The sequence below is a fragment of the Nymphalis io genome, chromosome 10 (assembly GCF_905147045.1).
Source record: "Nymphalis io chromosome 10, ilAglIoxx1.1, whole genome shotgun sequence".
Classification (NCBI taxonomy): domain Eukaryota; kingdom Metazoa; phylum Arthropoda; class Insecta; order Lepidoptera; family Nymphalidae; genus Nymphalis; species Nymphalis io.
The window spans coordinates 10718766-11007123 of NC_065897.1; the positions used below are offsets into that span (position 1 = coordinate 10718766).

Below are 288358 nucleotides of genomic sequence, written 5' to 3' on the forward strand. Positions count from 1 at the left end.
GTCGGTTTCCAACATTTCACTGGTGAGTAATGAAGTCCTTACAGAATAGCACAGCTGAAGACAATTTTTTTTATTAATGTAATTGATTTAGAAGTAAACTTACCCATACCGAGAGAAAAATATATTAATTATACCAATATAACATTTAGAAATCATCAGTTTTTAAGATCAGCTTTCAATTATATATATATACAATATTCACATTGTATTACACTAACGTTATGAGTTTTAATATAAAACTGTAAAAGGAATTAGGAAATAAAAGATTTAAATTATTTCAGATAGTTTATTTTTTTATTAATAGATATTCTCCTAATCATGTAGTATTTATTTTCGCTTACAATTCTTAATTTGGAATGGTATTATTCATATTGTTTAGCTTAAAAAATAATTAAAATATAAGTTGCCTGAATCTTATGCATGCAAAGTTAACAGGCTTAATTAAAATCATAAGGAACATAACAAAGAGTTAAGATGAATGAGACTCTTTGGTTTGAACATCGCATCTATAAGTTAAATTATTACGCGTAATCTATTATAGATTAAATGTATTGTATTATATAAATCTGAATGAAGACAACATTTCTTCAAAAGCATCTATCAATATAAAAAGTAGCGTCAAACTTTAACCGCTGCTTGTAATGTCTACGATCAGACATCGATCTTAAAACTACGTTAATTTTTCATTGTTATTTGTACATAAAAATAAAAACAATGCCAACAACCATGATAAACTATCATAATAATTAAGTTATAAATGTAATAATAAACACAAAACAGTACAAAATGTAACTTACATAACTTACGACGTCATCAGACGAATCTATACAACTGACAAATGATCGAATCGTCAAGCGTTGCTGATAATGCAAGCGACTCGGTTGTTTTGACTGAAGCTATTCGAAATTAATTTGCACCAATAAATATAATAGAGTAAGAGAAAAAATAAAAATGAGAAAAACTTTAAAGAAGATCTATAAATAAATGAAGATGTAGAAGAAAATGAAAGATTAAAACGATAAACAGCAGCGATGAAATAAGTTCTAAGTTAAGATCTAAGAAATCGTAAGTATAATATATTCATTGGCGCAACACACAGGTACTTATAGGTTTTACTTCAAAATACAGCCGATACGATAAAATATAGTTTGAGGCCAGATTTTGAAAGAAAGCAGACTTAATATGTTAAAATGAGTCTAAAATTTATCCCCTTATTTCATTTAACGTTTCCAATCACTTACATGCAACAATGGTTATGTACAAAGTGATTGAAAGCGCAAATAGGATAAGGACCAAATCCAACATTTAATATCTATTACATATCTACGTTATCCGTTGTAATATCAATGGCGAACAAAAACATATTCATATCACCACAAGCTAATTCCTTCGAGAAAGAGCAAACACGTGTATGTATACTAAAACTATATAAAATAATAATAAGCTCATAAATAATCCGTTTCATAAATAGATAACATTCCGATACAGTGAGAATTCAAATACGTACGTGATCATCATTACACACTAGGGCTCGACAGCGAACACTCATCCATTAGTAATCGAACAATCATATTTGCGTTCCTCGTACTCTACTCCTATCTTCGGTCGGGTCCCGTAGTTCCATTAAATCTATTTGACACTGTCCATTCGTAGAAAGTCCGGCAAGAATATCGAATCCGTTCCCTCCGTATCCGCGTCGTCGCGAGCACAAGACTAGTATTCTTTCATATAAATAAGCACTTCAATACTGACGGTCGTCGTAAATGTAGATGGCCTCCCCCGCGGATTCCTTGAGGGGGGGCGGGGCCGGTGGGAAGTCGAGGTCTCCCGGTCGGAAGAGCTTGGAGGCGTTGGGCGCGGGGGAGGCGGGCGCGGGGGAGCTGCCCGGGGAGCCCCCGCCGCGCCGCTTCACGCCGCCCGGCGACGGCGCCGCGCGGAACGACGAGCGCCGCGCCAGTCTGCACGCAACAGGACATCGTTACTATCGATTACTTTCAAATATGCCCATGTCGTTGGCCAGTGTTACAAAATTTTAAATAAATGCATGATGAGAAAATATTTTTTTATTACCTAGAGGCCATTTCTTCTGGCGTTTCTTCGATTTCGAGCACCCAGCTGACCGAGTCGTGTTTCTCCACGACTCCCTTGACAGCCGGTAGCGGGGGCGTGTCCGGCGCGGGGGAAGATGCAGGGGATGGGGGAGAGTCCGGTGGGGGTGACGATGACCGCGCAGATTCACCCGAAGATGTGCGTGTGCGCATCGGTGTTCGTTCAATGTATCCACCTCCCGCTAAGAGGGATACCACCTGAAGACAATATAATTTATTGTATTAATTTTGCTGACTTTAATTTTTCTTATCGTATGGATAAGGAATAACATATTGTAACAGTTTTTTTAAATAATGGAATACAACATTTACTAAATTATAAAAGCATGCTATCAACAGCACCACAACATACTTGAGACTTTTGCCGAAGTTTATATCTCAGCTCCTCGTTGAGCGCCGCGATCCTGGTGGCGTGGTCGCGGTCGCGCGCCGCCACCTCCCGCAGGCGGCGGTTGTCGTCGCGCAGGCGGTCGGCCTCCCGCTGGCGCGCGGCGGCTCGCTCGCGCAGCTCCTCGGCCGCGTGCCGCGCCGCGCACGCGTCGCGCTCGGCGCCCGCGCGCCGCTCGCGCTCGGCCGCCAGCTCGGAGCGCGCGTCTCGGAGCGAGGCCATCTCGGCCTGCTTCAGCTCGATTACTGCTCTTAGGGATCGTACCTAAAACGAAATGCAAATAAAAAAATAATTAGAGTCGGTCGTAAAGAGTGACTGACTTTGGGAATGCTTTTGCCGGTGAGTCGGTTTACCGCCATTGTAAGAATCGTCAGGGCGCTGATGTAATTGTTTAATGAGTTCACATGCAGTTTTTCTTTGGTTGGCTCTTAAGACCACTTTTTACATACCTCCGCTGCTAATTCCGTGGCATCAGAACTCAATTCTTCTTTCGTATTTAATTGTAACTCGTACGCTTCCGCTTCACAGTAAACGGGATCGCAAGCCGCGTCACACATGTTGCACAACGCGTCGCGCGACGACTCCGTCGACGAGTTGCGCGACTTGGCGCCTCGCTCGATTTCAGCCCGTGCGGCTTCGAGCTGCGCGCGCAAGGTCCGTTCAATTTCACTGTGTGCGTGCAAGCGTGCTCTGCTTTCGGCAACTTCCTGCTTCAGGGTCTCTATGGTACCCTAAAAAAATTAAATTTATTTGTATTACATATATATTTTTATAAACAATATAATGCTTTTCAAATACAAAGTAAATTTTTATCATTTTACCTTTAACCCCTTCACGTCGCTCGCCAAAGCTGATACCTCTTCAATGTGTGCGGCTTGTAAGCGCGCATTAGCTTCATCTTTGGACGATACCTCCATCTCTAGCTCTGAGATCTTGCTCAGGCATTCTGCGACTGTAAATTTCATTTGTCACCAATTATTACACTAAAATCTTTTGGACTCTTAATTCTTTTTTATATCTAACTGGAGTAGCTTTTAAAGAAATATGAAATAGACCATATTGTTTAACTAGTGGCAGTGAACCTATTCGTTTAAATATAATTTCAAAAACTTACAATAATTTGTAATAATAAAACTCTAAAGTGAACACTATTATGTCATGACTTATCTAAACGTTTTAATATATTTTATATTAAGTAAAATGCTGTTTTGCCTACTTTTTATTCGCACAATATGCATAAAATAAAATATTCAAATTGTGATGTCGACATTTATTATTTCTAAAATGTAAATTTGATTGCATGCATTTCGACGGCACTTAAGAATACTAGCTACAAAAATAAACCTTTTGAATATAATGATATTATAAATCGTAACGAAATATAACCGTGATATTTAACAGTAACTTAATTCTAGTAAATATTGTATATTCAACTCCTTCTACTAACTAAGCAGAAAATAAGTAAATAGGACAAATATTTCGTAACTCCGACAGCGGTTTACTTAGCTTATGCGAATAAGCTAAGTACATCATTTCTACTTCACTATATTTTCAAAGATGATGTTAGATGTCTTTACTCTTGACATACGATACAAAATATCGTCTATTTTTATTTTCTTTGCTTAAATTAGATTTTGATAGGTGAAGTTTCGTGAAAACTTTAGTCGTTTGTTTAGTTTTTCGGCGTTTTTTGCTACCTTTGATTAACTTGATAAAATTAATTAATTCTTTTGTAATTTTTAAGTTCAACTAACACATAATTATATGAATCGTAATTTAACATACTGGTATCGAGATCCTTTTGCGCGCGCTGCTGGCGATCGCGGTCGGCGCGCGCGGCGCTGTTGCGCTCCGACGCCGCCACGCCCCGCCACCTCTCCGCTTCTTGCCGCCATGACCCGCTATTCAGGGCGTCCAACTAGAATAATTAAATTAAATTTATTAGGTGATTAATTTCAATTTTATATACATCATCACATGCAACTTTCTCAATGCAACAATGTATTGGTATTTAGTCTTTACTATGATAAAAAAAATTAACAGACGTACACAATTTTTGTTCAAATTTATTATTTATTTATAAATCCATATCAGAAATGTAACAGTAATAAGAATAATAACTGACAATAAAAATAATAACAACAATCATGAAAACAAAAATGAAAACTTACTCGAAACACTAGGTATTGCACGAGAACACCTAATGCTTCAACGCCTTTAGTAGCATGCGCGAGAGCAACAGAGTGCTCGCGCGGCTGAGCGGGCGGCGGAGCGGTAAGCGTTGCAGGCGGTGACCGCACGGGCTGCGGCGTCTGCACTCGCTTGCTTCGCGGCCCCACAGCAGCGGACACGCGCGGAGGCTCTATAAAAAGGAATAATGCTTTTAAATTGACGACCATTAAACACCATATAAAAATAAAAAGTAATTTATTATATAAATATCTGTACATTCCATTACATTCATTTAAAATTGTTTATTTTAAAAACAGCGTTTTCTCAATAAAATTTATAAATCTTTAATTATAAACAAAATAAATTGGATATTGTATCAATATAGCCATGTATTTTCAATATAATATGTTATATATATAGATATATTTTCATGTCCGAATGTTAAATAATATATGTTTTTTAATATAACTAGTAATAATAATTTTTACTAGTTATATTAAAAAACATAACACACAATGGTATATTATTTGCTATTAACTAAATTATACTGATAACATATTAAACAAAATACAAATATACTTTATTCACGTAGACTCTTAGTCTTACAAATACTTCTGAATCGTAATTCTTTTTTTTATTTCACGTACGTAAGGGGTCACCAACGCCCTTAGACATTGTCAATGTAAGAAATGTCAACCACCAATGCGCCACCAACCTTGGGAACCAAGATGTTATGTCCCTTGTGCCTGTAATTACACTGGTTCACTCACCCTTCAAATCGGAACACAACAATACCAAGTACTGCTGTTTTGCGGTAGAATATCTGATGAGTGAGTGGTACCTACCCAAACGAGCTTGCACAAAGCTCTACCACCAGTAGACAACCATTCGACAATATTAATGTAAGCTGAGTTTTTTATTATTTAACCCAATCAAATTACATTGCTATACAAAATATATGCAATAAAAGTTATATTTTATTCATAAAAATTAACGAATACTCATCGCTTTTTTTATATACTATTGTCTTTTATATACTAATATGTTTATTTTATGAAGGTTTGTTTAAATAGCTTTACATTTTATTAATTGATAAATAGTGACAATGCATTGACTGCGTAGTCACGTAGAAACGATCTGTCTTGTACTTGTCACGATTTCTATCAAACTACATCTTAGTAGTAGTTCGGACATGATAGTTATATTTGTATGATTACACTATGATTGCCTCGTTGGTTTAGTGGCTAGATGTAAGGCCGCAAACCCGGAGATCCTGGGTTCAATTCCCAGTTAGGGCCAATAAAAAGTTATTGCGTTTTTGTGCCAGAAAATTCTCAGTAGCAGCCCGGAGTCCGGGAGTTGGAAATATGTACAATCCCGTGCCTCGGAAAGCACGTAAAGCTATTGGTCGTGCGCCTGAACTCTTTCCGTTCGTGTCGGATTGCCGTCCCATCGGATTATGAGAGTTAGGGAATAGAGAGTGCACTTGGGTTTGCACACACACTTGTGCACTATAATATATCCTGCGTAGATGGCTAATCTGTCTTAAGATTGGCCGCCGTGGCCGAAATTAAACCAAAGAGGAAGAAACACAAATAAACAACTTCAACATTGAATGGACGCGATATAATGGTCTTTTAAAGAGATCTTGAATAAACTACGATATTCACTATGGATTCGCGAAAAATTAGCGCAATATTTGTCGCCGAAGGTGTTATCCGAACGTTGGACTTTACAATTAAAATGAATGTAATCAGTTATGTGGAATAAATAAAGATATATTAATCAATAACTGTTTGTATTGCATAACACGTTATTATAAGAAGAGTTATTATAAGAAATCCCATTGAATATGTCAATCTAAATTTTGTTTATATCTATTCCTTTTTGATTTAAATTATAGGTATATGAGACAGAATTATATTTCAAAATATTTAAATTATTCCAAATAAAATCATTATTCAAAAATAATCGTCCATCAGTCTTGGTTTTTTGGTTACAATCTCTTTTCTCACGGCGCTGAAGAAACAATAAGACGAACTGTAGGTACATACACAATAGGATACAATACGGTAAACAGATACCGAGTTTCTCAGTGTCGATGCTATCGAACCACATAAAGAGCTTTGTGTGGCTGAATCTTTATACAAAAGGTTATTATCGCTAGGAAAATCTACCCTCGTAATGGACTAAACACGAGGTTAAAACAAACAGTTTACACTTTCACGTTTTGTATCATAACTTTGTACAATACTCTCTAATAGCATGGATAACGCTTGAAATAGAATCACTTAAGACAAAATGTAATTGTATCAGTGTTTATTCTATTAAATTTGTTTATACCACTAATGATATACGAAAAAAATAAAGTATGTATATGCCTTTAAATTGTTAAATTAGATTTAGTTCAATCGATACTTCTGTGTACAGATGTTTTTATTTAGTTTGTATAGTTTAATTGATTTGTTCTTAAAATACTTTTTTCGAAAGATCGTATCTGCAATCTACCTTACATACACCCTTGTTTATAGTAGCAATTATTTATTATTGGAAATAGCCCCAAGGCGATCGTTCATTCCCAAGGTTTACTATCATTAATGTTGTTAGTTTTGTAATAACCTTTAACATGCATACGTTTCTTAAGAAAGAAAAAAAATATTGAAATATTTTGGAAGGTTTTTAATTTTCCACAAAATTACTAATGCACGTTCGAGGAACAGACGTAAAAAGTTTATAGTTTTGCTGTTGAGAATATTAATATCACAATTTCTAGATTTTTTTTTGACGAATATACCATCATATTATCAAATATCTGTCAATATTTTAGCGCTAGGCAAAAATTGTATTGATATCAAGCCACATTATATCCAAAAGTAAAATGCCGTAAACATTATGCTGTAATTCTGTATAATAGTATACTTGGCGAGCCGTATCAACATCAATTAATAGTCTTATTTCGAATACTGCAGAACTGAGTCATATTGCAGTTTAAAAATGTAAGTTTACCAAGAAATTTTGTTGTGTCAAAATGATCTAGTGCTTTCCCATTTAAAGTCACAATCATTTTTTCATATACATAGTTGAGAACAATGATAAAATAAAAAATTGGTTGAATTTCTACCTTTCACTGCAATAAAATTGTTTAGTAATTTCTATTTCATACATTTCGTTAATATTTATGGTTTCTATGTAAGTGTTTTTGCCTAGCTTCAACTTTCGTATAAACATACTATCGAATGCAAAAAGAAAATTATTCAAATTGGACTCATAGTGCCTTACAAAGCGCGTAATACAAACTCTCCAGCTTTATAACATAAATATAGATTAGTAGCGTCGAAATCAACCGCTTGATTTTATGAATACTCAAGGACAAAATTAGATAATGAGGCCCTTCGTATTACCACGTTACGTCACGAGGAGAAATCGTCTAGAGCCATTTTATTACATTCACGAATATTAATCACTTTACGTCTCTTACGTACTTTCAAACGAGCGATGCTAACATGAAACTATACTGGACCTGATACGACTTTAATGAGAACTTAGTTTATACTTAAAAAGGGCATTCTAATGTATCGCGCGTGCCATTCCCTGATAACCTGACAAACACATTTCTTTTTCATTTGCATACGCTTATGGTATATTGAAAGTGAAGTGAAAAATTTCGACATATTATTTAGATAAGGAGTTTTTTTTATGATAATGAAATTCTGAAAATAAATATTTACGGTAAATAAAGTATTAGTAATTAATACTTATAATGCCCTTTCGGCGATAAGCATAAAAAGAAAATGAAAATTTTATATGCAAACAAGAAGAACATTTGCAATGTCGTATTTACCTTACCTTTTAGCTTTTAATTGTAAAATAATTATTTTGTTGTGTTTTTTAACGTCAAATGAATTCCAAATTTCAATTGCTTAATGTTATATTTCCCGCTGCTTTCACTCTCTCCCGTCAAATTCAATTAAAAACTAAATATAAAAAGGTTATTTAAACGTTTCCCACGCGCTTCATTGACGGTTCCTGTTCAAGTTCACGCGTCACTAACCGTAAGATCCAATGGCGCCCATTTCCGCTTTCATATAATAGATTTAAAAAAAAAACATTCAAACATTTGTCCTACAGCGTAATTGTTCATAATTTATATTTGGTTATTTATGTAATACCAATAATGAAGAATGAACATTACGCCTTAAGAAGGTTTCGCTTAAGATTAATTTAAGGTATATACTAATTAAAGGGGAACTTATCATGTAATTATCGTTAGTTATCGATGACTGCGATTTTATAATTATCAATAAATACATATGAAAATACACATAAATAACAAATAAAAAGATAAATACGTAATATTAAATTAAAAAAAGTTTTAAATAAGACGAAAAAATAATGTATACTAATATTATACATGCGAAAATAACTCTGTGTGGTGTGCTTTAACGGCTAAACCACTGAACCGATTTTGATGAAATTTGATATGAAGCAACTATGAATATGAAGCAACCTTAAGCCCAAAGGAAGGATATTCTTCTCGGTCGTTTACTTTATTGCTGAAGGTCGTGTCCACTCTGATCTAGGGTCTGGGTCACGATCTCTGTGAATTTTCTCCAGTCCTTCCTGTCCTCAACTTTCCTCAGGGCTGTGGTCACTTGAAGACCAGTGAGGTTGGTAACTTGGTCCGACCATCGTGTGGGGCAGCGGCCACTTGGTCGTTTCCCCTCTACTTTGTCAAGCACCAATAGCTTGTCGAGGCTGTCAGGCTGCCTTCGCGCTATATGACCAAAATAACGAAGGACACGCTGGTAGCAAATAAATCAAGGAGGGATATAGGCATTTTAAATACCTGACATCTACCTCCCCCTTCCCTAACATGCGGACAAAGCTGCAGGCGTATAATCGTAGTTAAATATAAATTAGTAAATACAATTTAAGAGTCAATTTAAGAGTCAAGTTTGCGTTGTATAATGAACTTATACAGTTATATAATATTGGTAGAATTTATATAATATTATTTGAGTTTGCATTTATATGACTTATAATTAAGAAAAAAACATCACTTTTTGTTTTACGTTTGTATGTTAATAATAAATAATATTTTTTTTACCGAATATTGAAATTGGTATACGAAATGAAAATATAGAAGTTGCTGGATATTATTATATATATATTAATCTGTTTAACAGAACCAAAAGAAAATAATTAATAAGGAGATGCGTTATGCGAACGGCCGCCGAGGGTCAGGCGCTGAGCAACGCGCCGCGTGGGCTCCAATTGAGTACGGTGAAACGTCAAATTAACAAACAGGCAGGGATACCAATCCTATAACGGGGACAATACCCATTCATATGACATATTCGTATAACTTAAGACATTTCTTGGGATCAAAATATCCAACATGGTAAAGGACAGTTAAAATATAAAATACTTTAGATATTGGATTTTTTTTTTTGTTAAATTTATATAATAGAGTTTTCTGGCAACCCTGCACGATTAGGGAATCAACAAAATGCGCCTACGCCGGAATTTACTTCATACGATATTTGTCACATAATGATGTTGAAGAATGGTTATATGATTATTCAAATTCATCTTGCTTAAAAGTACAAAACATAAATTTGTAAAATGAGCTATTTATATAGCTCATTGCTGTTAGCTAAAGCAATTCTACAGAGCGAGAAAGGCTTAGTGTACATTTATTAAACAAAATCAAGTATTTTTACTTTTTTTTCCTTAATTATAATATAAATGCATTGTTACTAGACCGACGAAGGTTGTCCATTCAAGTTCAGCGAACTGCCTCACTATCCTACATAAAGACTGGGGTAACGGGTTCCCGTAAGCGCGAATCGAATACTAAATTAATGTAAAATTTAAAAGTACGACGTCTGTCCAATATTCGGACTTATCTTGAAAACACTTAGGATTGGCTCCAGCTTTCACTATAAGTTATATTAAAGAAACATTTACGAGCATATATTATCTCTTTACCCAAGCGAAGCCAGTGCTTCAGCCGCTAGTTTAAAATATAACATATATTAACTAATGACAATTAGCATTTGTAAATAATTAATAATTTCTAACATACTTGATGTTCAGTAACAGCCTGTAAATGTCCCACTGCTGGGCTAAGGCCTCCTCTCCCTTTTGAGGAGAAGGTTTGGAGCTTATTCCACCACGCTGCTCCAATGCGGATTGGTAGATTACACATGTGGCATAATTTCAATGAAATTACACACATGCAGGTTTCCTCACGATGTTTTCCTTCACCGTCAAGCACGAGATGAATTATAATCACAAATTAAGCACATGAAAATTCAGTGGGGGTTGCCCGGGTTTGAACCCACGACCATCGGTTAAGATTCACGCGTTCTAACCACTAGGCCATCTCGGCTATATTATACTTGACGGTAATATGCATTAAACTATGTATGTGTATAACTATAAGCACCCGTCGAGCTATTCTGTTAAGTCTTAAAATTCAGCGCAGAACGATCGTAAAATGTCAGTGATATGTGACGTTGACTAAAATTAATTGAAGCATTTAAAGGATACGCGCATCAAAATAGCGTTATCATTGTTAGTCGGGTTTCCAAATTTAATTAAACCAGTGAGATACAAAGTGAATTTGGTATCCCTAACAGCCTGTAAATGTCCCACTGCTGGGCTAAAGGCCTCCTCTCACTTTTTTGAGAAGGTTTGGAGCTTATTCCACCACGATGCTCCAGTACGGGTTGGTGGATTACACGTGTGGCGGAATTTCAGTTAAATTAGACACATGCAGGTTTCCTCACGATGTTTTCCTTCACCGTAAAGCACGAGATGAATTATAATCACAAATTAAGCACATGAAAATTCAGTGGTACTTGCCCGGGTTTGAACCCACGACCATCGGTTTCACGCGTTCATACCACTGGGCCATCTCGGCTTTTTGTATAGATATATTAAATAATGTCTTAAAATAAATTTTTAAATGTCCTGTTTGTTTACAAATTGACACAAAAAGATGATCACTTCCTTAACGGTTTTGCAAAACGAAATATGAATGGCCTATCACCGATTTTGCAATCGCATTCGCATTTTATTACACAATACTCTATCCGGGTTTAAGAGAAATTCAATGATTGCATTATTTTTAATAAATTAAAGGCTATACATATTAAATTATTATATTAAAGAAACCAAAACAAAAGTTTCTCTTTATGCAAATAAATATTATCATTTAATTACATAATCTTTAATAATTGCCATAACAAAAAAAAATGTATTTCGTAATCCAAAATAAAAACGTTTTAAAGGTTGATTTCCGTTGATATTTTTAACACGTACCTGAGCTATTAATATAATAATCTAATAGTTGCGTCTAGCATGTAGTGAGAATCACATATCTAAAATTAGTTTGTTTGTATGTATGTCAGGGGGCCGAGCGTGAACAGCCGCCCGCCCTAAAAGGGTCATCCTGACTGGACAACTGTCACTGATAGACGAACACACGAAACGTCAAATGACAAACAATAAATTTCTACTTGATCCCTTTAATATTAATTGAAATCGCTGTAATTTTGTAATAAAATACTAAGTTTATTGAATTATTTTGTATTCATTTTTAATTATGACAATATATATTTTAAAATATTAGATTAATTCTTTATCTTTAAAATTATATCTTTAAAGTTTCAGCTCGGCCAGTAAATTATTTAAGTAGTAGATAATAGTGTTTATTTTATTTATTTTTGTAATTTTACTTGAATAAATAAATTATTATTATTAAAATAATATAATTAATAACCTTAAGTACAGATACTATTATTTAATTACGTGCTTCTTTACATTGATATGTTTATCCAACACTAAATGTGACATATAAGTGATATTAAGCGTATATACACGTCACACAATTATCAAGGATTATATGATTCACGTAGCAAACTTTAACGTCTGTAATAAACCTGTCATCATATACTCACGACAAAAGCACGACATTATTCCGTCCCCGTTTCTTGGAATTAAATAAAGGATTGGATGTATTACAAAGGTAAATAATTTAAGAAATCCTTACAACCTTGCACTTCCTCATATACGCTTAAACATCACGACTGATATTTACAAAATAAATATTTTGTAAATAAACGTACTGAAATATTGTTAAAACAGACACATAATTATTGTCTTCGTTTCAATTCATAATATTTTTATATATACTGATTATCGCTTGCGGCTTGACCCGTGTGTTGAGGAGTGGGTAGGTGTCGTCAGGTATAGAAAAAAATAGCTTGTCTTTTCTTTTCCTTTGTCGGGTTACATACAAAAAATTATCAAAATCGGTTCAGTAGTTTAGCTGCAAAAGCGCAATACATAGACAGACTTACTTTCGCATTTATGATATTAGTATAACATATATAGTATATATAGTATATAGATAAGTATTTATATACTAAATAATCCGTATTTAGAGCGTGATTATAGAACCGTCCTGATTTATTACATTAATAGTAAAGTAAGATGTAAAAAGAATAAAAAAAACTAAAATAATGAAAAAATATTTTTAAACACTGTTAATATGCTTTCCTTTATATATTATTGCAAATGAATGAGATGCTTATCTCGCGTTATATGATACGTTTCTTAATAAAAAATGGCGAGATGGCCTAGTGGTAAGAACGCGTGAATCTTAACCGATGATCGTGGGTTCAAACCCGGGCAAGCACCACTGAATTTTCATGTGCTTAATTTGTGTTTATAATTCATCTCGTGCTTAACGGTGAAGGAAAACATCGTGAGGAAACCTGCATGTGTCTAATTTCATTGAAATTCTGTCACATGTGTATTCTACCAACCCGCATTGGAGCAGCGTGGTGGAATAAGCTCTAAACCTTCTCCTCAAAAGGGAGAGGAGGCCTTAGCCCAGCAGTGGGACATTAACAGGCTGTTACTGTTACTGTTAATAAAAAATGTCTAAAGGTAATTATTTTGTGACAAACTCGTTAGTCTAATAGCTAGCTATTAGACGTAATATATAGAACAGATACCAATGGTCCAGGTTTCAATCAAACACATTAAAACACATTGGATACTTCTGGTATAAAGTAAGCCGTGTTAAACTCCAGTACTTCGGAAAGACCGTAAAATCGTTGGTCTTGTCTTACCGTGTCTTCGATCGTCTCATATTGCAGTTTGAGAATAATAGAATTGAAAGTACAACTATGTTCGCGAACATACGTACGCCTGTGCTATATTTCCTGCGCAGTTGGCTGGTCTCCGTTAAAAATGGCCGGCGGCCCGTATTCCGTACATCAATGTTTCCAATATCCATATAACGAATGGTTCATTTCAGACTTTGTAAAAGAGTTTGTAATGCTACTATTTTTAATTTTATTGAAAATAAATAACATAATAAAAGCTTATAAATGAAATGAGCTCTTAAAAGTATTTTACGATTCTGCGGTCAACGTTTCCGGCTAACGATTCTAAATGAATATAAAAGAAAATAAAACTAAAATCCCAGCAAATAAAATTGATCTGGAATGCACTTAAGATAAACCTAATTAACGATTAGAGTTAGGGAAAAGTTTTTTTAAAATTCAAGTGGAAAGTTATTTCTGAACTAATATATCAGTATCAAACGAACGTTTTTATCGAAGAAATTTTATGTATTATTTAATTTATACATTACATTTTATTTTATCATATTTACAAAAGCTCTTTCCTGTACTTCCTGGAAATCTATGTAATCCTTTAAACATCAAGACCTCTGTAGATATATTGTTAGTATTGCGATACAATGCATTTAAAAAGGATGGAATTTCTACAGGGTTAAAATACAATTTTAAGTGAATTGTTAATCGCTTCTAGAGTTTTACTTTTTCGACGTATGTTTTGTCCCTTGACCTTGACAAAGTCGCTGGGCGTCCTCTAGACGCCGAAGTCTAGAGATTATTGACTATAAATCGGCCGTTGGCATCTGACTCGTTCCATCATAGACTTTAGCACAACTTTTAGCAAACAATATCGTGCCCTGGAATACTTGTATATATAATTCCAGTTATCCTTGTAACAAAGCTTGGGTACAACTCGAACGGTTTCAGACGATTTGTATTGTTAAATTGATTAAGATCAAATCTAAAGATCAAGTCTAGTTCAACCACGGGTTCTAATTATATAATATTCAATTTCGGAATTCTATGATATCGTATTAAAAGTATCGTATAAAGTCAAAATTGTAAACAGATTATTTTTTCTGAAGATATAATAATAAATATTTATTTTAAAAACAAAGGCCATTAAAACAATACCTTTATATCTGTGTGTGAAAATGTTTTTTTTTTTGTTATACACGAAATTAAATCATTCTTTGTTCTTCTACACAGTCACAAAATTAAGATAATATTAACTTAATGAAATTTGCTATTTTGGCTGAACTAACGGCTGTCTTAGTTCCGCTTGAATTTTTTATTTAAAAAAATAAGAAGAATTGCGACCTTTGTTTTTTACAAAAACGTGTAAAGAAATGTGAATTGTATATTCACGCTTCGTACATTCTATTATCTAAATATTTAATTTTGTGTAATTATAATATCATGTATAACTAACGAGTCATTTAAATAGAGATGCAACATAAGTGCGCTGACTCTTTCACGCGTGAGAAAAGAGTGAACGTGGAAATACACTTAAAAGGACAAGTTGTAACAATGCGGAAACTTGACGGCAAGTTTGTCGAACCTAATATTAGAAAAGCGAGAGAAAAGTTGTATAACTACATTATCCATAAATATTTATCTACGGATATTTTATCTAACACAAGCTCAATTAGCTTTGCAGTGACTTGCAATGACATCAATTTATACTTAAAATAAGAGTGAAATATTTTCAAGGTTCACGGTTTATATGTGAGTTTCCTTATTCCACTGTAACTTTAAAATGCCTGAATAGAATGGGACGTATGTCTACGATCAGATAATATTGCAGCAGTATGTCAGAAATCTTTACGCAAGTGCTAATAATAACTATACAATATCAAATTATACGAATAAACGAAAGTTAACGCATAGCAAACAAAGAAAACAGTAATATCTGCATTAGTAACTTTTTCATTGTAATAATTTTCAAGTAGTCTAAATATTTAAAATGAAGTTTAATCATTTTTTTTAATGACCTTACTTTCAAAACAGTCTATAAATATTGTCGTTATTATTAACAGTCTATAGTGCTATTCTTTGAACACACTTCGTATCTCACTCGTGAAACGTTGAAAGCCAATTTCGGTGATACGCTATTTTAATGCGTCTCCTTTAAATGTTATAATTATTAAAGTCAACGTCGAATATCAATATGTGAAATTCGGCGATGTTCAGCGTTGAGTTTCGAGTTTCTCCGTACACAATATCCGCGTTATCCGGCTTTGCTTACTTTTTTATTTATTGATGCTCGAATCAATTGGCAATTTCGACGCATCCGCTTCCTGATGACTGAAACCGTAAGCAGAAAAATGTCGAACATTCTTCGATAAAAACATCAGTCCGGATAAGAAACTAATCTTATTAAATTAAATAATAATCTCTCTTTACAGTTTAAATATAATATAAAATATATTTTTTCAAAGCTTAAAATTGATCGATGATCAAATGTCGAAATAACAATAATATTGTCAAAGTGGCCTCGATAACGAATGGGCAGGTATTGTGTGCCCTCGTGCCCTGGCAGACTTCCAAAGTTAATAAAATTCAGCGACGACAAACCAGCCAAAATTAATTTAAAAATACATCCAGTTTTCGGCAATTCAATTCCTTATTCATACTTCTAAAACTACTGATAATTTTTGAAAATACCTATTAGCTATAACAATGTTGTTTGTAAAATCGCTGATGTATACGAAAACATAGTACATACGTTGTTATAATTTTAAATTGACTGATTCCTCATTAAGCTTTCTGTGATGACGTCTTCCATACGGATCGACGGCGGCGGCATTTTCAAGGGAGAATAGGCAATTTCGCATGACATGTAGTGTATGTCACATGTGCATAGACACAAATACATTCTTTCCCTCACTCTCATAATCCCACACGACCAGATAGAGTTCAGGTACACCAGCGACTTTGGGTGCTTTCTGAGACACCAGACACCTGAGTGACATTGCCAACCTACCAATGCCATAGCTTTTCATTGGCCCTACCCAGGCTTTGAATCGAAGACCACGGGAACAGCGGCCTAAAAAGTCAGCCAATCTACACTCGAGAAACAAGTCGGTGCATTAACTTTACGTACATATATTTTAATCAAACGAAAGTTTTAATACCAAGGTGAACTCATACAGACACTAACAATGGATTTATGCGACTATAATTAATCCAAGACAAGGCCAAAACATTTCATGATATATAATATACATAAATATTACGCTATATAAAATAAATTAATGTGACTTATTAGTTCGTGTAACGAAGCTACCAGAATAAATGTATATAATAACATTATTCCTGTAGTTATTCTTATTCCAATTTCTAAAACGATATAATAAATATGCGGAGATTGTTTATTTATTTTTGTTAAAGCGCGCTAATCTGAACTATCAGATTTGAAAAAACATTTCGCATTTGATAGCACCGTTCTTGAGAAAGTTTATGTTATGAAAAATTACGTTTCGATCCAAGGTAGCGGAGCTGGAACTTTATAAATGGTGAAACCACGCAGAGCAGCTACTATATATTTATTAGAAGATTATGTTTATGTTTACTGAACGTGAAAAACTTTGATGATTTTTTCGAAAGGTTTATCGAAAGGTAGTGATTACAATAACAGTGCCTCGAAGGTCGAGGTTGACTGAAAGTTTATAAAACAATAACACTACCATGGTAATCAGCTATTGTACAACTTATAAGGTCAAATAACAAAGGAAATTACAATGTATACAATATATGTATATAAGGCAATGTCCTAACTGAATTTTGTAAGATTTACAAGTACCAAGTATGTCTGCCTCGTCCAGTGGCTAGATATAAGACTACAAACCCCGAGGTTTTGGATTCAAATCCCAGGTCGGGCGATAAAAAGCGCGGTAGGAATCGGTCGAAGGACATTATTAATATTATTATTTCTAAGTATTAAGCGCTGTATCTTTTAATCAAATATATCTTGTTACGTCAACGTAGTCGAAAAGAAAATTATCGGACCGGGTGCTTTCAAGCGAACGCGATCCCAACTATAAAAGATACACGAAAACTTTGTATGAGAGTTGTGTAAGTCTTCAAAATTACTTAAGAAAAGTTAGCGACAGCGCATCTTTTACGAATAAGTCACGAGATACATTTTTGTAATTATAATAATGAGTAATAAACGGTAACCTTAGTTACCGTAAAATAAATGACATATTAATTTAAAAAAAGTTCCGATAGGTCTGATAATAAAAAATATAGTTTAAACATTGTAGTTTTAAATAGTCGGTAATTTAAAGATTTCAGAATAAACGTATTAGAAGAAAACTAACACAGTATGGACAGAGAGAGTGCTCTATATTTAATGTTTATTATTGTTATTTTTTTTATAAATACTCATATCATGCCAGTTTGTGGTAGTGAAGATAATATGTTATATATAAGAAAATCATTCTATATAAACGCTTTTCTTAAGTTTTTGTCGCGTTATCGGCTGACAGTTGTCAAATTGAAAAAATAAAAGTTTTATAATTTAAAGATGAATGACGGCAAAGACAAATTGTTAACAGATTATGTAATTTGTTACATATAATAAATACATATTGTAAATAAATTGTACTTAATCAGAAAAAAAAATTAAGCTTTATTTATTTATTCTCAAAAATAATTAAATACTCAAAAGATATATAAACAAACATTATAATTAATATACATATAATAAACTTGCTTTCAGGCTCAAATATATTGTAAGCACATAAATGTTTTTAATATAAGGTATTTACTCTATGGTACTTGTGCAGTGTATTAAAAATAAGTCTTTAAACATCGAGTTACGTTGAATTTCAGTCAACAGCTTAAGTTACATTGAACAGAGATCGATTGTCATATGTTTTATAGACCGAAAACGAAAGGATACAATAATGACATAAGGCTTGTATCAATTTAATATAATAAGACATTCAGAACTATTACTACACCTGATGCTGTTGACGTATTCTTACATAATAGTCAATTATGAAATAAAAAAAAAACATATGTAAATATACAAACGATATTATGAGTCTCTCTATGCACATATCAAAAAGAACACTGCGCATTTAAATTAAATTCGGAATGGTGACATCAACAATATTAAAAATTTTATTTTATTTGACAGGTCGGTTGGCGTGGTTGGTATGGCGGCCTTTCACGCCGAAGGTTGTGGGTTCGATTCCCACCCGGGACAGACATTTGTGTGCATGAACATGCCTGTTTGTCCTGAGTCTGGGTGTAATTATCTATATAAGTATGTATTTACTAAAGAAAAGTAGTACATGTAGTATATAAGTTGTCTGGTTTCCATAATATAAGCTCTGCTTAGTTTGGGATCAGATGGTCGTGTGTGAATCATGTCCCAGGATATTTATTTATTAATTTTTATATCGAAAAATAAATTTAAGAACAAGTAATAAAACTATGTTTATAAGGACCGAAGCTATAAAATCCAAATTAATTTTCAAAATTTATATGAGCTATAAAAAAGCGGGTCTTCAAAAAGTTAACATAGAATGGCGTGTTTTAAATTAAAAATATAAGAAAATATTGAGAATTACACCGTTAACGTTATCGTTAAACGCTTGTGTAGTCTGTATTTTAAAATCAAAATTAATTAATTCACATTATAACGGTACAGAATTGTAATAATCACATATTGCAATTCATTTGTTTTCTTACGAAAGTTAATTGAATACGCATGAAATGTAAAATAATGAATGCAATTAAATTAACATACCGGCTAGTGCGATGTTCGTATTTGTAAATCAGATTACATACTCGTCAGAAAACTTCTCTTGTGGTTTTTGTGACTACGTAAGAAAGTAACAGCATGTGAATGTCCTGTGGCTGGACTAAGACTTCTTTCTCCCTTCCAGAAGAAGCTCATTTATTGGGTTTGTGGAAACAAACGTGGCAGAATTTGAGTGAAATTAGAGACATGCAAATTTCCTCACGATGTTAACCTTCACCGCCGAACACGATATCAATTATAAGCACAAATTGATAGTTCAGTGGTTCCTGACAGGGTTTGAACCCACGATCATCGGTTCAGATTCATGCCTTCTAACAATTGGGCCGTCAGGGAAATGATTACACTAACAATAATTTCAAGTATTTTGATTATTACGATTATTATTCGAGACTTATCGATTGATTTAAATAAATAAAAATCAATATCAATTAGTTACTTACATGACTTCTATAATAATATAAACTTTTAACTTTGGCGATACAGAAAGATATGTTTAATTCAGATGTTAATCGCGTTCATATTCATGTTTATTTTGTACGTTTAATCGTCGTGTTTTTTAGTGAGTACGATACAAATATATTTTACCAATGTCAAAACATCATATGTACACAATTGTATATGATTTTAATAGTCCATAATAAAAAAAATATGCAAATTGTGAATCAGTGTGAAGGATCCCATGAGGGACTGTCAGTATTAATATTATCAAGTAAAAACTACTTATTGAAAACGCTTTCTGTGTTCTGGGGATTTCTTTAAAAATCTTTTATCCTATAAAGATGAATGTTACAATTTTATGTGCCATTTAAAAACAATACAATTTACGTTTAAAAGTTTACATTCCGTCAACAGAATACGATGACAAGACCACCGGTATAATTAACAACACGATAACATATCTTTAAGAGACTAGTTTAAACACACTGTTACGATTTTGTATAATATTTTAAACGTAACCAACTAGCATTACTTAAAAAATCTATGAATTTGTTTTAAAAAAAACTGACCTCGTCCGTCCACAAACATTTGCGAAAAGTTGCGCTAACTCATATCACTCAGCGGGGTCAATCCAATCACAAACATCACTTCACGATATCTGAACCACATATCGCCAACATTGGCTCACACTTGTGTCCAACAAGTACAACGCAAATAAACGTATCAGGGGCGTACCGTGCGTGTGTCCAGAAGCGCGCTATATGTTAGACTGGCGTACTCTGCATATTCCGAACGTCGTTTCGTTGATTACCAAGCAACAAAAACCAGACCGCTATAGGATTTATTTAAAAAAAATACCCATTTTATATGAAGAAATATTAATAATATTTATAGATATAAATTCATAATTATTTAAATTAAAAAAAGAAACTAACAAACTGTACGTGTAAAGAAATTTTGAAAAGATTTGATGAGCCAAAATATTCGAAGATGTATTACGAAATCGATAAGTCCAATGATTATTTAATTTTGATAATTATTTACGTCCAAGAAAGACATTACAATATTACGATCTCACATCAATTATATATATTATGGACTGTAACATAAAATGAAGAGGAAATTAATTTTATTTCTAATTAATTGTTATTATTATATAAAAAATACATAAATGCTTAAACAAGTATGTGGTATTGACCATACTTGACATTTAATTGCTTACGTCATAAGATTAAAATGAGGTATTAAATAATTAATAAAAATTTAAGTCTAAATGTATGATAAATATTTTAATACTGAATGCTAATATTAATGCCGCATTTTCCCATTTGAAGTTCAACGAACTATCGTGGAAAGTCGTCTGAAGATAAGAAAACTGACAACTAATGCGTTTTTTTTATTAATGTGACATTCTTTGTTATTTAGTTCCTGTTTCTTATGATTGTTTATTACACACATGATTTGTATCTTACCGTTAAATAATATTGAAAGATGAAATTCTTCTTAGGTACGAGTATTAAAAATTATTAGTTTACAAGTTTTGGATGTAAGATTAAAACCGACATAATCTCGAAAGTACTGCCACGGTCTTTAAATGTGAAATGCGCATATTCATTTAGCTTTAATATGGCTCCCCTATGATTAACATGACTATCGTTCATAATGAAATGACCTAAAAAATAAAATGAGGTTTTATTTAAACTTAAAATACATTTTAACTACGTTACTATCTTAAAAAACACATACGCATCTCAATGGTAATAAACAAGGAATTTCATTATATCACTCACGAAAACTTAAATTTTATACTTTAAGATTATAGCATCTAGAGCTAGGTCTTCCAGTGGAACGATTCTCTAAGAACAATATACGTCATTGATAATAATTATAACATTAAACGGATACACGCTTCAAAATAACATATCACCGTAACCGACTGTTACACGAAGTTCTTAAAAAATAAATTGCACGGCCGAACGCGATCGTGAAATCTTAGAAGGTAGATATTCTGAAAGTGACATGCGACATTGACTGTAATAATTATAGCACTTGAACGCGTACACGCATCAAAATAGCGTAAGTCGGTTTTCAATATTTCACGAGTAATATACTAAGTGAGTTATTGAGTATAATATCATGACTAATTCTTAGATTGTCAATGCAGGAACCGGTGGGCTAAGGTCTTTTTTCTGTTTAAGGAGAAAATTATGAGCTAGTTTAGTCACCAGCGATTGGTGGATACACATGTGTTAGATTTTCATACAACACATGCAGGTATACTCGTGATGGCATATGAATACAAATTAAACAAGAAAATTCAATAGTGGGCCAACGCTTAATGGGATTCAAACCTTGTATCTTCGCTTAAGAAATAGGTGTTTTATCCTCTGGGCGGCTCTCGTTTTTATCTTGCCTATATTAACACCGGTGAACTGCGCTGTGCTTTAAACCGGAACACAACAAAAATCTTAATGTTGTTTAGCGGTAACTAGCTATTTGATTGCACTGTTATTTTGATCATGTATATCATAAAGTGCATGCGCACGTGTCCCTAATTGTGATGCACGTCCAAACCGAGACCGGATACAATCCGAACAACAACCCATAAAGGTCGAACGTGTACAATCAACGACACCAGTGATAAAAAAATTGCACGTATTTTATCAAAATCAATATAATGTACAAGTCGGCTTTTAAAAGAACTTTTAAAGCGTCATGTTATCGTATATATGCAAGAGTTATTGTAATAAGTCATCATCAATCAGTTGGACCAACGCATTGTACTTACATTAAATACATTAGGCCAGCTTCTATGGCCAGCCTGCGTGGTTTTAACATTCAATGGAATGCCTTAACTGAGTTTTAGATTATCAACATACGAATCATTATAATAATAATAATATTCTGGGACATTTTTCACACACGGCCATCTGATCCCAAATTAAGCTTGTACAAAGCTTGTGCTATGGAAACCAGACGCCTGATATACTACATATACTACTTTTCTTTTGTAAATACATACTTATATAGATAATTACACCCAGACTCAGGACAAACAGACATGTTCATGCACACAAATGTCTGTCCTGGGTGGGAATCGAACCCACAACCTTCGGCGTGAAAGGCAAGTATCTACCAACCACGCCAACCGGCAATCATTGAAATCTAAATGTTGATATTATTTTTAAGTCACTTACGAATTAAACGGGGTGGACAATATGACTCAGTTGAAAGCCTCACGTTATACAAACGAACAAACAACGCGAATTACGAAACAAACTAAAATTGCTACCGAAGTATATCAACATAGAAATACGTAGGTATAACTGTCACGCTTAATCTGCAATATAGAACGAGTTTTTACATTTTCTTACAAAACTGTAAAAATAATTCTTGAACATATATTTATAACCATTAAATGTATACTGTCGCCTTAATTTATAGCGAACAATAAATATATTGTACTATTCAAACAAAAACAAACTAACCGGAAGATATTAATGACGTTTAAAGAATGTATGCAAGTACTTTGACTAGTGTATCCGTTAGTTCCGTACGGATACGCATATTTAACATGAGGTCACTTTATTTTAATCTTTATTCCCTTGCTAATAAAGTTTAAATCAGGAAATCTATTTCTAATTCTGTTTAAGTGACTAATTCATACTGCAACGGAGACACTGAGTTTTTAACGTCAAACTTATGCAAAACCTTAATTACTCCATATAAAAGAAATATTTAAAAAAACTATTGCATATCTACATACTAAAATTCTCAACATACACGCAACTAAGAGAACTATTCCTTTATTCATATTTTGAAAGTATGTGTTAAACGTATTTCGCTTTCTCAATCGAAATGCCAAGTCACAAACCACAAAAGTTGATTTTTTTAACGCAAAACCAATTTCTAGTCATAGAGATTGCATAAATTTATTTAAGAGTTGAGCAAAAGAAACCTATATCGAGAGAGAGTTACCTAAATTTTAAGACAATTATTCAAGTGATTTAAATAAAGAAGTCACGTATTATTAGTTGTATGTAATTAATTAACAAATAATTCTTCGAATTGAGATGGAGTTAAAACCACATTGTTGCGAATGAACAAAGTTACGGTCCGCTGCTCTCGTCTAGCGAACACAGCATACATATGCATGGCATGGAAACCTGACTTTCTTTGCACTTAGAATTTCGCAGATCGAATCATTTTGTCCGCACGCACCGATGCGTTAACGTTCAATTGTTCTTCATTATTTTAGTCACGTGTTTCAAATACGCATCTAATCACGGACGTCATAGTTTCTGTTACGTAGGTGAATAAACTTATAATTATCGGACCTTAAAAGAAATACGTGACAAGCGGCAAGTCAATCGCTCGCCTTATCCGGACACACGTTAGTAAATAATATGTCTAGTATTCGATGGAAAACGCGAACAATTATTATTAAATACGTTTTGTTTAAGTTTATTTATTTATTTTATATCAAACTATTACCAATTTTAATTTAGTAACGTACTAAGAATTGGTTGATATGTTTAAACGTATAATAGTTTCAGGGTATTTAATTGAAAAGTAGGTAATGTCACGAATACAACCAGCGGTAACTTTATACTACAAACATATTCATTTATTTTGTAGGTCATGTACAATTACTCCTTTATTTTTTTATCTAAACACATTTCGAGATAAACTTTCTATTCACAAGCCAAAAAAATCACGCATCCAGTACGCATAAAAAAATCACGCCTATTGGATATATTACGTAGGCTAGAACAATTAGAAAATGATAAACATGTAAAAAAAACACCTTTTCAACAATAGAACAAGCCGTTACATTAAGAAATTAGATTTTTATAAATTTATTTTAGGAACGCAGACGAGCAAATGGACTTGCAAAATTTGCTGTACTGTCTTGATAATGATATGATAAGCTTCGTTATGGTAAGTGGTCACCTGCGACCATAGACATTGGCACTGTAAGAAATATAAACAAATCATGCTAACACCATCAAACATTGGATCTGAAGTGAGTCCTTCGAGTCTGTAATTACATTGACTCATTAACTATTTACACATCACATATCAATGGCCGACATTAAAAAACATTTTTACTTTTACTCTATAAAAAATAAATATATATTATTATAGTAAAATTGTCGCAAACTTGCTTGCAGTGCCGTCTCTTTCATATATACGCATACGTATACGTGTTATTTGTTCTAATCGTGATCATCATCATCATCATCATACAAATCTCATACAAACTTGACTCTCAACGTAGAACACGATCGTTTAATACCAGAAAGTGGTATGCGACATCCTATTTAATATTATAAATGTGAGTTTCTTTGTTACACTTTCACGTCTTCTCTCAATCAATTATCATGAAGTTTTCCATACATGTTGCCACAGAAAAGTACATAGGTTCAACACTTAACGGTCAGACGCGGGTGAAGTCGCATCGGAAAATCGCTAAATATAATAATCATAAAATTTAAATATACAGGCGTCAAAGTTGTGTTTCATCGTAAGCTTTACATTAGTTAGTTTTTACAGAATAGCACTGCTTTTTTATATAGCACTCAACTATCCTAACGACCTTTTAGATCAATGACTGCGACTGACCAGCGAATACATAACAGAAGTAACTATTAATATCTATGATTCGAGTAGAAGTAACATTTTATTATGTAGGCGGTATTGGTAAAAATAACTCATCTCTATGCGTACAAATAAAAGTCCTACTTACCTCAATCTATCTGCACTTTTTAAATTATCATTATAATTAAATTACTTTGTTCTCAGTTCTTCTCATTTATATCTTATAAATTCTACTATGCCCAAGGTAGAAACGAATTCTTTTGCCTGCCCAACCAAATATATACTCGTATAGAAGATTTCCATCCGACATGTGCAGGTTTCCTCACGTTTTCCTTAACCGTTGAGCATGAGATTAATTATAAACACAAATTAAACACTTGAAAGCTCAGTACATATTGCCTGGGTGTGAGCCCGCAATCTCAGTTTAAAATACCCTTACCCTAACCACTGAGCCACCTCGGCTCTTCATTCTGTAATCACATTTTAAGTTAATATTTCTAGAATGGTGTAATTAGTATAGGTATAAAATGTAATCAAAGATATATTATAGACAATAGTAAACAATGGATCCTTATAGAATTGCAACGTACCGTGTCGGTATGACGCTGGACAGTAGAACAATCGCTCAATTTAAAACTATAATATCATTCGCATTATAATCATTACGGTTAATACTACTTCTTGTTGTTCGTTATGAACCGTTTTAGAATAATATACATCATAAGGTCTCAGATCTCTTTATAAAATAACACGTGTGCAACGTGTAAAATTCATATAGTTACCTTAAAGTTGAGATTTCTTAAAATCCTATCTTAGTAGATGTTTACAATTAAAATTAACTTATGTTCTAAATTTCAGATTTATAGACTTAGTAATTTTTCTATACCCAAACCAAGATGGTCCAGTGGTTCGAACACGTGAATCTAAAACTATGATCGTGTGTTCAATCCCCGGGCAAGCACTACTGAATTTTCATGTGCTTAATTTTTATTTATAATTCATCTCGTGCTTGTCGGTGAAGGAATACATCGTGAAGAATTTTGCATGTTTGCTGATGATGATGTTTGTTCTGTGTCTAATTTTCACTTAAATTCTGCCACATGTGTAATCCAGCGACCCACATTGAAGCAGCGTGGTGGAATAAGCTCCAAAAAGAAGAAGGTCCTTTAAAAAAGGAGACGAGGCCTTAGCCCAGCAGTGGGACATTCATAGGATGTTAATTATATACATTTTTACTTTGCGTTGATGATCCAGTCAGGAGAAAATATTAAATAAGTATAATATTATGTTTATACGGCTTAGCTATATATCAGTTACTTTTAAAGTTTTAAACTTTCGGCCTATTCCGTAATTGATAATGTAAAAGCTAAATGGTTATTAATTTAAGAATTCATAAATTATTTGAACATTTTTGTGTTAAAAATTAGTAAATTATACAATTTAATTTAAAAAAAGACTAGATAAGTTTATTTTTACCGGTTATTTTTTTCTTTTTCCAGCCAATTGTATTTACTTTGATTAATTATCAATGACTTTAATACTTCTATATTAAATAAATTTTGAACTCTCGGTCTTATTATATAAGGTGCGTGTCATGACATATAATACATACAAATTTTAAAAAGAAAAGCGATACTATTTTATAATTGTATTTCGCTCTCGTCTATCAATATCCAGCATATTAACTATGCGTCATGATGAATGCGTAAGATCACGTCAACAAATTCTCTGTAGTTGCGTGAAAGAAAGACAAATCAACAAATACACCGTCGCAATAATAAAGGTAACCAATTGTATTTATTGCCAACAAAATCCGTGCATTATGCGTGAGTTCTAGCAATAATGCAGTCACATGAAAGTTACAACCATGATTAAAACGTTTTAATTATACAATAAATAAACGTGTATTGTCATTTCTTTGCTACTTAAAAATTTCATAAATATTGAATTAGTTAATATTGTGTTTACTAGTGTATTTCACCAACCCGCATTGGAGCAGAGTGTTGGAATAAGCTCCAAACCTTCTCCTCAAAAAGGGAGAGGAGGCCTTAGCCCAGCAGTGGGACATTCATATGCTGTTACTATACTGTACTGTATTTATTAGCGAAACCCAGTGGATGTGTCCTGCTTTATATTTACCAATTGTCATGGCGATCTGTTGAATGTCGAATGGTAAAGTTGATCTGCTGCAGCACCATGGATAATATAAAACCTACTTCATTAAACAGTACATAATAACTGTGACAATTTTTTGGTCATTAGTTAAATAGTCTCGAAATCTATTAATATCAAACAAATATAATAATGATATCTATACATAAGACTAGTTTTCGCGCCTTCATTCGCCTGTTGGAGGATGGGGTTTAGTAGAGAAAGAAAAATCACACAAATTTCAAATTTCATGAAAATCAATTCTATGGTTTAACTTTGAAAGCATAACAAATAGACAGACAGACAGTGTTTCATTCGCATTTGTAATATTTGTATATATAAATATATTCTTATTATTCCAACAGCTTAAGTAAGCAGTAACAATAAGTAACTAGATAAAATAGCCTCAGTGTGATAAAGTACTAAATCGTGTGAGAAATCATCATTACTCAATCGTTTTGATTCTATGCCATACTTACCTAATAACAAAACAATGCACTTTTCTTATTTGCACTACATATTAAAAACAATTTCACTTCTTAACGCTTAGTGAAACATTAGATTTTATCTTTTTGTAACGCATTTTAATGCTCTACATTAATCTTATTCTATATAAAATAACGAATAATAATAATGCTCCAAATATACATTAGGAGAATAATGAATATATAATGTTTTTCAATGAAAACTATTTTTTTACATTTGAGTCTAAAATCATGACCGCGTATTGGCAAAAATGCTGGGAATATTTTCCCTTTTAATCGTAATTCTAATTATCTACGTGGAAAATGAACCACCTAGAATTAATTGATGTAATTTTCATATAATTATGAAACTGTTAATTATGAAAAGATGTGTCGCACTACAAAAGGAAAAGGTTTATTCCTGTCAAAGAGGTTTGAGCGTACTCCAATACGTAGCTCCTATGCGGGATGATGGATCCTCATGTGACAGAGATTCATCAGACACATAAATACAAACTAGGCTAAGAAAACTTAACAGTGATTGTTTGCGTTTGATCGCGCCATTTTGTTTTTAAATCAATACGTTATAATATATTCATTTCTGATTTAAACAGTTTATAAAATTTATAACCTTTATTTACTTGAAATGATTATATAAGATTTGCGGTGTCTGCTTTGATTTTTTTATTACGGAATCCATTATGTATGTATATGTATCGGGTGCTTTTTATTGGCCGTTTTATAGTTACATCTCCGGCTACGGTGACGACATCATAGCAAAATAAAATAGATATTAGTTCATACATATTTTAAACACTGTGATCAAATTTGATCCCGTAGTTTCCCGTCCAAGAGTCCACATTATCAAATAATCTTATTCGTTGAGTTAAATTACTATATACAAATCAAAATTAAAAATAGCTACTGTACAAATCATGAACACGTGGAATGTTGGCAGAAATGCTAAGATATTGTTGTGTTCCGGTTTGAAGGGTGAGTGAGCCAGTGTAATTACAGGCACAAGGAACATAAAATCTTAGTTCCCAAGGTTGGTGGCGCATTGGCTATAAGCGATGGTTGACATTTCTTACAATGCCAATGTTTAAGGGCGTTTGGTGACCACTTACCATCAGCTGGCCCATATGCTCGTCCACCTTCCTATTCTATAAAAAATAATAATAATAAGCAGCATTTCCCCGTTGAATCGCAATTCCGATACTCATGAGTGAAAAATTAATACACACAATTTTTTTTTCTTCTAATTGTTTTTCTATATACTATATTTCGTGTTTATTCAAAAGCAGTATAAGCATTAGCATTATTTTCGAACCGACGCACGATCTCGGACGGATGTGTACGAATACCTATCAGAAATGCACTTACTTACTCCATAACTCAATGTAATTTCAATTAAAGTTCCGATAACTCAAAACAGTGAAGTGCATGGATATACTTATGTATGCGCAGACTTTTATTTGCGCACTAGTACCAGTCGCTACGGCTTCGGCCGCGAAAAGTTAACGAAGATATGCGTTTCGTACGCGACATATTTTTATTTAATACCAAAATTTACATCGATTATTCGTTCATACAGATTTAATTATTATAAATGTGCTGAAATAAACGCTTTGAAAAAGACAATCAGATGAAAGTACAGCGTATACTTTTCTTAAAATATTTTTTTTTTTTTATAGAATAGGAAGGCGGACGAGCATATGGGCCACCTGATGGTAAGTGGTCACCAACGCTCTTAGACATTGGCATTGTAAGAAATGTCAACCATCGCTTACATATCCAATGCGCCACCAACCTTGGGAACTAAGATTTTATGTCCCTTGTGCCTGTAATTACACTGGCTCACTCACCCTTCAAACCGGAACACAACAATATCAAGTATTGCTGTTTTGCGGTAGAATATCTGATGAGTGGGTGGTACCTACCCAGACGAGCTTGCACAAAGCCCTACCACCAGTAAATTATAATAATAATTATATAATAATAATAATTGAAATGTTGAAAATATATTTTTTAGTGATGAGTACGTTAGAAACCGTTCCTCCTCTCTCAAGTCTCTACAATTTAAGGCTTAGTCAGGACATTGCGTTTCAAATTATAAATATATTTATATATATATGTATAATGTTGAGAGAGTTTGAGCGCTTATTAAACATATACATAAGTAAGATACAACATTACCTCAGTAGCTACGTATTTATTAACGTCACCATGTAAACAAATTATGAAGATAATTAGAGATTAATAATAGCCGTATACAAATTAAAAAAAAAAAGTTATTTAAATATCGAGCTGATCTGACAATGGAACCAGGAGGTAGATGATTCAGTGGCTTCTAGTAAACCCTCGATTTTTAGACAAACTTAGTTTGTTTTAACGATTCAATATATTAATTACACGACGAAAGTGTATTTTTTTTGTTTTTATAAAGAAAGAATACTTAAAATATTATTGATTTTGCTATAATCACGTCGAATGGTACAATTCGAAATTTAAAAGTTTTTGTAATGCAAAAATAAACCAACAACAAGACCGTTTACTGAGAAGACAAGGGACAAAAAGGGAACAAATAAGAGTTTCCGATACAAAAACTTAAGCACTTCCTCGCAGGTTTGCTTCTTAGAACTAATGAAAGGTACGTAAATAGTTACCGGGGTGGACGGAACCACGCGTCGGCGCCAAAACATCGTGACGAACCAATGATTGATTGAAGTGACATTGAACCAACCAACTGCCAACTTATGTACATCCGAATGAACTTGCATTTAATAATAATAATTACATTATTGCAACAAAAGATATATATCTCTCTTAAAAGTAATTTATCTTAATTATGAAAGGTTGGATACCTATATAGTTATAAATGTATGGAAATGTAGAGAATTTTATTATAAAAAAAATTCAGTGTTACGATGACATGTCTGGCAAGGACAGATAGTGAATGGATTGCTTAAGAAAAAAATAAAGAACTTAACAGACTCATCATTTTATTAAATATGTAAGTATAATGAGGAGAACGATATATTCTATAAATTTATCTTTTATTTATTATATATGTTATTTGATATTTTACGTTAGATAAATGCATGCATCCAATCATATGATTAAAAGACTAGAGAAAGAGATGTTTAAGCGCCAACAAAACCATTCTGCAGCTTGGCGAGATAATGTACATACTTAATATAGAAGATCACATTTAAGTATATTAACAAAATAAGTTGCCATAACCACCTATTAGCAATGGAAGTAATTTTAAGTATTCCTTAAGCCATTAACGCGACACCATGATATTGAACGTTGTATTGTAGTGCATATTACTAGCGCACCAGCACACTTACTCTTTAAGCCGAAACACAACTTTACAAAGTTATATCTAGTGTTTGACACTAGAATAACATACGTGTATCAGACTAGACTAAGTCCTGCCACCAATCAAAACACCAGAATCATCACCAGAATCTATATACGTAAATAAAAATGAAACCAAATAAAACAGTTTATTGCACCCATTACTCATTTAATAAAACACCTAATGGTAGCACTTTATATCCCAAAACGGTAGCTGAAGAAATAAACGATTGTACAGTGGCCCGTAACTCTATTCTTGATCGATTTGTCATATAGCGGGGTGCGCCGTGAAACCGTTGCATTCCTTGAACTTGTTTGGGTAATTACTTTAATTTATTTGTCCTTTACACTCATGGCGTTGAGTTTGAATCGGAACCAAATGCAATTTGATAGACAATAAAATGTTATATATACAGAATCAGGTTTTACACGCGACTCTGTCTGCGTTATATTTTTCTCATAAAGCGAGTTTATTATTATGTTCAATGTCAGATTTCATTACGATCAGTGCTTATTAGCAGTCATGATTTAACAGGCAGACATAATTTACTTTCAGGTTAATAACATTGGTACGATAATTTCGTAAGTGTAAGTTTAATAATGGACAAGTAAAAATTATTAAATAACAATATTTCAAAAGCTAACTGACTAACATTTCAAACGTATTAATATAAATAACTAGTTTTCGCTCGGGGCTTCGCCCTCGTGTTAGGCAGTCAGGTGGTAGGTATGTCTTGCCTATGTCATTCTCTGTATCCCTGTCAAAGTATATAGAGAATTTGACGATGATCGACGTAAACGAAAATTCACTTTTGCGTTTATAATATTAGTTAGCACAAAATGATTTTCCTCCAACACTTATAAACCTAAAAATATCTTCAATACAGGGCGTGCTCGTTGTGACCTAATTTTCTAAACTTTTACATTACGAAACAAAAGAGTTTCATGTAATGTAACTCGTATCATTTATGCATTCAGCGTTACGTCATTCTTTGTATGCACTCACTCCACTGGCCAGGTGGTAGCGTGCGTGAATTCAAATATGATTTTCATTACACAAAAAACCGATGTCTATTTCACATTTATATGCGTCTGTATGTGTATGTATATATACAGTAATAACAGAATACTATGTTTAAAAATGTTATGCCGATATGCATACATAATTTGTCTACTAATTTATCTATTTTTTAATTTTTCCGAAAAATTTATCCGCTAGATTTATTTACAAATATAAAAAGCAAGGACACTACGCACAAGTAATTATACCAGAAATGTAAATATTTGTGTGTTTGCATGCTTGTTATTGTTGTTACTTAATCACACTCGAAAGTCTGGACAGGTTCTAATAATACTTGGTCTAGATGTAGTTTTTATCGTGGAATAACATTAAGGATATCGAATAATATTAATGAGTTGATTACCAGATAGTTACCTAATAAAACTCTAAAACTGAAGTCTTCACGTAAGGCGAAAAGAGCCGCTTTAAGCGTCACATAGCAAGATACAAAAATGTTAATGAAAATTAAAAAAATAATTGTAAGAGGAGTTCTGTCAATGATAAAAAAAAGTTATAGCTAAGTCTATGGGAAAAATCATCAGGCACTAGTACATCATTTTCAACCTCATAAATACCGTTTACGGAGTATTTATTTTACAATACTGGGTCTTTTTTGGAATGGCAAATAAATGGCAAATAATAAATACATCATCTGTTAAATATTTAAATATTAAAAACTACAGTATACGTGTTTAGTAGTAATACGGTTATTATGTAATACGCTCAATTACTCGAATCCGCTCGGATCGAATCCGTTTATTGTACCGGTATTAATGTGTTTATTTGAATAAAATAATAATTATGAAATTAGAACGCTATTTTTTACTTAAGATCAAGTCTCATTAATCTATATAAACGACTTGCATGTAATTAATGTTTTAACATACCTAATATATCGTTATATAACTTGCATGAGTAGATCATTAGTATTTTTTTATGATTTTATATAACAATATGTAGTTCTAAGCTTGTCTATCGCTACTCGTAATTACGAATGCAACTTAATTTGCATTGTACTGCAATATAGGTTATATGCAATAACATTTTAATTCAGAATATTTTTCTTATCGAACATTAAATTTTACTTTATGAAGACGAACAACACGAACGTACTCGTAAGGTATAATACAAATAAATAGATATATCGTTTATAAATATCCATTCCGATTAAAATCGAACCCGTGGTTGATATTGGAGGCAAATGTCGTATTACTTCACGATATGTCTAAGACTATAAAATTAATTGTCAAACGGTTTAAAAAGCTGATAATATTAGTGAATATAAAAGTAAACTAAAACATATGTATTAGACAATATTTTAACTTGTCCAAGCAAGAAAATTGTAACGAAATTATATACCTGTCTCATTTCAATGTTATGTTTTTATGAGTAACTAAGTATCGTGTACCGATAATATATAATGAAAAAGAAAATTATAAATATGTATACAACACTGTCTGTGTAGGTACCACACACTCATTAGATATTCCACCGCAAAACAACAGTACTTGGTATTGTTGTGTTCCGGTTGGAAGGGTGAGTGAGCCAGTGTAATTACAGGCACTAGGGGCATAACATCTTAGTTCCCAAGGTTGGTGGCGCATTGGTGAATTAAGCGATGGTTAACATTTCTTACAATGCCAATGTCTATGGGCGTTGGTGTCACTTACCATCAGGTGACCCATATGCTCGTCTGCCAACCTATAATATAAAAAAAAACATTAATGCAATAAATACTAATATTATAAATGCGAAAGTAACTACCTGTCTTCTAGACTTTCATGGCTAAACCACAGCATCAATTAAGATGAAATTTAACATGGAGCAAGTTTGAACCCCAAGGAAAAACAGTATGTTTTTTTTTCAAATTCCTTCCCCTATCACGCGAGCAAAGCCGCGGACGAAAACTAGTATAACATAATAACGCGGTTCGGATTGCTTGTGCAAAAATATCCTTATCTGGGAGTTATACACATCGTATAATACTCCTCTAATGGGTTTTCGGCACTTGAAAACTAGCCAGGAAAGATAAAACGCGCGTCTGGTTACTCACGAGCGTCCAAATTGATGTATCACTACACTTTAGTGCTTTTAGTGCTAAAAATTGACTCCACAATTAAATACTCTTGTCTTGACTTAACCTGCGCATGTGTGTGTAATATTTGATCCATCGATAGAAATTGACTGAAATTCGTATCTTACATTAAACGAAGAACGAATGAATGGGTAAGAACTGCCATTGCCTGGCGTCACTTCTACTTAAAATTTAACGTAATCATAAACGGCCTTTCTTTTAAACATTGATAAGAAAAGAAAATGTTTAATAAAACACTGATTTCTCTCTTTCTGTCGTTATTGATTTGACATTCGAGAGAAGAACACACAGCACTGTTTAACTAATCACCCGCAATGTTTATACGGCCGTATATCACATTGTGAGAAGGAAGGTTTGTATAATATGTATTATAATACATTTTTATATATGGCGGACGAGCATACGGGCCACATGATGGTAAGTGGTCTCCAACGCCCATAGACATTGATATTGTAATAAATGTTCACCATCGCTTACATCGACAATGCGTCACCAACCTTGGGAACTAAGATGTTATGTCCCTTGTGCCTGTAATTACATTGGCTCTCTCACCCTTCAAACCGGAACAAAACAATCAGATTTTCTGTCAAGAAATTCTTAATAGTTGTCCGGAATTAGAAAGGTAGTGTTACTCATCTGTGCCTCGGAAAGTACGTTAAACCGTTGATCCTACGCCTGTTCTCTCTGGTGGTATTAGTATTCCGTTTAATCGGGCTATGTGTGTGAGACGCCTATGTTCGCATACACACGCACCTAAGTCAGACTTTCTTTGATATTAGCAGCCGTAGTCGAAATTCGATCATTATTATTACTTTTTTTATTTACTGAAAATATGCCGACGAACGATCGAACGTCGATTCAAGTAGAACATTTTGAGTAATAATACATTAAATATCTGAAAACAATACTTAATATGCGTATGAAGAAATTGCGTAAGCGACAGCCAACTATTAGTATCGTCAGGCTTTAAATCTAGGTGTTGTTGACCTCTCTTACCTAACCAAGCCACACCTCGTGGGTCTAATGTTGCAATACTTGACATTTACGTATTCATACAGAATCAACAGTTCCCGTACTGTGTGATTAAGGAACACTTATAAAGTAATACGTAATGTGCGAAGATCTTATCCAACATGAAATTTTTAGCTAAATTATTTCCGTTAAGGCCTTTCAAATGCTTGAGCATCTTACTCGAAAACAATCTACACGTTATTTGTTTACATACACATCAATATCTACTTAAACTTTATAATATAAATACGAAAGTAACTGTGTCTATTGCGCTTTCAAGGCTAAACAACTTACCCGTTTTAATAAAATTTTACATAACGCATGCTTGAACCCTAAGGACGGATATAGGCTACGTTTTTTAACTAGTACCGGCGGCTCTTCTCTTAAAACTCGGGCGAAGTCACGGGCGAATACTATTTATTTATATGTTTATTATTAACACCATAAATACATATCTAAGTTTTGTCTTTATAATTGATGTTAAACAAATAAGAAAACATTAATCTTACAATGAGGTCATTGCCTTTATAAATAAGTCAGGCGCATATAAAAATACCTAAACCTGCTTTAAGCTGCTTATTCATAAATTGTTTGAATTTTGTAAAGGAGTTTTAATAAATATATTTTTAGCTTGTAAAAAAAAATATGCTTAATGTCATTTTTTATTTTCCTTATCAGTGATTTTATAATTTAAAGAATACATGAGAGATGATCAAAGTCAGATTACTTATCTGACTAAATACTGAACGCTCATTGGTCAAATATTGACTATAATCGTCATTGACTGCTATCAACCAATGACAATAAAGATTGAAGTAAAACTTGTTCATTTGTCTTTAATCCGCGTCTCAAAGACTTACCTACAGTTTTGAGACGTACGCGTATGTACATACTTTCTTATATGTTTATGTATTGTGCAAAAATGATGTATAATTGCTTACATAGAACAGAAAGTAACTAGAGTATACAAAAAAGAAAGGAGAGAAATCTTCGATGATGATACAAATTACGACTTTAGTCTACATTATAACTGTAATATTTATATTCTAATAAAATACGAATGCGCTGCAAATATTCATAATTTCTTTTTTTTTTTTTTTTAAATAGCTTATTTGGCTCGCGCGTCATCTGTTGCATGATCATGTAATTAGTTCAAAAGTTGTAAAGTTCTTATTTAAAGAAATTGTGTTATATATATTCATTTATGAAATCCCTTTTTATATTCACCATTCAATTTAGTTGCTTTTTACAAATGATTCATGAACATCTTTATAGATTACATTTTTCTTTGCATAAAAAAATTTACCTCCCCCATTATAGAATCTTAGATTCCGAGATATATTAAAAAACAAATGCAAAGATTACGATTGATATTTATTAACACAACATAAAATATAATGTTACTGTATCGAGTAATGACGTACGTCCCAAATATTATTATATATAAAATTATTTTAAACCTTATTATATTTTTCTTATATTAAAATGTAAAGAATATTTTGATTGCCGCAATAATCAATGTTGACAGTTTGATTATAAGTCAACCACCTACACTACTCCACTATGTCACAAATCTTCACGTAAGTGCTACAGCAATCATAGCACAGCAAAGTACAACTTCAAAAGGATTGAATGCAATGAATACATAAAATCTTTAAACTATATGTATATTAAAACAATTTGGAATGAGTTTTAACTGCTATGTATGTATGTAACAACATAAAATAAAAAACCCGTTTTTATTTAATAGCTAATCTTAAAATCTATACGAATTGTATTTATATTATTTCAGGAAGCTTTGAAGACGAAAACAGACGTAAGACGAGACACGAAAAAATGCATTAATTGATGTGACGAGAATGAGAGAGACCGAATATAACTATATATAGTCTAATGAAGTACACACGTTGTTTAAAAACAAACCTTATTTATGTTTATTTAAGAACTATATTAATAGGACTCATTTTGCAGTAATTAATTATGTCCGTACTATAAAATGTAAAAAAGCAACTCAAATAGCGAATATTTAATCACGTTCATGATTATTTATTTGTCTAAATACACATATTTTAAGAGCATATAGTCCAAAAGCTATATTATTCAATATTTGTAATTATATTTTTTTTAGTAATCATATTTCAAGATATAAAATATGTATATATATGGATAACTGACATGAAATAAAATTGTGGCTTATTAATAAAATACAGTAAAAACCATTCAGAGACAAAAATAAAGCTAACTTATGCTTTGTTTACACAAGTTATAATTATAGATATTTTTTTTACATTCTTGGAACAATTATAAGGTGAGGAAGCAATAAATAAGGCGTGGGAGTGCCTGACGATTGGGTTCCTGGAGGTGGGCTTTGAACGTTAATGGAGGAAGAGATCTGACGACGCGATGACATCGGATGGAACTAAGCAATTATAATTGAGTTACTATCGTTAACTGTCTGTGGAATATAAAAACTATTTAAATAAAAATAATAATCCCAACTAATATTATAAATGCGAAAATTACTTTTTTATTTAATAATAATATCCTGGGACATTTTTCACACACGGCCATCTGATCCCAAATTAAGCTTGTACAAAGCTTGTGCTATGTAACCAGACAACTGATATACTACATATACTACTTTTACATATACTTTTACATATACAAACAGACATATTCATGCACACAAATGTCTGTCCTGGGTAGGAATCGAACCCACAACAATCGGCGTGAAAGGCAAGTGTTCTACCAACCACGCCAACCGGCTCGTCATTTGTTTGTTACGCTTTCACTGTCTAACTACTTAATCGATCATCTTGAATTTTTGCTTAAGCATTGTCAGGCGTACAGAAAAGGACGTAGCGTACCTAACACCTCCACAATAACACGCGAGCGAAGCCGCGGTCGGGAAATATGTACTAAGCTCTATTTATCTCACTCTTTTCTGAATCTACTAATATCGTTGTACGAATTAAGTTTTCGAGACTTTCACAACGACAACGAGCGGTCGATACGAGTATTTTAATTAATTAATTGTATAAATTAAAAACAGATCTAGAAACATTTAGAAATGACCTGTATCCAATTATAATTTTCTAATATACGGACGCGCATATTGATGTGTGAGTGTCTGTATGTGTAAAACATGACATAGGCAGCACTAAATGCTCACAATATTAAGTTCTATTTATCTATTCTCATAAAAACCACTTTTTATATAACAGCTTCCTGTTACGTTGAAAGTTATGTTCTTATTTTTATCCTCAATGACGAAACACTTGTAAGACTTCGTCACATGACTCTTACAACCAATATCGAGTATTTAAGATAAAATAAAATATATGTAATGTATAAAGAAAAAATAGCCTTTAAGCTATCAAACTGCAATCAATGTTTATTTCATCATGTTTAATTAATTATCGAACACCACTTTATACTTGATAAAAAAGAGCAAACTACGAGATAATTTTTCTCTACATTAAACGTGTAGCGCTTAAATATAAATGTAAGTGAATGTAAATATTAATGATAATCAACCCGTTTGATGTCGTTAGTACATTACGTATGTCGAAAAACAATTATTTCGATAATTCAATTTTATCAAACGCTATTTGAATAATCAAAGGGGATTAATTAAATAAATTTATATTTACACAAAACAAATATGACTGAGATGGCGCAGCGGTTGAAACTTAAGCGAAGATTGTTATTTCAAACCCGGGTAAGTACCGGTGTATTTTCTTTTATTTATAATTCATTAAGGAAAACATCGTAAAAAATGTGAAACGCTGAAACGTGAAATGTTGAATTAAAATTATTCACATGTGTATCCACTAATCCGAATTGGAGCAGTGTGGTGTTATAAGCTCCTAACCTTCCCTCATACTTGGCCCAGAAAAAACCCAGATACAAATTTTAAATGAGTCGCATCATTTATTAAGAAATCTCGTTGCACAGTCCGCAAAATGTTATTACTACCCACACGTAGCACACTTTCTTCTATTGAAAGAAACATCCACCCACGAGAGTATTGACACGGTTCGTACCGGTTTCAAAATCTTATGATTTCCGAGTTTTGATATGTTATGTAACTGTTTCAGATAGATTGTCCGTTATGCTACGCTCGGCGCATCACACGTCTAGTTATTATATGTTAACATGATACTAACTGTCAACGGATGTCCATCGAACTAAATCTTATGTTCTTTTAAGATAGATTTTTATTTTATCCTGGGACATTACATTATCCACACACTGCCATCTGATCCCAAACTAAGCAGAGACTATGGAAACCAGACAACTGATATACTACATATACTACTTTTCTTTTGTAAATACATACTTATATAGATAATTATAGACAGACTCAGGACAAACAGACATGTTCATGCACACAAATGTCTGTCCTGGGTGGAAATCGACCCAACAACCTTCGGCGTGTAAGGCAAGTATCTACCAACCACGCCAATCGGCCCATCAAAGATTTACTCATCGACGAAACATGTATTAAGAGAATAAATACGATAAGGGCAAATCCGGTTTTATGCCTAGGCCTACACACACGATACACTACACGACAAGCCTACAGGCCTAGTCAGCCGAGGGAGTTAGAAAAAAAAAATCTACATATTATAATTTTACTTTAATCGCTTTGGAAAGATACGGTTTCTAATGACAGTTCCTATGATAAGGGAAGTAACTACATCACAATTGTATTATATTTAGTCAGTAAATATTTTTTATTTTGATATTATCAACGATTTTTTATGATAATGCATAAGTTCATTTAACTACTGAAAGGAGTTATTATTAGGTGCTATTTAATAAAATAAACTTCCTTCAGTGACAAATTATATAAAAAATTAATAAAATGTAAATTAAGCAGTGCTTGCCCGAGTTGAACGCGAAACCTTATTTTTAATATTCAATGTTCTAACCTAGTGGCTATCTCGACTTATGTATTTTATTATTATACAAATATGCTATATAAAGGTTAAAATATATCGCGAAAGGACTTGTATTAATTACATAATAAAAAACCTAACTAGCTGTGCGGTTTTATCTGAACAAATTACAAACTCGCATCTTTATAATATAGAATATACATAATGTGATAAATTACAGTATAATTTTTTTCAACAACATGTATTTTTAAACTTTCACGACGTTATCAAATTTTATTGTTAAACTGAACGTCATAAATGATTGGGCTATTAAAAAGAAATCGAATCGTGAAACGAAGAATCATGAATACGTTGTGTTGGAAATACGGAAACGTTTAAGATGCTCGCATGTCGGAAATATTGTTAGATATGTGTTATATGATTGAAATTTTATAACAATAGTTTCGTTATCTTCGTGTAAAATATATTCCGTAACAGCCTGTGAATGTCCCACTGCTGGGCTGAAGGTCTCCTCTCCCTTTTTGAGGAGGAGGTTTGGAGCTTATTCCACCACGCTGCTCCAGTGCCGGGATTTTGGAATACACATGTGGCAGAACTTCAGTGAAATTAAACACATGTAGGTTTCCTCACGATGTTTTCCTTCACCGTAAAGCACGAGATGAATTATAATCAAAAAATATATTACGAATGTCAATTGTTATTCTGTTACGACTCCTTTACGGTGAACAAAACCGACTTTTGGTGACTATTTTGATGCGTATAGCCTTCAAATGTTATTACCTGGGTGGCTACTATACTTGAATAATTAATTCAATCAAGTCAATTGTAATTCTACTAAAAGCATTAATTATTTAAAATTATATTATAGCTAAAGCTGTCACCTAATATAAGCAAATTTTAATAAAATACAGCAACAATAACAGAATTAATAGCATCGAATGATCGATTAAAGATGCCACACACATTGTTTAGTGGCGTTTATAAAACAGCAATGCGTTTCCGCTGTATGACGGACACTTTGATGCATTAACGTCCAATGTAAGCTATATTAGCAAATGTGAGTACGTTTAAAGTTACTTACGTATTTCTAAACTTATCCCGGTCTTATGCGCATTTATATCTACCATTAAAATTATCCACATATATATCAAGCCTCTTCTTTGTTATGCATTTATAATTACTTGTTATTAATAGTTATATATAAAATGAAATTTTTGCCACGACTGTGTTGAAAATGCATTACTGTTTTAGTTTGAGCACATTTTATTTTTACCGTTAAACTTTTACTAGAAGTATTAAAATAGCTAATAAAGTTTATTTAAAATTAGTTTTAAAGATTGAGAATTGTTTATTTCTTACAACGTTCTGTGACAAAAAAGATTTTTTTTTATACTAGCCGCGTGAGTTTTGGGAATTCTCATTTCTTCATTACCATTAAGCTTCCTAAGCCCATTTTTCCTTAGGGGATTTCATTATATATAAGTACTTCGTATGTAAAATTTAATGGTTTTAATGTCTAGAACTGTTTAGCCAGCATTGTATGACAGTGTTTTATATTTATGAAATTAAATTCAATTGTATTTTATCTATGAGAGATGATCTTTTTTTTTATCCCACACACTAGCCTGTTAAACGTCGAAACAATAGCAAGTTGCGAATGTATTTAATGGCACAAATTACAACATTGTTTTACCGCTCAAGTACTGCGAAAGAAGTTGCTATTTGAGCAACAATAAGAAGGTATACCTATGTAGGTGTATGTAAGAATGGTTTTGTACTCTTATATGTCGCTCCCATTGTATCCAAAATATTATAATATAGGTACATGTATTTTAAAGTCGGTATGTTAATAATTATTGACTTTATAAGTTAAATTATAGTTAAGTATATTAAATTAAATATATAATTTCGATGATAAATATTTTTACATTTTATAAATAACAAACTAATATTTTCAAAGCAAGCCATCTTATAATCTAAGCGTGATATATCAATTCATTTTTAAAAACTGTTTGTTAAACAATTACTTTAAAATAATATTATTTTCTAGTGTATAATATTACTATTAGTTTAGAGTTGTATATATTAGATATATTATTGTAACTTTTATATCTTTTCAATTAATAACTTGATATGTGTCCTACCTTTTACTCGATATCCAATTAAAGTTCCCCAATGATTCTTCAAATCTTCAATTTCGGTTCGAATATTAAGTTCACTAGAAAATATTTTCTGCTGACCGAGCAAATTCTTGCGGTTACTTTTGTCAGGTTGAAAAAACGAAACGAATTTATGGAGCGGGCTCATTTTGCTAAATCTTCGTGACCGTTCTTAAAACTTTTTTGCACAGTTCTACCGGCGAATCGAGCGTCTAACGGTGGTCAGAAACGAGCATGTCACACTTGGATTAATTTGAAGCCTTAAAGTTGAATAACCAGACGATTTGATTAATCGTTACTTCAAAGCTCGATACGTCTTTACATTTTTTATGACACTTAAAAACAAATCACTGTACAATTGTCAGAGGAGATATTTTTTTGTGTTAGCTGTCCGAACGCTCGCGCAACAGTGTCGCCTGCCCTCGTCTATCGCACACTTTCTTCAGGCTGTCAAGAGACTTTCAATGAGTAACGCTCACCTCTATATAAAATCAGAACCGTGGGATTCGTATCATCATTTTATAAAATAAATTAACTTAATTAATTTTATCTACATTAAATAACAAAAAAACGAACTAAATAATACAAAACGACCGTTTTTCCAATTTAACCTGGACGAACTACGTGTTATTATTAGTATTAAAAATTCTGACAGTATTATTATTCTTATCGAGTTCTTGGGAATGCGTTTTAAGCAATTAATTTGGCCTGATTATGAAACATTAGCCCGAACTGTAGGTATAATCAAAAAAATGCACACGAACGGAATGTCACCGAAATGTACTTATTATGTAAACTTCGTATTACGTATACGAGTATACTTAAGAGACAATTAAAATTTATAAGCGAACATTATTTCAGTAATTATATGTAATAAAACGAGTGCCAGTGTATTAGTGATGAAGGTACAATTTCGACTTAACTACACTTTCTTTTTTAATTTAATTATGTTGAAAATAACATTATATATATAATATAATATATACTAAATAAGTAAATATTTAATTTTATATTTCTAAAATCCGCGATAAACCAAAGCTAAAACCATTCGTATGTGCCAGTTTAAATTTCATTAATGTAAAAATATTACAAAAATTACATAAATATAATAATCAGGAAAATAAAAAAAATAATTGGATCATTCTTTGAGAAATAATTTCAACAGTGAAATAAGGTTATTTTTATAACAAGTTTTACCGAATTAAAGTTGGACGTTGCTCCAGATTTCAAAATACTGAAAAATAGCCGGTCAAGTTGATTTAACCTTAAAAGGAAGTAAGCAATTATGTAATTAATTTAAATACAGGTAGGATATAGTTCTACATTTGCCAAGGTTAATGATTTATGTTTAATAAATTCTGTATTATATATATTTAATTACTCAAATTAAATAAAAAATCTTACACTTATTAAATCTACTGAAATATTTAGACTTAAACTTTGATTAAAAATACACAACTGTTCATTTTTGTTATATAATATTTTTTAACATGTGTTAGATGTCGTGATCAAATGATGTCATCGTGAAAGTTTAAAAAAACATAAGATATACACAAGGCAGCGATTTTGCTAATATTTCACTTGTTTTTCGTTTTACACGTTTTTTATTTATCTATTTTTTGCGTTTAATAGTCCATTTATTGAGAAAGGTTATAGACTATATAACATCTCGCTGTGAGTCACGGGGGCGAAGCAGTTATGGTTAACGCTCGAGAAACCTCATATTATATTTATAATTTTTAAATACAAAACAAAACGATATAAGAATAAAAGGTTTTAATACTCTTTTAAAAACACGAATGTCGTTATTGTTTTGAAAAGTTTTTTCGAAAATTAATGTTTTTATTAAATACATTGAATATATATGTTTATAATAGTGCACAAGTGCATATTATGTATGCGTCTCGATTCTCGATGTCACCGCCTAACTGTGACATCAATTCCATCGCGAACAAAGAAATTTGGCAACTCCTTTCTTTGTCGCACTTCCAAAAAATGGAATTCCTTACCAGCTCACGTGTTCCCCTCCTCTTACAACCCGGGTTCCTTCAAACGAGGCGTGAAGAGGCATCTTGCGGGCCGGCAAGGCGAAGGCGGCTAGTGCAGAACGTTTTTCCCGTCTGTACTGGCCGTCGTCGCGTTTACTTTGACTCTACTACCACTTACCATCAGGTGGAGTAGAGTCATTTGCCCTCCCGGCGAATATAAAAAATGCGTCTAATGAGATGGCAGTTCCACAAGACAGAGATTAGACGCGAGATCGACTTTTTTAAATGCCTTCCGAAGCAGCACAATGTATTAACCTATGCCTGACCGAGCTGATATTGAAAATTACAAAAGAAATATTTTTTCATATTTTAATCTTTTATTGCACCAACAACATAATAAAATAATTTGAACCTCACATTTTAATTTGAAAAAAAAAACCATATCTGAATAAGGATTTTAAAACTTACAACGTTTGATAGACAACAAATTTTGATGAAATAAAGACTAAACGGTACCTTGAGGTATTCCTTATAATAGTTTAATTATTTACAGTTTCGATGACTACCCCCGACAAACAGCCATATTAACTTAAAAAGAGATTTCACAGACAGACAGTTTAATTTTATTTATTTGTATAGATTGAATAGACTTTAAAAAATTTAACATTATAAATGTAATTTAAAAGTTTTAAGAAAATAAGTCAATCGGGTTTATGCGAATTGATTGTTTTCATAATTATTATCTATACTTAAATGATATACGCATACAGATAAATCTAAGTCACATCTTTGAAATCATCCTAAAATTCGATATAAAAATCTTTACTAGACAAAATCTAAACACAAATCAATTGTCTTAAAAAAAATCTCATAACAAACTCAGTACGGATTACTACGGAACTCGATTTCAAGTGACCTCTACGCGTAATTAATATTTTTTGTTGATATAATTAAGACCGACAATTATTCCCCCTAGAGACTGGAGCCCTGCGCAAGCGATCTCGTGGCGCTCCTCGTTAAGACGGAAAGGGTACCGCTAGTTTTTAGTGGGTATTCCGATGATCGGGGCGCGCTCAGCGCCTCGGGGAAAACGCAAAATGCGTTTTTCAAACGTAAAAAAAAAAGCCAATTATATTAGCCACTTGAGAGTAAGCGAACACAACGACACGTAAGGCATTATACATTCCATAGCTAAATTGTCTATAAAAAATATTAATCATGGTCTTTCTTCCTTATATTATAAATATTTATATATAATATAAATAAATGTCATCCGTCACGTCTGTCTATATTATCTTGTTTAGGTATGTTTATCAGTTGTGAATATCTGGCAGTAATTAGCTAAGGTAGCGCATAACATGTGCTGGTTACATAAATAAAAATCCATGCTACCCACGACCTTCAATGACAAGTGCTGCTTGAATAATACTGTAATATCTAGCGATACAAATTTTGTTGAATTGATTAATATGTTTATTTATTTATTATTAATTTTATAAGTAACTATCGGTGGTTAATATATGATATGCTACAACAACTAATAAACTTAATTTAACAAATGCGCACAAAATAAAAAAGGATTATTTAGCATCAATAATAATTAAACCCCCAAATAAACCTTCGATAAACAAGAAGAAATTATAAATAATATTTTTTCATTTCTTTATGAATACCCTTGTTATACTTGTTTTATAATTGTTTAATTTCTTTTTATATTATTAATATAATAATGATAAAAAAAAATGTTTCATTTAAATTGTTAAAAGACTTTCCTTTGACAAATTAAAATTGTTATTAAATTCAAAATTGATATTATAGTTTTAAAAAGCGACATCTATGGTTATATACGCGAATTTCTTCACTTCGTGCACAAATATAACCACAGAAAGTAGCAACGTTTTTTTAACATCGCCGAGAGATGGCATTACTAGTGTCATTCTTTAACTTTTCACGTAGACAAGGTACCTAGTTAACAAATTATGAAAGTCAATATATAGAAATGCAATATGTTATTTGTTGGTAATAATAAAAATAATAAATGTTGTTGTTTACGTGTAATAAATATATCCTTATTATGTAAATAATGATACCTAACAGTTTGTGGTTGAAACATAATGATGGATTACAGAGCAAGGTTAGATTATCGTATCAGCTTACCTTTGCTAGTCGAGAGTGTGTTAGGTCTTTGCGCAGGTGCTCTGTGTGGAACGGGTTTCCGTGGTGAGGGGGGTGGAGCGAGGGAGGTGCGCGCGCGCATCGCCACGGGCGACGAAGACAACTTTTGAACCACTCCATTTTTCTTCGCTGAAAATTTTACGTAATATTTAATTAACTTGCAAATGGAACAATTGTCACAGAAAACCGGAAATTTCTTTATTGAAATGTCGTTGATCGATCTAGATTGATGTTGGAATTCGTTTTTTACTTGCAGTCTCTTACATTTTAATGAAAGTTATTTAAAATTGGAAGTCATACAATATATAATACGACTAATAGATTTTTCGGATAAGTATTTTAATTGAAATTAACTATACAATACGAAAAAGCGGCTGATTTTTTAATGCACCTTTACGTTTGTACAAACAAAGGATTTGTTTTCATATCCATAACTCCCGGGAAACAGTTAAATGCAAACATTTGTAACTGAAAAAGAAAAATGCTGCTGAACTATTAACATTACTACTCGGGAATCCAATTGTTTTTTTCCAAAAGAAAAAGTTTGATGTGTGTATGTTTATTTTATAGCGAATATTGTAAATGTTGGGTAAAATTGTTCTCACTATAGAACTCCAGGTACAATCCAAACGAAATGCCATGTCTAACTAGTTTATACAAATCAGAAAGATTTGTTATCTGTTATAAGAGATTGCAAAATCGGATCGGTCTTAAATCTTTTATTTATATTCGTTTTCATTTGAAATAGGAGCACATAAATAATAAATATTACTATTACTAGTTAAAAATGGAACACGTTCGTATTCCTTTTCATTTTGTTTTGTTAAAAAAAAAACTTTTATAAATAATATTCTTACATAAAACCTTTTTTGTTATAACTTTACGTATTTCATTACTGTTATATTATTTGTTTCGGTGATGATTTGTCTCGTGACTTACGAACTTACGTAGTATTTATAAACAATATAACTTTGTATAATCTGTAATGCAGATCGTTCAATCGACAATACATCCAACTTTATATGGTCCTATAAAGTTAACATTTATTTTCAATGTTTGGTAATTATATATATTTAAATAATAATAAATTAATTAAAAATAAAATACCGATGATGTAAATTTTTAGAAGGAAACGCATAACCAATTTTCGCAGATAACACGCCTTTCATTGAATTCATTTCAACACTTTGTAGGAAATAAAGTCAAGCAACTGTCGATAATTGTCATAAGGATTTACGAGTTTTTAATAATGTACTCCATAGTTGAGCTATAATTAAAAAGTAAAGATATTTTTCGTTACAGTGTTTATTTTTTTATTAATACCTACGAGTTTTTACGAGTCGAGATGGCCCAGTGGTAAGAACGCGTGAATCTTAACCGATGAACGTGGGTTCAAACCCGGGCAAGCACCTCTGAATTTACATGTGCTTAATTTCTGTTTATAATTCATCTCGTGCTTTTCGGTGAAGGAAAACATCGTGAGGAAACCTGCATGTGTCTAATTTCATCGAAATTCTGCCACATGTGTATTCTACCAACCCGCACTGAAGCAGCGTGGCGGAATAAGCTCCAAATCTTCTCCTCAAAAAAGGGAGAGGAGGCCTTAGCCCAGCAGTGGGACATTTACAGGCTGTTACTGTTACTACTGTACTGTTACCTACGAGTTACATATTATATGCTATTTGCAAATTGCTCTGCTTTGTAGGCACCACAAAAGGTCCTTAAGTAATATAACTTCATTGATAATAAAACACTATTTTATCTTACCATTTATAACCACTTTAATTTGACTTCCTAAGTTCCGATAAAAACTTTGCCAAGAATCATGATGCAAGACGCCATTTTTTTAGTAATCAACAATAAATTTCAAAGTCAAAGTTGTTTATTTATCTTTATTCCTCCTGCTATTGGCTATACTTCATTGTAAATATAATTAAAAACTTAAAACATTATACCTACTTATTTTTTTACAATGAATATTGTTATAATTGAATATCAACAAATGTAAACTAATCGAACTAGTTGCTATTTGACATACATTTTTAAAGGACAACTTCAGAGCTGGCTATTGTTTAAAGTGAACAGAATAATGGCGCAATGTATTATGAAACATGTATCGCGAGGGTTACCAGGTAAGAAATATTCTTGCGGACACTTCCGTTTTTTAATGTGAATAAAATACTAAAGAAACCGTGTCGTGTAGCGTTAGCAATTTTCTGGTCTTAACAAAATAGATACAATTGGACTGTAGAAACTTAAACGCGACTAATATTTTTATTATTTTTTATAAATAAACTTATGAAATAATTAAGCTTAATTTGTCGCTAATTGTTTCTAACAACCTTTTATGTCCGTTTTTTTAATTACATGTGGTAGCTCCGATCATGAGCATTTGTCTATCTATACTTTTAAAATGAAGGATTACATTACGATAAAGTTTAAAACAATCAAAACACACGCTCATTACACTACGGTGCTAAAACGTATAAAATTATTGTTTCTACATCATACACGGTAATGGTTTCTTTGTTTCTTGTATTACATTTATTTTAATTCGTTCTAATTAATGTTTGTGTTATGTTCACAACAATTTAACGACTTTTTGATGTAAATTTCAATTATATTATAATAGAGGAGACGCATGTAAATATATTGTAATGTGATTTTTTTGTTCTGTAAAATAGTTCTCAGACTTGAATAAAATCGTATCTAATCTGTGTAGTAGTAATGTAAAGAATATGTTGTTAGTAAAATATAGGGTGACAAACTTTGGTAGGAAAATATTAATTTATAACTTACTGTTATTTTAAAGTTAAGCTACGAAAACATTTTAGTTAAACTTGAGTTCACAAAGATTCAAAATCACAATATAATGATGGATTAAAAGAAATACATGACTCATGTGTCTGGTAAATTAGGATTTTAAGCCTCATAACATAAATTTATATATAATATAACATATGTATAAAAAATAAAATAAATTTTATAAAAAAATTAATGTAGTCTGAAACTGGTACTATAAATGACGTAACTTATCATTAAATTTTAATATAATGCTACAAATTTAACGCTCAATAAATATTAAATTAAAATCTTTATAACAAACTTTAAACGATAAAAAGTTTAACGTAAAAAATACTTTCTGTTTTGAATTACAAATATAATACTCATATATATTATATAACAAATCAAAACGGTTCTGTCGTTGAAAATGAAATTCTATTCATTTATCACAAAGCGGACAATCGATTGCAATTTATAAATTATTCAGCACAAATTGTTTACGGATTGTTGTACAGCATTAAGTACAATGATTTGTGACAAACACGCTCTTCGTGAAGATAAAAATATATTCTAGATATAGAAAGAAACTAAAATGGATACACTATCCAAGGCTTGAAACGCATGACGGTACGTTAACGTGTTAATTACTTTAATTATTTAGAATGTAAGCTCATTTGGAGCCCCAGCGTTATATATTAATCATGTATATTGGGAAACCTGACGTTATCCTGCTTATATATATACATATACCAATAAACATGGCGATCGGTTGAAAGCTATAAAATTTGATGTACTGCATGTGGCGTACTGATGTACGCCATCTAGCGACGAGTTATACACAGAGGATGGTATAAAAACCTTCTCCATTGAAATATGTGCCTACTTTCACGAAAATTAATGAAGCTATTAAAATGAAACATATATAACAACATTTATTTTATTTATAATTTGATCTATAGGTATATCAAAGATTCGTAACAGTCTGTGAATGTTCCACTGCTGGGCTAAGGCCTCCTCTCCCTTTTTTGAGGAGAAGGTTTGCAGCTTATTCCACGCTGCTTCAATGCGGGTTGGTGGAATCAAGGATTACTTAAAATAAAATTCTACTATTCCTTTATTTCCTATTTTTTTTATACAATTAATCTTTAAAATAATTCCTGAAGGCCTGGCCGTGAGCCTATCAATGTATAGATTTAAGGGTGGTAGTATGATGACTCACCCGTCGCAGCTGTTGGTTGGGGGACAGGCGGGGGGCGGCTTGGCGTCGACGGCGTCGGAGCGCTCTCCCTCTTTTTCCCATTTCCTGGAATAGATGGATTTGAACGTTAGACATGGTTAAAAAAAAATAGCAAGTTTTTCCATTATATTTTATAAACAGAATTGATTTTATGTTAAAATTTATCGGCCTTAAGTTAAACTCGTTCTCTCTTTCTGTCGTTATAAATTTGACATTCAAAGAGGACAGCATTGCTTAACTAATCTCTCGCTAAGTAACGTTTATAAGCAATGCCATATATTTTTAATACTAATAAAAATTGATTAACAAATGTTAACAAAATTTTAATGTTAAAGAGACAAATCTAAAAGACGTTTTACATTTACCTTTAAATATAAGCAATATTAATGATGTAATGAAAACTATTTTTTGCTTACAACCTTCATTTTATATTTTTAATCGACAATTACTATAGTCTTTATTAAAGATTCGGTATTTAATCATAACGAAATTGCAATCAAAAACAGTGTACGCTTAATGCTTAACGGTTATCACGAGTTTGTACATTTTTTTGCGGAACATTTCCATTTGTTCAAATATACAGACGTTCTTGTTCTTCGCTTTTAATTTAAATTAGTATCGAGAATAAATGTGTATTAAAATAGTATTTTAGAAACACAATATTTATATATATGAATTTAAAATGATATGACGTATCTAAAAACTTGTAATATGTCTTATATTTTTCATTTAATTTTATTTTTTATTTTTAGTAATATTATAATTTTAAAACTATCAAATACTAATATATAATATTATAATATAAATACTAATACTAATATATAATATAAGAAGTCAATTACTTTATATAATTTAACTAAAATTAAAAAAAAAAATATCTGTCCGCCTTTTACGCTTTTACTGCTAAACCAAATTCATTATAAACACCATTATTTTAAAATATATTTCTTGCGATAAGAATTATAAACGGACAAAAAATTCTAACCGTTGCTTCAATTCACAAAAAAAAAAACGCTTAAACGCATAGATATTTAAACATATTTATAATCTCTTACATTTGGTTCGGTTAGTGATGATTTAATTGTAATTGGCCCGTGATATTGTAAATTGAACGTTTCGTTATCGGCACGACACTAAGTCCTAACTAATATTATAAATGGAAAAGTGAATATGTGTGTTTGTTACTCTTTTGCTGCTTATCTACTTAATTACAGGTATAGAAAAGGAAAAATCTAAACTAACTTAACGCCTGTTAATTCAAAATTAGTTCCTAAGAAAACGGCCGTTAATTTTATAAATTGTTGGTTTACAAACGAGTTACACAATTAAAAAACCTATGTAATAAATGACAATCTAATTGAAAGTTATATCCGTGGACTAGATTTATGTAACTACCTATGATAAATACTTTCAAAAATAATTTGAATTTCGAATGCTTATTTTTGTTTATTCAAATTTTAAAAATAGAATTTTTGCGAACTTTATGAAAAGTTTTATTGCCCAAAAAAAAAACAGGAACGCGTCCTTAAGTGTAATTCTATATGTAAGATTTTGCACGCAATGTTATGTTCGTGGGAAGGCGATTGCACAATGTCTTTAGAATTAACGACAAAAAACATGAAAATAAACGGTTTTTTTTTCATTAGCATCGTGCAATGATTACTATCATACCGCCGCGTTCAGCATAAATACTCCATTGGAAAGTTAGAAAAGTCTATGACATATCATTAAATAGATACATAACTTCGTACTTATTCATAATATCCATATTATTAAAACGTAGCGAACATGTCAACTGGGTATTAATATTTTCTTATAAAGCACGCTCATTTAAATTATGTGAATTATTTTAATAACTATTTACAGTTATTACATACTAGTTTCCGGCGGTTTTGCCCGCATTTAAGGGAGTGTGTTAGGTACCTTATCACTTATGTCCATTTCTGTATCCTGACAATGTGTATACGATACACGTTTTACACGCAATTTCATAATGATCGGTTAAACAGATTAAACATGAAAGCGTATCAAAAAAACTAATAGACAAACACACTTTCGCATTTATAATATTAGTGAGGTTTATATCATGATAAATCACTGCGATACAAAAGTGGATACAAGACAAACAGCACAGAATAATGGTATAAGTATAATTTGTATAAACATTTACATAGTATTTTTGTAAAAGCAAAAGCGTAACAAACAAACTAACTATCACATTTATAATATTAGTTGGGACTAATAAGCGTCGTGACGAATCCGAAATATTCAATTTACAATCCGTAGCAGCCTGTGAATGTCCCACTGCTGGGCTAAAGGCCTCCTCTCCCTTTTTGAAAACAAGGTTCGGAGCTTATTCCACCACGCTGCTCCAGTGCGGGTTGGTGGAATACACACGTGGCAAAATTTCAGTGAAATTAAACAATCCAATCTACAATATCACGGGCCAATTACAATTAAATCATAATATAACAGATCATAGAATAACAGAACTTAATGTAAGAGATTATGAATATGTATTGTATGCGTTATAACGTTTTTTTTAATGTATATATAATATATATCGAATGCCCCGTTCACAATTTTCTGTCCATTTATATTCTCGCGTGAAATATATTCTTAGTAAAATAACGGTCCTTGCAATAAAATTATCCGTTGACATATTTTTACATTAATATTAGACATCAAAGGAAAGAGGTTATTAAATCGGTCTTTCCAATTTATTTTTATCATGTTTCACGATGTGAGACTTTAATTTTTATTTATATTAATTATTCTTTAATTTTATTTGAAATGTCATATCACGATAGTGGTCCCAAATTTTATTTTAAAAAAAAATACCCATATATGGCTACCCAACCCAATAGAGTAGAAAACAATTGGATTCGTCGCTTCTACTGCGTTTACTAATCCGAATTTAATAAATATAGATTAAAGATGGTTCAAAATAAATTTCGAGAATAATGGTAGAATTTTAGAGGATTCACCACTTATATGCTTCTTAGACGATATTTAATTGTGATGTTTTAAGCCAACTCATCAATGAACGAGTTAAGTTAATTAAAATCAACTGATATAAACATGAATTACGTAAAACCGATTGCATTATATTGAGATAAGAAAATATCTCGTCAGGGTGAAAAAAATATTGAATCGAAACAACGTAACCCGTTTACACGCTTTACTCATTCCATAAAAGGAACATTGCACATATTTACAATATTAATTATTGCTTAATAATGCAATCCTTAAGGTAAAATAAATCAATAGGATTCAAAATTTGTTGTCAACCCCACGCTTGTTGTACCTATGTGTTAATTGGTACCCATTAATATCATTATGACAAAAAATGTATGTTTGTGTGTGTGAGATTGTGCTCGTGTGCGAGTATGTGTGATTGGGATTTTTTTCAAATCAATCATTAAACGTGTACTCACCTCTTGCACCAAAAGATCCAAACCTCTCTCGGTTCACGGCTAATTTATATTTTTTCTCAGCTTTATCATTAGGAACAGGCAGTTTGGACGGATATTTTTCGGAAGTGCTCCTATAAAGCTTTTCCTTAGACCCGTGTGCCCCCATTTTCAATATTTTCAAGAACTTCATTAAATCGAAGACATATTTATATTATTAATAAATAATTATCATTATCTACAATTTCCAGGAACTGGTATCAATTTTATCACATCACTAACTTAGCTCGCAAGTTGCTTTTGTTCGTTTATGATTTTTATCATCATCTACACACACATGCTCATCACAAATTATATTCAGTTTGTACATAAACTCTGTATTTTGAAAATCAAAATATATTGGTTGGTGTCATAAATTTAATAAGAATGTTTTAACGAAATAATCACTTAATGTTTACGTCTACGGTTCAACAAAGTTATATACGCTGAAATAATTATTACAGTGCTTTTGTCTATTTCGGTAGTCGACTCACGGTGACGACCACTATAGAAAGACACATCCACGTACAAAGTTACTAATCATGAACAACAAATATTATCGTAATAGGTAGGGACTGAGGGATCAACATTAAATGGCAAATTGGTGCATACAGAGCTGGGCTAAAGATGATCACTTTCTTGGAACTGATCCCTGCTGTTGTTTGTGCAAGATTTATTATTTAATTAGACTATAGTCGCAATTCTTAGTTATCAATGTATTTTATAGACATATATCGTAGAATATAAGATTAATAATCTGTACTAACGTTTTATAACATGAATTAAGTTACTGTGACAAGTTAAATAGCCGTAACTGTAATAATATACGTAATAGAGAAACTGACATAAAACGGGACACCAAACAGTTATATTACATAGTAAATCAGAGAAACTCAGAAACCGTCAACTCAATTTCCGATTTCGAATGGCTCGCTCGTTATCTAGTCATTGGCAAAGCTTATCAACGTTAGTGTGAAACGGCTTTATAATAATCCGTTATGAAATATTTAAATATCGCATTTTTACATCCAAGTATTCATACTTAATAAGTCACCCCTAAAGTACCTCACATAACAAAGTAGTTTTTAGCGTTTGCCCGTTTGTTTGCTAAGTTATCCAAGCTTGATTTTGATGATTTTCACTTATATGTATATACATAATTGCTCCCGGGAGGTTAATATTAAATATTTTTTACGTTTTGTTTTACTGTCGTTAAACGGTGGTTCTAGTTGCTAGCATGACAAACTATATATCTATAAGAGATGCTAATTAATGTTCTCTTGAATCGTAGGTGTTCAAAATGCCTACAGAAAAGTACATACATTTGATGGATAAGAAATAGTAACCGTAATTATTTAAAAATAGGAAAAAAATACATAGTAATCTAAAATGACCGATATGACTTCTATAATTAAACATAAAGAAAACCATTAAATTATATTCAATTTGCAATGTTCTTATAATTCAGCGTTCATTATATTTCATTACAAACAGTTTGACGTCGAAATAAAAACAAATAATATGTATGCTATTGAAACAAATATTGCCCGAACACAAAAAGAGATTAAACAAAACATTCGGTACTATGTTCTCTCCCGTAATAATCCGCATTAGTCACTGAAGTATAAGCAAGTGTTACCAGTTCCCCGAGATTTGTGTCTATTTCGGATCCATCGGTTTCAGGGTTAAATAACTTAAAGACGCTCCGTGTCCTTTCAAACGATATTTTAAAGTGTTCTAGTGTCGCGATATATTTAGTGCTTGGAGATAAATGATCCCAATATAAACGAGGAGGTTTCTATAATGTGTTGTCGCGTGATATTTTAAAACTTTAATGGTACTTTTATTACCTTAAACGTATCTACGACTGAATTATGTAAATAAACTTACGTTTTGTATAAGTATATTTGATATTTTTTTTTATGTTGACGAGAGTAAGTTACTTTAAAGTTCAGTCCATTAAGTCGATCGTCACTGATACTAAATTACTAACGTAACAAGCACTTAGTATAATCATTTATATTAAGACTATATGTGATTATTTATAAATAATAAATTTATATATTTAATTACTACTAGTATGTATGTAATATGTATTTATTTTCGTTAAACACAAGAAAAAATAATGTTATATATCTATGACAAAAAAAAAACCTAATGAATTTAATTTAATTAGTTTTACCTATCACAAAAAGATAGGTAGATATTAAAAAAAAACACCACAATATTCGATATTATTGTCTACGTATAAATATGACAAACAAATACATTATCATATCAGAAGTTATTTACGATGAAAACATAAGTGACAGTGGGTTATATCGGAGTAAACGTATGTGTCACGGGCGGCGGGCGGCGTGATGCGAGCGCAGTTGCGCTTCGCAATAAGTCGTAATAACCAATTATTCATACGCTTTGAGAAGCATGCGGGCGTGAAATATGGAATACGATTTTGTAATACATTTTAGCTTTTAAGCAATATCTGACTTTTAAGTAACTATCTACTTAAGTTTTATAATTTGTTAGCAAACATAACGTGGTTATAACATTACACAATGTTAGCAAAAGAAATATTAGCAACGGTATAACAACAGTTCCACATTTATCAGCATAAAACTTAACATTATTGTCATGTAGTACAAATCAATTTGTATGATGTAATTATTCAATGTACGTGAATATTAATAGCATAAATACATAACTGACTGTCAAAGTAAAACTACCGCCGGTGCGGAAAAGAAAATACACTGACTTGTAAATAACTGAGAAAAGGCCGCGGATTTTTTTTTTGTCAACATATGTTGTTTACAATTTTTATAATATGATAAAGAAATAGCAAAAGCGATTCATTACGAAGGTGTGCTAATCGTTATGAATTCAATAATTGTATAGTAACCTTTTGCAAACACATGTTCCCTATTTTTTTTTAATTTAGCAGACGAAATTTAAACACTTCGTAGGATGTTGTAAAACCGTCCCAATTTCCCCATAAAATAGTAACTGACTCTATGCAGTTAAACTTACATATTGGTACCCTTATCATTAATAAAAAAAAACCTAATATTTAAGACTTAAATGATTACTTTAAAAAAACTATGTACGTAAAACATTAAAACAATAAATATCAACACAACCACAAACACTATCACAATCACTATTTTGTAAAAAAAAACACTGCAATTTTTTCCACAGATAAATATTTAGCACTTAATTAACATAACAGAGTATAAATGACACCGACTGTCAGTACTATGGTCTACGATATAAAAGAAATCGTACTCGAATGTATTATCCCCACCAGACAATATTGTGTAACAGAACTGAAATATTTGAGAACGGACTTATATGAGTTAATAAAACAACGCAAATGTTGCCATTACAAAGAAGACGAATATAAATAATAGAATGAGAAACGATAATGTTGGTTAAAAATATTTACGACTACATATAATTCTGCATAGAATTATTAACCTAACATTAATTATTATTTTAAGGGCATGAGTTATGTGTGTCGTAATCAATAAATGTTTAGTTTTTTTGCAGATTCACAAAATTTATATGCCAATAGTTATATACAATACAGTGATGGATTAACATCATAATTCTGTATTGCTTTATTACACTTTGAAAAGTGAGTCCGTGTAATTACAGGCACAAGGGATAAATATCTTATATTCCATGGTTGGAGGCGCATTGAGTTGACGGGAGTACTACATATCATAAAATAATTTTAAAATAATGACTGACATTAAATTTTTACATATATGACAATATATACCGAACAATGATAATGTCCTCCAGACCGATTTCGCCCACGGCGGCTAATCACAAGAGAGATTAGCCAACTACACAGGAGACATTATAGTGCACAAGTGTATGCGCAAACACAGGTGCACTCTCTATTCCATAACTCTCCATAATCCGATGAGACGACAATCCGACACGACCGGAAAGAGTTCAGGCGCAGGACCACCGGCTTTACGTGCTTTCCGAGGCACGGGAGTGTACACACTTCCAACTTCCAAACACCGGGCTGCTACTGAGAGACGGAAAAACTCAATAACATTTTATTGGCCTGACCAGAGAATTGAACCCAGGACCTCCGAGTCTACGGCCTTATATCAAGCCACTAAACACCGAACAATAATATTATATACATATTAACATAACTATTTAAAGTAACGTTATATTTACCGCTATTTTTATACTTAACACTACGGTTTATTAATCGTTATCGAAATAAATAACATATTAATTTAGAATTTGAACTGAATTCGTAAAAAAACTTCGTTATTATAAAAAAGTGTGATACTTTAAAATATTTTAAACAATGGGAGGATGTCTGCGTTTAAGTATGGATGATTATAGGTATTTAAGAAATATAACTCGAGATAAAATCGTAGTTTTAAATGTGCAAAGTTAAATATTTAATAATAGTTTCTGCCATATATAATTCGCGTATTATTTCCAATGGCGTTTCAAGAATAGCTTATTAATTACATTTTAAAATTAATACATATCATTCTCATATAATTTAATGGATATAATAAAAGTTTACGACGGAATGCGCCCATCTCTGCTCTACTTAAAATGTGCAGGTAGTTAAAATTGTCATCATCTCCTAATGTTTATATATAATACAGAATGCAAAACATGGCATGGCATGGCGACTGAAAACATAATCTCATTCGAACATAGGTATAATTTATTTAACACCTCACTGATAACTTTAAATTGCTTTAAAAAAATAGTTTTATTTAAATTGATATGAGATAATTATATAAGGAATAAATTAAGTAATTATTTATGTGAAATAAATATGAAGTTACTGTGTACTGTGAATATTATGCAGTTAACTAATACCGACTTTATATTTTTTGTTTGATAAATCTTGACTTATAAATTTAAGCTACTTAGCGTCCTTGATGTTATAAATAGATTTATTTCATTAATTATCAATATAATTATAAATTGTACGTAAATGTTTACTAACGAAGCAATTAACTGTTAGTTGCGAATAACTATACAAAAATTAAATAACCATCAGACATTTTGTACAAACCAGTTTTAATCAGTATAACAAAAAAAAATTTTTGATTGCACGTTTGTTTTTTTTATTAACTCACCCATAAAACACAACAAACAAAACGCGTATATTCAGCGGACTGACTTCCACGATATTGTTTGATAGACTATCGGTCTATTTGAAGAATATCTTTTCATGAATAGTAGTCATGATTCCTGATAAGTTCGCTGGTTAATAGGACAGAAAATGCGCTCAAGCGAATCTTATGATCCAATTCACTAAGACAAGATCCATTCCTCTCTTTAGATATTATAGATAGATAAAGAAGCTTCAAAACGATTCAACCATGACTACATGAATATAAAAATAAATTTAATTTTTAATTAAGGAAAACTTAGTGTTACTGCACAAACGTTTATCATACATATTTTAAGTTATAATCTATATACATTTGTTGAAATGATTATATCATTAGAGAAGAACCAATAATGCGCATATACTTAATTTATAATACATAAACATCATATCAATAATAATAAATTGTAAACAGAAATAAATGACGTACACGAGTTGCTGATAACTTTCTGTAATTACATTAAGTTGTCAATTTAAAATGTTACAATTTTGTATACTCGTTGATGACTTTCAGAATTGAAAACAGTTGCAAACACAGAAATTGACTTGACCGGGTTGGGTTTAGGTTTAATTTTTTTGTAGCATTGGTAGTTCCACCACCCTTAGATATTGGCGCCGTACGAAATATTAACCACTCAACTCCTTACGACGCCAATGCGCCACCAACCTTGGGAACTATGTAGTTATGTGTCTGTATTTAAATTGGCTCTCACCCATCAAACCACAACACAACAATAGTAAGTATTGCTGTGCAGCGATAGAATATGTGATAGTAGATAGTAGGTAGTACCCAGAAGGGCTTACCCACTACTGCAGTGCAAACGCGCCTTAAGTATTAAATATGATATGAGATGATGATATTAATATGATGAATAAATGGTTGTAATTTATATTGATACATTGCTTCTATTTCAATCATAATGCGACTGGCTCATATAAACATGGTGGCTTAAATTGAGGTCGTTCTATTGCAACAGTTTTGGCGGAATTTCGTAATAACAAAACATAACCGAGACCGTCTTGGCCAGATTCCAAAATGCAGTCTCGAGAAGGAAATCGCCTCCTGCGCCGACTGTGAAATAATTACCAAAATCTCATCAACGGTTTATTTACGTCGTTTGTCATAAATTATAATAATTCATTTGTACGACATTAATTTCTACACCACTTAAAGAATACATCTACGAAGTTAAGTCGAAGGTAGAATATAATTAAATATTATAATGTATCTGTGTATCCACAGACTAAAAATAACGCTTGAGATGTCACTGAAATGTTTATCTGTAGCCCACACACGATTTGACAGTCAATGTTTATAATTAACGGCGGTTTAAAATTAAATAACATTATAAACTTATAAAATACTCTTTAATTGGGAATATATGAGGATAACTTATTTTTAACACGAAATTCAGGATGACAAAATTGGATTTTGATATATTCAGCATATTGATTGATTTTATTGTCTGTGAGTGGTAAATAATCAAAGTTATAGTTCATTTCATTTAACTACAACTATATTCTTTAATGTTATTTAATTAAAAAATAATTGAATGTATTGTCCGAATTTTTTAAAAATATAATGGTTTGTTTCAACCTAAAACGTATTTAGTTTGAAGTATTTTTTTAATTAGACGCTTTTAACTATGGCTTAAAAAAATATTAACCTCCTTTTTTACAGTTGATTAAAATCTTTTATTACAATATATTTTATTTTACCATACAATCTTTTATTCAAATTTTTCATTTGTAGTTTTACTAAATCCCTTCCGAGTAGGGATATATACTCTTCTTAAATATACCCTATTCCAATCGGAGTAGGAGTGAAGGTAAACGATTTGCTAATTGTTCTGCTGTATTACGCACTATAAACAGTTCTTGATTAATTTAACTTTATTTATAATACAACACTGGTCCACTTAAATAGTTATAACCACATTAATTTAACTTTCGAAGTTCCGATTTCAACTTCGTGGACATTGAAAACGCCATTTTTTGCGAATCCATAGTAAATATCATAGATTATTTAAGATCTCGCGTCCAATGATATCGCGTCAATTCAGTGTAAAAGTTGTTTATTTGGGTTAACTGCTCTTGTTGTTGGAATAGGCTATAGCTTGCATGATCCCTATATGCGTGTAAAAATGAGTTTAGCTTTCCTAAAGTATTGCGATATCCTTTCTTTAGAAAGACTGGTTTACTCTGCGGGTCATTTTATAGCCCAAAAGTATGAACGCAAACACAAGTGCACTTTCTATTCCCTCACTCACACATTCACACTAATTCGATGGGAAAGCAAATTTGACACGACCGAATGCTCAAGCGCAAGACTAACAGCTTGACGTGCTTTCCGAGGCACGGTAGTAAGAACACACTGCCAATGTTACTGAAAATTTCTCGACAGAAAAACCCGAATGATTCGAACCCAGGACCTTGCGATCTAGTTTGACACTATACCCACAGGCAGTCAAGTAATCAGCGTAATAATGTATACATTCATCAAATTTTTGTAATAAAAACTTGTAACATAAACAACTCACTGGAATGATCTATATTTTCATACCTATAGATTGGTTCAATAAACACCATCGCTTTACAAACAACAATATAAGAGGATGCGCAGCGCAAATTGACATCCGGCGTGATGTTCAACATTACTGTGGGTTAAGTCACGATTTTATCTCTGTTAGTTTTAAGTATGAAAAAATTGTAAGATGATTTATTTTTTTTTCATAATTAATAGGCCAGCGTTTGACCGTTGACTTGCCTAATGTTAAGCATCGACACGATCTAGGATGTAGCACGCTTACCTATAAGAAACCTGTTTACTCTGGATTTGAACAATTGTACCTATCAGGAAATACGGACTCAGGCAAAGCATTCCATAGTTTCGCAGTGCGAATGTGATTTATAAGAAATTATAGTTTTTCAATATTTAAAACATAATTTTAGAGTTAGTTAGAGACCTTACCTAATATCCGGTGATTTATATCATTCTTTGGGTAATATTGTACTTCACTTAATTATTATGTATACTATGCGTACCTATAGTTTAGTGTGTTATTATAAATAAATTTACTATCAAATATTTTAAGGCCGCCCGCAATCCAGGCATTTTGGACATATCGAGAGAAAAAAGTTATATCATCCCTGCCAGTTATCTTATGTCAAAAATTTTGGAAAAATCAAAAGCTTTTGTTATAAAGCATTGGTATCTTAAATAAATTATGAAGATTAATAAATTAAGTATCCATATGAATAGGAGGTTCAACATTCGGAACCTTTCTGGACAATCGCGAGACCAGGTCTATTATCTATGTTTGAGAAAAACGGTATTTGAGTAATTTTGGTATATTTTGTATGAACCTAATAAATTAAGACATAATGACTTATATAGAAACGAAATACAATAATTCCATACGCGCTACATACAAATATGAATACATAAATAGGATCTACAGAAAAACATCGCATTGTTTTATAATACAGAATTGTTTTCTGTTTCATATTACACGGTATCAAACGCGAACGCATACATTGCCGAACTTCACAACTCACATGGTTATCGAATAAGACGATCGAAAGTGGTATAATTATTGAAGTCACGTAACATTAAATTACAAAGTCGAAACGCGTTACCATTAGTTACGCGAACGTTCTGTCTCCAAGCATAAACAGTCTAGCCCATTAAATCACAACCATGAAACCTAACAATTGAGTTTTCATAGTAACAGCCAGTGAATGTCCGAATGGAAAATGTTTGGAGCTTATTCCACCACGCTGCTCTAATCCGGGTTGGTGAAATACACATTTGACAGAATTTTAGTGAAGTTAGACACATGCAATGCATGTAATTTCCTCACGATGTTTTTCTTCACCGTCAAGCACGAGATGAATTATAAACACAAACTAAGCACATGAAAATTCAGGTTTGCGCGGGTTTGAACCCACGATCATGGGTTAAGATTCACGCTTTCTAACTACTGGGCCATCCCGGACTTGGGTTTTAATAACAACATATGATATTAATAATAATAATAAAATATTAAGTGTTTTTTCGAAATAAAACACAGGGAGAGAATTTGCATGTGTTGGATGAACACCAAGGTACACTGAAACAGCGTGGTGGATTAAACTCTAAACCTTCAACTTGACGGGCGAGGTCTTTGCTCGCGAGTGGCACACTTCAGTTCCTTTTATCTATTTATTAAAAACTTACATCAAAGATAACATAAATGTAAAGTTGGTTGGTAAGCACCAAGCTAAGACTAAAGTAGTTTTTTTTTTTAAATTAATTAAAGATTATAATTAAATTACCTTTACCTTTAAAAATATTATCGAAATATTTAAAGGGAAAGTAGTTTGTCTGCCTTGACATTACCACTTTGTTCTTGAAACTGTTTATTTGGAAAGTAATAATCTTACTTCAAAACCTAAAAATAAAAAAGAACTATAAAAACATACAACCCCCATTTTATTCCATGAGTACAAAATACCTGGTTTATACTTCCATTTAACGAGAAAATGTTGCTAGCAATATTGCCACCGATCAACGCAGTCATGATTTGTCAAAAGCTATTTTTAATTTTAATTACAACATACATATCTCAATCATTCATGTAAATAAAATTCTTATGTAAAGAAATAAATAAATCTAATAAATATATATTCAACAAACAGTGCAAAACTCTTGCATCTATGAATTTTAATTAATAATAATAAGCAAAAAGTTATATGCCTACGTCACACGTCAGAACATTAATTATAGCGCAGTTAATCGATCATCTACTTTCTAGTTCAACAAACACTAACGTTAAAATTATTCAATGAGATATCTTGAAGTGAGAATCAGAATTACAAGAAGAAAACAAGTATGTGCAGCGATATCATTTAACTTTCGAACTTCATTACAATTATACTGTTATTAATATTAATTTCAAATTGTTATTTTACATTGAGCCTAATTTGTTTTTTAACTAGCTTGGATTCAAGGCATTGTTTTTGATTATTATTGCCATTAAAAATAATTGGTTACTTAAGTAATTAATTAATTGCAAAATGATGATATTTAAAATTTATATTTTGATTTGATATGTATATAATTAACCTATGAATGCAAATAACACTTATAAATAAATGATAATAGGTTATTGATAAGCAGATAGACATAATATACTCAACTTTTTCGTTCCTTGCAATAATATTTTCAATATATATATTAATAAACATAACTTATGTATCTTCGGAATGTAATATTTATAATTACAGTAAAAAATTAAACAGAAAACGACTCAATTATTTCCATTGACAATTCCCTTCAAGTAAAAGTAGACTTGATATTAAACAACATCGGTTCGTTCACCGCTTATCTACATAGTATTTTTTAACAATTTGGAACCAGTTTCAAAGCAACCACCTGTATACTACGTGTAACCGGTTTCTTGCGGTCATAAAACCAGGTACAGGTCATCATACAATTGTCTGGATGTAATAATATCCTGTATTGTATTGTTGTTCCTTGTGGTAAGGAACTTAATTAGTACTAGGTTAGCTATTCGTTTGCTTGAAACTTTCAACTGATCCTTTATTGCTTATCGTAATAAGTATATTCTATATATAAGATAGATAATGATATAAGGGACGTTGCGTTTTTCTATAATTGGGATTTAAGTTAGCATGTTTTGATCATGCTCTTAAGGTATTGATTTGCAACTGTATGAGTTGGTTTTTCAAGCAGCATTCCTCTCTTATACTAGTTGTGCCATAAAACAAACTGTTTAGTTTATTTTTAATGTGTCTAGTGTGTCAAATGCAAATCATTTTTTAATATAAAAACAACACAAAGCAAACCAACTAAAATAATTTTATTTTGGTATTAAATTGTGTATATAATCATTTTATTATAAAGATAATCGAATTATCGGTATAAAATTTTTATTTCATTATATTTCGGAAAGCATTTAGATAGTGACTTTCAATAGTTTTGAAGGTTTTTAATGGCTGTGACAAATTATGACCTCGCTAAATCAGTACTAAAAACTTGACAAAATTTGTCGTTGACTTTTACGGATTTCTAAACTGATAGTTTTAACATTTCATCATCCTCAACAGTCTATATACTGCTGGACATATGACTCTTTTAAGGCAAGGCACTGGTCCAAAAATACCCATGCACAGTGTGGCCATTATAGGTATAATCCATAGTAGGGCAACATATAACATACACATTCAACATATTACATTACATACATTCATAAAACTTTACCTCCAATAAAATGAACCCTTCTATCAGTTTTAAACAATAGTTCGATTCACTTATTATGCAATGACATATTTAACTTTGATTTCAAAATATATTGTTTCATTCATTATTAAGTTACATATTCTAAGAGATCCGGTATTAAATCCTATACCGACGAAGCTGTTTCTTGGAAACTATTGAATATCTTTTGTAGGTACATTAATAGTTACGTCATTAAATACATTTACAATGTTCGATTAATGACATCTTTGAATCTTTAGTGATAAATACTTAAACCAATAATATATATAAAATAAAGATGACAATTTAATACTTAACTACATTTAATTTCTACTGGTGGTAGGGCTTTGTACAAGCTTGTCTGGGTAGGTACCACCCACTCATAAGATGTTCTACCGCAAAACAGTACCTACTTGGTATTGTTGTGTTTCGGTTTGAAGAATGAGTGAGCCAATAAAATTACAGGCACAAGGGACATAACATCTTAGATTCCAAAATTGGTGGCGCATTGGCGATGTAAGCGATGGTTAATATTTCTTATAATGCCAATATCTATGGGCGTTGGTAACCATCACTATATATATATTTATATATATATTTAGATTTCATGTAGCAGCTTAGTTTTATATATATATATATATAACTAACTATCTATATAACATATATAAATTACTAAACTAAGCTGCTACATGAAATCTAAATACACAAATATTTGTTGTGGATGATATTTTTATAGATTGAATATTGAAGTCGAGGATAATACTGTGGTAAAAACACATACATACATATCTGTTGAGACGATCGAAACGAATTATATTACATCATTTAGTTGAATTTAAACAAATTTCTAGTTTATGAAATTACATATTAATTAAACGAAAATATTAAATTAAAATTATCTAAGAACCGAACTAAATATTAATTAACATATTTTTTACTGATAAATAAATATTTTAAACGAATCTAGCGTACGAAATAATAAGTTTTCCATAGGATATTATTCTAAATCAATAGTTAAGTGTTAAATAACTAAGCAAATAAAAATGACCGTGACACATACAAGCGCAGTGACCTATGTCTTTAAAGCATTATATTCGCAAACTATGATAGAACTACTTGAAAGTTTATAATCGAAGGAATTTTAAAATGTCAAACGACTACGGCATAAAGGGTGCTTAAATAGATGCGAAAAACTCTAAAAAAAAAACAGGTCCCATATTTTACATTGTCTGATGATGATGAACTGTCAATTTACTATTACTTGCATGTTGTTCTGTCATAATAGAATAAAGCTAACCTTTTTTCAGCCTGTTTTAAGAACGTGGTTTCTTAAGGCATTGTCAACCTAGTGTCACAACCCATATGGTTGCCGGAGACCAACTCACAAAAATCCCCAAATCCTTTAACTTAGTTTTTTTTATAGTAAAGGTAGGCGAACGAGCATATGGACCACTTGATGGTAAGTGGTCAACATAGACATTGGCATTATAATAAATTTTAACCATTGCTTACATCGCCAATGCACCAATAATCTTGGGAACTAAAAACCAAGTACTGCTGTTTTGCGGTAGAATATCTGATAAGTGGGTGGTACCTACCCAGACGAGCTTGCACAAAGCCCTACCTACTACCGCCAGTAAAAACTTCTCGTGCCAAAACCAAATAAATGGGCTATTGGCAAGCGAATGACGATGTCAATTTACTAATTGAAATAGCCTTTGTATAAAACGCGAGGTTTAATATTCAGTCATCTACAAGTAAACAAAACAAATATGTTTAAAGTAAACAAACTTGTTAGTATTTGTCAATGTCGCTAGTGTTGGTAAGCTGCAGTGGGCGAAATGACGAGTGTCGAGTCATTTAGGTACAATAACTCTCGTTAAACTATTGTGCTATTTGGTTATAAGGTCATATGGAATTTGGCCCACAATCGAGAAGTAGTAATATTATATTGCTTTGGCAAGAGCCTTTGATCAGAGGACATTTACGGGATATGTTACTTTTGTTTTGTTTACTTTGGTGTTCGTGCAATAGGTCATATGTACAATTGTACAAGTTCTGGTTCTGCTGTTTCTGTTCTTAAGGCTGCAGACCACAAGGTCGTGGGTCCGTTATTAGATTTTCGATCAAGAATTTCGCGGTAACGGCACGGAATTATGAAGTTGGTAATGTTTACTCCAGCGCATCGGAAACTTAAATTGTCTTTTATTGTGTCAGATTGCTGTCCAGTCTGATTATAGTAAGAAACCAGTGCTTGTTCACACACACGTCAGAAGGACATTATATATAACTTGTGCAATTTACAAGAAAACACAAAACTGATTATTATTTACGTATGTTTTATTGGTATAATAGATATTTATATTTTCAGTTATTTCCACTGAGTGCTGTAACGAATGTATAACGTTACTTTTAAAGCATGTAAAACATAAATGAAAAGCCATTGACAGGAACTTTTGCAGTAATAATTGACAATAAATTTTTACATGCGACCTTTTTACGTATTGACGCTCAGTAAAACACTAAGAGCACTGTAAAAGTGGTTACAATCGATAAGACAGACTTATTTTACTTTTCATCTTCGATAGATTAACTATATCTGACAATTCATCAAAAAATTCTACACGTTATTTTCGAAAATCAAAATTGGTTAGAGTGCTATAAGGGAATTAATGATTTGGAATATATTTAATCGGTCGATTTGTTAAATTTCGAAAACGGGTTATCTATTTAATAGATTGCCCAACTATACATCGTGGGCAACAAATACAAATAATGTCACCTTAATGTAATACAGGTCAAACTAGTAATCCACTATACAACAATAGAGAGCTATGTCACGTAGGCTTTTACCCCCATTAAATTATTATGCAATTGTATCAACTTGTAATTGTATATCAACAAATCGAATTTATTCATTGAATGAGTGATTATATTGTTCAAATATTTATATATTTATTCCGTAACCGTGACTTATTCTGTTAACAGAGGTAATTATTATTTAATGGAATAAAATTGCAAATAGTTGGAATAAATTTTGGTTGTGTTTTGATATTTCAAAATTTTATATAAAAAAATATAGAGAAGTATTTTTCATATTACAGTTTTATACATGCATAGTACTTAAAACAATCAGTAGCTATGTTTGAAAATAAGGTGACAACTATGTATCATATTAAAGTTTTATCGGTTACTTATTAATTTAGAGTCCTGTCAATGAAATTATGATGTATAAATGTAGGTAGACGTCTATTCTATACTTTAATAATATATATTAACGAAGGGCAAACTGCTGTAAATTCTGATCCAAAGATTAGCTAGTAAAACATCCTCTAACTCCACCGATAACACCAAAGATAGTAAATCGTTATCAAAAAGTTTGACACCTGATAAAGGAACTAAACCTTACTGAGCAGTTTGATAGTTCAGTGTATTTGATTTCGCCTTTCCGACGGGGTCAACGTTTCTCGGCTCGTCAACAAATCCATCGACGAGAATAACCCGTTACACTGCATCGCCTTCCAGCGGATTTCACTCGCGAACATTGCTTGCTAGACCATTAGACCATTTTATACCAACGCCGCGGGCTTTATGGCTAATCAACGCTGCAGTTCCAGTTCCTACACCAGTACCAGCATTAGTCGATCACCAAGCCTTAAAATACTTGCCAATACTTATTAATATTACAAGGAACTATTGTATTTACATATAAAGTACTCTCGAGAATTAAATTAAACACGAGTGTATTCTTATACATTACATTGTTATACCTACTATATAAAGTGTTGCTTTGAAAGGTCGACAGAAGATAGATGTACAACATCTATCACATTAACATTATAACTAAGGATGATTGTACTTCAGCCGTTGATCTTTTATATCTAATGATCGATAACTTTTCGTGATAAGACGCCGAGTATCAATGTGTTGAATATCTTGTAGCATTTATATGCTGTAATAGTACTCTTATTTTGATTTGAACATTTTATGAAAAGTTTCCAAGTTTTTTCTATTTTCAAATTAAATTGATCATTATAGCGTAACATAAGCTTAGTATGGTGAAAAAATTGCCATAATTTCTCCTCCCAGTTACTTTTGCGTGTTGATTGATCTACACGGTCAGTCTTGTAGTGAAAGGTAGGCATAGAAGTTTTGATTAACCTGTAGTATGATTGGGACACAAGCGAGAAATATTAAGCGATTAATTAATATTTCGTTCTTTATTTCTGTTCAACCATTCTTCATTCTATACATTAATTTATCAAAAACTTACTGATGTTGTCTTTGTCGAATAAAAAACAAAATAATTAATATTTACTCTGGGTATCTATTACGATGCAATGCAACACGAACTTTCACATTATTCACTTTTTTAATTGTTTATTTTTTTTATTTGAAACAAAGCGTAAATACGTAGAGTGCATTCACTTTTATGAATTTTGTTTTTTTTTTTTTTTTTAATCAACAAACGATGTAACTATATAAATATACTAATAATTACGGTGAAGCTACTCAACAAACAACAAACGGAACTAACTGTAGACTTGGAATTCTACTACATAATATAATTCTAAGGTCGACTTGAAATGATTTCTGTTTAGCGCAAAGCTATTGTTTATTCAGTCGTTTCTTGAGTTGAAAAAATTAAATGAATGACGGTTTTAAAACTGAGTTGATACTTTACTGTCAGAACGATTACGTGGTCTAGATGCATATTTCTTGAAACACACTAATTTAATTTAAATACTACGTTGTCGAACTTTACGTAACAATATTAAATGTCTATTTTTATGAAAGCAGAAATATATGTAAGTATATTTATCATATTATTTTGTCCGTTAAAAAACATCACCTTTCGGAAAAGTTATTGTCGTTTGTGTTTTTGTAAATATTTAGATAATTATTTAATTAAAATATTTTCTATGACTTAAAATTATGACACCACACAAAACCAGGTACATTAAAAAAAACCGTTCACATGTGGAACTGCTATACGTTATCTGCTCATTTGACATTGAACTGTAGTTTTTAACACTTCACTGGCATAGGTCACATTTTCCTTTGATAAAAATGCGGTATGCGGTTAACCTTAGGGACGGAGGGGAACCATTGATTTTTCGTGTAGTACGATGACGTCACGACCGCGACAGTGTGGCGCAGACGGCGCGCGCCGGCTCGCGTCTCACCGGCGACTGCCGAGCCAACTCAACTACAGTAACATCGCTAGACGGGCAAGAGGAAATGCCAGTTGCCATGCGGTCCTCCTCGTGTCGCTTCTCTAGCGACCTTTTGCATTGATTTGTGCAGGCCCAGCTGATTGAAGGAAACAAACAGCAGTGCCTCTAATTCACTTTTATTATGAGTATCAGGAAAGTCGACTAAATATTTAATTATATATAAAAGTTGTTTACACTAACAATATTTTGTAAATAATCATGTTTTTTTCCTATTATAAAATAAAAACGTCTATAGTTAGGCACACATTAGTAAAATTCACTTTCAATTGTTGACGCCTCGAAATATAAATAGGAAGGTACTTTAGTGGTACTAAATATGAACTTATGAATTTTTAGACAATGAGCATCGGTAACATAATTTGCATGAAGAAAAGTTCCAGTTAAGGAAACGGTTCCCATAACTAGATATTGTGACATTGCAAAACCGCTTGTATCACCATCAAGACCTTAGTGTTAAATTAATTTCCTTTTTTTGCACTTACTATAAAAGCTCATAGTAGCTTAATAAATACAAGCAATTCGTGAGCATAGAATTAGCAGGCTGTGTGTTTGAGTGTGGTAGTGTTATTTTTTTTTTTTTTTATAGAATAGGAAGGTGGACGAGCATATGGGCCACCTGATGGTAAGTGGTCACCAAACGCCCTTAGACATTGGCATTCTAAGAAATGTCAACCATCGCTTATAGCCAATGCGCCACCAACCTTGGGAACTAAGATTTTATGTCCCTTGTGCCTGTAATCACACTGGCTCACTCACCCTTCAAACCGGAACACAACAATATCAAGTATTGCTGTTTTGCGGTAGAATATCTGATGAGTGGGTGGTACCTACCCAGACGAGCTTGCACAAAGCCCTACCACCAGTAAATTTATTTTTTTAAGTTATTACTGTGTGTATAAATATCTATAAACTCGAAATTTAATGTGGGTTCAACGATGCAATGTTTTTAATTTAATTTTCTTTGCATAACTACCTAATATGTTAATTGTCTCAAATTTTCTAATTTACATTTAGTAGTATTTTTGAAGTAAAAATTTTATAATATATTACTGTAATGCTATTTAAATTACGCTTTTGTTAACACAAAACACTTGTTTTCATGTAGCGCAAAGATGAAAACTTTCATTCCTTCCAATATAGGTGCTATATATAAATCCAAGTTTTTGTTTTAGGTAATAAATTATTCTATTGTCATTTAATCACAGCTTTTAATATTGAATTTTATATTCCAAAATTTTATTTAGTAGCGATGGCCTAGTGGTTAGAACGAAAAATGAATCTTAACCGATGATCATAGGTTCAAACCCGGGCAAGCATAACTGAATTTTCATGTGCCTTATTTTTGTTTATAATTCATCTCGTGGTTGACGGTGAAGGAAAACATAGTGAGGAAACCTGCATTTGTCTAATTTCACTGAAATTCTGCCACATGTGTATTCCACCCACATTAGTGCAGCGTGGTGGAATAAGCTCCAAAACCTTCTCAAAAAGGTGAAGAGGCCTTAGCCTGCTTGGCTATTGGGACATTCACATGTTGTTACTTTTTATTTTATATCAATACTAATAGTGTATATAAAAGTCAGTCCCTTTAAATAAATGACGATGAGTTTTATATAAAAGAACTAAGAAATATACTTTAATTTTATATGGTTGGATAATAATGAAAGGTGGGTTTTGCTAATATTTAGAAATATTTATGATTTTTGAAAAGACCCATAACGTTCCTTATTATAAAAAAGTAAACATTTTTACTTGTTACGATTTTGCTCTATTAGAAAAACAGGCGCGCAACAGTAACGGAACTATATGAACTAGAAAGGCTTCTTGTTCGAGACTAATCGTGTATTAAAATGTTCTAACATATTCAATTCAAATGTTGATCATGGAAAAAGCGCATAAGATTTACTTTTAAATATAAACTTACGTAGCAAAGGGAAACGGCTGTTGGAGTGCTTTCCCAAAGGAGTGCTGGTCGCGCTGATGTCACTTTGGGAACTGTGCAAGCTGCTTTTGCCACTGCCATTGGCCGATCCTAGATCCATGCGCATTCGTATATGGCGACTGAAATCAATATACATGTTTAGTAAACTTCTATCTTTAATTTAGTATGTTCTGAATTTAGAATTTATAACAAAATTATATTACAAATATGTGATGTGGGATGTATTCCTGAACGATTTCGACTACGGTGCCCATTATCAAGGGAGACTAGCCTACTACGCAGGACATATAGTGCGCAAATATGCAATGCATATCCGAAATTACTGAAATGAGTTCACGCACAGGACCAACGGCTTTACGTGTTTTCTGAGGCACGGGAGTGTCGGAGTATGTTGTTTCAGATTTCGGGATGCAACTGAGATTTTTTCGTAAGAAAATCCATTAACTTTTTATCGGGCCGTCCCCGGGTTTGAAACCAGGACCACGAAATTTGCGGCAGTAATTGCCATTGAAAAATTGAATTAATGTAACATAATTATTATTACCTTTTAGGCTTCGTATTGTTATTTGTTGATTTTGAGCTTAGCATTCTGGTAACACTGCACGAAGTTTGCGACCGTTGTAATGTGAACGAACAATCTACTTTTGATTTTATATCTTTAAACGATTTTGTTTTGTAATCGGTTTTAGTATCGATCGAGTTCTTCTTTAAGAAATTATCGCGTCTATCCGGCTTTTTCACGGATTTTGGACTATTCTGTACACTATTATTTACCTCAGTCTTTCTACTGGCCAACATAGTTTTTAATTTACTAGGTACATCGCGCTTAGGCATTTTATACTTCTTTAATGTGAAACTTCTTTTCTCCTCTTTGCCTTTTTCAATACACCTAACATCTTTAACGCTATTAAGAGAATTTCTTTTGCTTGTATTTTTTGGGGTTTCGTCGTCATCAACAACATGAGATATATCAGAATTTTGTTTTTCTAATACATCTTCTACAGGCGTAAAGCATGTCTTAATCTTGCCACATCCAGAACTTTTTTGGCTACATTCTGAATGTGTGGATGTCGTAGAATCTGGAGACATGTCATTAATAACGTTTAAGAAAACAGGCGAGGCACGCTGATTCTCAAAGTCTGTGTAAACCCCACTTGATTCCATACAAGAATCTTCACTTCTATTAACTATTAAAGGAGCATTTCCATTCTTGTTTTTTCCACCATAAAGAGCACCATCAATAACTTGTGCTTTCCGATCGCCACGTTGCATGTGTTCTTCTAAACCATCCGCGTCGCTTTCCGTAAAGAAATCGGAATCAGTCATTGGATCAACTCTTCTTGGTACAGGTACATTTTGCCAATCCATTTCAATAGCGTCTTCCCTTGGTCCAATATTATGGTCGGCACTTCTACTGACTGGTCTTGACATCTCTCCATCTCCTTGATAGCCATCTAAACTAGTAATACTAGTTATGCTTGTTATAAAACTATTAGATACTTTCGAAGTTTCCATAGACTTATCATTTTTACTGTCTGAATAAGTTTGTGAATCATGTAAAGTGGAAGCAGAAAACTGTGAGTAAGTACTAATTTCGCCATTCAAATCTGAACTATCAAGTGGTAAATCCTCAGGCGAAGGAGTTTGATCTATTCTATTTGATGCCAAAATATTTCCGTGCTTACAATCCAAAGGGATATCTAAATTAACAGTTGTGTCGGCAATGGAACTAGCTGGCTCCAAAATGCTTCCGTGAATGGATGGTAAAAATTCTTCTTCGACTAAGTTAGATACACAGTCTTCTTTACATAAATTAATGTCATCTTTAACAGAATTCTTATCTTGCTCTGATGATTCTTCGACGGACAAACAAAATGCTTTGAAATTACCGTCTTCACTTATAATGGGGTCCATAGCGTCCAAAGTTGCTATGGGTGCAAAAGATTCTCTTAATTTGTTGCAGTTTTTACTTATATTTTCAAAACCATCATTTTGTATGGTAGACGCTGCTGAGTTACTGTCGGTTCTATCAGTAGAAGGGGTATCTCCATTGTCTGGAGAGGTCTTGTACTCATTACTATCACAAAATATCGGTAACCCTTCAACTGTTGGGGAAAATGCGTTTTCTAAATAACATATATCGTCCATTTGATCCGGTGTAAGAATGCCTAAGCTATCATCCAATGAATTTTCTTCGTTATTTCTGCTTAATGAGTTATCGTTCGGACTTAAATTCGTTTCGTAAGTTCGAGAATGTATATGAGATTTTAGTTGTAAGCATAGATCTGACCTGGATTGAGTGCAAAACGGTTTCTTAGGAAGAAAATTAAATTCTTTTTCACATGAGTATTCAAATTCCTTCATTGGCTTATCATCAAAATTTAGAACATTCGGTAATCTTTCCAAGCTTTTATTAGCCAAACTGGTAATTCTGCTTGAGTTTTGAGAATTCGATTCAAAGCATTCATCTAATCCCTTTGAGCTCCACGAATCTGGCCTCATTTGCTTCGAAGATGTTGAAGGATTTGTTTGAAGATCAAATAACAAACTATACGGTCCAGATTCATCTCCATCTTTATCATCAACCAAATGTTGAGTTATATCGTTAATGAGCCCTTTAGTCATTTTGTCAACGTTACGCTCTTGCTTTCTGGATATTTCATTTAACTTTTCTCTCAAGTCTAAAATACGCGGATTTTTTTCAACCACCTTATCAGTACTGAAACTCATTTTGGGTATTAATGATGTATAAGGTTTAAAGTATAACTTTTCTTTTAATTCATTATTTGCTTTAGTTTCTGAAGATAGATTTTTTTCTGAATTTTCTCTATTTTTAAGATCACTGTACTGTAGGGTTCTGATTTTGGGAGGCTCATTTGAATAAATACTGCGAAGATTTAACGATCTTGATTTTCCATGTCTATCGATAGGTATCTGAAACATAAGAAAAACAATATATTAAATATTTATTCAACGGTACATAGATACTTACTCGAAGATCGATGTTATCGAATGTAGACTACGCGATTTTTAGCGGTCTTACTTATAAACGTTGCTTAGAGGATGTTTAGTTAATCATGATTCCTTTAACATTAGACAGAAGAAACATAGTATAACTAATCACCCATTGAACGACATTAATACATAAAACCATCGGTTTTTTTAGACATAGTCTTGTTACAAGAACGGTACGATCCGATCTAATTAATTCATCATGCGTTAAATAGGTAGATTGTTGATGTATAACATTACAATATAATGTTTTAAGCAGAGTATTCTACGTTTAGACATAAGAAGTTTAAATAGGGAATTATTATACTGTAACAACATCATTAAAATTATCTAACGACTGAATTATAATTGTAGAAACAATTATATACAAATACCCACCAAGTTATATTTGTTTTTTATACAAATACTGTGTTAATTTTTCGCACTACATATAGATAAGCTAAAGTATTACAAGTATTAATGTCTTTGTGTTTTAAAATTAAGTACTTTTTGTTATATAACGTACTAAATCACATACTTGAACTAAATTGTAGTGTACTAAGGTTCACTGAACCGTCATGGGTCGTGATTTTAAAGCATTGCGTATAAACAACAAAGGTTTAATATAATTTATATTTTTAGTTGTATATCGTAATAGTGTTTGGCAACTGCGACCGTAATCATTACTGAACATTTTAGGAATAATCCTTATTACATTCTTATTATTGATAACACTAAATTTTCAATAAATACCTAATTAAAAATAAGAATATCGGTTGACAAACAGAGGAGAAAACGGTACTGAACTGTTTTGTCTTTGCTTATTTGAAATACAACCGGAGATGGACAGAGAGGAGAGTTATAATTCGTAAATAGCCAATAATGGGCTATAGTTTTTCCACATCTCTCTATCTCCGCTTTGGCGGATTCCGAACCGTATGAAAATACATTATTTGGGGGGATTCTTTTTTTACTCATTAAAAAAAACAATAAATTATCAATAATATTATAAATTAACTTAAAAAAAGAGAAGTATTAGAGCGCAAAGTCACGAATGGATATAATAATCGGAATTTTTTTTTCAATTATTTTCTCAACGATGTAAACTTCTCAGCCTGATTGCTCCAGTGGCTCACTTAAACTCATTAGAACATACGGATCCGCACTCATACGCACTCGTAACGAGCAACGAACTGTGTTGCCAGTAGTTGTCATTACCACTAATTTAAAATACGAATATAAAATACCGAAAAGAGTTATTTTTATAATATAGACGGACGGGCAAATAGGCCGAGGGTAAGTAAGACCAACGTCAATAGACATTGGCGCTGTAGGCAATGTTAACTATTCCTTACATCGCCAATGCGCCACTAACCTTGGGAACTAAGATGTTACGTCCCTTGTGTCTGTAGTAACACTGGCTCACTCATTCTTCCAACCGGAATACAATAGTACCAAGACGGGCTTGAAAAAAGCCCTACCAAGTAAATACTTAATTCATAACTATTTCAAATTAATCATTGAGTTATTGCTTCTTACAGTAACAGCCTGTTAATGTCCCACTGCTGGGCTAAGGCCTCCTCTCCCTTTTGAGGAGAAGGTTGTGGAGCTTATTCCACCACGCTGCTCCAATGCGGGTTGGTAGAATACACATGTGGCAGAATTTCAATGAAATTAAGCACATGCAGGTTTCCTCATGATGTTTTCCTTCACCGTTAAGCACGAGATGAATTATAATCACAAATTATATTGCTTCTTAGATTTTTATTTTTAGTTTATGTTTGATCGACAGTGACTTTAGACGTAGATACAGGTACTACAAACAATTATGCGAACCACTTCTTATAACGTAATTCATGGGATCTAAGATTTGATATCTCTTATGCCTATAATTACTCATAACCTTCAAGCCTAAATATAACAATACAAAGTTTTAAAAGTAACTTAATTGAGGAACTTATTTTTTTTAATTGTACATATTTTATCTGCATAAGGTTTAAAACACTGGTGGTAGGGCTTTGTGACTGGTGGTAGGGCTTTGTGCAAGCTCGTCTGGGTAGGTACCACCCACTCATCAGATATTCTACCGCAAAACAGCAATACTTGATATTGTTGTGTTCCGGTTTGAAGGGTGAGTGAGCCAGTGTAATTACAGGCACAAGGGACATAAAATCTTAGTTCCCAAGGTTGGTGGCGCATTGGATATGTAAGCGATGGTTGACATTTCTTACAATGCCAATGTCTAAGAGCGTTGGTGACCACTTACCATCAGGTGGCCCATATGCTCGTCCGCCTTCCTATTCTATAAAAAAAAAAAAAAAATTCGGTGATTATAATAATAATATAAATCGATTTTTTTACAATAGCAATGGCAAAGTTAAAAAATACAATGAATATTGTTTCTGTCGACCATCACGGATATTCGGATATTAAGCAACCTCGAACCTCATGTTTCCGTAAAACAAGGCAAATGTTTTGAAAGTAGCAACTGATTGCGAACGTGAAATACATACAGACGTCGTGGCACTAATGAGCACGAATCAAACCAGGTTATGAGTATCGTGATCATTTGTTACAAAAAATTGTGATACAAGAATTTCCGACAATGTTTACTTCGGAAACATAGATGATATTCATTCAAATACATCTTAGGTTTATGTAAATTGTTGCTATAATTTAATAATTAAAAAATGTTAAACGTACTAATCTATTCAGCCTTACGTATAAACGTTGCTTAGCGGGCGTTTGGTTAAGCAATGCCGTGTCTTCTTTCGAATGTCAAATCAATAATGACAGATAGGGAGAAATCAATCTTCAACTAAACTATCGGTAATCAACGGCAATAAGTAAGGTCGTATATATTTAATTATAACTGCGATAATACCTGTTTATTTAACCGTCTTTAAAAAGTAGGTTCTCAATTCGGTTTTTTTTTTTTTGTGTTTGTCACCTTACCGCAGAACTCCTTTATTTATATTAGGGATTTTTTTTTGTTTGGTCCCATTTAAATTTGAAGACGAAATAAGGTGGTATTTCTTCTTCTAACGGTGAAAAAAGGTGATTTTTTTATAGGCTCATATTATATTTGAAGTTTTTTAAACAGATAATTATTTTATTTTTAAAGTTTTGATCGAGCTACATCCGCCGTGATGATGAGCTAATAGTCAGCTGATCACGGCCAAATACATTGCGAAAGTTCTTTATGTAAATTTTAGTTATTAGATTGCAATTAAGAATAAAAGTAAAAGTAACAGCCTGTGAATGTCCCACTGCTGGGCTAAAGGCCTCCTCTCCTCTTTTTGAGGAGAAGGTTTGGAGCTTATTCCACCACGCTGCTCCAATGCGGGTTGGTGGAATACATAAATATATTTAATTATGAAACTCCAAACCGATTGTAACAAATAGCCACTCAGTGAACATACATTTGTTAAAATACAAATTGGTAAAGCAATATATGGTTTGCTAATTAATTATCAGAAAGTTGGAATAATTAAATAGTTTAAATGTAATTGAATAAATTGTATATGATATATATATACACTGTTACACATAGTATAATAAAAATTACATTACATTATACTTTAGACACATACAATACATTACTATAATAGATTCAGATTCTTTATAGTGTGTATTATATAGTTAATGTCAAATTTAAACATGTAAATGGCACACATATTTCTTGCGTATTTACTAATTTTATCATATAACAACACAGGGTCATCGTGGTCAAGTGCTTCTCTATATTAGATAATTATTAAAGACGAGATAATTACATACACTTTTATTCCTTTTTTTATAATAAGCCATTGTTTAACGCTTAATGAACTCGTGAAACATCTTAAAATCTACAAACGATTTATTAATTTTAAGCTGTTAAGATTCTAGAACGCCGACTTGACCCAAGGGATAGAAAGATACGAGGATTATGGGTTCAAATCCGAGTAAGCACCATTGAGTTGATTGAGTTTCATGTGCCTCTATTTATAAGGAGACCATCGCGAGGTAACCAGCATGTGTCGGATGAAATTCTGCCCCATGCGTATCCCCCACAACACATTGGCGCAGAATGGTGGAATAAGCTCAAAACCTCCTCAAAAAAAGAACTAGTAGGTGGATATTTACGGATTAACGGTATTTCATATAAATGTTGCATAATACGTGTTTAGTTAATTTTGATTTCTCTTTTTTTGACATCATTGATTTGACATTGAAAAGAAGACACATTTTTTATCTGATCGTCCTCTAAACAAGATTTAAAAAATAATCCTTAAGATCTAAGATTAATAAAATAGCATTCTAATAAAAAAAAATACACAGATTCAAGATTAATAAAATAGCATTCCAATTTAAAAAAAAAGCACGACCCTACCATTTGAACTTGAAAATGTATCGGGTATGAACTTATCATATCTACACATTACTGAATGCAATCACGGAAATCTATTTTTTTTTATACTAAGATAATTCAAAGTCATTGCAAACGTGATATTTTAAATATGAATCGCAGAAGCGATAATTTTCCAATGAATACAACCACAATGAATGTTCTAATATGGTAACAAATTAATTACTCGCGTACACATACGCTTAATATGGTTATGTGTAGTTTTTCTTAAAAGATATATGTAGTCCACGTTTATATACGGAAATTGAATTCTTGACATTGTCGTGATTATATTATAGCGCACCGTTGAATACTAATAAAGGTTCGATTCGTTTCAATTGTGTATGAAATACCTATTAATAGCCACATAAATTACGTATGTTGTTAACAAGTTTGTGTATGAACTGTGAGTACGTTAGTCAAGTCATATACAGAATTTTTAATTAATGCTAACGCTGGTATGGTATCGATTATCATGGGAGTTGTTAAAAAATACATGGCCGTTATGTCACCATTACCAGGGTAATGAGAAGTGAATCTGATGAAAAGAATACCAATAAATCAATATTGAGTAAAAATTTAGTTTCATCAATAAAATATATAAATTATTTTTATTATTATTATTACATATATGTAATATATATCAGCAATGAAGTAAATAGATACGTTCGACGCACACATAAAGAAGTAGCATAGCAAACGTCATTCCGTTTGCCGCCACGGCATACAAGTCGGTGTTACCCCCCGAAAACTATTGCCCGATAGATGGCAGCACGCATAAGATATTGCCAACGAATAAATTCGCTTGCAATGCTTCCAATACCTGTTAGCTGTAACAAGCGTCAGACATCTAAGGAATATCTTTTAGGGATTATCCTTGTTTATGCCGCAATAACTTGTGCAAGCGAAACACACTTCACCCGAAAAAACATTCATAATCATTATTTTTGAACTATTCAAACAAAACCAAGCAATTTAACTACATTATAATTTTGTTTGACGTTATTTCAATGATATAGCCGAACCTTACCGTAGTGCTGCTACTAAAATTCATGCTTATACGATTAATTGATAAGAAAATTCAAATATATAGTGGAACCTGAACAATTTACAAGCTTTTTATGGTTTACATATTATTCGAGACATTCTATGAGTAATAGAACTGTTAATGCCGTTTTTAGAAGGTTTACTCTTCTTTATACGAATACTTCTATCAAAAAAACTCGATAATTAAAACAATTTTACTCATTACCAAAATTTAACAATTTTTTTTTATTTTTTTTAGTAATTTTTATTTTTTATAGTATTATTACTAATTAATACTTTGCAATCTACATGATTAGTTCGAGCAATTACCGTACCGTAACCGTAACAGCCTGTGAATATCCCACTGCTGGGCTAAAGGCCTCCTCTCCTCTTTTTTGAGGAGAAGGTTTGGAGCTTATTCCACCACGCTGCTCCAATGCGGGTTGGTAGAATTCACATGTGGCAGAACTTCAGTGAAATTAGACACATGCAGGTTTCCTCACGATGTTTTCCTTCACCGTAAAGCACGAGATGAATTATAATCACAAATTAAGCACATGAAAATTCAGTGGTGCTTGCCCGGGTTTGAACCCACGATCATCGGTTAAGATTCACGCGTTCTTACCACAGGGCCATCTCGGCTTTTAATTTCGAGCAATTAGTTTAATAGAATTTAATAAAATATTTATAGAGGTAGAGTAGTGTAGTGTAGGTTCGTAGAATATATTTTTTATAATGTAATCGATTCAATTAGTTCAACTCGTTAAAATGTGATATCGATATCTCTTAAGAATCGAATATTATATGTAACGTAAATTTTTAACCCACATGCCTATTCTAATAAATCTGTCAGGTGTTAAAAGGTCTTAGATTTGTAGTACCAACCATATCATATCGTTGTATTTTCATGTTTACAATCGCAATGCGTGTTATCTACGTCAATAAATATAAGACGAATAATTTTACGCATAATGCATGGTACATCTTATTATAACGCAGTTACATATCTAAGCCTTGGCTTATTATTGAATAGTTAACTACGAAAATTACAATTACATAATTTTTTTACCAGTCCTGCTATGTAATTCACGTGTGTCTTAATTAAATAAGCCGGATATATAGGACCTGTCATGGCTACTTCTTAGTAAATTGTGTTATTGAGTAAATTATATGCAATATTTAAACAGCGATTATTAATTGTTATGACAATTACGATAATCACAGCGTGGCACGCAGGTTATAAGCAGATAAAGATAACTTTGATAACAATTGTCAATAATAAGTTCATTTTAATGTTTCCATTCTTATCTTATCTCCTGCACATGCCACTAACTGCTGCATAATAATGAATAGGTCAACCCGAAACTGTTGCACAAAAATGATTAGTTCGCCTTATTCATAGTTCTTATCAATTGGTTTGTTTGGCGCTTATGACGTTGTCTGATAAAACACGTTTGTTAACGTAGAATGTCTATATGCTAACCATATTATCAGGTCGCACCTTTAAATACAAACCATTAATGAACGATAATAGAAAAAAATATATTAACATTAAGCATACGACTGAACTGAACTTGGTATAACTTTGAACCATCTTATGAAGTCATAAGACTTACATTAAATAAATTACAACAAATGAAATATAAATTATAATAAAATAGCTAGTAGTTTCGGCTTCCTACGGGTTAAATAAGAGTACACAAAAGTTTATATATTAATATTATACATATAACTCAATGTGGTTTTCGTGGTGAACGTCAGTAAAGCTCCTAAGTAAGTCGGCAAGATATTTTCGACATCTTTTAAAATCGTCATATTACAGATAATTTACAAAAAACGTTAATGATTCACCGTACCGTAACAGCCTGTGAATGTCCCACTGCTGGGCTAAAGGCCTCCTCTCCCTTTTTGAGGTGAAGGTTAATGAATAATACACCTATGCCTTCCTCATAAATCACTCCATCCATTGGTCAAAACCGTAGTAGTAGTTAAGACATACAAACAGAGAGACACGGCGTGTTCCCACTTCTCTTTTCTACTTTGTCTTATAATATTATAATAATTCAGTCCAGTTAAAATGACACGTTTATCTTATGATGATTTCTGGTTGTAATTTATACAAGCACTTAATTTACTTGTGCGTTATTTGTGTTTATAATTCAAAAGCGCAGCGGTAAAGTAAAATATTTTTATGAAACCTGCACAACTTGTCGAATTTCAGTCACATCTGTATATACGTCACATATTCAGCGTACAATTAGCTCCAAAACTTTCTCCTTAGCAGACAATCCCAGCAGCTGGACATTTCAGTTGCTATAATTATTACCAATACTATACATAATGTTATATGTATATATGTATTATATATACTTAATATTATAAATGCGAAAATAACTGTCTGTGTGCTACGCTTTCACAGGTAAACCTTTGACTTAATTTGATGCAATTTAGTAAGAACCAAGCTTTAAGCACAAGGAAGAATATAGGCAATTTTTGTTTATCGAACACAGGGGCGATCTAACATGCGGGCGAAAACTATTACTTTATATATAATTTGTGTAGGAGCAGTTTGTTTTTAAAGGTATACAATCTTAACTGCGTACGTGCCTTATTGTAATAGTATTATTATAGGTAGGTAGAAGTATTTCATATATCTATAAAATAATTACAAAATAAAAAGATTATTTATTTTAATGCTTGAAATTGTAATCGTACATGAAAAACACATTCATTAGAATTATCAACTTTAACGAGATGATTTTTAAAGAATGAATTAATTATTAATACTTTTTATCGTATTAATAATTAATTATATGGTAATAAATATATAATAAAAAAGTCACACGAGAAGACCTTTATTAAAAACGCGCGCGTATGGCCTCAGAATTAATGTGAAAAGGTCAGCATTACAAGTAAGTAATAATAAAAAAAAAACCTGTTCCAGTTTTGTTGGTTCGGTCCGAGCATTCAAGCGCCATGATAAAGGAATTCTCGTGATAAGATATTTTCAATATAAAGTTCTATATATTGTATAATTTGAATTTTTTATATAAAATTTCTATATAATGATGGACTGGTTGGCAGCGGATGGAGACTGAGAGCTTAAATGTACGTACAACGTACCGAAGATCGAGCTCAGTGGAGTGCCATTGGAGAGGCCTATGTCCAACAGTGGACGAAAAAGTGTTGACAATGACGATGATTATGGTGATATAATGATGAATTCCTGACATAATTCAGGATTATTTCATTAAAGTAATATTTCGCTGAAATATTCCACATGATAAGAACACGAAAAATAATTTGGGTCAAAACAGGTAAGTATTCCAGACACAAAATATTGAGTAAATAAACAATCTAAATATTAAAAATAGCAGTAAAAATAAGACAAAAAACTGCAAAAAACAAATAAATATCAACATTAACAAGTAAACTCAAAAGCACATATATTCATAGAAAACACACATCTATTATAATTAAATTTATGTGTTACTTATATGTTACAGTAACTTACTTAGTGGTAGAACTTTGTGCAACCCGTCTGGGAAGGTGTGGTACCTTTCCAGAGGGCTTGCACATTCTACCGCTATCAGACTTTCTACCGCTAAATATCAATATTTAGTGTGTAGTAGTGTTCTAGTTTAACGGGTAAGTGAGCCAGTGTAGCTACAGGCACAAGGGACATAACATCTTAATTCCCAAGGTCGGTGGCGCATTTTCGATGTAAGGAATGGTTACCTATTATTATACTTATATATAAAAAAACTAACGACCTTATATATAAACGTAGCGGCTGTTAAGTTATACATTGATTTCGCTCTTTACTGTCATTATTGAACTGTTATTCGAAAGAAGACAGCAATGTTCAACTACAGTAACAGCCTGTTTATGTCCCACTGCTGGGGTAAGACCTCCTTTCTATTTTGAAGAGAAGGTTTGGAGCTTATTCCACCACGCTGCTCCAATGCGGGTTGGTAGAATAAACATGTGGCAGAAATTCAATGAAATTAGACACATGCAGGTTTCCTCACGATGTTTTTTTCCTTCATCGTCAAGCACGAGATGAATTATAAACACAAATTAAGCACATGATAGTTAACTTTTTTATGAAAACAACAAAGTTATATAAATCCTCATCTATATATGTCTCACGAACGCTGGTGTCGCGTGATATGCCATGCACACCTCTCACTTAATTTTATTCCTAGAATACATTTATGTATGTAGAAAATAATATATATTGTTAATTAAATATTAAAGTAACAGGAAGAATATTTATAGGATATTATCGTGTTATACCTCTTCAAAATAAAAATATACTCTCCAGAAGTAATATGTTATAAGCACTTTGAAATCGTCATGTTACAGGATTAAATTCATTGTAACGATTCCACCTATTCGGAATTTAGATTCTAGTGAGTAGAACCAGCACGAAATTAAGTATTTGCTCTTTTTCTTGAATGAAATACATAGTTAACTATTTTGTTCTACATTGGAAGTCAACGAATACTAACTTCACATTTTTTTAAATATATATGTTCTTGTATTGTTTAATAAATGAAAACTATTGAGGTTTTTTTTATAACATTTAATATTTAACAGTAACACTCTGTGATTGTCCCACTGCTGCTCTCCTTTTTTAAGGAGAAGGTTTTGAAACTTATCACACAACACTGCTCTAATGCGGATTGGCGGAAAACACACGTGGTAGAATTTCAGTGAAATTAGACACATGCAGGTTTTCATGATGTTTTCCTTCACCGTCAAGCACGAGATGTAATATAAACACAAATTAAGCACATGAAAATTAAGTGATGTTAACCGGGTCTGAACCCACGACCATCGGTTAAGATTCACGCGTTCTAACCACTGGGCCACTTCGGCTTAATTATTTATATAATATTCATTAATAGGCAAAGTTAAAAAGTATCCGCGAAGTATTATTATAGAAACTTACATTCAAATAATACATACCTATGTCTACTCTACTTCATCTTATAAATTATCAAGGGCACTGTAGGGATGCTTACATTTACTCCGCAGCGACGGAACAATTTACATTGACTGGTGATGTAACCAACGGATGATATTAATGTTCTTTACCAATCATGAGCAATCTACTACGCGATTAAACTACTCGGATGGAATGATTACATTCTCATATATTCTTATAAATTAAACGCTTATCATTTACTAATAAAGCATCCGACAACTAGGAATTAATAAAACCAATATGAATTTAGGCTGTTTTATAAATTGTAGAATATAATGAATTACAATATTTTAACTGAAAACACGGAAAGTTATCGGCGCCGGGCCGGTTGGCGTGGTTGGTAGATTGCTGCCTTTCACGCCGAAGGTTGTAGCTTCGATTCCCACCCAGGACAGACATTTGTATGCATGAACATGTCTGGTTGTCCTGAGTCTGGGTGTAATTATCTATATAAGTATGTATTTACAAAAGAAAAGTAGTACATGTAATATATCAGTTCTCTGGTTTCCATAGGACAAGCTCTGCTTAGTTTGGGATCAGATGGCCGTGTGTGAATAATGTCTTGCTATTATTTCTGCTATTTATGATAGGTTATTCAATATCATTATCAATGTAAATACTAGTAATTTGTTTGAATTTTTCTATTTGTCGTTGCGATCTATTTGCACAAACTTATTAAAACATTTAAAAATTCTGGATCGAAACGAAACTAATATTATTTAAAAGTAAGCGTCATGGGTATTCACATTGATTCTTTTTTAATATCTCATTTATCTGTCTATACACGCTTCAAGGTGAAATCAATAAATTGGTTTAATTCTCTTGTCATTGACATTAGCATTATGGCTTATCCTACTTATAAGACACACGTTAAATGTACTTTATTCAAGTAGTCTCTAACGTACTTTTAAATTATCATTATATTAAATAAATTAAATGCTAAGCTACCTACTTTACGTAGTATACGTTATGTTTTTAACAAATACAGATTAGATTAATATAGTATATTACTTATTACATTTATGTACGCTAGATTCAAATTTTTGGAGAATAAATGATGGCTGAATCTGATTTTACCACTTACGGAATAATGATCTATTGTGGCTTCAATCCCGTGCAAGCAGTGCAGCACTGCGTTATCATGCGCTTAATTTGTGATTACAATTCATCTCGTGCTCGGCGGTAAATGACAATATTACTAGGAAACCTGCGTATCAACATACGCAGAATGGAATTCTGCCATGTATTTATCCACCGTCCCGCATTGGAGAAGCGTGGTAGAATAAGCTCCAAACATTTACCTAAACAGAAGAATAGGCCTTTGGCTAGCAGTAGAGCATTTATGAACTCTTACTTTACTTTTACTTTAATAATGAATAAAGACAATTGTTACTTCGTGATACTGTTTCAGATATACGAGTATGTTTACTTTTATGGCAGCACAGATAAATTTTATCATGCAGACCTGGATCTGATTGGTTACCAATCACCCCTAACTAATTTCCCTACCGCCAAACCCAAGCAGCTACGCTTTGTTTTGATGTATTCCTGTTTAAATGGTGATTACAAGGGTCATCATAGATGCCGTGGTTAGGTCCGCATCGACATTGTAAGAAGGTTATATGTAGGCGAAGAAGACTATTTACTATCAGGTGGCCTATTTCGAACTCTTTTCCCAAATGTATAAGTAAGTTGCTACGACAAACAACTTACTTATTCGATATTGAAAAAAACTGACGTAATAATGGAGTTGTAAGTAATGCTTGTTAATATGAAATAGTTCTAAGCAATAAAAATAAGTTATTTAGTAATTACGGAGGCTTAGTGTAGAGATTAAATTAATAAAAAATGTAATTAATTAGTCAGATATTTCTATTAATTAGGCAACATTAATTGTTAAGAACATTAAGATTCGCTTCGGTTTACTGTCACCGAATACAGAATATTTGTTAATAAGAGTCAAGAAATGTACAGCGTTGTAGAAACTCTTTACGTAACATATGCAGAAACGGCATTGTTTGTTTCATTAATTTATTATAATTAATTATTACAGTGTCCAATTTGTTATCTGAAGATCTGTAGACAATATTAATTTTAAACTAGAAACTGGTTTTAATAGCAGGAAGAAAATAACAAATTGCATATCAAAGTAATTAAACCGTGTTTTCGTGAGAACTTTCAATAAACGAATGAATAAAAGTTATCTAGCCGTTAGATGACTCCCGAAGAATTCAGACTTTAAGATCGTGCGAAAAAATTGCTAACGTTGTAGGTGAGTTGAACAATGAAGTCATGGCATGAGAGAAAATACGAAAACGTTGGCACAGTATTTAGGTAGAGGACTACTTTAGATGCCGTCACGATTAACAATGCCTCACTCAGGCATTGTTTTTGTACGTGTGACCTCATATGTTATATCTTAACAAAAAAAACTCTATATCTAATAAATCGTCTTAAATTGCCTCCACCGTCTAATGGCTAGCTTGTATGGCTGTAGGTCGTGAGGTCCGGTGTTCAAAGCTGATGTATGTTACAAGTGTTTTTGACAGCAGCAGCCTTGCACTGGAAAGGTGGTTGTATTATAATCCCGTTTCTTGAAAAGTATATAAAGCCGTTGGTATTCTCCGTGCATGATCTCTCTCTGGCAACGTATTAAATATAAGACTGATACAATATAGTGCTACTGTGTTCGCGCACACATATCTCATGCGCAGTTATCCAGCGCTTAATTACTATTGATAAGCATGGCTGTCGTGTTCTATATAGGTAATAAGCACATCATTGTCTCAATTCTCATAGATTTAGAACAATTCCAATACCTTCGTAAACAGCTAAAAATGTACATTAATTTAAATAAGGAAGTCCAAATTCAAATCATTATATACCACGAGTGTATCGATCGACATTCAATTATTCAAACAAATGAATTGAAATGAAAAACAAATTCGATAACACATTATAAAGTAGGCAAACGATATCAAAATGCTATCAATTCTGTCTGTGTTTTGAATAGTCGAAAGGATTACGAAGTGAAATCACGCGAGTTTCTCGAATTAATGATTGGACGAACTGTTGCTGGTCGTCAAGTCAATAGTACTTAACACTCAACGGTGTGATATTCGCACACTTCGCTATTTTCTCCCGGAGCAAAGACTTGAGCAAAGACAATAATATTTTCTTTTTTCATTGTATTCTATCTATGGTATAGCTTTTTTTAAATATAATTTCCATATTGTAAAGATATTACAGAATTATTTACAATGAAGCTTTAAATATATACAAATAAAAATAATTACTGTACAAATCGTGGCCCCGTGGAATGGTGGCAAGAATGCTAGCAGCTGCGAAATGCGATTCAAAGGGGAAACCCTTTGAATCCCAATTCCGATTCTATGGGCAAAAAATGAAAAAATAAATAAAAAGATTATGTATATTACTAGTTTTTCGTTTTATACCGTTGCGTTAAGAAAATCTAAAAAATCTCTGGACTATGGTTATATCTGAATACAGATTGTGCAATTAAAACGTTGAGTACGTTCAAGTGTTTTATAAAAAATATACAAACAAAAGATTCAACATTTTGTTCTGTAACTTACATATATATAAATTTTAACCTTAGTAGTAACCTGTAAATTTCCCACTGCTGGACTAAGGCTTCCTCTCCTTCTTTGAGGAGAAAGTGGAACTCACTTCACACCGCCAATCCAATGTTTCAATTGTTCCAATTCGCGTTAATGGATACACATTGTCATCCGCTGTCATATGCAGGTTCCCTATTGATATTTTTCCTTTAATGAGCACGAGATAAACACAAATTAAGCAGTGATGCTTGCCTTAGTTTGAACTTATTTTTTTATCTTTGTATTGTGTATAACGTAAAAGCAATTACGTAAGTTATCGTAACCAACATTATCAGTGCCATTTGGATTATAATTAGACCTACAACAGTTCTGACTTGCAACGATGGAGTTTTAAGCTAATATAATGAGAATAGCTAAAGCCTATGACCATTTTTAACAAAGATATTTTATGTTGATGCCCGAATAGGTTACAATTTGCGCCTTCAAACTCAAGTAGTAGTGGAAGAAAATGTTTTATACCAACAACTTTGTTAAGTTTAATTAGGTTAAGTACTTTGGTAAATACGAATCTCATAGACTAGGCAAATGTCAAATTTTGTCAAATTGTCAAATTTTGTCAATGCTCTTAAACATTGAACAATATTCGAGGTTCTAAGGTATCATATGTTGGCATGAGTTTGAAAGTATTCAAATATTTATATGTTTTAACCGTAATATTTAAAAACTGAGCCGAGATGGCCCAGTGGTAAGAACACGTGAATCTTAACCGATGATCGTGGGTTCAAACCCAAGCAAGCATCACTGAATTTTTATGTGCTTAATTTGTGATTATAATTCATCTCGTGCTTTACTGTGAAGGTAATATCGTGAGGAAACCTGCATGTGTCTAATTTCACTGAAATTCTGCCACATGGGTATTCCACCAACACGTATTGGAGTAGCTTGGTGGAATAAGCTCCAAACCTTCTCCTCAAAATGGGAGAGGAGGCCTTTAACCCAACAGTGGGACATTCACAGGCTGTTACGGTTACGGTGATTTAAAAACTAAGCAGAATGTGAATCTCAAAATATCAAAGGAGGAGTTTCCCTTAGAGGTTAAGAGCTATTTCCTCGTGCTGGATCATAATTATATTATATTATTACATACATAATACACAATTTTGTAGCTACAAAGATACTAGTATCATTAAAAAGTGAAAAATAGCGATTTAAAGTAAACCGATATCTATATTACTCAATATGTTGCAATCGCAGGATATGGGCATAGTGCGAAATATTGTGTTAACCGTAATCATTCGAGTAAAACGAATTATTTTATTTGATTTACCGTATATTAAGTTACATCGGTGTTTTTAATATTTCTATTTGAAGACCACTGTATACCATTTTTGAAAATTTTGAGAATTTAGTTTCATATTCGATTTAATGTTTTTATAATTTTATGTGAAGAGATAAATGGTATTAAAGGGTACGGTGTGGCTACGGTCTTGACTGTCTTGAACATGAAGACAACGTGAGGTACGACACATGCAAGAAGGGAGTAACTAATGGTACGAGTATAACTAGAGGTAGAGATTGATGAAAAATAATACACATTGCGCTGACCCAAAATAGGATAAACCAAGAAAATGGTGATGACTGATGAAGACATATGTCCAGATGATGATTGTTTGTATGTTGACTTTTCTTACAACTCTGATACCTCGAGATACTTTATATTATTATTAAATAAACAATTGTTAAAGTATATCCTTAAATTCGTTCTAATATTTTTTTAATAAAATATATATATATATAAAATAAAAATAATAAAAAGTATTTATATATTTGAGCATAGCGATTAGATATATTTGGCGACGAGCAGGTTAGGTGTATTTGAGAGAGCAAATGGGTCGGTGGCAACCTTCGCCCAAAGCCGCTGCCACAAGAAGTATAAACCACCGTCGTCAAAATATATATTAATTTTACTTGGTGGTAGGGCTTTGTGTGAGCTCATCTGGGTAGGTACCACCCACTCATCAGATATTCCACCACAAAACAGCAGTACTTAATATTGTTGTGTTCAGGTTTGAAAATTGAATGAGCCAGTGTAACTACAGGCACAAGAGACATAACATCTTAATTCCCTAGGTTGGTGGCCAGGTTGCTCGTCCTATTCTATAAAAAAAATATTAAATGAACGAATCATATATTTCTACAAGGCTGCCAATTTTTTTTTTCAAAATGTCGTGCACGCTATCTGAAGTTCATTATCGGTAGTTTATCTTTGATCTAACGCTATTGATTTGATAATTTTCAGATTGCGTTTCTAGTACTCAAACGTCTGGTAACGAGAGGATAAACTCGCTGTATCAAATGTGATTCTATATATATATATATATATATATTAGTATGATACTTTATTTAGTGTAGACTTAATGCTAAGTTAACTTAGATGGACAAGGATAATTTATAGAAAAAAAAAACTGTTATTGTAAAAGCATTTTTGTCTGAAGAAAAAAGCGTTAATCACATACATGATTAATGATTATACTTAAATATATACGGAAGGTAATTATAACAATATGAATAATTTAAAAAAAACGAATTTAATTTGATAATATTAAATGCGCAATTCTTATATATATATATATATATATATATATATATAATATATAAAACGCATTTTCAAAAAAAAAAACATTTTTTTTTAAAATGCGTTTTTGTGTGTAATAATGTAAGTATAAATTATAAGTGGGGTGTAAGTATAAATTATAGTTCCACTTATAATATAGTAAAGTATCAATGATTAAACAAGTATCTTTATCCTATGTTAACTCCTGGCATCATAACTCCAATTGACTTCACATGACAGTCACATGTAAAATTAGGTTTTATAGAAATATATATGAACGCATAAATTCACACATAAATGAATACTCTAGTTTGCCAATTGCAGCCTCGAACATGTTCGACCTGTTTATTTCCATCCATATGTATTATGATGCACAGATAAAATCGCGAATGTAGGCTATTTTTTAAAAAAAGTTTCCTTTTAAATATTTCTATAAAAAAAGCGAAGGCTATCGTTGAGAGTCGATACATAATTATACTCAATGATCCAGTCACGATTTTTCCTGATAGTATTTTTAAGAAGATTTAATTTTTGAACTCTAATTCGAAGTAATAAGATTCACTTTGAGGACATCAAAATTAAGGTATTGTGGAAAAGTTGTCAGAAGCTGCTTCATACTTGTTTTATTATTCTCAGAATTACTTACGTATTATTTAAATATATTATAAGGCCAAAATTAACGAGTACAACATACGAACATATCGCTTTATATACACAAAATTGATTTTAATTAAATATTTAATGTTTGATAGACGTTTTTGTAAATGAAATTCCTTGGATGTGATGAGGGCAAGCTGACGAATTCGAATATTATTGCAACGTTTCCGTGAAATGATTTTGGTGCAAAACAGTTTTAACTTCTATCATGTATACTAAGTTTGCGTTTTTTTTTTCATAAGAATTATAAATCATAGGAGTTCCTATTTATCTTTGCAATTAACGAATGCTTCTGAATGTTTTAACTTTACCCACAGATTATATTTGTTTCACAATCTGATAATATACCAAACTTTAAAAATACTGACGAAAATATCTAAACAAGAATTACTTTGATATAATTTTACTCCATACAAAATAAATAACTCCATATTTTATCAGTCACTCTACTAAACTGTTACTGTACATTAATTAAAGACATATCTTGCTCCCAAACACCAAAAAAAATTATTAAGATTTTTCATTAAATTAAAAAATGTAAAAAAAATATTTTATTTGTGAGAAAATTGTTCATGAAGACGCTTGTTGACTGATCGGATGTTCACTATTATTAAGGATTGGTTTTTATATAAAAATATTCATAAATGATAGAAGGCACAGGCAGTTGCCTTGCCAGCAAAAAAAATTGGTAGCCGACAAACATGAAACTTTTAGAACATAAAAAAACTTTACACAAACGTAGTTTATAAACAAAAGAAAAAAAATATAATAACATATTAATAGGTATTTATAATATTACAATTATTTATTGAGACATATCATTTGGGATTACAACGATTGTTTGCACATTATATTATATAGAAATGTACTTAATAAGGTTCAATGATCCCAAGAAAATACGTAGTTAGTATCATGTAGGTAATAAAATATTTTCACATTGAAAAACACACATAATGTACTTGACCCTAACTCTTTAAAAATATATAAATAAATTGGGTACCTTGTGTAATTCGTGAAAATAGTATATACATGTATATTTATTATTATCATTAGAAATAACCGAGTTGTCATAAAATGTCTATTTCGTTAAATATTATCTTAAGTACGTCTTCACGCACTGAAGGACAATTCTACTGATCTATTATGATTACGATACGGTCCCGATTCAAATACAATCTAACTTTGACTATTCTATATTTATTCGAATCGGTACCGAGCCGATATGATGTTAACATATACCGTTACGTCAAAATCAAACTTAATTGTTGACTTTTATACCAATCGTCGATAATTAAATTAAATAATAGGACGAAAAGGATAAATAGCAACGATTACGCTTCGATTCGATTGCGATAAAGTGATTTATTAGTAGAATTTATCCCTGGCCTTTCTCTAGGATAGATTACGTTAAATTATTCACGTATTTTTAATAGATATCTATATTTATATATCAATATCTAGTGGTTAAATTAAAAGAAAACATTATATTTTTTTTTATTTTATAGCACCATCAAGCTTCATAATAATATGGTGATGTTATTGACCCTTACTTAGTTGGTTTTTTGCAACAAACTGTGAGATGTATTTGATATTTATAGAGTAAGCGATGAGTAACCAAAGCAAGTGAATGATCTCCATCACAAAGCGAGACTCGTCAGAGCAACTTTTTTTTTTAAATCCAATTACTGCACCTTATGTCATTTTTATTAATAACAGAAACCAAACGCTAACGCGTGAAATATGCTTTAATTAAGACTAACAATTAAAATAATTAATAAAAACTATCGCATAATGACGTAATAATTTTCTAAACACGTTTTAGTAAAACGAACTCTTTGTTTTACTAATAATCATTCAATGTTACAATTTTTTTATCGTATAGGCACTAGACACCTAAACATGTTTAAAGCCGTGACCGACTGTCAGAATAGAGATAATTTATCCGTATTAAACATGGCAACATGTTACCTTTTGGTTCAAGCTAAATAAAATCAATAATTCCATTCGAATATACCGAGTCTGTTGGCCTAAATTCATATAACTTTTAAAAAACGTCGGTCAGCAAATGACTGATAACCCTTTTCTAGCCCTCTAGTCAAGCGTAAAGTTTGTGTTAATTTTGGATACGTAAATATGGGGTCAAAATCGAACCTTCGAAGTTAAATCATTAAGTCTATGTATCTTTAAGCTATTCATTATTTGAGCCTTAAATTCATTACAAAGTATAATCCTATAATAATTATTGTCATTGTATCATTAACAAAACTCATTTCATAAAGTTTAAGTATGAATAAAAACCTCTTTTAAAAATAAAAATGATCTACGCAAGACGTATATATAATGGTCAATGCCAGATTTATATACAGTCATCTATCTCTGTATTAGTGGATATTAAATACCGTGTCTAAACGTAATCAATATTTTTTTAGAAATACGTAGAGAAATGTACAATGGCTCAATGTTTAAATAGACTAATAAATCCCCATATCTTTAAAACATTTAAGCTAAACAAACGCAGCTCCATGGAATTATCTGTTATGTGTGTTATATATATAATATTCATATATAACAAATAAAAACCAAAGAGCCTTGAACGAAACGAGTTAGGTGCCTACCATTAAAAAATAGACTAAGAAAATCGTACAATGACAAGAGTCGTACTTTTATCTTTCTTGAATCCAATTAAATGGGAAAAAACTGGCACATCAGTTTGTTTTTATTGATACTATTTATCATCTGATCCCAAGTAAGTATTGTGAATAAAAGATTCGAAGCATTTTCTATATTATATGAAATAAGAATGTATGTATGATTTCAACCCCTGGACGTAGCCCCTGCACGGTGTAATGCCATTGTACGTAGTGCGATATATTTTTTCTGATGTTGGTTCTATACTTTTTAGGTATATTTGCTTATTTTATAATCTACTATAAATTTTGTGTTAATTTAATTTAAAATCAGTTTTATTTTGTTCACGATTGATAAGAAATCTTAACTAAAAATAAAAATCTAATTACCAAATTTTTAATGATGGAATTGGCAGCAATATTAAAATATTAAAAAAATTGTTATGTCATTGTTCTAAGCGTTGCTTAAAACAAATTTTTGTATGAATATAAATTTACTGTTCGCAAATTAGTTTTAACGTGTTTTATACATTGGAAATATATAGTATATACTCCAGAAATAAGAATTTTTGATCTGCTTCAGTTAGTTAAAGAGTAGGTCGGCTGAGAGGGCTTAACTGCGGTCGTCGTCTTTTGTTTATGCGTTGTGTAATGATATCATACATGAGACGTATAATACATACATTCATTATGGCTTTTGAAACTAAAATTAATGAAGTGCAATTGTTAATTTCATCTTGTTGAAGTTAATAAATTATGTGTCTATTGTGTATATATAAGCGATTCGATTAAAAGTAAGTAAGTCATAGACTTCATTCGGTTAAATTTCAAGCAAATTAAACTCTCATCAGTAGAAATGATATATAACATGCTCGAGAAATGTCCTTGGTCATGATTTTGGAACTACCTACGTACAAGAGCAATCTTCGATTGCGGGTTATTGAAGTACACGTTATACGCAGTGACACTTACCTTCGACATATCGATAAGTTTAACGGAAACACCACAAATTAGCCATCATTTCACTTCCTTACTTGTAACATTGTTTTTAAATTATTGCGATCAGATACTTTTATGTCTAATAATGGTAGACGGCGGAAAATTCGTTTCGCATTTTCGAGACGCCGTTTCGCGGCAGAGGCGCGATCAATACTGGGTTTGTCGTTGCCGGCGAATAAGGTAAAAATTATAGCGATACGATACGCGTGCGCGCGCAAACTGTTGTTGACTGACGAGCGCATGTGTGTGTCGTTCGGATGGCACGACCGGCAACTCCGCCTGGCCGGTGCGGCGGCGGGTGTTTAGGAACCGAGCGAACCGTAGCCGCTCGAGGCCACACCGACAAAAGAACTAATTGTTAGGTAATAAAAGCACATTACATTGCAACCACTATTGCAACTGATGACATTTTATCAACAAACCGTTCCAATTGCGGAACTCATGCGGAAGCCCACTATTTAAATATATAATGCAAGGAAGAAAGATGTCACAGTTATGCCCTCATTTAAATATACGATATCACGTAGTTTTATTTTTTTAAAACAAAATAATCTGAAGTACCTAATATATCTAATTAGAAAAACATTGCTAATAAAAAAATACACCTAAGTTTTTCCATTGTTGTAGAGATCGACGTTGTTATTTTTTCAACATATGTAATATATTGTGATCTAGTCTAAAAGATCGACGTTGGTATTTTTCCAACGCTTCAAGCTACGCAACCTCTCCAGTCATGTCGCTGGACAAATAATAAATTAAATATTGCCTGATGTTTATTATTGATTAAAACGAAATGAACTGCCTAAATCTACCAAAGTGAGGTTTGAATTCTTTAGTATCTTCCTATTTTTTTAAACATAATATGATTGTTGTTGAATTTGACAGTAAATGAATGATTTTGTATAATTTATGTTCGTATTTTAGTTTCTCTTATCATCGATCATAAGTTTTTATTTTATTGCAAACGTTATATTTATACATGTTTACGTGTAAATATTAAAAGTTAAACTTTACTTATACTTACATTTTTTATTTTATTTTAAATAACATTTAACTGTAGTTACCTCCTTTCTAAAATTATGATTCGTGCTCCTAAAAAGACCACTCCAATTAGGCTAATCATTGATTATAATAATATCTACAAAATGCTCAATAATATGATAAATAATAAAAAAGTGTCAAACGAAGCTCTTAAAATTGATATTTTTAATGACAATTTGAATCAGTTTCGTAAAAAAATATCTTTTTTTTTCCTCAATAATAATGTATAAAATATTGTATAAATTTTTGTTTTTTACATCTTTTTCTTTATGTATTAATGTTTCTCTTAATTTTGTTTGCTTTTAATCAAATAATTAATATTCAAAAAATTTAAATGTTCTCCGATATTTATATTTTACTCATTTTATACCAATCAAGTGATAATTTTCAATCAATCAATCAATCAACAGCCAATCGTTGTCCACTGCTGAACATAGGCCTCTCCCAAGGTGCGCCAAAGCTCCCTGTCCTCCGCCTTCCGCATCCAGTTGGTGCCCGCCACCTTCTTAAGGTCGTCGGTCCACCTGGCTGGAGGGCGCCCTACACTGCGCTTGCCGATTCGCGGTCTCCACTCTAGGACTCGTCTGCTCCAACGGCCATCGGTCCTACGACATACGTGACCAGCCCACTGCCACTTCAGCCTGCTAATTTTGCAAGCTATGTCGGTGACTCCGGTTCTTTTCCGGATAATCTCATTTCTGATCTTATCCTTCAAAGATACTCCGAGCATAGCTCGCTCTATAGCACGCTGAGCGACTTTGAATTTGTGGACTAGTCCCGCAGTTAGTGTCCACGTTTCGGCACCGTATGTCATGGCAGGTAAGACGCATTGGTTGAAGACTTTCGTCTTCAAACATTGCGGTATAGACGACTTGAGGACTTGACGAAGGTTGCCAAATGCTGCCCATCCCAAGCGAATTCTTCGATCGGCTTCCTTCTCGAAGTTGTTCCTACCGACTTGTATTATCTGTCCTAGGTAGGTATATTCACTAACAACTTCGAGAGGTTTCCCCTCGACGTATATCGGTCCCGGCACGACATGCCTATTGAACATGACCTTGGTCTTGTCCAAGTTCATACCGAGACCGACACACCGGGAAGACTCGCCTAGGCTACGCAGCATTTCGGTGAGTTGTTCCAGCGACTCTGCTATGATGACGATATCGTCGGCAAATCGAAGGTGCGAGATGTACTCGCCGTTTACATTGACTCCATACCTAGTCCAATCCAGCGTTTTGAAAACGTCTTCCAACGCGTTGGTGAACAGTTTCGGGGATATTACATCCCCCTGTCTCACCCCTCTGCGCAGTTGGATCGCCTTCGTCTTACAGTCCTGGATGTGGACAGTCATTGTAGCGGCGTTGTACAGACATCTCAGTACCTCGATATATCTCCAATCGATATGACATCTCTGCAATGAGTCGAGCACTGCCCAGGTTTCGATGGAGTCGAAGGCTTTCTCGTAGTCCACAAATGCCATACACAGCGGCTGATTGTACTCTTCGGTCTTCTGCACAATCTGCCGAACAGTATGGATGTGGTCCACGGTGCTGTAGCCTGATCGAAAGCCGGCTTGCTCTGGGGGCTGGAACTCGTCAAGTCGTCTGGCGAGACGGTTCGTGACGACTCTTGAGAACAGCTTATACACGTGACTCAGGAGGGAGATTGGTCTGTAGTTTTTCAAGAGGGTTTTATCACCTTTCTTGAAAAACAGTACCACCTCACTCCCGCTCCACGTTTCCGGGGTATTGCCATGTTGGATGACGGAATTAAAGAGGCTTGCTAGCTCTTTCAGGACCGGGGTCCCGCCTGCCTTAAGCAACTCTGTTGTGATTCCGTCATCTCCCGGAGCTTTGTTGTTTTTAAGCTGTTCTAGAGCCGCCCTAATCTCTCCTTGGTCAACGACCGGGAGCTCCTCGGAGTAATGGCGCATAAGAGGGGCGCGCTGGTCATCAATACTGATTCCCACGGGTTTATCCGATCTTGAAGAGAACAACTGCCCATAAAACCTCTCTACTTCTCCGATAATCTCAGGCCTAGAGGTAACGACCCCACCATTTTCAGTTTTAAGTTTTGTCAGACGCGGCCTCCCAAACTTGCGAGCGAACACTTTCGATCCCCGATTTTGCTCAATCGCAGCCATGATGGCACGGGTATTGGAGCGTCGGAGATCGCGTCGCGTCAGCGTTTTTATTGTTCGGTTTAAGGCCTTATCTGACAAAAACGATGGTAGTTCTCGTCGTTTTCTCATGAGCTCGAGTGTCTCAGCAGAGAGTTTTGGTGCGTTGTCTCTTCTCTGTGGCGGAAAACACTTGCGGGATGTGTTTTGCAGTATTTTGACCAGCGTGTCGGTTCTCTCATCAATGCTGCTTATGGTTTCCAACACGGTGAATTGATTTTGAAGTTCCATTTGGAACTTTTCGGAGCCTTGAGCAGCTTGGAGCATGGTAGGTCGGAGAGTAGACCTCATCATTCTCGATCTTTCGGCTTTTAAGTTGATATTTAGAGTGCCTCGAACCAAGCGGTGATCACTTCCGGTATTAAACCTGTTGATCACTGAAACATCTCTAAATATGTGCCTTTTATTCGAAATAATAAAGTCTATCTCGTTCCTTGTCACGTTATCGGGGCTTCGCCAGGTCCACCTCCTCTGAGGCTTCTTTTGAAAGAAAGAATTCATCAAAAAAAGCCCCTGCGCTTCGAGAAAGTTTACCAGCATTTGCCCCCTGTGATTTCTGCAGCCCAAGCCGTAAGGTCCGACTTTCGATTCACCGCTATCTTGTACTCCCACTTTAGCATTAAAGTCTCCCATAACAACATTGTAGTGGGCCCTCGAGGTGTCGTTGAGGGCCTTTGCGATGTCCTCGTACATCGCTTCGACCACATCATCAGAGTATGTCGAAGTTGGCGCATATACCTGTACAACCTTCAGGGAGTACCTGTCGGAAAGTTTTAGGACAAGGTACGCTACCCGGTTCGACACACTACTGATTTCCACAATGCTGCTAATGAGATCCTTTTTGACTAGAAAACCGACACCACCCTGGGAGAGGTTATCACCTTCGCGGAAGTAGAGTAAGTTACCGGACTCTAGAGTTATCGTGTCCTCCCCCTGTCTTCGGACTTCAGATAACCCCAGTATATGCCAGTTTATATGACTTAACTCTACTTCTAATTCGGCGAGGTGATGGTCCAGCCTCATCGAGCGTCCATTATACGTTGCCATTTTCAGTCGCTTTATATGGTAGCCTGCCGTGAACCGGTGATTCTTAGCACCCCCTGCCCTGCCGATACCGCGACCGCTACCTTGGTCGGGCCTAGCGGGCTTGCCGGTAACTGGGGGCCTTTTTTTGGGCGCATCTGCCATTTAGGGAAGGGTTTGCCCATACTCGCCGCGCTGGGCAGGCGTGTTGGCGAGCGCAGTAGGGGGTAAGATGTTTATGGGAGGGGGGACGCTGCTGCCCATCCCCCCTTTTCCCCGTCCCTCAGTCGCCTCTTACGACACCCACGGGATGAGATTGGGGGAGTACTATTCTAAGCCGGTACTCCACGGCTTTAATTGTTAATGTGTTTTCTATTTGTTATAAATATTTTGATTTTTAAAATTATTATTTTTTGTTAACTCGATATGTTGAAATATTTTGCAACACCTATAATTTAGGAGAGAGGACTTGATTTGTATAACGTCATGTTTAAAGACTCAATTGTATTTATTAGTGTATTTCTTGTTGGTGTTGATATAATAGATAAATAAATAACATTAAAAAATTGCAAAAAAATCCTCATGTCATACTCAGGTCAAGGGCGCTAAATAAACTGCGCCATCTCAACCCATTGCTTAGTAACAAACAGGTAACTATTACCTTCTCAATCCTACTTGTTTACTTTCTCTTAAGACACGACTATAATATTGGTATTCAATGAAGATTCGCCTTGTCGTGACATGTCGTGGCTAAGTACGATTTGTACGTAAGGAGAGCAAGTCGCGGGGCGTGGGCCCTTGCCGAGGGTTTATCCGCCTTCTGTCACTATACGAGATGCAGTGTATGCCTATAGTATTGAGGCCGAGTCCGTGTTGATTGTAGTTGTCCTGAAAGAGGCCCAGCAAGACCGACCAGCGGCGTGGCGCTTAAAAGTGCTTTTAGAATGTTGGTTAAGATGTTATTAAAAGTTGTAGGTATATTGTAACTGTGTTTTTTGTTATAAATAAATAATAAATATTAATCAAGAACTGTTTAAGTACAGTGTAATATAAGATTACTTATCTTTATTTCTTGTGAGTTGTGCCATTGGAATGTATATAGTATAGTTGAAATTTAAAAAGCTAGTTTAAGAGAAAAACGCAAAAAAATGCGCCTATTCTTTAAAATTTTCTCCATTATGATAGCTATTGAAAGTAAAATTATAGGAATCTAACACAATATTTTAACTGAAAAAGACTATAGAAAAAATTTATTTCGATAATTAAATAATTAGAAAACACTGCATGTTTGCACAATTTATAATAGTTAGTTTACTGGTGGTAGGGCTTTGTGCAAGCTCGTCTGGGTAGGTACCACCCACTCATCAGATATTTTACCGCAAAACAGCAGTACTTGGTATTGTTGTGTTCCGGTTCGAAAGGTGAGCCAATGTAATTCTCACTTTCTTCAACAATAATAATACCCAATGAGTCACCCTCACATTACATGTGCGACTGCACGAACCGCGAATCTCTCGAACCTCGAAGAAATAATTTTAGTCCGACCATCTTAGTTTGCTCTTAATTATTAATATACCCTATGGTCTTAACTGTTTCACTGTGGCAACTCAATGGAAATGTCAAGGCTGTATGGTGTAACATGTTTGTCTTTACCAAGAGGAAGGATCTAAAAAATGTTAGAAATGTTAAATGTCACAATGACAAACAAAGATAGAAACAGTAAATTATTAACATAACTGATAACTTGTTAAAGTTAAACAAAGCAAGTTTAATATCTAATCATGTGTCCTAATTAATCAGTTATCGTAACTTGTAATTATGGAAAACTAAAAAAGTGTATTGTTATAAAAAAAGGTAGGAGAAATTTCGAGAAAACAGTATAACAACAATACCACTGAAATGGTCACCACAACTTTGACTATTCAGGACATTCTGCCATATGGTTCGACCAAATCGAACCATAAAAAAGTGGACTTGGACGCAATTTTACCCTTTATTATCTTACCACTTCTGTTGATATTATCAACTACATCCAAAATCGTAACCATTATAGTTATGATTTTTATAGGAATGGGCGCGCTGTACGTCCAATCTCGACCGCGGCAAAAAAATAGGTATTAACAAAAGTTTTTTAACAATCCTGTGTATAATAAGTATAGAGTATTACTTTATTACTTTAAACCTTTTAAGGTCTCCATTCTTCTTCTCTTGGACATTGTCATCGGGAATTTATATGTTTCTAATTTTCGAACTTGGAATACTAAGATTACTTGAAATCACCCAACTAGAAAATTTTGTATTCTTACTGCTTTTAGCAAGTACATGTTACTTTTTTTACAAGATGAAAGCCATAGCTGACTTTGAACTTGCTACTGGAACTTCGAAGGGAAAAGAATACAGGTAACTATAGTTTACCTTAGGTAAAATCTATGTTAGAGAATGCTTAGTATTCAATGTAATGTGGAATGTGAAATTTACAAGAAAAAGTATGTTATTAAAATTTTGTTTTATTACTTTATATTTCCAGCCCAGTATTGACAGCAGACTCATACTATTGCCAAATATGTCAAATAGAAGTTAACGAAAGGTTTTTCCATTCAATATGGTAATTATTATGAATATTAAAAAGTCTAATTATACAATATTTTAAGCCTCAATTGAATTAAATTGTTGTATACTTCAAGAATTTTTTAATATATATTTTAAAGTGAAATAATTATAAACTTTTTTTTTCAGGTGGGACTGTTGTGTTCTTAGGCCAAATTATTTTTACTTTTTAGCAGGTCAAGTGTTTGCATTTGCGACTCTCTTATATGGAACTAATCTGGGACTTACAACTGTGTGTCAACCATTTATACTTTACGGTTCAATACTAATGCCAGAAGATTGTAACGATGTATATTATGAATTTGAGTGAGTACTTCTATTTAAACTTTGATGTAAATGTTCAATTGTTTCTGATAAGCATTATTCTGTAGAAGTCTATATAAATTGAAAAAGTGCTTAGGATAACTTGCCATACCACCAATTATAACGGCAGTATTGGTGGTATGGCAAGTTATTAAAAGTATGCAAGCCCATCTGGATAGGTACCAACCACACATCATATATTCTACTGCTAAAAGGCAATACTTAGAATTGTTGTTTTCCAGTTTGAAAGGTGAGTCAGCCATTGTAACTACAGGCTCAAGGGACATAACATCATAGTTCAAAAGGTTGGTGCCGCATTGATAATGTAAGGGCTGGTTAATAGAATGTCAAAGTCTATGGATTTTAATGTCTACTTAACATTAGGTGGCCGATTTGCCTGCCTTCCTACCTATATTTTGAATAAAACAAAATAAAAAATCAATAGTATTTGTTGATTTTCGTTCAGGATGCATAAATTTAACTAATTGGCTCTTCTCAGTAGGATCAATATTCCGAACTGGTTCGGTTATAGTTTAACATTAAATTTAATCTTATTAAATCACGATTCATAAGCGACAGTGAGATCAGAACCTACTTGAATTGAGTATGTATTTGTTTGTTGTATCTGAAACTTTTTTTATATGTTTTTCAGCCTCGCATTGTGTTTTGTGTCGTGCATCTATGGATTGGGCTATCTTTTAATTACTGCTCTAGTATTAATAAGACAACTATTAATTTACATTCCAAAATATAGTGGTAAGTATATAAAATAGAGAATCATATACTAGTAATATTATTGAAGGCTTTTTAACAAATGGGCATATATGCAAATGTTCCATTTTTATTTGCTGTAGTAGGTAGCAAAAAAAAAATACTTAAAATTTGTTAAATCATATTTTTTTGTTTTTGGTTTATACAGATTTTTATGATATATTTAAACTAGCTCAACGACTATGTCTTTATTGTTAACATGTTTTCATATTAGCTTGACAGTACTGTAGTGAAAATATTACCTAATGCTTAGATTTATATCTTCTATTTTAAAGTGTAGTAAACAAATGTACACATATTTAATCAATTCAAATAACATAAACATGAATTTGTTATAGTTTGAAATAGATTGTGACATTTAGTTATAACTAAAGGCCATATGCAATTAATTTATTTTTTTATTTAAATTATTAAAAGTTCCTTTATAAGTGTTTTGAGATTTGTTATAAGATTAAGTACATAAATTATAAAGTTATATAAGTAATTAACTGTCATTCAAAATAAATAAAGATTATAATGTAATATGATGTGTTTTTATATGGCCCAATGTTTTTTTTTATTTTAATTATTGTTCATAACAGATGTATGCCTATTATGTTACCATATTTAAAAAGCAATTTTTGTAATAAGTAAAAAATCCTACCAGCAGTATTAAAAAAAAACTGTAAAATTGCTCTTTTGTCTATACACCCATGTGTTATGAAGCCCTCGATATATATTCATCATTTGCTTTAACATACCCCATTTATCTTCATACCCACAGTCCTTGGGAATGCTTTTGCTGGTTTATTGTCTGCTGCCTAAGGGTTGTTGTTGTTTATTCCTAACACGAATAAATCTTAAGCCAGCGCATGATACTACACCCATGGATTTTGGTAGTCAAGCTATTCTACTCTTCCAGATACAGCATTGAACTAATAAATTTCTTTGCTCATCAATTAATGAATAACCTATAATTTTCTTTAATTAATAATAAGCATTATTAACAAATCCACAAAATCAAATGAAAATGAATTTTTTGTTAACACTTCTTGTTGTCACACGTCTTCTGTGTTATAGAACTGCATCAATGAGAAAATCATCATAGGTTAAAATTCACGTGGTAAGAACGCGTGAATATTAACCGATGATCGTGGTTTCAAATCCGGGCAAGCACCACTGAATTTTCATGTGCTTAATTTGTGATTATAATTCATCTCGTTCTTGACGGTGAAGGAAAACATCGTGAGGAAACCTGCATGTGTCTAATCTCACTGAAATTCTGCCACATGTGTATTCCACCAACCCGCATTGGAGCAGCGTAGTGAAATATGTTCCAAACCTTCTCCTCAAAAAGGGAGAGGAGGCCTTAGCCCGGCAGTGGGACATTCACATGCTGTTACTGTTACTGTATCAATGAGAAAATTAACATACTAACTCAAAAATCTTGTCTGCTAATATTTTACATAAAATATTTTTGTTATTTAGGTAAATAATGTTTACTTCACATTGAAGAAGTCATTTGTTTTCAGAACCACAGTGGAGGAAAATTATAAATGTGCTAACGGTGTAATTGGATAATCCAAGAGACTGCATATCTAGCACATTAATATTATCATTACATAGTTAATATATATCGTAATATTTATTCTTAGTTGAGTTATATATATGACATATCAAAATATTTCTATTACCAAGAGATCCTACTCTAAATATTTTAGAATTCAGTGCAAATACATCTAAAGCGCTATTAGTATGAAATTGACGCAATCTTTTTAAGGGGTCAATGTAATGTATGATCTCAAAAATATGATTAATATTAATTGTGTGTCTAAATCCTACAACAGGTATTGAGATTAGACGTTTCGAAAGATATTTTTTAACCTTCAAGAAGTTTAAACTTTTGTCATAAAGCTATAAAAAAAACGTTAATATATTATTTAATCTATTACAAATTAGAATAGCGGTACTCAACTTGCGACCTGCCGGGCTTTTGTGGTTGGCCCGCCTGGTATTACTTTATTTTCAACTATTTTAAATGTCAAAGGTTTTTTTAGGTACCCGTGGCCACGGACACTGCAGTGTTCGTAACGTCATGAAATGATAAAAAAAATGTTAAAATGTTCGCGACAAATCCGTCCATAGTTGTTTAATTCAAATAATTACTTAATTATTTTATTGTTTGCGGCCCGCGACACCATGACTTACACGTGTTTGCGGCCCCTATAAAGTAAATATTGAGTATCGCTGAATTAGAATCTCTAAGTGATAAGCAATCATGATGAAGTAAGTAATAGTTAAGTACTTTTCCGATGCAGGATATAAAAAAAAAATAACTTATATGTATAAAGTATTTTATAATTTAATAATTTGTTACAAGTTTTTAATAAAACGTTACTAAAATTGTACAAAAGTATTTTAATCACTAGCTACCCTTACGACATCAAAAGAATAAAATTAAGTTAAGGTTATCTATATGAGTACAGGCAGTCCTCGATTTATGTCGTTTCAAGTTACGTCGAACAATGTTTTGACACTATTCCTCAAGCATACGTCATTTGTTTCGATTTCCGGCATAGGAGAAGTTTTAAAGTTAATAACAAAATTTGTGCAGCCTATCAGTGTTACCAAGATCTGTATGATAGCAAGAAGAAAGAAAATCTAGAATAGATAGTTTCTTTAAGCCTAAAGTTTAATTTATTCTTTCTCATTACATACATATTTTGATTTAGTGTTGTAAATACGCTCGAGTCAACGCTCGAGCAGTTTAAAAGTGCTCGAGTCGACAATCGAGCAGCTTCGTAAGCCTCGTGCCGTTTCCACAACGCTCGAGCGCTGACTTGAGCGATTAGATAAAAAAGCTCAATTTTAGCGCGGAACTCAACGCTCGACTCGCGCTCGAGCGCCAGAATTTACAAAGTATACGAAGAACAAATTAGTTTATTTGTAACTACTTCTTAATACTTCTGGGGTTGTCTTTATGTATATATTTATAATATTTATAACAGACACATATAGCATTATTTGTGAAAAACCTTATTTATTGATCAAAATGAAAAAAAAATAACCATTAATTTAACAAATTTTACGTAATTATTAAACAAAACAAAAAATGTGATATTCTTTACATTTAGATATTTCTGATTTTTATTATCAACTCAATCAGCCGCCGTCCAGCCCGTTTAGTATAAACTTAGAAAATCTTAAATACTCTTTTTTTAACCATGAGGAAAGACACATACAGGCTTGAATATTTTTATTGCTCAATCTGTTTCTTTTTTTAGATATGATGAAGCTTGCTTTTGAAAATGCTACCTCACTTGGCACACTTGTACTTGGAACAGACAAAATTTCATATGCCATTTTAGTTAAGTTAGGCAATACAGATTCTTTATTTTCCCACCACATCATAACATTTGTGCTTTCAGGTTCAATTGACGAGTTTAAATAAATTTCAATCTCATCTCTATATCTCCTATCAGATTTTTGTTTATATATTGAAGAAAAAAAAGATTTCTTGATCTGAACATCTGAAGAAATTTTCTCGTCTAACATATCGTCTTGAGATAATGGTGATATGTAATATTTATCGAGATAAAGTTGCTTTAGTTTTTTTAAAGGTTCTGGATTACCTTTATTCATAAAGAAATTATTATTTAAACGGGGATCTAAGATTAAGGAATTTGAATTTTTGAAGAGTATTCATTTAACTTGTTTATCATTGCTTTAGCACAATCTTTTAATATATCAACATCTCGAAAATTATTTATATGACTCCGTAGAGAATCTACAATTGGGAAAACATAATATATACTCGGATATTCATGTATAGATAACATTACTGTGGCTTCATAGAAAGGCTGTAAAAAATCGAGAATGGCTTTTATGTCATCCCAATTCTGAATGAAATTTGCATTGAAATCTGTTTTTTCTGAACACATATAATCTAATACCGTTTTCATCGAATAAGCTCTTTCCAACATTAAAAATGTGGAGTTCCATCGCGTGGGACAATCTTTTATAAGATCTAATTTTTTTACGTTCAGCAAAATGCAGCATTCTTCGTAAACTTGCTTTCTTTTAGGTGAAAGGGTTATATATTTCACTAGATTTGAGACCGCAGATATAATTGATTCAACTTCATTAACGCCTTTTTTAACCACTAAATTGAGCACATGAGCCAGGCATCTTACATGGACCACATCTTTATATTCTTCGTGAAAGAGTTTTAAGAGGTTAATACATTTTACGTTTGTTGCATCATTATCTGTTGTTATGCACATTATTTTGTCTTTTAAAGAATAATCGGAAAATATTTGAATAATCTTTTGCAAGACTTGTTCACTTTTATGAGGGTATGGTATTATATCAAATTCAATTATCATAGAAATCAGTTGGCTCTCATTAGTTATAAAATGTGCAGTAACTACTATGTAAGGTTTATTCGTAACTGATGTCCAAAAATCAAAAGTGAGTGACAGTTTATGCTTAGATGACTTGATGAAATTAATTACATCAATTTTCTTCTCTTTAAATAAATTTTGAATACTTTTAGTCAATTTGTAACGAGATGGTAGGGTATAATTTCCATTTAATGTAGATATCAATTTCTGAAAGTGTTCTTCTTCAACTATGTGTAATGAATGGTTTCCGTGTATTACAAAATTTTTCAAAAGCATATCGTAGTCTGAATGTTTCGTACCAAATTTTCGTTTTCCTAACAAGGAGTTACTTGGCTGACGTGGAGAACAAAGAGATGTGCTTGCAATGCTTGCATCTGGATCTGAAGAATTGGTAGTCGTATGCTGCGACGTATGTCTTTTAAGTATGGAAGTGGAGGTCTTCAGTGAAAAACTTCTGTTACATATTTTACATGAAACACGACCCACGTTTTAAAGTTAACCCATTTCCAACTGTTCATACTTTTTTCGCACTTAGATAAATCTCTCAGTTCATCACTAACTTCCATGTCGTCTCGTCCATTCTCACTATCACTAATGAAATCGCTATCATGTTCCATTTCATGGGCAACACTCGACATTATGAACGATTTTAAAAACAAAATAATGATAAATTATAGCAAAAACGATTATATGTCGATGAAAATGAATTTTGTTACGTGTCGTGTCGTCATTTAAAGTACATAGGCATCTACACGTCACAATAACTAAATAATGCCCTTTCGTAAAATAATTTTGATTTTACCCTCCCTATAAATAAAAACGCTTCGACGCTCAAGCGCGCAACTCGAGCGCGAGGCTCCGAGTCATCAACGCTCACGAGTCTTAAACGCTCGAGCGTTGAAAGCTCAACAGCGTCGACTAAGCGCTCGACGCTCGACGCTCAGCGCTAATTTTTACAACACTATTTTGATTACATATTAAAGTTTTATAATTATTATTAAAATTAATAACACACAAATACCTATCTATATATCTATATATATATCCTAACCCTTGAGTTTTACATGTAAACATATGAGGAAATATGTCTCGACTTACGTCGTTTCGATTTACGTCGCGTATTTCGAAAACCTAACATGCCGTAAGTACGAGGACTGCCTGTATATGGTACTAGTTTCCGCCCGTGGCTTCGCCCGCAGTGAGAGAGATCAAGATATTAGACAGCCTATGTCCTTTTCTATTCTTTGTGTATGGAAAAATTTAGTGACGATCGGTTTAGAAGTTAAGATGTGAGAGCGAAAAGGACAAACTAGTACTTTTAAATAAACTTAAATAATTTAAAATATTTCTATGTTCCACATTCTTCATTAGGAGCTGTATAAGGTGAAAATGATAATAGTACGACCATCAGTCGAAGTCGCGTAAGGTGATCAGTTATTGCTAGAAAAATTAAGGTGTGCAGTGATTACGTTAGACATAAAATGTTATTTGTTTATGGTCTATTATTATGTTACATGCAAATAAATAATTAATAATAATTTTAATATACAGAAAGCCATTTCACGTCACATATTAATTTTAAAAAAAACAAGGCAAATTATTTTAAAAAATCGTTGTCATGACAAATTATTAAAAAAAAAACTTTAAAATAATTTGTTCAGTGGATACATATGTATTTTTTTATAGTATAGGAAGGCGGACGAGCATATGGGTAATGGTGGTAAGCGGTCACCAACGTCATATACATTGGCATTGTAAGAAATGTTAACCATCGCTTACATCGCCAATGCGCCACCAACCTTGTGAACTAAGATGTTATGTCCCTTGTGCCTGTAATTACACAGTACTGCTGTTTTGCAGTAGAATATCTGATGAGTGGGGGGTACCTACCCAGACGAGCTTGCACAAAGCTCTACCACCAGTAATGTAACTAATATAATGATAATTTTTATCAATCTTCCGGTGGATTATAATCCGGAACGACTAACAACACTTTCTCTCTCCATCTCGATTTTCTTGCATCCTGTTCTCTCTTCAAGGCGTTCAGCGCCGGTAAGGTTCGCCAACAAGTAAACGTTTTGAATAAAATATTGCTGAAATAAAACGATTAACTTAAATTTAGATTTTCAATTTGTTAAAACACAACCATAATTGATCTTAAAGCTTTTGATATTCACAGTTACTTTTCTGCAGTCAATTTTGATTCATACTTGACAAAAGTTGCAAGTTGAAAAAAAATACATATTTATCCCATACATATGGGATATATATCTCTCACAGAGTCAACGTCTATGGGCAATGGTGATCATTTACCATCAAGTGACTCAGCACGCAACCATGGAATGTGTCACTAACCTTGGATACTAAGATAATATGTGCCTGTAGTTACATTGACTCACTGACCCTTCCAACTGGAACATAACAATACTAAGTACTGTTGTTTGGCGGTAGAACATGTGATGAGTGAGTGGTACCCACCCAGGGTTTGCACAACATCTTACCACCAAGGGAAATTAACTAAGTTACCTATACTCCTGAAAGAAATACTACAAAACAAAATATAAATATACAGCTCTCATTTGTACCTGTTATAGTACGTTTCAGCCTTTTTCCATTCAAGTTCAAATTCTTTCTTCACTATTTCAATGCTCTGAACGAATTTTCCGAATACTATTTGCGTCACATACAAATCATAATAATCTTCAGCGACTTGTTTTTTTAATATATATTCATGGTGGTTCTGTAACAAAAAAAATGGCATTAGGGTTGATATTTGTATAGAAAAGCTTTGATACCACAATTGGGATATATTATGAAACAGAAAATCACCTTTTTAAAACCACTAAAAGCTTTTTCCAATATTTTTTTCCTATGGAAATCATCGGCTTTATAATTTCTATCGAACCACGTATCTTCCGTATACCACATCCAGTTTAGGAAAACATTCTTCAGCAACTGAAATCTGTAATGAGCCCTCGCTTTTTCTATGTTTTCGTGTTTAATATCGATTAATCGACGTAATGGTCTTATTCCGTATTTCATCATCAAATATTTTTCATAGTGTAAATCTGCCATTACTATTAACGCCCTCAACCTTTCGGCGTGCTGTTTTTTTCTTATGTTTTCAATTTTTTCTTTCTTTCTTCTTTCTCTAAGTTCTTTAATCCTCTTCATCTTCTCTTCTTTATCAATCTCTAATTTCGCAAGTTCTGCCTAAAAAAAATGTTTTATATTAAACTTGCTCCGTATAAAACAGACGAAAATTCTTATAACATTTGTCACATTTAAAGCGGTTACTTCTATTATTAACGGTCTTATGTATGTGATATATGATGGATGGATCATCATCACAAACCGAAACTGCGGAAATCGGGTATGAAATTAAAAGAGAAGGTCTATATTATAACACATGCACTTGCTGAAAAGATATTCGGCAATTCTACTATATATTAAGTTATTGTAAAGGAAATAGTAGTTTATTAATGTAATAAATAATAAAAAAAAATACTGTATTAGATATTTTAAGAAATGATCGCTGTTAAACTTCTTGTTAAAACAAACTGTTATCAACTGGCACGAGCACTTTGTCGCGCCCCCCCCCATCCCTTTGACACTGATGTAAAACCTTGTCACCATCGCTTGTCGGAGCTTATATAAAAAGAACCTTGATGATTGACAAATTTTCAATGGAATTCAATTGAATCTTATAAAATCTTGAGGAAACCTGTTTGTGTTGAATGATAATAATCTGTCACATGTGTATCCACCAATCCGCATTGGAGCGTGGTGGAATAAGATCCTAACATGTTCAACTGGATAATAGGCCTTAGCTCAACAGTGGGATATTTACAGGCTGTTACTTAACTATTTTATAATTTCATATACAGTTACAGCCTGCCCACCCTTTTGAGGAGAAGGTTTGGAGTTTATTCCACCACGCTGCTCCAATGCGGGTTGGTAGAATATATTTGTGAGAGAATTTCAATCAAATTAGACACATGCAGGTTACCTCAAGATGTTTTTCTTCACCGTCAAGCACGAGATGAATTATAAACTCAAATTAAGCACATGAAAATTCGGTGGTGCTTGCCCGGATTTGAACCCACGATCATCAGTTAAGATTCACGCGTTCTTACCAATAGGCCATCTCGGCTCTCAATTACTAATACGAAATAAAATTTCTATACATAATGAAAAACTGTAAATTCTATCTAATTTATTTTTACCTGTTGCTTTTGTTTAATACGCTCCTCTTCTATTTGTTTTCTCCGCTCACGTATCATTGCGTGTTTCTCTTCTCTTTCTCGCGCTCTTCTTTCCATTCTTTGTAGAAATTGTGGCACCTTTAAACAGTGTAGTACTAATGAGGGTTCTGTAATAAATAAAAATTATAAACTCCATAAATTAAAAAAATGAATATAGTATTTTATATTTTTGTTTTTGTGCAAACCTTCAAATTCTTTTATTTTGAGTTCATTCGTCAAACATTTAATTTTTGGTTTCAAGTGTTTGTCAATATCGTAGTACGTTTTTTGAATGTCCTCCCTCATTGTATCGACAGAATTACGTGAAGTTTCTACGATTTTGTTATATTTAAGTCGTTCTATAATCTTATTTTGCTCTTCTAGTTTATTTTTTTGCAACGCAATTATGTGTTTTTGAACCTTGTACCTGTTAAATGTATATAAAAATATTATTTTATAAAAAATATGACGAAATTACATTTATATATCGTATATTTTTTTATACCTGTGCTGATAAGTGTCATAGTCTCGAAGGTAAAACTTCGATTTCGGAGCACATTCTACATTAGTTGCCTTATTTTTCTTCCTTGAAAGCTTATCGAAAAATTTATTGAGCGTCTCCTGTCTCTGTTTTAGAGCGAAGTTTTCTTTCCTATTTGAAACATATAATTTCCATTTTCGTATATATTTTTTTGAAATATATTGTTCATGATAATTAAATTCTTTTCCCACAGAAGATACACGTAAAATTTTTACCAAATCTTCTGATTGAAAATTGTATTTTGACTCAAACTCCTTGGAAGTTCTATCCTGAGTGACATTTTTACTTGAATTTTCTTCAGAGATATATTTTTGTCCTCGAAAATCATCGGATTCATTATCATCTATGTTTGAATTGATGGCCATCATTATCAACAAAGACTGTAAATCATGTTTAACATCGTTCAATGGGGGCTCTGAATTATTATTACATATTACATTTTTCTCTTTGATATTTTTCACAATTCCCTCGTTTGTCGAATTATTTAAAAAACCTTTTGCTTTGCGCGGCTTATCGTTACAAAATGTTTTATCTTGTGAAATTGTATTTTTCTTTAAATCGAAGGCATTTGAGTTAATACTTTTGATGTTACGAGTATAAATTGTATTTTCTTGTAATTTAGGTTTATCTTTAACCACTAAATTAAAATTGGTATTGTTTTCTATCGCTAAATTTACGTCAATATCCGAAGACTCTTTTAAATATAATGCTATTTCATTTTCTATCAATTCGTTTTTGTCGCTAGTGCGTGTGAAATTATGTAGTTTCTTTTTTGATAGAGATTGTACTTTACTAATCTTTTCAACATTTTTTATCATGGATTCATTTTGTACATTCATATTCTCAAAATAAGCACGTAGATTAACGATTTCCTTTTTTATCTTATGGCAGCCTTTAGTATTTTTAATACTCTTCCTTGAAACAGAAACAATAGTTTTAACGAACCATTGCGCATAAACACAATATTCAATTAAATAAATAATATAAAATCTGTGGCTTCAGACATAACCTGACGCGAAACAAAATTTATAGACGAACATAAACAACATTTTTTTTTTATTTTTTTAAATACAGAATTATTTTTATATATGACATAACAAAGTAGTTATTAAAATTACGCACATTGATCTATATCTTACAACGCCATAATTATGGGTATCCCGCGCCTGGCAACAAAACAAAATATATGTAAAGATATTACGTTATTGATAATTGATTACTAATAAAAGATTTTCTTGTAATATAAAATGGCATACCATGGCTCTCCTTAACTGCATGCGTAACAATATATCTGGTGGATTAAAATCAGGAGAATGTTTTAATAAATCTTTTTCTACGAAAATATTTTTTCTCAAAATGTCTTCCATTATGTATAATAGTTTTGATATTTTTTTAATTCATTGTACTGAGTAACAAACGTTATTATCAATAGCTTAAACGGTATCTATGTTATTTCTCTAACAATTTAACAACGTAGCATAGAAACAGTTAAATCGATAAAAGTATGTTGAGCTTTTTCGTTTTATTTTCACCATATAAAAATGATTTTTTGTAAAGATAATCAATTAATAGAAATTGAATCTTTATAAACTGTATAATATTTTATTTCTTAGTCGACATCTACCTTAATACCTTTTTACTAACGATTATATAAAGATTCAGTTGCATATTATACTGTAATAAAAGAACTGAAATATTTTTAATAATTTATCATTTAATGAAGTTGTGTTATAATTATTATTAATAATATTATTTTTTATATTTTTACTAATATTTTTTTAGTCATTTTCTTTAATAGCATTCCATGTATTCCTAATTACTAATAAATAAATAGCTTATAAATTTAAGCTGAGTTATCACTAGTAGTTAACGAGATATTTCAGGATATTCATTTGTTTATCAAAAATATACATTTTCTAATAATATAATACTAATTTCTAAACTTTAAATAGGTACCTAATAAAAATACGACATTGACACTGACAGCTGTATATTTATGACAAAATACAAATGAAATCAATTTGAAACAAATTTACCTAACTTGTTAAGTTATGAGAATCTAAGTTATAGAATATAGAGATAAGTAAATGTATCTACCTCTGCATAATGAGTCCAACAGAAAATATATCATCAAAATTCCCATTAAAAAATTGGGTTTATTTACGGTTTCGCTGCCACTATTTGCATTCATAACTTGTGTTTTTGTAACATTGTTTAAAGATTTTGATATAGCAAATAATACGCATTGTAATGTGCCAAATGTCTTCCCATCAATATCAGCATCTATAGGAAGTTATGAACCACAACGCACAATTTGGAGAATCGCTATATACGGTCATGCACCACTAAGGTTTTTCATAATTTATTTAAGATGGGATTATTATAGAAAAATTATTAGCCAAAATTGTATATTTGTAGTAAAATTAGCAGTATTTTTAAACATTATTGAAAATATGTCATTAATAGGCTTGACTCATTGGACTTCTTCTGAATATTACCGTAAGTCTACTATACTTTTATGTTATAATATGGTGTCTCATGTAGATTTCAAACGAAATATTTTGATATTATATGCTTAACATTATTTATATAAATGTTTGTATAAATAGACTGCTTGCTACTTAATTGTTCATTTACTTTAAGTTTTTTAATATTTCTGTTTTATTTCCAAAGGTATGGAAGTTCCAAACATGTTTGTCATTATTAGATGTTTTTATCATAAGTATTCTAAATATTAATACACCTTGCTTATCATTATTTTTTATATATGCAATATAGATTAGGGTTTTTATCAGGGCCTGTCAAAGCATGAAGCACCTTTAAAAAACCTTTCATAATAATAATTTTAAATTCTTTTGTTAGGACTTTTCAAATAACTAGGTAGATTTGGATAGAAAAAAATTATATCTTATGACCTTTACAATCTTTGTACCAGACCAATGACAGAAAAAATTTTAACTACTATTTTTTTCCAGCATTTCATGAAGCATGTTTTAAGACTTTTATTGGTACTTCAATATTTTACATGTTATTTACATGCATGATGTTAACAAAGTATAGGCGGCGGGCAACACAGACAGAACTAGAAATATATTCAATGAAATTAAAATGGAGAGCTTTTTTTGTAAATGTCGCTTCATTTGCATTTGCAGCTTATTTTTTCTTAAGACACAATCGACTTTGTGAACCCTATGGTGAGTTTGTATTATGATAAAAACTCAAATATTATAAGATTATTTAAATTTATAAATTTTGAATATTATTTTTTTTTTGCAGTTTATTCAATGTTTGGATTTTCTGAGTACATTGTTGTAATAAGCAACATTATGTTCCACATGACAACAGTATATGATCTCCGATCCCAGTACATTTATTTTACTAGAAAAGGCTTTGTAATAGACTGACTTAGGATTGTAAATAACATTTTTTTAATACAAGAAGAGCTAATTGAAAATGACATAAATCAAAGACTACCAAGTATAACATGACATTTTTATTTATATAGTGCTTGATGCTTTAAGCTAATATATTTATATATGTATATATATAAAGCAAAACCTTTATAAAACTTCCGCTATAGTATTATTGTATGGATGAAGCATACACATATATATGTATGATATAACTTTTATTATATATATTATTAAAATAGAACCCCTTCATGATGATAATAAATCTCAACTGATAAAAGGAACTATATAGTCAATAAATTATTATTAGCATTTCAATTAAAAATGTACTTATTAATTCCTATTCCTACAATGTATTTGTACTTAGTTTTTTTATCATCATCTTTTAATAGTAAAATGAAATTCTACCCAACATATAAAAGAAATCTCAGTAAAAATATTTATTATCCCGCCAGTCCAGTTAAGTTTTATGTTATGTATATTTTGCCATTTAACACAAATCATACCACATTTTAAAACAACATGATATAAAATTGTTTAAAAAAACAATTATTTATCACAGTATAAAAAGCATAATTAAATAATAAAATTATATAAAATAAAAAAAAAATCTAACATATAATATAATTTTATAGAAACTGACATTGATTTTGTTTAATGGAAATTTTATCATTAAGTCATCATAGTCTAATTTATTGAAGTTGTTAAAATCACTTAAATAACAGTGAAATTCTATATTACAGGCAGCCAGTCTGACAAATTTTAACATTTGTTTAACATAACAGTAATTTGTTTGTGGTAAAACATTAACAAACCACATTAAAAACTAATTATAGTTTGAATTCATCTTTAATCTTATCAGCTATCATTTTAGCAATGGCCAAGGATGATGTTGCACCAGGAGATGGAGCATTTCTACAGTGTAAAACTCTGCTGCCTATAGCACCAGATCCTGGCTTGGAGTCAAATACAAAATCCTCGATTAGAGTACCTATAAAAATATAAATACCTATAAGACACAAATTCCTCTCGGGGAAAACAGAAGTTTGTCATAAAAAACCATTTGCAATTCTAGAATTTATCCTTATTGAATAATTACTTTCATACTGTTGTTGTAGAAAAAGATGTATTGTTGTGACTCACCATCTTTACCCATAGCTTGAGCTCTTACTCCAGCAGGTCCTCGCTCTACATCACTTGTTGTTATATTTTGAATATATTTTTGGATTTGCATTACTTGTAATGGCATCAAAACTGATCTAGTCATCTCTTTTAGTCCAAAACCAGCATATTTAAAGGCCATTTTGCGGAAACCAGAAAATGTTAGTATTTCTTTTAGTTCTTTAAAGTTCACATCACTCCATCTACGAAATAAATATATAAAATATTTAAGTAAGTACAATGTAAAAAATATAATATTAATTTATTTGATTTCACTTACTTATAACCTTCTTTGCAAAATGCTAATATTGCATTAGGACCAACAATAACACGTCCGTCAATTCTTGGTGTTACATGAACACCCAAAAATGGAAATCTGGAGTCCGGAACAGGATATATATTTGCTTTGGTAAGGTGACTTTTCTGTGGAACTAAATATAAATATTCACCTCTAAAGGGTATAATTTTTGGTTCTTCAGGGCAACCAGTTAACACTGCCACAGTATCAGATTGTAAGCCACAGCATGTAAGTACATACTTAGCTTGTATGGTATTTTCTTTGGAATCAGTTATTGTTACAGGATAATCAGGATTTTCAGATTCTATAAACTTTTTAACTTCAAAATTCAAGTATGTAGTACCACCGGAGTGAGCAAAATCACGAACATAAGAGTTTGTTACTTCTCCCCAATCAACAATACCAGTATGAGGTGACCATAATGCTTGAATACCACTACAATGTGGTTCTAATTCCTTGATTTCTTTTGAATCTAATAATCTGATATCTTTCACTCCATTTCTAAGTCCACGTTCATATAAATCTAAAAGTCGGGAAACTTCAGACCTTTCCGTAGCAACGATTAGTTTACCACATTTAGAGTACTTAATGTCCTTTTCATCTAAATATTTATATGACAGATTAAGACCTTCAACACATAACTTTGCTTTCAAAGAACCGGGTTTATAATAGATTCCAGCATGTATTACTCCACTGTTATTACCACTTTGATGAAATGCGAATCGTTTTTCTTTTTCGATAAGAGCAATGTTCAATGTTGGGTGCCTAATTACTAGTTCCCTTGCAGATGCAGAGCCCACTATACCTCCTCCAATAACAGCAATGTCAAAATTTTGTTTATTTTGACAGTAACTGAAAAATACAAAGGACCTTGATATGTATAAAATATTCAAGTGCAAGGAATGAGATAAACATATAACACTTACCTTCGGTAGTTATTTTTTGCAGGTGCTAGTCGGTATCGCTTGCTAAGTGCCGAGTATAATTTACTTACGATCGACATTATTTTCGTTATAGTAGTATGTACTTATTATTATTTAATTAATTATTTAACTATTGGTGTACTTGAGGTGTACTAAATTGATTTACGTCTATTACCACAATCTATTTTATAACTCGTTCATATATAATTTCTAAATAGATTTATCTAAGTCACTTTAGTGAATCAATGAAAGTTTCCAACTCGCTTAGAGGATAAACTGTATTCGGTAGCGGTAATTATACAATATACCTACTTAAATATATAAAACCCAACATAATATTAATATTACAAAACGTCATTGTAACGAATGACTTTTGTTTGTTTTTGTATTGTTTATCTGTCGTTGTTTACATGACTGACAGATAAAGAAACGCTCGACCATGATGCGATCGTCATCGGGCGCTCAGCAAAAATTTTATAGTTAAAGAATACTAATAAATAAGCAGTAAAATAAATAAAACAGAATTTAATTTATAAAAGTTCATTTTTTTCCTATATAATAAAATTAATTAAGTAGACACGAAATGCACACACAAAGGGTCAGAGGGATCATGAAGTTTATAAGCCAGCAAAGAGACAAACTACTGATTATAATCTTAATAATAATTTCCACAGTCTTTTTCAACTTCCTTCATTTTATAGTTTAACTAAAGCTTTGTGGAAAAAAATATGTAGCGATATGATATATATAGTTTTTGATTGTGCGATAAGGATCTTTTAGCAATTCAATGGCACTGACAGAGGGTCGTACCGGTCGTAGTAGTAGTTTAAGGGTTATCAGTTAATAAAATTACCTAACTTTTAGGCAATATATCAATGCTTTTTGTGGTGTTTTGTCTCATTGATTGAAATTGGTTATATAAATTAAATTATAAAGTAATCATATTTTTTAATATTGAATACCTTCTAACCAAACCAAATATCATTAACTATTATAAAATGAAGATGTCTGAAGATTAATTTATCTCTATTTTAAATAGAGATAAATTAATACATGAAATTGTTCAAATCACGAAAACCTTAAAGTACATTTCAGGTTATTTTGCTATAATTAAATTAAAATGTCGAATATTAAAATCTTCATTCTCATCATCTTCGCTATAATCTCCATCACTATACTTTACATAGACGTTAAAATTATCCAACAATAGTTTGTCTGTAATTGTTATTTTATTCTTCCCTGTTGTAACAATTTTAGTGGTTGATGTTTCAGATATTTTTCGTTAGTATGTAAGTAAACAAACACCCAAAGAACATAAAATATACTTATATTGTTTTTAATTAAGACCATCACATTATTATGGATGGGAAGTTAGGATTTCCAATTGGGTATGGTATCACTCATCTGTTGCCGCAGCTATCAAAATATAATATTTGACAAGATGTCGATATTAGTTCCAATTTTGGCCTCGCGTCAAAATTTCTCTGTCGGACTCGTAGACAGAGAAATTAAAGTTAAATAAGTTTCTCTGTCTACGGTCGGGCTAATATATTTATAATTTTACTTCTGCCATGTTTCTTGTTTGACAACTGTCATATGTCATTTTTCCTTAATTTTAATGTTGCTTGTTACTGCAAAATAAATCTTAAAGAAAATATATAAATAGTTATAATGCATCGAACTAAACACCATAAAATAAAACAAGAGATGCCGGAGACGTCCTCAACCAGGTCGAAAAACAATGAAGAACATGACCTAGCATATTATATTCACGATAGGGTTGAGTTGATGCATCAAGTATTTTCTATAATAAAACCAAAGGAATTGAAAGCAATGGCACCTGAATGTGTGCAAGACATTTCAATAGATGACTTACAGGAGCTTTGTACAGAGGAAGTAAGCCTAAATTTTCCTCTTACTACTTTTTATCATTATCGGTCGGAGTACATCCCTGCAAGGTCCGACTTCAAAAAAGGAGGTTTTATGTTCGACTATGTATTTTTTGTGTATGTTTACATATTTAACAAAAACCAATGATTTTAATTATATGAAATTATTTAACTTTGAATACATAAAAATGGATGTATGGTGCTGAATACTCACCGATTAGTCAATCTGACTAACTAATATAAATAAACTATCAAAATTACGCTCAAATTTTGTTAATTATTGTATTGTCACTGCTATCTGTAAGTTCCTATTTATTTTAGCTTTTAGGTATTAGCTCAAAACGTCTGTGTGCAATATTAGATGGAGCAGATCCACCTACAGACACTGAATCTTCAAGTTCAGAACCAATGGAGACCATCTCCCTTGACAGTATATCATCAGATGAAGAGATTTTAAGCCAACCCTGCACTAAAATTAAAAAGGTAAGAAAATAATACCAGAATTTTCAATTGGAATATATTTGTAATTGGGACCGCTTACTAAATGATCCTTAGTGTAAATCTATCAGTTTTCTCCCTTGTAACACCTCTCCCTTCAATTGAGGTCTCTCCACATATATTGATGGCTTATATTGGTCAGATGATGTTTATGTTTAATTCAATAAAACAAAGGTTTCAATGACTGTTCACATTTACTTGATTTGGATAATTCAACCCATTGCCTACCGATGATCAATATTGTGCAGTTTCCTGATTTGTTGTACGGTGCTGATCTTATGGGTAATCCTATCAATTGCTAATAATTTTTTTTGTTACCATGGTTTTACTACTCCTACATTGTCAGCTACTCTGTAACTAGTTTTTTAAATCTTGAATCCAAAGACAAAAATGTGTTTCTTTTGTATGAAAATAGTTCAAAAATGTATCTCACTACAGCACAAACACAGAAAGCACAAGTCAAAAGGCAAGCATAAACGCAAGAACAGCAACAGCAGTGATAAGGATAGGGAAATTGAAGATAGATCTAAAGCATCGAGAGCGGGTCTGACTGTGTTGGAGCTTCTTGAATTACAAGCCAGAGCTAGAGCTATTAGAGCTCAACTGCAACAAGACAATACCAATAGTACGTATTATTTGATATCAAATATATCTATATCAAAGCCAACCGTGCAGGAAATATTATAGTGCTTGTACATAAACAGGTGTACTTGGTAATATGGCTTTGTGCAAGCCCAGCTGTATAGGACATAACATTTTAGTGCTCGAGGTTGGTGGTGCATTGAAAATGTAAGGGGTAGTTAATATTTCTGACGGTGCCAATGTCTATAGTTGGTGATGACGACTTTTTTTATAATTTTTTTTATAGTATAAGTAGGTGGACAAGCATATAGGTCACCTGATGGTAAGCGGTCACCAACACCCATAGACATTGACATTGTTAGAAATGTGACACCACCCTTGGAAACTAAGATGTTATGTCCCTTTTGCCTGTAATTACACTGGTTCACTCACCCTTTAAACCAGATCACAACACCCAGAAGAGCTTGCATAAAGCCCTACTATCAGTAAACTTACTGTCAGGTGGCCCATTTGCCAAAGTTCCTACCTAATTGGTCCGATCTGGAAATCAAACCCAAGACCTTGAGACCTGATTTGTAATAATTAAAAAAAATTTTTTTTTATAAAATATTTATATAATTAATTATTTATGATTTAACTTTTAACTTGGTTTGTGTTACGACATAATGTTTCAAACTATTACTTATATTGATTTTAAGTTTAAGCCTTCAAAGTATTTTCTTTTTCTTTTGAAATATAACAGTTGTTTTGTTAATTATGTCTTTTATTTTTTAATGTCAACAGAACAAGAGACAGCCCCTGAAAAACATGATTCATCTGATGAAGTTGAAATTAAAGAGGAACCACCGGAAGTTGTGGAAATTAGCAGTGAGGATGAGAAACCTAAAATAGAAGGTCTAACTGGTAAAAAATCTTCCAATTATAAATTGTGCATTTTTTTATGAATGCTAAAATTATAAACATTATATAAAGATCACCTGGTGCCCAAGAATATTTACTACATAAGTAATTGTAATTAATATCAACCATGACAATATGATAAAGAAACAAGGTAGAGTATGGTTATTAAGTTTTTTTTTTATTTATAATAGGTAAGCAGATAGGCAAATATGCTAGCTGATGGTAATGATCACCTGAACACATTGGCACTGTAAGAAATATTAAGGATTCCTTATATAGTCATTGTGCCACCATCGTTAGGTACTAAAAATTATTGTCCCTTGGGCCTGTGATTACACTGGCTCACTCCTCCTTCAAACTGGAAATCAATAATAATTAGTACTGTTTAGTGGTGGAATAATAGATGAGTTGGTGGTAGGGCTTTGTGCAAGCTCGTCTGGGTAGGTACCACCCACTCATCAGATATTCTACCGCAAAACAGCAATACTTGATATTGTTGTGTTCCGGTTTGAAGGGTGAGTGAGCCAGTGTAATTACAGGCACAAGGGACATAAAATCTTAGTTCCCAAGGTTGGTGGCGCATTGGATATGTAAGCGATGGTTGACATTTCTTACAATGCCAATGTCTAAGAGCGTTGGTGACCACTTACCACCAGGTGGCCCATATGCTCGTCCGCCTTCCTATTCTATAAAAAAAAAAAAAAAACCCACTCGGGCTTGCACAAAGAACTACCATCAAGTCTGTAAGAAAACCTGTATGCCTGCTAAAAAAAAAATTTATATCTTTCAGCTATACCTCCTTCACCAAACATAGATGCTACATGTCTTATCGAAAAATCAGCTAGTGTAAAAAGAGTAAACAATTTAGTAATAACAGTACCACAGACAATTCCTTCACGAAGAATTAAATTGAATAGGAATAAAATAGTCCGTATTGCAACAGACAGCGATAAGGCAGATAGAGAGAAAGAAAAAAACTATACTAATAATATCTGTCAACAAACAGTTATTTCTAATGATCCTGTGGAAACATTGTCCGTACAATTTTCTAACGAAGAAAAAACCAAGACGGAACAAGATAAAAATCAAGTAAAACTAAAAAGAAAGCAGAAGAAGAAATCGAAAAAAAATGAGAAAGACGGAAGTGACCATGATGAAATAACGTTACAACTTTCGGACACAGAAAAAATGGATCTACTTGAAAACTTTAATAGGGAAGACTACGATAATTTCACGAGCTCTAGTTCAAAAGATTCTGAAAGTAGTTCTGAGGATGAATCTGTAAAAGACGTACTAAATAAAAATATAGAAACTGATAAGATCGACGAGATTACTACGAAAAATACAAACACAACTGAATTACTTTTAGATAATAACAAAACGTCGGAAAATATTAAAATATCAGACACTACTGCTAAAGAAAACCATTCAATGCAAGAAGTAAACTCGCAAACAACTGATGTTGTGAAAAATGTTGAACAAGAAGTCTATAGTCCGGAAAAAAACAATGCTGAGGATAATGTCGAAAAAGTCACAATTTTGTCTAATAAAGAAAACCTAACAAATGATTGTAATTTAGAAGACCATGCCAAAATTATTAAAATTGGCGAAGATACGGCAATAACTCTGCAAAATGAAGGAAGTATAAATGAAAATGTAAACTTAAATATAGTTAACACTCAGGAAAATAATAACGAAGGACAGATTGAAGAAGGTGAAATAATAAGTAAGAATGAATTAAATGAGGAATTATCTGATGGCGAAATTTCCGATAAAAATTGTACAAAAGTTGATCCGGGTGATGCGTCGAGTAAAGTAGTCTATATATCGGATGAAGAAATGAATTATGCCAAAACTACAAAAAACAAAAAAAAAGAAAAGAAATCGAAGAAACAAAAAAAATCAAAGAAAAAGGATTTTCGTGAAAGTGGCAATCAGAACTTCTTTGAAATCAATGAATCAAAAAATGAAAATTCTGAAACAGAAAAAATAAATGTTGACCATCAAACCACAGAAACGAAAATTGAGGGTCAACCTGATAATATACTTACAATAGACGTCGACGATGACGATATATTTGAAATTTTCGAACTATCCGATGAATCGTCTGATGTAGAAGGAGATTCAGTATTATCAAAAGAGCCAACAGCTGCTGAAATAGCGGCGCTTTCCGCTAAAATTGACGAAATACATAACGAAGACATCGTGATAAACAAAAAAGATACATTTGTATCAGTAGATGGTAATAACGAAGAAGAAAATATATCCTGGCGAGATAGGTACTTAGATAGCAAGAAAGTGAAAAGGGTTTTAACAACATCCAACATTCTAAATGCTCTGAGAAAGAAAAACAAGGATATTAAGAAAATGTTAGAAGCAACCAAGAATGTTACCGAAGGCATAAGTCCTAAAGTATGTGAATCAAATGTTGTGGTTGAAGGCTCTATTGAACATTTCAAAACATTAGAAGGATCTACCAAGTATGTAGACCCCATAGAGACAGATAAAGAGGAAAAAGAACAAAATGAAGGAAATAGTGATAACAAAATAGTGAGTAAGGAGATGGAAAAAAATGCTAAGCTCTTATTGAAAATGTATAAAAAGTTACTAAAGTATAATGATATTAACAAACAGAAAGATCCTAATAAAAAGAAGAAAAAGAAGCAAAAGAGGAATAAAGATAAGGAAAAAGTTAAGACATCGCAATAGGCGTTGTCATAATGTAATGTAATTGTTTAAGTATATAAAAATAAAGTTTAAGCTGGTCAGAAATAAGACACCGTTGTCAATATAATGTTATTTATTCTCCGATATAATCTTAATACAAAAAAATAATTAATTTGCTAGTTTCCCCATTTTCCTAAAAACCGCTACCATGACAGTTTTCCTCTTCCATAATGACAGTTAATGGCCAATTTTATTACCAGTTATATCCAAACAAACGATACAGACAATCAATAAAGTATTAACAAAAGTAATAAAAATAATAAATATATAATTATGTACAAATTATTTTAAACATTATAATTGAGATTGTAAAATAAGTACAGCCTGCATTTTTTTGTTTACGCATTGTTGTACAGTTCTTTTTTCCTTTTCTTCGAATCCATAATGAATATCATAGATTATTCCAGATCTTGACAAATGATAACGCGTCAATTCTATGTCAAAGTTGTTTATAGTCTTTACTCTCATGTGGTTGGAATAGTACAATAGTATTAAATATAACGAGTATGAGGATTGTTTTATTTTATCGATTGTATGCTTTGTAGTTGCGACCTCAGAAATAAAAATGTATTGTTAAAATACGTCAACAAAATTTATGCATTATTGTGCACTTATTGGTGACTTTATCTCTATTTTTTTATATACGTAAGAGTATATATAATTTTAAAGTAAATTAAAAAAAACAGCAAATGTATTTATATTCCTTGCTAAGTTTCATAGTCAGCCGAGCTGCCACTTAGTAGTTAAATTTGTTATAAAATATTAGAAAACTAATAAAGTTGAACAAAGAGACGGGAAAATAAAGTAGACAGGCCTATTCTGTTATGGAGGCCCGCATAGGCGTGCCGGCCGTTAGAACTGATGTTCTAACTACCGTGATCGGTAGCATGCGAAAGCGATCCCGTGGCGCTCCTCGTTAAGACGGAAAGGGTACCGCTGGTTTTTTAGTTTGTATTCCGATGTTCGGGCCGCACTCGGCGCTTGGACAACGGCGAGCCCCACACGCGTTACGCGTTTTTACAGCGATAAAAAAGGCCTATTCTGCAAGAACTAATTCGAAACTCCGCAGAAAACTGTTGTTAAATGTCAGACATTGATATGCGATATTTACCATAATAGAATACTCTCATTTAAATAGTATATCATACCATAAGTCGGTTGTCAATATTTCACGGGTGAGTAATGAAGTGAGTTCTTACAAATAAACAAAATGATAAAGTGCTGTCCTTCGCTTTTACTGTCAAAGTTGCTAGATTTTGCTGATCTTATACAAACCAAGTAATGTAAAAGAAGTCTTAAGTGATATTGTGTAAGTTGAGGGATAATGGGCCTCTATAACCCTCGCCGGGTCGTTAGTGTCATTGTTTACGCGAACCTAATTTCGTTTTGTTCAGCTGAGCAACTTGTATCAAGAGATTGGATGAAATGGTGTGAGACAATTCGAATTTACGATATATCGACTATAAATAGTTGTATATATCTTGAGTCAATTAAATAACGCTAAAGTATATAAACTTAAATGTTATTGTTATGTTTTATTAGTTTTTTTTGTAATTAAAGTTCTTGTATCGACGATTAAGCATGTATGTTTTTTGTTTATCCTCATTATATTTATACTAATATTATAAAGAGATAAAAGTTTGTGAGGTTGTAGGGGGTAATCTCTGGATCTACTGAATCGATTTTGAAAATTCCTTTAATAATAGAAACCCACATTATTTGTGAGTGTCATAGGCTATATATTAAAACGACAAATGAAGACTTTTTCGTGGTAGTCGGATTTGGAAAGTAAGTCGGAGGAAACGGTCGAACGAAAACGTTTCTAACGCTGCCTTAACGACGAAAGATATATGATTGAATATTAGAGAATATGTACATGTCTGTTTGTCCTGAGTCCGAGTGTAATTATCTATGTATTTACAAAAGAAAAGTAGTATATGTAGTATATTAGCTGTCTGGTTTCCATAGCACAAGCTTTGTACAAGCTTAATTTTGAATTAGATGGCCGTGTGTGAAAAATGTCCCAGTATATTATTTAAAAGTTGTAGAGCTTGATAATGCCTATAAAAAAGTCAGCGACAACATATGTCTAACTGTTTGCTATATTTAAGTCAAAAAAGTAGTTTTTATATTAAAAAAATAATTTAAATCGTTAGGTCATGTTTGTTGGTCATATTATCAACAATTATGAATTATTATCAAAATAAGTAAACTTATCGTCTCATGAGTTTAAAACAAAAGGCTTTTTGGCAGTCAGGAAATAAATCATAGCATTCAGTACTAACCGAACCACAATTATAATTTCATTACAAGTAAAAATGTTTACCGTCCAACGAAGTAAGCATAGGTCAGCTAGTATATATATATATATATATATATATATATATATATATATATATATATATATATATATAAAGCCAGTGATAACTTACTCGTATCTAGCCAATACTAATGTTACTTATTTATTTTTATTTATTTACACAATTGTTTTTCTTATATATTCTTTCAAGCGTATAATTTACAAGAACTTCATGCTTGTCACATCAATAGTCTAAATGATGAAATGCAAAGCGCAGCTATTTATATAATAATATTATATACTAAAACTTTCTTGAAATGCGCTGTATCTTTTAGTTGTTTTCCAGTTAGGCATTATAACAAAAAGTCTCGTACAACATTCATTCCCTAAATATCGTCCCCCCAAATTTCCAACGCAGGCGGAGCTGGCACCGAAAACTAGTATTTCATTTACAAAAATTGTTTTCTTGCGTTAATTTCTTGATATTCAAGGGAAATATAATGAATAGCACTTTAGCCTTTAAATAATCCGTTTATCTGTTTTAATATAATTGTAGCTATAAAACAATGTAACGCATTTTAAGAAAACAAGAATATAATTAATAGTTCAAAAGCGGTATACTTAACTGGAGCAATGAATTCAATGCATAAATCTCATTTGCATTTCATACTACCTAAAACAAAGTGAATATTTACTTTGTACCTAATTACAATTCGGAAGTGGCAGAATTTACTAGAATTTACATTCGCTGCCTGCACGTTAAGATAATTTTAATCTGTTCCATTTAGGGATTTATAAATTTTCAGATTTACAAATTTTAAAGTAGGCATAGGCTGTTTTTGTAGCCCTTATCCCTATTAACTCGGACGTACGAACATTCATAGTCGTCTATTCTTAACATTGCTTAACTTTGTTTAGGCAATCTTATGAAAATATCAAAATTTAAAATAAACGATTAATTTCGAAACAGATCATTGGTTTCAATAAACATATTTGATTATTATTTTGAATAAATATGATCCATTTTAAAAGGAAGAATATTTGATGCAAAACATTTTCTCGTAGTTTTTTTTTATTTAGATATTTCCAATAGTCACTAGTCTAATATCTCTTAATATTCTACATACTTACCTACTTATTACTGTAAGAGTAACCGGCCTACTGTAACTGGCCCACACAGGTTTCTGGCGTACTATCAAATTATGTATAATATGTTAAGAATTATTATTAAAAAGTACTAAATTGGTTATGGTTTCATCTTAATATCTTTGATTAGATTTTCGATTAGTCTATGCCGATAACTCTGTGACAATTAACACGTAAATAGTGGATAGTTAAATAAATAGGACAAAGAACATACACCTAGTGACAATAGACAATCAAAGACATAAAAATGATTCCATAGACAATTATAAATTTTGACAACTAGTTAAAAAAAATCTAAGTCTTTCTATATGATGTACTCGTATATATAATATTAGAATGGTTAGATGTTGATGCATTATTAGTGAAACTGCTTGACCAGTTGACGTCATATATAGTCACACAATAATATACTGTTTTGCTGAGATTATGACAAATATCTTGTTAGATCAGTATCAGTAATAGCCGACGCTGCGGTCTAGATATTAATACATTTTATTATTCTAATATAATATAATGAAAAGCGCTTTTTTTCTGCGTTTTTGTCATGGGAGTTACGAAAATTTCAAATATGCACAATAAATAACAGGACTGCTTGTGATCGAGTTTCGTTTGCTTTGAAAACTTAATACCGAAAACATTTTTATTTACCGTATTAAGTACTTACTCTACTACGTAGGGTTACTTATAAAATATTTTTGTGTCTTATTACAATTATTATTAATTCCTACTACTACTTTTCTTTTAATGTTATAAGATGATATATGATAACGACCTATTTACGAACCTGTTATCGACATTACCCTTCCGAATTCAGCCACGAGTTTCTGATTTTATCGAAATAGAAATGAATTTCATTTTTATCTTCAACAGTCGGTTCTAACAATTTAATATTTTGAACAGTTTGTAGAAGTATTCCTAGTCTTTTCAAAATATTCGAAAAATATATTTTGTTTGATTAGCTCAGTTTTAATATTGTTATTGAATTGGTTTGAAATAAAAGGATTTTTTTTTATTTTTATTTTATTTATTTATAAGATTCCTTAAGTAAATTACGATTGTAATGAGTTTTTATTTGTTTTAAAAAAAGAACATTTTTTTATATAACTTATTATGATTACATAGACACAACACTTATTAAATTATATTGTAAATGGTTTTACAAAGTTTAAAACTATTTCATTTTCTTTTATTGGTCTACTAGTCCTAAACATTTTGAATATATTATATTCGTAATTGATATTAAGAAGGTTGTGTGACTGATAACAATGTTGTACACAGTTTAAAATAAATCTACTTATTTAGTTTCAATTTCAAAACACTTATATATTTAATTATAATTGTAACGTACAACAGCACCAACTAACTTACGTAGACTGGACCCAGTACGTGTCTTCGGCCCTCCTATTTATACGTCTTCCATAGGTTACCAGCTGCTGAAGGAACCAGGGTGTGTCGTCCACAGTTATATATGATGATAGAACTCACAGAAAACACAGATTACAGTTTTATCAAGAGCACGTAAAATATCGGTCGGTCAGTTCGTATATCGATGAGAAGACAATAGTTAAACGCATGTGGCGCTGCAGTCGCGCGTCTAACCAATAGGAAAAACTTTCCTATTGGTTAGACGCCTATTCGGTTTTCTCTATTATGACTGAAGAAAGTACTCAAACTCATCCCAAAAAAGAAATAAATATTATAATCAAAGGATAATAAAATTGCTAAAGTGAATGAAATTATTTTCTAACAAGGCGAAATATAGGCGAAATATATGTTTTCATATAATATATATACGTTAATAATAGAGAGTAGATTACGGATAGTCCAATATAGGCTTATATAGCTTCAAAAATAACTGAAGTTCAAACATAGAATATAAGTACATACTTTAGTACATTTTGGTACCGCTATCTATTTAATTCACATAAGGTATGCATACGCGCATATGTTACGGAACTTATGTTTTAAGTAATTATAGCTTAAGTTTTGCTATGATAGCAACATCTGAAAATTAAAAAATCTAAAAAGGTATGTTATAAATACATAAATCCAAAAATCTTACGTCGATTCGAAGTAGATTAAAAACTACAACTAGTTCGATAGATATAGATTCTACTGAGGAAAACCGGCAAGAAACACTTTTTTTAGTTTTTAAGAATTATTATTTACCCTGCATCAATTTCGATTATTTATTTATTTAGTTTATTTAAACGAATGCTAATTCAATGCTTTTCATCATCTAAAAAGTGTGTTATAAATCATTTATTATTAAAATTTCAATTTACTAACACCAATAAACTACCAATATGTTAACAAAAGCGTATTGTGATTTTGATATTACTACGATACGTTGCATAACATCGTAGCGGTTCGGTTCCGATCCAGTTACGGTACAGCTGAGGTTTAGTTTTATGAGCAATAGTCGAAGTTGGATTGGAATCGAACCCTTAACGTATCGTAACAACGTTGAACGTTGTAAATTAGAAGAATGGGTCTCTTGTGCCATAAATGTACTCAAGAATAAAGTTAAAGACTTGAAAAATAATCGGCACATTTAGACCATTTGACTAAATTTAAACTAACTATAGGACCCTAAAAGCTTTGTCGATGTTTCTATTTAATCATCGCCAAAAATACTCCTAATATTTAATATAACAAAAAAACGAATACCTACATTTTTAAATATTCAAATTTTAATCTTTTATTCATCTTGATGAAAAGTCATTGACAGTGTAAGAACTAAGTGTAAAACTAAAGTATTAAAACCAGTTCTTAAACCGAATGTATTTAAGATGCTATATCCATTGTGTCTGTATTTGCACTGACCCAAACAACCAAACTGGACTGCGACACTAAAAAGTACAGTTTCCCGCAATTATTGACGAGTGAGTGGTATCTACCCTACGACTTTTAATTTTTAGTTTACTAATGTTATTGATAAAGTCAATGATAAAATTTTATTCAATGTATAAGCGAAACACTTATTCGCTGTCAAAATTTTACTATCTTTTCGCAAATAAATACATGAGACCTAAAAAGAACCGCCGAAAAATGTGAAAAAATAGTGTATACGTACTGTCGCAGACATATAAACTAGTTAAAAAATAGTAATTGTCTATGGAATCACTTTAATGTCTTTCATTAGTCTAGTCAAAAATATAGATTATTTCTTATTTTGACAGTTCAGGTTATGTATGAGTAGGATATAGGTCGATAACCTTAGTGATTGATATGTATATAGAGTACTATTTCCGCCTATGGTTTCGACCGGGTGTGAGCGAGAGGGAGATATTTAAGGTAACATGTGTCCCTTTCTGCACCCCTGACAACATGTATGCAAAATTTCATGATGATCGGTTGAGTACTTAAGACGTGAAAAAAGAGCGTAACTTACTTTTGCATTTATGATATTAGTAAGGATTAAGAGATATACAAAATTAAGTCAGATGTGACAGTACTACAACAGGATAATTATAAGAATTTTGTTACCTATTTTGTGACTTCCTTGTTACAACGTATAATTAGTATGTAATGAATGTTAGCACTCGTTGCTGTTTCAACACCCTTGCATGAATGCAAGTTGTTTTTACATGAAAGTTTAAGTATCAAAACGTGATGAGCCAGACACGCGTCTAGGCTATTGTAAGGAGCTGTATTGTTACATCAGTATGTTTGTTATACCTCAGGAATGTCGCTTCCACAAAGTCGCGTTTAAACTGGAGACTTATTAAAAGAGTGCCGCTCTTTGCAAGGATTTCTCATTTAACTTGAAATTCTTGTTTTCAAAGCGTCGGCCGTGCCATTAAATTGATGTTTCATGGGGCTTTAAAGTGCAGTCTGGTTGTAATGAAAGTTGTGGTTTTTGTCTTTAGAAATAGGTATTGTCCTTTGTAGCGTTTATTATAAATTCTTTGACGGCATTTTCAGAATATAAGAGTTTAGATTTTCTTCGTACAAATTTTCGCTTAGATTTAAGTAAATACTTTTGAATTAAATGAAAATATCATAAGCCATTTTAATATGTTTTAGATTAAAAATAAATGTTTATCCTTATTTAAAGTATTTTTTTTTCTGTAGGTTTTTTTTAAAGAAACTTATTGAGTTTTTTAGTATTAACAAAGTAAAAAGGAATAAAATTTATATTTAGTAGTATTTTATTTATCCCCTGCTAGCCACTTGCGTATATCGTCACTCCACCTAGCTGGAGGGCGTCCTACGCTACGTTCGCCAAGGCGTGGTCTCCAGCCACGTCGACACCAACGGTTGTCGGTTTTGTGACATATGTGATAAGCCCAGTTTTATTCAATTACTTTTCATGATTTTTTTTTTAAATCATTTTTATAAATTGTATGCGATTTGCTCATATAAAAATGTAGAAAAAATATTTTCTTAACAAAAAATAAATATTTTTTACCAAGTTTTAAATGACTCTGTTTCATGGCTAGTTTCTAGTTTATTTAAAAATCCCTCTGTTTTATCATTCATACGAATTTCCTTATACAGTATTTTGTCTATATTGAATATTATCTCTTGTAGGAAAACATTTAAAATATAATCTTATTGCCTTTTTCATATAATATGAACAAATTGAATGAAGTCAATTATAAATAAATAACAGGCAACTAATTATAACGATAGCATCATTTAATTATAATCATTATATTAATTATAATATACCATTACGATTAATTTATGTTTAACATACATACCTTTCGAGCGTAATTAAAATTGAAGTAAATAAAAAAAAAAAGATTTCATTTGTAAAACCGAAGTTTATGTAAACTAAATAAATACTACGTGTATTTATTCCTCATTAAATATGCTTTATGCATCCATAAAATTATTTTGTAACGAGAAGAATTATGGAATAATTTAATGTTTATGTTACGTCAATATGTAAATATTTCACCTGTGAAAATTTATATTTGGTAGTAGGGCTTTTTTCAAGCCAGTCCGGCCAGCCAGGCGGTAGGTGCCGCCCAACCATCGCATTTTCTACCACCAAATAGTGATATTTAGTATTGTGGTGTGGTTTAAAGGTTGAAGAGCCAGTGTACCAGGTGAACTATACAGACCGGTAACAGAATACTATCGTAATTAGTAATTATGTTTTCTTGTACAAAATATTACTAAATATCCTAAAAAGATGATCTTCAAGCGCGAGCGCTAAAATTCGGAGGAAAGAACTCAAATGTCATCCACGCCTAAAAAAATCCAAAGAAGTTACTAACTCAATTTGCATTCGAATGAGAAATAAAAAATAGGCAATTGTGCTAAGGCGACTTGGAGATTCAGTTAGTAACGAGACCAAGGAATAAAAAATTACAATATACGTTTCGTTTACAGTATAACATTCAAAGGTTTTAATTCAAATAATAAATAGGTAAGTGGGTTACTGGATAGTAAGTGGTCACCACCTATAAACGTTGGCGCTTTAAGAAATATTAACTGCTGAATGAAATGTAGAGATATATTATATAGATGCAGAAGTGTATTGATGATAAATTCTTTGACAGTCACAACGACTTGTCCTTACCAATTGATTCTTAACCAAAAGTATTATAAAATCTTTACGCATTTTTTTAAATTACAAAATACTGAATATGAAATGATACATAATGTAAATAGTGCTGGGTAGGAGCCACAACAGAAATTACAACCACGACCAGTTATCAAATACTAAGAAGTACTAATGATAATGTCCGTGACCGATTTCGGCCACGGCGGCCAATCTCAAGAGAGATTAGCCAACTACGTAGGAGATATTATAGTGCACAAGTGTGTGCGCAAACACAGGTGCACTCACTATTCCCTAAGTCTCATAATCCGATGGGACGGCAATCCGACACGACCGGAAAGAGTTCAGGCGCAGGACCAACGACTTTACGTACTTTCCGAGGCACGGGAGTGAACACACTTCCAACTTCCAGAGTCCGGGCTGCTATTGAGAATTTTCTGAGAAAAACTCCCAATAACTTTTTATTGGCCCGACCTGGGAATTGAACCCTGGACCTCCGGGTCTGCGGCTTTACATCAAGCCACTAGAACAACGAGGTAGTCAACTAAGAAGTACAGTCGTTATAATAATTTGTACTTGAGATAAGCCAGGCGAAAGAGACTTTTCACGAACAGCCAGAAGATCACACATACACACGCTTACAACATACACACTTTCAAATTAAATAAACTTGAATGTAATTTGTGTTTTGTTAATATTATTAATTTTGCTGAGCTGAGTCAATTACTCAGGGGAGATTATATTGCAGGTGGGTGTGTGGAGAAACAAGGGCGCACAATATTCCCTTACTCACATAATATCTTAATAGGAAGGCAATTCGAATTGACGAAAAGGAGATCAGAACTTTTATTGGTCCTAATCGAGATTCGAACCTGGAACCTGGATAGCTGTAACCATGTTAGCTAACCGTTAGATAAACGAGACAGTTGTTAGTGTACACGGCTATGAAGCTAGCTTAGAAGATAATTTATGATTTATTGACTTACCCGTAGGTTGCGTCATAAATTCTATTTTTTATGATTTACTACTAGTGCAGTTGATTGTTCTTTATGAATGTAGTACATCAGTTATCCTGTCAAATGAAAATATATATTTAACAATAAAAAATCACTCGGGATTGAAAATAACAAGGCCTAAATTAGGGTTTAGATGAAAAAAAATAATATAAAACAAGTATATACTTATTTAATTTAATAAATTATAATTATGATCTTCGCAATACGTAAATTTAAATGTGGACATTATTTTTTTATATATATTTTTATATATAATAACTTGTTTGTTATCTCAAGAACAACATTTCCAAAAATCATAATAATATAAATAAAATAATATATAATAATATCCTGGGACATTATGCACCCACGGCCATCTGATTCCAAACTAAGCAGAGCTTGTACTATAAAAATTAAACAACTGATATACTACTGATATGCATATACTACTTTTTTGTAAATACATACTTATATAGATTATTGCACCCAGACTCAAGACAAACAGACATGTTCATGCACAGAAATGTCTATCCTGGGTGGGAACCGAACCCACATCCTTCGGCGTGAAAGGCAAGTATCTACCAATCACGCTAACCGGCTCGTCATTAACAGCACAAAGAGACTTACAGCTGCGCGTTGGTCAATGTAAGGCAGGTGGTATTTTATCTTACATATAAAATGTATATATATAGAATATTTTATATCCGTTGAAATTTTTGCAAGATCCAACTGTCTATAAGATGCCTATTAGAAACGAGACTTGATTTGCAAGCAGAGCTTTCCAATATTTTAATAATTAATAGAATAATTGAAAAGGATGAATTCGCTCTACGATTTTTATATTTAGTCGCCCGAGGCTCGGAAATTTCTGTGTAAAAATGTTTGCAAAGGAAATCAATACAAGGTAAAGCAGACTAACCGGTCGGACTAAAATATTATCGAGGCGAAAGTAAGTCTGTCTATACGTTTGTGGCGTCATCACGCCTAAAGCTACCGAAGCAATAAGGATATCAATGTTTTTTTTGTGATTTAATATGTTATGTCCTTTGTGATTGGTGCCTGTAGTCACACTGGCTCACTTACTATTCAGACCGAAACATAACAATAGTATTTCTGTTTGCAAAGTGAGTAGCACTTACTCAGATAGGCTTGTATAAGTCCTGTTACTACCACAAAGTAAAATATAAAGACGCTGATCGAGTCGCGAAGAACAGCTAGTTTATAAAACTATTCAACGCAGGTCGACTAAGGGTCATTTAGGGGAACAATGAATACCAATCTTCAGATATGATCGTATTACAAAATGATCATATCTTAATCTTTAAATCAACAAATATTATCATGCTAGACTGTTTATAAAAAAAAAATATCCGACTCGGCAGCGATTTATAATATCCCTCAATGGTTTACAACTATATTTACCGCCATTTTTAAAAACGCCAACTGAAAAATATTAAAAAACAGTTACCACTTAATAGAAAAATATTACGATATACCTATTGAGAAATTATAACAAAATCATTGTAATAAGAGAAATTAAATATAGTATTAATATGAAATGTTTATAAATATCCTTAAACGCTAATTGTGAGTAGTGTAGATAGGTATGTTACAATATATTACCTTTTTTTAAGTCGGTTAAAAGTACAGATTTAAGAGAACAAATTTTTAGATGAAAAGTTCTGTACATACAAGGTCGAGGTTAAAATGTAAATTTTTAAATTCAAACTTTACCGCTTTAGAACAGGTGAGCATTTGATACATAAAATGTTTTTGATTACTACGCCTCAGTCCTATATTCGATCGACGGACAGACTAATCTTTTAATGAATCTATTTATATATGAAGCGTGTTAGTTCTAACTCGCTTACGTTTGTAAATTAATAAAATAAAGGTATAATGTAATCACTAATGGCGTAAGCTGTGCTATGTGACTAAGATGTTCGAATCGCGACTTGTCAAATTGCTTATTTTAAAAAGCATTGGTTATTTTAGATTATTGTAATATTCAGCAAGGACGTAACCTATTTTGTGTAATAATTATAAGAAATCAATGATATAAGAAAAACTATTATTAGTAGGAGAAGTCTGCAATATAAATTATTTTGATGTCAGAAATCATTATTATGTTACGATACTTATTACGATCGATATTTTGTAACATGATTTTGATTAAATTCGCATTGATGTCGTAAAACTTTAGGAATTAACAGAAGCAATGTAAGATTGAAAAAAGCTGTCCAAAAACAACAATTCCTACATGAAGTGTGTAATGATGAGACTTTTAAATATTTACTGTAATGTATTTGAAAACACGGCAAATATTTACTATTTTTAATTAATTATAATATTTAACTATTAAACAGAAAAATGATCAAAATATTATAATTTAAATAAAATTGTAATAATTTTGGACTTGAAAATAGTGCGACGCGATTAATAGTATTCTTTTAAAAATAATAAATATTTATTATTACAGACTATGAGGTTCTTAAGGCTACAAAGATCTTTGGGTCAAGAAGGTCTCTATAAGACCTTTAAGCCGATCAACGAGCAAGGGTTACGTCTCTTAAATCTAAGTAACCTAACAACACAAATGATAGGTAGGGAGTCCAAGTTTACTAATTTGTTTCCTTTTTTCCAGTATTTATAAATATTAAATAAAATTTTGTAGTGATTGTCAAGTTATGTAAAAAAATTTCAGGACTCAAAATTCTTCACACTTTAGTATAACAAAAGTAAGTGGGAGATAGTGTCATTCCTGATTTTATACACTCCGTAGGACCACGACACTAAGCCTCTATTATTTTTTCACCGAAGAGAAAATGAAAGTTCTTCGCGGTCTTATTATCTTTATGCACGTGAAAGCTATTTTGCTTATTTCTCGGTATTTATCAAGAACAGCAAAATCTACTATTATAAAATCCTAAGAGTTATATTATCTATATTGTATCTTTATAATTTGAATTATATTCTTGTAAAATCTAAAAAAAAATTTCACAATTAGCTTTTTTTCACTATTTATTCTAGTTTACACTGATTCTTTATAGAGTTTTCGTGTACATCAAATCGTAGCGCTGGTTGTTTTAATTATAATGGGAGTTGAAACAGATTTACGTGTAAAATATTCCATATGTCTAGCAATAAATTTCCTATAAATTTGGAAAGGTTGACATTTAAGAGCGCACGTATAAAATGGAGTCATAAAACGTTAAATTGATTTAGGCATTTATGTGCCTTTGGTGAACAGAGATTCCCCTGGAACGATATGGAAGGATTTACATGGAATTTTATGATAACATATAAAATTGATTGAGTGAAACCAAACTCAGTTGGAGCTGATAAAGTTGTTTAGTTTTATGACTGGGTCGAATTATAATTGCTATTAATAATATTTACCTGTGTTAATTAAATATGGTAATTTGCCAATTTATCAAATTTAAACTAATTTAAAAAATAATTTAGAGATACGGTATATAATTATATATTCAAGATTAAAAATACTAAAAAAAACATTGTTGTTACTGATCATTGATTCTCATACATTCTGAATAAACACACGTAAATCCAATAAGGTACCACGGGATAAGAGTGTGTATACATATATGTTGCAGAAGCCGATGGATTTTGTATGTTTAATATTATTTGTTCGTCCGACATGGTTAGTGTGCACGTGCGGCACAGTTGAGTGTTCTCCACACATTGACTTTGAATCCCGCTCTACTGATTGATGATAACTCATGTAACTGTCAAAGCGTATTATGTCACTGTCATTAGTCATACACAAGTCAAAACTAACACTATATTGAATTATTTATTGTTATATTCTATATTAAATATGATATTATATTAATTCTCTAGCAAATATATCAAATCGACGTAATTTATGAATAAGTACATTTTACATGATTTAACTTCTGGGATGGTCCCAAATATTCTCCCATTTTTATTTCCACAGGCATGAAATGAGTAAAACTAGTTTTAACGTCCCCCATTTAAGATGTAATGGTTTCCATATTATTAAGTTGAGTATTTATTTTGAAGTACGTTGTTAATTTATTTAAGCAACTGTGAAAAGTTTAAAGTCTTCTTAATCAACGAATATTTATACATTTTTACTGGAATGCAAATGTTGTTTGGAAGTTTCGTTTGTTCAATTTCCTCGAGTTTTCGTCCTTTTTATAAACTTTGTATCCGAAGAATATTAAAGTCTGATTAGTTGCTTTTTTAGAATAATCTTTTATAGCATTTTCAGTATTAACCTAAATATTTTTTATTTGAATGTGACATTTACCTGACAAAATTAAATTGAATTTATTATCAAGCAGTTAAGGCGTGCATCAATTACTTCTCAAGATTGGTAGCGCATTGGCGATGTAAGGAATGGTTTATATTTCTTACATCCATAGTGAACAGGTTTCTTTTAGGCAAGCATGCTACACCCTAGACCGTGTCGATGCTTAAGATCAGGCAAGAAAACCGTCAAACGCTTGCCTATTAAGTGTAAAAAAAACACGTCTGCTTAAACTTACCGGTTAGAATCATGTTTTTTATTCTAAGTCAGTGTCATGTGTTTTTATTAATTTCATGTTATTTTTAGATAATAACTGTTTTTTTTTTTACTAATACTGGGCCAGCATTTGACCGTTACTTGCCTGATGTTAAGCATCGGCTTCGACAGCATTTTTGTGTAGGAAAGGGAAAAAAGGTGTTAGGTACCCTATGTACTTGTTGTACCGCTACGAATGTGTATGTAAAAGTTTATTACGGTTTTTTTGACTAATTAAGATGTGAAATTTTAACAAATAACCAAATAAATAAAGTCACTTTCACATTTATAATTTTATTTAGGATTAGGATAATGTTATTGTTGCCATTGTGGAATTTTGTATAAGTCTACATCATTTAATAATATCCTCTGTACGACCAAGTTTCCCAATCAACGTCAACTTGGCAGCAGTTAACTTTCCAATTCCTAGGAGGGTAGTTTAACGATCCGTGGCATCGGGTATCATAGTGTTAACGTTACTAAGTGTTAGGAGAATATATTCATTACAGTTTTACTGATATCTGTTATTTTATTACAGTACGGTTCCGGCTTCGCACGGGTTGAATAATCGACTTCGTAAAACGTTTATTTTGAAGGACTAGAAAAATCTGCAGCTTTGTCGGGTTATTTTGAAAGTCCTTCAAAATTTGCCATTTTAACATACATAGCCTGTTCGAATTATACATATAATATACTTAAATTATTATATAGCAATCGTAATGTAGCGATCTTTCATGTGCTTAATTTATTTGTGTAAATCATCTAAACCTCAGCGCAGTAGGCAAGCATGGTTAGAAAATGAATAAATGACCGAATGAATAAGGGTTACTTAGCCCAGCACCGCCATATATATAGGTTGTCACTTTAGGATTCTTTGAATAAGAAACGCTGAAATCAAGGATGTTATTAAAGAAGGTAAATCTCGGTAATCAGTGGTCGTATTTGAGATAGCAGCCAAATATAGAATGGTAGAAAAGTTTAACTACTAAATATTTCATAACCGTATATTATAACCGTCTTATATGTATAATGAAACAGAAGGTGGGCCAGGATAGCGAAAGAAGTGTTGGGTGGTTATAACAATATTTATTTAAACAGGCAGAGTAACCACCCTGCTCAAGTTCAACAACAATTATAATCGTTCATTGAAATATATCGCTATTTATACCAAAGTCTAATCATTTTTAATGTTTGTAGTTGTAAAAAAAATAATATCACGAAATTAAATAACATTGAAACAAAATTTATAATCAACTTAAATAAATATTAGGTTATTCTAAATTATATACGCGTTGATCTTAGCGTTGAGTTTAACACTCGGCCATTCTGAAACTGCCGTGCCCCACGGCTGGTAGAGTTTTCACCGACATCAGATATCTGAAAAAAAGATGCGGGCCAAAAAGTATATCGTTTTCAATATGAGACAAAATTTTATGTATTGTTACTAATTCGTAATATTTTCTTCTGTTACTTTTATTTGAAGCCTTTACCAGTGATACATATAACAATATGTATCACTGTTAGTCACACAGACGCTTTTAGTCACACAGACGCTTTTTGTCACACAGACGCTTTTTGTCACACAGACGCTTTTTGTCACACAGACGTTTTTTGTCACACAGACGCTTTTTGTCACACAGACGCTTTTTGTCACACAGACGCTTTTTGTCACACAGACGCTTTTTGTCACACAGACGCTTTTTGTCACACAGACGCTTTTGTCACACAGACGCTTTTTGTCACACAGACGCTTTTTGTCACACAGGCGCTTTTTTTTACATATAAATATGATTTTTTTTGATATACAATGACTAAACTATTCTTCCAGAAAGTGTAATTAGTCAACTAGTAACAAATAACAATACTATAATATTTTATATTATTATATGATTCTCCAGACTATGCGCTTCTAGAATATGTTATTAGCCATTAATTATTTAGGTATGAATTTGAAGTAGTTCAAACACACATTTATTACAACTAATTTTAATAAGCTTCTTAAAAAATACACTTATTATATAATATATCAATCATTATATATAAGCTAATTAATTACTTCAGCCAACCTTTTCTTTCTTTTATAAGCAGGTATATTATACTTAATAAACGAATTCTACATTATTATTATTATTATTATTCAACTTTCAGTAGATCAATTAAATCAACCCTATCCATTTCATTATCACTTTCAGAACTATCATCTACAGACATAGAAGAAACATATGGACGAAGTTGTTCCCCTCTAACAACCGCGTCAAATCTTTTATAACCTTTCATCCCCTTTATGCTACATATTACATAACGATCTAAGGATTGCTCAGCTTTAATAATTTTATAATGACCAGTATAAGATCCATCAAGTTTTTTTGTAAGTTTTGCTCCTGTATCCCTAGCAGAACCCCCCTTCCTTGTTGCCCTACCACATACTTCATGCATATTTTACGATTCTTATTGAATCTCTTCTGCATAAGTGTCATGTTCCTATCGATACGAAACTTTGCTTTCTCCCTACGTGTCTGTAAGTGCTGTTGTTGAGAGGCATGGTTATCAGGCCTTGATGTAGGATAAGCTGGGAAACGGGTATTATTATGTTCGAACATTAATTGAAAAGGAGAATATCCTGTTGTATTATTACGAGTGTTATTAATTCCCCAATTGGCCATTAGACCTTGGGCTAGCTATAGCATTGAGGATATGTTTAAACTGAGCCTCCTCAGAATACTGTTTAAAATACCTGCTGGTAAAAGCTTTGCCTCTATCAGAAATAACTCTAGCGGGGTTACCAATTTGGTTAATTATATCTTTTAAAAGTTTTATTGTTTCGACAGAACTGCAATTTTTGGCTGGCTTTGCAAAAACGAATTTTGTAAAAGCATCGATAACCACGAAAACAAACGTATTTCCGTTTCGTGTTTTAACAAATGGGCCTAAATGATCAACACGAAGCGTGTGCATTGGAATAGGTTCTTTATTAATAGGATATAGTACACCCTCCTTGCAACCATAATTTCCTTTTTTATAGGCGCATTCTAAACATGAATTAATGTATTTTCGAATGAACCGAGTCATTTTTGGGAACCAAAATTGAGCCTTTAAAGCCTGCTCGCATCTATCAAATCCCGGGTGACCGATTTGGTCGTGATATTTTCGTAACAAGCCATATTTGGCTAATTTTGGGATAACAAATCTATCGTCTACTAAAGCTTTTCTATAGAGAAGTCCGTCTTTAATTATGTAATTAGAGGTTATATCGTTATTTGTAGTATCTTCGCGAAGATGTTTTAATATATTTTGTAAATTTTCATCTTGCATTTGTAATGTTAATAACCAATCAGATTCTTCAGTTATAAGAACTAAATTTTCTACCGGATTGCTGCTTAATGCGTCAACGTGTCGCATCCTATCACCGGGCCTATACTCTATTTGTAAATCAAAATCTTGTATAGTAAGCCACCATCGTGCTATTCGGGGCACCAGATCCTTTTTTACAAGCGTAGTACGTAAGGCTGCGCAATCAGTCACTACTTTTACCGGAATCCGCGTGAGATATATACGAAATCGTTTAAGAGATTCTACCACAGCCAGGGTTTCCAGTTCATAGCTATGACAAATTTGCTCTTCCTTACTAGTTACTCTACTATAGTACGCAATAGGCTTCAGAGTGCAGTGTTTTTGGTACTGCATTAGTATTCCCCCCAAACCAACCCTACTAGCATCAGTATGAAGCTTTGTTTTTGCATTTCTATCATAAATGGCCAGAACGGGCTTCTCAACTAGTCTTTGTTTTAATAAATTGAAAGCATTTTCCTGACTTTGGCCCCATTCCCATGCAATACCCTTTTTAGTTAATTTCGTTAAAGGCTGTGCTATTTCAGCGAATCCGCGTATAAATTTTCTAAAATATGAAGTAAGGCCTATGAACTGCCGTATTTCATGTACATTACGTGGACGGTGATATCGAGCTACACAATCTATTTTTTTTCCTGGTTGTATAATTCCGGCTGTTATCTCGTGGCCTAAATAATTCGTACTTTGTTTGAGAAAGCTACATTTTTTAAGGTTTAATTTCAAATTTGCTTTTTCGAGTGCTCGTAATATTTTTTTTAAAAGTAAAATGCCTGCTTCTACTGTAACCGACGGTATCATTACGTCATCCAAATATAGAGCAATATCCTTATTAATATTGCCAAGAGCCATTTTAATTAGGCGCGAGAAAACGGCTGGAGCAATAGCTAATCCAAATGGCATTTTTGTAAACTCATATTGCCCGGAAGGAGTTACAAAAGCGGTTTTCTTAATTGATTCCGCGGCCATAGGTACCTGATTTAAAGCCATTGTTAAAGATCTAATGCCGTAAAATAAACTTTACCGCCTAACCGAGTCACCTGTTCCTCTATATGAGGTAACGGAAAACGATCCTTTATAGTAAGAGCATTTAGTGCACGATAATCGACACAGAGGCGATAATCACCTCCTTTCTTTTTAACTAATACTACTGGACTCGCATAATCGGAAGTAGACTCTCGTACAATACCGGCATCTATTAAATCTTGAACTTTGCCATTAACAATTTCACGGTCTTTATATGAAAGACGATAAGGTTTAAAACATACGGGTCGATTGTCAGTGGTATGTATATTCATCTCAATTAAATTTGTACATCCTAACTCTTTTGTATTTTTAGCAAATAAACTACTATATTGGTTTAATAAATTTAATAAGCTGTCACTTTTTTATCGCTAAGTTCACCTACATCAATATCTGTTAATCGAATTATATTATTATTTTTTATTTGTGATTCTATCATTAATATATTGCTATCAGAATTGTACTCATTAAATATTTCTGCTCTAGCCACCAATCTATCTTTTTGCCAAGAAATTTCATCATCTCCTACATTAATTACTTTTATAAAACTATCTTTACAATTAATTATACATTCTGGTATGTAATAAGATGTAGCTCCTAACTCGTAAAAGACCCCGTGTATTAAATACGATTTGTTCTCCGTGTATAAATAATCAATAACCCTAACGGACACGAAGGCATAATTACATTTTTTAATATTAATATTTTCAGTTAAGAGTACAGGAAAACTATTTATAAAGTCATTTGAATCTAAATTAATACCTATAACGTCAATGTTTAATTTATTTGTCGGGTAAAATGACACAGATGCGGCGGTGGTCACTAAATTAACATGATTTTGATTAATCAATGTATGGCCTATTATTAAATCTATATCGGGTAGATAATAGTCTGCTATCTCAACTTGTCCATTCAGTACAATATTGTCAATATTTATTTCTATCTCACATTTACCTGAAGAATGTAATTGACTACCCCCAAAGCCTCTTATTACTACATTAGATGGTTGAAGTTGTAATTATAATTTTTTTGTTATTGCGAGGGTAAGCAAATTTAATTTGCTACCTGTATCTTTATATGCGATTAACCCGTGACCTTTCACATAAGCAATTTTCTCATATAAGTCAGATAAAATATCGTAGGTAATATGTAAAACGTTGCTGACCTTTTTTGTGTCCTGGCTTGAACCACTTGAAGAAAACCAGCACGTCGCGATGCTGTACCCCAAGCGATGACAGTAGTCGCAGCGCGTTGTCGCCTTACAATTCCTCGCCTCGTGCCCCGTTCGACGATATGTGTAGCAGCGTTTTGTATATTTTGTGCAACCATCCGGACACGTTACTCGTTTTTTCATCGGGACGAAGTTTAGGAATCACTTCTGCATCCGCTGGAGCCACGAGTCTTCTTTTGGCTGGTACTACGTCGACAGATTTTGAAGGAGTTAAAAAAAAATCATTTTCTTCTTCTTCTTCTTCAGATGATGATATAGACGGATCTCTGTTCCTTTTGTGGTTTCCAAGACCATCTATGTACGGTCCCGACATATTTTAGGCCGATCCCACTTCTGAGATGAAACAAAAGGTGGGCCAGGATAGCGAAAGAAGTGTTGGGTGGTTATAACAATATTTATTTAAACAGGCAGAGTAACCACCCTGCTCAAGTTCAACAATAATTATAATCGTTCATTGAAATACATCGCTATTTATACCAAAGTCTAAGTTGGTAGTTGTAAAAAAAATAATATCACGAAATTAAATAACATTGAAACAAAATTTATAATCAACTTAAATAAATATTAGGTTATTCTAAATTATATACGCGTTGATCCTAGCGTTGAGTTTAACAATAAGAATATTACAAACCTAAAAAGTATATAAAATTAAAATCTGAATGGTCGCAAGAATACCAGCAGTATTTCTCCATTGAATCGCGAAAAGTTGTATATAAATATAGACCACTATATCTATATAAAAGCCCACTTTTAATCCAAATTTTCAATACATTTGCGTTTCTATCTTCGTTACTAATCTCGTCATCTTCACAGTAAAGTTTGTGGTCGCAGTCAGACAGAATCTTTGTGAAAGATCTCTGAAACATTATGTTACAGATATTTTTAAATACATAATACCGTGAAATAAAATAAAAACTAATTATTTAAAATATTGAAATGATATTTGTTATGAATTTGAGTTTAATTTCATTTTTAATTGTAAATAATTTTTAAATTATATATTAATAAGGTAACTTTTTGTAGAAAATATTTTGAAACGATATCCAAAAATATTATATGATTCACATAAGAGCCTCGTATTTTGTGAATGCACTTTTATTAATTATGTCAAGATTTCCTTGTTACAGAAGTAATTTCGCCAGTGATCCAAAACTATATTAATAATTAATCATTCCTAACATCCAAGAATACCGTGAACTAGATTTGGCGGACTAAATGTCAACTATTCTATTTTAATTTTAAAAATATTTGAACGCATTTATTTTAGAATGAATTTACCAATTTTTGCTAAAGGATATTCATTAAACTGCACACTGTACTCTTTGTGTTTTTCTTACATTGGCTACGTTGGTACCCACATTTTTTAATTCTTTCTTAGAAAAAATCTTTAACCTGACCGGGCTGAAAATACCATTGCTTATCGAATTATGATTATAATTTATTGCATTTTAAAATGATAATCGTGTCTAGCTTCTTTTGAGTTAAGGTCTTGATACCATAATCTGGTATAAAATGAAACCTGACAAAATGGAGATATTTTCTACCTGAAATATATCAACATTGTACCAGGAATGTTGCCACAGTTCGAAATATATAGATGAATGTGGGGTAAATTTCTACTTGATTAGACTAACCTATAGTCTACCAAAAATGATACCAAAATCATTGATGACGAGATTTCTTCTTTGTGAATGTCCGTGTACATTTCAGTATGTTAGTTTGAAAATAATGTGATAGTTTTCGTTTTGGAGATTTTGAATTAACTATTTTTGTTCGACGCTATTCAAATATTTGTAATATAATTTATTACTTCAAAATAACCAAAACGCTCTGTCAGCTTTTGTATAAATTGTACATTCCACGTTTTCGGCGATGTGCCTAAAGGAGTTCACGAAATACTCAGAAAATATAAGTCTAGTATTCAATTTATTGGTAGCATTGGAAAAGTAAATGGGGGCACTACAGGATGCCAGTTAGACAATAGGAGCCTGAATTTTAAGGCTTTAGTAAGTAATTTTCACAAATTAATAAGAAATTATCAAATGTTAAAATGGGGTATTTCGATAATTAATTTTAATTTGAACCTTCACGTAAGGATTTGCTCATGAACTCATTAAATATCGGTGCCATGACGGAAATTGCTCATTATTTAATCGAGTGTTGCATGTAGTCGAATAAAGGACCACACTATATTCAAGTTTTAGTTCAAAAATATTTAAGGAAGTTGCCTACGAAATAACAAGTGATACTTGTAAATTTTTCTACTAGTATATATAACTATTAGGCAAATGCGTTACATTCCATCAGATTTCTGAAGAAGCTTAAGGATGTTAGGCATTCAAAACCATGCTCCATTATCATGTTTTCTTGGTCCCGCGTTCATCGTTCAGTTATTTTTATTATTTGTCAGTTTTTCGCCTGTTATTCTAATCCGGAAACGATTGACGATTCAAAATTACCTATTTGGCTAAATCTAGTAGTGGCTAGCTATAAAGATGTAGATTCCCAATTCTTGGGGTCGAATTCCGGGCTTGGGCAATAAAAAAGTTACACTCTCGACTTTTGTATAGCACGTAAAGATGTTTATCTTACGCCTAAACTTTTTCCGCTCTTGTCGGATAGTTGCCCGTTGTCTGTCGGATTATGCGGAGAGTACTTGTATTTGCACAAGTACTAATTGTTCATTATCTATATCTGTAGCTCCTGTATACTTGCTTTACTATATTCTAATTTAAAATTAACCGTTGTGACCAATCAGACAGAAATATATAAGACTAATATGAATAGTTATAATCGTTGGACACATATCTAAGTTTTTTATATACTAGCACTTCAAGTTATACTACATAAAATATGTGGTTGTTATTTCTATAAACTTAACCACACATCCATAGTTTGAAACTTTCAGGCAACTTACCTAATGAGAGTTGTTCTCTAGTAGTTTATATGAATTTCCTCCCTCCTATTTTTGTTTTGTGACCTTGTATAGATTGTTAAGAATATTTAAGTGATCATTTTGTTTTTTTATGCGCCGGGATGACAAATGACTCTACTCCACCTGATGGTAAGTGGTAGTAGAGTCCAAACGCGACGACGGCCAGTACAGTCGGGAAGAATGTTCTGTACTAGCCGTCCCCGCCTTGCCGGCCCGCAAGATGCCTCTTTACGCCTCGTTTGAAGGAACCCGGGTTGTAAGAGGAGGGGAACACGTGAGCTGGTAAGGAATTCCATTTTTTGGTAGTGCGACAAAGAGAGAGAAAGAGAGTTACCAAATTTCTTTGTGCGCGATGGAATTGATGTCACAGATAGGCGGTGACATCGAGAACCAGCTCGCGTGGACTTAAGAAGGAAGGGGGAAGCAGGAATTAGAGAGAATAATTCCTCAGAGCACTCGCCGTGATACAGTCGATAGAAAGCGTTCAGTGCTGCTATCTCGCGACGCAATTGTAAAGGTTCAAGGGTGTTTGTGACCTTTACGTCGCCAATAATGCGTTCTGCACGTCGCTGCAACCGGTCCAAGGTCTCCAGTAGGTACTTAGCGGAGCCATCCCAAAGGTGCGAGCAATATTCAACGCAAAACCGTACCTGTGTTTTGTATAACAGGCACAGTTCTTGTGGCATGAAAAATCAATCATACTAATTTATAAAACGGCTTTGGACTATAAGTTTTGAAAATTATAAAATAAATTAAAGATAAGAAAGCATAGCTATTATGTAGTGATGATGGAAATGGAGACGAGATTGATTGTTGACAACAGGCCACAACCGCACTACCATAACACTTCGATGTCTAATGATTTTAATCTTGTTTAGATTTGGTACGAACATATTTTCAAGAGATACGACTTTCGTAATGTATAAAGGACGTGAAATACTTGAGAGTTGAGAGATATTAAACTATTATGGAACTCATAGTATATTCAGCCACACACCTAATGATGAGCATCAAAGTTTGTAGCCCTGAAAGTTCCGAACTAAGAGTGTCTGAGGCCAGGTGCTTTTCCTTTACTTTACGGTGAAAAAACATTATTTCAAATAGGTGTTGTATGAAGAGATAGTTATGTGAAACCGATGTTCTCAAGCTTTTTGTATTGTTGCTCAAATGGCATTTTTTCCGTTTGTTTTAATATTTTTATCAAAAACACAAAAAACATGGACCTCTGATTGCCGATTTTTGCTATGCCGATTTGCCCTCTGCGTAGATTTCAATCTCAATTTGTAAAAAGCAAAAGCTTCTTCTTCTAAATATTTTAATGATGTATATGTAAACGTAAATCAAGCTTAAAGAAAAATTTTCTGTACTGCTTTATTGTCTTTAAGTTTAAAAATTTTAAAAATATAATTAAAAGTTATCAACATTTTGTTCGATTAACTTTTATTTACTGTAAATTTAAATTGAACTAATCATACAAACCGATTCAATACTAGTTTACTTTAAGGAACGCGAACAATCATCGAAAAGCAAATGGGTCACTAGATGTTGTGATGATGAAGTGCGAGTGATGAATTGGGCGAGGCCCATGGTTACTGGCACTTTAATAAAAACCTATATAATCTACATAATGTTAACCAACAAACTATATGTGTTAGAAGAAATAAAGCGCGGAGTAATGCTTTATTCTCAGTCGATGCATGTTAATCTAGGGTAAATATCAGCTTTTATCGATAACATTTCCCTGTATTTTTTAACATCGTCATTATTGAGGCTGGTGGTTAGTATGTGTTGAATGTATTTAAATAGATATACTGAAGTCAATCATAAGTTATTAACTTTTACCGCACGTATTGTCTCTGGGTATTTGCCACCAGCCTCAAAGACCATTTTTTTATATGCCCCGGGATGGCGAATGACTCTACTCCACCTGATGGTAAGTGGTAGTAGAGTCCAAACGTGACAACGGCCAGTACAGTCGGGAAGAATGTTCTGTACTAGCCGTCCCCGCCTTGCCGGCCCGCAAGATGCCTCTTCACGCCTCGTTTGAAGGAACCCGGGTTGTAAGAGGAGGGGAACATATGAGCTGGTAAGGAATTCCATTTTTTGGTAGTGCGACAAAGAAAGGAGTTGCCAAATTTCTTTGTGCGCGATGGAATTGATGTCACAGTTAGGCGGTGACATCGAGAACCAGCTCGCGTGGATAGGGATGAGCAAAGTATGGAGGCGTGTTTTCCCAAATGGTTGCCAAAAGGGAAAATATACTGATCCGCCGGACGGAAGGGCCCCCGAAAGTGGCCGCCGGGACCCCACCTTCCGGTCACCAACCGGCACGACGGTCCACCCCGAGATTATGCGTGGCCTAGTGGGGCAGCCTCGCGAGCTGGTTAGGCACGCTCGGGCCCCTGTACTATGCCACGGGTGGCCAGCGGAACAGCCGTTTCTTCAGGTCTCCCTGTCCGGCAGGTCAATACAGTTTCCTCCAGCATTGGTTCAACAGCCGTCTCCATTGGACCAACACCCATCGCGGCAATACTCGCTCGGGCACTGGCTGTACGCTGGCTGACCTCGAAACGCGGCTGCAAGCCACTTCAAGAGTTTTCACCATGCGTACGGTGGTAACAAGCCAGGCGGATGTTAGCATCCTACCACCAGATGAGCAGATGGTCGCTCAGATATCCCTTAGTCGCCTCTTACGACACCCATGGGAAAGAGAGGGGCAGTGAAATGTATTCTTTCTCCGTCACTGCACGGATAAATGAGGCCATTTGCATTTTTTTTGACTTAGTTATAACATACAACACACTGTTCCTGAGTGCATGAATAAGCTCGTTAACATAAAGATTGAAACCAGCCCTCCTTGCCACGCCTCATACTCTTAACTACTCATAGACAACCAAGACAATTGCTTTAGATGGTCGAGAAAGAGATTAAATATTTTATTTATACTACCCGTGTACTCATTGTGATATTCCATCGGAAACATTCTTTAAAAAACCCAGCTAATTTCCCTAAGTAATAAAATTTCTCGATAACGTTAATAAGGATAAGGAAGTACAGGCGTATTACCCTCATTTTATCTCTGTCACGGTAATTGCCACAAAAAATTACCAAAAAGCTTAACCATAAGAAAGCTTACATCTAACTATTTGCGGCCTAAATATTTAGTTAATTTTTTTTTTTTTTTTTTATAGAATAGGAAGGCGGACGAGCATATGGGCCACCTGATGGTAAGTGGTCACCAACGCTCTTAGACATTGGCATTGTAAGAAATGTCAACCATCGCTTACATATCCAATGCGCCACCAACCTTGGGAACTAAGATTTTATGTCCCTTGTGCCTGTAATTACACTGGCTCACTCACCCTTCAAACCGGAACACAACAATATCAAGTATTGCTATTTTTTAATTATATGGCAAATGAAATGTGATTTACGTAATTTTAATAGTTTTCATTCAAACTTATACAAATTGCTGTAACTATGTAAATGTAGCTTAAAACCTGGATATATCTTATACCTACGTTTAATTAATTATACGAATCATTTTTTTATACATACGTCTTTGTACTATTCAGTACTAGACGAACAAAAATTATGTTTGTCTGTATTTATTGCACTTTCGATATCGGATACTCTTATTGACTCATCATAGACAAAATTTCAGACAATATGTATAAATAAGTTTGCACCAAACGTTAGCGCGATTTAAAGTACAACTAACGCCATCTACATATTAATTGTTGTAATAATTTGCGTATGTCCTTAAATTACATATATTTCATTTTGGGTAAGATCTTAGTAAAATAATTCAAATGGATCATTAAATTTAATTCTTCTGAAAATTTTTGGGTTCATTAATAAAAAAAATATGGTGACAAAGATTTCGAATTTCTGTGAGTTTGTGTTTGACTGTAAATTGTTGTATTGTTTATTTTGTTATAATAGTTTATATGTTTAACATTAGAAAAGACAAATTTTCATACAATCATCCCCTATTTAACTACTTTTCTAAATGAAAATGTGATGTGAAAATATGAACAGATTGGCGAATAGACTAAGCGGCTTTTGCGGTTAAAAAATAATAAATAAGACTTATCGATGTTGGTACGTTGGTTGGTAAGGAGAGTTCCTTGTATATTTTAGTTATTTTTACAGTATAAAGTCTTATGGCATTATACTTTAGGGTATTGCTGCCGCTATTAATACGATATTCATACTGCAGAAGAGGGCTATTTGCGCAATATAATCTAGGATCTACGGAAATACGGAAATCTAGTATGTAAGGAAAAATATCAATGATTTTGTGAGAAAATCTGATACACGTAAGATAAGATAAATCTGATACACGTTAGTACCGAACTAACAAAAATAAATTTCTCCTGTTTCTTGTCAGCATAGAGTCAGTAACTCTTTTATAGCGCAACGGTTTTACCCTCGTGACGGTTAACGGCGTGACGGCTTCACTCTATGACTGCTTCTGTTGCTAAATTAAAAAAAATGTAAAGTAACGCTTGTATGCAAAAGGATATAATACAATTAACGAGTTTATGGATGATAACAAACCTTACGAATGAAACGATCACCTTCTAACTTTTTCCTTTTACACTGAAAATTTGTACACAATTAGAAGTCATGATATAAAAGAAACAGGGTTCTTTCGCCGGTTCCGGTCAGGTATTTCGTTTCCGAATCATCATCATTGGTATTTTCTAATTTTACAATTGTGTGAGATAATTATAATAATACAAGTAATAATCATTTGAAAAAGAAAAGAAAAATAATGTGTAATTATAATAAATGTAATTTAAAAAAAGGTTTATGTAATTTAACAGTCAATAAATAAGTGTAATGGTTTTAAAGGATCATAATTTTATTTGAAAAATCCACTTTCACTGCTTAATAAGGTATTATTGTGTAAAAATTCATCCTTATAGACCCACCCCCGGTTTAGGAAATGCTATGTATGTGTGTGTGTGTGTGTGTGTGTGTGTGTGTGTGTGTGTGTGTGGGTGTGTGTGTGTGTGTGTGTGTGTGTATCAGTCAGTTATTTTGTAATTTTATAAATTCAAAGAATTAAAAAATAATATTAAATATTGTGATATAATGCGAGTAACATTTTTAAAAATATAGTTCTAAAATTTAACCCATATATAACATCGTTCAATTATCATGATGAAAAAAAAACTCGAGTAACATCTACAAGATGAAATTTTTACTGTTCATTAAAGGAGGCATTTTCTCTCAAATGTAAAGGGAAGGGGACTGAAAGTTAATTAGTGAGGCCTCTAATTTCTATAATGTCGCTTGGTAACTCTACTGAAGTTAATTTCTATTATATTATTCTTTGTTAGACGCTCTATTCTTTTTTAGATTTATTTCAGAGATTAATTTCAATTGAATGCGCGGATAATTTGACTTCGATTCGAATATATTTAGCAGTTTAGATTTTAATGTTATTTTTATTTCATAACAGTAAATTAATATGTGTAAATTAAATTTGATTTCACTGAAAAGAATTATTTATAATATTTTAAAATTATTAGTAAGGACTTATGTACTTTATTTAAAATTAAGTACCTTTTCATAAAAAAATCATTGCTCAAATTTAAGCGGGCGGGTAACAACCAGTATTTTCATAAACATTCAACTATGCTAGCAAATTGTCACTTTATCGTTATCGAATCGAAACGTAATCGCTGCCCTTTGACCGTATTCCTACTAACACAACAATCCAGTTGTGGTTCGGTCGTAAGTTGGATCGGAATAGAATCGGAAACGTATCGTAGCCGCTGCTATTTATCCAATGATTATTTGTTTATTAATGTGTATCATACACAATAAATAAAAATTTATTGCTCTCAGAGTTTTTACTTTTATTTTCAAAGCCTCGTTTCAAAGTTTTGCTAACGGATAGTTGAATTCTCTAATCAATTAGATAAAGTTAACCGTTTATGTTCATGCATTTACCATACTATCCGTTATGCTTAGCCGGATTATTCGCGTGGTGAAATTTCGGCTTTAAATATCACGATCACGTCTTTTGATCTCGCCACGTTTTTTGCATCTTTTACAATGTTTGGATGACATTTATGATTCTAACATGTCCGTAGATATTTATTTTTATTTTTAAAACAGTTGTTGTCACGTTGTTAAAGCTGTCAGTCGTTGTCTTCATACCCTTAAGTAGTGAGCCAATGGTACCTTCTGAATTTTGTCTAGTAGAAAATTCAACTAAGTATGAGCATTAACGATTGGCAATTATAGACAAACTTTATTGGCTCAAATTATTACATACTATTGTCATTTATTTTGACGGGAATAAAGTCAAAGAGCTACTAAATTACCAATACTTCCTTGCTTGTATAAACGTCGCATGTCGATTGTTTAGTTAAACACTGATTTCTCCGTTTCTGTTAATATTGATTTTACGTTCGAGAGAAACACACAGCATTGTTTAAAGTATCACCCACTAATCGATGGTTTTAATTAAGACTGGTAATATTGATAACATTCTTAATTTTTTGAGTTACAAAATTCATACATAGTTTGTATAAGTATATCTTTTTTATTATATTAGGCAGACTAACCAGTGGGCCAGCTGTTAGTAAATGGTCTTTACTGCCTGGACTTTAGCATTGTATGAAATATTAACCATCTCTCACATCGCCAATGCGCCACCTATCTTGGGAATTGAAGATGTTACGGTCTTTGTGCCTGCTATAACAGTTACACTGGCTCAATCACCGTTCAAACCGAAACATAACAATACTAAATGTTGCTGTGGTAGAATGCATGATGAGTTGGTGGTAACTGCCCAGACGAACTCGCTCAAAGCTCTACTACCAAGTATAGTAAATATCTGCTTAAGTTTTATCAAAAGATCGTTCGATTCGACAAAATGCTAACAAAGCCACCGACAAAATTCGTTTATCTGCTGGGCATAATTTATATGGGTAAATCCATTTAGCCGTAATTAAGTTTCGGTCTCAAGGAATTGGTTTACATTTACAAATCTACTTACGGGTCAATCCTTTATGCAAACGAAACGTTTTGACCTCAATATTTTGTTCTCAATGTAGTTCGTCTTGTTTGTCTCAATGTAGTTCGATATATGTATGAATATATACAACATTATATATATATTAATGTAATAAGCCGAGATGGCCCAGTGGTAAGAACACGTGAATCTTAACCGATGATCGTGGGTTCAAACCCGGTCATGCACCACGGAATATTCATGTGCTTAATTTGTGATTATAATTCTGCTTTACGGTGAAGGAAAAACGTCGTGAGGAAACCTGCATGTGTCTAATTTCACTGAAATGCTCAATAATGATGATTATTGATAAGATTTATGACATCTGCTGGAAGTCTTGTGGTGGCTGATTTTTTTATATTATTAACTTTGTATGGTTGGATGCGCTAATCTTGGGAACTTATAGGCACATTTGCCTTATGCTTTGTAAAGTTGATTTATTAAGAAAAGGTATAGCATCAAATCCTAAACAGATAAAATCAAGCGTGTATTAAATTAATAAAGTTTTGATTGTTGTTGGTGCACATTAACAATTTTTATCCTTTTTTTTATTCTTGCAGAATTCGGAATATTTCGATTTAACTTGAATTTTTTTTACTTTCGAGTTTGAGGTTCGAAGGAAAGTTTGTTTCGATCGTGTAGCGACTTAGCTTCAAAGCCTGAAACAGTTCGGAACTAGTGAGATGAATGTTGATGATCCACGTCCTACATTACCGAGTTCTATGTATAAATAGTAGATGTTGCTTGCTTCTTCAGATTTTGCAGATCACTTCGACTTGCACTGTAGTTTGATAAAGATCAGTATACATTATTTGTCACTGTAAAAAATCTTCATAAAACCCAATTCCATCCGCTGGATAGTTATCAATACAGACATTTCCAAATAATAAAAAAATGCATAACACCGAAACAATCGAATGGATTTTAATTAAACGCGGCATGCCGATTGCTTATAGAGATATAGGAGGGTACTGAGAGTATTCGAGAATAACGTGTAACAAATAGAAATTTAATTGTGAACATAACAACGCATGCCCCTACCGTTGAAGTATTTCTATTACGACCAGTACAAGCGCATTTTACAAGAATTTCATAAATCAAAACCAAAATGTTCTTTATTCAAGCATGTTCTGACAAGCATTTTTGAATTGTAATATAGAAAATTATATTAAATATGAGGCTTCGAAATGTAGATTCTAGTGAGAAGAACCGGCAAGGTACTCAGTGGTTACTGTTCTTCAAAAGCTTCAAAAGTTGGGTCAATAAAAAGTTATTGGGTTTTTCTGTCGAAGATTCTAACTAGCAGCCTGGAGTCTGGAAGTTGGAAGTGAGTACACTCCCGTGTCTCGAAAAATACGTACAGGTCGATGGTCCTGCACCAGAACTCTTTCCGGTCTGGTTGGATTGCCGTCCCATTGGATTATGAGACTAAGTTCGCACTTGTACATTTTAAAATGTATATTATTATTCCGCAGTTGGCTAATCTTTCCCAATATTGACCGACGTGGGCGAAATCGGTCAATAATTTTATATGACAATAATAATTAACATAATATAGTAATAACAGACTAGTATACCATTAGTTTTCCGAACTAAACATAAGACTAACATTAAATTAACGAAAACAACAAATAAATAATTATGACGATGACAAACAATTTAATATATAGTGCCCTGTCAAAAAACGAACTAAAATGTAAAAAAAGGCCTGCGTCGTTCGGGATGATGATTCCAACGATACCAGATACATCAAAAACTGTTCAGGCACTACATTCCCTGTTTGGGCACTCGTTAAAAAAAAACGTATATATAAACGTATATATATACGTCGGTAAAAACGTATCAACACGTGAGTCTGTCATGACAATCCATCTTTTCACTGGGTTAAATTTCGAACTTATATAATATTCGTAATAGTCCACTAAGAAAATTTTGGTTAGCGTATCTATCAATCAAGCATATATATATGCATCACCATTGTAAGTTCAGGCAATTAAATACGAAATACTTTTTGCGTGCAATTAACACAGTTCCAACCTTAAGTAAATTACCCCAATAAGGGCAAGCGAATGATGATGAATTGTTCGTAATAACATTGTAACATTTCGACAAACTCAATAAAATGTTCATTGGAGTTAATAGAGATCACGTGCTGCTAATTGTAATTTGCAATAATTGTTAACAAAATCTTAGACGCTTTGATACGAAATTTATTTATCTTTATTATTAACGAAGTATTTCTGTTTAATTATTTTTTGGGAGTTTATGAACTTTAGTTATTAAGCCCAAATTTTATTATAAATTGATTGACTAATCAGACTATTTTCTACGTTTACTTTATTTTACAATGTTCGAGGTTTCGCAGGTTCATTTTGTTTAGAATAATTACTTATCGCAATACGTTTTCATTAAGCACATGAAGCATGGTTGTTGGCCTGATTTTAGCCGCGGCATTCTGGTAAAATTCACGTATTGTAGTATCAGAGCATCTCGGTTTTTGTGTAATTAAGATTGTATTATATCATTAATATAACGTTTTTGTATTTACTATACTGTACTGTTCAATGTATTTTGTTTTAAAATAGCGCTGTTTCGAAATAAATTTAACACTAATAAAGTATAGTTACTTTGATATAGTAAATTAAATTGCCTATATCAGCATGGAGGTTTATTTTAAAGGTATTTTACGTGCAAGCGCCATGTCATTAAGTGGAAGGTTGAGAGGGTGAGCCGAACAGAGGGGCACTTGTTTCACATTCTCTACGTCTGTTTAATTTGCGCTACGCTTACCTACACGCGATTTTGAACAACAAATTTTCCCAAACTAGTAATTATAATTTACAGAACCTCACCGATATATAAATTTGTGTAAACTTAAGATCATGTCTTGATTAACAATGATAAAGCAACGAACACACGTTTAAATAAAATTTTGTTTTCAATTAGCACATAGAGTATGTCTTTATAATCATATATATAAGTTATCTGCCTTGTGAGAGGTACTGATTCTATAAGAGTTAATGGATAGGGTACATAAACTACAGTCAAGAAAGCAAGTTCAAGTTTAATTTGTATTTATAATTCATTCCATGCTCAGCCATGCATAAAAATATCATGAGAAAATGTGCATATGCCGACTACGGATATATAAGTATCCACCATCGCGTATTATAACAGTTGAAAATTGGTACATTTAGAAACTGTTTCATAACTTCTTTTTTTAGTTATATTTAAGAATATAAATAAAAATATATTATTATAAGGATATTTATGATTCTTTTCTTTATTTAATAATTATTTATTAAAATTCGCGTACGTTAGTGCACAAGGGTCAATAAACAAAACCGGTCGTAAGTACACACGTATAATATTTATCTGAAAGGTTTCTAGGCGAATTTGACCTATCCAAACGTTAATATTTAAGACAACCTCTTTAAGTTTTTAGAAAAAATGTTAACTCTGGATAAATATAAATAAATCTATCTAATATACATATCTGTCTTAGTATATCCTATTCAACTATTATCTTTGTTGGTGTATGATATTTATTAACATTCATTGAACATTCGTAGATATTGTTCTATTTGAAATTACGAATAATTTTATATTTAATAGAAATGAACAATCTAAGTTATTACTTTTATTTACAACGCATCGTTTATATTGATGAGGGATTTATCTTTAAATATATAATTATATTTAAATACAATTTTTATTTATAATTAAGAACTACAAATCCTCAATATTAAACAAAAATCGTTCAAAATTTCAATTGATATACGAGAAAACTTTTGAAGTTAAAATGATTTATCGGCCCACGAAAGATTATGTAACTAAGCGAAGTTTCAAATAATATGTTTTAATTTAAATAATTACAAGTTTAAATAACAGTTTTTTGTCTTATTATCAAAATAAAGCGTTCGAATAAAGAACATTTGATAATGATTTTATATTAAAATATATTTTTTGTTAATATAAAATCATGTTTCGTCATGAAATGGGCTATTAAATAATAAATAACAGCAAGTAAAATTGTAAATAATTAATACACGTTGACGTAGTTATCACTGTAAATTTTAATTGACAAAAAACAACAAGAATCCATTATTCATTGATCCAAATTAAAATAAGCTATAATAAAATGTTTGCACTATAATAATGAGCGTAGTATTAAAAAAATAAATAGAAATTCAATTTTTATTTATTCACAAGATAAGGTAAAGTACCAGGAGAGCAGCACGTGTTAGGATATCTAAGCGGTCGAACATCTAAACGTTCTAGAGCGTATGTTCAGATATATTGGAATTGGATTTTGTAATATCATATACATGGATGCAATATACAAATTGTTTTCAAATATTATACATTTACAGATCTAACAAATGGTTATTGTACAAAATAAACATCCACTTGAAATGTTCGTGTAATGCTCCTAGTATTTATGTATTGACAACATTTCTTTAGAAGATGCGAATCAATTACGTTACAACCATAACGTTAGTTTTATTACATTTATAGAAAAAAATACGACAAAGAGTAAAATATTATTTATATCAAAATATATCATTTTAAAAAGAAAATCAATGTTGTCAATACATAAAGACTAAAATAAACATTAAATATTCACGCTAAAAAATCATAGAATAATAATTGTACGGCAGCTCACGTTAGTTTCAACACTTCTATTAAAATGCAAATGTTGAATTTGCTCGCGCAATTCTCAGAAGTTAAGGAACAAGACCATCTTCTAATATCTACTGCAGCCATAGTACTAGTTGATAAAGGATTTTTTTTTTTTTTATAGAATAGGAAGGCGGACGAGCATATGGGCCACCTGATGGTAAGTGGTCACCAACGCTCTTAGACATTGGCATTGTAAGAAATGTCAACCATCGCTTACATATCCAATGCGCCACCAACCTTGGGAACTAAGATTTTATGTCCCTTGTGCCTGTAATTACACTGGCTCACTCACCCTTCAAACCGGAACACAACAATATCAAGTATTGCTGTTTTGCGGTAGAATATCTGATGAGTGGGTGGTACCTACCCAGACGAGCTTGCACAAAGCCCTACCACCAGTATATGTATTAATGATCTCTACAACAACGTCCTTAGCAGAAACAAAATAAGTCATATAAATAAATATCTTATTAGGTGGTACGGCTTTGTCAGAGTAGGTACCACCCACTCATCAGATATTCTATCGCTAAACAGCAACAATTACTTTACTGGTGGTAGGGCTTTTTGCAAGCTCGTCTGGGTAGGTACCACCCACTCATCAGATATTCTACCGCAAAACAGCAATACTTGATATTGTTGTGAACACTGAATATTTTTGAAACTGTCAATTTTTTTTTTGGGTTTTATATATCATACAATTCTAATGAAGTTTTATATACATAAATAAAAGTAAAAAGGTAAAATAACTCTCAAATCTTAACCCAACAGTGGGATATTAATAGGTTGTTATAGTAAATTAGTTGTCTGGTTTCCATAGTACGAGCTCTGCTTAGCTTGGGATCAGATGGCCTTGTGTGAATAATGTCCCAGGATATTATTAATATTAATTACATTTCATTTCTATTGTCTAACATTTTATGTCTCTGTAGACATAAAGATGTTAGACAATTATGTTCCTGTGATCAGACGTGACGATAACAGCAATTTAAATGGAATAAGAGTGAGTGATGTTCTGGCTGGTTGATGTTGTTGAGCGGTACCATCAAAACACAATACTTAAAAAGTAAGAAAATTGCTTACGGAAACGAAGAACGTCTAAATAAGTCATAATTGAAAAAGGTTGGTTATTTTTTATGTTATAAGTAGGTGGACGAGCAAATGGTCCACCTAATGGTAAGTGGTCACCACCGCCCATAGACATTGGCGAAGTAAGAAATAATAAGCATTCCTTACATCGCCAATGCGCCATCAACCTTGGGATCTGAGATGTTATCTCCCTTGTACCAGTAGTTACACTGGCTTGCACACCCTTCAAACAAGAACACAACAATTGCTTAGTGCCAGAATATCTGATGAGTGGGTCTCAGACGAGTCTGCACAAAACCTTACCACAAGATTATGTTAATAATTAATTTCTAATCAAATCAAAACAAGTAGACTCATAAGGACACCTTTGAATCGTCATGTTGTATATTTTTCTGTTCCTGGCGACATTTATGGAAAATTTGATGATCATCGCTTGAGTAGTTGAGACGTAAAAGTGTATCAAAGGAACAAACTCACTGTCCCACTTATTATTAAGGAAACATGTTTTATATGTTTTAATAAGCCATTAAGATTTCCCATATAACTTAAAGATGAGTACTTTTTATATGTTTTAATAAGCCATTAAGATTTCCCATATAACTTAAAGATGAGTACTAATTGCTAATGCAATATTACACATACGAACAAGGCAAATACATTACATATATACATACATAAAACACGGCTGCTTGGTAATTAAGGATCCGTCTAGACATGTCCTTACTTGTTGAATTGGTCCCACCTGTATTAATGTCGGTGCCTTCATGAACGTAGACGTGATCATTTATTTATATTACACATTGAATACTAAGACAATTAGCAAAAATCTATGCTGAGCGAGAAATTATATCACTGCGCAAAATAAATATGTCGTTCATAGAATGATATGTATTTATGTATGTATAGAATATATGTATGTACTTATTAAGATACATTATCAATTGCTAAGGGACAAGTTTAATTGATTAGATTTTAATTAATTGAATGTTACATGTACAATGCGCGTTATCTATTTAAAGAATGGAAAGGTAACATTTCTAACAACATTAATTCTAAATTTACTTTCAAGACTATACTTACTATCTCCTATTACTATCTCCGTGAGCATATTTTGTCAGAAAATTCCTAGATCTTTTCATCTTATGACATATACAATACACTATTTTTCATAATTTTTTTTATTTTTTATAGAATAGGAACGAGCATATGGGCCACCTGATGGTAAGTGGTCACCAACGCTCATAGATATTGTATCATATGTTTATACTATATATATTATAGATCTGTATTTATTTTGTTGAAGTTATATTTGTATGTATATATATGTATATGTATTTTTATTACTAATTACCGTACATTGTGGTGGTCAAAAATTTTTTTAAATAAATAAAATAAAAATAATGTCTATGGGCGATAATGACAATCTGCACTTATCCGTGCAGTGACGGAGAAAGAATACATTTAACTGCCCCTCTCTTTTCCATGGGTGTCGTAAGAGGCGACTAAGGGATATCTGAGCGACCATTTGCTCATCTGGTGGTAGGATGCTAACATCCGCCTGGCTTGTTACCACCGTACGCATGGTGAAAAACTCGTGAAGTGGCTTGCAGCCGCGTTTCGAGGTCAGCCAGCGTACAGCCAGTGCCCGAGCGAGTATTGCCGCGATGGGTGTTGGTCCAGTGGAGACGGCTGTTGAACCAATGCCGGGGGAAACTGTATTGACCTGCCGGACAGGGAGACCCGAAGAAACGGCTGTTCCGTTGGCCGCCCGTGGCATAGTACAGGGGCCCGAGCGTGCCTAACCAGCTCGCGAGGCTGCCCCACCAGGCCACGCATAATCTCGGGGTGGACCGTCGTGCCGGTTGGTGACCGGAAGGTGGGGTCCCGGCGGCCACTTCCGGGGGGGTTCGGGAGCCCTTCCGTCCGGCGGATCAGTATATTTTCCTTTTTGGCAAAATTTGGGAAAACACGCCTCCATACTTTGCCCATCCCTATCGTGGCAATACGTCGCTCACTTCACGTCTCTTTTCCTAATTTTTCCAAATGGTAGCGCAAATAAGAAATAACGGTCGTTCAGCGGTGCACACCCCCACCATACCCACGCTGTTTGAAGTCGAGTTCTTTAACATCCGAGGACTCCACGCTAACCTCAACGCTGTCCACCACCATCTCGAGACAGCACGGCCAGCAATGTTGTTTCTCACGGAGACGCAAATACTCCGCCCTGCCGACACCAGCTACCTTAACTATCCCGGCTACATGCTTGAAGAATCTTTTAAAGCGAAAGCCGGAGTATGCTTGTTCGTCAGGGCGGATGTTTGTTGTCACCGATTGCGCTGCTTGGAGGACCCCTCCTTCTCCATATTGGTGGTACGTGTGGACCTGGTTCGTCAGAGTCGAGACTACGTGTGCCTCTACAGATCCCACAATGGTGACTTGGAGACAAGCCGATTATTCGACCATCTTAGTCGGGTGGCAGATGCTGCGCAAGAGCAGTTTCCTAACGCGAAATTGGTGTTTTTGGGGGATTTTAATGCTCACCATGAATCATGGTTGAAATCCCTCAAAACTGACCATGCTTGAAGAACTGCTCATGCTTTTGCTCTCACACACGACTTGACCCAACTGGTTGATCAGCCCACCAGGATCCCAGACATTGATGGGCAAGCGCCTTCTCAACTGGATCTTCTGCTGACTTCTCACCCGGTGGAATATCAGGTTGTGGTTCAAGCTCCACTTGGTTCTTCGGATCACGGCCTTATATCTACCAAAGTGCCACAGGCCAAGCTGCCGCCATCAGCGGTATGCAAACGTCGCGTTTGGCACTATAAGTCGGCAGATTGGGACGATATGCGCGATTACTATGCGTCAGTCCCTTGGAAGGAACGTTGCTTCAGTGGGAATGACCCGACAGCTAGTGCCGCTGCTGTTGCTGATGAGATCATGTTAGGAATGGAATACTACATTCCTAGCTCAGATCTCATCAATAGGGGTACGCGTAACCGTTGGTTCACGCGTGAATGTGCCGACGCTGTGTCATCTAAGCAGGCGGCATATCGCGCGTGGATCAACGGCTGCATTAGCGGGGCATCTAACATTGACTCACTGAAAGCAAACTATAATAAAAATTCCAAGTCCTGTAGAAAGGCATACACGAGAGCGGATGCACAGCGCATTGTACAGATTGGTCATGACCTTGTTTCGCATCCTAGGGGCTCCCGTAGCTTCTGGCGTCTGACCAAGTCTGTGCAAAACAATTTCTGCCAACCTTCGCTGCCACCGCTCAGAAATCCGGACGGATCGCTAGCTCACAGTCCGCAGGAGAAAGCCGACCTCCTGGCTAAACTCTTTGCCGACAATTCTGTGATCGATGATTGTAGTGCGCAGCCACCAACAATACCTTCATGTGGCCACACGATGCCTGACATCAAAATCAGGCAACGTGATGTGCGTGCGGAGCTGCAATCACTCGATATACGGAAAGCTAGCGGCCCCGATGGAATACCAGCCATTGTGCTGAAGAAGTGCGCGGCGGAGCTGTCTCCTGTGTTAACGCGCCTGTTCCAACTTTTTCTCTCTTCGGGATGTGTGCCGGAGGCTTGGAGAAGAGCTAATGTGCAAGCGGTTCCCAAAAAAGGGGATCGGTCTGACCCGGCAAATTATCGGCCAATAGCTATCACCTCAGTACTTTGTAAGGTGATGGAACGGATTTTAAACAACCAACTGATCCATTACCTAGAAGATCACTGTCTAATTAATGATCGTCAGTACGGGTTTCGACCAAAACGGTCCATAGGTGATCTTCTAGCGTACGTAACGCACCTCTGGGGTGAAGCTATCGACAAGCATGGAGAATCGTTGGCTGTCAGCCTCGATATCTCCAAGGCTTTCGACAGGGTCTGGCACAGAAGTCTTCTCTCCAAGCTACCGGCATATGGTCTGCCTGCTCAGCTATGCACCTGGATTGCCAGCTTCCTACACAAGCGTAGCCTTCGTGTTTTAGTAGATGGTTGCGCTTCACAATTCTATGTAGTGAATGCTGGCGTCCCCCAGGGATCTGTGCTATCTCCCACACTCTTTCTTTTGCATATCAATGATATGCTCTCTCTTGGGAACATACATTGCTATGCAGATGATAGTACAGTGCATGGTGGATACCACGGACGCGCAGTGGCTGGGCGGGCGGAAACTGAGGAGAGGCGGGAGAATCTTGTTATTGAACTCGATAGGACATTAGAGCTCATCGCCAAATGGGGTTCTGATAATCTTGTTGAGTTTAATGCCAAGAAAACACAGGTGTGCCCTCTCACAGCGAAAAAGTCACCATTTTACCCTCATCCCTCCCTCTGTGGTACACCGCTGATGATACAAAGCAAGATCGCCATGCTGGGGATTGACGTTCGCTGCGACCTTAGTCCAAGGGATTACATCGAGGCTATTATAAAAACAGCTTCACGAAAACTCGGAGTTCTGAACAAGGTGCGGCGTTTTTTCACGCCACAACAACTGTGCCTGTTATACAAAACACAGGTACGGTCTTGCGTTGAATATTGCTCGCACCTTTGGGATGGCTCCGCTAAGTACCTAATGGAGGCCTTGGACCGGTTGCAGCGACATGCAGTACGCATTATTGGCGACGTAAAGGTCACAAACACCCTTGAACCTTTACAATTGCGTCGCGAGAGAGCAGCACTGAGTGCTTTCTACCGTCTGTATCACGGCGAGTGCTCTGAGGAATTATTCACTCTAATTCCTGCTTCCCTCTTCCTTCTTAAGTCCACGCGAGCTGGTTCTCGATGTCACCGCCTAACTGTGACATCAATTCCATCGCGCACAAAGAAATTTGGCAACTCCTTTCTTTGTCGCACTACCAAAAAATGGAATTCCTTACCAGCTCACGTGTTCCCCTCCTCTTACAACCCGGGTTCCTTCAAACGGGGCGTGAAGAGGCATCTTGCGGGCCGGCAAGGCGGGGACGGCTAGTACAGAACATTCTTCCCGACTGTACTGACCGTCGTCGCGTTTGGACTCTACTACCACTTACCATCAGGTGGAGTAGAGTCATTTGCCATCCCGGGGTATATAAAAAAAAAAAAAATCAAGATGCCAGTGCAATATAAATAAAAGCTAACTTTCTTAATTCCTTTTACTGGTGGTAGGGCTTTGTGCAAGCTCGTCTGGGTAGGTACCACCCACTCATCAGATGTTCTTCCGCAAAACAGCAATACTTGATATTGTTGTGTTCCGGTTTGAAGGGTGAGCGAGCCAGTGTAATTACAGGCACAAGGGACATAAAATCTTAGTTCCCAAGGTTGGTGGCGCATTGGCTATAAGCGATGGTTGACATTTCTTACAATGCCAATGTCTAAGGGCGTTTGGTGACCACTTACCACCAGGTGGCCCATATGCCCGTCCACCTTCCTATTCTATAAAAAAAAAAAAAATCCTAGAGAGAAGACCTATTCTGTCCATATTCATATGAATAATAATATAGCTATAATTGACACCAGCTCCGGGCATATACTAGATTGTAAATTATTTAAATAATTGAAGTTTTTATATATAATATTACATTTGTGAGAAGAAATGATGATTTTTTCATTTAGAAAAAAAAGACTAGTAATTGACATACAATTTTTACAGAATTGTAACCTTACGACCTTATTTATAAGGCTCAGCGAGTCATTAGTTAAACAAATGCTGTCTTATTCTTTCGAATGTCAAATTAGTAATGACAGCAAGAGTGAATACAGTGTATAAACTAAGTAAGGTTTATAAGTAAGGGCGTTGGTTTTTATATTGCTTACTTTATAAGAATAATACTGTTATGTTAACGAATTCAAAGCGAATTGTCAGCCAGGCACTTTTGTGGCAAACGCAGGCAAAACTATGACAGATATATTAAAACTTTGTGGGACTATGGACCGCACGTCTGCGAAAGATTCTGCGAAAGTCTATATCTAACTTTTACAAATTAGTTTTATAATTACTTTTCAAATATTATGTTATTTGTATAATTTCAAATTTGTATTGTAATGTGTATATTTTGTAAGATTAAATTTATTTAATATACTATAATATTTAAACGTTGACATATCTGAAGGATCACGAAGACAAAAAGTGTGTCGATTACGGGAGTAGATATTTAGTCGACAAATAGTCAAAAAATTAATATGGTATCACTATATAATGGTATGGTATGGTGGTACGGCTTTGTGTAAGTCCGCCTGGGTAGAGACGAGCGTCTAGGTAGGCACCACATATTCTATCGTCAAAGCAATGTTTGTTTCGATTAGAACAGTAAGTGAACCAATATAACTACAGACATAAGGGACATAACATCTAAGTTCCTAAGTTTCGGTGGCACATTGGCTATATAAGGAATAGTTAATATTTTTTATTGTGCCATTGTCTATGTCAACGGGTGGTAAGTGGTGGCGGTAACCACTAACGATCAGGTAGCCTATTTGCTCGTCCGCCAACCTATACTATAAAAAAAAGGTTGTTTATAAAAATAATATAAAATTTGAAGTAGTTCTATTAAGTTTATTTGACCTAGATATCATGTCTGAAGTATTCCATACCCATGCTTTCTTATTATCACGAATAAGGTAAAACTATGGCCCTTTTGATTTAATAGCAGGCACTGGTGGCAGGGCTTTGTGCAAGCTCGTCTGGGTAGGTACCACCCACTCATCAGATATTCTACCGCAAAACAGCAATACTTGATATTGTTGTGTTCCGGTTTGAAGGGTGAGAGAGCCAGTGTAATTACAGGCACAAGGGACATAAAATCTTAGTTCCCAAGGTTGGTGGCGCATTGGCTATAAGCGATGGTTGACATTTCTTACAATGCCAATGTCTAAGGGCGTTTGGTGACCACTTACCATCAGGTGGCCCATATGCTCGTCCACCTTCCTATTCTATAAAAAAAATATACAAATATCAATGCATTATTACATATTGAGGATTTTAATATTGAAGATTATTTTTTTTTAATTGAGTTGTGCTATTTACTGAGATGGAACATTTACGGAATCCTAATAGAATTACAGAGTTAGAAGAGTTTCCTTTAGAATAGAAATTTTTAAAACTCAACAACGCAACAACTTTCTCAACTAAAACAAAACATAACTTATTTAGAATTTAGTTTAAAAATGTTTGAATAAAATTTCAATAAAATGTTTATTTTGTGAAACGACAAGTTCATTGACTCAATTTAGAAATCAACCTTTTCAAATAACCGAAGTACATTTTGTTTTCTACATATTTAAAATTTATTTCTTTTATGATAAATAACTCCATCAAGCCTTGACGAGACGAAAGCGACAAATTACCTTTCTCAGGTGATGACTGCCTGCCGTTGTTGCGTTGAATACCAACATCGGTTGGTTGTTGTTTCTGTGGTTGGACCACCACAGTGGTTGCTCATTGCTCAGTATATATTAAAGGTATGCTTCGGGTGTTGGCGGTATGTGTCCATCCATCTAGAGGGCCGTAGCGTTCTTCTGTAAAAACCGTCATAGGCTGAAAGGTAAGGGTCAATCAACCATAGCATCTCTGCTAGTTTCCCTTGGTGGCTGGTGCTTAAAGCATACGATGGATCCACATTCGTCACGTGGAGTGATTTATCATTATATCACACCTCAGCATGGCAAGCCTTCGCGCCGATGCGCATTATGAAAACGACGTCGTGTTCTCTTCGATACGCGTCCATGAAGGTCAATGCTAACCGATGACGGGGATGTGGCAAAAATCACAAAGGGTAATTATCGCCTCGCGAGTTAATTATTGTTACTTTAGAGGATAAAACCAGAGAAAGGCTTTTATACTTTTAGATTAAATTCAAATTTTAATTTAAGATTCATATTAGTAGATCACGAAGTGTTTTCCCAGAAAGATGGACGGATCCATATACGGATGATTTCCTTAAAATTGTGTTTTGGCTCCCATTTATTTGTAATTCGATATTTAAATCGACTACGATGATGTTCTTTTAAATTACTTGACTGGTACCTGAAATAGTTATACGTATATTCGAGTGTAAAAATATGTGAATACCTTTGATAATCGTACCATAAATGTTGTCAAGGTATAAAAAAGCTAGGCGCGAATAATGCGAATACGTCTCCGCAGTCAGGCTTATCAGGTATAAGTTAATGATTTGGCGCATTTACGACGGCTTTGAGGCCGTTAAGTGCTGACAACATCAAGAATAATGTTATTGCGATTACTTTTTTGTGTGAAATAAGCAAATATAATTTATTTAATAATTTAAACGAAAAAATCTATTTAACATATATGACGTTGATAATTTATTTTAAGAGAAAAAAGTATATATATAATGCTGGTAGTTGGGCTATGTGTAATCTCGTCTGGGTATCTACCACCCACTTATCATATATTCTACCGCAAAACTTGGTAGCAGTACTTGGTATAGTTGTGTTCCGGCTTGAAGTTTGAGTGAGCCAGTGTAATGAAGGCACAAGGGACATAACATCTTAGTTACCAAGGTTGATGTCGCATTAGCGATGTAAGCGATGATTAACATTTCTTACAATGTTAATATTTATGGGCGTTGGTGACCACTTACCATCAGGTGGCCCATATGCTCGTCCACCTTCCTATTCTATAAAAAAAAAGAAACAAATGTTAGAAATTATAAACAACGTATCAAGTGCTTATTAAATAGTATTGTAAACAAAAATTAATATAGAGTTGTGACTCCAAAGAGCTTGTGAGGATATTTTTTTAATTACTTGAATAAAATATATTTTAATGACACGATGGTAACCACTTACCATCAGGTGGCCCATTTGCTCGTTCGCCTACCTATTGAATAATAATAAAACATAAATGAATAACTATACGCTTTTTTTAAATACAAAGTTTATATCTGCTGTAATTAAAAACTTGAAATTGATATTTTCATCAATTACTGTACTGACGATTTAAAATTTTTGAGGAACAGTTAATTCAAAAAAAAATTTAATTCGTTGCACAAACGAAAAAATTAACAAACATTTTTTATACTGTATTTCTGTAACAATCTATGATAATTGGCATTTATGATAACTGGCCATTTGATTGGTGATTGATCTAACTTCCTTATTAATGTTGTCTTTTTTATATTTGACCTGATGGTAAGTGGTAGTCGAGCCAAAACGTGACCCTGCCGCCCCCTCCTTGCCGGCCCTTAAGATGCCTCTTCACGCTTCGTTCGAAGGAAAAAAAATTGTTTTCGAAGATCATGTTTTGTTTCGATCTAGGGTAAAAAAACCATGGTTCATATCTACGAGTACACCTTTGCTATGGCACAAACCCTCGAAAATCGGAATGGAATTATTATGCTTGTGAACTCAAGAAGGCGTTATGTGTGATGTCAACACTTATGCCACTATAAGGGCTCGTAGAAGAACCTGGGAAAATGGGGAAATGCTCGATACTAAACTCATCCCAAGAATAACTTTGGACTTGAAGGGTTATCAGAGTGTCTTGTGTGGAGTGATAACATTGACTACACACTGTGAGTTAAAATATACTATAAGTCTATGTCAATACGACATGTAGTGTGTCCTGTGTTGAATATTTGATGCGATTAGTTTGTTTGTCCGGGCTCGTATCTGGAATGCTGGTAAAACTTTAATAAACGTGCAAAACATTCTCAGAGAAGAGGCAGATACGTATACGATCGATTTTATTAATTTCTTATAGATAAACAATCAATCAAGACCTTACCTTCCTAGTAAGAGTTAGTATCGTCTTGAAATAAAACTTACTTGGAGTGCTATATAATTTAATCTAGTAATTTGAAAGAGCACATACGAAAAATAGCGTGGATAGGATCTTGAGTATTGACGTTGGGTTGGACTGGCTATGCTTGAAATTTATACTTGTAAAATCGTTTCGCTTCCAATCGTGCCAAAATCAATGAACAAAATTACTGAGTCTAAAAAATCCAAAAATATTAAACATTTTATAACGTAAGCAACTCAAACGGATTTCTGGAATTTTCAACTTTAAAGGGTCAAAATGGGAGTGGTAACTCTGTTTTAATATTATCCGTACGAAGTCGGGATAGATAACTAGTTCACAACATTTTAAAATTGCCATATTTTTATCACTATATTTTAAAATTATTTGTACATCGATAAAGCAGAACAAAATATATACTTGAACTTGTAAAAGATAAGTAGATATCTAAAATAAATGTAATTTCGAATTCAAACTTTATTTGAGACAAGTTGATATATATATATGAAGAGTTAAGTAGTTATGTGTGGAGGTAAAAGTCATGAAAAAGTTAACGCGTCGCATCGCCGCAAGTCGGGATTGACACGACTCGTATTTTATTATCACGTTTTAACTTTTAAATAATGAGAATTCTTTTATAGTACAAGTACATTTTCGTTAGATTTGGAGCTTATTAAATCACGTTGATCCAATGGCGGTTTGTGGATACCTGAAGGTTGCTCACGATAAAGTATAACAATTTCCGCAAAGTACGAAATGATATAAAAAGAAAAATAACTGAGGTCATCAGTAGTACAAATGAAAATCGAAATTAGTTGACCTATTGTTTTAATTTTCTATTGATAAACTTTATTGCAAACAAACACAATACATCATTGTAACACAGGATATACAACAACATGCAATAAAAGCTAGATTTGTGAGAGATTTTTTTATAAGAATTAATAAAACAGCGTAGTGCAAATTTACAAAATAAAATGCACAAAAATAAAATAATATTAACATAATACTATTGTGTATTTCTTGTTAATACTCGAATCGCTTTATAAACTTCAGAAAATATTGAAAAGCTATTTACCTATTGACGTCGCGCAGGTGCCGAATAACAGGAAATGAAGTCGACGCCTGTACGTTAGGACATAGAAACCTTGGAAGGTTTCGTTAGGTACACACAAGGAAGCAGGTGTATAAATCACGTACGTTGTGCAAACGTGTAGGTAGAGTTTGACGATACGTGTACAATGTACCTACACAGGCGCTTTGTGTAACGTTGCATTTACCTGAGTACATATTTTGTGTACGTAAAGCAGAAAATTGAAACGCGATGACAAAAAATATAAAAAGCGAAATGTAGCAGTGCTCTTGTGACGTTGTACGTTCGATTACGAGCTTAAGTGCACATGTAGGGTACTTTTAGTGAACGAATAGTTTTGAATACTAAAAGCTAACTTTAAGTTTAATTACAACGCGATTATTTATCGCGTGCGTAAATCAATTTTACATTGAAATAGTATATACTAAGTCAAAATGATAAATCCGTAGTATTTCAATAGAGTACAGTATGGGCCTGTCCCACTGCTGGGCAAGAATTTACTCCATTAGGAACAAGGTTTTGGAGCATAGTCCAACGTTTGAATTAATTGGTGGACATACATTTCACCAAATAACACATAGGTTTTAGTACCATGACGTGACCTTCATTTATGATCCACGTGTTCTATCATCTGAGCTATTTTCGTTTACTACAAGCAATAAAAAATGAAAAGCCTTTATTTTATAATATTTCTTCAACTGACGACGAAGGCGTACACTAATATTCTAAATTGCGATCTGAGTAAAATCCTGCAATGCAAGAATTGCTACCATTTCACGTAGTTATAATTAGCGTATATTTAAGTATATAATTCATAACGTTTAAAAACTTATATAATTTTTCGGGTGGCGCATGACGAAATAAGCATACGCCGTAACAACTAAGTTTTATGATTTTAGATCTTACTGTTTTAATCGAGATAATAGTTGTAAATATCTGTTGCATCAATTGTAACTATAAAGTATTCCTGATCTAATTTCGGCTACGGTAGTCAATCTGCAATCAAAACACAGGAAATATTATACTATATTATATTGCATAATTGTGTGCGCAAATATCCGTGCACTTTCAGTTCCGTCATTTTTAATCCATTTTGACATAAACTTTCGATGTATGTGTAGGATATCCAGGTGTGCGTAACGATACGATTAGGCTAGGTGACAGGTGAACGACTCCTAATCGAAGATTAATATGATGCCGACGGCGAGAAGTGCAAGTATTGATCGGGATTTTCGAAAAGTTACCTACGCAAATTCGTATAATTTAGACTGTGTACGGTGATACGTATATAAAAAAAAAAAACTATATTGGTTGAACTAACATTTCTGTAAAAAATATATTATTATATATTAAATTATAATGTTGAAGGTATCAACATTTATTCAGCCCAATTATTAAAAGTATGTATAATCTATACAACCGAGACAGCTCAGTGGTAAGAACGCGTGTATCCTAACCGATGATCGTGGGTTTAAGCTCGGGCAAGCACCATTAAATATTCATGTCCTTAATTTGTGTTTATATTTCATCTGGTGCTTTACGGCGAAGAAAAACATCCCGAGGAAACCTGCATGTGTCTAATTTCACAAAAATGTTGCCATATATGTATTCCACCAACCAATATTGGGGCAGCGTGGTGAAATAAACTCTAAACCTTCTCCTCAAAAAGGGAGAGGAGTTCTTAGTCCATTAGTGGGACATTCACAAGCTGTTACTGTACTGTATGAATAATCTCAATAATTGTCTCACAGCTGGGAAAAAGTTACTCTTGTTAAGGATATTGATGATGAACTTAATTCAGTTAATCCATTTGTCTTTAAAATATTTATAAACGCTTATCAAACCTTTGATATAGGGCACGTTGGATTTGATTAAAGAACGTGGGTTTCAAGTCCGGACCGTTGTGCTTGTAATTTATGTCACAGTTGAGAAAACTATAAAATGCTGTTATTTATTTATCATTCTGCATTACAACAATATAATGCACTCAGGTCCAAATTCCAAGGTTGGTGGCGCATTGGCGATGTAATGATTAATATTTCTTACAGCGTCTATGTCTATTGGTGATGGTAACTATAGACCATCAGGTAGCCCATATGCCTGTCCGCCTATTTACTTAATAAAAAAATCTCTACTCATAAATAAATAGGCAAATATAAATGTGAGAATTAGCAATGAAATTGTACCCTTGCAATTAATTCCTGTTTGGTGACGACTCGGTGGCGCGGCACGTTCAGATTCTTTCAATAAAAGATAGAATAAACTTGGACTACATCCTTATGTGGTTTTACGCAGAGCTCTAAATAAACCGCAAGTAAACATCGCTTAAATCTAAATTGAAATCCTACTTGTGTTTATTCAAAGCTAGTTCACCGCAGCGGTTGTGGGTTGACTTTGTACGACCGGCTGTAGAGTTGGGGGTTGGTTTTATGTGTCCCCTGAGTAACTTTGGAAATTCAGTATTTATCTTAATATATCTGTTTGTATCGATAAAGCGATTGAAGATTTATAAAATGAAAGGTGAAATACATTTTTTTTATATTATTTCCGCAATTTGTTTATAAAAATCTTTATTACTTATTAATAAATAATAACGGTTATTTTGTGTCAAAGCTGAAATTTAATAACAAGAATTTCCATTTCGAAATAAATGTATAAGGAAAATATATAAAAAAAATCCAAATACGAGTTAATATATCCAGTATAAATATTATATTTATCTTTGCATTTGTTATGTACATTTGAGTTGTGTATGTCCGGAATAAGAAGGTCAAAAGAGAAGATAACAAAGATGAATGGGAAACGAAAATTCACTTCACCAATCCTAATTGAATCTAGCTCATCCCAAGGGCAGATATGGATGAGATTAACGACACAATAAAAAGTATCGTGTAATATGTAATTAATCAAGAACAATTGCTTTAAAAAATATTGTATATTTATTAATAGTTAGTAGCTACTTGCTTTGTAGGTAAATTACTAGTATTCATTATTCGTAGCTTAGCAATCATCGAGTACGATACATATGAATTTATATCTGAAATACAATGATTATTTTTTAATCACAATTCCCATGGGCTTGAAATAAAATAGACTTGAAAATAACAGTTATAAGTAACAAGTTTATAAGTAATAAGTAACAACTTGTGCTTAGATCATTGACACCTCATCAATTTTTGTTATCATTCCTTTATAATCATCCTTTTAAATCACTTAAGCGGGTAAACAACAAAATTGCTAATACCCGACTTGATTTTGCATAGGAAAATTCTTCAAAGTTGAAAATAAAATATTAAATGTAAAATTACTACTATATTATAATTTAAAAGATTGAGCGGGATCAAAATCATAAAGAATAAAATTTTGACGTTGGAATAAAATAAAGAAATGTCCTCTTATTTTTACATTTTTGATATTTATACCTACTCATAAATAAGTTATTGAGACAAAAAGGGGAAAATTAATTATATTTACACATAGGCTAAGGCTGCATTAGGATTTTTTTATAAATCCTTTAAATTTTTCTTATTTTTTATTACGATCAAAAGCTTTTGGCGCTTATTACATTTTCTTTAAGCCCACATTCTCTGTCGCATGTCACCCGTACTTCAAACTCTCAAAGGCGAAAGGTCGAGAAGTTCCATTTGCTAGGAATTTGGTCAATATGTTGTATCTATATAGGTTGACGAGACAAATACTATAATTAATTTAAATTAATTATAGAATATAAGGATATCGCGTAAAACTGTTCAATAGTGTTCGAGTTTGTGCAGGCATGCTGCATTTTTACATGAGTAATAAATATGTCAATCCAAATGAATAGTAGCAACACAACAATGAGCATAATTGGGACTGCAATTGTATAGTTTCTACTATTTTTTAATGAAGCCGAATATTCAGATATTTATATTTGTAAAATTATTCATTTTATTCAATTTTGTCGTACGCGACAATTTAAAAGTACATTGAGCTATTAAGTAACTAAATCTTTTGAAAATTTTGATATTAAAAACAACCATATTTGTTTAACATTAACGGGCTGGTTGGCGTGGTTGGTACTTAACATTCACGCCGAAGGTTGTGGGTTCGATTCCCACCTAGGACAGACATTTGTGTGCATGAACATGTGTGTTTGTCCTGAGTCTGGGTGTAATTATCTGTATTTTTTTTATTTTTTTTTAGAATAGGAAGGTGGACGAGCATATGGGCCACCTGATGGTAAGTGGTCACCAAACGCCCTTAGATATTTGCATTGTAAGAAATGTCAACCATCGCTTATAGCCAATGCGCCACCAACCTTGGGAACTAAGATTTTATGTTCCTTGTGCCTTTAATTACACTGACTCACTCACCCTTCAAACCGTAACACAACAATATCAAGTATTGCTGTTTTGCGGTAGAATATCTAATGAGTGGGTGGTACCTACTCAGACGAGCTTGTACAAAGCCCTACCACCAGTAAAATACCTTGTATGTATTTACAAAATAAAAGTAAAGTAGTTGTCTGGTTTCCATAGTACAAGCTCTGCTCTTGTTTAGGATTAGATGGCCGTGTGTGAATATGTATAATGTCCCAGGATAATATTATTATAAGCATATTTTATCAAATGCCTCATCGATAAATTTGATTTAAATTGAAAATGAAATGTTGCTAATCAATAATTCTGTGTCTCTTTTGAACATACTACGTTTTTATTACCGAACAGTTGCCATTTTGGCACAAATACTGCAAAAATTGTGTTTATATATCCCTATTTTCAGTTAACGTATGACAAAATGTACATTATTTAGTAGGAATAATATCTTCAAAGTTATAGCCAATAAAAGTCACGCCTCTCGTCAAATTTGCACGACTGACTGACGCTATCTTGTAATGTTGCTATCAAGAATAAATATGACGATAAAATCATTACTTAGTGAACATAAATATTATGATACGGATGATTTTTGGTACGATTAAAATGAACGAAAATAAATACTCAGAATTCTAATGATATACGCTTATTTTACTTTTCCATAACTACGTTACACATGAGTCACTTTAAAACATCAACCAAAAAAATATATATAAATGCATATGTATGCCAGATTGCAAACATGAGCTGAAAATTATAAGCAGGATTTAAGTAAAATCACATTAAAATCACCGAGTTGGATGACTGGTGCAGAAAATTATTTCTTGAGAAGTTTTTAAAGTGTTAGTACGAATTAATACTGCATTTGACGTGTATAAGTTGACTGGGGTGGTATGTATCTATATGATATGGTTGTATCACGAAATTAATATTAAACGCAACATATTATTGCTCCCACTTTAAGTAATATTATTTTAAATTTAAAACAAAATTTATATTTCTTTGACATCTGTTGTTGTCTGTCATTGTTGATTATTACTGGTGGTAGAACTTTGGGCAAGCTCGTCTGGGTAGGTACCACCCACTCATCAGATATTCTACCGCAAAACAGCAGTACTTGGTATTGTTGAGTTCCGGTTTAAAGTGAGTGAGCCAGTGTTATTACAGGCACAAGGGACATAACATCTTAGTTCCCAAGGTTGGTGGCGCATTGGTGATGTAAGCGATGGTTAACATTTCCTACAATGCCAATGTCTATGCTCAATGGCCAGTGGCCCAAATGCTCGTTCGCCTTCCTATTCTATAAAAAAATTATTGTCAGTTATGCAAAAATTACATCAACTTACACTCATTACTATTTATTAGTCTTTCATGAGAAAAATGTTAAAATATTTTTATCATTTTGATGTTAATTGAGAGTATATCCTGATTAGAATTTATAGTATTTTCTGTTCTACAAATAAAAATAAATTATCGAGTGTTTTAGGCAACAATGTAGAAAAGATAAAATAAATTACATTATAATAAGTAATACATTATAATAAGTAAGTTATTTAACTACCTCGTTGGTCTAGTGGCTTGATGTAAGGCCGCGGACCCGAAGGTCCTGGGTTCAATCCCCAGGTCGGGCCAATAAAAAATTATTGGGTTTTTCTGTCAAAAAAAACTCAGTAGCAGCCCGGAGTCTGTAAGTTGGAAGTGTACACTCCTGTGCCTCGGAAAGCACGTAAAGCCATTGGTCCTGCGCCTGAACTCTTTCCGATGGTGTCGGATTGCCGTCCCATCGGATTATGAGAGTTAAGGAATAGAGAGTGCGCCTGTGTTTGCGCACATACTTGTGCACTATAATATCTCTTGCGCAGTTGGCTAATCTCTCTTGAGTTTGGCCGCCGTGGCCGAAATCGGTCTGGAGGACATCATCATCATCAATAAGTAATTTAGCGTTCCCTCAAAACAATTTTATAATCTTTACTTTAGATAATTTTAATGTAACCTTTACGCCGTGACGGCACACTCTACTCCCTTCTTTATCCGTGGCGCGTATACTATATTATGTATATTATAATAAGAATATTACTGCTTAATAAGGTGGACCAACGATTTGAAAAAGGTAGCAGGTACGGGATGGATACGTGCCCAAGATCGGGATGGTTAGCGTTCTATCGGAGAGGCTTTCGTCCAGCAGTGGACGGTAATAAGCTGAAAAATAAGAATATTAATTTTATTAACTTAACGTTAATTATTTTTATACGATATACATTTTTACCTTAATCGTTCATAGTTCATTTTTATTTAATCATAGTTCATTTATATTTCATCTAAAATGATCGAGCTTAACAATTCATACTTACATGAGAAGTTCTCGACAACATACCGAGTGATATTAACTTAATAGTTGTTTATGTTGTTTCCGGTTACAGGGAATTGCATAAACAATTTAAATACAATTTTGTTACAAATGTTTTTCTATTTCTTATATTTTTTAAATCTTAATTAAATAATATATTCAAATAGTTTCTTATATGTTACAAGATAATATTAAATGTAAAGTCAAAATTGATTCAGAATCATTTTTTCACATTATACATGTATTAATTATATCATTAAACTTTATATATTATTTAAATGTAGGGAAATCAACGATTACTCATTTATCACTCTGATTTTATCTCATACATTTAAATTTTAAAATTTGCTATAAAATTTTTGGGGTCAAAATAGGATTTTTGAAATATTAAAAGGTTAACGTAAAAATATTCACTGTCTTATTATATAATTGAATATCAGATTACACCGGTCAAACAGACAGACAAACGAAAATTAAACTATGATTGTTTAGGTTTTAGTACCTTTACTTAAAAGCGCTTTTGAAAACATAGACATTTTTTTTTATAGAATGTAGGTGGACTAGTATATGGGTCACCTTATGGGAAGTGGTGAACCTTAGGAACTGAGAAAGGAAAAAAATGAATAAAATAAAATAATATAAGTATAAATAATATAAGTGGTAATAATATTACAACACTACAAGACACTATAATAACAAAATAAAGACAATTTTTAAGTTGAACATTCAGCTTAAATCCAATTTACTACTAAAGTGTCAATATCCATCAATTTATCAAATGTCTCGAAATAATAATATATTGTATTGGGACTTATTATATCACAATCTGTTGGGGATAACGAAACAACGGAGTACAATAAGTACACCTTGCTAGACCAGAGACAAGACGGAGTCTCCGGACCAAGACTCCTCCTGTTTGTACTGATTAAACATTTAGTTAGTCCTTTTGACCTTTACATCATCCCAACCCAAAGAAAGCTGAGTTCAATAATTAGCCTTAAAATTTGATCCATAGCGGCTCCGTATGACATCCATCTTGGTACCCTGTTATACTTTTGCAGAGTATGTTGCGTAGTGTGGAGATCGGAAGACGAGATTGGCGGAATGATTGTTAACAGATAATATAAATTGCTTACTATCCGATTCACAAAATATTTCTTGGGTAGTACCCAGAGTATGACGGATATTATACATGTATTGTAAAGAGATTTTGAGATCAAAGCTCTTTTTTATTCAGAAAACCAGATCCATATTACATAGTACTATGGAAATAATTGAAATATACAAATTGAACAATGACGTCTGCCTAACTTTGTTAACTACTATGCTGTGGAGTCGAGTCCTTTTAGAAATGACAAACGAGAGTTCTTCTGAAGCTACGAATGCCCTAAATTTATCTCAGAATCGCAAACGAATGTTAACATTACAACAATGATGGATAAAACTTTTGGTGTGACACACAAGTTAAGGTATTAGCCATTATATAAGTATTGTACTTCAACTTAAAGTAACATTTAATTGCTCGAAGTTTAGTGCTCACTTTTATTAACAATGTACAACTTATATTAATTAACTTATTCCTTTGCAAGTTGGATTTTTTTAAATTTGTTCGAACAAAGGAAATATCAAACTTTTATAAACTTTTTACTAAGTTAAAGGAATTCGAAACGAAGTGCACTTTTAAACTTAAGAAATCAATACTTGTCGTCGCGATGTGACGTCGACGTGGAGGACGCGCTGTTGGAGAGAACTTACGAAGCAGCCGAAATAGGGGATTTATTTTTGTAAAAAAATATTTATGCTTTACCGACTGTTGACCTCTGCCGTCAAACAACAATTTCTTCGTTTGTAGTAATCCGATGTAATGGGCAAAACGTGCAATTAAAAGGAGGCAATGCGTAGGTAAAAATAATATACCAGGGTGGTCTATGATCCCAGGGCTAGCGACGCGTTGATGGATTAAGATGTAGTTTATTTTTCTGGAAGTGCCCTACAGTCGAATGTGAGTTACCGGAAGGTGGCTGATTTGCTCGCCTGTCTTTCTAAAACATTAAATAAAAAGTAAAATTAGATATTATTTTAGCCGTAACTTTTTTTTTTTTTTTTATAGAATAGGAAGGCGGACGAGCATATGGGCCACCTGATGGTAAGTGGTCACCAACGCTCTTAGACATTAGCATTGTAAGAAATGTCAACCATCGCTTACATATCCAATGCGCCACCAAAATTGGGAACTAAGATTTTATGTCCCTTGTGCCTGTAATTACACTGGCTCACTCACCCTTCAAACCGGAACACAACAATATCAAGTATTGCTGTTTTGCGGTAGAATATCTGATGAGTGGGTGGTACCTACCCAGACGAGCTTGCACAAAGCCCTACCACCAGTAATGTAACTAAAATATTGTTAATTTTATAGTGTCATAATTATGTGCCATGCCATGTTATTCATTATTATAATTATATATTAATTGTGTTATTATGTGTTGCGAATAAAATAGTCGCCAACTGGCTAATTTTTTATGTATAGAAAATTATAAGCAATTATAAATGACAAAAGCAACCATTTGTTGTTCATTTGTGTTATATTTCGAGAGTAGTTTTTACTTTGATTAGCAATGATGAAACTTAAAAGGAAGCTATATTTGAAATTTGTGAATGTAAATAATTGAAATATACGCTCTACAGAGGTCGGTCCTTTTGGATTATTGTTACGACGCAAAGTCCACTCCACATTTACCCGCTTTAATTCGAAGGGTTTATGTACCCACAAAGTCCACAATTAGTGTACTGTAGACAAAATATTTTTTCGTCTTTTTTTACATAACAATTGAATCAAATAATTTTCGTGTACTAACACTTTGTGAAAATAATTTATCTGATGATGATGGTCTTTTGTCTTTAGCAGTCAAGTTTACTGGACCTGGCTGCTAAGGTTAACTATTAATAGCTGACTTAATCGTAGATAATGTGTAAAAATTTGTGAAATCAACTTCATTTTTTATTTCCAGATTTATTATCAATCCGATGGGACGGCAAATCCGACAGATCAATGGAAATGAAAAGAGACACAGGACTAAGGACTTTATCAACAAGTGATAAATTACTGACGCCAGCGGGGATTTGAACCCTTTTACTACTCATCATCATCAATATCTATATTATATTTTTTCGAAAGATCTATACTGTAACGCGTTTCAAAAATATATAAAATATATATTTTTTTAATTAACAATATAAAATATTTTTCTTCGTATGAAGAAAAATATATAAAGAATATTTTATGTCACTTTGAATTGAAAAAAATATGTTTCGAACACGAGTTACAACAGCAGGCGGCACTCAGAGGGCTAAATTTTTTGTTAAATTGAATATTACTTACAAATTTTAAATGCTGTAACCGTTGAATAAAATTGAATTATCGTTCATAGCACCTGTTGTATTCACTGGCTCAATCCACATACGCGTATTCATATAACGTTTTCACGTGAACGAGGTTTTAACCCTGTAATAACAAAGCTTAAGTCTTTGAAGCCAGGAAGGGAAAAATGACGAGCTTCGTGTTTTAACCCGCTAGTGCTCGGGACGATTCCATTGCTTTTAATTCGTATCGTTCCTAATGGTCCGTTTCTAATAGACGACCTTTGCAGTGTATTTTGCTTTTCGCTTACTTAAATCTTTGTTGTTTTACAATTAAAATTAAGCTTTTAAATTGAATTGTGAAATAGAAAACTTAATAAATGTTTAGAATTAGCTTATGATGTTTAATGTTAACTTCAAATGCTTATTAACTTTCTTCGTTCGCAAAACTGAATACAATAAATTAAGTGTTACATAAATGATTACAATAAATATCAATAGAATTTTAGTTACATCCTATTATAAGCAAACGTAGCATGAAAAAATATGAAAGTAATTTAATTATTATTATTAGGGAGGCATTAACATATAGTTACTGCGCCAAATACCCACATTGTTTAGAAAGTATGAATAATTAATAGTATTTATTATGCAATAGTTTTATTTATTTATTTATTGACACTTTATTGCACCCAAACTTAAAACTAAAAATTACAATTTTTAAACAAAAAAGTTGAATGAGGTGCAACAGGCGGCCTTATCGCTAAGCAGCGATCTCTTCCAGGCAACCTTTGGGCAGAGGATCATAATATTTATAAATGGGAAGGGTACAAGCCAGTTTATCTATATACTACATACACTACTACATACATAATACATACATACATATATATACTACACTACTATTATATATAATATAAATATACATATATATATATACTATAATAAATACATACATAAATAAATACATAATATATATATAATAAAAATAGGAGATATAACAAAACAAAAAATTAACAACGACAACGACTGCTTAGTATTAATAATGCGACAGGTAAAAGTCCTTAATCATACTTTTAAAAACGTGTCCTTAATCATACTTTTTAAAACTATGCAATAGTTTGATGATCATTTGTGTTTTAAAGGTACATTAATGTGTTTAGTAAATAGGTTCCAATATGACATTAAATTAAGTCTCGTTTCTTATTTATATTGTACATTGTAATTTGGATTCTATATTATTTTCAGTGTCTTATTTATTTGTCTAAATTGTTTGAAAGCCTTTTATAGTTAGTTATCTTTTAAAATTTTTATATCATTATTATTTATGTTAAGATTATTTTCACAGAATCTTAACTGATTCCTGTTACATAGTTAAATAAAACTATTGATTAAACATTTTATTATCGATAACTAATACGAGATTTTCTTGAATGTTCTAAATAAATGCTCAGCGCTGTATGTTAGATATCAAAACACGAATAAATCGCAAAAAGCAAACAGAGCGAGTAAGTTCACAATGAATAACAAGAACGATGCGGGCCGTAATGAGATTTTCGTCGGGACGCGCGGGATAGAAACAAAGAGGTCAATTTGTCCTCCAAACGCCTCAGTGATCCACGGGTTATCCCATGAAGCTGGAAATACGAGTGTCTATATCACTCGAAATCTGGTGGGACTGGATAAGATAAAGGTCGGATTCTCGAGCGACGAAATATAGGCTTTTTTGAATTCCTATATGGTTTTTCTTCTCTTGCTTATTGGGTTAAGGTAAATTTATTTGAGTTTTATTTTGCACTTCGCGTAGTAACGGGATTGAATTATCTATGAGTAGGCGTTTCACAAGGTATCGCTTTCATTGAGAAATAAAACCTTTCACTTCATACCTTACTCGATAGTTTATTGACATTGTTTGTTTTGGTAGATATAAAAAAATTATTTTATTTTTTGACAAGTAATTATATAGTATTTCTTTTACAGCACCTTCAATAGTTATCCTCAACAACTATTGAAGAAGTCATGGGATCATTTTGACATAGGCGTCCGTGATCTCAACCGTGCCTTACTCTGCCAATCTAATGACACAACACAATACAACATATGGAGGAGGCCTACGAGTCCTAAGATACGCTGATCATAGGAAACCAAAAGTAATAGATAATAAAATATCTAACTATGTCCTTTGAATATGTGTAAATATTATACCATACCTGGTGGTAAAGCTTTGTGCAGGCCCGTCTGGGTGGGTACCACTCACTCATCAGATATTCTGCCGCTAAGCAGTAATACTTAGTACTGTTTCGTACAAGCACAAGGGACATTACATCTCAGTTCCCAAGTTTGGTGGTGCATTTGCCTTACATCTAAGGAATGGTTATTATTTCTTACGTCGCCAATGTCTATGGGCGGTGGTGACCGCTTACCATCAGGTGGCCCATCGTCCGTCTACCTATAACATAAAAAAGATCTAGTATCAGCAATAAAGACTTTAAAAAACGACAGTAACATAAATCAAAATCAATTATGGTGATAAGCTACACTACAGCGCTTGTCAAAATAAACTACCATTTCCAAACATAACTTACCCGAGAAAAATATTATTTCCTCCTCTGAGATAGGCAGCATTCGCGTAATGAGATGATTGATAGGCTTTTAAAATGTCATTCACACATTTTTTTAAACCTGTTGATATTGACTGATGCTTGAGCATATAGACGTAATAAAAAAAACTATGCTTTCTTTTTTTTTAAACTGACACTTATCAGATGATTGATGACCACAGATAATATTATGCAATATTATACAGCTGTGTCAATTCGTAAATTATCGATTTTAATTTAATTGAAGTCATACACTGTTTGATTTCCGCTTCAAATCGCATTAGCTAATTGGAATGATTTATTTATTTGTAATGAAATTTGTTTTGTTTTTATTTAGAAATTGCTTAAATTTGACTGTTTATTAAATAAATAAGCTAGTTGCAATACGATTTTGCCAGCAATTTAAATATTGAAATGATGTTGTATAAATCTTACTTAATATATTGAAATGAAGGCCATCCGACACAACCGGATAGATTTCAGGTGCAGGACCAATGGCTTTGCGTGCTTTCCAAGGCACGGGTGTGTACACACTTCCAGATTCCAGACCAGACTCCGGGCTGCTACTGTTTTTTCGACAGAAAAAATAAGGTTTGAACCCAGGACTTCGGAATCTGCTGCCTTCTAACTGGCCACTAGATTAGCAAAGCAGAAATTGTAGATATTATTTTACATTTATACCTAAGATCTATGATGTAATTATATAAAATACTACCGTAATTTGTTTTATATTTATTTCAGTTCTTATTAATTTAAGGTCTAGCAAATCTAAGTACTTCTCTTCTTTGTAGGATAGGTAAAATCATTCCTTGGATTAGTAATTGGTGCGAAAAAATAAATATATAAGAAATAAAACACATTATCTTGTGTAAATTGAACGTGTAATACATTTATATTATAAAGAGATAAAATTTCACATTTTGTAAATATTAGACATTTTCGTACAAACACAGCTGACGCACACGAATGAATAATGCCATAAACATTCATTACTAATGCTATCCAAGTATTGTGTCATTTACATGTTTTTTTAATATTAACATCAATTTACATGCTTTATAAAACGAAACTTTCTTGAGTCCAAGTACAGTCAGCTACATTTACTTTAAAATTTTCTTAAATGATTTTAATAAAATTAACAAGGAAGAAATAAAATGTTGGTTTTTTATAGTATGTTGATGCTGATTGTACTTTAAAAAAATATAAGAAGGTCAAATATTATATTATTAATGTAAACAAGAAAACTCTAACAAAACATTGAACCTGAGGGTTTTACGAGTTTCCAAAAATTGATATGCACTAAAGTATTAAATTAAACACGATTTGTGACAACAAGAATCACACCCAGAATTTGATTAAAGATAGGTTATATTACAAGTTTGTTTCGTAATTTCAAAAAAAAATATTAATACCATATTTGCAAAATGTTTTACTTATTCGCAAATTCCCTTTTATATGTTCAATTTTATTGTTAATCTACAAATACATTTAGTTCACAAGTACAAGCGATGTGATTGACTCCATTATGGCTTAATTGACGTACAAGAGCCATACATACATGAGAGCAAAGAAAATTTTCTCATGACCACATACATCGAGAAAAGACTCAGGACAGAGAGTAAATTAGAAATGGTATCAATCATATTTAGTCCGGACGTATTAAAATAGTTACCTCGTTCGTACTTAAACTGTTCTTTGAGTATGCGATGCAGCTAATAAATTTATATTTATAATATTTAATAGAATAATTATTCTTGCGCTAGACCGCATGCCATTTCTATAGTACTATCGGTTCTGAGCAATTAGTAACTAACTTACCGTAACAGCCAGTGAATGTCCCACTGCTGGGCTAAAGGTCTCCTCTTTTTTTGAGGAGAAGGTTTGGATCTTATTCTACCACGCTGCTCCAATGCGGGTTGGTAGAATACACATGTGGCAGAATTTCAGAGAAATTAGACACATGCAGGTTTCCTCACGGTGTTTTCACCGTAAAGCACGAGATGAATTATAATCACAAATTAAACACATGAAAATTCAGTGGTGCTTGCCCGGGTTTGAACCCACGATCATCGGTTAAGATTCACGCGTTCTTACCACTGGGCCATCTCGGCTTTTATCTTATCGTAACTAACTTACGATAAGGTTTATACTATAAGAGTGTATAGCAATAAGGAAGACATCGATAGCCTGCATAAATTTTCTCACAATAAAGATATGTAATTCTATATTTATACATTAATTCAATAAAAAATATTCAAGGACTATGAATGCCAATAGAAATGCTAGGAAATTGTTTTTTTACTTTGTTATTTCATACTATAACTATAGAAAAGGAAACATATTCAGCATATTATTTAAAAAAAAATATATAATTTTACAATTCTCATTAGTAAAGAAAATTGTTTAATATTTTCGCGTTTGTATATTCTGTAAGCTAAGAGATCTCCGGAGCCCGCGAACATTATGTGATGTTACATTCACACAGTTAAAGCAAATTGTTTGTTTTCTTGTACTAAAGAGTAAATGACTTACAAAGCAAAGAAATACTTAACAGCATGACTTACGAAGCAAAGAAATGCCTGTATGTAATTCTAAACGCTAAAAACATATTACATGTATTATCATTATAAATTCGTTAAAATTATTTAAATTATAAAACACGAACTATTTATATTAGACGACATAGAAAAATATCGTTAAGAAACCTGGAAGAAATGTTCCAAATGTATTGTATAGAAATGACTATATATATATATATATATATATATATATATATATATATATATATATATATATATATATATATAATTATATATATAGTCATTTGCCATCCCGGCGCATATAAAAAAAAATAACGAAGTGGAATAAACGTCAAATATCGAAATCTGATAAATAGTAAAAGAATGCTTTTATTCAGTTACTCTTCATATTTAAATTAGTAAATTATTATTTATATACATATTTATGTAAATCAAAGCCGTGATATTATATTTTTATTAGTCACGTTACAGTTGCATGATATTTCGTCATTATTACACTATACTGAATCAGGGTCCCTAAACCCTTAATAAGAGACGTGTAATAAGAATAATGCGGAAAGGTCCTAATTAGGGCGTTAGAGTGGACCCGGGAAGTGCGCTTACCACCGTGCAGTATAATAAAACTTAGAGCAGGTAGGGCACTTATTCGATCCGCGACGAGCACGGAGGGTGTTTTGTTTACGTGTTTTTTCGCGCGTTTTTAAGCCATGTCACCCATTCTCATCTCAGGTAATTTCAGAATTTTTATTTAGTCAGAACTCCGAGAAACCGCATACTTGAGCGGTTTTCTCTAAGTTTTAAATATTCTTTCACCCATATCTTTCTTCTACTCCTCTAAAAGGACAGTCGTAGCGATAGCGACTTTTTTGTTTTGATATTATAGGTAGCATGATGTCCAGCCGCTCCAAGATTCAGTGTAGTGTTATAATGGACGTCTGTAATTAGGGATAATTACAGGGGATATAGGAGGGGGGGTTGGCTATGTCAACCCTTATTCAGAGCCCTGATTCAGTGTAGTGTAAAACCCGTTTAAGCATTTAATTGTTTTTCATTATCATTATTGAATGATTATTACACTTTAAGATGCAATGAGTTGGTATCGAGTCTACAAGTCTGAAGTTTAGATATAAGTGGCTCGTTTTAAAAAAAAAAATCACAACTTCGCGTAGTAATGGTTAATAGCTTAAGTCCTGTAGCTAAATAGTTTGCCTATGAATAACATAATATTCAAATTATTGTTATATGACCCAGATAATTGTTAGCTGTAATAAAATCAATTAAAATATATTGTTTAAGGATACAAACAGTGCTTAATCGATATTTTAAAACTTCAGAATGCAATTGAATTAGAGTTACTATTTTCATGATTTATGAAAGTTATCTTAAAACTTCAGTTAAAAAGGCTATGACCTGCTTTAAGTTTTACAAACAAAATGTTTGCCTCCATTACATTTGGCATGTGTTTAATTAAAAGAAGAATTCAACAAATTAAAATGTACTGTTTCGTGATTAAAATTTTCAACAAACTTTATTTTGTTATAAACTTAAATTCCAACATTAATTATGCATGACGGAAGTTTTGAGAAACATGACGGAAATAAAATTATAGTAATTTAAAGCGAACTTCGTATTTTACGAAACTTTCTCTTTCGCGTGATTCTTAGTGTAATATTATTCTGAAAATATTTACGAGCATTTAAAAAACATAAATAGAATATGTAAAAGATCGAAATTGATTATTGAAATGATTTATAGTTAAATAAAACCAAATATTAAATTTAATAAAATAAAAATATATTTCTTATTATTTTGATAATATAGCAACGAAGTATATGTATATAGTATACACGCCACGCACAAACAAGGGCTAAAATAGTGGTGACGGCATAAATCAAGCCATATGCCGTCACGGCATACGACTCGCGTCAATGGATGTTTCACATCAATATTAATTAAAGATGAAAATGTTTGATGAAAGCGATGAAACTATATCTAAGAAGTTAAGCAATCTCTATCATTCATTCAAGCTTGAAGCCATCTCGCACGACATCTATATATCCTTATAAATTTATTCACTTCCTAATATGATATGTTTTTGTTACGCCATTATTACTAACATGATTTGCTATGCAACGACCATCAGTAGCGCCATGAATGGATAAACTTCTTCAATCTGTCTCGTTCTTTTGCACGTTATTCTATACTATTCGTTTCGTTCGCCAACATGAAAGAAAATAACGTAGTTACGATTGAAGGACGGTTATTCTCTTTGAAGGAATACAACTTTGTGAAAGCATTTGAAAACGTGTCCGGGATTTCTTAAATGAAGAGTTCGAGGTAAGTCACAACCTTACTTGGTGGTAGGGCTTTGTGGAAGCCCGTCTGGGCAGTCACCACCCGCTCATCACAAATTCTATGGCTGAACAAAAATACTTAGTATTGTTGTGTCCCGGTTGGAAGGGTGAGTGAGCATTAGCATCTTAGTTCCCATGGTTGGTGGCGCATTGATGATGTAAGAGATGGTTAATATTTCTAACAGCGCCAATGCTTATGGACAGTAGTTACACACTTACAATCAGGCCCATCTGCCCATACACCTAGCTATATACTAAAAAATAACATTATAGGAATGTCAAAACATTCATCTTCTAATTGACAATGATGACGTTAATATACAACAAGGGCATGAACACATGCCAACGGTGCGGCACTGCCCACCGTGTAACAGCACAGCGCCGCTACCGAGAGACAGCGCGGCGTCGTGTCGGTGCCGTATACGGTGCCGGCACACGGCAGAAACCATCGTTGAAATTTTTATCTTTATAAAACTCGTTTGTCTTGTCCCATAGAACGGGACGTGCTTCCACTAGTGCAATTAAAAAGTTGACATCTAAATTGTCAGTCATTTTTATTAACACGTCCGAACTAAGCAATACAGTAACAGCCTATTAATGTCCCACTGCTGGGCTAAGGCCTTCTCTCCTTTTTGAGGAGAAGGTTTGGAGCTTATTCCACCAGCGTGGCGCTAGACCGCATGCCATTTCTATAGTACTATCGGTTCTGAGCAATTAGTAACTAACTTACCGTAACAGCCAGTGAATGTCCCACTGCTGGGCTAAAGGTCTCCTCTCCTCTTTTTTTGAGGAGAAGGTTTGGAGCTTATTCTACCACGTTGCTCAAATGCGGGTTGGTAGAATACACATGTGGCATAATTTCAATGAAATTAGACACATGCAGGTTTCCTCCCGATGTTTTCCTTCAACGACAAGCACGAGTTGAATTATAAACACAAATTAAGCACATGAAGATTCAGTGGTGCTTGCCCGGGTTTGAACCCACGATCATCGGTTAAGATCCACGCGTTCTAACCACTAGGTCATCTCGACTTCTCGACACAACATCGCGCCTCACCCGGTAGCGGCGCCGCGTCGTTACACGGTGGTTGATGCCACACTATGGACATATGTCCACGCCCTATTTGTACCTTATTTATCAACTTCATAATAAACGGATTGCAATTAAGCAATTATATTTAAATTTTACTACATTTAAAAATTAAAATCTAACGAGGTCATCTGAGTTCAAATTTTTTGTTCATCATTAATAACAAATATTGTATATATGGATTTTTTCCCTAAAAAATGTTCAATATATGGGGGAATTTTATCTTTTCTGTGCATAAAATTGACTATAGATAAATAATCGCTATAATACTATATTTGATAATTGATTTGTAAGAAACCGAAAAATTCTTTAATTTATAAAATATATTATTGCTGAAATTGAATCATGCATAACATATTTGCGAAAGAACTATAATTGACAATGTGATTCTTTAGTTATTTTAAATAAAACAGATGCGAAAATAAAAATAATTCATAAGAATTTAAATCGATGATAGACAGATTAGTAGAGAGTAGAAAACAATTTAACATAGAATATAATATACGATATTCATATCATACGTTGTATGACGTCATTAATGAATGTAGTATTTAAATTTTTTTTTTAATTCTTATTAAACATTAGAAACGAAGTTCGGAAGTGTAATGTTATGCTGGCGCTACTCAACTGGTCATTTTTATTATAAATAATTTAAAGAGCCAATGAAGACATCTGATAGCGTAAATATATAACGCATTTGTAAAATATTACATTATTTACAAAATAATTTTATATAGAAAACTCTAACATTAAAATAATTTTGATTTCAATTATATATTTATATTGATAAACTTTTGAAGTGAGAAAACAGCTAAATCACATAAATATTTTATAAATAGTCGAAAGTTATTTTTGTTTAGAAAGAAATACTTTATACGCGTATAAAAAAATATACCCGCTACTAGATTAACGATTTAAATAATAAAGCTTAAGGACAGACTTAAAACATTTGAATATTCGATACTAATTGTTTGAGTATAAGTGCTTTTTCATTGTGACATGTGTGGAGTTACCTACGGAAACGCGTTTTATAATAAGTATATTTTTTAATTAAGAAATTTATTAACGGTATATATTCAAAAGAGATTTTTAAAGGCTCTTAAGTTTTAACGTAGTTTGCACTCCCTAGCCGCGGTAGTTGTTACTGGGTTAAACGACCCCTAACGTCCTAATTCAGTCTCATAATTGCGTACATAAGTAAGTGATAAATTGAATATACAAAGGATCCAAAGAAGCTTCGCATTGTGTTAGGATGAAAAAATCAGGAGTAAAAAATCGTATTAATTTTTACATCAATATCGATCATGCTACATGTATCTTCTTTCAAAAATTGCCTAACAATTTATATCAGACATTGCGACCTGCGCACACAATAATAGGTGTATAATATAATGTCAATGTAAGAGTTTCGGCACCAGCAGCACAAGGAGTAGACATATGTGTGCGCACAACACACATATGTCTACATATGTTTTATTTTCCGAAATGTAAATTAAACATGTATCAAGAAAATAATCACTTTTCGATTTAGAATCGTTTCTTTTTTCTCGCTTGGCTAAATTAATTGAAACTATAGTTGTAAAGTATATCAAACTATTTAGAGGGTTTAATTTGCATATTTTTTCGTGCGTGGAGAACGAAAATTTAAGGAAAATTGTTTATCTCGGTATTTTAAACAACGGAAATGTGTGGCCGATTAAAAGGACTTGGTCCTTATTTCTTATCGCTGGACACTTACCTAAATACACTATATAGACAAATAAACTGTTGCCTGTATGAGTGTGTTGTTGTTTTTTGTTAATATAATGTGCGCAGGTCTCATTATACACAATATCGACAAATAGATTCTTATAAGCTCTATTGGACTATTATAAATTACAAACATTTATATTTGGTAACATTCTATACAAGTATTTTATTATATATTGACTTAGTTTATTCCATAAGTATAATATATTTTATAGAAAATCGTTATTATTATTATATATATACAGACATGGGGTAATATTTATTTAATAAAATTATATGTTCCATAAAATATATTAATCAGTTTTAAATAAAAAATTACATTAAAAAAAATGACTCGTCACGAACGAAACGAACGAAAAAACGATAATTACAAAATACTAAGCAATTTATGATGTATCAAAAAAAAACCTCTTTAGTTTTACGTTTGAATTCACAATCAAAAAGAAGAAAGGAAACTTCGTCTTCACTGCGAAACCTATTTTTTTTTTTGTAAACAAAACTTTTACAATTTTATTCCAAATGGAAACTCATCTTAATTCTAAATAAAGTTGATTCTAAACAAATGCAAGCTACACAAGTATTAGTTCGCTCATTAAAAATATCGATTATATAATTTATTCCTACATTTTAACATACAGTTGAAGTCAGTTATTATTTTAGTAAACACTGAAAAGTTTCTTATTCACGGCAATCAACTCGATATTTTAAAGTATATATAACTTTAGAATATTATGACAGTATATATTATAATATAATCTTTATCTACGATAAAAATACAACGTCAATTTTTATAAAACATTTATAGCAAGAAAATAATCGTGGCATATTCTAACAGTTAATATACACGGATTTATATAAATTTTCCCAACACATTTAATACAGCGACAATCAATATTACATTAATAGTACGGTTTATTATTAAATGGCTTGAATGATTGTGTTCTATAGTAATTATCTTAACGGGTAACTGTGTCGGCGCTGGTTCCATTCGAATTACATTCACTGCGAAATAAAAAAAAAGAAATATTTAAAATATTAATTAATAATATTACACTTTAAACGTATCTTGAAAAGCTGTAAAAAAATCACAGTCACTTTACATTTAATAAAAGAAGTCAAAAATCTCTTCACAGATCTTCACAGATCAGAACAATTACATGTTTAATTGAAAAATATTTTTATATATTTTTATTTCAAAACATTAAGTTTTAATGGATATTCCAAATATCGATAACATATCCAATTATTGCCACTTATAGACATATTAACTGAATTATTGTAATTCACTAAGCATTTACAGTGTTTGAAACTGTTCGTCATAAAAAAAAAAAAAACATATATAATAGTTAAAACAAAAAACTAAAGGAATATCAAGGATAGCTTAAATAATTATTAATAATAATTTAATTCATCATACAATATACTATTATTTTTGCTATTATTAATGTATTAATATTAAAGATGGACATAGCTAAACTATTTTTATCTCAGCAAAGAGATTTAACTTTAAAATAAGAATTTAAAAGAACCTGCAATAAAGAAAAAATAAAAATAAATTATATAGACATGACTAATTTGCAGTAACTTACCTGTAACTGTATGGTTTTGCACATCTGCAAACCCGTCGTTGAGGTTTGCATAACTGGGTATGGTGCTGAGACAGGTGATTTCAACTGTTTGATTCGGGAACAGTTGAAGGTTGGTGAGGGGAAACCGTAATGAGGAGTTGGTTAGGGAGAGCGGCATACCGTGATGATGGCGATGGACGTTTACTGTTCCGTGAGGAATGGTAAGTCTTTCATCCACCTGGTGGGAAGAAAAAGAAAAGTATTTAATTGGACTTCTTATAATATATATTATGACGAAATATAAATTATGACCAAACACAGACTCATATAAAATCAAAGTGTTAGTCACCATACTTTTTCTAAGAAACTCAAAATTTTTATGCATGAAAATAAAAATAAATTACTCATATAATTTATTTTATAAAGATAAAAAAAAACATATTAAAGAACATAAGCAAATTATTACAACAATTAAAATCTAGATGGCGTTAGTGGTACTTTAAATCGCGCTTTCGTTTGTTACAAACCGTAACATATAGCGGTCTGCAATGCTTCGTATCTGCCCTAACATAATAAGTTTTCCTTAATATAAATTAATTTTTGTTCGTCTTGTACTGAATAGTACAAAGACGTCTATAACGTTAGTTGTACCTTGTCAAGACTAAGACGTCGTATTCATTTATACAAGCCATTGCTATTCCTGGAATGAGGACCACCGGTATACTGATGTACGTGGACAGGACGAAATTGATTTGTACGCTTTCTTCTTGATTGATATTTATTTTTGATATTATTAATCACATGTGTGTGAACTATGTCTTACCGATAAAATTCGTAAATATAAAAAAAGCGCGACGGCATGCGATAATGTCTTTCTTTTTGCCGATACGGCATACCAGTCTGTCTTATGTACTGTAGGATATTTCATCGTTGATAATGATATCTCCTAAGGTTTGACCAGTGTAAGCGTACGTCCAAAATATTTTCAATAATATATTTATTATATCCTCGTTAATGCTCTTTCTAATAGTGAAAACCACATCATAATTTGTTGCATGATTTAAATGAAATCAGTGGAGATGCAGACAGAAAAATTTTAAAACAGAATCAGTGACTTTATTTTACATTATTTACTGTCAAAAGTAATATTTAGTTGTAATGGCAGTTCAAATGCAACTAACACTTAACAATGTGTTCGATAGCCTATTACCGGACGAAATAAAAGTCACATATAATTCACAACACAATACAGTCAGGAGAACATACATATAAAGTCAATCACGGTAATCAGAACAGAAAAAATATTCGGAATCGCATTAACTATAATTTAACATAGACGAGAAAACAATTATACTAAGGGAGATCGAAGTGTGGAGGGTAATACAAGTAAAAAATCACTGCCCGCTGCGACGATCGTGGACGGCGCGTAGGCACAAGCCATCGGTACTTTTTAACAACACCGTCCACCCGGGTTTGCGTCATAATTAATATTAATTGTTTTAAATATATATCTATTTTTTTTTATCGTGTTCTCCACAAGCACATAAACCAAAAATTACATTTCAAAATCGGTTGTTATTTGTTTTCCCAATTCACAAACAAAGTGCGCAGCATAAGTTCGGAATGACGAACACAATTATTGTTTTAACATGAAAAATAATTCCGTATAAAAAATAACTAATTGCATATCGAATTAATCATTAAATTAAGCAAATTATTTTATGATAATTTATATTAAGTTAGCTTATGACTGATAAAATTCATGATCAAAGCTTTAAGAAACTTTCTTACTAGTTAATTTAATAAAAAAAATGTAATGTCTCAAATATTAGTTAGGTATGTCAGATATGTCATTTAATAGTTTTGTTTTACGTAATAAATATACCTTAATGTTTTTTTTTGGTAAGAATTTCCAATCAGTACGTTTGATAGGTAGCCAGGATATATTAGTATGTATTTAACAAACTACTCTTTTCTAATAATTTTCGTTTATAAAATCCCTTAATGTGAAACTAGTGGTAGTACTGGTGGTAGGGCTTTGTGCAAGCTCGTCTGGGTAGGTACCACCCACTCATCAGATATTCTACCGCAAAACAGCAATACTTGATATTGTTGTGTTCCGGTTTGAAGGGTGAGTGAGCCAGTGTAATTACAGGCACAAGGGACATAAAATCTTAGTTCCCAAGGTTGGTGGCGCATTAGCTATAAGCGATGGTTGACATTTCTTACAATGCCAATGTCTAAGGGCGTTTGGTGACCATCAGGTGGCCCATATGCTCGTCCACCTTCCTATTCTATAAAAAAAAAAAAATTACCATCGGTTTGGAATATACTTTAATGGAAAAGAACCAGTAGGAATTATATACCTACTGTTTTATACGGAATATAAATACATGCATTCATGATGTACAATTTAACTTCGAATATTCCGCACAGTTGTTAACCGTAACGGTAAAAGCCTGTGAATGTCCCACTGCTGGGCTAAAGGCCTCCTCTAAAGGTTTGGAGCTTATTCCACCACGCTGCTCCAATGCGGGTTGGTGGAATACACATGTGGCAGAATTTGAGTGAAATTAGACACATGCAGGTTTCCTCACGATGTTTTGCTTCACCGTAAAGCACGAGATGAATTATAATCACAAATTAAGCACATGAAAATTCAGTGGTGCTTGCCCGGGTTTGAACCCACGATCATCGGTTAAGATTCACGCGTTCTTTCGATTCACTGGGCCATATCGGCTGTAACAGTTGTTAATCAAACTAAAATCAAGCGTTTTTGTAGCTAGCATAAATTTTATCATATAATATAATTGTGTTATCTATAAATATTTCTTAATTTATGAGCTTCAATATATTGAATTATAAATGTGACAATGTCTGCGGGTTCTTGGTACAGAATTGTATACTATTTCGCTGGATACATGTACTGATGCTGCGAAATTTCATGATATAGGTTTTGTTTAAAAAGAAAACGCTACAAATACACCATGTTGGGTTTCCATCTTCTTAATTTTAGGCATATGAATAGAGCATATTTCGCTAGATTTCTACCAGCCCCGGATTTATACCTAGGTCTACAAGGCATCGGCCTAGGAACAGATTCGGATTTAAAATTCCAAGGCCCCTAGGCACTTTGACATTTGAGTCTCCCCCATTCCGAAGCGTTTAGAGTAAAATTATATTATTTTTGGCTGGCTTTGCTGGCGGGGCTCTAAATCCGGATCTGGTTGCTTCACTGACATTTAGCGTATATACAGGTAAGAAATGTCTTTCTATGTATGCAGGATTATATCACGTTATTTTTTCCGTCACGATAAATGTATTATAGACCTAAATAACTTATTGAATAACAACTACCGCAATATGCTATCCTTGTCACATTTATTTTTTTATCTTTCTTTCATTGTTACTTATTAGTCAAGCACTTTAATAATTTTATAAAATTGTAATCGCAAGAACACTATGCATGCAGTGTTTGCTTTCAAATAGGTGTACATAAAATGTTTCTAGTTTTAGTACATAATTTATTAAGATATTAATTATGTAACATCCGCTAGCAATAAATTTATTTATTTATTAAGCAATAAATTTATTTATTTATTAGGCAATAAATTTATTTATTTATTAAGCAATAAATTTATTTATTTATAAACGGTTTCGTTAACTCGTTGGTTGTATATTTAAATTCGAAAACTGAATAACATTCATATATAAGATTAGGATTTAAGTCCTTTATTTACTGAGGATATCTAATTAATGTGAGTTCTATATTAATAAATAAAAAAATCGTTTTATATCGTGGGTGTTTTCAAATATGTTGTAATAATAGCTCGTCGATTGAAAGTCGAAATAAGTAGGTTCACAATCGATAACATAATATGAATAAATAATATTATAAAAAATAAAACAAATATAAAATTCTATTCACAATCGAAATTTAAATCGGGTTAATCACAACAACGTTAATCGGTTCATTAAAAGCGACCGTCGCGTCCCACCTCTCACCCCCGCTACCTGTTATTTGCCCTAAGACGTTGAGGACGAATAAGAATTATACCGCTATGTATAGTGCTATGACTGTAAATATTAAAAAACGTTTTTTTTTATTGACGTCATATAATTTTCAAATTAAGATGCACATTTAAAAATAACTCTGTACATATGTATAGAAATACATAATATAATTTAAACTACTTTACGTGTCTTCAGTTTGCGCACTGAACCATTTTGTTCGTGGTCCGATCTCCACTGGCTCAGTAATAGGTCAGACGAAATTACAAATAATTGCTCATTGCGCCAATATTAAAATTATTTAAAATTTTGGAGTAGTTAGTCATGAATAGGTAGATTAATTATTGTAATTAAAATACACGGTTTATATTTCAAATTAATTATTTCATAATAGAAATGTTTCATGTCAATTTTACTATAGCAATTATGTGAGTAAATTAACCGAGCTTGATTCATTGTCCATTGCGGTATTGTTTCATAGCAATAAACGTTGTTTCATAGTAAATAACACTATCTATAGTGTCGTGTCTATTTTGTCACATTTCACAGTACATATTATTTTATAATTTTCTTATCAAATGAAGAATAAGTTTGTGAACCATGCGCTTTCAATTATCTTTACTTTAAGAGTGATGGACATCGGAGCAAAAGCTGAGAGATCTTGATTTTCAAATGATTTAAACAATATAATGTTTATATCATTTGAATTATATTTTTAAATAATAAAAAAAAGAGTTTACACATTTTAATGTTGCTGTGTAATAATTTGTTGACATTTTACAAATTTTAATGAAAGGAAATTAAAAGTAAGATACTTGCCTTAACTATACTATTTTCAAGTAATTTGACGGAATTGTCTTGTCAAGCCTAACTAATATTATAAATGCCGATATTGAGTTTGTTTGTAACATTTTCACGTCTTAACTCTCGAGGGATTATCATGAGAAGCATATACTTTGTCAGAGGTATAGAAACACGCAAATAAACTAGTAATTTAGGTTATACCTAGACTAGCTCTCCTAGGAAGTCGTGTAAAACATTTCAATACAATATTTTCAATCAAATTGAACAAAACGTGATATCATTATTTTTAATACTTTTACTTCGATAATAAGCCTCGCGTATTATTATTAATTAAAATAATTTCAACATAAAATGCGAACCGTGTATATTTTGACAATGCAATCAATATTACGAATGTGTTGAAAACGCGATTTCCTTTTATGTGGTCATTTGTTCATCTATATTTTTTTTATGATCTTATACAGCTGTAACAGTAGAAGGCTGTATAATATTTAACAACCTTGATATCTGACGTTTGGTTTGAATAAATCAAGAAGTGAAAGGATGTAAAAATTTAATAGTTTCCGGCTTTGTTCGTAAAACGGCTTACTGGGATCTCATTATGTACACAATACCAGGCAGTTGCCTCGGTGCTAATGAAAAATGAAGATTTATTCATTGTATATTACGATAAATCAAATGTACAATAATAATAATAATAATGGGACATTATTCACATATGGCCATCTGATCCCAAACTAAGCAGAGCTTGTACTATGGAAACCAGACAACTGATATATTACATATACTACTTTTTCTTTTATAAATACATACTTATATAGATACACCCAGACACAGGACAAACATACATGTTCAAGCACACAAATGTCTGTCCTGGGTGGGAATCGAACCCACAACCTTCGGCGCGATAGGCAAGTATCTACCAACCACGCCAACCGGCTCGTCAATATACAATGATAACTGTTCTTATAATATTTTATTACGAAATATTCACATTTAGAACATAAACAAGTATATATAAATCAAAATTAAAAATGACAACTGTACAAATCATAAATGCGTGGAATGGCGGCAATAAAGCAGCATTTCCCTGTTGAATCGCAATTACGATACTCTGTAGTGCTATTCTGTAAGAACTAACTTCATTAGTAATATTGACAAACGACTTATGGTGATATACTATTTTGATGCATATATCCTTGAATTGCTATGATTATTATGGTCAATGTCGCATATCACTTTCTGACATTTCAAGAAAGTTTCCTGCGGTGAGTTTCGAGTTTGTGCTTACAGAACAGTCCTATTGATCCAACCCTCCTGTCAGCAGTTCGGGTAACAAGACGGGGTGATGCTCGTATATATTTTAGAAATGTTAAAAGTTCATTATACACACTTAAATAATATTAATAAGCAATATATATATATATATATCTTGCTAATATTCGCCCACGGTTTTGCTCGCGTGTTAGGGTGACAGATACAGGTATTATGTAAAAAGGGGAGCCTATGTCCGCCCTTGGAGTTTAAGCTTGCTTTACTCGAATTTTATCAAAATCGGTTCAGTGGTTTAGCCTTAAAAGCGTAAAAGACAGACATAGTTACTTTCGTATTTATAATATTAGTATACATTTACTTTAAATTTTATTGGTTAACATTATTAAATAAATATTAATGAGCCAAAGAAGATTAGAATTAAAAAGCGACCCTGTTACCAATTGAGTAATATTTTATTTATTCAAATATATTGCAGCAGCTGCTGGCAATCATTAATATTATTACTAAGTACGTCGAAACATATATTCGTGCAAAATTAGCATACACACAAGATTATATAAACATTTAATAATTTTAGGATATGAGTTGGAAATGCGAAGCGACGAAATAATTAAACGGACAACTGTAATAAACGGCCGATTGATTTCAAATTAAAACAGTTGGTTTGAGCTATAAAGTACAGCAATTACTGCATTGATCTGTTTATTTTTATATAAAAGCCTTATATAAAATTTAATATCTTTAATACTAGTTGTGTCCCGGTTTTACCTGCTTTTATATTGCACGTGAAATAAATATAACCTATGTTGTAAGGTTTGATAGGTATTAATTTTTTTTTTTACTATTAAAAGACCAGCGTTTGACCGTTGACTTGCCTGATGTTAAGCATCGACACGGTCTAAGATGTAGCACGCTTGCCTATAAGAAACCTGTTTATTCTGGATTTGAAGACACCAACATTGTACTTATCGGGAAATACGGACTCAAGCAAAGCATTCCAAAGTTTCGCAGTGAGAATGATGAATGTAGACTCAAAGCGCTTCTTACGTAGGCGGGGAATTTCCACTGTGTACCTATGGTGCTTTGGTCGCGTTTGCCTGGCCTTTCGATAGTAAAAAGGGGCTGGAGGAGTTTAAAAAAAAGAGTAAATGGTACCTTGGAATACTCTTTATAACAATCCATCACACATGTATACATTTGTAACTTTTATATATGTAGAAGATTACCCCGGACAAACAGACAGCAGACAAAAATAAAAACAATGACTGTTTTGGTTTTGGTACCAAAGCCATGTTAAGTTAAAAAGGTATTTGAATTGAAATCACAGACATGCATTTATATTTTATTTGCATAGATAGACTTTTAACAGAAGTAATTAAAGCTTACTTTAAGTGATGAGATAATTAAAACAATTTAATTTACTGTTAATTAGAACAGTAAGGTTATAATTTATTCAGATAGTCGGTTTTAGGGGAGAAAATTGCGTAGGTTTAATGCTAACATTGTTTTCTTTTGTCTGTATGTAAGGGCTTATACGTGAGAGCTTTTCTCACAAAACATTAAAATGATTTTCATAATACATAATACAATGTAAACTTTAAAAGTATAATTTATAATCTCTTATCTCGCCATTTACAATTTAAGAAAAGAAAAGAAAATCGCCATTAGATTGATTTAATAATAGCGGCATTTTATGAAACTTCTAGAGAAATGGAGTCAGAATTGAAGCTGTGATTTTGACATCGCTAGACAGCCTGTAAACCGTTGAGCTAATGAGGCTTTGGGTTTTAACGTATTTATATTTATTTGTATATACTGCGTGAGAATATACGAATATTAATTATATACTTTTTACTATATATAAAATCGCAATTGATCAATTTTTTTTACAGTTATCACAAATTCAGATACAGGCGAATTACCAAGCCTACATAAGAAAGTTAAACCTATAAATATAAAATAAAAGTATTATTTTATACAGTAAAATGATATGCGTAAATGTATTTTTTTAAGCCTTAAAGTTATAAAAATTACGGAAACATTTTATTTTAAAAGTATAATAAAGTTTTTTATAAATTAAAATAGTTACAATGCTGCTTTTGAACATTTAACCCCCTTAAAAAGGGGGAATATAAAGCAAATTTATTAATCTTTTATATGATTTTGTATGGGTAAACGTGAGGGGCGTGTAAAAGACGCGCGGATGAAATCTGAAATTTTGCTAGCTTTAAGGGGTCGTGGGTGCTAGGAAAATTCATCTTATTACTATTTGTACAAAAACCAAGGAATTAGTGATAAAATAAAATGTTCGTAACTTAGATTAATTTATATTTTATTGATAATAAGTAATCGTTCCTAAATAATAAATGCGAAAGTGAGTTTGTTTGTTTGGAATGAAATAAAAATGTAAATTTGCATACACGTTCCCTTTCCCACTCACGGGCGAAGTCAAGGGCAGAAAAGCGTATAAAATAGCGTATGGCTTAATATATTTAGAATTTTAGGATACATTTTATCGATATTTAGGATATTATTTTATTTTATCGCAATAATCATATATTTTCGCCTATTTCTCATGAAAGCTTTAACAACAACAATTTGTAGCTTCACTCAATCGGATGAATTATTTATTGAAATAATGCAGCTTATAATACTTTCAAGCTTGACTAAACTGAGCTCGGATTCCACTGGGATTACTTATTAAGATTTCTCCAAGAAAAAATAGAAAACTAAGTTTTATCGAAATTGTAAGCTGTTTTCGAGAAACCAAAATGTATTTTACATATACACACATATTGCTATGGAAAAGGCCCAGTGTTTGAATCACGTGAATGTAAATCGAAGATTGCAGACTCAAATCCGGGCAAGCACTACTGTATTTTCTTGTGTTTAAATTATATTAATAATTATTCATGTCGTGCTCAGCGGTGAAGAAAATTTCGTGAGGAAACCTGCATATATTAGATGAAATGCTAACAAATTGTTTTGAAGCAGCGTAGTGGAATAAGCTTAACACCTCTTTTTTATGGCAAAAGGAGATCTGCGCCAAGCAGTGAGACATTTTCAAAAACTTTACGCATATTTTTAATTTTATTTCATTCTTTTGTCAATTTCCATGAAATCATAAAGCATAATTATGTTTGTTTATATATTTTCTTTTATTTAGGAATAAATAGATAAAGCTTTACATATATATATAATAAGTTAGGGATGAACCTGATAAAATCCGCATTATCCTTTTTTTTTAAAACACAAATAACAAAAACGAATCCTTCAAGCACTCAAATACTCAATGGATGATAAGGCAGATTAATTTTTCACACTGACAATCGGATTTGTAATACAACGGAAAAAAATCTGCTAGCATTCGTACTACCATTCCACGTTTTAAAATTTGCTTAAATTATTTTTGATTTACATATTTTTCTTTCAGTCTTCTGGTACAGCGTAAAACGCTTTTAACATTCGGACAAATCGATGATTTGATGATATCAAATGTGTAACATATTTATGTTAACTCGTTTGTCTTGATTTATCAACGCACAGCAATACTACTGAATCTAGAATACTGTTTGGACCAAAGGTTGATCTTATAACGTAAGCATTCGCTAAGAAATGTCTTTAGGAAATTTCAACGTCAAGTGATAATTTAGTCTGATTTTTATCCATACGAAGTCGGGACTAGTAACTAATATTCTATACTTACTTTTACATTATTGATGAGCCACGTTAGGTGTGGTGCGGGATGCGCTGGTGAGCTCTGACAGATGGCTTCTAGGTCGTCATTGGATGAAAGTTTTTTATGTTTAATCTTGATTTTTGGACGATATTTTTGCCGAACTGAAAAAAAACAATAAAAATATTGACATAACACAGGAAAATCATATATAAAATTGATAAACCTATTAAAATAATTATCTTATAGTAGCAGAAAATAATCAAGAACTTAATCACGATTATTATCTGTTTACAACGGATGCCTAAGGTTTTGCATAACAAATATTTTCTTTGTTTAAGTTGGTTCATTAAATGTGCGATAAAAAACGAGTCAATACATGAATAAATGTAGTATTTTAAAGAGCGGCTTATAGTAAATACTAGATGCATCGTGTAAAATAGCACAAAGGCTATCACTGGACCATGCAAAACTCAAAGCCGATTTTACGAATGCGCACTTTTATTCCACTTCTATCGTTAAAAACGTGAACATTCTATTCACAATAAAGAGATTTGAAAGCCCTCCGTTTTTATTTAGTCTTGGTAAGCGGGCAAATGGATCACCAGATGATGACACGACAGTGACATCATGATAAGTAATCACTCATTACACTGTCAATATTTTTCTACCCACGAAATATAAAAGGTTACTTCGCTTAATTAATCTTAATACGTGGACATTGAAAATTGTTGTGCATTTTTTAACTAAGTGTTATTCATAAATCGTAAAGAAATATGATAATTTGTAGCAATTAATAGCCTAGGGGCTGATTAGTTAAACAATGCTGTGTATTCGTCATTCTAATTCAAGTCTAGATATGGTAGAAAGAGAAAAATTAGTGTTTAATTACACATAAACAACTTGTATATGTAAGGAATGGATAATTACTTTGCCACTGTTACAGACTAAAAGTAAGATATCTGATGGAAACATAAATTTTGGCCTTTTCCTTTTTCGATGTAAGTAAAAATTAGACGTAAAATTAAAATGCAAACGATAGTGTCCGATTCAGAAATGAATACCGGTATGTCGTTAGTTTTCCGTGTGGAGCCAAAAAACCGTTTACAAATGTCTACATAAAGAATTCCAAATTAACTTTGAACAAGACTAGCACAAACATTGTGCAGTGGAACGCACGATATTTACGACTATAATATACAATTAAAGCGCACATGTATTGAAAATGCATCAGATTAAATCAGTTGAGACAGTTCTCATTTAATTTACATTTTCAATATCCTGATACAACAGCCAATCAAATTGCGACGTTTTCCGTCACTAATAAATATTTTTTCCTATTACGACAAAATCGAGATATCAACAAAAAATATCATACAATAAATCAAGCGATCTTTGGTCTAGATGTTTATTTTAATCATTTATTTTGTTTTAAGCAATTGCTGTTGTTTTTAAGTTTACTTACAAAGCTTTAAAATTTAGACCATGGCGTCAACTGTTCCCATGATGACGACTCTGTTTGGCTTATTCTTAATATACAATCTGACAATATGAAAATAAAAAAAAAACAGACAGTCATAGAGACTGCCGATTGAAGTGAAAATATATTAAATGCTAAATATATTTGTCCAATTTCCAAATCTATTGGCGCTCCAAGTAATAATTCTATCCCTTTTTATTGTCGTGTTTATATGTCGAAATCTCGGTACAAAATATTAATACAGCTTAATTTAAATAAATAATAGTTAAAATACACTTATATTATTTGTATATACTGTTAGTATTTACATAATTATCAATCATTATTATGCTTATTAATTTCTACAATACTTGAATTATTTGTACTTTCAACGAATTTATTATATTAACATTAGCATATCGGTGACACGAAGCCTCGAGTATATTCCCTACGATAAAGCACCACGCGCCTAAAGAAGTATTCACTTCAACAAACTTTAAATTGTTATAAATGTGAGGTGCTGCAGTCGAGATGTAAAGGTACCTTTTTACGCTGATTAGTCTTAGAAGGAAAAAAGAAACGCGTGATGTCGGCGGCTGCATCTTACATTTTTAAATCATGAATCTGAAGCTTGTTGCTCTTTTAACCTACTTTAAGACGGAGGACATTATATTTTTGCTGCGTACTTTTATTTTTGTATGTTCCCCGATGATTTGTATCCGGCCGATTTGGGTGATTTAAATTTTACTATATTTAGGACGTCACATAAAATTTTCTTTGTCGTACGTATAATAAAAAATAAAATAAAATTTATACTTTATTATTTAGGCTAGTATTTTGTTATATAAAATAGGTATGCGGACGAGACGGTAAGTGGTCACCAAACGCCCTTAGACATTGGCATTGTAAGAAATGTCAACCATCGCTTATAGCCAATGCGCCACCAACCTTGGGAACTAAGATTTTATGTCCCTTGTGCCTGTAATTACACTGGCTCACTCACCCTTCAAACCGGAACACAACAATATCAAGTATTGCTGTATTGCGGTAGAATATCCGATGAGTGGGTGGTACTTACCCAGACGAGCTTGCACAAAGCCCTACCACCAGTCCTACCTATCCCTTATATTTCCAATACCCCACTAACCTAGGGAACTAAGATGTTATGTCCTTTGTACGTGTAGTTACACTTGCTCACGGACCCTTCAGACCGAAACTCAACAAATACTAAGTACTGCTGCTTGGCGGTACTCATTGCTGAGTGGATAACCTACCCAGGCGGGCTTGCACAAAGTCCTACCATGTAAAAAAAAAGTAATGTTAAATATATTACTCGATGTTTCGAGAAAAAAAGTACGCCTAGCGTACAGTACGATCAGTTTGGTTGTTCAATTTGTCGTGACGCTGAATAACCTTGGTTGTTTTAAAATAAACTAATACTATATTTTATATAGATCATTATTTTTTTTGTGTAATTACAAGGAAGACATCACAAGAGATATTATCATCAGTGCGCATTAACATTTGAAGCGGCTTTTATAATTTACGGTGTATAATTATGAGCAAATAAAACTAATTAAAACAAAATTAAAACGTTGCAAACGTTTTCTTCGTTCAATAACAAATAAGTGAGGATAGTCGTTCGTGCTTAAGTTCCGCAGTCAGGAGACTGTCTAGTTACTACGAACTAGTGTCTCGGCGAACTACTTTGATCTATGTGTAGTGGTTGCTCTATAACTTTGTAATTTAAATGCAATTTGTTTGAGGATATCAAGTGTAAAATAATATTAATTATACTTCCCGTTTCTTATGACACGCTTAGAGATATCTGATATTCTTATATCGGATAGTCATTTTGTTCTATTAGCACAGTTATACAAAACTGTTATAAATAATTGAACCCGCATTTTACTGGTACTATTTGAAATGAAACGAAGCTAAAAGCTGAAATCATTTATTTTCACTATTCCCTTACACGAAACCGTACCGGCGTCGGACCGCAAAATAATGTAAGCAAATAAAAATCGCATATGAGCCTTACCGGCGCAGCATCACTGCCGCGTCGGTGTAGGCCCATCCCCGCCCTGTATCAAGTATCATGGTTAGTATCGGCACTGCAAAGCTCACAAGTGCATTTCATAATATTATAATGTAAGGGATTGATTGTGAGGAACCGTTGCGGGTCCCACTTCATGTATAGGAAGCCTTATGCTTTAAAATAAATTGAAGTCTTATATAAGCTTATCTGTCCCTACCTTTTATGAGACATTTTTATTAAATTAATATTTATATTTATTTTCAATACATAAGAACAATATAAAAAGCTTAAGTCGGTACATATCGTTATTCTCCTCTTTTGGAACCTCACGACTGAATATCAGATATGATGGTACGGGTATATTAATAAAAAACATTTTATCGTATCACTCCGCAATGAAAACGTTATTATTTTTTTTTTATGAAAAATTTGATATCGGGAAGAGTGTAGTTGGATGTTGACGTTATAAAGAAGGGGGAAATGACGATATCGAAAATGTGTTATACCTATTATCTATCTATGTTTTGCCTTAGGTCCGTCTCGACTTGCTCGCATAAAATAAAATCTTTAGTTTTGTTTTATTTTTAAATACGATCAAATCAAATATTGTGCAATAAGTTTCAAGCCAAGCTATTATTATTAAAGTAGTAAAAAAAAAAAAAAGTTTTATCCACATTTAAAAAGTAAAAAAAAGTCGAAGTTCACAGCGGAATATGATCGTAAAATGTCTAAAAATGATATGCGAAATGGACTTTAATAATTATAACATTGAAAGGATACACGTGTCAAAACAATATTTCGCGGGTGAGTAATGAAGCATATGTGAGGGTGAGAATGAATACAGAATAGCGTTACAGTCTTCAATATTTCGCCATTAAGATACAAAGTGTGTTCTATTCACGATATTGGCCTAGGAGCAAGGCTATTAAGTAGCTGCTTAACGTTTTTTTTTTTGTTATAGAAAACTTGAAATTAATATCTTGTTAATATTGATATATTTGACTTATATATGCCAAATTAGGTCCTCCAGAGCGATTTCGGCTACGACGGCCAATCTCAAGAGAGATTAGCTAACTGCGCAGGAGATATTATAGTGAACAAGTGTGTGCGCAAACACAGGTGCACTCTGTATTTCCTAGCTCTCATAATCCTATGGGACGGCAATCCGACACAACCGAAAAGAGTTCAGGCGCAGGATCAACGGATTTACTTGCTTTCCGAGGCAAGGGAGTGTACACACTTCCAACTTTCAGACCCCGGGCTGCTACTGAAAATTTTCTGACAGAAAAACCCAATAACTTTTTATTGGCCTGACCTGGGAATTAAACCCAAAACCTCCGGGTCAGTGGTCTCATATGTAGTCACTAGACGAACGAGGCAGTCAGCTCTGATATGCCAAATATGTTATAATTGAAATTTCACAAATTTTGAGCTCTTTAATCGTAATGTAAGAAACATTAATAATTTATACACTGGCACATTGACGAGCTTATGAACCTTATCTTACATTTCTGTATATATATTTGCTGCAAATTATCATATTAATTTAGTCAGATATGTATGTAAGCCGGCGACGCGTCTCGCCCCACCTGACGCTCCTTCCTAGACGCATGACATCTTGGATGCAACAAATGCGCTCACTTGTTAACTAGCACATTTGTCTTTATCGTGATGATATAAAACTTATATCATTAAAAATGAAATATAAATTATTTTGTTATCATCTTTTATTAAGTCATTCAACACAATTAGAAGGTTTATAAAATAACATTGCCGTCAAGCTGATTCTCCACATTTTATAAGTGAGATACGAAGTCAGTTCTTAGTGGATAGCGCTGCTGTCGGGACATTCTAATCTTGACATAAACATTATTCAGCAGACAAAGCGTTTGTATCAGAGGAATTTATACAATAATAAATTAAATTCACTTGATGATAGTTATTTATATGTAAGCCGGTCTTGGTTCATTATCAATATATCTCATCACTTATTTTACTGCTAAGAAGCACTGTGATAAGGGTGATTGAGCCAGTGCCCCTATACCAACAATAACCATTTGCAAGTCCACCTACCTATTACAAGTAAATAAAAACAATAGCAGTGTTAAGTATAATACGGGTATATTACGCAAAGCCCACACTTGCAAACCGCCGAATAAGCATCGCTCTACAAACTCCGATAGCACGAGGTACAAGCGCAGCAGCAACATTACGAATGCCGTCAATCGAAGATGAAGCTGCAACCATTATAACAACCTAAATTTATTTAAATCGGACGTGACCCCCGAAGTTTTTAAGCATCGCAGGAAGACGTAATGATTATTACTAGACATCGATCACTAGTTATCCAATTAGTTTAATTAGTTATATTTTTAACTTGTAATTTTAAATCGATATATTAGTTTAAATAAATTTGTATTATTTTTGCATTCACTGGCTGCACTCAATGTAATTGGTAAGCGTAGAGTTAAATAAATAAACATTTTGATAAATATAATCGCTGTACTTTGATAGCTGACGGTGATAAAACGCCAAATACCAAAAATGACCGAAGAATGTATCTGCCAGATAACTGATTTTTAAAGAACTAACCTACGATCTCATCTGGATTTAATTTGTATTATATATATTAACCTCACACCACTTCTTATATTGGTAAACGTTTAATATTGTTCATTTCCAGTTCTATGATGTTCATTCGCTAAACATTTTACGAAAAAGTAATTATTAAAATAAGTCTCAATCCTTAGGCTATATATAATATAATAAATATATAAAGTAATAAAATTACTAGCATATAAAATTAAATCATATATCGTCCATTAAACTACACTGTGTGTTGAGTCTAGCTGAGTTTCATTGTACCCCAGTGCTTAAGAAAGCTATATAAATAAAATGGGTGCTCAGTTACTCAGATAACAACCTATCACTCGAGATTCTTGTATAGTTTACCGAGGGAAATAAACCCAAAATAAAAGTAAGTTTTACTCACCAATAACGCTCACTTCATGTATTTTAGACGCCTTTGAATATAGAGGTATTTCCAAGGCAATTTCGCAGGCGTAAGGACCGGACGCTGGAAAATCCATTCTCTCCAATGTTATTGATGTTGGAGTCATTTTTGTCAACTAGAACAAAAATAAAATACAATATTGTTAATTATGCAGAAACAGATGAACATTCATACATACATTACCTGCTGTAATAATAGATATATTATGATATACACTAAAACATGAACAATCACATCGATAGATGATTCTAGAAATAGAACGAATAACATTTTCAAAAAGCACTTCAGCTCTTCGAAAAACAATTGCGATTGTCGTTCGGCTTCGTCATTGATACTGACAGTAAAAGTGATATACTAAATTAAAGGTCGTAGTCAAATTGGTTTCTTTAATATTTTGGCTGATGATTTTATACTACTTTGACCTATACCAATTAACAAGTATTACGATGCTACGTAGTAAAAGAAAGTGCCAAAATATATCTGTCAAATTTTATAGGTAATTACTATTGCTTATAGTTCCGTAACAGCCTGTGAATGTCCCACTGCTGGGCTAAAGGCCTCCTCTCCTCTTTTTGAGGAGAAGGTTATGGTTAGAAACATTTATTTAACAGCTTACTTTTACCATTAAAATGATTTCAGGATTTATAAAGAAAAGAAAAGATTCGGAAAAGAAAATGTTCTGTCCGGACCGTCTCGATTTATTTCAATATTATAAAGAAAAAGTCAGGATACAATCCTTTCCTAAGTTTTTTAACTGCAGCAACTATTAAAAACGTACATTATAAGCATATTCAATAACGCGTTAAATGGTTGGAATGTTGTCTAGTATGACATTCAATAGTAATTATTTATTTGGAACTTGAAATACAGATACATGTAAAACTAAATAGTAACATGTCTGTACATTGTGTTTTAGTTATATCACACTGAATTCTAATGGAATTTCATTGTAGTTCGTAACATCTTATTTGTATTCCCGTATTCAACGTATTTCGTAACACATTTCACTAACTGTTAAACATTCGTTTTCAGATAAGAATATTAATTCATACCAATGTAACAATGTAACAAAATGTTTGTTTTCATGTTTTAATTATTGAATTGCCATTTAGTCGTAATTCTTCTTTTTATATTGTGCCCAATTTTAGTAACTGTTTCCCATGTTTGTTTTAAAATGTTATTTATTGAGTTCGCGTTTGGTTGTTGTTATATTTTTATTAATGTAAAATGTCTTAATATTTTGAATTCTTTTATATTTGGTCGTTTATTATCCGTTCTGAATAATTTATATCTGAAAATATTTTTGTACACGTGAATTTAATTCGGGGAAGTATACAATAGTGCTTGTAAGAGTTGAGTAAATTTCTTAAGTAAATAAACTCTTCGACTAGGCTAACTAAATAATAAGTTGATAAGTATAAAACAATTAGCAGTTTATTAATAAATAATAAATATTAGAAATTTTATTTGTTTTTGATCTTTCCAAATGGCAATAATCAAAGTAAATTTATTCCGAAATCGTTTATAAATTTAAACATTCTTGAATAAGCGAAAACTCGTTATGAGATTACAATTCTTTGTTAACGTTCGAAGTTTGGTCAAAGTTAAGTGTAATTGTATTCGCTAAATCGACTTAAGTTTCTTTACACTCTACTGATTTCGTCCTTTCGCCTTCAATATTGTTTCATTTAAATTATATAGTACATTTTAGATCTTACTTTACTGTTACTGTTAAGGAATACAATACTTCATATTTTTGCAAACTTTTTGTTAACAAATCTAACATAAGCTTTGTACACCGATAAATGACTGCCTCGTTGGTCTAGTGGCTTAAAGTAAGGCCGCTGACCCGGAGGTCCTGGGTTCAATTCCCAGGTCGGGCCAATAAAAAGTTATTGTGTTTTTCTGTCAGAAAATTCTCAGTAGCACCCCGGAGTCTGGAAGTTGGAAGTGTGTTCACTCCCGTGCCTCGGAAAGCACGTAAAGTCGTTGGTCCTGCGCCTGAACTCTTTTCGGTCGTGTCGAATTTAAGAGAGTTAGGGAATAGAGAGTGCCCCTATGTTTGCGCACACACTTGTTTACTATAATATCTCCTGCGTAGTTAGCTAATCTCTCTTGAAATGGGCCGCCGTGGCCGAAATCGGTCTGGAGGACATTATTACTCCGATAAATATTAAAAACAATAATTTAAATGTTCACGTATTATTTAAATATATAAAAAGAAATTGTACTTTTGATAACGCCTGACGTTGAAGCATCTAATTATAATTTATCATTAAGCTTATCAATTAACGATGGTTTAATAATGTTATTGCAAGTAACTCGTAATTTTAGTCGCTAGCCTGTGTCTGTTACATCGGTTAATCATGCAATAGACTATGAGAGTAAGACTTTGCTTGCGCTCACACTCGTGGTATACGTCTCATGCATAGAACAGGTCTTGGCTTATTATTTTCCCTCGAGAAACTGATCAGGAGGACTTTCATATTGATAGAAACATAGTGACAAGATAAAAATTTAAACGACTAGTTACAGCTTGCTGTTAGGTTTGCTATGTCCTCTTCTGTTTCCTGACAAAGTATGCAAAATTTCATTATGATTAGTTAAGACGTGAAAACGTTTTTTCTTTTATAATATTAGGATGAAACACAGATCAGTGTGCCATTAGTTATATGGTCAATTTCCGCTCTCCGGAGATGCTGTTTCCTTAAAGTGCTTTCATTTTTAACCAATCGAGAACTACCTTCGACCACAAAAAAATCATATCCGCGAAACCATTTCCTAATTTTATAGCGAAGTAATACTTTTTAAATGGATTTACATTATTTATGACTTTGACTCTCGATCGCTCATTTTTGTTCATTGATATTCTGAATATTTTGTGTTAAAGTCGATAAAATATTTTGACTTAATACAATTTATTTATTAAGTTCTCTTATTTAATTGCGTTATGATACAATTACTTGTTTTGATTAACTATTTCATTTTTTATAATTAAATATAAATTAAATGAAATACCTTAAAAGAAATTTAAAGAATAGAGAGGATGATAGATAATGTACCTAAGGAGTTTCTTGCCGTTACTTTTTAGTAGAATCCATATTCTGCATTATAAAATAAAGTATATTTTATATAATTTTAATGTGCTTATTCGCGCGATTTAGATTTAGCTAAATATACTAATCTATAACAGAGACTAAATTAAATACTCTAAGCTATTTATTGATATCGTATGATTCCATGAATGTGGAAAAAAGCCGCTTCATCTCAGCACCCAAATGGTGTTGTAAGCGCCGATTTAGGGATTTTTTTGATCTCTCAATCGAGTCTCATTCAAATAAACGAATTTCTCAGCGAATTTATTTTTTAACGAGGTATGACATAAGGCCCAGTACCACCAACTCTTCAGATATTTATAATCAGATATTGTGTTCCGGTTTGAAGGACGAATGAGTAATTACAGTAGCAAGGGCATAACATTTTAGTTCCCAAGGTTGATGGCGCATTAGCGATGGAAGGAATGGTTAATATCTCTTACAGCTCTAATGTCTATAAGTGCTAATGACCATTTACCATCAGGTGACCCCATTTGCTCGCCTCCCTAGCATTTTTAAATTCAAAAAAAGTTTATAACTAGATAGTTATAAACTTTTCCTTCATTCATCATTATTTACTTTCTTATATATTCTTTTATATATTTCAAGACGCGTGCACACAAAACCTTTACATATCAGGTCCTTACATATGAAATTAGCGTTTTGTCGTACTGACCACTTTGATCTGAAATATCTCCTCTTTGGTCAAGAATTCCAAATTATATAAGAAAGTAAATAATGATGAATGAAGGTATAAAATTGTCGTCCTTTTCTTATTTATATGATATATTCGATCTTTTAAATTGGAGAGAATTCCGATTTGTTCTGTTATATCTCTGCGTATTTGTTTCGTTATATGTACGGTTATATCATTTTCAAAATTCTGTCACCATAAATCAGTCATGTTAAGAAGGCAATCCCATATGTAAAGTTATGTTATAATAATAAAACATGAAAGGTAATTTCGAAGGTGATGCAAACGACGTGACATTTCATAAATCGTGGTAACTCAAGACGCGTGCACACAAAACTAAAAAATACTTACAGAGTAAACTTTTAAAAATAGAACTTAAACGAAATTCAAGAAATATTAGGCAACAGTCAAATTATATCAATAGCTATTAGGTGATTCAATAAATTAAGAAAACAAATGAAATATTCTTTTTTGCAATATAAGCATTCATCCTATCATTAACGAGATTACTGGTGGTAGGAATTTGTGCAAGCTCGTCTGCATAGGTACCACTCACTCACCAGAAATTCTACCGCAAAACAGCATTACTTGGTATTGTGTTCCGGTTTGAAGGATGATTGAGCCAGTGTAATTACAGACACAAGGAACGTAACATCTTAGTTCCCAAGGTTGGTGGCGCATTGGCTATGTAAGCGATGATTAACATTTCTTACAATGCCAATGTCTATGGGCGATGGTAATCACTAACCATCAGGTGACCCATTTGCTCGTCCGCCTACCTATTTTAATTAAAAAAGTCTCATTGAATAATAACAAAACCGGTGGCGCATTGGCTATGTAAGCGATGGTTAACATTTCTTACAATGCAAATGTCTATGGGCATTGCTGACCACCTAACATCAGGTGGCCCAAATGCTCATCCTCCTACCTATTCAATAAAAAAAATGTATATATTATTAAATACAAATGACATATAAAATAACGGTAAAATAAACTTATCGTCACACCCGCACTCAGTGCAGACATTGCTTTCTATATAGGTACTTATATATAAAAGGCAATATCCTGAATAACTGTATCAAAGCACCGGTAAACTATAACACAGATACGTGGTATTAAAAAGATAGCAATATGCCGAGAGGATTATATTATTTAGAATATCTACTAAGGATGGGTTTTGTGAAATGTTGATTTTAAGAATCACGCTGCACGTTTAATTTCAATGTATTAAAACAGCGTGGTGGAACAACTTTATACAGTCAAGAGGGGGTGAGGCCTCTGCCCAACTGTGGGATATTTATGAGTTGTAATTTTATATATATTATATATTTATAATATATGTTATTTACAAAACTTTAATGACTTTCTTATAGAAATTAATATAGAAGCTGGTTAAATTACAATAAACATTTTTTACGGATAATACTCGATATTGTCTTTATTTTAATTTTATAAAATATCTAGTAAAATTCACCATCTTTTTTATGGGGCTGATGATAACTCAAAATAATTATTTACTAAAAATATCGTAATCGTATCATTTGAATTTCTTAAGATATCTTATTTCTCGTTGTGAACGCGTCTTTATAAATTTGTTTTGGAATATAGCCTTTATGTCAAAAGTGATAAAAGCTACAAACGCTTAAAATGTTTTAGGTAAAGGCAGTTTTCGATCCGTGACGGTTATGGATCACGGATAACGTGATACTATTAAGAAGGACTTGGTTTCTTCATCAAATATAAAAGTTGGTTGATATAAAAAATCAGCAGAACAATCGAAGTGTGGTTTGACCTTCTGTAAGTACGTCATACAATAACGATGACGTTAGTCTATTAAAATAGCTTAACTTTTCAGTCTCCTTCTGCTATATTTAACAAACGCTATACTTTCTACTTATCCGATTTTAATTTACATCATAATATGTGATCGATTGATAAGAAATTTTAAAATTTCCATTTGTATGGTTTTAGTTAAAACAACTTGTATATAATAATAATTAATAAGTAATTATACTTTGTTTAACATAAGAATTATTAATACAAATCAAAATCAAAAATAGTTATACCAAAAATCATGACCGCGAGGAATGGTGGCAAGAATGCTAGCATAATTTTTCCATTGAATTTCAATCGTAACCCTCTAGACTCGACCTTCTGTCACCAGTGCAGGCAATAAGATGGAATGTAATTTTTTTTTTTTTTAATAATAAGTAATCGTTCATGTATTATCTGTATAGAGGTCGTTGATTGATTTGAAACTAATCTTATTTGTAGGTGTATTACTGGTGGTAGGGCTTAGGGTAAGCTCGTCTGGGTAGGTACCCCCCACTCATCAGATATTCTACCACAAACCAGCAGTTTTGTGTTCCGGTTTGAAGAGTGAGTGAGCCAATGTGATTACAGGCACAAGGGACATAACACCTTAGTTCCCAAGGTTGGTGGCGCATTGGCGATGTAAGCGATGATTAACATTTCTTACAATGGCAATGTCTATAGGCGTTGGTGATTACTTACCATCAGGTGGCCCTTCTACTCGTCCGCCTACCTATTCAATAAAAAAAAGGTAAATAGAAACATTAGTACTTTTTAAAAAAAGACAATTTTTTTTTGTTGAAATTATTTGTAAATTCCATGCGTGTTTTTTATGTGATTAGTATCTATAATTAGCAATAGTTAATAGCTAATGCTCCTAATACCATTAATTGTTTTATAATATTATATTTACTTACACTTATATCAGCCCCTGTGAAGTTGTACAGCTCGAAGGGTGGATCTCGACCCTGTACGTATTGCATGATACGTTGTCCGTTCTTGAAAAACACCACCTGCAATAAAAATACATTTTTAATACGTAATAATTAATATATCTATTTATTAACTCGCAATGTTTATATATTCTTATAACAAATACGTTAATTTATGTAAGTGACAATAATTGGCATTAAAATTATGTTAAATCGCGCTATCTTTATCTTAATATGTTTACTTAAGTATCCATTTTAATTGTGTATGTATGTAATGACTTTCCTGGGGTCAATATTTAATTTCAGTATCGTGTAACACAATGCGATCGAATTGCATTGTTTATCTTCAAAAATATTCAATCGTGTTATAATATTCAAACAATATAAGTATTTTTATCTTCAGATTTATTTTATCGACGTTTATTTACCTTTAAATGAAACATGAGTTAAATACTCATTTACTTTATATGATTACTCACACTCGAACAAAATTTTCTGATAATAGTGTCGGATGAAACAAAAATAAATAAAATAAGCTGGGATGGCCCAGTGGTAAGAACGCGTAAATCTTAACCGATGATCATGGGTTCAAACCCGGGCAAGCATGCATTCATTTCGTGCTTTACGGTGAAGGGAAAACATCGTAAGGAAACCTGCATGTGTATGATTTCACTAAAATTCTGCCACATGTGTATTCCATCAACCAGCACTGGAGCAGCGTGGTGGAATAAGCTCCAAACCTTCTCCTCAAAAAGGGAGAGGAGGTCTTTAGCCCAGCAGTGTGACATTCACAGGCCGTTACGGATTACGAAAAATTTACTGCCAGTTTGGAAATTGCAATTGTCTGAAAGTTTTAGATGGTTATTGAGTTTAAAATTTCTGGAAAAAGACAGTTGGTCATTGATATAATTTTAAACTTTTTATTTTATTTTATCACCAGTGCTATTATGAACGAACTCACTTTGTATCCAAAGTATATCACATTTCATGTCTTCATATCTTAAGTTCGTTCGTTTTACGCTGATACGCTATTATGTATGACTTAAATGGTAAACTTATTATAGTATATGTCGCGTATGTGTCCTGTGCAGTTGACTAATCTCTCTTGAAATTGGCCATCACAGCCGAAATCGGTCTGGCATACCCTTTGTACTTGATGGGAGGGCTTTGTGCAAGTGAGTGAGCCAGTGTAACTACAGGTGCAAGGTACATATCATCTTAGTTTTCAAGGTTGGTGGTGTTACTGTTGAGTTAAGGAATGGTTAAATTTTTTACGATGCCAATATGTATGAGCGGTGGTGACCATTTACCATCAATTGGCTCATTTGTCCGCCTACCTATTAAAAAAAAACACGATCGAGCTCTACGGTGAGCTTTTTTTAATGCAAAATAGTTCTACAAGCGACACAATCCTTTTTATTGCTGTCCAAGAGATTTTCCGGTGGCTTTATTTTAAGGACACTGGCGTTTTTACTTACTTGAATTGGCAAGCTCTGCTTTTGAGCTTGGTTAACGAAAATCTATGTTTTTTTATGGAATAGGAAGGCGGACGAGCATATGGGCTACCTGATGGTAAGTGGTCACCAACGCCCATAGACATTGGAATTGTAATATTTTACCATCGCTTACATCACCAATGCGCCACCAACCTTGGGAACTAAGATGTTATATCCCTTGTGCCTGTAATTACACTGGATCACTAACCCTCAAACCCTCAAACACAACAATACCAAGTACTGCTGTTTTGTGGTAGAAAAATCTGATGAGTGGGTGGTACCTAAACAGACAAGCTTGCACAAAGGTCTACCACAAGTATTTATGTTACTTCATTTGAATATATTGTTTTTTTTTAATTAAAAATAATGTATCTTTCAAAAGCCATCAAATTCGATGTTTCTATTAATAGTTTGACTTGATCTGTATCAGTTGGTTTTGCGGTAACGCAGACTGTATCATCGTTTGCTGATATGCACGGCAATTGATACGCGGCTTTGAAAAGGAAAATGTTTCGGACATTCGGAAGTGAAAACACAAGCGCTAATGCACGTATGTTGAACCGCGTTTAAGAATCGTATAACTTAAATAAAGTTAAAAATAAAATTTGGAATATACATTGCGGTGTTATTTCGTTGCCTGTAGGTGCTTGTATACGTTTATTACAATGGATATTAATATTTATAATTATTATCGTATTTATATACCTTAATAAATAGACAAACTATAGTACCATAACTCCTGATATCACGCTCCAGTAACAAATAAACTTGCCAGCTTTATAATAATATAAAGCTATATATTTGTATAAATAAATATGAAGAATAAAACAAATGTCAATCAAGCTAAGATCGCCTAAGCATGGGGCTACGACTGCAAGGAACTGAATCTGACAGGCGATATACCTCGCGTTCCGCTTATCTCGGTTCACTTGCCTCTTTCACCGCATTATACCTACTGTCTCCTGCTCGATGGCTACGCTTCATGATGTTTGGGGGAATCAATACAATTCTGTGTGGTTTAAAATTTATTTTAATGACACTCTTATTTTATCTCCTATATATTTATATGACACTTATTTTATCTCCCCTGCACCTTTTACTGCACTGAATGTAGCGTTTGTGTTGGCAGCATATGTACAAGGCGTAGACTGAAAAGCAGCCTAGCTGAGACTACGACCTTTTCACCAAATTATGATATTGTTAACTCTTTTTTTATGATTTTGTACCTTAATTTTTTTGTTTTTGTTTCTTTTTGGTGAATAAAGTTATTTATTATTATTATTATTTAAATTAAATATAATATTTTCATTTATTCAAGGAAAACAACAGTAGTATACAAAATATGTTGATATTAAAAATACAATATTTATGAAATAGAGACAATTACTGTTTTCCATTGAATTAATCATGATTAAAAGTGCAAAATCTAAAAAAACAGTGTTTTGTAGAAGCATATGAAAGCAATATTAAAAAAACACAGATTTATATATATTATGTAGGCGAAATAAATAAAAAAAAAAATAGGTGCAAATAGGCGTTACAGACTAATCTAGGTAGTAATGTGTGGTGGTGTGTGGTTGTCTAGTTGCACTCTTTTTGTGTTTTTAGACAACTGACATTACTTACACTATCAATTTCTCGCCATAACAGGATCTGTGTTTATTTTATGTTGTATATTTTGAAGAGATAGAAATTATATCACGCTTTAGAAAAAATGGGCCTTCCGGACATTTTAGCAAACTATACCAGGTATATCAGATAATGTATTAAGACATATACAGATTTTTAAAAAGTGTGTGGAATTTAAAAAATAAAATATAATTATTTTCAATCAAATAAAAAACTAAAATATAGCTTACAAAACTGTTGTTAGCTTACAAATTATTATAAATAAATAAAGAATATTCTGCGAATCTACTTTTCTAATAACTTTATAATTGCCTACATTTGTTAGCTACAAAAGTTTTTTTTTGCAGAATCTTAAGACAGTCATCATGTTATCTTTACTTATATCGGGATAGATATTCTAGTTTATCAACAATTTCGCATTTATAAATTTGTTACTGGAAAATGTTGAAACGCTTTCTGAGATCCTGTTTTACAAACGAAATCGCTTCTTTATGACTCGTTTGAATAAATAATAAGTTCTTTATTCAAACAAGTATAAACGAGTAAACGTATTTACTTGTTTCTTTAAAATGACATAATATATACGGAATTTCCAGGATTTTATAAAAGAGATCTCGATGTACACAATATTGCAAGTACTTACATTTTTAAATTGTTCTTAAATCTTTTTTTTAATTTTATATTAATACGAGGAGTCATAATAAAATGGATATTTTCTTTTCTATGAAAACATACAAATATGTATCCAAAGTGATCGGCTTAACAGTGTCAAGGTGAGCTTAATAGATATATAAGCATTTTTATATAAATAAGACCAGTACTTGTTCTTTAAGATTTTTATCTCCTGTTTCTGTATAATATTTCAAGTTTAGTTGGCTCTTTTATTATCTCTGTAACTAAAAGTGTCTTTTGTAATAGAGCAACCTATCTATTTACATGATGTATCTGTGTGTGTGATAGCCTTTACTTTTATATTTATCTCCTTGTCTTTTCAATGTGAGTAATTCGTGATGCGAAGTATATCTGACGGGGGATTTATATCTTGCGTTTCATTTTCTATCTCGTTACATTAGATTATTTCAACTTTTATATTTCACGAACAATAAAAACGTCTTCGTCTATTTCGATATTGAGATAGAAACTTTTCTATGTGACTTGTTGGACTAGTGTTTGTAGATAAGAAGGGTTCCCTGGATTTTGATATCATGAAAATCCGAGTAACAACTGAGAAAATTGGTAATAATACTTTTTCAGAAGCACGTAAAGTGTCATGAACGACTAACGATTCTGTTCTCATTTTCAAAAGAACTGATTACCAGGCCGCAGAATTATTCTACATTTCTATATCAGCATTGTCATCTTATTTAATGTCATTCAACTTTACCATAAAAAATAATCAATAAATATAACCAGTATTTTTTCCAATTATTATTTTTAGATACACATTATATCTTATATCAGATCTTTCTAATGTATCTCGCCGGAATATTATCCAATTACTTTGAAATAGAGTGTAGATAGCCCAGTGGTTTGAACACGTTAATCTTAACCGAAGATTGCAGGTTCAATCTCGAGCAAACACCACTGAACTTCCATATATTTAATATGTATTTATAATCCATCTCGTACTCGGCGATGATTGTAAACATTGAGAGGAAGCCTTCATGTGTGTGATTTCATTGAAATTCTGCCACATGTGTCCACCAACTTGGGTTGGAACAGTATGGTGAAAGACGCTCCAAACCTTCTACTCAAAAGGAAAGGTGTCCTTAGCCCAGAGGTGGGATATCACCTTTACTTTTACCCCAACACTGAGCCTCTTCTCTTCCTGTTGAAGTTTTGAAGGTTGTTTCACGATACTGCCCCAGAGTGGGTTGATTATACATAAGACATAATTTTACCCGAAACAAACAGGTTTCCTCACGATGTTTTCATCAGTAAATGAGATATATTTATTATAAACACAAACCACGCACATGAAAATTAATTTGGATTAGAACTCACAAAATCAGGTTAAAGTTCACACGTTCTAGCTATTGGGCTGTAATGGTTCATGTACTTTATGATATTCTGAATAATTTGTCCACAAAATATTTATGAAAGCGCTTTCAGTTTTCGCGTAAAATAGAAGACTTTATGTTCTTGTATAGCCTTACAACAATTTGAGATTCCCACATACGAAACTACGTTTTATGCAAAATTATTTACAGTTTATGCTACGCGCGTTTAGAAGTCATTATCTAAAGGATTTGTAAGAACGATCTTTTATTAAGTATTCGTATTTAAAAAACGCTGCAAAAACATTTTTTAAATTAAAATTAATATAACGGTGTATATTTGTATAATGTGTAGATGAAACTATATTACTCATTACATTTTAAGGTTTCTTAAATAGTATTCATCTTTATTCTATTCTTTGCATATTTTTAACTCACTAGGATTATTACAAAGCATCCATCAAAGTCATCTTATGTACGAGTCATATCGTACACACGTTTCCAGTGTGAATATTATTTATAAGATTTTGGTAAATTAATAATTGTGAAATAATCTTCCCCGTCAACCTAAACGTTCCCGAACAGTATAACATAAAATGTTCTCATTAGGAACAGTCTCATATACCTACATATAGCTACTTTTTTTAATTTTTTTTTATATGCGCTGGGATGGCAAATGAATTTACTCCACCTGATGGTAAGTGGTAGTAGAGTAAAACGCGACGACAGCCAGTACAGTTGGGAAAAATGTTCTGTACTAGCCGTCCCCGTCTTGCCGGCCCGCAAGATGCCTCTTCACGCCTTGGATATGTATATGATTTGAATGTATGTAGTTTGAGGTTAATCCAAAGAATAGCTTGTTTAAATAACCTTAAATATTCCAATCAGCTTTTTATTGTTGTTTTTCAGACTAGAAGATTTCTATAGTCGGCAATAATGTGATTCAGAAGAGAATATGGGAACCACTGTGAAGGACTCGGTTGTCAAATTTGAGAAAGTCGTACGCGAAGCGCATGCGTTCGATATACGTCCGTAGACGAAATGTAGCAAGTTATGCTACACCGACGTTATTTTCTACGAACATCACGTCCGTAGACGAATCGTAGCATGGCTTGCTACGTTTCGTCTACGGACGTGATGTCCGTTCCAGATGGCGTAGACAGTGTAAATGTAGAATCTGTATCAGTCTCTTCCCAGCATTTGGAGTTTGAGCTTTTGTTATCACATCATCTTTTTCATGCAGAATATGTATAAGTCGCCTGAAACTGCCTGTTTAAGTGTATTATTATAAACAAGAAGCTTACCTTATACAAAGTTCGGGGGTCGACATTGTGTTCACAGCGCATCAAAGCGCTATGGCCGTGCACCACAAACCGTGGCGCTCGAAGCTCTACCCAAACGTCTTCCATACTCTTCACTGAGAACGGAAAAATATATTCTTAATAATTTTATTCACTTACTCGACACTGTTTTTAAACACGACAGTATTTTTAATCAATTATTAATTAAGATGTATGCTTTTTCTATTTACTATAAGGCAAACAAGCTGTTGTCAAAATTAGTATTAATAATTGACGTATGTTTCTTTGCCTACCCGTATTTTACAATAACCATCTTGATAACGTCTTTCTATATAAAATCTTTAACAAAAGGATATCTGGAATTTATCAGGGAACTAGGATAAATTCCAAATCAATTTTCATTGTTTCCATTGATTAAACTTAAACATTTAATTGAGATTTTTGAGTTTTAAAATTTGTAGAGAATGGTACGTCCTACACTCCAATATTTCGATGGTCGGTTACTTTTTTACGTAAATACATATATAGACATCTATAAAATGCATTGTATTTATAAAACGATAGCATGCTAAAAGGAAGAGTAACGTATGGTTGGTAAATATTTTCCTGTGGCCACTCTTTTCATGGTCACACGCTTAGCTAAGTAGGTGGAAGTTAAACTTGTAGCAGACTATCAGTCCCTGGATATGTAGAATCACTATGTCTTTCATCACCACCAGCATGAGATGAATTATATTCATAAATTAAGCACACAAAGTATGTGGTACTTGCCCGGACTATGTTGAAAACGTTTTCGTCGCTATTTCGATAAAGTCGTTCAATGATAAACTTACTTTCAAATGTAATGTAAAATCTAGCCCTTCAGTATTTCCGCTCATTGATTTGTCTGTTGCCATAGTAGCTTTCGTATGAACGTAAAACAAAGAAAGTATGAATATATAAAGAAATATGTTTATATATAATAAAATACTAAAGCTATAATGTGAAATGTAATCGTAGAATTAAGTAACAGAATAATATGTTTTTTCAATTATATTAATTAATAAATAACACTATGTAATTTTTTATATTTTGATTATACAAGATATAAATATATACAAGCAAATAGGTCGCTTGTTGGTAAGTTCTCAATAATAAGAAAAGACGCTTAGCATTTATAAATAAATACTAATATTATAAATGCAAAAGCAACTATTTACGTCTGTTACGCTTTTGCGGCTCGTTAAGCCGGTTAACTGGTTAAACCGATTTTGATGATTTGGTATGAAATTGTAATTTATTTATTACCGTAACCGTAACCGTAACAGCCTGTGAATGTCCCACTGCTGGGCTAAAGGCCTCCTCTCCTCTTTTTGAGGAGAAGGTTTGGAGCTTATTCCACCACGCTGCTCCAATGAGGGTTGGTGGAATACACATGTGGCAGAATTTCAGTGAAATTAGACACATGCAGGTTTCCTCACGATGTTTTCCTTCACCGTAAAGCACGAGATGAATTATAATCACAAATTAAGCACATGAACATTCAGTGGTGCTTGCCCGGGTTTGAACCTACGATCATCGGTTAAGATTCACATGTTTTATGTATTAAAAGCTGATTATTTATCTGATAGCCGATCGATTTTGTTCTTTACCAACAAACCTTAGCACTGTCAGTAGAATAGCTATTTTATTTGTTTATGGTCATGATCAATGCGCTGTACATTAATGAATCACATCACTTAATTGGTCTCCAACGCAATTTGTCAGTAATTTGAGCCGTAGCTCATTTATAACTAAGCCATATGAGCATACGGTCTGTTAGCAGTAAAGGAAGTGTTTGAGTTATTAGCTTGAACAATGTATACAGTTGTTAAATTACATTTCAATATTTTTATTAGTTGAATGTTAGCGAAAACAAGCAGTAATCATTTACACCTCGTAAAAATATTTTTCTATTTATAATCAAGATCATATCGCGTGATCGTAATCGCTCGTGTATAATATATTTCAAGTACACTATAATTTTAAAAAATATCTGTTTTTAATATATTTCTCGACATCATATACATGGAGTTTTTGTGAATAAATTATATAAAGGCGAACGACAATACTTTTCGTCGTATACTAAAAATAGTAACAGTAACAGCCTGTGGATGTCCCAGTGCTGGGCTAAGGCCTCCTCTCCCTTTTTTTAGAAGGTTTTGGAGCTTATCACCACGCTGCTCCAACACGGGTTGGTGAAAATAATATATATTTTTATACAAATATATAATTACTAATTGTTCAGTACAACTATAAACATTATTTTTTATGTTTCATATTGCTTGCAGATCCCGAAGAGCTTTATTCCAGGTCAGGTTAATAATGGTATTTATATATAATTTTTATAATTAATTTACAGTGCCAGGAATAATGACATCGGTAATGTTTTGTATATGTAATGCCCTGGAAATCATATAAAATTGTTGCCCTGGAAATCGTGTGTTCGTTGGTGTCGGATTGTCATGTTGTGGCAGAAATAGCGAGTGAATTTAATTTCACGCACACTTTTGTGCAATCTATATAAATAAATAAAATCTTAGTCTGTCTGTGATTTCAAAGTTTCCTTTTTTTAAGTTAATATGGCTATTTGCGAGCTACCAAAAGCAACCATTTTTAAACCTATCGAATTGAAAATAATGATAAAGTTATAGTTGAAAAAAAAATAACATTAACATACAAATACAAGTAGACAAAAGTATACATACATAAATATAAAATTAAATATAAATATACATAACATATATACATTTTTAACTCAAGAAAACAGAACAAAAAAGTAATTTGAATTGGAGCACTTAATTACCATTTAGTGAAGCTAAATGAAAAGAAGTCTGAAAGTCAATTAGAAGACAAAAATACACCAGACTTTCCAATAAACAGCCTAAGGTCATTACGAAAGCAGTACTATTATTTAAATTCATGTTTTGTTATATAAACATTAAATTAATAATAAATATTAGATAAAACCATAGTTGTCCAACTATGGTTTTATCTAATATAATTTTATTTTTTTTCTAAATAAAAATGCGATCGTGCAAATCGCATCTAATGCCCATAGATATTGACATTGCATGAAATGTTAACTATTATTTACGTCACCAATTCGACTCTTATCTTGTTATTTACACCGGCTCACCCTTCAAGTTGGAATACAACAATACAGTTGATTTTTAATGGTAGAAATCTTGCAACCAACCTAAACGAGCTTTGCTATCGGAGAAGTATTGAATATCGATGCAACAGATTCAATATATAGTACATTCTTGTAATTTTCAAGCTGTTGCATACATTCATACGTTGGCGCACAGCTAAAGAAATTGCTACTGGGGCGGATCCTTACATTACCATAAGTCATGGTCAACATGGTATTACGTTTATCTGGTTCTTGTGATTTTCCACGAATAATAAACGCTGAATATAAGCGAATGTTATTAAATATAATATATATATAATGTTTTTATATATACTGTTAGTTACAATTTGACAAGCCGGTCGGCGTGGTTGGTAGATACTTGCCTTTCACGCCGAAGGTTGTGGGTTCGATTCCCACCCAGGACAGACCTTTGTGTATATGAAGGTGTCTGTTTGTCACTGAGTCTGGGTGTAATTATCTATATAAGTATGTATTTACAAAAGAAAAGTAGTATATATAGTATATCAATTGTCTGGTTTCCATAGCACAAGCTCTGCTTCATTTGGGATCAGATGGCCGTGTGTGAATAATGTCCCAGGATATTATTATTATTACAATAAATAACGCATGTATTGGTGCAGAGGAATTAAAAACACTGTTTAAGTTTATTCTTTAATTTTTTATTCAACCCTTTAATTTTCTTTAAATACTTGTTTTATTATTACATTTCAATTTAAAAAAAAAACATTTTAATGTATTTGTTTTTATTTTTATTTTTATCAATTCTTAATTGGTATTAAAATAAAAAAGAGTTTAAAAGATATATATTTTGTATTTTATAATCCGTTAAGCGTCTGTTATGTATTTAACTATCCGACTTCTTCCAAAGATCACAGCCAACTGAAGCGTTCGGAGTATACCGAATCGACTATAAGAAATAGCCGTAAAATTGAGACAGGGGAAGTCCAGCTATGTTCAATATAACATATATACAAATATTATTAGATTAACAATAAATAATAATGCTAACACAAGTCACTAAGACCTAAGTTGAACTGTAAACGTTTATTTTGCGATGAAAATAGTTTAAAAATAGTAAAAGAACAATTTTATGTTGCTCGAATAAACTGGTTACCAAATTTGAGCTGAACTTAAAATGTAATTCATAACAAGCAAACAAGCCTTACGAGTAAGCGTATAACTTAAACTTTGTAAACATCAAGTGTAAAGTTTTAACAAACGACTTGTTTGGTTCTACTTTAACCTTATACTTTTTTTGAAATTTAATAATTAATATCTTGCACTTATAATATTAATTTATAAATTGTTCTATCACCGATCATCAATAATAATTTTAATTATTTAGTTCCAGATGAATGTCGATGAATGGCGTACGACCAGTAGGATCAATAAGGAACCAGCGTATGACACGTGTAGTTATGTCGACGACTGTTTCTTGAAATTGATTAGAACTAAAGTAATGTAATTATTACAATGTCATTCAGAAATTTAATTTATTTATTGTTAGCGAGATTTAATGATATTCTTGACTATATATGATAGTGTTGACACATAACGTAAAATACTTACTGCAAAACAAAAATAATAACAATAAATTTCATATTCGATTCTTAATTACTTATTTTAAATCCATAGTCATATCCATACATTTGACTGCCTTGCTATTGTTTATTTAATATCTTTATATTTCCTAATAGTATAGTATTTGCTACTAGATATTCTTGATGTCCGTGCAGATAACTCGTCTTTGTGATTAGTCGGCAATCTCTGTGGCCGAAATTCGGTTGAGAGGACATTATTATTATAATTTACATATATACTGGAAATCCAGCTGTTACTTAGCGGTACAATAATTGCAGTAACCATCTAGAAAGACACGCAGAACTACAATGCTAAGTTTTTTTTTATAGAATAGGAAGTCCGCCTTGGCGAGCATATAGGCCACTTGATGGTAAGTGGTCACCAACGCCCATAGACATTGGCATTGTAAGAAATGTTAACCATCGCTTACATCACCAATTCGCCACCAACCTTGGGAACTAAGATGTTATGTCCCTTTTGCCTGTAATTACACTGGCTCACTTACCCTTCAAACCGGAACACAACAATACCAAGTACTGCTGTTTTGCGGTAGAATATCTGATGGTGATGATCTGATCTTATTAATCAAACTATTAAAAAAATCATGATTTGTTTTGTTATCACTAGACACTAAGTCAGTAAAGGGTGGGATGTAAATCGGCTTGGATTTGTTTATAAGAGATAGGACTAGACCCCACATGTCTCAGGACCGCCATAAATTAAGAGATAAGTGTACATTACGAATCCCGAATAAGCAATGTGGGTAAAATTATAATCCTATATAAATAAACAAACGTCATACAAGGTTCGAAGCGTAATTGTTTTAGTTACAACTTCAACTAAAAAGGTCGGCGAATTGATTTAAAAAGGAAAACCGTAGTTCATATTTTTTGTCTTTTCTTCATATGTACTAGGTTCAATGCTATGGAATTTTCAAATCATGTTAATTTATCACCTGGAAATAAACATTAATATTATTTGATTGGATAAATGTGTTAAATTTTATTAAAAATTGTAACACCAATTTTCCGTATCCCTACCAAGAGATGGCGTTTTACGTTAAGCAATGCAATCTGAATCGCACTGGTAAGATTTTGACGCGATTAATGACCTCCTCGATATGTTTACATTTGGGTATCAATTCTTAGAGATTTGTTAGTTGCATAAAAGTGCTTCCACACCTGTTGGGACATTATTTGAACGCTTCTAAGGAAATTGATCTCTTCTAGCTACGATTGCTAACTGCTACTTTCACCTAGTGGGATAGTTTGCTGGCGTCGTATCGAGAGGTCTACTCGCCTACTTGTTATTATAACTTTACTCAAGTTACTATAATGAACGGTATTACGCGGATATTGGAGCTGTTTCTCCCATCTAGTGTCTTTATCACACATCACCGTACTGCAAAATGTAATAAAACAAGTACAATGATCAATTTAATGTCTTGACTTATTCAATTTTAATTTAAAAAAAAAGTATTTAGCTGATAACAACACCGTAAATTAAATATTCTTCATCTCCCTATTTAAGTTCGTATTTTACAATCCCTTACCGATAGAGAAACTTATTAAATGATTACGATGTTTATTATAGGGTTCATACATAATTAGACTTTAGATGCTGTAAAGGCCAGTAAGGCCTAGTAATTATTCAAACAGAAAAAAACTCTAAACCCTCAGAATGGACGACATTCAGAGCATGAAAAGGCTTAAACTTCAAGTCGGAGTCTAGTACTCGCCCCCACGCCTGGTGATGTTGTAAAAGCCAACAAAATTTGCAAAAAAACATAAATAAAAAGATTAACATAATAATTACGGCTGGTCAAATTTATTAGTTTCATGAATGGTAGAATGCTACTTACTTTTTTAATATATGATTATACTTTTCATTCAGTATCTCATTAAAGAAATAAACGAAATTGCTTATTCAATACAAAATAGTTTTAATCTAACCAGATTGCCAATAAGAGATTTCATTTTCCTACCAATGCTTACAAAGTATTTAATGTCAATTTAGAAAATATAAATACAACATGGCGCGAGGTACCTGTGATTTGTACTCTAGCCGGTGCGAACTGGTTATTTCTCCCACCGAATGAGCGAAAATGTCAATTCAGTCTCAGATTTAGTCACACACACAATGCACACAACCAACAAATACACATACGATTACTCTACCTATCTGAGTCAATGGGTTTATATTGCAGAGTGCCGAATATTCATGTTTTAACGCGTCTCACGTTTATTTTGGACAGTGCTAAATCAAGCGTCGTTCAATATGAAGAACAAATTATTCAGTCAATAATAATTTAATATATTTAACTGAATATATTTATGATATACACTGGGACATTATTCACACACGTCCATCTGATCCCAAACTAAGCAGAGCTATTACTATGGATACCAGACAGCTGATATACTAAATTCTTTTGTGAATAAATATATATATTATAGTTTATTAGTTACAGTACAGTAGTTATATAGTTTATTTTTACATATTATTCTATAAAAATATTTATTGTTTCATAGCACTTTTAGAGTAAAAATATTAAAGCGTTCATACAATGTAATTGAATTGAAACTTTGTATAGTTGTTGTTGGAATTTGCATAAATGGCTCTGGCTGGTTTTGCGTAAAATAGATAAATGTATTAAAATACATAAATAGATAGATTAATTAAAGCAAATTATATGTGTGTTAAATTGATTTTCCGATAAATAGGATGGTACGTTATCTATAAGAACACTTTGTGTTTTGAACTGATTTGTGACGAGGTTTTCAATGAGTGCCTCTGCGAAGTGGTGTTTATGAGTACTATCTTATATAAAACCGAGAGCCTTTGGCAGTATCTTAGTTTAAATGAGTTTATTTCCTATGTTATATTTTATTTTTTTGACTACCTCGTTAGTTTAGTGGCTAAATGTAAAGGTTGTAGACCCGGAGGTCCTGGGTTCAAATCCCAGGTCGGGCCAATAAAAAGTTATTCATCGGATTATGAGAGTTAGGGAATAGAGAGTACACCTGTGTTTGCCCACATACTCATGCACTATTTATTTTATTATTTTTTATAGAATAGGAAGGTGGACGAGCATATGGGCCACTTGATGGTAAGTGGTCACCAAACGCCCTTAGACATTGGCATTGTAAGAAATGTCAACCATCGCTTATAGCCAATGCGCCACCAACCTTGGGAACTAAGATTTTATGTCCCTTGTGCCTGTAATTACACTGGCTCACTCACCCTTCAGACTGGAACACAACAATATCAAGTATTGCTGTTTTGCGGTAAAATATCTGATGAGTGGGTGGTACCTACCCAGACGAGCTTGCACAAAGCCCTACCACCAGTAAATATATAATATGTCCTGCGCAGTTGGCCAAAATCGGTCTAGAGGATCTTATAATAATACTTATAAAAATACTAGTTTTTATTCCTTCGTGTACCCTTGATGTACGAAAAATTTCATAATCGGTTGAGTAGTTAAGATTTGAAAGCGCTAAAAAAAACCGATAAACAAACAAACCCACTTTCGCATTTACAATATTAGTGACGATATTCAATTAATTTACGTTATAAAAAAATTATTTGCTTTTAAATTTGATTTTATTAAAATATATTTGTAACTTTATTATAACCTTGCGAGCTTAGGCGTGTATATAAAAATAAGTCTGGAATTATTTAATTACTATAATATATTTAAAAACAGTCTAAGATAATAAATTAACTGCTGAATTTTGTTTTTAAATTCCGAAATGGATTTTTATTTATAATCTCTAATATATATATATATATTAGAGATTATAAATAAATATATATATATATTTATATATATAAGAGCTCTCATATTACAATGATACAGATATGGACTGTTAATAACATGCGACTTTAATATAGCTAGACGGTCCGTACTTTGAATTATTTTTGCTTCAAACTTTTTTCACGCACCCTTCAAAATAAGTTCGATTGCTACTAAATTTCTTCTTACGTATAAACTTCAAAACTTATTTTATAGCAAAAAGTATTGAAGGACGTAAAAATGTTCTGAAATAAATCGTTCTATGAATATCATCCATACTATTTACTAGTTATGCGTGGTACAATTTGTAGCGAATATAATGTTAGGGCCTTACATATGAAATTAGTGTTTTGTCGTACTGGTCACTTTGATCTGAAATATCTCCTTTTTGGTTAAGAATTCCAAATTCAAATTTATAAATTCATTTAGGCGGTACATTTAAGTTTTGAAAACAGTCATTCATTTGTTTTTTCCTCATTATTTTTTTCTTTGGCGTCGCTTATTACCGCACAATGGAAAACATGAAATATCGGTATATTTACGAGTACGAGTTCTACCGTGGCACCAGTGCTGCAGAAACAGCTCGAAGGATTAATGATGTATACGGCGCTGGTGTCGCAAAAGAAAACACGATAAGTTTTTGGTTTCAACATTTTCGTTCTGGAAATTTCGGCCTTCAGAACCAACCCCGTAGACGGCCGGAGACCAAAGTGGAAAATCAAGCATTAAAGGCTATTGTGGAAGCGGATCCATCACAAAGCACTTTAGAGACAGCTGCAGGCTTCGGGGTAAGTGATAAAACTGTATTAATCCACTTGAAACAAATCGGGAAAGTAAAAAAAACTTGAACAATGGGTACCTCATGAATTGAGTGAATCGAACTTGCAAACACGCGTCGACTGCTGTGTTACTTTGCTCAACCGACACAATAATGTGGCAGTCCAAACAGCCTTCAAAGAGTTTATTTATTCTCGCCCCTATGGTTTTTTAGTAAAAGGATGTATACTTTGATTAATTAAATATATTTTACAAAAAAAAATGACTTTATATTCTATCCGTACAAAACGCCAATTTCATATGTAAGGACGTAATATTTTACATAAATATATTTACGTAAATAATATACAAAGTTCGTATATAATCAAAACATCTTAGATAATTTATATCTTAATATATAAACACATTAAATGTATAAAGAAGTATTCAGTTCTTCCATGTGATATAAGTTCCAAAATAAGTTCACAAAATGAGCACACAGAAAATGTAATTACTTAGATTACAACAGTTTCTTCAAACTTACTTTTTCGTCGATTCCTTATCTACTGCTGCTATTAGTACTTTTTGGCTTAAAAACTACTGCTCTCAATCCAATTATTCAACTGACTAAAAAAAAACTTATCGTGATCTTTGCAACTCTATATGAAAACAGTCAGAATTTCAGCGCACATGAACTTCAACGCTCACCTTTTTTTAAGTTTTAAATATAATACGTTAATAATAATAAAAAAAACTTTTATTTTAGTAATTTGTCATAAAAATGAGATGTAATATATTAAACTATACTATATTAAAATTTTCGGCTCAATCGGTTTGGTGACACCGGTTCCAATTTCAGATGCAAAATACACGCATGTATTAATTGAAACGTTGAATGTTATTTAAAATAATGCAAATACACAAATTGATTTAATATTCCTATTTTTATTATTCGAACAATTGTTCACATAGCATACGTTATAATAATTGTTTATTTATAAATTAAAAAGCAAATTACATATTGTTCTTTTTACAATACAGATACTTGACTTTACATGTGAATTTTGAAATTTGACGACATTGGATCTTATTGATTAATTTATTGTTAGGAATGTCTTTCGACGAGGGGATATCACATAAATAATATTTCGGTTGCTCAGTTTTGATTCCTTTGTTCTATTTGCGTGTGTAAATTGTACGTGTCGATCTACATTTATTTTATTGTTGTATAGTTGTTTTGATTTATCTCTTTTAAAAAAACCTAACTCTATCTTGATTTCTAAAAAAATATATAATTACTTTTTGCCCGACTTCACCATCTTAGGGGAGAGGGGGATCTAAAGGCGACACGTATCTAGTGTATTTTCAAAACCCTACGTGTATGCGAAATTTCATAATGATCGGTTGAGAAGTTAACATATGACAGCGTAACAAACAAACAAATTCGCATTAATAATATTAGTTAGGATAACAAAAAATACAACGTATAAACTTGTACGTGTGAGTTATAAAGTCATACTTTATAATTTTCATATGTATTATATTTATAGCCAAGTAATGAAAAAATTCTATGGCGTTCTATGGGGGAGGCTTTCGCCCAGCAGTGGACGGCAAAAGGCTGAATGAGAAAATAAGATTAAACCTTTTATTTACATTTAAACAGTAACTTTTCAACTGACTCTTTCCAAAACGTTAATATTTACTTGGTAGGGCTTTATGCTCTTCCAGGTAGATATTACTGAGTCATCACTTATTCTATTGCTAAATAACACTACTCAGTATTGTTGTGTTTCAGTTTGAAGGAGTTTGAGCCAGTATAACAGCCACAGGGCACATAACATCTTAGTGCTAAAAAAACATCAACCCCAACCATCAAAACCCAAACATTTATAAAAAAAAATAATTGAGCAGACTTGTTTAAATAAAACGATTTATGAAAATATTCATCATATATTTATGAATATTAACATTCTACTCATAACTTTAGCAATTATTTACTTCCAAACTAGCTTTAGGTTTAACTAGTAAGTTAAAACATTTGTAATTATCGAGTAAACGGAAATTAACTTCTCGATGAGTATCAAAGATGAAAATACTCATTTTAAATCCTATCCTCTCTCGAGAAACATAAATCTCGTAATAATATCAGTAGGATAATTTATCATTGGCTTTATGCGATGTGTGAACTGATTACCTAAATATATATTACCATGCCATATGTATCGGAAAGTCAAAATATAATTTGAGGTTTTAGCCCAACAGTGGGCATGTGATAATTACAAAGTTATTTTACTTCACTTATAGATTAAATTATAATATTCGAAACCGAAATGAAAGAGAGAATTTATGAAAAGCCGTTTCAAAATTTATTTTTAATTTAATTGTTTTGATTGTTTTAAAATTTGTCTTAATTCTCTTCGGGTAATGTTTACTCGATTTATTTAGTTTGGAAATTTACCCAACTTATGTGTATCTTAGTTTATGTATAAGGGTAATATATGCCGAGCCCTGATCAGGCTCAGTGAGTTGAAACTATCGATGTTTTTAATCTGTTTAATATTATAATTATAATATATATTTTGTATAGTATGTGTACTCACTAAGCCGCACGGGAAAAGCACAGTAGAGTTGGCTCCAAACCTTTATTCTTAAAGGGGAAATCAGCATTCTTTGTAGTCGGGGAATATATAGATCCCGAAGTCTTGGGTTCAAGCCCCGTGTTGTATTAGTATAAAGTTTTTGAAATTTTCTATCGAAAATTTCTAAGTAAGACTCCTGTGCTTTGGATAGCTTTTTTAAGCCTTTATATATTTAGCCTATGTCTAGTCTTGGGTCTCAACTTTTTCCGGTCATTTGCCATCATATGCTACGCAATTAACTAGTGTCTCTTAAAAATGGCTGCCATCGCCAAAATCGGTCTTTACAACATCAGTTATTCAAGTATTAGGAACATTATAATGTTGACAAGACGCACGTCTTACATGTTGATAATATACCTTATTACTAACATGTAAGGGGTTCGCGATTAGAAGGGTTGACTGACTTAATATTTATACTCAGCCTAGGGACGCTGTAGTTACTTTATGAAGTAATATCCATATTACAGCCGTAATAAATTCCGCCTTAAGATAAAGCATCCCTTCTAGAACAATTCGATGAAACTTAATTTTGACAAATTCTTGAACATTTAATGGAAGGATGTGTTCAACTGTGCATGTGTTTTACTGTTGATTTTTCTATGCTTTCACACACATTTGAACATCCACTCCGAATGTGTGAGTAAATGTATTTTTCGCACACTTTCGGAATGACTGATACAGATCCCTTCTGTAGTGCCAAGATTGGAATACAGGATCATGATCTGCACTCGTAAAAGTTAGTAGATAAACGAGTTTATGTTAATACTACAAGTGCTAGTATTATTTATAACACTTCCCTATTAAAAGATATTTTCTTTAATCAAATGTTCTTGTAATGAAATAAGACAAAAATACGTTAATCATTAATTAATTATAATGTTACTCATATTGTCTTCATCTCAACTAGTGATTTAGAATTTTCTTTTGAAGGTTTTCTGTCCAAACGTACTCAACATTTATTGAGATTGTAAAGTTGTTTTTAGTACCTTCTTTTCGCTTTATTTAATTATGTTTGATGCCATGACAATATAATTCTATTATGGACGTTTTCATTCCCGTAAAATATAGACGAAATTTTAATATATGTATTAAAAGGTAATAATTATTTAGCTTATAGCCTTGACTTCTATAACAACCTATGAATGTCCCTTTTTTTTGAGGAGAAGATTCTGGAGCTTATTCCACCACGCTGCTCCAGTGATGGTTGGTGGAATACACATGTGGCAGAATTTCAATGAAATTAGACACATGCAGGTTTCCTTACGATATTTTCCTTCACAGCACGAGATGAGTTATAATCACAAATTAGGCACATGAAAATTTAGTGGTGCTTGCCCGGGTTTGGCTTCACAATCATCAATTAAAATTCATGTGTTCTTACTACTGGGCCATCTCGGCTAATAACTCAAGCTCGTTCGAAGTTTATCTAAAACTGAGCGAGAAAAACAATAATGTGTACTGCGAGAAAATCAAATATTTATCCTTGAGTATTAATTTAAAATAAAAAATGCTAGGGAATGCTTGTATTCAAGGAATTACCAAGATTTCTATTTTCCCCTCCAGCGAAGCGCTAAGCTTCTTATAACTCCTATGATTATGATTGGGTACTACTATAGCTAGCTTACGATCGAACCTGCTGCTTTCACATATACAGCCCTAATACAATTGAGCTATTAATATTCAAATTAGTAAACTAGTTAGAACTAGTTAAAATAATAATTTTATTAAACGATGCTAACTTATTTAAAACGACCTCAACAATAGGTGGATGTTTTACGATCGACGCGTATGTTTTTTAATTATATATACCGAATACACAAAAACGGCCAGACCGATTTGTTTTTGTTAGACAGCATCACAATCTAAGTTTAAGGTGATAAAATATTTGAAAAGTACTTTTGGTAGATTACTTCAAGCAGATACTACATAAAATTCATTGTCTGCTATTATCTTATATAAAAAGGGTTATACTATAGGTTATGATACGTGTAATATTACTAAATAGATATTTAATGTTGTAATTTAATATTTTAAAGCTGATCTTAAATTTATAAATGTTAATAAATAATTATTTAAATTCTTTAACGCTTGAGAAAAGCGTCAATGTCAAAAATCTTTATTACATATTTTTTTAGCGTTACACTTATTTATTGATTATCATAAATCTATCACCGGTTCGAAAAATTAAACCTTATAATAAATAAAGAAACATTGAAAGCATATCATTTTCAATGTAATGGCGAAACTCGAAGTCAATTTAGAATCAAAGTACATCGGATAAATAAAAGACGTTGGGAGTGTCCTGAAGCAATATCCGTTTCCGTAAGATCGAATTCTATCTTGTTCCTAGGAAGCAAGGCGACCTGAATTTGCATTCCTTCGGTTTAAACCCTCCACTGCCTTCCCTTTGTACAAACAACCGCTTAATGCCGTCTACGGAGATAAAAGGCGAAATGTGTTTTCGTATTCAAATCAAAAATAAAAAATATTTATTAAATTATTTATAGATTAACGGTTTTATAGACTAATATTTCGTTTGTTCTTTTTTTGATGATTCAAGTTTATTTATATCGAATATTACCTTATAATACATATATATGTTGTATGAATAAGTTTCTTGAAAACTTTGTTAGAAAATGAAATTGGTAAACATAAAAATATTGCAGCTCTACATTCAAAATATTTAAATAAAACTGAAGTGTCCCCTTATTCTTGTAAATTGTAATCATTAGGATTTTTTATGTTGACTTACATTTATGACTCATTTTTCCTCCGATATATACGGGAAACAACAATGACATGTCACAACAATTATAAATACGTAATCAGAATTAATAAAACATAAAATTATTAATTATTTATAAACTTCGTGCGAAAATCTTTATAAGCGTTTCATACAATGAATAAATAATTATTTACTTACCTAATACTTTATTCGTATCGAATTACACGAGCAACAGTTCCTTTTTTTTTCATCAGTTTTCGCCTGAAATCTATTTGTAACGACAATGCATACACATATAACATGCGACTAAAACATAATAACTTTTTTCCAATTCTTTCGTTAAGCATTATTGTTTAAAATATTGTATGTCGTTGAAATTCTTAAAACTTAAAGCAATAGTGCAGATTTTTTTTTAAATATTTAATATCTACAAGGTCTTATTGTTTGCTCCGGTGACAAGAGGGTTAGTTCATTTTCGTTCATAGAGTCGACATTGCGATGGAACGTAGAAATGCTCGTAGGATCTTTACTCGTCTTCTACGTGGTTACAATTTGTGCAGAAATTATTTAAAATTCTTACCTATATATATTTAACAACCTGTGACCTGCGTTTTATATGCGTGAAATTGGAGTTTTGTTTTGTTTCAAACAATATTATAATAATAATAATATCATGGGACATTTTTCACACACGGCCATCTGATCCCAAATTAAGCTTGTACAGAGCTTATACTATGGAAACCAGACAACTTATATACTGCATATACTATTTTTCTTTTGTAAATACATACTTATATAGATAATTACATACAGACTCAGGACAAACATACATGTTCATGCACACAAATATCTGTCATGGGTGGGAATCGAAAACACAACCTTCGGCGTGAAAGGCAAGCATCCACCAACCAACCGGCTCGTCAAATTTCGTCATATTTGTTTCAAACACATGAATAAATTGTTGAATAAATTATTGTTGTCACTGTCACTGTCATTGGTTTAGACCTTTGCTTAAACTCTTAAGTTAATAACGTAAGATTTCGTATATATATATTAATTAACAATTTGCAACTAACCTCGTCTAGATGTGAATATAGGCTGTAATTGTCGGTCAAACACGAGAGTGATCCCATAAGTGTTCTCTTTGTTCATTGAATAAATGTAATCCTAAAAATGAGAGGTATTATAAAATGTTTAAGATTGTAAAAGAAAAATACGCCGAGCGTGTGCTATCATGTATAAGCACTCGGTGGTATGGCTAGCTATGTGTGGGAAGCTTATTGTTTAAAAAATAATAAAATCTGGTTCTTAATTTAAATTTATAATTCAATAGTTTTCTCTCGCGGCCTCGCCCGCACTGAATCCACTTAGTTTCTTTTCTACAAATTCGGGACGGGTTAATTATGAAGAACGGCATCCATTTTTTTAGTATTTTTTTTTTTACGCTGGTAAAACGCATTACGCGTAGTCCCCACGGGAATAGTGGGCGGGTATGTGGGGCTGGCCGATGTTCGAGGCGCCGAGTGCGCCCCGAACAACGGAATACCCACTAAAAACCAGCGGTAACCTTCAGGCCTCCATTCTCTATGTGGATTCTCTAGGCGGAGCAGGTTTGTAGCGGCGTACTCTTCCCGCTCCCGCTCCGCGGCCTCTTTCTGCGACATTACATTTTCACAGAAGGAGACCATTTCCGACCAGCACTCATCGCTTCCGAGCATCGCGTTGATGATGCTCGGCAGGGAGAGGTCTCCGCCGACAACTGCCGCCAGAGAAAGCCTCTGGGGCCCCCACGCGGCACACTCCGTCAGGGTGTGTTGCATCGTGTCGATTGGCGCACCACACTCGTGGCAGGAAGGTGACATTTCCCGCCGTGCTATCTTGTGCAGGTACTTACCGAAGCAGCCGTGCCCGGTAAGTACCTGCGTCAACCTAAACGAGAGCGTGCCTCGTTTTCTTTTGACCCAGCGACTCAAGTGGGGACGTACCGCCTCCACTGTCGCCAGGCCCACTGTGGGGGACCCCAGATCTTCCTCCCATCGGGCTATCAGGGCTTGCTGGACTAGAGCCCTAATCCGCCCGACATCCGCCGACCCATTCATTTTTTAAGTATTTAATATTTTATTAAATTGTATGTTCGATGTTCACAAAGATGTTTAGGAGAATTTGCGACATAGATTGCAATCTGTATCAAAATATGAAACATAATATATAGTTTAGCCTTTATTTCAAATCTTTTTAATATAATTCAACAACAACATATTTGATGCACGAGATTGTCGCTTTTAGAAACTTGTCTATGTAAATATCTGGTCACCTGTTTTATCATTAAGTATCGATTTCCGATTTGGTGCCCTCACGGCAAGGGGCCATTAATTCTCACCAGACCAGTTTACCAGGCCATAATCCGCTGTGAGTAGCGCCATGTTTCCTGCCTTAATGGAATGTGTTTCATTGATGTACAAGCTTTAAGCATCAGATAAATTATAGTATATATTATAGTTTATACCCCATAAACGTAATTAGGTAAAAATTGTTAATATTCAGTTTAATCTTAGTATGCCGAGCGATGAGTTAAACTAATATTTTATTAATTATATTAAAAAAAACTTATAAGCTTAGGTATTTATTGCTGTCACAGACTAGACGCTTTTTTTGCACTTAATCAAAAGCGCATGTCGTGTCTACATCAAGAGAAATGTAATCATTTGAATTTTTTGTTCCACATCTTAGACCGTTCATCTGACTGAGTTGAAATGATGTACAGTAATTTTTGTTGTTTGCGTGAATATTTCTAATAAAAATTAATAAGTTATTGAAATCATTTAATAAAAGTAAAAAAAAGATAGTCTAGAAAAATAACGTATTAAAATAAATTACGTATTAAATTAAATTAAATTAAATTACTGAAATTTTGTAAATTGATCATAATTGACTGTTAAATAATTTCCTTATTAAATATTAACGGCCTCAAAATTGTTTCAATAAAGCGATCTTAGATAGACAAAACAAATTAAATTAAATGTGACGGACGAAATTTAAGTTGCTCGTCCGAATAATAATGTAAATACATAGATATTTAGCGATGAATTTATAATATTTTTTTATCTGTCTGGGTAAAATAGACCATTTCATATTGTCGCTGAATAAGTGTTTGTTTACGACAAATTATTTAATTTTATGCTCCAAAAGAAATATGAAATAACAATATTTTGAGTTTATATTATGCAGTATATATTTCTTATAATAAATGATAGTACAGTTTTTTTTGCATAACTCTAAAGCTTCAGTTGAATTTTTATTTGTCATCTCTTCAAGCGACATATAAGGTTAGGAAAGTTAGGCACTTGCGTACTATTCGATTTGTATATGTATTAATTACTCGAAAACAACTTGTATAGAAATTTTTTAATTTAGGAGATGAAAGAGTCCAATCGGGATGTTTGTAATAAGTTTAGGACACAGTGTTGCGACTCATCAACAAAATCAATTATTTTGATAGAAAGTAATGTAAATGTATGTCATTGATTTTTTATATAAAAGCGAGAATTAAAGGTAAGCTTGTTATACCAAGTTTGCGACTTTGCAAAGTCAATACAACCTTCCTGATTCTGGGCATTCGATTCCACTATAAAATCCCGCGGATCATGTTACATTTACCAATGAATAAATTTACAGCTTTGTTCAGGAAATATTAGGGAATGAAAAAATACTATTCTGTAAAGTAAGATAGATAAATGTTCAGAAGATAAAAAAGTTTGGAGTTAGTATTTTCATACAGGATATATAAATTTTATCTTCTTTATGAGGGGTATATAGTTCTTCTAGGTAGATTCATTTCATATATTCCGAGCCGGTACTTTAAATTTAATTTATCTTGTGACATGGCGATTCAAAAAACTCTGTGAGAGCTTAATTGAATAAAGTATTATTTTATTATTTTGACAAACAATTTGTGATTTATAATAAAATTATACAATATTCGTGGAATTTTATAAGGCGACATCACATGATGTTGTTTTCGAGATTAATTAAAAAGTTAATCTTCAAATCTTGTTAATCTTTGTACTTAAATAACATTTTAATACTGGCTTCGTTGAATAAACTGGTTTTCGTTTGAAAGTATCGGTGGTTTTAGTAAACTTCCACAACATTAATAAAATTATAGTCTTTAATTAGAAAATATTGTGTATGGTGAATTGAAATATATTTCCTGGATGAAATTTTTGTTTCCGTTCTGGTGTATGGGAAATATCACATGAGATTTATCAGTGCGTCAAATTCAATTAAAGTCCTGGCTGATTTATCAATCTTATTAACAGACGATTATTTCTTAAATTGTCAGTGGTTGATATTTTAAGAGAGCGTGTTACATCCATGTTTTGTTACTTTTATGCTTAATTGTTATGTTCGATACAAATCAGCCCTCGCACGAATATAACCTGATAAATAATTATAGGTTTAAAAAACAAATCCGACTTAAAATAAAATTCGAGCCCATAAAAAATTTCGTCCCCTATTTTTCCATACTTAGCGGTGGTATTTTTTATAAATTTAAATGTGATCAAATGCGAAGTATATATTTTTAAATAAAAAAATAATTTTCCAAATCGCTTCATAAATAACGAGTTCTGAAGTAAGATATAAATATAAAATACAACCGAATTGAGAAACTCCTCGACGATCACGACTTCACACGACTTGAGAAAAAAAGTTATATTAACAACAACCTTATATTATTCCTTTAAAATTAATAATGACAATAATATTATATATGCAAACTATGATTAAGATTTCGTTTTGTTTCATTACATATCCTCCTCATACTGTCGTTCTTTAGTACGCTTGTATAAATATAACAAATGTGAAAAAGACATTTGAAAGATATGTATTTCAATTTTAATTAACATTAACAGGTCTGTATAGAATATACGTAATACGATATTTAGCTTTATAGATGAACGATTGTACGTATCACTGGTGGTAGAGCTTTGTGCAAGCTCGTCTGGGTAGGTACCACCCACTCATCAGATATTCTACCGCAAAACAGCAGTACTTGGTATTGTTGTGTTCCGATTTGAAGGGTGAGTGAGCCAGTGTAATTACAGGCACAAGAGACATAACATCTTAGTTCCCAAGGTTGGTGGCGCATTGGTGATGTAAGCGATGGTTAACATTTCTTACAATGCCAATGTCTAAGGGAGTTTGGTGACCACTTAGCATCAGGTGGCACATATGCTCGTCCGCCTTCCTATTCTATAAAAAAAAAGTATAGTAAAGAATTTGTCTCTGTTTTCTGAGGCATGCCATTTTAAGCACTTTGACAATACAGTTTTACTTTCACAATATTTCTGATATCACAGCCGCTCAAACGGATCATAATAATCGGAATAAAAAGACTTAACAACAGCTTTTTATTTTAGCTTTAGCTTATATTTTAGTAAAAATATTTCAAAGACGTTGAGTAGACATATTATATATATAAAACAAATATGTTATTTTTTATTATGTGGAAAATATTATGATTATATGGTTTTATGAATCAAAGGATATTTTTTTAAATGTATTGTTTCTTTCTAAATGGATTATAGTATTTGACTTTTGATTTTGTTTGGGTAAGGACAACCCAAATAATAATAACGCTATACTGAAATTTAATTAATAAGTGAGCTAGTATATTAATTACAGTTACAATGGACTGCCAACGTTAGAACTTATTGTAGTGTAAGAAACAGTTAATCGTTTTAACATTGTCAATGTCAAGAGCAGAGACGACATCTTGCCATTGGTAATTTTTGCCCCACCTATTATGTAATATATGCAAATAATATAATATCTTGATTATCAAACCACAGAACAAAACTTGTCTGTGTGAGTCTAAAAGCTGAAATATGGAACTAAGCTTAATTTTATAACGTAAGCACATATTAAGAAAGGATATTTGGGAAATTTCCAACTTTAATATACAAAAGTAACAGTGACAGCCTGTGAATATCCCACTTTTTTTTTTTTTTTTTTATAGAATAGGAAGGCGGACGAGCATATGGGCCACCTGATGGTAAGTGGTCACCAACGCTCTTAGACATTGGCATTGTAAGAAATGTCAACCATCGCTTACATATCCAATGCGCCACCAACCTTGGGAACTAAGATTTTATGTCCCTTGTGCCTGTAATTACACTGGCTCACTCACCCTTCAAATCGGAACACAACAATACCAAGTACTGCTGTTTTGCGGTAGAATATCTGATGAGTGGGTGGTACCTACCCAGACGAGCTTGCACAAAGCTCTACCACCACTGCTGGGCTAAGGCCTAAAGGAGAGGAGTCCTTTTTTTGAGAAGAAGGTTTGGAGCTTATTCCACCACGCTGTTCCAATGCGGGTTAGTGGAATACATATTATGTACATGTGGCAGAATTTTAGTGAAATTTGACAAATGCGGGTCACGATGTTTTCCACCACAGATGCCACCACGAGCACGAGATGAATTATAAACATAAATTAAGCATATGAAAATTCAGTGGTGCTTGCCCGGGTTTGAACCCACGATCATCGATTAAGATTCAATCGATAGAACGCGATGATCACTGGGCCATCTCGACTGTCGCAACTTTAATATATAGGTTTGGAAATAAATAATCGATTAATGTGCCCTTTTCACTGAAATAAGATATAAGCATAATTATGATCTTACAATATCAATTAAATTTAGTTATTTTAGAGAAAGGTTGTAATATTCCTCATATTGAACACAATATCAATTGATTAAAATTAATTAACGATATGATATATTTCTGATCGATGTCGGCATTAATGGGCTTCCTCAATCCAACTATTCAGGAAATATATAGTGTATAAGTGTGTAATTGCACAAAAGTGCACTTTTATTCCCTTACACCGACAGTCCGATTGAATTTGAATTGGTAATCCGATGTCATGATAAAAATGTGGCGCAACGGTTTCGCAAACCAACTTTCTAAGGGATGGGAATGTAATTGGCGACTTTCTCACTCTGATATATTTATTTATTATTAAACATTATATCATGCATATAAAAAGCGTCCTGATTCTGTAAAGAGATATCCTATTCTTTAAAATGTTGGTCAGATAAAAACCAGAAGCAGACACGTACGAAATCTAAATTACAAGATTCAATAAGGAAATCGGGTATATCCTCCGCAATATAGTTTGACTGAGAATCATATTGTTACTTTTATTCTTGACTGAAAAAATCAATGACGTTTAATGTACTAATCCATGAAACTAGACAGTTAATGAGATAAACTATCAAATACATCTACTAACTCACATAGGACCGGTAGGCTTCAAACCGTCTCATCTCCAAAAGGAAAGCTTTTGCCCAGAAATTGGTCATTAACGAACATTGGTCATTTACAATATATTTTAATCCAAAATGACCTGGCACACAGCGAGTAGCCCACCTAGTAATGCGATATTTATGGTCAATTACTATTATAGTATATTATAAAACCATTAAATAATTAAAACTATAAACTTAATTTTTATTATTATTATTTTATGTAGACATTTATTCACAGTTGTATAATGCTAGAAATATGATGCTTAAATGCTTACTAATATGATAAAAAGGGGATTGTCGTTGCTGGCTGAACATTAACCCAGAGCATCGTTTTTTAAAGCGTAAGCTGCTCACTGAGGAACCATTTTGTGAAATTGATTTTAAGGATTGCACCCTTCAGTATGACCCAGCCATTGTCTGTATCATTTTCAAAAGCACATGTAGACAATTACGAGTATTATTTAGAAGAATATAAGCGTTGTCACGGTGAAAACGATCTAATATAATATTTTTAACTTTGAACAAATCCGCGACGGGCGACGCTAGTTTCTTTTAGATGAATAGGCTTCAATATGTTTGATTACTTCATATCGTGTTAACGTGACAAGCTTACGATATTGAAGAATACGTTTTTACTCTATTGTGTTGTAATACAATTGCTCAATATTATGAGAATTTAACAGCTGTGTAAAATATAATCAGAATATGTACTAAATATTTATTAAAATAATGTTGTATATAACATGTATATATAAGGGTATATACACGTATGCTTAACGTATATTTAACGAATAAAGACAATGCTTTCTTAAAATCATATGAATAGACCATTTTCTGTCTCCAATTCAATGAATGGCTGTACTAATATTTACCTAAATTTCAGGGTCAGTGGGAACATAATTCGGTAAGGTTTTTAATAAAGCTACAATTTTCACATTCTTACAATGGATAGTATTGAGTTATAGAGTAAGCAACAATAGAGGTAATCCATTATAAATCAACAGCAAACTACAAAAATAATAATACATGACTGCTTATTATTATTATTCTAGTTAGTTCTAAAAAGTTCTAAAAAGTCGAGATGGCCCAGTGGTAAGAACGCGTGAATCATAACCGATGAACGTGGGTTCAAACCCGGGCAAGCACCTCTGAATTTTCATGTGCTTAATTTCTGTTTATAATTCATCTCGTGCTTTTCGGTGAAGGAAAACATCGTGAGGAAACCTGCATGTGTCTAATTTCATCGAAATTCTGCCACATGTGTATTCCACCAACCCGCATTGGAGCAGCGTGGTGGAATAAGCTCCAAACCTTCTCCTCAAATAGGGAGAGGAGGCCTTAGCCCAGCAGTGGGACATTTACAGGCTGTTACTTTACTTTACTTTTACTTTTAGTTAGTTCTATTTTCAAATTTTCACAAACCAATTAAATTCACAGATATACAGATAAGATTCTTGACAGTGCAGCATATATTTATGCGTTTTTAACACAATACAATAAGACCTACATATCAAAGACGTAAATTCTAAGTGATACTTGCTCGGTTCAAACCCGTAATCTTCGGTTAAGATTCACGTCTACTAAATTATGAACGATCTAGTTCATTGCGATAATCAGTGAACTTTAAGACCATGTTCATACTGTACAAATTACAAGACTTCTTTTAATCTCTTACTTTAAAAAAAGCGCTAGTTATTTACAATTAATAAGAATTAAAATTGCAATTCAGCGAGAAAACGCAGCTAGCATTTTTGCCACTATTAAACAAGAACATAATTCGCACGGCAATTATTGCTTGGAGCACTTCGTTTGCATTTAAATTTATAATAAAACTAGCTGTTACTTGCCCGTTTATGGGGTGTTAATTAGAATAATTTAATTAAATTGTAGGAAATGAAAACGTCTTCACCATTAATAGAACGACGTAACAATAATAAACCATTCTCTCTCAAAATAAAAAATCTATTGTTGAAACTAAGATTTGAACTCGAAATAGAAACTTTGTAACACTTTCTGTGACAATAATATATGAAAAGAGTAATCAGACATTTTTTATGTGGTGACGTACCGACAGAAGCGTCACTTAGCGAGTCCAATTGTATTTTTTTAAAGCATCCAGGAACCCATTAATGTATACACACAAAATTTCGTCCAAATCGGTCTAGCCGTGTAAGACGAGTAAGGTGACAAACACACGTACAGAAGAATTATATATATTAAGATAAGTGCAGTACTATTCTGTAAGAAATCAATCACTTCGTACCACATTCGTGAAATTTTGAATACCGACTGTCGGCTTCGTATATAATATAATTGCTATTATTATTATTATGGGCAAGTCGCATATGACATGACATTTCACGACCGTGTTCGAGTGTGCCATTAGAGTTGGTTCTTACGAGAAGCTCTACTTTGCCGTTTATTATAGTTTATAGCTTTGCCAGTCATTTTTTCAATTTTGTTTTTAAGTTTACAGTCAAAAAGTATCACCTGAAAAATAAGTAATAGATTATTCAGGGGATTATTGAATTATTGATAAATTAATTATTAGAAATTCGGTAAATACAATAACAATACAACAATAACAGCCTGTTAATGTCCCACTGCTGGGCTAAGGCCTCCTCTCCCTTTTGAGGAGAAGGTTTGGAGCTTATTCCACCACGCTGCTCCAATGCGGGTTGGTAGAATACACATGTGGCAGAATTTCAATGAAATTAGACACATGCAGGTTTCCTCACGATGTTTTCCTTCACCGTCAAGCACGAGATGAATAATAACCACAAATTAAGCACATGAAACTTCAGTGGTGCTTGCCCGGGTTTGAACCCACGCTCATCGGTTAAGATTCACGCGTTCTAATCACTAGGCCATCTCGGCTTTTTTTTTCGGTAATTCGGTAAATGATTGCTCTTTATTGATTTATATAACAATGTTAATCCATCCATTTTATATATTCCATTAAACTGAATGCTGAAATCTTGCATTTTAATTTTCCTTACGGTTCGAATAGCATCTGCTGAGCTTGAGTCTAAGAGACAACTCGAAAGCTCCGCGCGCACTTCGACGTCAACTACACTTGTTTTCGACGACGGGACCCGAATAAAATTTATATAATTTTAAGCCATGTACATAAATTATATTGCAAAAGTGTAAAGTGTACAGTTTCAATATAAACACATAATTTGATACAGAACTGCATGTAAACTAAGTTGCTTTACAAAATAAATTAGAGTAACTTACAAACTATTATATTGACGGTCTGTTTTTCTATGTTTTACTGGGAAGATATAGTTTTTTTATCGTGGGGATATCCTCATGGATATCATCTTGGACATGATGGGTGGTTATGTCAGCGTCCTACCGACTAGAACCACCACAGTGCTTATTCGCTTAACAACGCGACGTATAGCTATAACATTTTTTTTGTCTCGCTTTAAAAACGCATTCAAACGTTTCTCCTACATGAATTGGGATTCACCAGCGCTGAGTATCGATCGAATAACCCATTTTAAGTTAGCTCCGGCAACACTTACGGTGAGGGGAGAGGGTGCGCCTAGCTTCGAAGCCTTCTTACTTGTCTTCTTCGGCGAAGCGGGTCAGCGGAAGCACTCTCGTCACTTTCTCGTTCCGTACCCACCTTCTGCTATATGATATTTTCGCAGAATCATCTCCGTTTAGGACCCCATGCAGTATATTCCATGGCGAGATAACGCACCGTGTCTGATGCCAGACCTATACTCGTGGCAGAAGGTCGACCCTGGACGGTCACTACTCGACCTCGCTTCTATCTGGAACCAGTTTCCAGGGCCGATCACTCGCGATAGGTATCGCTATCGTCCACGAGACCGCACGGTAATCTCGTATCGCTCCCACCATTTCACAACGTCATGGAGCGCACCATACCAACATATTCCTTTTTTTAAATTTCCTGCCCTTAGGTAAATTAAGTAGTTGGGTAGTGGGCGGTTAAGTGGGCAAGTTAGGTAGGTGGCGGCGCAAGAAATGAATCTGTCAAAACTGCCCGTATATAATGTATAAATAAAAATGAATGGTTCCTTGTCTGTTTGTCTTCTATGCGTTTCCCAGCCCTTCATCCAATTGTGATGAAATTTTGATTATTTGTTCTGCGTACACTCGCGAGGGGCGTAGGACCTAAAAAAGCAACAATTTTTCTTTGCATATATAATATGTTTTTCTCCAATATAAACCTTTTATATTGATCCATACGTAGCCAGTATTGTTAAAATGTAAAATTCAGACTTTGAATATTATATCAAAAGCCAAATACAGCACTACTCAAAAATCATGGTACGACTCTCATATTTTAGCAGCATACTCGTACATCAATTCGAGCGAAACTAAACATAGTTTAGCTTGAATAGCACGAGGGATGCGATTCCCGGGAGAATGCGGGCTGTTCGAACTTCAATATCGTTCAAAATTTTGATATGATATTCATATTTTAAATTTATATTCAGCATATATTATGATTTATCAACAATTTAATGTATGGAAGTAGATTTCTGTTATGTTAAAGTAAATATACGTTCACATAAACGTAAAACTTTCAAAATTAATGCGCTGCTTTTAAACGGCAAAGTTCCGTGATTTACACCTTCAGACTAAATATAGCAGACGGTTCGATTTTAAAATTATTACACAGAAAGAACATACGTATTTCTTTTTCGAAACCACTATAGACGTTTGCATATTCTATTGCAATCAGGTTGAAATATGGTTACTCATAGGATGCATTCTTAGGATGGATGGCTCAGGCACACTTGAATTTTCTTCATGTATCACACTTGGATCATATCCTTAATTTGTGTTTATAATTCATATCGTGCTCGGCGGTAAATCAAATTATCCCAAGGGACCCTGCCGTGTCGCATGAATATGTTCACCAAGCAGCATTGGAGCAGTGTGGTGGATTTAGCTCGGAGCCTTTTCCTAAAGATAAGGATACCTTTTTCCACCAATGGGCTTTTGCGGGCTATTATTTTTTTCCTTTTTTTCATGGGACTATTCTACATTTTTATGATTTTAATAGTAACCGTATGTGTATATGTATATATATATATATATATAGTATTGTAAAATTTGCAAATGTGTGTTTGTTAGGACAACGGAGCAACGGATGGACTTTGCTTAGTGAGTTTATGGACTGTAAAGCGACTTACGTTAATTTATATCCCGGAAAATTGCAAGAAAACAAAGCCAGGGGAGAAGCTAACGTGATAAAATATATTCTCTGTTATTGTATGATATATTGCAAATTATAACAAGTAATATAACACAAAATTTATTTCAAAATTGAATATTAGACAGCTCTATTTATTTTAAATGTTAATTATTCCTTATTCCTCTTACAGGAAGATCTGTGACGGCCTAGTGGCTAGAAGACGTGAGTCTTAACCGATGATTCTGATTTCGAACCCGGGCACCACTGAATTTTCATGTGCGTGTGTTTGATTATTTTTTATGTTATAGGCAGGCGGACGAGCAAATGGGACACCTGATGGTGAGTGATCACCACCGCTCAAGGACATTGGCGATGTAAGAAATAATAAACAATACTAAGTAGTAATATCCAGACGAGCAAAGTTCCACCATCAGTAATATTTCGTCTCCTTGATCTGTTCCAGTCCACAAAGATAAACGAATATAATCATGTAAATGACGTCTTTATTATGATCATTGTCTATAAGCACATTCACTGTGTATTTTTAGCTCATTTGGAAGAATAAGCAATTGTTATTTGCCTAACTCTGTTATTTTACCAAACCATTATGTCGTACGCTTAAATATTTAGAATTCATCATTTGGATTAATTTTACGTTTCTTAATGCAAAAATAAGAAAATCGTGGAACAATAAAAGCAATTTATAATCATCATAGGCTTTTGTAATTTCTGGTTACGCTATTTGAGAGGTGGTGTGAATTCCATGAATTACTGTCATATCATCTAATTAAGCAATTTTGAGCTCAGTAAAATTTTAGTTTTGCAATTAATATTACGCAATTTTGTAATCAATTTTTGTAGCTCAGTAAAAGTTTATATGCAATGATCGCTAATATCGCGAGAACATTTTTAAATAAAGTAGGGGTTCAGTAATGACAAGATTGTTTCTTGAATGGGGAATGGGGAACTTTACGTTTGTACTCTCAAAGTGAGTTATTTGAGCAGCTTGGCCCTACTTGCTCCAGGTGGAAGCTTCCAATGTCTCATACAATAAAATTCTTGCAGAATTTATCTTTTAATAGCTTGAAAGTTTTTTTCAACTTACGTCAATCTCGTAAAGATAAGCATGTCTTAGATATTTCATTTGAAAGTAAATTACATATTTTATTTTAAATATTTATAAAAGTAGTCACAATTTATAAATTGTTTTTCATATAAATTTGTTTATTTCTAAATTTATTTTTTTTCAGAATAAAATAAAATCAGTTTTACAAGTAAGTAACAGCCTGTTAATGTCCCACTGCTGGGCTAAGGCCTCCTCTCCCTTTTGAGGAGAAGGTTTGGAGCTTATTCCACCACGCTGCTCTAATGCGTAGTAGTTGATAGAGTACACATGTGGCAGAATTTGAGTGAAATTAGACACATGCAGGTTTCCTCACGATGTTTTCCTTCACCGTAAAGCACGAGATGAATTATAATCACAAATTAAGCACATGAAAATTCAGTGGTGCTTGCCCGGGCCTGCACCAACGATCATTTGTTAAGATTCACGCGTCCTAACCAATAGGCCAACTCAGCTTTTACGATCTACGATTTTGCACTATACCATAGACTGAGGCAAAAATTTGTCATTGAAATATTTATTTATTTAGCTTATATTTACTTATTATTTATTAAGTTTAAATAAATAATAATAAACATATATACTACGTGATATTTTTTGGCCCGGAAGAATGTAAGCCCTTATAGTGGTTAGTATTCTTTCTTACCTTTGCGCTAAAATATTCTTTTATCCTTAATAATTATATATATTTATTTTTTACCAACAAGTTCCAGCGGAACACATAATATAGGACATTAGATTTATTAGATAGCAGTAATAGATTGACGTTACGTCTCGTTAGTTGTTTGAGGCGAATATATTTAAATACTACTTTATAAAATATTTTAGGATTGATCCTATTGATTGATTACATTTATTTAGTTTTGTAAATGCAATCTGCATGTTAACGATTATTTAATTTCATTTTTCCGTATTTATATGTTTTACAGCAAGCTTTAAATAATTTTATTTAAAATATTTAATTAAGTAAATGGACTGTGAAGTGATTAAATAATTTTGTAGGCAGTTTTCTATGTCAAGAAATCTTACAAGTAAGGTCGCAAAATATCGCGTGTGGCGCTAACATTAGCCATATATTACGTACCCATATCAAATTCTCAAGTAGCTTAAATCTTATCAAGGCTTAAAGCCCTCGAACCAGTGATTTTATGTAAATTTAACACAATTTGGAATTCGTTTACAAAGTCGTTGAGGATAAAATATTAAGTGTTTCTATTTAAATCATTTAAAAGTAAAATACTCACGTTGAAAGTTGGGCTCTTAACGTCTCTTACATTTTACGTTAAGTGTTATAATTATTATAAAATATTAATTAAAAATAACGCATCATTGATTAAGTACTATTTTTCATTTTTACTTTGCTTAAAATATTCATGAATAATACTTTTAATATTTCAAGATTGACATTACTAACAAACTGAATATAAAAATAATGATATAAAGAGATCAACTATATGAAATTATATGAAATAACACATAAGCCTGCGCTTGACTGTTATCACACCTCTAGATAAGAAAGTGAAGATACAGACTAAGGTGGAGTGCGCTTGCCTAGAAGATGCCTATTCACTCTTGACTTGGGTACCAATATTGTAGGTGGTGGGAAAAACGGAGGTCGGGAGGGTATTCCGAACCTTAGCGGTGCGTATCAGAAACGAGGAAGCAAATCGTTTCGTATGTGTTTTAAATACGTCAAGTACGTACGAGTGCAGATTTTATCGATACCTCGCAGTTCTGTGGTAAAGGTGAAAATAGATTCCTGAGCACACTCTCCGAAATATATCTTGTAGAATGCCGAAAACGATTATGTGATAACTATTAACTTGAACAAAAAGCTAAATACAATAGGGATTCTATGTTTTCTATTTGGTTACAGAATACAATATTCTTGCATTAATTGATTAAGGTATTAACTTATAATTTTTCATCATCGCAAATGCTCGGTTTCAATCCGATTCCTTTTTTTCGAATGTCAGGTCTGCTGGCCTTGACGGTCACCGGGCTTTTATAAATATATTAAAATACCAAAACGAAAATATGAATGAAGGTATATATTATATTGAGAAGAAGTAGCAATTTTCTACCAAGTAAGTTACATTGATTTTATTATCAAAATTCATTCCATTGAATATGTATTAGTCGTAGTTCCTGGCTTAGCTAGCGTGCATTTATTTATTTATATTATAATCCAACATTTAATAAAATAAATATCTTATAATATTAAGTTTTATATAACATGTAACTAAACTAAAATTGGATTACACAATTAGTATAAACATATATTGAATTACTAAGAAGAAAATACATAAGATAGTGAGCAAATTGAAACTATTAAGAGATGAAAATCTAGTGTGTGTGTGTGTGTTTGTAATATGTAATCGATATTTCTTTATTCATATTTTCATTTTGTTTTTTTTTTACCTGAATAAAAAATATTCTCTATATCATCAATGTCTTTCAAAAATATATAATGTTTCAGTTTTTCCGCTGCTGCATGATATTTTTGTTTGTTACAAGCCAACAATCACATCTCAAATTTACTTCTCATTTAACCAACTGTCAACCAACTTAACCAATTTTTTTTATATATTTGCCGGGAGGGCAAATTACTCTACTCCACCTGATGGTAAGTGGTAGTAGAGTCCAAACGCGACGACGGCCAGTAAAGTCGGGAAGAATGTTATGCACTAGTCGCTCCGCCTTGCCGGCATGCAAGATGCTTTATTTTTTATTGAAACAGGTAAGCTGACTAACAAATGGCCACCGATGGTAAATGGTGACCGCCGCATAATTATTGGCAGTATGAGAAATATTAACCATCCCTTCTATCACCACTGTGCCAACAACCCCTTATGCCTATAATTAAACTGGATTACTGATCCTTCAATTCAGAACACAACAATTCTAATAATAATAATCTGGTGGTAGAGCTTTGTGCAAGCTCGTCTGGGTAGGTACCACTCACTCATCAGATATTCTACCGCAAAACAGCAGTACTTGTTATTGTTGTGTTCCGGTTTGAAGGATGAGTGAGCCAGTGTAATTACAGGCACAAGGGACATAAAATCTTAGTTCCCAAGGTTGGTGGCGCATTGGCTATGTAAGCGATGGTTGACATTTCTTACAATGCCAATGTCTAAGGGCGTTTCGTGACCACTTACCATCAGGTGGCCCATATGCTCGTCCACCTTCCTATTCTATAAAAAAAAAAAAATTATTGCTGTTTGGCGGTAGAATATCTGATCAGTCAGTGATCAAATCAGGTGGTGTCCACCCTACACCCTACCAACATGAAAATGTGTGATCGGACCTACTCCTTAAGTTTTAAATTGCTTCCCTGTTAACATATTTAAATGTAGGTACGTAAGAAACTGGTTCTGATTCTTTATATTGGAAATGCATTTTATTTCGACACAGTTCCGCACCACTTGCGATCTTTGAGTACCTTTTGACGCGAAACGATGTCGGTATTTTTCGCTATGATTGCTATTCGAATGACATATTCCCAATTCTACCACCGTCCCTCTTATATTAAGTCTATATGTTACGATTATAATATTGTTATAATTTAGTATTCTGCTCAATAGCTTAAGGTATATTTTTACCTTTGAAGTAATTGAAAAGCTAGGAATGGGTTATAATAGAAAGGGTTAGAAGATAACCTGGCGCGCGGGCAAGTTAGAACCGAGAACCCTTATTCAAAATAGAAACAATATATTTGCGTATTGATTAAAGAAAAAAACTCACCTAGTTTAAATATATTTTTTACTTAGGCAATTGTTTTTTACGATTAATAAAAATATATTTATATATTTTTATTATTTTATGGCTTCTGGAAATGTAATCACTTCCATTGTTTGTTAATCTCTATAAAGTATTATTTAATATAACGAAACTACTGTATACAAATTTCTTTTCGTTTTTATGTGTAAGTAGTAGTGTAGTTACATTCTGCAAATCCCCAATTACTGCGCATAAGATAAGATAAGAGCTATGGGTGTAAGCTCTTAATTAAGTATTGAAGCAACATGCGTCTTCAGAACGGATTATTGGATAGAAATGTCTGGATATTATTTGACACATGCAGGTGTCCTCACGATGTTTACCTACAACGCTGAGCCAAAATAAATTAAAAATTATGTACCGTACCGTAACAGCCTGTGAATGTCCCACTGCTGGGCTAAAGGCCTCCTCTCCTCTTTTTTTTGAGGAGAAGGTTTGGAGCTTATTCCACCACGCTGCTCCAATGCGGGTTGGTGGAATACACATGTGGCAGAATTTCAGTGAAATTAGACACATGCAGATTTCCTCACGATGTTTTCCTTCACCGTAAAGCACGAGATGAATTATAATCACAAATTAAGCACATGAAAATTCAGTGGTGCTTGCCCGGGTTTGAACCCACGATCATCGGTTAAGATTCACATGTTCTTACCACTGGGCCATCTCGGCTTTAAAATTATGTGTTCAAATCAAACTTGATGAGATTTTAAAAACAAACTTTATTTAAATTCTGAGTTTATATAAGAAAGTGTTACTTGAAATGTTAATAAAACTTAGCGAAAAGCCTTTAATCTAATTCAAAAAGGTATGACCCTTATTCGAAAATTCGAGACCCTATTTCGGCGACAAAAGTCTATTGTAACATAAATACTTTACTAAAGTAACAATTATTTACAGAAATTTTGTAATTCTCTTAGTAAAAATTAAAAAAAAATACATCTTTGAACAGTGAATTTAAAGAAAAAACAATGTATAATGGATTTATATATTTAGTATATGAATTATTAGATGAAAATGTACTTTTTGCATATTCATATATCGTATTATGTTTATATTTATATAGCTAGCTTTAGATTATTATAACTTAGCAGAAAGAAAATCAGCGATCCCTTTTGTTAAAGAAAATCGTCAATACATTTATGAATATTTTTTAAGCGAAACTGCTTATCTACAAAAATTTAATACAGAGAAGCAGTTTATATACTGATGAGAAAATCTTCCTTGGTTATAACCTTGGGTGAGGTTCAACCGACCGCAACATAATAACATTTAGTTTTGCAATTGTTGGTTAAGTTGAATGTATCTTATATATTAAATAGACGTTGGAACTGATATAATTAGGTTAATATTTACACGGTAAAGGTTTTCGATATATATACTTCGTTGTAACTCATCGTTAGATGGCGTTGGACTAAACCAACTTCTATACCAGTCATCTGATCGCCATGAAAATTGTAATATATATAGAACAACGCTTGCCGGATTGCTTGTATGATATTACATAAATGAGCATTACACTTAAATCATAGTCAGTTTTACAAAGATCTATAAGATCTACAGATCATAATCATATCATTTATATGTTATGATTTCTGAAATAATTGAGATCTCCATTTTTTGCTACGTATGAATTTTTGACATATATTTTTATGGCGCTGCCACCGCAAGATCGAGAATGTTCTTCAAGATGGTGCGAAAGTTTGTCGTCTTTTTGTCACACGACATTTCAATAAGTAAGAGGGAGATAATATATTATAGATATTTCGATTTCGGGACAGGTTACCTATAAAAAAGTCCCGTTAAAGCTACTATCCTTCCTGGGGGTTCAACTTGAACTGTTTAATACCAAATTTCATCAGAATCGGTTCAATGATTTAGCCGTAAGAGACAAATAGACGTAAAGGCAGGCATACATTCGCTTTACATTTATAATATTAGTTTGATTTAACGAATCGGAATTGTGATTTAACAGGTAAACGCAGCTAATATTGCTACTATTCCACGCGGCCATGATTTGTAAAATGATTATTTCTTATTCGGATTTACATAATAAATTTATATAAGACCCCTGTGAACGTAAAATGTGAAGTAATTGTATGTATAAATTATTTATATACTATCTATCGACAGCCTCATTGGTCTAGTGGCTTGATGTAAGACCGCAGATCCGGAGGTCCTGAGTTCAATTCCCAGGTCGGGCCAATAAAAAAAGGTATTGGGTTTTTCGGTCAGAAAATTGTCAGTAGCAGCCCGGAGTCTGGAAGTTGGAAGTGTGTACACTTCCGTGCCTCGGAAAGCACGTAAAGCCGTTAGACCTGCGCCTGAACTCTTTCCGGTTGTATCGGATTGCCGTCCTATCAGATTATGAGAGTTAGGGAATAGAGAGTGCACCTGTGTTTGCGCACACACTTGTGCACTATAATATGTCCTGCGTAGTTGGCTAATCACTCTTGAGATTGGCCGCCGTGGCCAAAATCGGTCTGGAGGACATTATCTATCTATACTTCTATAGTATGTATAATAATATTTTATACCTAACCCGTGTTAATAACTAACTAATGACTTACACGCGTCGTATTGCACACCTCGAAACGAAGCGGCGTGATAGTTCCCTATTATCGGTATAAATAAAAATCGCGAAATAGCTTTTTCTTTTGCTTATAATTCGAAAATACGACAAAGAGAAAACTCATTATGTATTTTTTAAACCAGCTATATTCTCTAGTTTAAAAAATAGTTTGGATAGACGCCAAACTTAGCGGAATATTTAATATAAAATTAGTAATCACGAGCAGTGCACTGCGCTTCTTGATACAAAGGGTCGACTAATCTGTAGAGGTTTTTCTATTATTTGTTGTTATTTTTTTCTTATTACTGAACCCATATGTTCACGACTTTGATGAAATTTTAATAAATTGCATGGCAACTCGTTTCGGATACAATGTATCGAAGTTGACTCATTGTTTTGAAATATTTCGTTTTATTAAAAATATCCAGAAGTTTGAGTAAAATTTATGTGTTATACGGTTTCATTATATGCTTACTGAATTAATATTTATGGCCAGTAGCTAATGACATATAACTAAACTATATCTACACAATTAACACAAATTGGAGTGTGATCTTTGTTTACCGGAAAACTTAAAGCCTAGGTGTTTTTTATTTGCTTCGCCGTTACAGGATAGGCCCATAACTTCCTAAATCTTGTGTTTAGCATCAAAATGGTCTTGTAGACAAATGTTGATTTTCTTCCGGAGAAAAACGGAAATCGCCGATCACGATCAGAAGTCAATCAAGATCATCAAACAATTAAACGATAAATGAGATAAACTTTTGCAATAGTAGATGTTCAGCGAGTTTTAATTTAAACATAGCGGTTTTGTACTTTCATTTAAAGTTTGCCTCGCGGCAAACAACAGCGGCTGCGGCTGTGAAAAACAATAGACGATTTTTGCGAACTTTACGCTCCAACGCGGAGTAATAATACGTAATTTTGAGTATGTTCTCAATAACAAAATCATTTTTATTAAACTTTGTTGAAAGAGATTAAATTACATGAAACACTTTCGTTGCTTATTTGGTAGTAATGCATAAAATGTTTCCTTTTTAATGTTATATTCTAGACTCTTATATTCTACCAGTGTAAATATTTTTCGTCGTTTTTAAGTGTAATATTATTCTTTGTGTGGATTTTTTGTACTTAGAATTATTATATAAACATATATATATATATATAGAACAAATTTCAATGATCATGATAATAAAACAACATTTAAATTAAAGTATCAAGTCATCAGATTAGTGCACCGCCGTAATTTGAAAATATTTTATGAGCAATATGCGATCTGACTTCAAACAGAATAGCACTGCTGAAGCTAATATGTATTGAGATAGCAGAGTTGTTAACTCTTTGGACACAAAAAAAAATTACATATATATTTTTATTTCCATGAGTTTTAAGCAGCACCCAAACAAGCTGATAAGGTTTATGGGTTCCAAGAATAAAAAAAAAAAAATAATATTTTGTTAGTATGAATAAATAATAAAATAAAATCATCGCAATGATCATATTACTACTAAAATTTACTTTTATTCTGCTATTTATGTAGTTTATCGACAAACATGGAGAATGGTTGGCTGTCAGCCTCGATATCTCCAAGGCTTTCGACAGGGTCTGGCACAGAAGTCTTCTCTCCAAGCTGCCGGCATATGGTCTGCCTGCTCAGCTATGCATCTGGATTGCCAGCTTCCTACACAAGCGTAGCCTTCGTGTTTTAGTTGACGGTTGCGCTTCACAAGTCTATGTAGTGAATGCTGGGGTCCCCCAGGGATCTGTGCTATCTCCCACACTCTTTCTTTTGCATATCAATGATATGCTCTCTCTTGGGAACATACATTGCTATGCAGACGATAGTACAGTGCATGGTGGATACCACGGACACGCAGTGGCTGGGCGAGCGGAAATTGAAGAGAGGCGGAAGGATCTTGTCATTGAACTCGATAGGACATTAGAACTCATCGCCAAATGGGGCTCTGATAATCTTGTTGAGTTTAATGCCAAGAATACACAGGTATGCGCTCTCACTGCGAAAAAGTCACTATTTTCCCTCTTCCCTCCCTCTGTGGTACTCCGCTGGTGATACAAAGCAAGATCACCATGCTGGGGATTGACGGTCGCTGCGACCTTAGTCCAAGGGATTACATCGAGGCTGTTATAAAACCAGCTTCACGGAAACTCGGAGTTCTGAACAAGGTGCGGCGTTTTCTCACGCCACAACAACTGTGCCTGTTATATAAAACATAGGTACGGTCTTGCGTGGAATATTGCTCGCACCTTTGGGATGACTCCGCTAAGTACCTACTGGAGGCCTTGGATCGGTTGCAGCGACGTGCAGTCCGCATTATTGGCGACGTAAAGGTCACAAACACCCTTGAACCTTTACAATTGCGTCGAGAGATAGCAGCGCTGAGCGCTTTCTATCGACTGTATCACGGCGAGTGCTCTGAGGAATTATTCTCTCTAATTTCTGCTTCCCCCTTCCTTCATAAATCTACGCGAGCTGGCTCTCGATGTCCCACCTAACTGTGACATCAATTCCATCGCGCACAAAGAAATTTGGCAACTCCTTTCTTTGTCGCACTTCCAAAAAATGGAATTCCTTACCAGCTCACGTGTTCCCCTCCTCTTACAACCCGGGTTCCTTCAAACGAGGCGTGAAGAGGCATCTTGCGGGCCGGCAAGGCGAAGGCGGCTAGTGCAGAACGTTTTTCCCGTCTGTACTGGCCGTAGTCGCGTTTGGACTCTACTACCACTTACAACAGGTGGAGTAGAGTCATTTGCCCTCTCGGCGAATATAAAAAAAAAAAGTTATAATATTGTTGATTCATTAAATTTGACTTATTTAGTCTTTGTTTAAATAACAAGTACGATTTAAATGATGAGAAAATTTTGATTTGCATATCAAATGATTGGACCTAATTCTTAGTATTATACACCAACTTTTTATGGTAGGCTTAGTACTATTTCGGTAACAGAATACTAAAAATGTACCTATATATATGTAGGCTCTAATAGAAAAATATTCAACAAAAACTTAAGCAGGAAGGATTATTTTTTAAAATACCATATGTACAAAACAATCGCCATTTCTTTTTAAATGAAATAAAGTACAACTTTTGATAGTATAGTATTATATTAATTACGATACCTATGTTGTTCAGTCGTTAACCCGAAAACTTTTCACTCACGTATAGTCTTCCTTAAGTCGATACGCTAGGTTTTAATGAAATTTGTTTGTGCGTCTCTACCATTAGCGACTTTATCTTAACAAACATAATCCTTTAATTCGCGACACCAAACTTCGTGACTGAATTTCAACAGCAGATTATGGTTGTCGAATTACATTTGAAAGATTACCTTAAATACCTTTTTGTTACTAAACTTTGTCGACAGATTATAATTGTATAAGTATCATGAGCAGATTAAACGCTTAGAAAAAAATAGTGTTTTTTGATGGTGACTCCCCACCATATAGGTAACATATGTCTAGGTCCTGCATTTCTCGGGTAGGGACAATAAAAAGTCGGATTTCACATCTCATAGGATTATGTGAGAAAAAGAATAGAGAATGCACTTGTGTTTCTGGTCAGTTGTCTAATCTCCGATGACAATATTTAAGAATTCGAGAATGTTTAGTTTATTTCCTGGCTTAAAACCAGGAGTTCAGGACGTGCATCTCTATAAGTTAGCTACTTGACTAATGAGAGAGTTGAAACTAAGTACTAGTATTTGTCACGGCTCGAGTAGCAAAAATAAAATGCAATAGTGTTTTTTATTCGCACAAAGTTAGAAAAATTGCAAATTAAAGCATTAGCTTGCCTTTAATGTTTTAGAGGGAGAAAAATGAAGTCTAATAGGTTTGACAAACTGCCATCCACATAACAGAGAAAAAATGTCTTAAATGCGTATATTATACTGATTTAAATTTGATTTTATTGTACTAAAAGAAGAAGTAATCTTATATTTTCCTATTATATATTGCTTGCACATACATAAGCACATAAAAGCCCACAGCAACACGAATATGGCCCACGCGATATTGGAGAATGGGCTCTTATATCTATTAAGAACACCGAGCCCAAGTAAATTTGTACAATGTCGTCGCACAGATATAACTAAAAACGTTGGTATCATATACTGTATCCTAGTTCTTGCGTACGATCCCGTAAATTTAATCAATATACTTATATCCTCTAAAAAGTACGTCAGCAACAACGGTGGTACCACGGCGACGATGGGGAACAATAATTTCCTGAACACAAAATTGTACGACTCCAAGCGACTCGTGTCTAAAAATAGACTCTGTAGATTATTCCTTAAAGTAATCGCTATTATTGGGAAACTAGTAGACAGCGTGAAGACTGGGAAAAGTGCAAGGAAGTATTCTACGATTTCTAACATTATATTCTCATTGTCCGTGGGCACGAAGTTCAGGGTATACAAATCGTTTAACGTTGCAAACGCGAACGCTCCCGTGAACTGGTGTTGCTCACTGGTGGTAGGGCTTTGTGCAAGCTCGTCTGGGTAGGTACCACCCACTCATCAGATATTCTACCGCAAAACAGCAATACTTGATATTGTTGTGTTCCGGTTTGAAGGGTGAGTGAGCCAGTGTAATTACAGGCACAAGGGACATAAAATCTTAGTTCCCAAGGTTGGTGGTGCATTGGCTATAAGCGATGGTTGACATTTCTTAGAATGCCAATGTCTAAGGGCGTTTGGTGACCACTTACCATCAGGTGGCCCATATGCTCGTCCACCTTCCTATTCTATAAAAAAAAAAAGAATGCTAGAAGGAGATAAAAGATGCTTATGAGCCCGTAGTCTAGAGCGAGGTGGAGGCCTAGCCGACTCTTTCCCCTTATAGGACTTATGAGTGCCGGCAGAGAGTGGTGGCACATGAAGGAGTATACGCAGGCTCCGAAGAGAGTTGGTATCCCTGTGAAGTCAAATGCTGGCGGCTTCCCTTGGGGCCCATACACTATGAGCAGGTGTTGCGCCATAGATATCATGATGGCGAAAGCAAGCCATCTCATGTCAGATGTAAACAGTTGTAAGTATTTGGTCTTTTGCACGTTGAAGAAGACGAAGGGTCCCATTGCCCCGAAGAACCTAAGTAGAGCGACCCGATAGCAGTCGAAGCGGGTGTACGTTGACGTAGATTTGGATGGAGAGTTGAAGCATGGAAGAATGTCCCAATTTGTTGTATTTGTTACATTTGAAGGCACTGTACATATAAAATCCATTAACGATTTTGACACCGCCGCTGAATATATGGAAAGGTCTCTGTATAAATATACACAGAGAGTACAATAAAACATTATTCTTCCCGCTTTGCTTAGGAACAGGTTTGCCATTTCGCCTAATTCAATACATTTATCGAGACTGTAGTAACGGGATGGGATTGACTCCCCACAAACAAGGGGATCTTCTAGATCACCATAAGCATGGTGGGATGTTGTTCCTTCATCATCCGATTCGTCTTCTTGGACACTGTTTCTTTTAATTAATTGCAACCTCTTCCATTTTAAAACAGCATTGGCACATGCCATTGTTTCATAAAGCTCATGAATGCAAGGAAGATCAGTGAAATTGTGCTGAGACCCCATCCTGCTCGGGCAAACGCTGCGGGCAGGGTTAGGGCGCCAGTCCCTACGATCAAGTTGAAAATGTAAATTAATACAACCCATACGGAATACTGATCACCCGTTTCAGTAATAGGCATCCTTATTATTTTTTTTACTATCCACGGGCGACACGACATATTTGCAAAAGAAACAATATAGTTGGCTTCAAATACAACTGTTAATTTATTTCTAAATTATAGCTACAACAGCAACAATTCAATATGTTCGAACTCTTTCTTTATCTTTTGCTGACATCGACTTATCGCAATTCGCATTACGCATATTGATAACCGTTAATATGTTTGAGTGAAACTCATGACATTGATTCAAAACGTTTTTGATGTTTGAAAATATATTACAGCGTTTTAAAGCTTATTAGATACCGTGTGTTCATCGTTATTAATTTAAAAATTTAACTATCAAACCACAGATTATAGTTATTTATAAAAAAAACATATATTTTTTTTTATAAATAACTTGCTCCCACGTCCCACGTCCTAACGGCAGAGACGTCAACACCGAGTCTCTAAAAAAGAAGGAAAACTAATATTAAACCCGGAGCGGTGCCTCCGTTTAGGCGTAAGCCAGTTACTTGCAGCCAAACCAGCACCACACATATTGACTCGTCATTCCTGCGGATCCTGCTGGGAAGGAGGAGAGGGTGGCATGGGTACTGGGCAAGCCCGTGTTGCCATAAAGTCGCCTGGCCCGGCGTAGCAGCATCCACGGAGAGGACACTTCGCTCACCTGTCTTGCAGGTGGAAAACAACATGGAGAGTGGCAGTCACCGGTTATAAGTCAGCACGAATAGGCGTAAGTGCGGACGCCAGGGGCCACTCTTGAAAGTAGGAGGATCCATCGTAGATCCATTGATCAGCTACCGCCTGCTTTAAGTCGGGCAGCCCCCGATCAATAAGGTACTGATCCGCCTCAGCGTTAACTTGTTCCGCCTGGGTGAACGGAACACAAGCCTTACAGCTAGACGTTGACGCTGTGACATTAACCACCTGCTCAAAGAAACAAAAATCTCAAAACCCACACCAACGCTGCTTACATGCGCTTTGCGAAATGGAATGTCCGAACGATGAGGACAGGCTTCCCGAAGACCTACGGAAGCTCCGATTGCGCCCAAGAACTGCGCATAACTTACAGTATCGACGTGGAGCTTAAAAGGCTCAATATCGATATTGTAGCCGTACAAGAGACCAGAACTGAAGACGAAGGGTCTTTGCGTGAAGCTAACTACACTTTTTACTGGAAGGGCAAAAGTTCCTTGGAAACACGAGAGCATGGTGTAGGTTTGGCGGTTCGAAACCATCTCATCAACGCCATAGAGACCTGTAGGCGTTTCCGAGCGGATTATGGTCTTGCGTCTAAATACAAAAAGCGGCTTTGTCACGCTAATTTCCGCTTACGCACCGACGCTTAGTTCAAAACCCGAGACCAAGGATCAATTCTACGGCCAGCTTGATGAGACAGTGCGCAGGGTGAATCCAACTGACAGACTGCACATTTTGGGTGACTTTAATGCCCGCTTCGGTCAGGGCACATCAGCTTGGCCTGCCATTTTAGGCAAACTACAAAGGCTCGCTGACCGCGTATACCCTGAGGCACAATGTGGTTTTAGGTCCCAACGGTCAACTGTCGACATGATATTTTCACTCAGACAGCTACAAGAAAAGTGTCGGCAGCAACATACCCCCCTAGTCATTGCATTCGTAGACCTAAACAAGGCTTTTGACTCCGTGAGCAGAGAGGGGTTGTACTCGGTTCTTGTCAGAATTGGATGCCCCCAAAACTCCTAAGGATAGTATAATCGTTCCACGAAGATATGGAAGTCACCGTCCTGCACAATGGCAATATATCCACGCCATTCGAAGTACGCCGTGGTGTTCGTCAAGGTTGTGCACTGGCTCCCACCTTGACAATGACAAATTTGCCAGAGCGTGCGACCTCTTTTCAATGTCCATAAACTGCTAGAAGACCGTTATTTTAGCGCAAGGATGTTTAGAGCAACCAGTCATCTTGCTTAACTTAAGTTTAACCTTGGGTCGCATTTGTCGAGTAATCTCTCGCTTGATGCAGAGATCGACTTCCGCATCGGCAAAGCAGCCCCTACGTTCGGGAGGCTCTGTACAAGGGCTTGGGATAACAGACAACTTACGGTAAAAACGAAAATGCTTGTTTACCAATCATGTGTCCTAAGCACACTCTTGTATGGAGCAGAAACGTGGACAACGTACGCAAAACAAGAACGCCGACTAAACACATTTCACTTGCGCTGTCTTAGGAACATTCTGGGCATCACATGGCAGGATCGCGTGACAAACGAGTCTGTTCTAGGCGAGGCACAGCTGCCTAGCATCAGGGCCATTCTCAAAAAAAAAAACGGTTACGGTGGCTGGGACACGTGCATCGAATGGAGCAGACTCGTCTTCCAAGGAAAATACTACTGGGAGAGGTTGTGGATGCAAAAAGGTCTGTTGGGCGGCCTATGCTCCACTCCACTCCACTAGGCGTCATGAGCGGGCTTCAAACCCCCGCCCATCTGGGGGCGCATACACTTGTCGGAAGTGTGAAGGATCCTCTCTCGCATTGGTCTTTTCAGTCATGATCGCAAGTGCCTTCGCGATGCCGCTTAAATCATCTGTCAAAGATGCAGAGACCTATATGATATATTGCTTATTTAATATTTAAAAATAAATCAGTTAAAAAATGCTCGACTTTTCAGGTGAAGATGTCAGTCGGAAAGTATGTATATAAGTAAATTTTTTTATGTTTTTTTAATTGTAATTTTGTAAATTTTTATTTTTTCCTTCTATTTCAAAGATTACTATTCTTTTTTAATTTGAATTTAAGTATTTTAGTTATATTTTATAATCATACGATTTACTTGCTTTAAGTAGGATTAGTGTGTGTATTTAGCACATAAACATAATATCATTGGACATAAATACGTTGGCGGTTCTAATAAAATAAAATATATAATCATGAAGAAAATAAGAAATAATGGGTTATAATTATAATCTACTGCAAAACATTTTATTTATTGAATTTCAATCAAATTATTTTTAGTTTCTTAGTACTTTAAAAGAATACAATAACTAGTTGTACAATAATAAGTTTTACCTATTTTAATAATAAATTCGCGTAGGTAGTTTCTTGCCTTTTGTCGTAGGTAGCACTTGATTGAATGAAACTGAAGTCTATTTATTGAAAATTGATAAAGCTTAGTAAATATTTAGAAACGGCATAAAAATAAACTCTTTGGGGTTACTGGGAACTTGGTAAATTTATTAAGAAAAATATTACTTACTGTTTTGCGATGGAACTTACAATGACCTAGCCGCTGATTTGGTCAAATAATGACATATACTATTGTTTTTACAGTCAATAATAGCACACAAACTGACTGTACTTAATAATATATACATAACTGACTGTACTCATGACAATTTTGATTTATCACCAACCTTACCAACCAAGTTTAACAACATTATTGCCAATTTAAAAATGTAAATCAGTAACTTGAGCTAAAAAAGTGTCGGAAGAAATAGCTAAGTACACAATTTAGAATTTACGACAAATAACTCTGATCTGATTGGAACGATCCAATTTTACTTGCGTAATTTTCTATGAGATATTGTATTTTTGTCTTGTGTATACTGTTCATAATTAATTATAATTTTACAAAATGCCATAACAACCAGCACAAAATGACCCACAGGGCACATGCCTCCCCTCCAATTTACCTAAAAGAAGGTTTGAAACTTATTTCACTACGCTTTATTCAGCTTTTCTAAGGACGTTTTTCTTCACCTTCATAAAATTATACCGAGCATATAATTAGAATAAATGGTGGTTCGATTTAAACCACAATTTTTTCTAAGATCTACGCGTTCCACCATTATCCACCATAATTGCTCAGAACACGATATGGACCAAAATGTATTGTTCTCAGATAATACGATCTATCAATCACGATAACGAACGTAAATTTGAGGTCGTCAAGGCAAAGAAAGTCTTTGAAGACCTTCACCTGGTCACAGTAATATAATCCTGATATTATCTTTGATAGCACCAGACGTGCATCTAGAAATGTTTGCTCAGGGTGTGATGGCTAATAAAATTACGCCCAATTTATTTCCTACTGCCCATTTGGAAAACCTGGCGTCGACTGAAACAGGAAAATCTTTCGAAACTTAGCTCTTTAGCACCGTCTGAAAGTATTTTAACTTTTATAGTGGAATTAATGGCTTTTATTTTTTTTCTTACTTGAATTCTATATTCGTTATAAATATATTATATTTTCATCATGTTTTATAAATCAGTAAAGTTTTCTTACTGCTATTAAATTTGTAAAAAAAAACTACTAGTAATAATTGCGATACTTTGCAACTATGAATACTATAATATCAGGGGACTATTTAGCAAGGTAATATATTAATATATACAAAAAGCAATCGCATATAAATCGAAGAACATACAAATATTTTTCGATTTATATGCGATTTACTGGTGGTAGAGCTTTGTGCAAGCTCGTCTGGGTAGGTACCACCCACTCATCAGATATTCTACCGCAAAACAGCAATACTTGGTATTGTTGTGTTCCGGTTTGAGATAAATAATATTAATTGATAGTAATCTAGATACATATTAATTAACTCATAAGCTAGATTTCTAAACAGATAATATATGTTCTAAGCAAATATGTCTGAGGAACTCCTATACAAATTAATAATATAATCACTGCCCTAAATAAACATTGACTCCAACTTTTTTTTCCATCAATCGCTTTATATTTTCTATATTGAGGATAAAGTAGAATAATATACATATGTAAAATACAAATCAATATTTGCTTTATTCAAGAAGCTTTGAAATATTTTTGAATCGTCATTTCACAGTTGTTATTGTACTGAATTTGCGAATAATTAATATATAATATAATAATAATTTTATTTGATAATATGGTTTTTTTAAGTACATAATATTTTTCAATTTCGTGATAAGCGTAGTGCATACAATACAAATTCTTGGGTGAGCTGCTGATCTCCTAGCTAGATTGCCGTGCAACCTGTGCCGTACGTAATGCTATATATATATATAGAATTACGTACAAAAAATATATATTATAGTGTACATCCAGATACCACAAACACTCATCACACTGTACTGCCAAACAGAAATACTTAGTATTTCACAACAAGGCACAAGTGACATACCGTCTTAGTTCCTGATGTTGGTGACGCTGCAATTGTTATGTAAGGAATGGTGAATATTTCTAACGGAATCTATGTCCATGGGTGCTGGTGACCTTTTACACCGTGCCGACCACCTAGCTATATGGTAATAATAAATATACTGTAACGTAACAGATTTTTTTAAAGGCAGTTTTTTTAGTATATTTGACAAAGAGCCATAAAAAACTTGATAATCAAATTCTTCGATGTATATTTAACGCCCGGTTAAATTTGATCTTGTTGAATACATGAACTTTTTTAATCTTAAAACGATTAAGAATATACAGATTATGGTCGGTAAATATTGTTAGCTCCAAATAATTTCATCACCAACATCTTTTGATAATGATAATATAAGTTAGAGGTGAGTTTTCTAAAAGTACAAAAGCTAAACATAATTCCATTTAAATAAGATTGTGTCAGTATCAATGATTTCGTTTTGTCATGAAAATTAATTAAATTTCCTCAGTTTAGGGTAAAAACCCGATTAACTTTAAGCATATTTATGATTTATTAATATTGTAAGATAATGTAAGGGTATTTCCACAAATCTTACCCATTCTATATAATGATAAAATTTTCAAATGTTTATGTCGATGTAATCTTTGATGATGATGTTTCGGTCATTTGTGTATCAGTATTAAATTTGCCCTCCATCAAGTTTCGTAAACTTTCTTTCTTCTTTATCGGAAGGGTCGAGCGAACCCTTTCACTTTGGGAATGATAAATGACTGTTTATTATGTTAGTATATCTGCTGCAGTTAAATAAGGCCTTTATATTATCATATAAAATTAATGTTAATACTATATACATACATAATATAACTAGATCAATTTAAAAATGTAATTTTTGATCATAAAGGAACTTGTTTTTTTTTATTTAACAAAAACAAAATAATATCACGGATTTTCAATTATACGGTAAATATAGTCTTCGAAATATTTTGTCGGCTATTCTGTGTTATATATATATAAACATACACTGTATATGTGTGCGTGTGCGAATTTGTGTGACAAGCTAGTTAGATAAAAGTATTTTTTGTATGATATTATTCATAATATAAAAAGCCTTGTTAAAAACACGTCTCGGGAGAAAACGTAAAGATTTAGTATGTGAGGAAATGGTGAAAGGCGTTTTTTTATTGTTTTGTTAAGTAGATTCTGGTCTCCAACAAAGTTCTTGGTACATTAATCAAAACTGTCTCGTTACTTTGTCTATGAGAAAAGTTCACGTTTAATAACCGCTTAATCGATGAAAGTTTTTATTTATAACAATATTTAATTACTTCATTTATAATAGTTCTACAGATTATAAATAAATTCGATTTTTAATTAACTTTAATGTTTTGTCTACTAATATTTAATATACTGAGCAAAAGCGTAATTTAACGTCTGAGGAAAGCAATTGCTTTTTTAAATCAGTTTATTTAAAATAATTTGAAGGATGTATTGAGATACTTCCTGAGTATTCGTCTCTTTGATAAAATTCTACAGATATTTTAATCATTTCCTATTTAAAACATTTATTAAAATGAAAAGCAATAACTAGTACATGTCCCCATGCGGTGGCTAAAGCGTCCTCTACTAAGTCACAAATGTAGAATTATTAGTTCATAACTCTATGAAATTCGTATTGCTTAGTACTACTAAGCACAATAACGAGCAACATGTTCAAAGAATACCAAAACATTAAATTGTATGTAAATAATGACGTTAGGAGACTCGTAAAGCTGACAATAATTTAATGGCTGGAACTTCTAATCTTTCTAGATTACGTGAGCTTAAATTGGTACAAGCTCTCTTGTTAGCTTAGAACGCGTTGCAACTTGCAAGCTAAGATTATATTCTAGTGAATTTCTGACATAAGGCTTTTGATGTTCGTATTATTATTTATTTTGTAAAATAAAATCTAATATAACTATAATTTGACAAATATATCTCAATATTTTGTACATAGTATCTATATAGAGCCAGGTCATGTCTTTTTTCAGTTAAGCAGGAGGCGTTCCTTGATTCCTAATATATCAGCCATTGTCTTCAACTCTCCAAAAGGTACCAAATATGTTATATGTTTTGTGTTTGGGATTATACTGACTTACCTTCGATCCCGAATACAAATTATTAGTATTATAAATTTGTACCTAAATGTGCCTTTAAAAAGCTTCACTGACGTGAATGACCTGTTTTAGTTGGTTTGCCAATTATATTAAATGTTTTATAAATTAAATTATTAATCATATATTATACAATTCAATTATATGCCTGCATGAATTTTAAAACTACCTCCACACTTTTACATTTTTAGTCGAGTCTACCTGTAAAGGATGACAAATGACATTTGAGAATCCCCCTGGAGCTATGAATTTAAAGTAATCTCTAAAAATATTTTTAGAGATTACTTTTACTTTATTTATAGCGAGATTTCTGTTGTTTAACGTTAGTTTAAAAGTTTGTGGTTTTGTAACAGAAATATCGTTATCTTATAAAGATACATCTTCAATGTGAATCCTAAAGACCGAAAAATGGAAAAGTAAAATATAAAATATAAAAAGTCATAAAATATTGTGGTATATAAGGTAAATTTCTTAATTTAAGTATTAATCTATGGAATTAACAAACAACATTTTAACATTTAAATGTTTAATGTAATGCCTCTCGTGTGTCACACAATCGAATGCTTTAAAGATCTACGATGCGATAAGACATACATATGTCTAATGTCTACATTACTCCCTTTAGTCTTGAATCGATCACTAGTCAAAACGTATTACTCACTTTTTACTTTGTACAAGACCTGAGTAAGTAGAACCCCCTCATCAGATATTCACAAGGGATGTTGCGTCTTAGTTCTCAAGTTTGGTGGATTGACGCTGTAAGAAATGGTAAATATATCTTACAGGGCCAATGTCTATGGGCGATGGTGCCCATTTACCTTCGAGTGGCCCATCTGCCCGTCCTATTTTATAAAAAAAATATTAAAAATTGCATTTATAGCGAAATATACAAGATTTTGTTTTAATTGTTTTTGTCAAATCTTTTACCTAATTATGAGTGTCAAAAAAGGCCTATTTTCTTACTAAGGTTGCTCCTTTTATTTACAGTTTTAAATAATAGTTGGTCTTAATCGATTGTGATGAATCAGAAAATGGAGGGGTCTATTTCCTCAGCGGGCTCAGACAATTATTTTAAAAAGTAAGTGCTATTACTTTTATAAACTTGACTGCATTCAATACTGTATAGGTTTTTTAATTGATATCTACTTTTATAAATGATTTTATAGTAGCGTCGATTACAAAAATTATAAGTTTATAAAGAAAGTATAATTTTCCGAATCGTAGGATACTGATTAATGGTAATCCTTGAATATTTCCAACAGATAATCGAAGCAGAGAAACATACGTGCTTTCTCCGACACGCAGGGGATCAAAGAGTAAATATAAATTATTCAAGCAACTGTTTACAGCCTTCATTATTGTAACTAAACCAGCTTCGTGTCTTATATTTACAGAGTAACTACATGACGCAAAATAATTGAATATTCACATCAGTTCTGTATTCTTGGGATTATTGATACAACCGTACATATTGTATTTATCTTTGTGTTTGTTTTGTATGTCCCCGAACTCGACACGCGTGACAATCTCTTAGAGTAATGATGGCGTTCAATTATTATTTTTACATTGTATAAAAAAATACATATTTTCAAAGAAATTGTGTTCTATTTTATGCTGTGTGTTATTATATGGGCAACAAATGAGTTTGATCAGATGCATTGTATAGTTAAATTGTTGAAGAAAGGACAACATTTCAAATGTTGACTAAATCACGCTGACATCTTAGTCAACGATTCCGATTTCAAAACCAGGCTAGACCCACCGAGTTAAAGTTTCCCCAGTAAATTTCCCTCTAAATTTTACAATTACGGAATTTTGACACTCAAACGATTAATTTTCAAACATGTCGCTGACTAATATTAGTTAAATTGTAATTTAACTGATTGCATATGTGATATTATTAATCAACGTTTTTGTTAATTTCAATGAATAAAATAGAAAATAATTCAAAAATAACAAATACTAATATTAATATGATTTTATTATTATTGAGACCGCCTCGTTCATCTTGTTGTTAGGGCTAAGGCCACAGATCCCAAGGTCGTGGGTCCAAAGGTTGTTGCTACCAATGATAATTTAACTATACTTTATCAAAAAATCAAAATCAAAAAGACTATTCAATACTGAAGAGTTACACTTACTTATTGATAATCAAACTAGAAACTAACATCGGTTCGGAAAAGAAACACCCAGGCCTGAGAATAACCAATTGCTTATTCACTCTTATTGATAGACGGAACTTGTTGGTATACAGAATCGTTTATAGATTATTGTAGTTGAATAAAAAATGATGCGATTTCTTACTGTGTGTTTATTATTATTAAATACAAAACAATATAAATTCAACGCTTTATTTTATTTAATTTTATATGTATATTGTGTGTACTAAAGGTGCTTATTTTAAAAGTAATTTTAACGTAATCTTGAACAATTATCTTTTAAGGCAGATGCCAAAAAGTGATTAACCAGGTGGACAGCGTCGATAGTTTTTAACAACGTCACTAAACTAGTCTGTTAAGTTACAATTTAAGTGAAATTTGTTCATTATATTGTAAGAATTTAGGACGATTGACTACATTTTAATTAATTTCTATAAATAAAACATATTTACATAATAATACGATAATGCTATTAAGAAAATAATGATGTTAATTTTAATCCAGGTAGACTAAGTCTTGGCTCCTAGGTGATGAGATAACATGTAGATGGTAAGACGGTAAGCAGTATAAATGACTGTACGGGTATATTACGTTCTTGGAAGACGCTGCACTGATACGTATTAATTAACGTATTCTAACTATCCCTGTTAACAAACACTTCAATTAAGAAACATAGACGTGAAACAAATTTTGTAAAGTTATATCATGTGAGCGGCTTCATCACTTTTTAACATTACGTCGTAACCCTGACAAAATAGAGAACGATTTCGTTTTTTAATCACTTGTAAATATTTTTAATATATTTAAAATAAAAACTTAATAATTTCAGTTATTTTGTACTTTAATTTTCAAATTATTTAAAGAAAATAAACAATTTATAATGTTGAAACAGGCATACAGAATAATAAGCACGACGAATTTATGAGGTTATTAGAACTTTAAAAATTGTTTGCTCCGAATTCGAATGTAAAACTTAAAAAAAAACTACAAAATTACTCCAACAAGTAATAGCAGCGGCTGCAACAGGCCCTCAAGCGGCAACAATTACTCGTCAGGGAATCCAAGCGGTATAAAAACATAGTCGACCTGCTTTTATCCTCATTTCCTTACAGCAAAGGGTTTATTTAATTTCCAACTGACGACTGTGTCAAAGGAATGATATTACAAGAACAGTTTTATAATTATTCATTCTATTCAACAAGACAATTAAACTAGCTATGCGTTTTGCTTCAACTAATTTTGAAACTTTTGTTTGTGTTGATAACATTATTCGTTCATTTTTTATAACTATTGAACTAAAAATATGCATGGAGCGAAATAGATTTGATGTAACTATTTAAAAAAACTTAATGCCGGAACGCATTTTCTACCAATCAACCGTTAGGCTAATCAGAAATACAAGGAATATATTTTAATTCTTGTGATTTAATGCAAGTAATATATTCAATCGATGCTCATTTTTCGTACTATAGATATTCTGGTAAAAACGTTAAATACTAGTGGTATTTGTAGTATTTAAGACACCACCTTCTATTATTATATTGTCAATTTATAATTGTTTCAAAAAAGTAACTACGTTTACGAGTTTCTTCCGGATTCTTCTAAGTAGTTTCTACATTCCATTGGAAGCTTTACAATCATTTTAATTGCGTAACATGACGATTCAAATATATATTTAGTTTTTGATCTGAATAAATATTTTAATCAATTAGTTTTATATCGTTTTATAAACCTTTAATAATTTCAGCTGAACATTAATTTAATTCCAACGAAGATTGGATTAAGTGAAATGTAAAACTACCGCCGGGTTTTACATTTCATTTAATAATGTAACATGATGATTTAAAAGTAATTGCGGAAGTCTAAATGAATAAAGAATATTTTGTATATTTTTAAATATCATTATCTGTATAATTTTATCTTATTTATTGTTGGAGCACCACCTACCTCATATCCTTTGAGTTATCACTTACTCCGTTGGTTGCCTGGAAGAGATCGCTATGTAGCGATAAAGTCGCCAAAATTGTATATTACTTTTATTTAGGCTGAATCCCTGTTTTGTATTTTTTTTTCTTCTCTTTGTGTTGTACAATAAAGTATTAAGTAAAGTACTCTGTATTGATGAGTTTCAGTTCGAAGGCCGAGCCTAAAAAAGACTTATATTTCATGTTTAGCACAGAGTTGGACTTAATCAATTACTCTTGTAATCAGATTAATATTCTTATTTATTCAATCATGATTACATGTAATCGTAAATTTTTATTAAAGTAATCAAGATTACAATTTTTTATGAAAATAATAACTGTTATATTAATAATCTTTAAAATTTCGTGTATTCGAAAAAAGGTTTACGAATACTCGACCGACTACTTTGGACAACAGACGCATGGTAAGTGTGCGGGCGACGAGTTATGGTCGGCGAGCTAATCGCCACCTACGCACGGTAAGTAGAACCCCGAGCGCCCTTTCTAGAATCAGTCAGAAGTAATCTTTATCTTGATTACTTAATTATGATTGACAAATGATCATTATTAATAATCATTAATCACCGAATATTGGTACTTTAATTCTGAGTTGGTAGAAGTTCGAATTTAGACAGTATTACAATTTATAATTTGATGCAAAAAATAATACTTTTAGTATTAAATTGGATTCGAAAACTTTTTGCTTCGGTATTACTGTAAGAGAACTTTGTCAATTATTTATATTTATGGTGTCAATGGAAATTTATTTATCTTTTAAAGTATTTAAGAATCTTTTTTTTATATTTAAAAGATATTAATACTTAAAGTTATCTAAATTCTTTTTCTTAAATTTTTTGGTTCTATATTAAAAGGAGAAGAAATAAGGTTCATATTTCAAGATATTCAAGTGCTCAGCTCTTAATAATAATAATAATTAATAAGATAATAATCTTTTATATCTTATTTTTAATATATTATATATAATTTTTCTGTACGCGTACGTGTACTGAATTACCTCCTACACGACTGGACCGATTTTGATCTTTTTTTTGCGTGTTTTATTGGATCATTAAATGGTTTACGCTTGGATCGGGTTCTGGGATTTATTTTAACAAAGGAAATAAAATACTTATTTTACGAACGATGTCAGTATGGTTGGTTAATTTATTAAATTTTAGTTAAATAACTTATTTGACGTCTCATTAAAATATTATAATGTATTATACAAATAAGTAAATGACAATTCAGTATATTTACAAAATATTATCATTAGCCATCATAAATTTAAAATATTATAAGCTAAGTGGTAATATTAAATGAAATAACTTACCCGAGACGAGTCCGCAGGAAAGAAACAGAAGGAGCCACTTGAAAGCACGTAACCTCATTTCGAATGGATTTTACAAACGGCTCACAGGAAGCGACAGTCAAATATGATCACTATTATGCTAAAGTAGCACATACTTCTGCTCAACAATGACCTGCAAAGATAAAAAGATTTTGTTAGAACAATTTCTTAAGTTGCCATTTCTAACCTCATATGTGGCTTTAATTATTGCACAAGATTATTTTACGTCATCTAATTAAAAAAAGGATTATACGTATACGTATAGATTCATTGATTTAAGAAGGGTTAGTACAGTTTTGAAATCAAATTGGAACATAAGTGTAATTTTTGAAATTAAAGTTAATATTTATTTGCTTATGTCATATTCTTAATGATTTAAAGCATTTGTACAGTAATTATGTGCTTCATTTGTGTTCATAAGTTATTTCAAGTTGAGCGATAATGGAAGACATTATGAACAAATTTGCATGTTTCAAATAAAATTCCTGCACAGTTTTTCCGCAAACCTGCATTCGAGCAACGTGGCGGAATATGTCCCAAGTCTTAACTTGAGAGGAGAAGTTATTATTTTTAATATAATGTGTGTTATTTAAAAATCAAAGAGGATTACAATTTAAGTTAAACAAATATTAAGAATTTAATTAATATTATATCGACACACTTTAGTTATTCAAAGCGTTGTAGTTGTAAAGCTTGTTACCAGTACATGAAGTGAAGACGGAGAATACTGAACAAACAAAAAGCTATTATTAGCGGCTATTTGCGTTACAATACATAATTATAAAACTAACTACGGAAACAAAAACACTAAAGTAAGTAAGTCTTAAGGTTAAATTCTATACTCAGAATTTTATAATAAATATACCGATCAAATGTTCTGAATAGATTATTAACATAGTACGTATGTAATTTCAGTGGCTTCCATGACAAAATAGCTAAGAGTATATAAATAATCTATATTATGTAGGTAGGTAGGTATGTAATATTATAAGAGATGTATTGAACTGGTGGTAGGGCTTGCTGCAAGCTCGTCTGGGTAGGTACCACCCACTCATCAGATATTCTACCGCGAAACAGCAGTACTTAGTATTGATCTGTTCCGGTTTTAAGGGTGAGTGAGCCAGTGTAATTACAGGCACAAGAGATATAACATCTTAATTACCAAGATTGGCGCATTAGCAATGTAAGCAATGGTTTACATTTCTTACAATGTATAGACAGACATATAGACCCATATGCTCATCCGCCTACCTATCCTATAAAAAGAATTGACACGTCATATGATTTCACGTTTTCCCGCCACAACAACAGATTGCAAGTTGTATTCGATAACATTATTAGCAGATCTTCACTCAAGTATCGTTATTAATTATAGCCCAAGTATAATAATACGATCAAGCGTGTAATTTACTTTCGTTAACACTACAGTAATCAATTCGGTGTTTGCATCAATCGACGTCAATGGCGTTAGTATAATTTTTTGTAGCAGTTCTGAAATTAAAAGACCATCGACTGAAGCATATGAAATACTTTTTCTTTTCCACGAATGCACTCTCCGCTTCTTTATTCTATTTACTTTCTAGAATTTCAAGGTCAATTCGGTCCTTAGTCTATTTTAAAATAGAGATTTTTAATGAGTAGTTTTATAATTCATCAGCTATGGTTTAATATAACGAGGGTTATACATACAAAAGTATGAATTTCCAATCTATATATTTATAATATTTAAGTGTACAGAAATAATAATGCTTAGTGTAGGTTCTATTTCAAGATAAGTCTGATTATTATTTGTTAAGAACTTACATAGAGGTTCAATAATTTTCACAAAGGTATCTAACCTTTATCTAAGTTTGTAATTTGTTGCTTTTTTTTGAGTTAATCTCTACCCTCTCTGTTAAGTGGAAGGTTTTGGAGCTTGCTCCACCACGCTGCAATGCTGGTTGGTGGATACACGTGGCGGATGGCAGATGTATGTGGCGGACGAAAATACTCAAGATCTTTCACCGACGTGCACGAGATGAGACGAACTGTTATCACACATGAAAATTCCACTAAATTTTAGCAGTTTTCCCTGACTCGAACACGGAAACATCGGTTATGATTCTTTTATCATGGTTCATACGAGCTTGGTGTGGTTTTTTTTAACTACACAATATACATTTAAATATTATTATTAATTTGATTGTGGTGCCTTAGTTTAAAAAAAACCATTCACGATGAGATTTTAAAATTTTTGATGGTTCTTGGTTCGTGCCTAGCTTAAAAGGCAGACCCGGAGATTATGAAATCAAAAGACCAAAATTACATCGACGTAAAAATCTACGAAGAAAGAAATAAATACATTAATAAATAACAGTATAAGGAATGATACTTTACGTTGTGATTGTAAGCAAACAAAAACAAACAACAAAAAGCAACAGATATATATATATATACAATATAAAAACAAAACAAATATATATATATATATATATATATATATATATACATTTGTGTTTTGTTTTTCTATATAAATAATTTTAAATGTAAGGAACTTAAGACTTCTTATCTAAGCACGTTAAAATTTCTTAAGGTCTCTTGTTTTTTTAAGCTATATATATTTGTGTATTATGTCAATCATGAGTATTTAGATTTGTATACTAATATATCTGTCTGAATCGCGTAAAAATGGCTCTTTAAATATATGTTTTTAAGCGAAAACTGTGAAATACAAAAGAATATAAAAGAGAAAATCAGGTTAGGAGATATATTCAAATTGGAGTTGTATGAACAAACTTCGAGGTGGATTTGGTGATCTTGGATTCAGGGAATTATGTAAATCTTCGGGGCGCCACTAGCTCGCTCAGCGCATTAGCTTTTGTATAGGAAGAAGAATTGATTTCTGTTAAAAATATTTATCATCATAGGAACACGTCAGTCAGTCCAATTTTCTATCTTTATCTTCCAATAGATACCGACTAGAAGAGATAACTGTAAAAGATAAGGCATTTTTATAATTTATCCGTTTTATTTATTTTTTGTGTGCAAAAAAATATTGCAGATTTATTGAAAAACATACAAAAATAAATAAAGAATAAGAGAAGCCCAAAGCATGAAGACTATAGAAGTGAATGCTTAATCAGCGGAATGTTAGTCATTGTGTCATTCCATGATTTGGGATCGTATGTCCTGGGAAACGATTTGTTAAAAGGAAAAGAACATTCGACTAGAGTATAAGCCTCTGTTCAGTCGTGTCATCATCAACAGCCAATCGTTGTCCACTCCTGAACATAGGCCTCTCCCAAGGTGCGCCAAAGCTCCCTGTCCTCCGCCTTCCGCATCCAGTTGGTGCCCGCCACCTTCTTAAGGTCGTCGGTCCACCTGGCTGGAGGGCGCCCTACGCTGCGCTTGCCGATTCGCGGTCTCCACTCTAGGACTCGTCTGCTCCAACGGCCATCGGTCCTACGACATACGTGACCAGCCCACTGCCACTTCAGCCTGCTAATTTTGCAAGCTATGTCGGTGCCTCCGGTTCTTTTCCGGATAATCTCATTTCTGATCTTATCCTTCAAAGACACTCCGAGCATAGCTCGCTCCATAGCACGCTGAGCGACTTTGAATTTGTGGACTAGTCCCGCAGTTAGTGTCCATGTCATGGCAGGTAAGACGCATTGGTTGAAGACTTTCGTCTTCAAACATTGCGGTATAGACGACTTGAGGACTTGACGAAGGTTGCCAAATGCTGCCCATCCCAAGCGAATTCTTCGATCGGCTTCCTTCTCGAAGTTGTTCCTACCGACTTTTATTATCTGTCCTAGGTAGGTATATTCACTAACAACTTCGAGAGGTTTCCCCTCGACGTATATCGGTCCCGGCACGACATGCCTATTGAACATGACCTTGGTCTTGTCCAAGTTTATACCGAGACCGACACACCGGGAAGACTCACCTAGGCTACGCAGCATTTCGGTGAGTTGTTCCAGCGACTCTGCTATGATGACGATATCGTCGGCAAATCGAAGGTGTGAGATGTACTCGCCGTTTACATTGACTCCATACCTAGTCCAATCCAGCGTCTTGAAAACGTCTTCCAACGCGTTGGTGAACAGTTTCGGGGATATTACATCCCCCTGTCTCACCCCTCTGCGCAGTTGGATCGCCTTCGTCTTACAGTCCTGGATGTGGACAGTCATTGTAGCGGCGTTGTACAGACATCTCAGTACCTCGATATATCTCCAATCGATATGACATCTCTGCAATGAGTCGAGCACTGCCCAGGTTTCGATGGAGTCGAAGGCTTTCTCGTAGTCCACAAATGCCATACACAGCGGCTGATTGTACTCTTCGGTCTTCTGCACAATCTGCCGAACAGTATGGATGTGGTCCACGGTGCTGTAGCCTGATCGAAAGCCGGCTTGCTCTGGGGGCTGGAACTCGTCAAGTCGTCTGGCGAGACGGTTCGTGACGACTCTTGAGAACAGCTTATACACGTGACTCAGGAGGGAGATTGGTCTGTAGTTTTTCAAGAGGGTTTTATCACCTTTCTTGAAAAACAGTAAATATAATAAAATATTTTAAAATTCAAATATATTATATCTTTTTAAAAAAGTCTGTCTTGCTCCCGTAAACTTGTCTAGATACAAAACACAGATACACGCTAAATATATATATAATTAATGATTATTTCATCACTCTTCTCTTTATATTGCCGCCCTTCAATCGGCTCACTTTGAATTTGAAAGTAAGAATGAATAATTTCGTTTCTATCGAACTATTTATACCTATATGAATTTCTAGTTATTTATAAAATTATTTAATAATATTCTTTAATAATGAATATCTATCCTGACTGATTCCGGCAATGACAAGACAGAACTTTAGATATCCAGATTCTGTGTTGATAAATCTTCGACAAATAAACCCAATAACTTTTCATCGGTCGGTCGGTTTTGAACATAGAACTTCGGGATCTGTGCCCTTATAGCTAGCCATTAGACCAACGAGGCATCATATGTAGTGCACTTATTGTATGATACCTTTTAATATTTTTTGTTTAGTGTTACAACACAAGTTATTTAAATAAAACTTTTTATGAACCTTTTTATTCGTATTGCTATATTTTTTTAAGTAAAGTTGATTAAATATGTTATTGTTTTGGTACTGGATAACAAAATGTAAATATAATTACTTATACAGTTACTGGTTGCCGTGGTATCATTGTTGCCCAGTAGAATAAATGTAATTACGAAACAAAATCCTTTGTGAGTGATATCAACACACCCGAATAAAGGCCGTTTTATACTAGCGCTTTGAGAGCGTGTTCGACACATTGTAGCCACAAAAACCACGTAACAACATTGACATTATCTTTTGGTCGTACTTTGGTAAGTGAATACCAAAAAGGGATTATTGATGTGTAAGCATCTTAGCGCTCAGTATATGGTAGGGGCTAATTGAGACTTCGAGCGTCAGACGAGTAAGTGTAAGATATCAAGCATCAGATGACGTCAGCGTAAGATTTGTTATTTACACATCAATTCTCATGAGTACCTTGGCACTCACATTTTTTTAACCAATACGAAATAAATGATTTTCTTTTAAAAAATTAAAGTAGATCGTTAATTTCTATTATAAATTATTATAATTACTGTAGAATCTTAAGTACATTGCATAACGTAATACAAAAATAAGAAGAACCATACTTTTGATATATTTATCAGGTTTTTGAATGTCTTTTTAATTTTGTTAACAATTTCCATATAATGGACTGTTTAGAATACAACGATCTAATCGCCAAATTACTTGAAAGTTATTGTGAATCGCTTGCGCGCCATGTGTCGTTCTATTAAGTGATTTATAGCTTTCTAAATTAAACGCTATCAAAAAGCTAGTGTGAAAAGGCCGTAAAATTTAATTTCTCGGTCGCACGCCTGACTTTGACATAATAGTTATTATAAGCTATTATACAAACTTGAGTAACCTTTTTAGGCATTTCGTTGCTATTTCATTTAAAAAAAATGTTAAAAAAATATTTTCCATACTCTTATATGTTATAAAATATATATGAGATTTAAGATAGGTACGAAAGTAAAGTCTAAAAAAATCCTTGGTTTGGTTACAATTTTTATTTTACAATATTTACGTGCAATAAATAAAAAGTTAAATACACTAATAAAAATGTAAGATTTTATTCTGCAATTTATTTCACAAGAATCCGTACATTCATTCATTACATATGAAAATGCCACAAAAATCTCATCATCTTCATCTATGCCGCCATTTTATTGCTTTTTTTATAAAGATCATGTAACGCATTTCTCGTTCGAAATATGAACATACTTTAAAAAATATACATATTTTTAATATATGTGTACGTGTTACGTTCCAGTATATTAATTGCTAAGCCTTGCTATGGATATTAAATACCAAACTTATTTAGCAATTATATTAATAAGCCTAATTATATACAAATAATAACTCCCAATTCCGAAAAAGCTTCTAAAGTCGATATAAAATGTAGTAATCATAATAATTTCAGCTACATTCAAGATAGTATTATATCATTTAACAATAAATGTAGTTTTAAAAATGATTAGTTAAACAACGTTGGGTCCTTTTCTTTCAAATGGCAAATCAAATATGACGGAAAAAGAGAAATCATTGTTTAACTGAGCAACTTTTATAAGTAAGGCGTTATATAATATATTTAATTATAAATTACGCTCGTAATCTGAAAACAGGCTTAAACTTCATATATCACGCCCAGTACTACAATAAATTCTTCTCGAAAACAAATTTGGGCGACTTGTCATCAAATTTTCGTTCAGAAACCATGAATATGTATCAACGATTAGTGAATATTTAAGTTGAAGTTTTTAATTATCATGTTACATTTGGTTGTTTTATTTTAGGAATTAAGTTCAAGATTTTTTATTTAATGTTTCGGTATTAATGTATTAATAAACATTTTTATTGACAATATAATTTTTTAATTTATTTTATATATTTATTAGTTTCCTATCGCGGCTACGCCGTATTTCGATAACAAGTTTTAACTAACAAGCCGACATCCAAGACGCAATTTTTTCGCGAATCCATAATGAATATCATAGATTATTCCAGATCTCAACCAATCGTATAACGTCAATTCAATGTCAAAGTTGTTTATTTGTCTTTTCTCCTCTTGTGGTTGGAGTAGTAGTGAATAGTAGCTAGTGACGGATTGCCGTCATATCAGGTTATAAGAGTATAAAAAACTAGAGAGTGCATCTTTGTAGCACTCTCTTGTTACTTCACTTCACTTCTCTTCTCACTTCTCTTTTTAGTGCAGTGTTTTTTTTATTGTAAATAGGTTAGCAAGCTAATAAACAGGCCACCGGTAAGCGGTCACCGCTGCTCATAGATGTTGTTGCTGTGAAAAATATTAACCATTCCTTAGATAGCCATTGCTCCACCAACTTTGGGAACAAATATGGTATGTCTCCTTTGCCTGTGATACTGGCACACTCACCCTTCCTACCAGAACAAATTGAATATGATGTAGTAAGGAATGGTTAATATTTCTTACATCGCCAATGTATATGGGCGGTGATGATCACATAACATCAGGTGGCCCAATTGTCCGTCTGCCTACATATAACATAAAAATGTGTTTACATAGAATTGTAATTATTAAAAACAAACAAACAAACACAATATACGACCAATGAATGAATGAATAAATTCAACATGGCGTGCGTGAACTTTAGTTATAGAATAACCTTCCTTACTATTTCTATTTTTGAAACAATATTTTTCTTTTCATAATAATATTGTTCTACAATTTAGAGAGAAAATAAGTTCAACTTTAAAACGACAAAATAGAAAAGATTTTTTTAATATTGTACTGTGCACAAATATATGACTTTTTAGGGATGATGCTATTAAAATAAGAAGTTATGACAATGTACCTTCTTAATACGGTAAATCCTAAATGTGTTATTACTTAATATAAAAAAAAGATAATATTGTCTCATTTTGGAAGATGATGAATGATTTATATCATATGAACAGGTTATAGCAGTCTTCATTATTAAAATATTGTTATTAAGATTGATCGTGGTTTTTGAAGATTTTTATTTGCATTAATTTTACACAGGCTTCCGATGTAGACATGCGTCACGAAAAACATATGTACAGTAGTTCATTTATTCATCAGCAACGATAAACACACACAGTCACACATCCAACAAATTAATATGGAAACACACACACATATAAAATAAAATTGTAAGCTAAATATCATCGGTCTTACTTATAAACGTTGCTTAGCGTCTCTTTATGTAAGCCCTGATTTCTCTCTTTCTGTCTTTATTGATCTGACATTCGAAGAAAGAAGACACAGCATTGCTTAAATAATCATTCGCTAAACAACGCTTTTAAGTTCTTACTTAAAAGCGTTGTTTAGCGAGTTTAATTACACACAATGTAATTAATGAAACTTGGATTGAAGTTAAATCAAATTGTTAACCGATGATCGTGGGTTCAAACCCGGGCAAGCACCACTGAATTTTCATGTGCTTAATTTGTGATTATAATTCATCTCGTGCTTGACGGTGAAGGAAAACATCGTGAGGAAACCTGCATCTGTATGTTATTAAAGATTAAAATTGGTATCATTTTAAAATCAAAATATATTTACACTGTATATACTATTTCGCTAATATAATAATAGCTCTTTAATTAAATTTTCACGTCATTAAACTAATGATAATGGTACAATAATTATTCATTGCGTCGTTCCAATCTCGTACACATATGTTACAATGCACGACTTAACAAAATGCCATTTATCAACTTAATTAAATCTTTATAACTTAGCTCAACTACATATTTCATGATATAATTATTTATTAATAATTTTAATTGAATTAATGTTACAGGCGATTAGTAATTAATATTTTTTTTATTTAATTATAATGGATAGGTGGTCTGGCAATAATGTCCACCAGACCAACGGCTTCACGTGCTTTCCGAGGCACGGGAGTGTACACGCTTCTAACTTCCAGACTCCGGACTGCTACTGAGAATTTTCTGACAGAAAAACCCAATTAATTTTTACTGGCCTGAGAAATGAACCCAGGATCTGGGGCTGCGGCCTTATATCTACCCACTAAACCAACGAGGCAGACAAGACAAGGTCTGGCAAATGGACCAGCTGATCGTATGTGGTCGCCACCACCAATAGACATTGCCACCGATCTTGGAACTATGAAGTTATGTATGTGCCTGTAATTACACTGGCTCATTTACAAAAATATTTTTTGCGGTAGAATGAGTGATAAATGAATGATAACTACCCAAATGGGCTTGTACAATGTCCTATCAATAAGTAAATTCTGCAACATATATTATATGACATATTTCGTTAATATGAATTACATTTATTTTGTTTACACACAATGTAATTAATGAAACTTGGATTGAAGTTAAATCAAATTGTTAACCGATGATCGTGGGTTCAAACCCGGGCAAGCACCACTGAATTTTCATGTGCTTAATTTGTGATTATAATTCATCTCGTGCTTGACGGTGAAGGAAAACATCGTGAGGAAACCTGCATGTGTCTAATTTCACTGAAATTCTGCCACATGTGTATTCCACCAACCCGCATTGGAGCAGCGTGGTGGAATAAGCTCCAAACCTTCTCCTCAAAAAGAGGTGCGGAGGCCTTTAGCCCAGCAGTGGGACATTCACAGGCTGTTACGGTGTACCTTACAAAAGCTTCAGCCCTGGGTAAATAAATAATGCCAGAAAATACACAAAATCATTTACAAATATAGTATGACTAATGATCTTTGTCGAGATCTGAACCATAATTGACTTTATATTCAAAATAATAAAACAACTTCGTATAACAATCATTAAAATATTTAAATTAAAATATATTATACTAGTTTCCGCGCTCGACTTCGCCTACATCTTAGGAGGGAAGGGTGGTATTACGTATCCTATTTCATTATCTGTACTCCTGACGACGTATGCATTTCATGGTGATCCGTTGAGTAAGCGTAACAAACAAACTCACTTTCGTCTTTATAATATTAGTTAGGATTCAAGCAGGTCACTTTTGAAGTTACTTTTTTTATCAATAAAAAAATATACTTATTATAATAATCTATGACCATTTAGATAACTACGAAATATTTGTATAACAGGATTATGTACTCTATGTAACGAAAACTATGTATTCGTCAAGAGTAAACTATTCTAAAACGTCCTTTGACCACTGTTTGGAACACAATGTTTTTTATAGCTCGGTGTGAACTTTCAGTACATAAAATACAAGCTATTGCGTCATTTCAGCAGTTTCACGTATTTTATTAGCGAATAAAACATATACATTAATAAATCTATACTAAACCAGTTTATATATATGCAGTGCATTTCGGTGAATGATTTAGTATATAACATTATTTCATAGGTAGCTGCGGTTCGAGGCTTCACCCGCTTTTTTATACTTTTTATGCGACAAGCGTGAATTTCATGTTCCTATCATATTGTAATAAATTAAGATATAATCCTGTTTTATATATTAACTTATCCAGTAGTTAATTTTCTTCGTTTATATACAACATTAAAACCGGATGATCAAATTTCCGTTCGTTCTCAAGGCGTGTAAGCGTTTTACCCGCTTAAACGTTATTGAAGATCCACTTTAGGCACGTTTAGTGATTTTCTAGGGGATAATCTTATGGGTTCGTGTCACCGACATGCTAATGTTAACAGTACGTAGCTATGAGTATGACGTGTTGCAAAGTAAATTAATTCTGTTAACAGACTTACAGACTGTTATGTTTCCACGGCTAAACCAATGAAAAAAATTGAACCCCGAGGTTTACTTTGCTATACTTAACAACTATCCCCCCAAAATAAATATATATATGACATTACATGGAATATATATTTGTAAT

The 288358-nt window shown here is 32.8% G+C and overlaps 7 protein-coding genes across 8 annotated transcripts; 3 read left to right on the forward strand and 4 right to left on the reverse strand.

Moving 5' to 3' along the window:
• Nucleotides 1-275: 275 nt before the first annotated feature.
• On the reverse strand, nt 276-97215 carry LOC126771097 (uncharacterized). Its single transcript, XM_050490816.1, has 12 exons — nt 96938-97215; nt 73634-76023; nt 73072-73208; nt 51018-51101; nt 46997-47143; nt 4668-4858; nt 4282-4414; nt 3318-3448; nt 2946-3227; nt 2461-2760; nt 2071-2306; nt 276-1958 (listed from the first exon to the last, which is right to left on the reverse strand). The coding sequence occupies exons 1-12, from the start codon at nt 96944-96946 to the stop codon at nt 1742-1744; spliced, it is 4257 nt and encodes a 1418-aa protein (XP_050346773.1). The 5' UTR covers nt 96947-97215; the 3' UTR covers nt 276-1741.
• Nucleotides 97216-102915: 5700 nt separating this feature from the next.
• On the forward strand, nt 102916-107576 carry LOC126771164 (palmitoyltransferase ZDHHC23-A). The gene is made up of 6 exons (XM_050490921.1): nt 102916-103321; nt 103398-103607; nt 103735-103812; nt 103944-104120; nt 104770-104873; nt 106400-107576. The coding sequence occupies exons 1-6, from the start codon at nt 103107-103109 to the stop codon at nt 106438-106440; spliced, it is 825 nt and encodes a 274-aa protein (XP_050346878.1). The 5' UTR covers nt 102916-103106; the 3' UTR covers nt 106441-107576.
• Nucleotides 107577-110255: 2679 nt separating this feature from the next.
• Nucleotides 110256-114810, reverse strand: LOC126771125 (coiled-coil domain-containing protein 191). The gene is made up of 6 exons (XM_050490867.1): nt 114020-114810; nt 113721-113941; nt 113497-113642; nt 112100-112483; nt 111856-112010; nt 110256-111363 (listed from the first exon to the last, which is right to left on the reverse strand). Exons 1-6 carry the CDS (start codon nt 114421-114423, stop codon nt 111222-111224), a joined length of 1452 nt encoding a protein of 483 aa, XP_050346824.1. The 5' UTR covers nt 114424-114810; the 3' UTR covers nt 110256-111221.
• Nucleotides 114811-116056: 1246 nt separating this feature from the next.
• Nucleotides 116057-117538, forward strand: LOC126771167 (post-GPI attachment to proteins factor 2-like). The gene is made up of 3 exons (XM_050490924.1): nt 116057-116554; nt 117031-117249; nt 117332-117538. The coding sequence occupies exons 1-3, from the start codon at nt 116143-116145 to the stop codon at nt 117457-117459; spliced, it is 759 nt and encodes a 252-aa protein (XP_050346881.1). The 5' UTR covers nt 116057-116142; the 3' UTR covers nt 117460-117538.
• Nucleotides 117539-117604: 66 nt separating this feature from the next.
• LOC126771129 (L-2-hydroxyglutarate dehydrogenase, mitochondrial) lies at nt 117605-120202 on the reverse strand. The gene is made up of 4 exons (XM_050490871.1): nt 119851-120202; nt 118907-119776; nt 118609-118829; nt 117605-118456 (listed from the first exon to the last, which is right to left on the reverse strand). Exons 1-4 carry the CDS (start codon nt 119925-119927, stop codon nt 118296-118298), a joined length of 1329 nt encoding a protein of 442 aa, XP_050346828.1. The 5' UTR covers nt 119928-120202; the 3' UTR covers nt 117605-118295.
• Nucleotides 120203-121351: 1149 nt separating this feature from the next.
• On the forward strand, nt 121352-126961 carry LOC126771106 (repetitive organellar protein-like). 2 transcript variants are annotated; one of them, XM_050490833.1, is made up of 6 exons: nt 121352-121743; nt 122058-122219; nt 122673-122859; nt 123600-123719; nt 124507-126470; nt 126692-126961. In XM_050490833.1, the coding sequence occupies exons 1-5, from the start codon at nt 121519-121521 to the stop codon at nt 126423-126425; spliced, it is 2613 nt and encodes an 870-aa protein (XP_050346790.1). In that variant the 5' UTR covers nt 121352-121518; the 3' UTR covers nt 126426-126470; nt 126692-126961. The 2 variants fall into 2 exon arrangements, with proteins under 2 accessions (XP_050346790.1, XP_050346789.1); XM_050490832.1 differs by lacking the exon at nt 126692-126961 and having other exon boundaries at nt 124507-126678.
• Nucleotides 126962-194357: 67396 nt separating this feature from the next.
• On the reverse strand, nt 194358-277533 carry LOC126771157 (uncharacterized). Its single transcript, XM_050490913.1, has 7 exons — nt 277410-277533; nt 224334-224446; nt 217893-217988; nt 211354-211489; nt 204895-205028; nt 195120-195336; nt 194358-194532 (listed from the first exon to the last, which is right to left on the reverse strand). Exons 1-7 carry the CDS (start codon nt 277465-277467, stop codon nt 194381-194383), a joined length of 906 nt encoding a protein of 301 aa, XP_050346870.1. The 5' UTR covers nt 277468-277533; the 3' UTR covers nt 194358-194380.
• Nucleotides 277534-288358: the final 10825 nt, after the last annotated feature.

Coding starts and splice junctions, on each gene's coding strand:
- LOC126771125 (XM_050490867.1), bottom strand. CDS start 114,423: ATGATGGCCATCAATTCAAACATAGATGATAATGAATCCGATGATTTT. Junction 112,484..113,496: donor GTATTAAACAAAAGCAACAG/GTAAAAATAAAT, acceptor CATTTTTTTTAG/GCAGAACTTGCGAAATTAGA. Junction 111,364..111,855: donor GCTGAAACGTACTATAACAG/GTACAAATGAGA, acceptor GTTTTATTTCAG/CAATATTTTATTCAAAACGT.
- LOC126771164 (XM_050490921.1), top strand. CDS start 103,107: ATGGTCACCACAACTTTGACTATTCAGGACATTCTGCCATATGGTTCG. Junction 103,608..103,734: donor TCGAAGGGAAAAGAATACAG/GTAACTATAGTT, acceptor TTATATTTCCAG/CCCAGTATTGACAGCAGACT. Junction 104,121..104,769: donor GATGTATATTATGAATTTGA/GTGAGTACTTCT, acceptor TATGTTTTTCAG/CCTCGCATTGTGTTTTGTGT.
- LOC126771129 (XM_050490871.1), bottom strand. CDS start 119,927: ATGTCGATCGTAAGTAAATTATACTCGGCACTTAGCAAGCGATACCGA. Junction 118,830..118,906: donor TTTTGCAAAGAAGGTTATAA/GTAAGTGAAATC, acceptor TTTATTTCGTAG/ATGGAGTGATGTGAACTTTA. Junction 118,457..118,608: donor TCAAGCTATGGGTAAAGATG/GTGAGTCACAAC, acceptor ATATTTTTATAG/GTACTCTAATCGAGGATTTT.
- LOC126771106 (XM_050490833.1), top strand. CDS start 121,519: ATGCATCGAACTAAACACCATAAAATAAAACAAGAGATGCCGGAGACG. Junction 121,744..122,057: donor AGGAGCTTTGTACAGAGGAA/GTAAGCCTAAAT, acceptor TATTTATTTTAG/CTTTTAGGTATTAGCTCAAA. Junction 123,720..124,506: donor TAAAATAGAAGGTCTAACTG/GTAAAAAATCTT, acceptor TATATCTTTCAG/CTATACCTCCTTCACCAAAC.
- LOC126771167 (XM_050490924.1), top strand. CDS start 116,143: ATGTATCTACCTCTGCATAATGAGTCCAACAGAAAATATATCATCAAA. Junction 116,555..117,030: donor GACTTCTTCTGAATATTACC/GTAAGTCTACTA, acceptor ATTTTTTTCCAG/CATTTCATGAAGCATGTTTT. Junction 117,250..117,331: donor TCGACTTTGTGAACCCTATG/GTGAGTTTGTAT, acceptor TTTTTTTTGCAG/TTTATTCAATGTTTGGATTT.
- LOC126771097 (XM_050490816.1), bottom strand. Junction 51,102..73,071: donor CAGCCGTTTCCCTTTGCTAC/GTAAGTTTATAT, acceptor CATCTATTCCAG/GAAATGGGAAAAAGAGGGAG. Junction 1,959..2,070: donor CCAGAAGAAATGGCCTCTAG/GTAATAAAAAAA, acceptor TGTTGCGTGCAG/ACTGGCGCGGCGCTCGTCGT.
- LOC126771157 (XM_050490913.1), bottom strand. CDS start 277,467: ATGAGGTTACGTGCTTTCAAGTGGCTCCTTCTGTTTCTTTCCTGCGGA. Junction 211,490..217,892: donor TCACAGGGGCTGATATAAGT/GTAAGTAAATAT, acceptor TTTTTGTTCTAG/TTGACAAAAATGACTCCAAC. Junction 205,029..211,353: donor ACATGAAGTGAGCGTTATTG/GTGAGTAAAACT, acceptor GTTTTTTTTCAG/TTCGGCAAAAATATCGTCCA.